Source organism: Lagopus muta, chromosome 2 (assembly GCF_023343835.1).
Source record: "Lagopus muta isolate bLagMut1 chromosome 2, bLagMut1 primary, whole genome shotgun sequence".
NCBI classification, from domain to species: domain Eukaryota; kingdom Metazoa; phylum Chordata; class Aves; order Galliformes; family Phasianidae; genus Lagopus; species Lagopus muta.
Window position 1 is genome coordinate 8,947,017 of NC_064434.1, and position 257,593 is coordinate 9,204,609.

General features: G+C 42.0%; 3 protein-coding genes and 1 non-coding gene across 7 annotated transcripts; 3 read left to right on the forward strand and 1 right to left on the reverse strand.

Moving 5' to 3' along the window:
• Positions 1–26,571: 26,571 nt before the first annotated feature.
• On the forward strand, positions 26,572–130,446 carry LDAH (lipid droplet associated hydrolase). 2 transcript variants are annotated; one of them, XM_048935078.1, is made up of 8 exons: positions 26,572–26,741; positions 34,834–34,911; positions 36,171–36,329; positions 55,839–55,973; positions 73,544–73,713; positions 95,273–95,513; positions 117,699–117,781; positions 129,304–130,446. In XM_048935078.1, the coding sequence occupies exons 3-8, from the start codon at positions 36,176–36,178 to the stop codon at positions 129,493–129,495; spliced, it is 975 nt and encodes a 324-aa protein (XP_048791035.1). In that variant the 5' UTR covers positions 26,572–26,741; positions 34,834–34,911; positions 36,171–36,175; the 3' UTR covers positions 129,496–130,446. The 2 variants fall into 2 exon arrangements, with proteins under 2 accessions (XP_048791035.1, XP_048791034.1); XM_048935077.1 differs by lacking the exon at positions 34,834–34,911.
• A 5,308-nt stretch (positions 130,447–135,754) lies between these two features.
• Positions 135,755–143,155, reverse strand: GDF7 (growth differentiation factor 7). The gene is made up of 2 exons (XM_048935079.1): positions 142,976–143,155; positions 135,755–141,360 (listed from the first exon to the last, which is right to left on the reverse strand). The coding sequence occupies exons 1-2, from the start codon at positions 143,067–143,069 to the stop codon at positions 140,441–140,443; spliced, it is 1,014 nt and encodes a 337-aa protein (XP_048791036.1). The 5' UTR covers positions 143,070–143,155; the 3' UTR covers positions 135,755–140,440.
• Positions 143,156–153,771: 10,616 nt separating this feature from the next.
• TRNAS-AGA (transfer RNA serine (anticodon AGA)) lies at positions 153,772–153,853 on the forward strand. The gene has a single exon. It is a non-coding gene; the product is annotated as a tRNA-Ser (tRNA).
• A 63-nt stretch (positions 153,854–153,916) lies between these two features.
• Positions 153,917–203,628, forward strand: HS1BP3 (HCLS1 binding protein 3). Of its 3 annotated transcripts, none has more exons than XM_048935074.1 (7): positions 153,917–154,064; positions 155,411–155,576; positions 161,938–162,145; positions 164,416–164,629; positions 185,802–185,953; positions 186,474–186,609; positions 197,041–203,628. In XM_048935074.1, exons 1-7 carry the CDS (start codon positions 154,024–154,026, stop codon positions 197,108–197,110), a joined length of 987 nt encoding a protein of 328 aa, XP_048791031.1. In that variant the 5' UTR covers positions 153,917–154,023; the 3' UTR covers positions 197,111–203,628. The 3 variants fall into 3 exon arrangements, with proteins under 3 accessions (XP_048791031.1, XP_048791033.1, XP_048791030.1); XM_048935076.1 differs by lacking the exon at positions 197,041–203,628 and adding an exon at positions 194,999–195,099; XM_048935073.1 differs by lacking the exon at positions 197,041–203,628 and adding an exon at positions 195,125–197,034 and having other exon boundaries at positions 153,936–154,064.
• The last annotated feature ends 53,965 nt before the right edge of the window (positions 203,629–257,593 follow it).

Consider the following 257,593-nt stretch of genomic DNA (forward strand, 5'->3'; position numbering starts at 1 on the left):
GAACCTATGGAAAATAAGATCTTTCATCAACTGAAGGCCACATCTAATATCTCATGAATTCCATCCATATAGCCTAATGCCATCCCCATTTGGGATCAGATCTGAAGTCCATCAACTGGTAGAAGCACTTGGACTGTTCATAGGAGCTCTGCTGGAAGGTTTTCTTTGAATAATTGAACACCAAATCCATTTCACCTTCTTGCTAACGTTTTTCCCACAGCTCTCTGGAGGATTATTTCTCAATTCAGACATGATGCTGCTTCCCAGAATATTTGCCTCACTAGAAGATTATTTTACAGTTTTGTGTTCTAACAAACAACATGCTACCATAAATCTGTTAGAAATACAAAACTTCTGTGTAGTTTCATGTCTAAATCCTACAAACACTGAATCCAGGATTTGGAGGCTTCTAAATTTTTGTATAAAATGATTAAGCACAATCAGAAGTATTCCAAACCTAAAATGCTATAGTAGTATGTAGCCATGGGAAATGTTTGGGCTTTGCCCAGCAAGGACAATACAAGGAAGCATAAAGATAAATTTCATATATATCTCAATATATATCTGACAACTGAATTTAAATACTTTCTACTTGAAGGAGATTTATGTTAAAGGTACCTTTAATAATACTGCATACAGCATGAGACACCACAAAATACAAAAGTCTTCCTGCTGCTTTGGAAAAGCAATGAGAATTTAGACGAGATAAAAACCAGACATCTTTTAGTCCTCCTTCAGGCTTCATCCCTTCTTTCTTCTTGTTCACAGCATGACTCAGAGGGGCTGATTTTCACCTGATATAAAACAGTCTAGTTTTATCAAAGTCAAAGGAGCCACACTTACACCAAAGGAAAATCTGGCACAGTACATCTAAACAGATAGAACATTAACTGTGACTAATTGTGAATGTTGTAGATGTTTCCTTCCTACGCAGTTATGTCTTTACCTGAATATCTTTCTGCTTTTTATTATTAGTCTCAAATGGGACATCAAAGGTTATTTTTTTTAAATCTGCGTGGAAAAATGGCTCTCATTTCCATATGACTCTCTAAACTTCTCCTTCTAACTTTAATTTGCTTCTGAAGACTTCAAAACATCTCATTGTTTGAAACAGAAGAAACATCTGTTGAAGTCATACATAGTTTATTGGCTGGAATCAGTGATAAAAGACAGCATAGACACTCACCAAAACATTTCATTGTTATCAACTTAAAACAAAACAAAATATTACAGAAGGAAAGCTTTGGGGTTTTTTTGTGTCTTTTTTTTTTTTTTTTTTTTAAATAAATGAAACATGGGGAAAACTTTGTAAGCCAAACACACGAGAAAAACTGACTTTAATTCATCAAGCCACACTTGACTGGATTTTGTATTCCAGCCAGCTAAGGCCTAACTGCACTACAAAAAATGCTTTTTAATTAGCTCAGACAGAGAAACAATTAATGAACTTCTCTCCACAGGATTTCCTGTTTAGAGTAATTACTTTTCCTCCTATAACTGATTTTTGCTCTTTCTACCTACTGATCCTTTTTATCGTTTGCCCAATGCTACTTAAGATGAACTGCTAATCCATTTTATTTTATTTCATCTAGCAAAAAAAAAAAAATTGATGGTCCTTCATGCATGTTGTAGTTCAAGCACTTTTGATCAATTATTCTCTATTGTTTTGTATTCAGATATTCCATTTCATTCCATGGTATATACCTACCTCTTGCTGTATGTGTTGTTTTTTTCTTGCTTGCTTCTCAGAACATTAAAACCTGCCCATTTTCTCATTATTTATTTTCCTCTTTTCCTCTTGCAGATTGCTTCAACTTTCTACTAAATTCCTTACCCTTATGCACAATTCTACATCATTTTTATTTTCACGTTCCTGTTCCCTACTTTTCCTCCTTTCCTATAAGCACTATCCATTTCATTTTCTTTTTCTTTAAGGTCATTTTTGCCTCGTTTCTTTCATTTCCCTTTTCTGTGATTTCCCTTGAGGCTCTGCTTTTACCTTACTCTCAATTTTAACTCATACGTTAGCATTAGACAATAAGGCATAAGGCAATGAATGAAATTAAGTGTACCAGTCAAAACACCTGATTGTCTCTCATGTACTTCTTTTCCACATTTCTCTCCAACTGAATCATCATTTTATTCCTCATTGTTCTTCACACTTTCCTAATGTCACGAGTTGTTTTTAAGTAAGCACATTTTATTCATAAGGCATAACTATTAACTATGGATGAACAGATAGGTTCTGCCTTTTTGTGCCAGATTTCCTAATTCCAAGGTCCAGAGGTTTATGACTTGTTTCTTGTAGCTCCAGATTTGCGGTCACGATGCCCTAGCAATCAGTTGAAAGGATCTGTGGCTTCCTTAAACATTTTTGTATTTTGCCATTTCAGATAACTCTGTAACATCTATGTCAAAGATGGACATTTTAATAAACCCACAGTAGCCATGAAGATCTGCTTCAGAATCTTTTTTCTGAAGCACGTAAGAATTTTGCCTCCTTCAAGGAAACTGCAGAACATCAGAAGAATATGAAATATATTAGGCTAAGTCAGTTATTCAGAACCTGGTGATCATAAAATATAGTTTAACATGCTAAGAAGTAATGTATTACAGGTAATTGCAAAGTAAAACGAAGAATCTGTAGCAAACAGTTGTTACAACTTGCCCCTACTCTGAAAAAAAATGTCTTAAGACACTGCAGACTCAAGCATAACAAGGTTATGTTCCTCTGCTAAGATTCACACTTTAGTTTGTGGATCTTGCGTTTTACGATGCTTAAGGATACATATGAATTATTTGATGAAAAGAAGACAAAGAGATGATATCTATATTAGTGGAGCTAGAAAATGAAATTTGAAACACTGAATTATTGTTCCTTCTTTTTTAGAAAAACAGGAAATACTTTTCATAAGCAGTATGAAAGCCATATTTAACACTGTTCATCTCACTGAATTTATATGGATGAACTACATAGAGGTGACTAAACTGAATGGCACACAACCTTGCTTCTAGAAATTTTATCATAGAATCATAGAATGGCCTGGGTTGAAAAGGACCACAATGATCATCTGTTTCAACTCCCTGCTGTGTGCAGGGTCACCAACCAGCAGATCAGGATGCCCAGAGCCACATCCAACCTGGCCTTGAATGCCTCCAGGGATGGGGCATCCACAACCTCCTTGGGCAACCTGTTCCAGTGCCTCACCACCCTCTGTGTGAAAAACTTCCTCTTAATATCTAACCTGAACCTCCCCTGTCTCAGTTTAAGACTATTTCCCTTTGTCCTATCCACTGTCTTGTGTATTAAAGGTCCCATAGAATACAGACCTACTACGTTTTTGTCCTTTATTGTTATTATCATATATATAATGAGGAACAGGAAATAAACAGTATCAGCAAGTTCCATACATTTGCTGCTGAACAGAAATGCGCATTTTTGCTGTAGGAGACAAATGCTGAAGGTACCATATAAATGTAAAAGCAGAAGAAGTTGTTATAAAATATCAATATATAATTGTCACATTCTTAAAATGAAAGAAAACAGTCTATAACAAGTGCTATAATAACTGCTACAACAACATCTTTTGTGCTAAATAATGTTTTCATAGCAACTAACTTGTAACTTGTCTCCACTAGTTCTAACGCTCAATTCAGTACCTAATGCAAAGGAGTTCCATAATATGTGAAATGTCTCGTGATACCCTGTCTGATTTCCAGATGGATTATTGAACACTGCACACTGCTCCACGCAGGTATCTCAGGCATAGACATTATGCTCAGTTACCTACATCTAATTGCCAGGGAAGGTCATATGCATATGTGTAAATATCGACACATGTTTAGCTTAGGCTCTGAATCTGACATATGATTCTGAATTAAAAGCTGAACTCTAACCTCCACATTAAGGAGGATTAATTTATCTTTCATGTTATTCCCCAGTATTTATACTGCACAGAAAGGATGCTGTTTTGCAGTGCTAGAACTTCAGCTATTGCTACATCAGGTAATTGTTTGCAGGCTCTTAGGGTTCAAGTTTGTTCCCTAAACTTACATACCTGACATGGCCACATGGCACTGCAGGAGCTCTATGACCACCTGAGGTGTCAATTTAAGGGCATGTGGACATCTGAAATAGCTCTGCATGTTGAGCTGAACTGTGTCACAAGAGGTTGGCTCACTCCTGGAAGTGGCTCTTCAAGAGCAGAGATAATAATACGGTAATAAGGTGATGCCCCATGATGTTTATGATGCTTTCTGAATAAAAAGATAATTTCAACATTTCTATTCCTTCCTCACTGCACTGTACTATTTCAAGTTTATTCTGTCTGAGAAAATACAAGGGAAAAAAAGGCAAGCACAGTTACAAGTCCTCTCAAAACTGAATAAAAAGAAGGTTATAACAAGAAGTAGTATTTACATCCTTTGGGTATGAGATGTTTTTTAAATAGACAAAACATTGGCCAGAATTGTGTACAAGGTTGAGCCTTGATATTTTTTCCCTAAGTCACTGTCAGTAGATTTGGTCAAAAAGTTATTTTCCAAGTAAGTGAAGCTGACCTTCAGTGTCTGCAGCCCCTTTAGAGCTGGTAGCCTCCACTAATTCTGTCAACTATCATTAAAAGGCACATTCTTTTTTATTACAGAATTATGGAAGTGAACTCTCATGGAAGTTTCAGTGGGATATGCTGCCAACAACACTACAAAGAAAGTAAGATAAAGCTTCCAGAATTTTTGAACCATTCATCTAACAAGCTCCATACACACGCCAAACTACGAAAAGGTTGGCAGACTAAAATATGGCAAGGCAACGTTATGTTCAGTTGTATCACAAAATTCCAGTCCAAAGAATTAACAGTAAGAGCTATGCCTGATCCAAGTTGATTGTCAAAAGGAAGATTTGCTTGTGTTTCTCTGAAACTAAACTCTCACCATATTTAAATTATTTATATTTATAAATAATTGACTTCACTGAGGTCAGAACCGTCTCTTTGTTCATGAAATTTACTATCAACGTTTTCTTGATTACCAGTGGTTGCCTACAACAACTGAATAGCTAGATAATCTATTTCTGTATTTAAACAAGTTAATAATTTCAGTCCCTTCTATAATCCTGTAGGAAAAATCACTAATATTTGGCTTTTCTAATAATCAGTGAAATCACTGAAGTCACAGATTATAGACTTTTCCATTATTTTTCACTTCTCAGTGCAAATCTTCTTCAAGCCTACATAGATTACACTAAGTAATAGATGATTATCTGTCTGCATGTATTGATATTCATTATCTTGACAAGTAATCACTGCAAAATTCAGAGCTAAGTAAATGCATTGTAACACAGGTTACATACACTTCACTTCTACCATCTCTGCTTCGGTAAATCTGAATCAGCTTTAAAGATTACTTAGAGCAGATTGTTCATGCCATCAAGATTATTTGCTTTCTGATAATATCAAAGTATACCTCAGTACCTCGATATATCCCAAAACCTCATAATAGCAGAAACTCTGCCTCCTTTCCTTCAATAGCTGATTTTTCTAACAGTGTTACCAGACTTCAAAGGCAAGATCATCTCTCTCTTTTTGAAAAATAGGCCGAAATCTATCCAGATAGTGCAAAAATGTGTAAAATTGGATACAAACTGACAAGGTCTTCAGATATACCATAGGTAGTGAAAGAGCTCTGAAAACATGAAATATGCGACTGAGTCTGGTGCCTAAAATTGCTGTGATTTTGCCAACACAGCTTTCTCCCACAGAGTTGGAAACATGCAAGAGATTTAAACATTACAGAATAAAGGAATGATAAAATGAATCAAGAAATGTAAGATTTTATGCACTTTATACCGAATTATATTTTTAGGAACAATCCAACAGATAAATTTCCAAGATTATACAATAGAACGGTTCTTACCTAATTTGAGCACTTAATTAGCCAGTGCAGTGGGCTGAACAGCAGCCAAACACCCACCCTCTTGCTCCCTCTCCTCTCCTGTGCAATAGGGAGAGAGCAGAAGGAAAGTGAGATGACCTGTGGACTGTGATAATAATAGTTTAATAGGGAAAGCAAAAGCTGCACCCACAAGCAACTCAAAATATGAAATTCACTCATTGCTTCCCATTTGCAGGCAGATGTCCAGCCACTTCCCAGGAAGCTTCAGCATATGTAATGATTACAGTACATCTCTAGAGACAAACACTATAACTCCAAATCTCCATGCTTCCTATTTCTTTCTCCAAGCTTCTACTGCTGAGCACATCATGTGTCACTGAACGTCTGTTTGGTCAGTTGAGGTCAGATGTCCTAGCAGTATCTCCCCAGCTTTCTGGGACAGGTGTGTATGGGGAGAAAGCCTTAATCTGTACAAGTCCTCTTCAGCAACAGTCATAATATTAGAGTGTTATCAACAGTTTCAGCCACAACACACAGCACCATATGGGCTGCTATGGAGAAAGTTTGCTCCAGTCCAGACAGCCAAACCAACCAGAAGCTGGCTGGATACTTAAGTATCTATATTAGTCAATATTCTTGATTAATTCAAGGATAACTGGTGGATGATGAATAGTGAAAATAGGAAGGGTCTAGAAGTGTCACCAACTACCAATAAATAAGGACTTAACTGAGGATCCCATTGTACAAGCTGCAGGGACTTCAGTGACCTCAGAAAAGTGGAAGGGGAGCAGAAAGTAAAGAGTTCTTAAGGAAAAGGATATCAGCATCATGTAAGAACACACAACTGGCAATTTTCCCACTCTGCAGGAAGAAGGGAAGGAGGACATAAGGCAGAAACTGCTATCTCACAAGCATTTTCATGAAAACACTGCAATATGAATAATATACACAGAGTCCTTTTAGGAAGAGGTATTACCAAGATAGCAAGTCAGGCAACTTATTTCAGTGTTCTTCCTATTCTGAACTGTTTCCATACATCTAGAGGTATTTCTATGTATCTCACTGCTTTTTGCATTCTTATAGGTGAAGAAATGGTGATTTTCTTTATATTACTGTTTCCCAGAGACTCAACCACAAGTGAGTTCACTCATGCAAATGGAAGTGGGATTTCAAGACTGGGAGTGCTTTTTTTATACAAAAATAAAAAGTTGCAGCATCCTCCTTTTGTCTGAAATCCACTCAAGTGTCACAAAGGACCAACACGTTGCCATTAAAAAAGCACCACCACCACTAACAGCAACAAACAGGACAAAATCCATCTTTTCTTTGATGCTGTGTATCTCAAATCATTCTCTTCAAGAACTTGGCTTACCCTACTGTTAATGCAGATTAAGACTGGTCACTGTTTTGGATTTCTTGCTATCCACAAGAAGTTTTCTTGCTATTTTTTTGTATACTCTTCCAAGAATTAATCTGGCAGAGCACTGACCAGTCTGGCCTGATCCAGAAAAACACTTAAGCCTGTCTTTAAGCACCAGAAGAGTTCTAACCAGACTGAGCTCATAATACTATTGTTTTACAAGATGGTGAAATATCTGTTTACTCATTAAAGTCTGAATATTAAGATTTGAGATTGCTTGTTATATCCATTACAGATGTTTTCTCCTCATAAATGACAATCAAAGTTTCATTTGTTTGATGTTTATATCTTTGTTCAGTTCTCTACTCTATTGGACAACTCACAGTGAAAAATTCCAGGCTCTTCTTGAACAATTTATTGTTCTTTTCTCCTTCTTCATTATTATTAATGGGAAATTCTTTGCAGATAAGATTTATATAGTCTTTCAAATGGGTCAGAACAAGGGAATATCAGAAATGTTCAAAAAGCCTGTTTTGCAATTTATGGCTTTATTAAAAAACCCTAAAGCCTGAATTGCTTAAAAAAAAAATACAAAATTGCCAAAACCTCTGAGACTGATGTACCACAGAGGAATCTGTCCCGCAAACATTTATGTGACCAACTAATCCTAAGCACGTGAGTAGCACCACAGTGTATACTTTCATTAATGATCTAGATAAAAGAAGACAGAATACAGCTATTATTTTTTTAGATGACAACATGAGAGGATGAGAAATAAAAATGTCATGCTGTAAACAAAAGTTTGCTGCATAATAACAGATTTATTTTAGTTTTAAAATTTATTTTTCTACTTTTAAACTAAATGTAATTAAATTAGGGACCACAATGATCTTTCAACATACAAAACTTCAGGGTGAATACTTTTGAAGAGACCAGTACTGCATTTTAGCAGAAATTTATTCATCTGAAAAATCCAGTCTAGATTTAACCTTCAGTAATTATCAGTTCTTGCAGGAAAGCAGTTATCGTTACATCCTTCGTTCTTTCGGGATCAGTCTGTAGGATCTTGACAGATAGCAGACATTCAAGGGATGGTAACAATAAAGTTTCTCTGCCTCTTGCAAGACTTTTCTGACATTTTCTTTGAATTCAGGATTATTCATCATCATTCATAGCTTATCCTTTAATTATCAAATAGCCGTTTATTACCAAATTATACAAAAGAATTTCAAGTTCTATTAACAAACAATACTGCAGACCACTTCATGAACTTACATTACACTTTTTGAAACTTCAGGGCTAAAAGGACAACCTGTGCAATCCCATCCAGCTACTTGCTGATAAAAGATGTACATCATAAATTACTTTCATAAGCTTTCTAAAATTCACATTATAAAGATTTATTTGCCCCAACTACTTGCAAAGTTGGAGACTGCTCTGTATTCCTAACTCTTGCAAAGGCCGTGAGTCTCTTTCTAATGCCTAACCTAAGTTTAGTCATGACTTGCATACATCCAGTTGTCCTTCAGTTTAATTAGCTCTCAGTTTAATTAGATCCTTGCTGATCTCTCTCATGATACAGCTATAAAATCAAAGCACCTCTAACAAGAGACTGATAGGAAACTCAGTACAGCAAGAAAAGAGCACCCAGCTGCAAAGTTAGTCACTGACCCTAGGATTGCTGATGTTTTCCATTAGACAGGCATCGGATGACACAAGACCAGTTCCTGTATTCCTCTGCAGAAAATACTCAGCAAACCATGCAGTCAAGCTTCCTCGTGCCTCCCCTCCTCCCTGCTATCTCATTTGCGTGTGTACGGTCTTAGCTTCACTGGAAGAGGTATAGTGTGAACCATCTCATTTCTTCCTTTTCCCTTAAACTGCCAGAGAACTTGGTGGTAAGATACTTTCTTAGGCCAAGAGATGAATTTCCAGTCCTGTCAGTTCTATTTCTTCAGCACATAACTGTGAAATGAAAGTACCAGTTCTCCATTGGTTGATGTGTGGTGCCTTAATATATTGAAATCTAAGTGAGTGCTGACAAAGGAAGTCTGAATTCAACCATAACTAGGTGTTTAATATCATAGCTAAGCACTCTTGGGCTTTGTTCTGGGTGATAAATACTTATAAATCAGGTAAGTTTTTAAAGTTACTCTTTACTAAATTTATATACTGCAGCAAAGAAACATAAAGTTCAAGTATCAGTCATAAGTAAATGGTAAAGGAAATAATGTGTATATATAATTACAGATTGTGTCTTGTAAAGATAATCTTTGAACAGTGAAAACAAACATGGACTCAAAACCACAAAAAATGTGGAACAACAGGCAGAGAGGATGAGATAACAAGAAAGATTAAGGTAATCTGCACTACATGAGACTGTTATCTGATACCCAACCTGAGAGTGTGCTCTGGAACACTGAACTGTGACTCAACAGATGTGGTTGGATTAAATGGATCAAACAGTCACTTTGCGACAACCACAAAGTGCAGCCACAACTGGTCTGACACATTCACCTGACTGAGCAGATCATCTTCTGAGGACACGGCCAGAACAAAGCTTCTCGCTTCTGGTAGAAAATCCTAACACTGGATCCATTTAAGATAGCTTTAACAACAACAACAACAAATTTGATCACATTTGGATTATCTTTCACAACCCAGAAGTTAAAATAAAAAGAGTTATCAATTTCCCAGCATTTACTGTGTAGTTATCACTAAAGTTCTAGCATGACATGCAACAGAAAATATTTATCTTTTTTAGTCATTGACTTTCCTTACCGTAGAGTATTTGTCAAAATCTGTCAGGCTTGAGCCAGAAGACCCAGGGTATCATTTTTCAAAACTGCTGTGCTGTACAGGCTGCCAGCTTCTTTGGAAACAACTCAAGAATCTCTAACACAGCACTGTGCAGCACAGACAAAAACCTTAACCTAAAAGTGCTATGTCACCTTTGCAAACAGGACTCAACACACTTGGCTGGTACCACTAGAGCCTCTAGTGGATACTTCTTTGCATTGCAAAACTCCAGCGCAGATAGCAAATTCTGTTGTTGACAGATGTTATTCTACTGGAGAAACAGTGAAATTCCACAGCTGCCAAAGTAACTGCCTCAGTATAGCAGGTATCCATTGTGATTTGCTTTCTTGATGGCCACAGACATTTCTGTCTGTACTGAGGACTCATCACCACTCACTCAGAATTAAGCTTTCCCACTGCTCAGGTTTGGAGGAAAGATTCATCTTCACCATAAATAGAAAGGGCTAGATTCAGTTGTGTGTACGTGAGCTGCTCGTGTCATTTAAGGTGAAACAGGATTTACTGTCTAGCATGTAGATACTGCTTGAATAAAGCACGTGCTTTCCCTGCAGTCTACATCCCAAAGCAGATGACTCAGATAATCTACAGCATCTCAAATAGCAATATAGACAATTTGTAGGCAGATGAACAGAGCCCAAGCATTGGGATTCTGATTCAGATAAGTGTCACCACATAAAGTGACTGAGATGTCCAAGCTCCCAGTGTAGCCAGTGAGATCAAAGAGTCACTGCAGCAGTGACAGACCAGTGCAGACTCATCTACCTCAGTGGTTAGCTGCTCGTGTCCAGGCTCCATTTAAAATGTTCAAGGCGTTCTCCCCGGTTCCAGACACCTCCCTAGAAGCCTAGAAAGTTCCCACAGATCCTGTGTCACGTTTTCCAGTCTCATTTAAGATAACTACCTCGAATGCCTAAATGCATCTCAGATGACAGCAGACATCTGATTATGGACAAATGAGTCAAGCCTCTACATTTTCTTTACATACCTAGGTCCTATAGAATCATTAAGGTTGGAAAGACCACTAAGGCCATTAGTACAACTGCCAACCCATCCCCACCATGCCCACTGATAGCTTCATGTCCCTCAGCACCACATATTCATTCTTCTCGAGCATCACCTGTGATGGTGACTTCACCACCTACAGAGCAGCCTGTTCCAACACATCACCACTCCTTCTGAGAAGAAAATTTTCTCAACATCCAACTTGGGATGTGTAGATATACATAGATACCTATGCTTAGACAACTGAATTTAGATGCCTGCATCTGAATCCCATCAGGAACATTGACGCGGCACCACAAAAAGTTCATCTAATATTAGGTTCTCATTTCTGTAACCGGAAAGAAATTATTTTCCTATCCAGCAAATTAACCAGAACTCAATTACCAAAAGCTTAAAGGAAGTCATTGTTAAAACCACTAGATTTTTATGAGATACCTAGAACTTAACAATTTTAACTGTTGCAAAATCCAGTCCAGCTCATCCATGGTATATTAAGTGATGACAATAAAACTGCCTAGTAATTGAGAGTCTGCAAGTGTAGGATTCCAGAAAATCTTCTGCATTCTTCTGACTAAATTTAACAATAAAGTAAATACACTGTCCAGACTAAAAGATCTTGGTGAAATACTTTGGAATTCATAAGCAGGAATAGTGATATGATGACAGTAATGTTACTACATGGTGCAATTACATGTAAAAGATTTATGGGGCTCCTCAATCATTCTACTAAACGAACACATTTTCTCTTATACTCATTTCCCATATTTGTTAATATCTGTTACCACTTTATTACGGTACATCAAATTACCCCACAAACTTCACGGTCACGTCTGGAAGGATACAAATTTGTTTTGCAAAATTGCTTTCACATTTTACAAAAATATTTCCTTTTATTCAATGTGTTTTAGAATAATTAAATGCAGCAAGTAGAAAATTGGGATTCTTCACATGCCAGCAGCTGGCTGCATTTGTAATTCTTAAAGCAGAAAAGCTCTAACTGATATTAAGAAATGAGCATGCACTTACAAATTGCAAATAAAAGCTTGCAGGGGAACTGAGAAGGCGGCCTCCTAAGCTTTTTGGATTTTCTTAGTAGATCTCTTTGAGGATTTCTCACATTGGATTTTATCATTTAATCTTGGTGAGTTTTCTTTCCATCATACTTTAACAAAATAATCATGATTTTCAACAGTCCATTCATTGTGCTACACATCACAATTAGTACTCTAGAAAAATTAGCAGCTTCCCTAGAACACATTATCAAAGAAATGTGTAACTCCTATTTACCAGAGGGATTTTTTTCTCTCACAAAATCAACTGATGCATATCCAAGCAACCCCTGGATAGAGCCTGCTGAAGATCTTTTGCACTTCATGTATAAGACTACTCAATTCAAATAATGTGTGCAGTACTGAACCTGAAAGGCATTAATGCCAGAAACAACAACTGCACTGTATCAAGCCCAGGAAAAAGTAATGGTGCTGGAAGGGGAGATTTTCCAAAAATCAGAGTTTTTATTTCATCTGTAATATCGTTGATAAATTGAAATGCTACCATGCAAAATCTCAGCATGTTTTTGGCTGGAAAGGCACTCGTGCTAATATAATGAGTCTGGATTACAGAGGTTTGCCAAGCTTAGATCATGTATAGATTAATAATGATCTCTTTTAATGTCTTAATGATCTCTTAATGAAATACATTTATAATGCTATGATTTGGTGAGGGCTCACTAAACATTTCTCCTTTCAGAACATGATGTTCAAAGCCAGGTTCTTAATAATAATTAACACATGGGCTGCACTTTTTCTCTTCAAAGTGCTCTAGGAACATTAGCAATTAGTTATAAAACCATGCTGAGTGCATGCTATCTGTTTAGGCTCTCAGAGGCCCACAAGAATCAAACTGGAGCTAGCCAGCAAAGTCCAAGCAGCAAATTTTTTGTACTGTCCAACAGTAATTTTTTTGTGTGTTCTGAAGAATTTTAGATTAAGGCAGGAAAGACATGTCACAGGATAAATTAAATGCAGGTGGCGGCTGTTTCATTCATTAGACAAATAATATCAACACAGACTACACTTTAAAAAATGTATCCAGAATATTAAAGCTTAATTACAATTTTCTAAGCAGAAGCATAGAAGGAAAGGTAACCTCAGAGCAGAAGACTCCCTCAAACCATCTGAATCCCCTTATTTTGCTAATTTCTCTTCTGAGAATCTAAAATGAGGACTTCAGCATAGGCAATCACGCTCACAGTGTTGATTCAAAGCTTGCTCATGCACGGTACCTGCAAGCTGAAACAAAACCCTATACAAATTATATCCCTTCGCTCCTGCAGCTAACATCTGGCTGTGCAGAGGTTAACTGAACAAATAAGAGATTGCAGTTGGCTAATTTTCCATCATCTGATAGACAAGTACAGATAAGGAAAGAGATAAGAGTTCAGCTGTAGTCAAGCAAGACTCAGATTCTGTCCCCAGAGAGCATGGTATGTTGGGAAGAGGCTTTCATCCTCAAATTAGAATCAACATGTCCCCCAAACCAGGAAAAGCTTCATTCTGTGAAATTCCATTTGCTGCTAGATAGAAGAATTGGTTCACAGCACCGTTCTGCATTGGGTGGCAGTTAGCTAACTCATGAAAAAGTGAACCCAGAGACTGTTCTATTCCCAGAAATATCATAGAGTTTTGATTTTCATAAATAATTCAAATATATCTTTGAGAACTCAGGGAGGAACCAAGCTGTATATTAAAAGCTGGGCTCTTGTACGTCAGGCTAGTTTTGAAGGTTTTTCAATACTTAGCACAAGCTGTGTTCCACTTGTGAGAATATCAATTTCCACATTCACAGAGATACTGTGAAGATAAATACATTAAAGATTCATCAGTAATAGGGCTGTGTGCTTAAAATAGAACCATAGCTAGATTTATTCAGCTGAAATGGTGAAAGATTTGGTAGTTTACTCACTGTTTCAATCTAATGACAAAGAGTATTCAAAAATGTTTCTATCCAGTTGGGTTAATTTTTATCACTTCTGATTTTCTTTGACATTTTTCATCAATGTAAGCACACTTTTTCTTCCTTCTTTACTTGAGAAATGAAGAAGTTCTGGGGAGCGACGGCTGTGGCGATCAAAAGAATGGTGTGAGATATTCAAACAATAAAGATCTTTTTGTAGCAAAGGAAATACCTTTAGTACAGGGCAGAAGCTGAACGCCTGCTGATTATTTACACACTGCACTCACTTGGGCTTCTTCCAGCCATACACCAGCATTTCATTTTATCTTATGCTAATTTTTTGGCAAATGGCACAGCGTTGCCTGTGAGGTCTTGAGAAATACGTTGTCAGAAAAGCTGATAGCAAATTCTTGAATATGGTAATTCTAAGCAAATTATACAGACAGCATAATAAAAACCCAAGGGAAGGGGTTAAGGTTGAAGAATACAGGACAAGACCATCAGATCTCAAGCTACTGACTTCTGAGCCTGAAGAAAGAAGCGACTGACATCCCTGCTTTTTTATACGAAGCGCAGGAAGGAGCAGTTCTGTGAAGCAAGCCTTGCTTCACCGCAGCCACCTCCCTCCGTCTGATGAGAAGTGAGCACCTCAATGCAGCAAGCACTTCCAAAGGACCTCGGAAATCTCAGGCAGGAAATTCCTTTCAGCAAAGCTTTCAACAACGAAGCAAGCTGTCAAGACATCTTCCCAGAGGATCACAGAGCGCCTGCCCAGGAATTAGCAGAGAAATTTTGGCACTTGCATTAGTGCAATGCCCCCAGCTTCTCTGCAGGCTGAACCAGGGCAGAGGCTGCTTAACACTTTCAGACGCAGTGCAAGAATGTCACTCTTTTCATACAGGCTATGAAGAACTACTAAAAATACATTAGATGTAAAAAAATGCTTCTTGTCAGAAGCACAATCTAGTGTGCCCTTCCCAGCTTGTAAATGGAACTTCATGTTTTCCTCATTAAACATGCACTCTTTTTTATTTCTTTCCTATGCCTTACATAATTTTATTAAAGTCCTTTCTGCCATCTTATAAAAAAAAAAAAGAACAAACCCACACATATGCACTGCCATTCTCTGTGTGCCAGTGCCAGCAGGCAGGACGAGGCACATAGATGTGTGTTTTCTGCCCTCTTTCAGCTTTTCAGCTGCAGTAACTTGAACATATGGGCCAATGCAGAAACATTCTAGAGGCTTTTTTATTTCAGTTGATAATGCAGTGTTTCCTACTGGGATTCCCTTCCCAATGGCTCAGTGCCATGCTAGGATTCTGCTGCACAAACATATGTAAAAGGGTTGAGTGAGACGCCTTAGGGTGCATGGCTCCTGTCATGAGAGGCACTGCAGGTCCTGCTTTATGTGTGCCAGATCCCTGCAAAAGTCTTAGAAACTCAGGAATACCTCAAAGAGTGTGAGATGCCTACGTTTATGCAGCGAAATCCAGATTATAGTGACTTTGCAAATAGCATGATTGGCAGAAATGCAACAAGGGCAAAAAGCTGGCAGTCTGGTCCCAGCCTGGTCTCACCTCTGGGCTACTTCAGAATATCATAGTCTTGGAAACAGGAACTACATGCAGCCCAAAGAACAGATTCTCCAAGACTGTAATGGAAAGTTCCTTCAAACTAAAAAGAATTGACGGAAATTTTCTGTTTTTATTATTTCAGTAAACCTTGTAAATTAATAGGAGTTTGTTAGCAGTCAGATACCAACAAGCCATAGAACAATGCTTATATACTTGCTTTTTCTTTTTTTTTTTTTTTGCTTTTTAAATAGGCAAGTATCTCGCAGCAAGAAACAAAGACCATAGAATCACAGAATTGCTCAGGTTGGAAAAGATCCTACAGATCAATCACAACCTAACTATACTACCCTAACTCTAACAACCTGCTACTAAATCACTTCCCTGAGCACCACATCCAGATGGTTTTTAAACATCTCCAGGGATGTGACTCAACCACCTCCTGTGGAGCCTATTCCAGTGCTTAACAACCATGATCTCTGGCATACTCCTCTCTCTTTCCCCATTGTATTAAATACACCTGTCTTAGGTCTGAGTGATAAAACCAGTAGAAATCAGAGATGCGCCTGTCTGTAAGCCAGAAGGAAAGCCTCCATCTTCTACAATTTTGTCAAGGAGAAAGGAAGAGTAATGCACCAAAAAGCAAGATGGAGAATCTCTGAAAAATCTGTGCACAGGCACTATTTCTGAGGGATGCACCCATGAAAACCTCTACTATTTCTAAATGACAAAGCATAGAAATAATCCAGGATGAGCCTCTCTTCTTTTGCACAGGGGAAAGAGATGCCCTGTGAGATCAGAAACACTAGGAGAAAAAAAAAAGGAAAAAAAAAGAGAGAAATTTATCTTAGAATAATGGAGGAGTCATTCTAAAGACATCCATGCAAACTGTAAGGAGATTTGAGGCACTCTGTAATGGGAAACTGCCAGAAACTACAGCAAAATAATAGTCAGTAGCCAGAGCTAGCTAGTGGACAAGCTTCTTTCTGCAGCATAGGCTGGCAGGATAAGGAGAACAACTTTGTGACCTCTGCAGCCGAAAGGCTGAATGCAAGGAAATTTCCTTTAGCAAGTCTTTTGACGCTGTCTCCCAAAGCATCTTCGCAGACAAAATGATGAGGCATCGGCTAGATGAATAGGCAGCAGACTGAAAGCTGGTTGAGCTGCTGGATTTAAAAGGCTGTGACCAATGTCACAATGTTCAGCTGAAGGCAAGTTGCTAGAAGTGTACCCAGGGGTGGATACTGTGGCCAATACTGTTTAACCTCTGCATTCCTGACCTGCACAGCAGGGCAGAGTGCACCCCTGCAAGTCTGCAGACAGTACGCCTGCAGAAAATTTAGAGGGAGCTTATCAATGTGCACTGGGGGATGACCTGCTGGAGGGGAGCTCTGCGGAAAGGGACCTGGGTGTCCTGGTGGACGACAGGTTGGCCATGAGCCAGCAGTGTGCCCTTGTGGCCAAAAAGGCCAATGGCTTACTGGGGTGCATTAAAAAGAGCGTGGCCAGCAGGTCAAAGGAGGTGATCCTCCCCCTCTACTCTGCCCTGGTAAGACCTCATCTGGAGCACTGCGTCCAGTTCTGGGCTCCCCAGTACAAAAAAGACAGGAATCTCTTGGAAAGAGTCCAGCGGAGGGCCACGAAGATGGTGAAGGGCCTGGAGCATCTCCCCTACGAGGAAAGGCTGAGTGAACTGGGTCTGTTCAGCCTTGAGAAAAGGAGACTGAGAGGGGACCTGATCCAGGTCTATAAATATCTAAGGTGTGGGGGGCAGAATGGCGAGGCCGGACTCTTTTCAGTGGTGAGTGGAGACAGGACAAGGGGAAATGGCCAGAAACTGGAGCATAGGAAGTTCCGCACAAACATGCGCAAGAACTTCTTTACAGTGAGGGTGACGGAGCACTGGAACAGGCTGCCCAGGGAGGTGGTGGAGTCTCCTTCTCTGGAGATGTTCAAGACCTGCCTGGATGCCTACCTGTGCGACCTACTGTAGGGAACCTGCTTTGGCAGGGGGGTTGGACTCGATGATCTCTGGAGGTCCCTTCCAACCCCTACAATTCTGTGATTCTGTGATTCTGTGATAAACATCTAATGTGGGGCAGCAAAGAAGATGGAGACAGATTCTTCTCAGTGCTGCTTGGTAACAAGATGAGAAGCAATGGGCACAAAAGAAAATACAGGAAATACTATTTTTATTTTATTTTACTGTATTTACAGTGAGAGCGGCCAAACATTAGAACAGGTTGACCAGAAAACTTGTAGAGTCTCCATTCTCAGAGGTTATCAAAGCTCAGCTGGACACAGCACTGAGCAACCTGCTGTGGCTGGACTTACTTGGAGCAGGGATCTGGTCCAGACAATCTTCAGATCCTTGTCCATGCACTCTATTCACGATCTGTGCTCAGGAGCAGAGGTTGACCTCTCCTTGTTGTGATGTCTGACTTAGTGCTTGTCATTGAACTACATCTCTTTTCAAATAAGACATCACTAAATGTAAAGGCAGTTGTTGCAGTATTATATCATATTTCACCAATGGAATTCTAAAGAGAATATGAAGAATACTGCACTATTATCAATGATACAGACACAACACACACAGCTTTTTAGAAAATTTAACCTGTTTAAGTTTATGCAGAATCTATGGTAAAAGAAAATAATTTCACGTATTTTAAAAAGGCTGAAACAATGAGAATTTTAACAAGGGAAATTTAGTTTGCCCCATTGGTAACAATAAGGAGGAAGATGTTCCTAACATTTATCACTTTCTAGTACTTTGGATTTCATTGCTTCCCTCTCACTGCATATCAATCTACGATTGCTTCCCGGGAGTCTGCATACATGTAACCATAAATAACAGTTCTGATTGAAATTGATTGCTCTGCAAAGAGTAAATGTAAAATCAATGCTTAGGGCTAGAGGTGTTTGGGTTTTTTTTTATACAGAATTCTATGCCTGAGCTGAAATCTGCACCCTTATTAAGATCATAGAATCTCTGATGAAGATTCTTGGCCAAAATTTAATATGATTCATGACCTATTGTTTTCAAGGTTAGTTTTAGATAGCAACAAGGGAAGGCAAGAGAAAAAAGTTGTCTAGCTCTCAAATGTATTTATAACTGGAATCTACTCTCATGAAATTCAATGTTTTATTTCATATTACAGTTTGCAGCTATTAAATTTGAGGCAGTTGCTGTGTGAGTTGTTCCAGTACACACGGTTGCATTAATAGCTAACTAGAAATACTAGAAAATTTTACACTCAAGAGTACTTTCAAGAACCAAAGCTTTTCAGGAAGCTTTACTAGTATTTTGTTTCTTGGTGTGTTTGTCCAGTTCTAACTAATCCTGTATGATACTCTCCATGTATATGCACTTTTTTTTCTATCTGATCTTTGAATTCTAATTTCCACGCATCTGTGGGGCAAGTTTAACAAAGGTAACACGTTCTGTTTCCGGACAGGATTTGCTATCATATAACAGGCGACACGTAAAGGGTATTTCATATTTTGATTGGCCTTTAATAGTGCTTTCTTTGGATTAAGTATTTTAAATTGAACTAGAAAAACAGTCTTAAATACACAGGTCATAGAAATTATTGTGTTGTTTACATTCCTAAACAACTACCCAGCAGATGGCCTGCAGGACCTTGGCCAGAAGAACCTACCTTCAGCAGATTTATGTGGTGCTTTGAGATACTACCAACTTCTAAAACCTGCTTGAATGTCATCACGCCTGGTTTTTGTTGCCAGCAAAAATACTCCAGACTTGTTTGTTTCAACACTAACATTTATAGAGGCCTTCCTGGTATCTGGTTGCATAAAATGCTCATGCTTGGGGCTATGCCTCACAACTGAATGAAATAGCATTCATTAATGAGACAAAGAGTTAAGTGACAGTCCAATCAATTCTATGCTTCCTAGTACTTGGCCTCAGTCATGCTGGACCTTGGTGGCACCTCTAAGGCCATAAAGTATTATTGTCATATTGTATGGTGTGTTTTTTTTTTTCATTTATAAGTGCCTGAAAAAATATAAAGACTGTGTTGCAGCCCTGCACTGCGATTTCTCCATTTCATGAAACAGGTTTTATGAATCAGAAGAGCCTGTGATGGCCGAGGGTTCAAAGCCTGTTAGGTCAGCTTTGGAAAACTGTGTGAGGTGAAGAACGACAAGTTTGGCCAAGTCTTCTTCATATTGTGCATTGGGAATGACTTCAGGTGGATGGTGTACTCCGAACTGTGCCCTGGACTGTTTACAAAAGTCTTCACAAGCTGAAAGAATGCCAGGGCACAGGGTAAGTGTTCAATGGCCTTGACAAGCAGTGGCCCAGTGCTCAGGTGCATCACTGGTCCCGTTTCATTTCTCAGTAAGAACTCAACCAGGAAAGTCACCCAAAACACTTTGGAAGATCTGACCTTATAAAACACCACCCCAAGCTTTCATCATTTAAAATCACTGCTCTTCACATCCCCGAGTTAAACTGGCCCTTAAACACACTGATTTTATTCAAACCTGACCTAGCAAAATATTCATGCATGTGAGTCACTTTCAGCTCACTGTTTTCAAAGGGGCTGTTTGCATAAGCAGTTTGATGCACGCTGAGAAGCTTTGGGCCCATTGTTTCATTTAAGGCCAGTCGCATGCTCAGAGTTTTATACTTGCTGTATGCTGACTTTACACACTAAAAATAAGAATCACATGAGAGCAATACCGTATACCCTATATAAAAAATATACAATCTCCAGTTAACTTCTACTTCAAAATGCTTGCTGTTAGTTTTTTTTTTAGCCTTATAATATAGGAATATATACTAAAATATTGTTGCTGCCATTTATGATGTGAATACTTCAAGGCACACCACAGGGTCCTCATGTGCCCACACATAAGGACACAATGAGCCAATTATTTCTCTCTGTAGTAATGTGAAACAGTAACCTTTTCCTACCTTCTGTTCTCTTTTCTTACATTCATCACCTATAAAGCTTAATCTTCTGAAGAACTTTGTTTATTTTCAATCTTTTTTCTCAGTTATTTCAGAAACTCAAGAGGCAACTACTTTCTGAAGCATTTTGCTGTCTCCAGAACACTATTTCTAACACGTCATTTTAAAATACATCCATTATCAATTTCTCTGTAATAAAAAATATGTAGCTTGAAAACCATAGCAAACATTATATACCTTTGAGAAATTCCCTTTAGACAAAAAGAGCACATATACAACAGCTTAACTGTCATATGTGGAAACACAGAATCACAGAATGCCTCAGAATGGATGGAGGAGACCTCAAGGATCATGGATCTCCAACTCCCTGCCACACACAGGGCCACCAACCTCCCCATTTAATACCACACCAGGCTGCCCAGAGGCCCATCCAACCTGGCCTTGAACACCTCCAGGGACGGGGCATCCACAGCCTCTCTGGGCAGCCTGTTCCAGCACCTCACCTCTCTCATAGTAAGAACTTTCCCCTGACATCTAACCTAAATCTTCCCTCCTTCAACTTAAAACTATTTCTCCTTGTCCTACCATTATCTATCCCTGTAAAGAGTCGGCTCCCCTCTTGTTTATAGGCTCCCTTTAGGTACTGGAAGGCTTCAGTGAGGTCACTCTGCAGCCTTCTCTAGGCTGAAAAAGCCCAGCTCCCTCAGCCTGAATGGAATATATATCCATAAACAACATACATATTTATACGATTCATGCACACTTTATAATTCTAGTTTTAAAATCTGGTTTATACAGAGATTTAAGGTGTTTAATTCTTCAAGAGCCAATAATTCAATTGAAAATCTATTGGGGATCCAATGTTGCTGCCTACTGTTTGCTCTACTTATACGGTCAGATTTCTGCATTTTGCTAGTGTGGTGTTTTCACAGAATAGGAAATATAATAGAGAAGAGAAGAGAAGAGAAGAGAAGAGAAGAGAAGAGAAGAGAAGAGAAGAGAAGAGAAGAGAAGAGAAGAGAAGAGAAGAGAAGAGAAGAGAAGAGAAGAGAAGAGAAGAGAAGAGAAGAGAAGAGAAGAGAAGAGAAGAGAAGAGAAGATTGCACATAAATAAAAATTGGAAAAAAAGTTGAAGAAAGTGGGACCTGAAGTTGTGCAGAAGCCATTTTTCCCCATATTGATAGTTTAATTTAATAAATGAATTGATAAGCTAATTTAAATATTTGCAACACTGTGGACATATGGACTACTTCAAACAGAAGTATATCAGTGCCCTGTGACAGATTCTACTTAACAAAGTTGTTGGTAAGCTGTTCAGAAACACTGTGCTTTAACAGCAAGAAGGCTAAAGCTTTACCTGTAAATTCTTGTATCTTGAATGTAAGTCACTCTTACGAAATTACCTTTCTCTCTTATCACCTGAATTTACTATATTCCCTTCTGTGTGTGCATTAAGGAGGAGTAACAGAGACCAGAAATGCCTTTTTGTTGCACTCAAATCACCAGAGAAGAATTGAACACCCGGAGAGTAACTGCATTTATATTCTTTGACAAATACTAAAAAAGATATTTTTTTTTTCATATTTTCTGATAATTTACCAGATAAATCATGTATTCATGCATACTGTACCACTTTCCTCCTTTAGTTAGAAATTATACCTGTAGAAATAAAGAACGATTTGTGATCTGAAAATGCTTCTCCATATCAAATGATGTTTGAACACCGCAGACAGCAAACCTTCCATTCCTATAGCACAGACAGAAATTTGGCTTAAGAAGTAAGTTCATCAACTGGAGATGCCCTTAAGATGTTAAGAAATTTTTCTCCTTATGTGAAGAACATTTGAAAATCAATACAATCACGAAAGTAATTACTGTCTAATGCCACAGATGACTACATTGTGACTAGGTCAGTGATGAGTCAAGATGATGAGCTAACAAAACATGCTGCCCCCCAAACAGCCACTCCACCTGCTTTGTTTCTTTCTTCACCATTAGATTACTGATTCTTCAGCAGATACTGTTTCCATTAACCTCTACTTCTGTTGTTCACTACCTGTTAAAACACCCAAACCAACTACAAGTCTGTAATGCACAATGTTCATGTATTATATGTATTTGTTAATTCAAAAAGAACACATTACAAATATGTCAGAAAACACATCAAAGAACAGTTATCTTGTACTGAACTACTATAATCATTATTAACACTAAGGATAATCATGTATATTAGCAATGTCTTAAGCAATGCAAGCCTATCACAGAACCTTATTTGAACAAAATACAGGTGAGAATGCTTTAAGCCACTCCTCTGCAATTCAAGCAGAGTGAAAGAGTTGTTCACGCATTCAATTCCTCCTGGGAAACCATCATGAAAATTTATGCTAATAAGCAACCTTATGGTCTCACTTAATAAACTAAAAGTCACTGAGAACATGCACTGTAAAAAATGTATACCAATTTCACATAAAAACTTGGCTTATACTTTTCCTGTGCAAATAACGTCCACAATTTACCACTTGGCATGATCATGCTGCCAGCGATGACTTGATTGCCATCCTCCTGCTTTCTGCCATCTATCCTCATGGCCAGCAATAAGTCCATAACATATAGTCCATACAAAACAGACCAGGCCAAATGTCACCTTGCTTTTCTACCACGTGAAGCAAAGCACTCACCTGGAACTTGGCTGCAGGAAGTTATCAATTCCAGCTCAGATAAAATGTAACCATTGTAACACACACACCCATGAACTTACTTGCTGCTGACAATCAAGTTCAATAAGCACTTTAACAAAATGTACTCTGAACAACAGTATCTCAAGCATCTGGATGGCCTTTGGATCATTTAAACACGTATTACACAATCTGAGTCCTAAAATGAGAAATGACCTGCAGGGCTTGATGAGGATTTCAGAAAAAGTAATGCTGGTTGTAAACAGGAATATGAAAACTTTATTAGATCAAGTTAAAAGCCCTGATTGTCTTTGACAGCATCTACCAACTGATGCTAAGGGAAGAGCACTGGGACTCCCTAACCTCCAGAAGACTAAAGACTCTGGACTCTTCAGCTTTAAAAGCTCAACAGCCCCTGGTGCATTTCCCTTCAACAAATCTGCCTCACCTTTTTGCAAACCCCTATAAACTTTTGGAAACTGTGATGTTTCCAATGAAGCTAAGAATACATTAAAATATTTTTGTTTGGACACTGCTTCTTATGGCTTAGCTTAGCTTGCTACCCATAAATTCTGCAACAGAGAGGCAATAAGGAATCACTGTGCATTCAGTTTCACACATACTAGATTAGATACACATCATTTCTCCTACCTCCTGTACTCGTTGGCTTATCTTCAGACATCTGTTTCTTTTAGTGCTCCATATACAGTAAAATTTCACATGTCTGAAAAGCATTGTCACATCCATAGTTTCTGTAGTGTTTTATAACCTTTCTGAGGGATGGGACCGCTAGAACTGCAGACCACATGCAAGAGATGAGTGTATCGTAGCTGCTTAAGGAATTACAGGGCCCATTTCCTGATGGTTAATAAATCTCACTCAATTTTGACCACAATGGAGCACATGGCTCTGAGATTTCACCGAGTACCTGTCGTGACACCCAGGTCGCTCAGGAACAGCAACCATTCATTTAGAGCCTACTCTTGGACTTCAATCTCCTGTATCAGCATGTATCTATCATTTTACTGCTCCACCAGTTAGAATTCAGAGGTCTTTATGCAGTGTTACATAATTTTTACTAAGTACAGTAATTCAGTACGTACAACAAATTTTACTGCTCCGCTCTTCACCTCCTTTTCTGGAGTTTTCTTGATATGTTGAACAGGACTTATTTTAGCACAAATGTACAACCTTACTTGCTATGCCACCCCATTTGAAAAAATGGTTAATTAATCCTACCTTTCTGGCTGGAGTTTTTCTCTCTGAAGGTTGTAACTTCTATCCCATGACAGCTTGGCCTTCTAAGAGCCTTCAATGAAGGCTCCTCTCAAAACATCTTTTGGGTTTTCCATGTCCTTCCTTGTCCAGATGTGTTCATACTCCAAAGAACACCAGGGATTCATGAAATGAGATGTTCAAAGGCTGCTCTGAAAGTAATGCCAGTCAGAGGCAGCTGTTGGTTGTATGGCAGCAGAGGCTGAACCTTCCCAAAATATCCCATTACGTGTTGTTGCTGTATGACAGATAGCAGCAGGATAGGGGCAGTCTGACAGCACGGAGTCTGACATGGAAGCGCGTATGAAGTGAAGGTTTCACTCAATTTTTCCATGAGGAAAAAAAGGCACCTACTGACATTCATTGACATTTGCTGAACATTTCTAGAGAACCAAACAATGGCTGTGAGCACAGTGGGGTGGTGGGTGGAGCATTTCAGCAGTGGTAACAGCGACATTGTGTCACCTCTGCTTGTGTAGACTTTTTTTAGCGTGGTATGCAGCTCTTGTTCATCACTGGGGAAAATGCACAGCTAATGGTGGTGACTACATTGAAAAACAGTTTTTTTGTAGCAGAGAATTTGCTCCACAGTGTTATCAAATAGCGTTACTGTGCTGTTTTATCTGTTGCAGTTTCCTTGGAAATAAATAGGAGGCATTACTTTTGGAGCAAGTCATGTACGGCCATAAAAAATACTGCTGACTTTTCTCTGGTGCAACAGATTTGTCTCTGTTCCACTCATTCTTGCCTCTGGTTTTATCAGTTCATTCAACATAGGAATTAGCCTCACTGGTTTGCAATTGCCCAGATTCCTCTTGGAACCATTTAGATATTATCCAATGGATTTTTTTTTTACCTTCTCTCTACCACAGCTTCCATTTGAAACAGCTCTTCCAACATATATCTCAAGGAAAAAAAAAATAGAAAATAGCATGAAGATCTCCCTCTGGTCCTCTTAGATAAACATGTCTAGTAGACAGCCACAGAGATGACTATGGGCCTGGAGTAGCTCCATGCGAGGAAAGGCTGAGATCCTGGAACTGTTCAGTCTGAAGAAGATGGACAGGAGATCGTATCAATGCTTATAAATATCTAAAGCCCAGGAGTCAAATTGTTGGGGTCTGGCTCTTTTTGGTAGTGTGCAGTAATGGGACAAAGAGTAAAGAGCACAAACCAGAACGCAGAAGTTCCAAAGGAACATTCAGAAGAACTTCTTTATTGTCAAAGTGATGGAGCCCTGGCACAGACTGCCTGGGGAGGTTGTGAAGTCTGAAGACCCATTTGGGTACCTACATGTGCAACCTGCTGCAGGCAGCCTGCCTGAGCAGCGGGCTGGACTTGGGGATCTTCTCACTGGTGACAGGTAACAGGATGAGGGGAAATGGCCTTGACTTGCACCAGGATAAGTCTACGTTGGGTATCAGGAAAAACTTCTTTACAGAAAGGGTTGTTAAGCACTGGAATAGGCTGCCCAGGGAGGTGGTTGAGACACCATCCATGGATGTGTTTAAAAACCATTTGGATGCGGTGCTCAGGGATGTGATTTAGCAGAGGGTTGCTGGAGTTCAGGTAGTATGGTTGGGTTGTGGTTGAACTCGATGATCTTTAAGGTCTTTTCCAACCTGAGCGATTCTATGATTCTGTGATCTCCAGAGGCCCCTTCCAACCTTCTAAGGGATTCCATTCCTTCCTTCAGGGCCTCACCTGCCCTGAACCCCATTCACACCTCACGGGATGGAATGAGGCAGCACTCTTGTGCTTTGAGAACAGATTTATTGCTACTTTTTAAGCTTTTTTTGCAAGTTGATGCCCAGTATCTTGTATTTTCAACCTGCTTTAACGCATTTTAGCATTCTGGGCAGCCAGGCTCACGCCGTTATCCGCCCTCCTGGTGTAGGTGCAAGATGTACCGCACCGAAGGGCGCACTCAGGCTTTGTCTGCCCCTTCCCTCCCCCGCGCTTCAAGCACTCGGCTTCATCTCGCCCTTTCTAAACACGGCCGCACGTCGCGGCTGAGAGCCGGGCGCGGCGGGGCGGAGCGCTGTGAGGAGGCGGGCAGCCCCACGGCCGGGCGGAGCCGAGCCGCCCTCAGCCCACCCCGCGCGGCCCAAGGCGGAAGGAGCGGCTCCGCCGCCCTCCGCTCGCTGCTCCCGCGGCCGCCCGGCTGCCCTTTTCCGCCCGGCTGAAGCACACGTCGGTCCGTCAGCTCGCCACCGCTATGCTGGGTGTCGCGGAGCCGGCGAAAGGGGAAGGTACGTGCCTCTCTCCCCTCCCTTCCCTGCCCGCTCTCGTTTAGGGCGGGGGCGGCCGCCGAGCTGCCCGCCCGTGCCCTGGGGCTGTGCGGCGGCCTCGGTAACGGAGGGGCGGGAGCCCTCTTCCCTCCTGCTGCCTGCCGGGGCCGGGAGGACCACCCGCCTTACGTAACGCTGGGGCCAAGCCCTGTCCTGCAAACGCGTTCCACCCAATAGCGCTGGTTAGCGATAACGCATCCCTGTGCTCCCTTTATTTTGTGTTTTCCCTTTAGCTCACGATGGAACTTCGAGAAGCAAATCCTAAGCTTGGTTTCTTTTTCTTTCCAGAAAATAGTTGCAGTAACGCTGCTTGCAGGGCTTAGTGTCTCAGTGTGTGTTTCTGTGGATTTGCAGCTGTGAGTGATGCTCGTTATCTAAGCAGCAGGTTATTAAGGGACAGAATGGCCAGTGAATGAGAACAATACAATTATACGTACCTAAAAGTGAAAAGCAAGATGAGATGCTGAAGGTGAAGTGTTGTTTTTTATTAGAATAGTTCAGGTGGTTGGGAGGAGCGGAGCCCCACGCCCTGCTCCAGGAATCCTCAGTCAGTCTGGGTGGCCCCAGAGCATCACCATGGGCTCCAGGTGACACCAGTGACAAAGGCTGATGCTGCAGTGGCAATGTGCCAGTGCCAGGCAGGTGGGGAGCATCAGGGCCAGGGAGCAATGGAGCTGATGGCGTGGAAATGGGTGCGGAGAGAAAATGGAGGTAATGAGGAAGCAGTATGGAGGCATGATAGTTGTTGAAAGCTTTCCTTCTCTTAACCTGTTTGCTGTGCTTGCAAAGGTGATGAAGCATTTCCTTTTTTTGCAACAAAAAGACAGTATTGATGTCGTATCTTCAGGATAGTTGTACCTCTCAGGTGCTGCAGCTCCTCATTCACTGAGATGTGGTATGCTGCAGGCCTTCTGGGACTTTGTGATACACAATTAAGGTCTGAAAGTCCATTTGCATGGTCTTCTTGCAGCATCTGGTTACGATTGTGAGTGTCCTAGAGGCCTTCAAACATTAGGATTGTGATAGTTCCCTGTCTTCTCATGGAGCTTGCTTAAGATGCTCGTGAAGGAGGCTGCCACACATTTGCAGGTCTGGATAAGTCCTGGCGTTAACAATTAATGTTTTCCATTATGGAATTTCTACAAAGGTTACGTAAAAGCATATGAAATCAGTGATCTCTCAAGAGCCTTTGGCAGTACCCCAGACAGATGGATGTGAAAGCTGAGCATATCCTTCTTTACCTGGCTCCGCCTTGTAAGTATTTACTCAGCCTGCAACAACCTACAGCTCAGGAACTTTAAAGCACAGGTACACTGAAGACCTAAATTTCCTCTGTGAATTTCATCTCCATGAACTCATTCTTACCTTGTACCCATGTGAAGCTCTGGTGTTCTCGGCATCGAGTTCTGTAGCTCAAATGCCAAACTAATTAAAGAGGCAATTCCATTCATTTTCAGTTTCCTTTCTGCTTATTTTATATTCTTAATTTGATATTTACTCCTCCTTAAATTCCAAAAGGTAATGATGAGTTATTACCTGTTCATTTCCTTCATATAATTTACAATTACAGTAAGTTGTGTATTGCTAATCATTTAATTTAAAAAAAAAATCAATTCCATCGTGACTGCCAAGCCAAAGAGTTTATCAGTAAAGTTGACAAGACTTACATTTTTTTTTTTTGGTAGACAACTTTGTGTTTTGTTTTTGTTTTTTTTTGTTTTTTTTTTTTTTTAAAGCAATGTTTTTTTTCTATTATTCTGATTTATTATAATGTTGGCACCTTAGCTGGAAACAGAGGAGGTCTTGAGTTTCAAATAATGTCAAGGTTATATTTGCCAAGTATTAGGAGTGAATTTTGATGTGTAAGTTTTAGCAGTGTTTTGCACATACTTGCACAGAAAACAGACAAGCAAGGTATAAAAGACAGTATTTGGTTATTAAATTTAGGCATGCTGTTAGTAGTGACTTAACTGTCTTTTCTGCTCTTAAACCACTGTGTAAGACTTTGGATTTTCATTAAAATGTTTGACTAAATTTGGTTCCAGTGCACATTTTGATGGTATTTAGATGTGCGGTAAGATTTAGAAACAGGTTACATGGGAGGAAGTCATTCTAAATAAAAGAATATTCATAATAGAGAGCAAATGTGTAACGTGAAAGGTCTGAATTAAACTGAATCTTAAGCTTATAGCAAACCTGGGATTCCACTGAAAAGCCACCCCAACTACACAGCAGATGAGTGCAATGAATGAGAAAACTATTTGTTTACCTAGGTGGATCTTCACAACTGCCTGATGAGGCTGTGCGTTGTGTAAGTGCCTTGTTTTGATTTATCAGGTAATACTGATGTGCCAGAGCAATGTCTAACCAGACATGCTGCAAATATAGGCATGGCAGGATTCCTTTCTTCCTTCCTAAATTCTGCTACTTTCTGCTACTGCTGTTAGCCATGCTGTTCTTTTCCTTTTCTGTCTCATCTCATGCTTCTGTTTACAGCTGATGTTCCCCTTTCCTTTAGATGTGTCATCTACTTGAATTTTCTTTATATCTTCTATTTTCTTCAAGTATACTGATAGGAATGTGTTATGGAAATCTACACAATCAAATTTTACCTTTCAAAATACATTGGAGCACTAATTGGAAATAAAATTGTTAGGTGTTCACTGGGTTATTACTTCCACCTTTGATGAACATGTGCTTCATATGCTTGTGTGTTTGCACTTGGTTGTGTTACCAAGGTTTGACAGGGATGTTTTGGTGAGCTGGGTTCTTGTGCAAAATAGAGGTAAGTGAGTGATTGTGCTTGTTTTATGGAACAAGCTAGCACTGCTTCCAGTATGGCAAAATCTCTTGTTTCTAGAATTGTCAGTCTGTCAGAGCACAGATGCATGGAGAAGCTTTTCAGCTGCCATAGCACTTCCCTCTAGCCTGACTGCTCAGCTGCTGTTCCATCCACCTCGTTAGGATGATGAACCTCACCACTGCTCTTTGCTAGGGAGAATGTGGATTCTAAGACTCAGGTTAGTGCAGATGATCACAGTGTGTTATTGCAGTGACTCAGGAAGAGAAATGACGCTGTTTGATATTTTTCTTTGTTTATATGTCATGTTCATTGATTCTTCTGCTGTATTTTTGTTGTCTTTTGCTCAGAGCTGCGTAAGGCCAGTTCATTGTCATGCCTCATGGTGCCTTTAGAGACTGTTTAGGTTAATAAATGAATTGGGAAGTGCTGCAGAAGATAGGCAGGAGGTGGTAAGCAGCAAACACAAGTAGAGAGGTAATTGTAGAATGGTGCTCAGAGAACAGTAAGTTGGCCTGCTGTAGGTAAGCAGTATTTTGACGACTTTGTTCTTGCTGGAAAGCAAGAAAAGCAGCAGTAGCTAGATGCTGGAAATGAAGGTGAGTGAAGCATTAATGCAAAGGCATGTAATTTGAAAGAATAAAATGAGAAATAGAAAAAAGCGTTTTGAATTCAAGCTTGTGTTAGAACAGATGAGGCAAAAATATGGAAGAAACATAAAGTAACATAGTAAAAAGGAGTATCTGTTCCTTTTTACTGTATATAAAAAGATGCATGCTTAACAATACAGGGGAAGTACAGTACAGGTAGGGGAAGCCAAGTGAAGGACAGCCTGGTGATAATTGAATGGTGTAGGGTTGTTCTGGTTTTTTGGTTTTTTTTCCTTTGTTGTCAACTTGTATTCATTATGCTCTTTGAGCTCTGCCTGCTTAACAAGAACAAAGAATGTAGACCTCCTTGAATCTAATAGGTGAAAAAGGAGTTGAAAAAGGAGTTATTTTGACATTAGATGAAGTGGCAGATACCTTTTTTTTTTTTTTTTTGCTTGTTGTTAATGCTGCTGAAAGATGGAAGTTTCTTCAAAATCATAATTTTTGGGTGCTCTGGTTTAAAGGAATGAATAGATTACCATTACTTTAAATTTGTGCTTATTTCTTCGTTGCTGTTGACTGTTGTCCAGGCTACGTATATGACTTAAGCAACAATCCAATAGAAATGTGGCTTGCGTGGGATGTTTGAATTAGGATAAGAAATGAGAACTTAGAACTCTACAACTCCCTGAAGGGAAGTAGTGGTATAGTGAGGGTTGGCCTCTTCTCCCACGTAACGAGTGATAGGACTAGAGGGAGCGGCCTGACTTTGCAGCAGGGAAGATTCATTTAGATGTTGTAATGAGGGACATGGCTTAGTGGGAGATATTGGTGATAGGTGGACAGTTGGACTGGATGATCTTAGAGGCTTTTTCCAACCTTGGTGATTCTAGGATTCTGTGATTCTGACATGTGCCTGTGGTCTCTCCTTCTCTCACGCTCCTCCTTTTTGGTTTCTTTTTATGCACATGCCCTTAATTTTCTCTTTATTTCTTTTGCAGCGTGTGCTGCATTCCTCTTTTGCTGACTCAGTTACCTGTGCAGGCCCATATCATCTCTTCTCCAACGTAATTAACATACTTGTTGCATTTTGAACATGCCTTGTTTTAGGTAGTGACGTGTGCTGAAATTTGAATTCCATAGTGTTTCTTTTCAGATATAAATGGAATGGATTCTTACAGCTTTGTTCATGAAATGTAACATTCCTACCTCTAACTTCAGCGAGTTACAATGCTAAATGGGGAGACTGTTTGGTCTATCTAGTAAGGGCATGGCTTTATCTATTTGAGCTCCAGGCAAATATAATGGGCTTTCAGTTGTGGACTGAGAGCAGCCCTGCAGGGAAGGACTGGAGGTGTTGATGGACAAAAAAATGAACGTTAGCTGGCAATGTGCACTTAGAGCCCAGAAAGCCAGTGGTATCCTGAGCTGTATCACAGCAGTGTGACCAGCTGGCTGAGGAAGGTGATTGTCTCTCTGTGCTCTGCCCTTGTGAGGCTCCATATGGAGTAGTACATCCAGGTCTGATGCCCCCAGAAAGAAAGATTTAGAGCTGTTGGAGCAGGTTTTCTGGAGTGTCAGAAGGATGGTCAGAGGGCTGGAGCATCTCTCCTTCGATGGCAGGCTGAGACCTGGGGGTCTCCAGCCTGGCAAAGGCTCTGGGAAGACCTTACAACAGTCTTTCAGTACCTAAAAGGGGTCTAGACAAAAGCTGGGGTGTGGGACTGAATTGGGGATTGTAACGATAGGTCAAGGAATAATAGTTTTAAACAAAAAGAGGGGAAATTTAGATTAGCCATTAGGAATAAGTTCTTTACTCAGAGAGTGGTGAGATGAGACAGTGGCACAGGCTGCCCAGAGAAGCTGGGGATGCCCCATCCCTGGGGAGTGTTCAAGGACAGGTTGGACAGGGACTCTGGGCAACCTGATCTAGTGGGAGGTGTCTCTGCCTATGGCAGGAGGGTGGGACTGGATGGTCTGTAAGGCCCCTTTGCACCCAAATTATGCTATGATTCAAGGGCTTTGTGAAGGAGATTCAGCACAAACAGAAACTGAGATCCTTGCCGAAGGGGAAGAGAGACCAAAAATAAAAACTAGTGTGTTATTGCCAGAACTACAGTGAAAAGTTGGTTTCCCTTGTCTATTCTGTTGAGTGCAGTAGACCAGTAGTTGATGCTTTCAGCTGTGACTGTTTTCTTAGAAGTTGTCATTGTGCCTTGCAGTCTTGGAAGTCTTTCATTTGCTGTTTTATGCTGTTGAAAATCAACACAAAGAGTGCAGTAGCAGTTTTATTACAGTTCATCATTTATGTTAACTAACAAAAACTCCATTTGATTTCTTTTATGTTGTGCTAAGTATGTGATGAACTCTGTTTAAACCAATACTCTCTGTGTGATCTAATGTGTGGTCAGTGTTAAGGTGAGCTTCCCTAATCCATTTCTCCAGGGTTTTTGACTGCTGTCTTCATAAAATAATTTTGTACCAGAACAATGTAGATATGTATCATTGTGGGTTCTAGCAGCGTTTTGTGATTTCTTAACTTCATACCTCCAAAACTCTCTGAAACTATTCATATTGGTGCAGTCTTTTTGGAACAAGTTTGATGGTGAATGAAGGCAAGAGGTTTTTCAGTTGAGGTTGCTCTGTTCATTGTGTTAATCATTGGTAGACATTTATAGCCGTAGGTCCCCATTTCTGTTTGCAGCACTCAACAGAGGCATGTATTCCTGTTTTGAATCCCTAAAATCTGGACCTTTTAAAATGAATTCTTTCTTCAGCCTGAAAGAGGCTAGCATGGCAATTCTGTCATACAGCTAACAATTATACAGTAAAATAAAATGCAAAAATATTTCAGTTTCATCTGCCACTGACTTCTGCTGATTTCCTTACATAAAACAAGTCAAGGTTTGTGACCGATATCACATCAGCTTACAAAGTCTTTGACCACTTTTAATTTTTCCATAAAAAAATCTGACACTGTTTGGCTGTAGTTTGTCCAAAGCGATTCTTGATGAGATCTGGGCATCCTCATTCCAGCCCCCATTCATCATTGCAGGTTTCCTATCACGCAGTATGTCTGTTCCTTTTGCTGCCAGCTCTTAGCTGTGAGCGTATTCCTGTCTGCAAATCAAAGAGCTTGTGGCAGGTCTGGGTTATTCTGTTCTGGGGATAATGCTGCAGAAATTGTCAGAGCCTTTGTTTCTAGCAGTCAGCAAGAGCAATCTCACTACCTTTCTAGTTAGTCTTTTGCACTTTCATACTGAATTCAGTCACAAAACTCACCAATTAGGATGGCGTTTATTAAAAATAATAATAATAAAATTTGTAGAGTCAATCAATGGAATGCATCTGTTTCCATTCCCTTTGTTTTTTAGGGGGCTGACCTAGTTCAGAGACCTTTTCTCTGATCTATATAATTTATTACTGTCACTTATTCATGAAGCCCTCTTCTACCTTTGCTAGAATAATACAAAAATATTCTTTTATCCAGCTGTGTCTGAGAAACTTCCAGCAATAGAGATTCCACTCTCTCTCAGACTTGTCATCTACTGCTTTCTTAGCGATTAAGTTTTTCATAATGTGCATCTCTGGAGGCACAACTTGTGACTGCTGTTTCTTGGCTTACCATCTGTCATTGCAAAGAGAAGTGTGGCAGGGCTGTCTTTGTAGGTACCTCTCAAGTAGGGCTAGGCTGATACTGGATTACAGATTAACCTCTTTTTGGCTTCATAGGAAAGTACAACTTTTAACAGTTAATCCTTGTCCTTTGGACATCCGCCGTGTGCCTCAGCACCCCTATCATCTTGTCATCTGATTGACTTTCTCCAGTCTGTGAATGTCTTGTTTGTAGTGAGGAATCCAAAACTGGACACAGTACTCCAGATGCATTCTCTCCAGCGCTTGAAGAAAAATAATCATGTCCATCAACCAGGTGGCTACTCTTGCTATTGCAGCATTTATACACTTGGCCTTCGTTTTCCCAAGTTCGCACTGCTGACTCATGCTCAGCTTGTTGTCCTCTTGCTTTTCCTGCAAAGCTACTCTTGTGTGCACCCAGCCTGTACTGCCATATTGCAGTATTGAACTGTAGGTGTAGGACTTTGTTTCCCATTGGGTTTCATGTGGTTTCTGTCAGGCCAACGTCCATTTGGAGAGCAACACTGTCTAGAGGCAAAGTAGTCTCTTGTTTTGTTCAGCACACAGCGTCATGAGGGGAGCACAGGGCATGCACTGATCTCTGTGATGACAGTGATAGGACTCAAGGGAATGGCAGGTGGGTATTAGGTAATGGTTCTTCACCAGAGGGTGGTTGTACCTTGGCCCAGGCTGCACAGGGCAGTGGTAACAGCCCCAAACTGCTGGCGTTCAAGGAGCAGTTGGACAACGCTCTCAGGCATAGGGTTTGAATTTTGGGTGGTTCTGTGTGGAGCTTGGCATTGGACTTGATCCTTGTGGGTCCGTTCCAAGTGATTCTTGCTCTGCCTTCCAGACTTATATCATGCACAAACCTGCTGACAAGTGCTTCATAGCACATTATCCAGGTGCTTAATGAAGACGTTGAACAGTATTGGCTCAATATTGATTCCTGAGGGACGTTGCTGCTAAGATTTTTTTTTTCTTGTGTTCTTTTTGTTTAGCTTTGTGTTATTTTTCCCCCCAACAGTACCTTATAGTCTGCTTGCCTAATCTCCATCTTGCTACACTGATCAGAAGAATATTGTGGGAGGCAGTCTTGCTCAAGGTACGCTAAGCAACATCAAGATTTCTTCCATCAGCCATTGAGTAATTTGTCTCTTTGTAGAAGGTAATGAAGTTATTTGGACAGATTATGCCAAATCCTTTTTGTATGCTCTCAGTCATGTTTATGTGCTTACAACTTTGGGAGGATTTTCCTTGGTGACTCAGTGAGATCTGAGGTGAAGCTGACTGACCTGTAGCTCCCTGCATCCTCTGTCTTGAGCAAGTGCATGATGGTTGCCTTCCTGTAAGTTTTGAGCACTTCTTCAGTCAGTAGCAAAAAGGATAGAGAGTGGACTTGTGCTAATCATGCCAGCTTCCTGGACACCCTGGGGTGTATTTTACGTACTTTTGTGAAGTTGCATATATCAAGTCTGCTTTGCTGTACCCTTCTCCTTTACTTTGGTTCCAGCACTGCTCTCTGGGGCTTATTGTTGTCCTTGGGATTACCACTGTCCCTCTCCCTTGCGTACCATTCTTCAGAAGAGGCAGCAGCCTGTTTGTCCTGTCTTGTGACTGGGCAATTTATAGGTGAAATTTTAAACAGCTTACTCTGGTTATGTTATGCAGTGCTAGGACAAGTTCCTTTCATCAAGTGGTATCTAAATGCAGATTGTAAATGTTGTTACCAAGCAATCTTTCAAATCCAAGTAATTACAAGCCTAAGTAACACTGTAGGATAGATTAGTATGTTATGAGAACAACTGCATAAGTAATGAAGAATTGTGCATGCAAAGGAAGGTTATTTTTTTGCTTTTAGTGTTTTACTTTGGAGTCAACTGAAATAAGGATGAACGTTGAAGAGTCCTAGCTGTGTGGCAGCAGCCATCTACTACTGCTCTGAGTGTTCTCACCCAATGCAATGGCAGTAGATGGAGTCCTGATCCGTAGTAAAACACCTGAGTGTACAGATCTGTTTGTAAGTGCCTTTAAGTATGTGAGATGTGTTCAAGGTCTCACAATAGGCTTTGTTCAGTAGAAGATCGCTTGCTTCATCCTAAGGTAGAACAGTATGTGTCTCATAGCTGTTTGGGAATCAGTCCATGTGCTGCAACGTAGGTCACTGTATTCTGTAATAGGAGTTGGCTTTCAGATAGATACCCACATCAGTGCTGTGTTAATCTAGGTTTCTTGTTCTTAATCTATAGTTTCTTGGTTTTTTTCCCAGTTATTCTACGGGAATATGGAAAGTTATGATAGCAAAGAGCCAGATATGTAAGTATTTGCCACTTTGTTATAACAGTGTCTTGTTCTGTCTAACAGCAAACATGAGATCAGTGTCAGAAGAGCCAGTACCATTGCACGAAGAATTTATCTACTGTTGTGGAGCTGCTACCCATGTTTTAAAGTGTGGGCCCTGGAAAGACCTCTCAAAGGATGAAAGTAAAAATCTACCCAGGCTCTTGTTCATGATTATTCCTGGTAAGTGTCTTTTTGTTCATTTTAAGTTTGGAAATGCGATGAATTGGAATAGGCACGCTCAATTTCAGTATCAGAAATGTTCCTGGATAAATCTGGCACACAAGTGGCTAAAAATCAGTGGTATTGGAATGGTGAAATTTCTTTGTTGGAATTGAATTAGTACTGTAGAACTGTAATCTCAACAATAAGTTATTTGTGTTTCTGTTTAAGATAAAACTGAGAAATTAGAATGTCTCAGTTATTTATACTGTGGTGGTTGTTTGCTGACAGCATCATATATTTTAGTTGCACTCTATTTATTTATTGCATGTGAAAGTGGTGTTGCGATGTCAGCCTTGTGCAAGCTGTTGTTTGAATGCACTCTGCTGTTTGTGGGCCAATGTGTGGGCTGCTCTTTGCTTCATGGTGAGATGGTGACCGGATCCCATTTTTCAGTCTTTACAAGATTTTGGAAGCACCACAGAATATTTTGTTACTTTCTTCGGGCACAATGATTTTATGTCTTTGCCTCCTGGAGTTTACTAGGAGCATAACTTTTCACATAATCACGATGAAGTTTAAACTCTTGCTGCAACTGAAAAGAAGAAATAAGGCTCCAATGAGTTCATCACTACTGCTTTATGGGAACAGCTTTTTAAGCCAGATGCTGTGCAGAGTACCTTTTATTACAACGATCTATCTGTTTGGATCCAAATGTGTGAAACAGTTTTCCAGAGGTTTAAGTTATGAAGACAGGCTGAGGGAGCTGGGCTTGTTCAGCCTCGAGAAAAGAAGGCTGCGGGGTGACTCATTGCTGCCTTTCAGTACCTAAAGGCAGCCTACAAATAGGATGGGAGCCGACTCTTTGAAAGGGTAGATAATAGCAGGACGAGGGGAAATGGTTTTAAGTTGAAGGAGGGAAGGTTTAGATAAAATGTCAGGAGGAAGGTTTTTACTATGAGTGGTGAGGTGCTGGAACAGGCTGCCCAGAGAGGTTGTGGATGTCCCGTCCCTGGAGGTGTTCAAGGTCAGGTTGGATGGGGGCCTGGGCAGCCTGGTCTGGTATTAAATGGCCCTGCATGTGGCAGGGGGTTGGAGATTCATGATCCTTGGGGTCCCTTCCAACCCTGGCCATTCTGTGATTCTATGAAGTGTGAGTTAATGCTTTTTGATTGTTGGTTTCTTACAGTTAAGGCATTTCTGGAAGGCCTTAAATGAACAGGTAAGTTTCTTTATCCCTCAGGTTCTGGAGCCTTGGTTTGTCTTTAAGTTATTTTGCTTGAAGTGCACCAGGACGTGCAGAACTTACAGACTCTGTGTTTATCATAGAAAACTTGTCTGCAAGAAAATGGAGTAGCAAGGCTACATGAGTCTTGCTTCCCACAGTATACTTCTATGGGGATGTAGCATTTCATATTAACTAGATAGATGATCAGAGATAAACATCAGAAGAATATTCAAAGCATTTCTGTAGCAATCTGCAAACTTGTAAGCAGCTCGTGTATGTTTTTACTCTAATTTCAGAACTGTGTTGGAGACAGAACTGGGAGTTTTTTCACTGAGTGAACAATTAAAAATAATGCAGCAACAAGAGCTACGAAGCTGCAAAGTATCTAGATTAGAAATAATTGATGATGAGGTTGTTTTCTTGTAGCCTAGCCAGCCATTAGAGTACCTAGCTCCTCAGCTTTTCCTCCTACTCCCTTGGCCTCAGTCACTGTGTAGTGCCATGTGTTATGTCCTGTTAAGAGAAGGGGACTCTTTTTGCTAACACAGAAAGCAGGAAGGCAAAGAACTCTTCACAAGGAGAACCTTAAAGATGGGTGGCAGTGTTGTGGATACTGTTTCATTTATTGTGCTCCTCTTTTCTAACAATTGTAAAATAAGCAAAAAGCAACAAAGGTGGTTTGGTTTTTTTTCATTATAAAGCTTATTTTGCTAGATTTACAGTAAGTATTTATCTTCAGATGATAACAGTATTTTTTAATGTAAAGACTTCAATCTTTGCAGCTTAAGCTGACACTGAAGTAGTGTTTGAGTAGCAAATATTGATATTCAGGAACGCAAGGATCCGTGTACATAGAAGTGCTAAAAACAATTCCAAGAATAATCATTCAACAAATATTATGTTTTGAAAGCCAAGTATTTAAATGTTTTAGAATCACACAACGATTTTAATTCCCTCTTCAATCATGATTGTGTGTTTTTTTTTCAAGATGCTGCTCAGCCCTCGCTACCCATTCTTGGAAATCCTGTTTGTCACTTATGTCTGCTTTGCTCTTGATTTATATTTCCACACCAGTCTCTTCCCTTAAACTTTCCTTTAGATTTGCTATTGGCCTCCTTTTGCTACTGAACAGACTATATTTTGTTTCTGATTAAGTTATTGTGTCTGGGTGTTGCTGTGGATAATGCCTCACTGAAGAGCTAAAAGCTTCTCGTCTAAAGAAAAGAGATTTCTACATCCAGGAGCTGGTTTTAAGAAACCAAACCAAACAAACACTTCTAAATACTGTGAGATGCATTTAAAAACTGATTTTTGACAGCACTGCCACAACATCTGAAATGCCTAATGCTTTCCCTTATAACTGTGTACTTTCTTTACTGAATTCTTAAAGGGAAATTTATATTAATGGCTTGTGATTGTCTGTTCTTCACTCCCATATCCATACCTGCCTCCTGCAGTTCATTTTGGAATATGATGAGTCAGGAAAGAGTTTGTTTCTGTTCCCAGGGTGTATCTTGGTGTTGCCTGAACGTCAGTGAGGGTGGAAACTCAAAAAGCCATCAAAGCAGGCAGAATGTTTTCATTGATTTCTAACTTGTTTGTTAATACAAAAGAGATTCTATGTTGAGTGTTATGGCTAAGATACCAATATAGTTTTGAATGGTTCTTCTAACTAATGGTGAAGAGTCTGGAGAAGAGGAGGCTTAGTAGAGACCTCATTGCACTCTATGACTTCCTGAAGGGAGGTTGTGGTGAAGATGGATTTGGCCTCTTCTCCCAGGCAACGATCAGGACCCGAGGAAATGGCCGCAAGTTGCACCAGAGGAGGTTTAGGTTGGACATGAGGAGACATTTTTTTCTCTCAGAGAGTGGTCAGGCACTGGAATGGCTGCCCAGGGAGGTGGTGGAGTCGCCCTCCTTGGGGAAGTTTTAAGGAAAACCTTAAAATGTTGCACAGTATCAATGGGAACAATGTTGCCCTCTTCTTTACCTTTGTTTATTTTCTAGTAAAATGTAAATACTGAGTGCTTTTCAATTCTTCTGAATAGAAGGGTGTGTTGTTTTGGTTTTTTTTTTTTCCCTCTCTTGGTATCTTTGCTGTCCTGTAAAAGAAGTGCATTATTTACTGGCTCTCTTTAGGGAAGAAGCCATGTCGTATCTGTTGTACCTCATCTGTAAGTGTGCAGTTCATCTAGTAATATGCTATTGCTGATTGATATTTAATTCAGAAACTGGGTCAAGAGAAATGGCTATTTAAGGCATATTTGCCCTGAATGACTTGGTTTATACTCTGTTTTTTACACGTATTGCTGTGAGATGATTGCCAAGACGCTTATGGTTACAATGCCACAGCTTCTCATTGGAAGAACAAACAAAAATTTCCTTTTACTTTGGCATTGTAGTGAAGACAAAACTACAGTGATGTTATCTTCGTTTTGGATACCCAAATTTGGCAGTCAGTCCAGTCACCCAAGTTCCCTGCTGCAAGTGCCATGGGGCTGGCTAGGAGCTAGCATCACGTAGTGCCATTTTGCTTCTCATAGATCAGATGTTTGGTGGGTTTTTCTTTTTTTTTTTTTTTTTTTTTTTCTGTTCTGTTATATACTTTATTTTTGGCCTTCAAGGACATTTATCTGCCTACACGAAAAGCACAGCTCAAGCAAGGATCTGGACACTTGGGCCATCTGGCAGCATATTCATATACCTAACAGGAGTAGATAGCGTTCTCCTCATGATTCTTGAAGTATGAAATGCAGAACCCTCTAGAGTCCAGCAATTTTCACATTTGAAAGGCAGGTATCCCTAATTCAGATTCCTTATGGAATGAAATAATGAAGGACAGAAAGGGAAAACTGATACAGTTCAGTGAGAGAAACACCCAGCCAAGGGCAACTCTCACTCAAAAAGCAAATTGCATGCAGCCAGGTGTTCAGTGGCTGAGCATGCCTGGTCCTGCTGTATGTGGTGCATTGTTCTGTGTGTTCAGCTCATCTGGCACATGCCTTTCCAGTTTAAACGAAATCCATGCATATGATTTCTGTATCAAAACAAGACTTGGAGGGAGAGGAAGAGAAGAATGATGAAATCCTCAACTTCTGACAGAATCTTGTCACAAGATGCTTGAGAGTAACTCTTATGTGCTTATTCTTGTTAGTTGGATTTCTCCGTGATGTGAAGGATTCATTTTTGCCCTGACTTATTTCTTGAAAAAACTCAGGAGAGCCAACTCCACAACAGTTTCATACTCTGAAGTCAATGGAAAATTTCCCACTGAGTTTGGATTGAATTTAACTGTGCTTGAAGCAGTTAAAATGCACGATGTTCAGTAGAGTTCAGTCTCATGCCACAGCAGAGCAGAGCTTTTATATACAGTGGTCTGTGTATACTTGAATGATTGACGTGTTGAAATGTTTAATGTGCACTTTGTTGTTTTGTAACCTTTTTCCTCATGTAAGTAAAATGTGTTTATTGAAGTAATTACTGTGCAAAATGCCCAACTTGTTCTCTTGTCCTCAGTCCAGAATACATGTGTACTTGTTTACTGTTCTTAATATGATTTTTTTCTATTAAAATAATTAAGTTTGCCCACGAGAGTAAAATTAAATGTATACAGTTGAAGGATCAAGTCCCTGGTTTTCTGGAAATGTAGGCGTTATGGGGAAAGACAGGAATTACTTTTTTTCCTCTTGTGTCATAAAGGTCTGTTTTTTCCTTTTGCAGTGTTTGTTTAGTGTAAAATTAGCAATGAGGTATAAAATCTACTGCAGAAATATTTAACGTTGCTTGGGTTCATTGGAAACCAGGATCCACAATGGATAATGGATCCAATGGAATATTTTTCTTACTGTTTTAAGTGTCTATTTGGGTCTGTGTATTTATGAAACATTGAATTTTGCAAATAAATACAGTACACATTTTAAAACCACTCTGCTGTTAGACCTGTCTTCACAAAGTTCTTCTTGCATTTCATTGCTGGAGTGCATTGTAATACCTTCTTTCCAGACAGTAATGGTCATAAAGATGATGATGTAATCTAGGCAACTTTGTTATTTGCAGACCTGTACTCGAATAGCTTACTTTATGGTTGATAATGCATAATGTAAATAACATTTGTTTTCTTCTGATAAAGAATACTACGTAAATTTCATTCATTAATATACAAAAACCTCAGAATTTATTTGGCACACATGCAGGCCATTCCCTCTGTTTGCCAAGTTTCTTGATCTACTTGCTTGCAATCTCATTGCTGCTGGGTTATTGGATCATCATTGTTTTACCATCACAAGCAGTGACTTCGTGGTGTTTAAGTCCTTACAGGCTTTAAACAGAGGCTTTAAACAGATGCTTACTTTACAGTATAAGGATTTGATCTTCTGAGCTAATCCTCCAAGTCAAGCGTTGTTTTTGTTTTTCTGCATAACAGATGGTTGGATTTTGATCTTCTCTTTGGAGTAACTGCATGACTGACTTCCCCGTCACCATTGTCACTTGAAGACTACTTAACTATTTTTCAATAGTGAAAATAGTATGAACAATCTTTGTGGATAATGACAAGTCTCTAATGGTTTCTGCCTTGAAGTGAAGCTTCCTCTTAGTCTTTGAAGTTCTATTTTTGACTGTGCTGCAAGGACTCTGAAAAGCTTTCAGTACTTTATCTGACTTTGTCTTCGCCTCTCCTCATTTAGTGTTTAAAAATCATCTTTCAGCATTTGCTAAGAAAAGTTTATTAAATAGCAGTGTGCAATAATAATTTATATTAGAACTTACTGTATTGCTTCCTTAGTATTTTGTGGAGGGTTTTTACTTACTTTGGTTGATTGGTGTGGGCTCTTTTGCTACGACTAAAACAGCTTTTGTAAGGTTAATCTTTCACTCTGCTGAGCAATCACTGCAATGAATGGTTTTTCAGAGGTCTGCAGAAGGAGCTACTGCTACCACCGTGACTGCGGCTTTGCTCATCAATGAAAATTATTTCATGACTCTACAAACCATGTAAAATGTGTTTACTCCGGTTCAATTGGATTTTAGGGTGTGCTTTAATTTAAACAAGATCCATGGGTTTAAATGGATTTGTTGGTGTTGTAACCATTTCTCAGCAAGAACTGCCTGAAATATAGTAAGGACTCCCAATATCAGCTGATTTAGATGCAGGGTATGCAGCTTCTGACAGCCTTGGGCAGAACGTAATTCAGAATCCAGCATGTGAACCTTGGGTATTTAATGTGTGATGAAACCAGTGAAAAGAAAGAACAGAACTGTTGGTGAAGTGAAATCAGGTTTTGGAGTAGAGATCACTCAGTCAGTCTAGGAAAGTTCTTCCATGCTCTCAGGCAGCAAGTACTTCTTAAGTCAGCAGTCAGTATACCCCAGGGCACAGCAGTGTTGAAAATATGACTAGAGGGAAGGGGATTGCTGCTGGCAATGAGGAAAAAAAAAAGCAGATCAAGAGGGAAGATGACTCTTTACCTCTTGGCTGATGGCACTTTTAGGTTCTGGCACCTGTTCTGGTGCTGCATACGCAGTCACTGAAGAAGCTCCAGCAATACTTCTGTGAACAAAATCAAGTACTTGTTCTATCAGCATTAAGCAGTGAGATTTATTTATGTATTTATTTAGGGCTGAATACTACCAAGGCATCAACAGGAGACATGTCTGCCTAGCCTCACCTTTTTCCTCTGTGGTTTTGGCACTAACAAGCTGGCTATGAGAGTGAGATTGGATTTTTATTTTTTATTTTTTTAAGATTGTTTGAGTCTGTCTGACCTTGTTCTTAAAGGGGACTAGCCTAATACTACACATCTAATCAAGATGATGGAATGTGCATGTCCATGGTAAGAAACATTATTTCCTAGGAATTTTTTTGTGTGACTGGGAGCTGGGAATGGACAATGTCAGGGCTGTTTCTACTACTGATGGATGGGGTGGAGATGCTGTGGAGATGGTCAAAACCAAATTGGGCAAAATGCTAGGCAAGTGATTTAGCTAACAGTGTGTGAATGGGAGGATGAACCAGGTGGTCTCAAGAGATCCCTGCCAACCTCAGTGGTTCTGTGAATGCAGATCAAGGGCTGGTCATCCAAGCTTCTTGTCCCGGTCTGGGTTTGGATCTCAGTTGATTTATCTGTTATATTTTTAGGAGTGTGAATGGTAGCAGACATAAACATATGGATAATCATAGATAACTACTTAATTAGAATTAGTCACTCGTGCAAGAACTGTAATTTAAGCTGCCCACTTCTTGCCTTCACAGCCATACTGCATAATAAGTGCCTTAACTCTCAAATGAGGTTTGTTGGAAGAGGTATGCCAGAAGAGGGAGCTGTTTTAAAGATTAGCAAAAATAATAGCATTTTTGAAAGCTTTTTGCTGTAATAGTCAGCAGTGTCATATGCTGTCAGGCTTCACACTATCATCTGAATAAGTATGTAGGCACTGTTTCTCCTCTGCTTGTACATCACACACAAGAAAAAATAGTTTTATGAGGCCATTCATGTGGCAGTGATTAATTGGTTCTGTTCGTTGTTGAGGGTCATAAAAATGCCTTTAACTTGTGTTATGGAGAGTGAAATAAAGGAGACCCAGTTAGAGCAACGAATATAAGGACTGGAATGCTGGAGCTTTTGTTCCCAGCCTTGCCACTGGGTTGCTTTTCAATAGATGCTTCAACTGTCCTCACAAATTTGTACCAAACAAAACTTTGTTCCCATTTGGAAAATTTATCTAATCTATCACCAGAGTCCCTAAGTTAGTGTTCAGTAACAATCAGCTAACAATAAATTAACAATAAAAGCACAACTGGATAGAGTGAGACATCAAATGCTTCCTCTCTTAGAATGTTTAACTCTGGGCAGCTCTACTCCTTCTGTTTCATGAAGTCCTTGGGCTAGGACATACATCATGTTCTGTTTGTTCAGCACTAAATACCCAAAGGACGTTAAAGAAAACAACACAATTAAATGCTTCAACTCTTTATTATGTTGAAAAAAAGGAATCATTTTGTTTTGGATGTTAATTGTTTGAATTAAGTAATACTTCTAGATCCAATGGGAAATTTTAGATGGAAGTCATAGTGTAGCTTCACTCCTGTTGATGTTGAAAATAGCTGCATGTGATTTCTGCTTGTAGGGTAGCTGAGTTTTGATTATCTTAGGCTGAGACTAATAGCTTGTTTTCTTTGTATACGTATCTTTACCTGCTGTTTTCTGTGTGGATGTATATTTTCCATTCTGCTAACACTATGCTTTGTCTATAATCTTCACTTACCTCTGCTAGTTTCAAATACAAGAAATTGCATGCATACTTACCTGAGCCCATCTTCCCTTCACTTTTCCAGGCAGAACAGTGCAGCTGTTGAAAGATCTCAGCTGAAGGAAGGAAATGGAAAGGAAAGGGGAATTTGAGGGCACAAAAATGAAGGTGGTCAACTTCCCAAACACCTTAATTTTGCATCTAGAATTCTGTCCTGAGGGTAGATGTTTATATCCAAAAGGCTGAGCAGGATCTCTTTGTTGTATGTACAGATACTGCCTTTATTTATACACCTTCATAAGAAAATAAGGCTTTTTTACATAGTAGCTGAGCAACAGCATTGATCCATTCTCTGGTATTGACAGTATGTGAAATTAAACTTTGTCCTGAAGATTACTGTACCTAAGCAGAGCATTACCTGTAGAACTGCATGCTTGGCATTTCCAACAGTGAGTTAACCAGGAGGGAACTGCTGCGAGTTCACTGCCCTTTCTGTGGAGAGAAGATGAACTCTGTGCTGTTATAATGACTATAGCAGAGGGCTTGAGGCAGCCACATGGTGCTCTGAGTGCATTACTTGACTGCTGTGCTGCTCCTCAGACTGGCTCTGGAAAGCCAGCTGGTATTCCTAAACCTCTTTTCCTGTATTCCATCTGTTCTGTGTAATGACTTTACATGATCAATGTCAGGTAAGCAAAGCCCTCCTGGTAAGTTTCTATGCTTCCTTTCTGTGTTAGAAGTTGGGATGCAAATGAACTTCCATTTGGATTTGTGCACTTTGTTGGGGCACTGGAGGGCAAGCCTGAGTATCCACTGAGCTCTTGCCTTAGGACCATAAAGCAAATGTTCCTGAGCCTGAAGCAGTATAGAAGTTAAAAACCATGGGGTGTATATTGAAACCCACCAAGAAATCCAACAGCTTTTACTGCTTGGAGCACTTAAAATACTTTGTAAGGCCATAATTGCACAATCCAAATGTTTGTCAACAATAGTGGCATAAGGTATTCCTGTTCCCACCACACTGTGCCACTCCACCCATGGGTTATGCCAAAACAATAGTTTGAGAGGTCGTGCTGTGAATTAAATAAATTCATACAGTTACTCCTAGGGTCTTTTTTGGAGCTGGAGTAGTTCCCTGTTTGGATTCACAGCATGGGCCCACAGGGCTCTGCTAGTGTAAGTCAGACTGGTGAGCTGTGGTAGGGGGGTGGGAATGGTAGGAAGAAGGTGGGAGGGAGTTCCTTCTTTTGAACGTGTTGCAGAACTGTGTGATGTTAAATTATGGTGTCAGTCCTCAGCACACACAGCGCTTGTGGTTTCGCACACTCCATCCTGAGGCTTTTCTGGAAGGAGCTGGTACCCCACTGGTCACACCAGGTGGTAGTGATTCGCTGGGAATGCAGTGCCCCTTCCTTGCAACTTCTGCTTTTGTTTATTCTGCAGCTCCAGATGAAGCTGCCAGCTCTTTATATTTGACCCTGAGTTTTCAGTTTTTTTACATGGAGAAATGTATGTTACTTCAGTTTGAATTTCTTTCTTTTGCTTGAAGAAAAAATTGTCAGAGGCGATGGAGTTTCTCACTCTCCAGTAGCTGGTATACACAGTACAAAAGCAATCAATGAAACAGCTTGCACTCTAGAGTTCAAAGTCTGTGTAGTGTAGCAGTCTAGATAGAAGAGTTTACATGGGGCAAGTTAACGTGCTTTTCCCCTTGACTGCAGGTCTTCTAATCATAAGGTGCAAACTGGAACATAAAAAGTTCCATACAGATATGAGGAAAAGCATCTTTACTGTGAGGGTGACAGCACTGGAGAAGGCTGCCCAGAAAGTTTGTGGAGTCTCATTTTCTAGAAATACTCAAAACTTGTCTGGATGCTTTCCTATGGACCTGCTGAAGTCACCCTGCTTTGAAAGGGGGAGTTGGACTCAGTGATCTCCAGAGGTCCCTTCTAGCACCCATGATTCAGTGTTTCTGGGATAAGGAAGTAAGAGCACAGCTTTCTATTGCAGTGGGACATCAATACAGCAGAACACTTATTTGCATACTTCCATAGGATGTGCACTGTATACTGTTGTTTTCTATGTTTACTGTTGAGAAGAAGCAAAATCAGCGACCAGAAAGAAAACACCTTCTGATTACAAAATTCTCTTCTTTCGACTTTTCTATATATGTCCCCATCAGCATCAGGAATGTTCATGGCTCAGTTGTGGGTTCGATCTTATTTTCAATTGACCATGTACTTGCTCAGCACCCTACATGGCCATGCATGAAAGGTGCTGTTAACTTGTAATATTAAGTGGAAGATTTCTTAGTGGTTAGTAGCATTTTAACTTTCATGCATGCATTTTGTCTGTATTCTGGTTTTGGCTGGGATAGTCAGTTTTCTTCCTAGTATATGGTATGGTGGTGTGTTTTGGATTTAGGATGAAAATAATGTTGATAATGCATTGATGTTTTAGTTGTTGCTGAGCAATGGTTCTACAAATCCAAGGACATCTCTCTGGCAGGGCAGCATGAGAGGCTGAAGAGATGAGTGTGCACAAGGAGCTGGGAGGGACAGGACCAGGACAGCTTACTGAAACTGTCCAAAATAATGTTCTGTGCCGTATGGTGTCATGCTGGCCCAGTAATCAACTTGAGGAGTTGACTGGAGGGAACCAACTGCTTAGAGGCTGTTTGGGCATTGGTCAGCAATTGCACTGTGCATCCCTTACTTTGTATATTCTTTTTACGATGATGACTGTCATTTTGCCTTCCTTTTTCTGTCCTATTAGACTGCCTTTATCTCAACCCACAAGTTTTATCTTTTTTTTTCCCTTTCTCTCCCTTACCTCACTGGTGAATGAGCCAATGGCTGCTGAGCTGCCTGCTGGGTTAAACCACAACAGTCTGTTATTTCTGTTCTCTGACTGGGATTAAGGAAATCTTTCTGGGTGAAGTTCTTGCAGATTTGTCAATGAGATGTGCTGTCTGGATTGAAATCAAATTTCTTTGAAGCTCTCTGTATCTCACTGTGCTAAGTAGTTAGACTTCTTGTTAAAATTACTCCTTGGGGGTAAAAGTAATTCATATGTAAAACTTTGAATGTATCAGCTGACTTTCCCCAAATCTTTGTGAGTGATAGGGACCTCAAAGATACAAAAAGGATAATAATTTGGATGGAAGATGTACAGACCAGTAGAGAGGGAAGAAGTCTTCTGTCCTGTATTAGATATTAGAAGATTCAATTCTTAGGATGCTACGCTCCATTACTTAGCTGCTTATGGACTACTTGTTTGTGAGTAATATTTTAAAATATGCTGACAGTTTTGCTTTGTTTACTGGGTCAGCCCACCAGCTTCCATTGTCTTTAGAGAAGAAAAAAATATCATTAAAAATAAGAACTTCCTCCTGCAAAGAGGAGCCTGTATGTCAGATCTAGGCTCGAAATACGCCACTTTTGTTGAATTTCCCAGTGCTCCACAAGTACCTCTGACAGGGGTTTGGCACACTTAGGCTTGTTAAGTTTGAGGAGGCAGAGTAATGACAGGATGGTTGAAGATCCAACTGTGCTTGACAGTAATTCCCTCTACTAAATCTGGGTGGCAGATGTGACTTACTGAAGTGACTGACTGAAATTTCTCAATCTCTAGTCTTCTCTCCATGTCCTCTCCCTGTTAATGAGGCGTTTTCAGCATGGTTCTTCCTGCCTCCCTGGCCACAAAGCATAATCAAGAGAGGAAATAATCCCTCCCCTGCAACGTGCAGAAGCTCGACTTGGCCTGAGTTATGGAAATATTGTGTTCTATGGTATTTTGCTTGATTTGACCATTTAAAGAAGAATCTGTTTCTCTTCATGTAATGTCTGAGGCAGAAAGGAAGAAAAATCTACCTGCTGAAAGATCTACCTATGATGTAAATCCAGTTTTTCTATGTGAATCGTGCTAGTAATGCATATAAAATGTGTGTAATGTACATGTCCTTCCTAGTAGCTACTGCTAGAAGTCCCTGAGCTGATAGGATTTCCACTGATGCTGAATATTTTGATGTAGTGATCTCTTTGGAAATCAGGCAAAATAGGTTTCTCCTTTCAAACTGTAGATAATGCATGGACTTACTTCTGTTCTGATAGTAGCTTCTATCAATTGCTTCAGCATTACTCAAAATAATGTCCCCTATTACATTCAGTAACTAGATGGGGACAGTAGAATCAAAAATTCAGTAAATCATTGCTGCTGCTCTATTGTTTTCCTGTTATGCGTGTGATGGAGGATTTTGATTATTGTCCTGAGATCCATCTTTGAAAGTAGCTCTTGGTTATTCTTGATGCATCTGAACACTTCAATAAGAATAAATATATGTAATACTATGTACTTCCCACCTTCAAGTCTTAGATCCTTTATATCTGTTAATAAAGTCTTATGAAACAGAAGCTCTTCAAAGTAGGTTGGAAATGGCTAAAATCTGCTTGTACATGGTGAGTGGTGCTGATGGAGAAGGAAGGTGTTGGAAATGTTTCAGTTAAAGTCTTCATGGATCATCTACTCAGAACCAGTACAAATGTCCTTGATTGCATGGTTTCACACTTAGGTTTTCTTCTTGATTTATTGCATGCAGAATAGTTGTTGCTTCGCCTTTCTCTGCTTCAGGAGACTAATAACAAAAATGACCTTACTGATCTCTTAAATGTTGCATTCTGTTGATATCCCAAAGCTGCAAAAAGAAATCCTACAGAAACACAGTTCCAGAGTTTTATCCCGTGTTAACTCTCTTCATGATGCCATGACCAATTTTTGCTTGTTTATAGAATGTTTTATCTATCTTAAGAAAAAATAAAGTCTGAGCAACAGTACAGAATAGACAAATTTCTGATATAGATTTCGCAGAATCATAGAATGGCCTGGGTTGAAAGGATCATGAATCTCCAACCCCCTGCCACATGCAGGGCCACCAACCTCCACATTTAATACCAGACCAGGCTGCCCAGGGCCCCGTCCAGTCTGGCCCTGAACACCTCCAGGGATAGGGCAGCCACAACTTCTCTGGGCAGCTGTTCCAGCACCTCACCACTCTCCCTGTAAGGAACTTCCACTGACACCCAACCTAAATCTTCCCTCCCTCAACTTAAAACCTTGTCCTGCCATTATCTACCCTTTCAAAGAGTTGATTCCCCTCCTTTTTGTAGGCTCCCTTTAGGTACTGAAAGGCTGCAATGAGGTCACCGCGCAGCCTTCTTTTCTTCAGGCTGAACAAGCCCAGCTCCCTCAGCCTGTCTTCATAGGGGAGGTGCTCCAGTCCTCTGATCATCTTCCTGGCTCTCCTCTGGACCCTCTCCAACAGCTCCCTGTCTTTTTTGTATTGGGGGCTCCAGATCTGGACGCAGTACTCCAGATGGGGCCTCACAAGAGCAGAGCAGAGAGGGACAATCACCTCCCTGTCCCTGCTGGCCACCCCTTGGAAAATGTAATTTCTGCTGCCTTCTGAATTTGTTTACTTCCTTCTTGTACGTTATTCAAAACTGATAGAATCTGCGGAACTATTTATCCAAACAAAACAATTTGTGGTGATCTTGTTTTTGAATTGTTTATTTTTGTCTTTGTCTTTTTCCGGCTGAATTTGTCTCATCGGCGTTGCGTTGTTATTCAGATGTTTCATTGACATTATTGTGAACCCATGTGACACCAAGTCTCATGTTCCTCTTCTGCTACATCCTTTGTTCTCCTCTGTTTCCTTTGGAAGAAGATAGTTTTCTGTTGGTCCAAGTCTGCCTTCAGTTACTGAACTCAACTGAACAAGTCCCCCTGGGAATTTGAGACACGAGGTAAAGCCTGCAGGAGGGGTTGCAGTATAGATGAGGGCAACCCACCTCTACATATCTAAACTAGTAAAATGTCTTCATCTGCTTAAGTGAGTGCACAAGAGGCTATGTATTTGCTGGTGTGTACAGGAGAACTGATTAAAAAGGTTAATGTCTAATCTGTGTGCAAAAATTAATTGTGCTCTCCAGGAAGTCCTGGTTATTGCTTTTAAAACTAGTGAAAAGTTCACTATTCCATTGTGGGCTCCATTTTTTTCTGTTTTATATATCAGTCGCTTCCAAGAACCATTTCTTTACAGGTGTGTGAAAGGAATCATTCATACATATATTTATTTTTCTGCATGTGTCCCACCTGATTGAGATAATAAAGGTAAATATCTAAATAAGTCTGTGGACTTCGTAACTGCGTTACATCCTTGCAGTATCACCTTATCACAGATCAAGTGATACCAGGTTTTCATTTCAGACTTGACGTCTTATCTGTGTGGATAAGTGCTTTCAGTCATTCATTTGGAGGAACAGGCACGTGTTTTCTCATCACAGTTTCTTGCTGGGGATTCTTACTTACAGGCTGAAGGCACTATTCTCACTTGGGTGAAAGCAACGTTGTTTGTTTAGTTCAGGTTTTATCAGAATGTCCACAGGATCTCTTCAGAAGTATATGAAACCCGTGCTTGCCCTGAAGGTGGAACAGTGTTTGAGAATAGCAGGCAAATGTATTTGCTCTGTGAAATGCATATAGAGAATGTATGTTATAAAAATTCATATGTAAGTTTTACAGCTGTATCAGGCTAAAATCTTATATATTTACACCGGTATTTGTAGAGAAAAAATGTAAAATATTCCTGAAAAACCTCAGTAATAAGCAGTTATGGCACCTGGCTGAATCCTTTGGAGATTCCCTGTTTTCACACCTTTCGCCATTATATTAGGGTGCTTCCCAGCCAAATTCACGATTCCACAGTTAGAGGGGATCAAACAGAGCTTTCACATGTGTTTCTGCAGAAACACATCCTTGTAATTGTTTGCTCCTTGGCTGATGATGCTCCCCTAGTGCATAGTCTCTAAGCAGAACACGGGGCTAAGAATCGCAGTCCTCCAGATCTACAAGGTGGAAGTTTAATTGATGGGAGGTTGTGATGATCCTTCAGTAGTTATTGACAGGTTTACTTGCAGCTCCTTGACCGTGCATGGCATAGAAGCGTGTGTTTCCTTTTAAGGCCTGACTGTCAACTGCAGTATCAGTTTTTGCAGTTTTTTCCCAAGTGTGAGAGCATCATTGTATTTTATTTTATTTTTTCACATGTTCCATTTAAATCCTCCCGACATCTGCATGGGCTGCTTTCCATTCACTAACGTAGGGGAGTTGCATCTTCTTCCATGGTTGCCTGGTCAGATGCCAAAAACGGATTAAGTTTCCTTGAGTGAAGAACTTGTCGTGTCAGTCCTGGCTGGAGCTGGGAGCTTTGGCAGCTCTGCGAGGAGGCATTTGGAACCACTGCCACAAAAATGACTTTTGTGTGGTCCTGCTGTGCGCCCCTGGATTTCAAATGTGATTTATGGCTGCTCATTTAAAAACAAACAAACAAACAAAAAAAGCCTGCAGTTGCTTTTGTTGCGAGAGATTATACTGTGGTATACATACTTAATTCTGAAACTGGATTATTTCTAAAATTAAACTCATGGTAATTACTGGCATGTTTTCCAGTTCCTCAAAGTTCTCTGTAAGCCCACTGCTGTGTGTTTCCCTTGTTCTATTCATGTAGCTGCTTCTATTCTTTATGGTCCTGCTGAGGTCCCAAAGGAAGCAGAAGACAACTGCTTGAGAAGTGCATGGAGCTCTGCAGCCCAGTGCCAACTACTGCTGTTGCAGATGGTAGAGTTTTGGAGGCAGCTGAACGCTCCAAGGGACGTCCTGCAGGACAGGGCAGTGCCCAAAAGTTCAGTTCAGAATAAGGTGCAGGAAACCCCTTAGTGATTTGGAGTGATGTAGCTGCACAGAAATTTTCTTTGCTCGCCACCTTCTTTAGCATTTTCTGTAGGCTGATTAAATAAGTACTTTTCAGTTTAGATATACCTTCCAGAGCTGCTAAGAATTACTTTCATTTTTTCTTTCAGTCTCTACTTCATTTAAGTGAACTCTGTACATGCCTGAGCTGCCCCTTGTGGGATAAAAGGCTTTTCTTGCATGATCTGGTGTGTATCTTTATAACCTGAAGTATTTCACAGTTGTGAAATTCATTACATGTTCCTCAGCAAGTTTGGGGATTGCTTTTGCACATGGTTGTCCAATACTAGTAATGGTAATTAATTAGCTTATAATTAAAAATTATATTTTATATGAATATTTTAATATTGTGGAAGAATTCAAAATTCTCAACAGTTTGTAAAACACAAAAGCTGTCATTGCTTGTGAGGACTGGTTATAATCTTTGACTTTTAAGATAAACTTTGTAAAAATGTTGTCTAGCATTCAGAATTACGTAGGTAGATAGAATTACATTGGTGGTATATGTACCTAGGTTTGAACTTCCTGAATCTGGGTAACTTCCTTCTTGCAAGTGCAGCATCTCCAGTAATAGTATTTATTTTTTTTTAGGAACAGGCCAAGTTTGTCCTTAGGTCACTTTATAGAGGAGATAACGTGAAATCAGGATGAAAGTGATTATTAGTGATACGCTGAGTTAGAAACTTAGTTATAGAAGTTACTGTCTCTTCACTGCTATCTGTCTTTATAAGAAGGAAGCCACTGGTGTTTAAAATGTTAATTTATTGGAAAATGCACTAACAAGAACATGGAACACATCAAAAAAGCGAGTGAGTTTCATCTTCAAGTTAAAAATCGAAAGACTTGGAGTTGTAGTAGTATAGATGGATGAACTGAGTTGTGTTACAGGGAAGAGCAGCGAAGGAAAGGAGTTCCTTGTTAGTGAACTTTGTGGGTGCACCAAATAAAGTGGCCTCACCGTGTTCTGACTGGCTGAGTAAACTGTCCTCATGACGTATTCTTCTCAAAAAATTCCTAAAAGTTTTTTGCAAACTAAGCTAATCTGCAGTGTCTTACATTTTGTGTGTTTAACCTGGTCACCGCTTACATATATTGTTTAATTTTTTTTGTATGAGGCAACATAAATGCAGTTTAAAATTAAGCACAGTTGAGAGTAACTGCTTAAGATGTGCTTCTTGGTTCAGATGACTGCAACTTGAGGCTTGCTGGCATGCGTGGATGAAAAGACCTCTAAGATCACCTTGTCCAACCGTCAGCCCGTCCCCACCATGCCCACCCTTCAGTGCCACATCTCCGTGGCTCTTGAGCACCTCCATCGATGGTGACTCCCCCACTTTCCTGGGCTGCCCGTACCACTGCATCACCATTCTTTCAGAGAATGGTTTCCTAATGTCCAACCTGAACCTCCCTGGAGCACTTAATGCTTTCTACTTCAGCTGTTGACTCGGTGATGAGAATCCTTACATTTTGTGTTCACCTGCCTGAGTATGGGAAGGAGCACTGAAATTTGAATTTTGAGTATGTTTTCCTATCTTTCCGTGTTCTGCATTATAAAAGGACAGAATAGTTTAAACTGATGCTCAGAAAAATGTAAGGAGGAAGGACTGGTTTTGAAATTGATGTGATTATATTCCAGAACTGAGATATTCTTGTAGTCCTGCGCTTTATTTTGCATTGCTTCTACCTTCATCATCAGCCTTGCTGAATAACAGGCTTCCTCTATTCTTCAAGGAGCTTCACAAATGATGTGTAGATTTGATTTTATTGTCTTTGAAGCCCCATAATTGATATAAATTTGAGATATAATAATGAGAAAAGAAAATGAGGTTAATGTTGTATAGGTTAATAAAATTAGGGGTGTACGAAGGATTGAAAAGTATGGCCTCGTCTGTGTATCCCATGGGAATTTTAGGTTGTTGCTGTTTTGGGAACCTTGCAAAAATTTGGTTGTGTGTTCTTAGGTTTGTATATACCACTTTTTCTTTTTAATTCTCCTTACATTTCAAGCTTGCAAAAAGATAGAAGCACAAATTAACTGGTACTTTTTTTTTCCCATTCTAAATCCATATACTTCAGTAAAAATCATACTTTTAAGATTGGATGTTTTAAGATTGGATGTTTTTCTAAGGTTAAAAAACAAAAAACAAAAACTTTTGAGCATCTAAGATCAGCCTATTACATGTAAGTGAGGGATGAAGCTGTGCAACGTGTGACACAAAGTGAAAGACTTTGATATTCTGCCCATGTCTCAGTGCTGGAGTGAGCTTCTGAGCATGTCTGTTCTGGTGGGCTCTGGGTTCCTGCTGAACTGCTTCTCTGTAGTCAGCAAATGCTACTTTGGAAACCCAGCATTGAGGGAATGCCTCTTTGGAGGTCAGTGAACTTACTTTGTGCTATCTGAAGAGCAAAAGACAAAGCCACATGCCCACTATTTGACGGGAAGAAGTGGAATAAACCCAGTGTTACTTCTGTACACCATTTCTACATGTACTAGCTTGACTACAGCTCTGACTCCTTCTCTTTCCCAGTCACTGCTTATGCTGGGCCAGTCGCTGTTATTGCCATGGGACTTTTGCAAAGGATTTTACACAATTTTACTGTCTTTATGTTCCTTCGTACTCTTGCAGTAATACATCTGTGTTGTGTTGCAATGCCTTTGTCCTAAAAATTGAATGCCTTTTTACGCAGTACTGCTCGTGCTTCCTCTTGCTGTCGATGATATCCAAACTAAGAGTTGTTGATATACAAGTGAAAGATGTGCAACTGAGCAGTCCTGTCTGTGATGGTGGGCTTCCTTGGTATCTAAATAATAACAAGAAACCAGTGGGACTACCCTGGGAGAGTAATAAATTAATAGGGAGAAAATATACATTTTTATATCTGTGTGGATGGAAGTTTCTTTATATTTGCCCAATTTTCATATGTCTGTAACTTGACAAGATAGGTGAGCAAGCTGCTTAAGCTTTAATAGAAAAGGAGATTTTCTCTTTTGTAGAGCTTCAATTTTAGCTTCTATATTACATTTTGACCTTCAGCATTTTCTGTAATATGCTTCTCATTTGTGCCACGGTAGTGGAATTCAAACAGTTCAATAGCATAGTCCCTACTACTGGGAGAACAGAAATTGGAAATGTATTGGAGAAATTAAATTAACAAGTTCATATGTAATGTCATTTAGTTTGCTTTGAAGTACACTGCTTGCTGTTGAAAGGTTAATATTGACTGTGCTGGTGTGTTTCTTTTGGCAGGTAACCCTGGGCTGGCAGGTTATTACAGGACCTTTATAAAGGCGTTATATTGTGGACTAAATCAGCAATATCCCGTCTGGGTTGTGAGCCATGCTGGACACTGTAAGCCTCCTAGTGGTATGGAGATGATAGAAGGTACTATACTGTAAATTGTATACACTGATGTTTGTTACACTCCTCTTTTTTTTTTTTTTTTCTGCATAACTTTTGCTAAAGATGTTGAGTTTTTTTTTTATTTCCTCAAAACTGTCTTATGAAAAGAGAAGTAATTCAGGAAAAGAATATTTTTAGGTAAATTCAATTTGTCAGTCAAATAAAGGCTGTGCAGAGCATAGCAGAGTTTGCTGTTTGCAGACTTAAGAGAGAAGTTCTTGACAAGGTCTAAAACATATTTACACTGAGAAGAGTAGATTAGGAAATTAATCTTTAATATCATCTTCTATCTTTATCAATGACATTGATGACGGAATCAAGTGCACCCTCAGCAAGTTTGCTGATGACACAAAGCTGAGTGGTGCAGTGACACGGTGGAAGGAAGGGACGCCATTCAGAGGGACCTCGAGAGGCTAGATAAGGTGGACCAGGGTGAACCTGATGAGGTTCAACATGGCAAAGTGTAGGGTTTTGCACTTGGGCCAGAGGAATCCCAGGCATCCATACAGACTGGAAGGAGCGGTCCTTGAGAGCAGCCCTGCAGAGAAGGACCTGGGGGGTCTTGATGGATGAAAAAGTTAACACGAGCCAACAGTGTGCTCTTGTGGCTTGGAAGGCAAATGGTATCCTGGGCTCCATCAAAAGAGGGGTGGCCAGCAGGGACAGGGAGGTGATTGTCCCTCTCTGCTCTGCTCTTGTGAGGCCCCATCTGGAGTACTGTGTCCAGGTGTGGAGCCCCCAGTACAAGAAAGACAGGGAGCTGTTGGAGAGGGTCCAGAGGAGAGCCACAAAGATGATCAGGGGACTGGAGCACCTCCCCTATGAAGACAGGCTGAGGGAGCTGGGCTTGTTCAGCCTGAAGAAAAGAAGGCTGCGCGGTGACCTCATTGCAGCCTTTCAGTACCTAAAGGGAGCCTACAAAAAGGAGGGGAATCAACTCTTTGAAAGGGTAGATAACAGCAGGACAAGGGGAAATGGTTTTAAGTTGAGGGAGGGAAGATTCAGGTTGGATGTCAGGGGGAAGTTCTTTACAGAGAGTGGTGAGGTGCTGGAACAGCTGCCCAGAGAGGCTGTGGATGCCCCATCCATCCCTGGAGGTGTTCAAGGCCAGACTGGATGGGGCCCTGGGCAGCCTGATCTGGTATTAAATGTGGAGGTTGGTGGCCCTGCATGTGGCAGGGGGTTGGGGCTTCATGATCCTTGAGGTCCCTTCCAACCCTGGCCATTCTGTGATTCTGTGATTCTGTGAAGACAGACTTAATTATCTCTGAATTTATAAGTACTTTTACTGAAGTAGTGAATTTCCAGGAAGCAAGTACAGGTTTCTGAGACTGGGGAGGAGTCGCTTGTTTGCTTGTTAAAGGTCTCCTGATATGCCAATGACCAGAAAGACGTGATAGCCAATTGTAAGTGCATACTGTTCATGTACAGCATTGTAAGATGGAGGGAGCCAATAGCAAAACCTGGAAGCTGTTTCATGTCAGGAGGCCTCCAGACTTGATTAAGCTGCAATGATGCTGGAGTAAATCAATATGATTGCTTAGGAGCAAGAGGTTCAGCAATATGAGATAACCTGAAGTTGCCTCACTAAGAATTCCTGAACTTTTTGACTTTTTTACTGGTTTATTTAATCTCAGATTTGAAACTGAAATGTGAAACCTATGTTTCTTTGGTGAAATTCATGTCAGTCGTGGTCAAGTATCGAACTTCCCAGTGCTAGCTTTATCTGGATAGGCGAGAAATTTCTACGTTTATGGTGCATTCTTAATCGTGAGATGCAGATAAAAGTCTGACAACTGAATGGAGCTCAGGCTATAGCAGATGATGTTTGCAGATCTGATAACCTGCCCTCAGATCATGTCTGCATTCAGCTCAAACAGCTCTTCATGCTGAGAGATGTGGCTTGAGGTGGCAGAGCTAGCTGAAGTGGTTTATAGCTGGGGCGAGCATAGAGTTACAGATGTCCCATATTTACTGTGACTGACTATGCTGCTGAGAGGAGTGCAAGTCTGGGGAAAGGAAAGCATACAATGGGAAAGCAGGAGCTGATTTCTATGTTGAAATCAAACCATTTTCTTTGGAAGTCAGGTTAATAGCTGAGCTTTGCAGTAGCTTTGAATGTAACAAAAGGAATGTGGTTCACGTTATTAGAAAATCAACTGAAAGCACAAAGTGGCTTGAAGTCCTTCTACTTTGTGATTCACTTACAAAATAGGTGGATTTGGGGTAGTTTTCCCTCATCCTTATGGCACAGAAGAAATGATACGCAACTTTTAATTATTAGAATCTGATTCCCTTTCTTTTATTCATGTATTGCTGAAAACAGTTTTCATGAATTGGCTGCAAAGGTTTAGTAAAAATGACCAAACCAAGAATTCAGTATATTTGCAAATTGCAAGTTGGCTGACTAAAAAGAATGGAAAATCATGGACACTTTACTCATCTTCTGGTTCTCCAAGAAGCTCTTGATTTACATTTTTTGGCGTTGAAACAAAACAAAAACCACAGAACCCCAAGGACCAGCAGAAGCACATACTTTGGGACAAATAATTGAGTTCTCTGTAGGTCTTCACTGCCTTTCTAGGTTCTGGATTTCTGAGAAAGAGTTCCTGCACTGTTAAGGCCAGGTCAGTTATATGCTTCACGAAACAAAATTAAGGGATATATTGTCAAAAAAACTGGGATTATGGGATGTATTGTCATTAAACAGTCACTGTAAAAAAAAAAACAACATTCAAACAAAACCCCTTCATGCTTCTGACAGGCATTTCATAAGGCTTCATTTGATACACTTTTATATAAATCCTCTGAGGAAGTTCAGTATTTAAGTATTTCTTAATAAGAAGGATGAAGGCATAAATTAAGACAGCATTTGAATTTTAGATGCCATTGAGGTTTTTCTAGTTGCAGTCTAGCAAATTAGAAATTAAAAAGGCAGGGAAGCTACTAAAAAAGAAGAATATACATTGATTCATTTATAACAGTAATCTATGAACTTTTTTGATTATGCACCTCCGTCAGTAAAAAATGTTTTTGAGCAGACAGCGGATAATTCCTAGTTGGAAACTTTTTAACAGCCTTTCAACTCCTTTTGATAGGAAACAAAATGTTAGTTAAAACTAACACCTATCAGTGAACAAATCCTTTTATTCATTGCTAATTTGAGACTTTCTGCTGATTCAGTGTTGTGTTATGGTCATCACAGGGACTAAAATATACAGTCTTTCCTCAAGTTCCTGTAAAAGCACAGAAAAAATGAGAGGTTGGATAGCAGCTCCTTGAAACTAAGTCCTTCCAATGCATTCCACATCTTTTTTTTTTATTCCCCTAAGCACTCATCAGCTTCCCAGTTAAGGCAGGTGTGCATGCCATGACACAGCCATACCTTAGGATGGCTTAATTCTCTGGAGATTTGTTCTGACTTGGTAAGATGTAGAAAATACAATTGTCTCAGACCAAAATAAGAATAAGAGATCATGGGATAGATTTTGTTTCTCCTCAAGACCACCAAGGTACTTTTCTTTGCAGCAAAATGAGGTCGAGAAAAGAAGAAAAGTGAAAACAGAATTAATTATTTACTGATTTTTGCTGGTATTCTATCTATGTGAAGTGCTATGGAAATTTAGATCTTAGAAATACAATTGGTGAACTTAAATATAGCTAATAAAATGGCTAGCAAATGGCCATGTCTTAATGATGCAGGACTGGCTCACATGATATTTTCTCATTTGTGGTGCATCTCAAGAATTTTCTAAACTATACAGTTAAGTTTTGGGCTGTAAAAATCATAATAGGAATAAAGACTTTTATGGTTTTAACAAAGCATGATTATCCTTTGAAAAAGATTGTCTCCTGTGTTTATTGTTCTTTCTGAATCAGTATTAAGTAGCATTTGAATGACAGGGAAACTGAAGTGAAGTTATTAATTAAAAAGTTGCAAGATAATTTTCTAGTCTAATCTTTTATGCCCGCGGACTGCAGACAATAATTGTGTGCCTTCATGTATATAAAATGTGTTAAAATGTCCTGAGTTCATTTTGCATGGCAAAAGAGGTTGGTGGGGTGCCAGTTCTATCTAGGAATAACAGCCCATCAAAAGATTGTTTCTGTTGATTTCTCTTTAGCACAGAAACTAGGATCTTTGCAAACCATTTTGAAATTGAGTTACATCATTAAGAAGCCATATAGGAAAATATAGGTTGGTAAGTCTGAGAAGACATTCATTGTGTGATCCCAAATGTTAATGTGCCATCAATGTGGGGTGAAATGGAAAACCTGAAAGTCACGTGCGCGTAAGTTATATGGTATATTGATTGCTTCTTAGCTGTGTTCTTTACTGTTGCTACTCACTTGAGTGGAGATTGTTTGTCCAGCCCCCTGACTGCAAACAGAACTGCAGAATTGACTGAGATTCTGCCTCTAGCTGAGGTGACATTAAACTGCAGAAAACATTAATAAAATCATTTGTGGAAACCTGAATTTATGCTTGAGTAAGTTAATCATCTCCTTGGTTGTTAGACATGTGACAGTGCGGTCATATTTACCAGATGTGAACCGTAAATTGCTACTATCGTGTGAAATGCTGTGGTGGTAGGGAAAAAAGAACTAAAATAGCAGCCTGAGCAAGACAAGGAGAATGGTGTGCTATATAATAAGAGGGTTCTGTGTTATTTACAACAGTGATTCCCAAACTGTGGTCTGTGGCCACTAGTTGTTCCCAGGACACTTGCCTGTGGTCCAAAAAGAGCTGGATGATTAGATGGAGTTAGTTCTCTGACTAGTTTCCACCTGCTCAGCTGAATTAATGGTAGCTAAGAATACTTTTCCAATAATACTTCTTGTGTGTGTTTGCAGCCAGCGGTCTTTGAGATGTTACACTGCTCTGGAGGTGGGGGAATGGGTCTATGATGTGTACTGCTGCAAACAGGAGAGGAGGAGACACTGAAGGATGGTCTGAGAACTGAGCTCTGAAGAATAGTTACTCACCTTTAGCTAATAGCTTTTGTCCTTAATATTTTGTATAATCCCAGAAAAAGGAATCCACACAGAGGCACAGGGAGTTAGTATGCATTTCATAATTTTAGCTATTTTGTGGCTCTCATTTATTTTAAGCAGTATGAAAGTTTTTAATTACTGTTTATCTCTCTAAATTGGAGAGGTAGGGATATGAAGGATGGAATGTTCAGTGGATTAGGAATTGGTTGATTGGACGCAGCCAAAGAGTTATGATCCATGGGTCTCTGGCAGGGTGGAGGCCGGTCACAAGCAGCGTCCCTCAGGGGTCAGTCTTGGGACCAGTGCTGTTCAACATCTTCGTCAGTGACACAGACGATGGCATGGAGTGCACCCTCAGCAAGTCTGCGGACGGCACCAAGCTGAATGGTGCGGTCAATACATTGGAAGGAAGGGATCCAGAGGGATCTGGACAGGCTGGAGAGGTGGGCCCATGAAAACCAAATAAGGTTTAATAAATAAGGCCAAGTGCAGCGTGCTGCAGGGTCAGGGCAATCTTAGGTATTTATACAGACTGGGGGAAGAACCCCTTGGGAGCAGCCCTGTGGAGAAGGACTTCAGGGTCCTGGTAGACAAGAGCTGGAAAAAAGGGGTGGCCAGCAGGGAGAGGGAGGTGATCGTCCACCTCTACACAGCTCTTGTGAGCTGCCCCATCTGCAGCACTGCGTCCAGGCCTGGGGCCCCCAGTACAGGAAGGATGTGGAGCTCTTGGAGCGGGTCCAGAGGAGGCACTGAGATGATCAGAGGGCTGGAGCACCTCTCCTTTGAGGAAAGGTTAAGGAAACTGGGCTTCCCTCATTGTGGCCTTCCAGTACTTGAAGGGAGTGTATAAACAGGAGGGGGAACGGCTGTTTATGAGGGTGGACAGTGATAGGACAAGGGGGAATGGTCTTAAACTGAGACAGGGAAGGTTTAGGTTGGATATTAGGAGGAAGTTTTTCCCCCAGAGGGTGGTGACACACTGGAACAGGTTGCCCAGGGAGGCTGTGGATGCCCCATCCCTGGAGGCATTCAAGGCCAGGCTGGATGTGGCTCTGGGCAGCCTGGTCTGCTGGTTGTTGACCAGCACAAAGCAGGGGGTTGGAACCAGATGATCACTGTGGTCCTTTTCAACCCAGCCCATTCTGTGGTTCTGTTCTTCTGTGATCTTCTTTAAGGTGCATGAGAGCTTTCTATTCTGTCAGTATTAAAACACCTGTAAATTAGCATCTGTAGTGCTTTAGAAGCTCTTTGTTCTTCAAATCTTCATGGTAGAAACCCACTGGAATGTTTTAAATCGAAATATGTGAAAAGCAGGCTGCAGTACTTCATTTACTGTAATACTTCTTTCCCACGTGCCATGTGCAGTTAATTATTCATACAGGAGCCATTATCAATGCCTGTAATTATGCAAATGCTCATTTGAGTGAAACGTTGGCATTTGGCATTGTTTTAATCAGTTCTGTTTAATTTTAAGCAGAACTTGTGTTGAAAAATCTTGTTCAAGTCAGAATCAAAACTAAAAAACTAAAACTTTCCCATATGTGCAGTATTTCTAAATTCTTTTAGTATTTTCTTTTCTGGCCAACCAAAATGTTATCAATTTTAACTGCTCATAACATCATGCTTTTTCTGCCATTTATTTATTCATAATGATAATTTAAACACTGTTAAGATGATTCGTGTACCACCTAAAACACAGCTCCATATTCCTTTGCATTTGATGGAGAAGTCACCAGTTTTTGCTGGTGTTACTAAGCAGAGAGCTTTGTCTCTACTTTTGTTTTAGCAATATGAAAAGCGGGTTCTCTGTTTTGTTCAAGGTTTTTCACTGCATCTGTCCTCATTGTGTCCCTATGTATATTATTTTTAAAATCCATGAAAATCTTTATAATCCATTCTAGCACTTTATTCAACCAATTCCCCTGTGAAAGCTTAATTCATCCGTATCTATACATAAGGTTAATATAATTCTAATTCAAGGATGTTTTTTAAAGTAACAGTTTTTGAAATCCGATACATTTTTCTGGATCCTTATCCAGAAAACAGGACATTAAAAAAAAAACAAAACAAAACAGCATCTCTTGGAGAGTGTAATGTCTTCAGTGCATTCCAAGAGACTTTGGATGTAAGTTTTGAGATTGTTTATGGATCATTTTCTGCCTTTCACCCCATGACTTAGGTATGTTCTCCAGCTGATACCATCGCTTCTAATTAGACACAGATGGCTGTTTAGTGAAGGAGAAAAAAAGTGTTTAAGAATTTGAACCTATGAAGAGCTAACATTCATATCTTTTGGTGTCCTGACTTTAGAAGGTGTGTCATAGTTCACTGAAATGAGAGTGATGTGATGTTTTGCCATTCTGTTGTAGGGAAAGTTGAAAAGTGAAATAATTCAATAAACAAAATATTGAAATGGTTCTGATTATTTTCCCAAGAGAGAATGCTTAAGAATCCTTTAATACAAGTCAGACTGGGAAATGCATTTACATTTGCTAACAGACTGAAAATGGACAATCCCCATAGCAGAAAATAATCCTTGCTCTCTGAAGGTTTATCAGGCCTGGGTTTGTTTCAATAATTGAACCAAAATTTTATTCACTATGTAGGTTACTTTTGGGGAAAAAAATTGATCAATATATTTTTAAATTTCTTAATTACAGTTTCTACTTTGGGGTATAGACCTTAAATTTAATTTTGATACCACAAAGCTTGCCAAAAATGGTGCAGATCCTAATGCAGCCAATCTAGAGTTTAGTGGTAATTTGCTTTTTATTTCACTGTCATCTGCAGTCTTAAGGCTGAGAAACTCAGCAATGCACAGCAGAATTCAGAAAATATTCAGGTTTGAAACTTCAGCCTCTGTTTGCTGTGGTTTTAGGAGTTTCCTTTTCTTTAAGGAGAAATATAGGTGTTTCAGGGAAACGTAGAAGAGAGTAAGGCAGGAAATGCAGGTGGCCTCACTCTTAGGTAGTCAGCTTCATTAATGAATTACTCATAGCTGTAGTGCACTGTTACATCTCTTACAAAGATGTGGGTAAGGGCTTTTTGCTTTGAGAAGTGAGCAAGGACTGAGTGGTAGCAGTGTTGTGGAGCCAGGATGCATGAGGGACTCGCATTTCTTGTTGGATAAAGGAGTTTTTCTTTTTACCTCCCTTTGATGCAGCATGGGAGTATTCTTTTCCTTTAGGCTGGATGTACTCTTATTTTTCTAAAGTTTAAGTGCTATGTTTTGGGAATAATACAGCAATTAAAATCTTATTTACTACAGCTCCCAAATTAGTAGCAAGGTCAGGTGGCTGCCTAGTTGCTAAATGAACCACTGTTGGGCTAAACCATACAATAGACTCCACTGAAGTTCTCTAAGATTGCTGCTGTAGTGCTTCTGTTTTTGTTTGGTTTATTTAATGTTTGTTTCTTATTTTTGAGAATATAACTTTTCAGACATATTACCTCTGAGACTCCGTTAACTACTGTTTGAATACTTGAGAGAAATTTAATCCTTTAATCATGAAGAGACTACGTTTCATATTCCTGAATGCACATCAATATATATTAAACATGATCGTATTTAAATCTGCTTATGTGTAGGGCATGGTTCAAATTCAGTTCAATAGAAATGATGTTATAAAGCCATGGGTAGGTTCATTTGTGATGACAGATCAGCTTTGTTACAGTAATGCTTTAGTATCTATTTCAGTTATAATGCAAAACTCCAAAGAAAATCAATTAAAAATCAAAGTCATCACAGAATCTTCAGCGTGTTGCCATACCTGCTCTGCTCTGTAGTTCAGCCAGGTGACTGTGAATGAAACCTGCAGCATTTTCAGCAGGAGGGCTAGAAAGGAAACTGCTGTCTTGATTGTAGGGAATAAATCTGTCAGTTTTAAAACAATTTAGCAGTGGGAAAGGTATAAATAATAATTTAAAGTGGATAATTTGACAGAAATGTGTTTCTTCCCCAAAGATAGACAATTTGCACTCTGACTTACTTTCATGTTGTTACTTAAAACGTCAGCGAGTGATAAAGAAATCTGCTGTATTTCAAGAAAGTACAAAGTGAAATTAGACTTTCTTTCTTAGCTTTGCTTTTAGTACAACCAGGTTTTTACATGTTTTCTTCCCCCAGCTCTTATTGCCCATCATGACACCCTATGGTACAGGACATCATTTTGGCCACTTTGGGTCAGCTGTCCTGGTTCTGTCCCCTCCCTGCTCCTTGTGCCCCTCATCTCCTCACTGGCAGGATGCTGTGAGAAGCTGGAACATCCTTGGCTTTGTGCAGCACTGCTCAGCAACAGCTGAACCACCAGTGTGCTATCGTCGCTGTTTTCATTAAAAATGCATCATACAAGCCTCTTCAAAGAAAATTTAACTTTATCCCAGCCAAAACCACAGAATCTAAGATATAATTTTGAAAACTTCTTACGATCTGTCATTTTTGAAGAATACGAGTTAAAGATGGAACAGTGTTACGTGTGCCTAAGTGGGTCATTTAGTCCTTAAAATAAGAAGGATGCTGGTCAGTGTTATTACATCATCTGGACCTGCTTACTTCAGGTGGTCAGTCTAGCTACTAAATTTAAATTTAATATCGTTTCTGTGAATAAATGAAGGTACAAACCTCCACTTTCCTGTATGCCTCTGTCAGTGTAGTATCAGCTGAGACAAATATATCCAGGAGTAAAGAAAAAGCCCTAAGTTCTCCTAAATGTCATCCAAATGCCATGGTGGTAGCTAGTGCCACTACGGTAGGAAATGCAGTCTTGTTATTTTAGTATTACTTCCAAGACTTAGCCTTATTTGAACATTTCAGTCTTTGTCTGTATCAGTTCTAAATATAATTTGGGGATGGATTTTCTAGAGAAATTAAGGCTGATGTAACAAACCAGAAATTTTATTGTGGTTTCAGCAAAGTGTTGAGTGCTTCAGCAAATGTCACCCATTGATCTGCTCAGTTACACCTTGCTGTATGTGGCTGTAAGGTACAAATCCCATATTGTTATTTGTGTTACTGTATAGCTGTCTATCCAGTTACCTTCTTAGCTGCTCACTTGTTCTGCTTCCCTGCTCTTAATTCCATGCTGTATTCCTTGCCATTTTCTCCTACTTCTAAATTAATTCTTTTTACTCCCTGTCTGTGGAATAACACGGGTTGTCTTCCTTGGCCAGCTGTCTGTCTTTGCTTCAAGCTTCGGCTCTCCTTTATTTGCTCTCAGCCTCTGTTTCTCTACTTCTATCTGTTTAAACTTCCCAAACTTCTGAAGTGCTGTTTTCAATAGGTGTGACTGTTAGACTTACCTACTATGGTGCAATGTTTTATTTATCGTACACCTACTGAATCCATTCCTATTAAATGACATCCAATATTTTTTGTTCATTTCAACGCTCATACAATGCGACTATCCTTTCTTTGTTTCTCATTGTCATGCTATATGTAGACAGTCTTGAAGATGTGCAGCATGTCATTATTTTAGTTTTCTTCCACTGTCAACCTGTGCCAACACAAGTTGTTGAAGTGTTGCTTTTTATTGCTTCATTCAGTAAGAAAGTCCCGTGCTTTAGTTTTTCAAGACTGACTTTTCACCATGTGAAATTGGAAGATGTTAGATCTGGCCGAACTCAGAAAGGTCTTGATACTAATGTGCTTTGCAGTACAGAACTACCTTAGGGAGCAACGCCCTGTGCGTGTGTTTTTCCTGGATGGACTCATACATCACATGCATCAAGGCTGATGGTGCAAGATAATTCAAATACCAGTAAAAAACATTTACCCTTGTAAAACTGGGTGATATTTCAGACCATATGTGGAATGAGTATTCCGAAGGGAAACACTCAAGGTAGACATCTGAAGGAGTATCACCTGACAGGCAAAGTGAGGAAAACAGACTTCTGGGGGCATGAAAGTGGGATTTGTTGGATCTGGACTGATTTTTTGCAACCTAGCTCAGCCAGATAATGGAAATTATAAGCTTTTCATTGTGTTGTTTGGACACATGCTACTGGTACGATAAACCCATCCTAATGCTCATGCTCACTGTGGAGTCCTTTCATGTTTCAGTGCACGCCTCATGGCATACTTCTTCCTGAAGGTTGAAAGTATCCAGAAAACAAGAAGTTTAACATGAACAACCAGCTTCCCATCTTTTCAGACCTTTTTGCTTTTGCTCCTTGAAGTAACTTTATGATGGAAATGTGGATTTGCTCCTATACATTGGTGGTTCTCTAGTCCTTTCTCTCTCAAGTTCTATTTGTTTTATTTTGCTTTTTGTGGTGTTTTTTTTGTTATAAAAACGTTGAAAATTCTTATGAAATGCACTTTCTGCAGTTATTCAGCTTGACAGTCATTCAGGTGCAGAAGTGCTGTCATTCAGATACAGAAAAATCCATTTATCATGGGTATTAAATTTGGTTTATGTATGTAAAAATGATAATGGAAGTAAACATTGGCATAGAGCTTCACAATAAAACACTGCTTAGAGTTGCTTGCTTTGCCTAAGTTAAAAGCAACCAGCACAACTTTGTCTCTGCACTTGTGCTGGCTGTTGTCTCATTATACTCAGTAATTGCTGCTCTCACCAGAGGAAAGCAAGACTGGGAATGCGAAATAAAAAGAAGTATCTCAGCAATTCTTCATTTAGGAAGTTCAACATACTCCTGTATGTTTTGAATCAAAGTTGTTTTTAGTGTATGTTATGTTAGTCCATTCTGTCAGACTACACCAGTACTATTTTAATTATACTACAGCTTCCTTTCGACAACAAATTAGATGTTAAATAAAGTATCCCAGCAATAGATATATAGATAGCAAAGGAAATCGGTAGTTTTAATTTACAAACTAAGGTCTTGTTGTTTTTCCTAATAAAGAAAATAATGCCAATGACCACTACAGTGTCTTGAGTAAATGGTAATTTATTTGTAGAGGATACCTTTACAAAAAGTAATTACTCCAATAAACACTAATGAGCGGTATGTTTATCTTAAAAGTTGCATGAACAGTTCCTGAGGGTACCAGGGCCAGATGAAGGTCTAGGGGTTAATCTGAAACACAATGCTTTAAAACCTGGTTCCTGGTGTCAGTAGGAGTTCTTCAGTATTTATTGAACATTCTTTCACGGTTTCCATCCCATTTCATTGGCATTTTATCACTCGCTGATACAAATTATCCAGGGTTCAGTAATCAAATGAAAGATTGGGTGAAGCATTCAGGCTTCAAGTAATATATCTTTAGGAGATGTATTTTCTAAAAGATTTTCTCATTTTAGACCCACAAACCGGAAAGCTCCATTTTTAAGCATACAGTTCTCTTTAAACATTTTGAGATGGCATCATCCACTGGTAACAAATTACTGTGTTTTGCTTTAAGAACAAAAAAATCACATGGATTCTTTGATTTACAGAATTTGACTTGTGACTATGCAGCCCTGTTTAGCAAGTAATCCTCCTAGATAATTTAGTCACGGGGCAGCTTTCTGTCCATCACCATGTGAAGGCAAAGATTAAACCTTCCATTGACTGCTCCATCTAAACCGCAGTTACACAGTCCCAGTTGCTGCTTCTCCCCTGCAGTGTTTGTATAGGTTGTGTTGGAAAAGTCTAAAACGCTTGGTCCAGTGTGTTATGTTCACTTATGGTCTGTGAGGATGGAATGCACCTAAGGTGACCCTAAGCTAGCCCTCCTGAGCTATTGGCTTGGTCACAGTGATGCCGTGTACCTTCCCTTTCCTAAGCTTTGGTATTATCTTTGAGCTGTCAGTATCTTCTCCTGGTTTCCTTTATTTCCTCTTGATACTACCTACCTATAGCTACCAAATGTAGAAGGATATGTGAGCTGCATTGTCAGTACTTATGAGAATCCTCCTAGATTAATCTTCCTTTTAGGCAACAAGCAGCTCCTTGGTTTTATTCAAGACAGGTATAATCACAGTCTTACAACTCCTTGTGGGTCTCACTGACAGTAGCATTGTGGTTCCACCTATGGGTTCCACAGTCAGTGGCATCGTGTCATTATCACTGCAGTATGTCCCCAGAAGTCAAGAAAAAGTAAAACCCTTGTTCTGTCTTGGAGGGATCATTGGTCTCCTGCTCATAGAAACATTTGTGTCTGGGATTTCTCACTCATCCCTTCCATGTAGGGCAGACGGAGGTGTTTTCATTTCTACTACCAGACTTGCAGTAGGATATTATAGAAAAAAGCGTTGTGCCGTTTTCAGAACTTGATGTAAAAGGTGCTGCTCTGTCTTCTGTTTTCCCATGGAGTCATCATCCTTTCTATGATTAATTTATTAAATACAAGCAAAGTGAAGAAAGTAGAAAAGTTTTTTTTTTTTTTCCTTTCATTTTGTGATTTAGGCAAGACAACAACATGAGTCTTAAGTGGAACACTCTGAATCAAGGAGGTTTTCAGGTGCTTAATAACCAAGCAAAAAGAATGGTCATTTCATTTGTTATTTTAATTATGATTTCTGATTGGCTTGTTCTGTTTCTTCATAAAGCAGGATTTTTTTATTTTTTTTTAATAAGCTATGTGGAACATCCCATGCTTATACCAGGTCAGTGATGTGGTTAGTCTTTTGTCTTGGCACAAAAGATGCTACATGTATTTGTGTTAGGGACAAAAAACTTAGGGAGTTTGTGCAGGTGGTTTTTTTTTCTTTTCTTTTTCTGCTTCATAAATTTTAGGATGCTTTATCTTCTTCCCTTTCTCAGAAAAAACAGAATAAAAGTATATTTTGCCTCATTGTTCCTGTGCAATTCCCAGACCTCACATATATTCATGATCGTGAGAGAGACTGAGTTGCTATCTGACAGTCAGATGAGTGTCTGCATACCTAGCTGCAATGCTGTTATCCTCTGTAAGCAGGGTAGCGGGGCATTCGGATGTACAAGCATTCCATTGTGAAATTAGGGAGGTGCACACGCATGCACGAAGTGTGTGAGCTTTAACAGTAGCACTGGTAAATCTTGCCTCCAGTATCTTTTTGAATCATTGAAGGAAAAGAAAATCTATGATTTCTGAATAATTATTAATTTCAGGAATCTACAGTATAAAGGCTGCTCATGAAACTGATGTGCTTTTTTTTTTTCCCTAAGAATTTCCCATGCATACACAGCAGAAAAACAAACAAAATTCTCTGTTATTTTGCTAAAAAGTGAAGTCCTCTTCCCCAGCAAGATTAACTTGTCGACTAATCTCACAGCAAACACTTTATTTTAATCTATCATTGTTTTCTGACACTGGGTTTAGCAGAGGTCAGAAGAAGAGATTCATTAAAGTGATCGTGCATTTGTTTTTCCAAAAGCACATCAGAAGATTGATGTTTTGCCAAAGAAAATAAAGAAATACAGTATTTCTTTTAATACACTTCAGCTAAGTAAAGTCTTGCAATCACATGCTTTGGCCCAGCTGGGGTGTTTGCGGCATAAGGTACAAGTCATATAATTTCTACTATCTGAAAAGAGCTTAAATGAGCTTTATTTCAGCCACGCCATTTGTTCCACACCTGAGGTGAAGTAATTCGCTCTCTGGTCCCTCCTCTGATGTACAGCCATCACAAAGCTGACTGCCAGTGTGTTTGTGCAAGTCTGTTTGCTTATATAAAGAACCAATTTAAGCTCCTCCACCCAAGAAATTCATGTTGATTTTGGATAATCCCTGGACGATATTATTCCATAAAATAAATAAATAAATCTTTCAGATGTATGACACGGCCCAGCTCCACATATTTTGGACTGTTATAAGCACATCATTTGTACTGAGGAAACACAAATTGCCGTGAGACATGGGCAGTTTTATGTTTGGCCAGATGTAAAATAAAATATGTATTTCACTGTAGAGTTATGTGACACTGGAGTTCACCTGACAACAGTGCTGGGTCTATTGGGATGACAGTTACATCTCCAGACCCTGTGCTGCATGCTCATCCAAGGTGGATTTTCTGTAAGCAAAACCAATGCAATTTGGTTTGGCAACAAACCAATGTTACAGAAGAGAAGGAAAAGTTGTATTAAACTTCTAGAACAATTCTATTGAGTCAGCACTGGCTGTTAGGACTGACTTTCAGTATGTTCGAGTCCTAAACTCAAGCCTGAGCAAATGACAGGAGGAAAAAGCCCTTATTCTCTGTTTTTAATCCTACCTGTCCAGCCCTTACCCTTCCTTCACATTCTTACTTTGGCAACAAAACTGGTTCTCAGTAGGCACGTCACTAATGAAATCAGTAATAATTTTGAGTATGTTAACCTGAACTCTACACTGCTATTTTAGTGGTTAAGTAAATATTGAATTAAATATCTAATGTCTTAAGAAACTAATTAATTAATTAACTGTTAGACAAATAACCTTGATTTGGAAAGTTTTGAGGCTGTGCAAGGCAGTATTTGCTGTATTGTTCATTGACAACATTGCAGTAACTTTCAGCATTTTGCTTGTAGCAGATATTGAGTTTTTGCTGAGAAAAGCAGCCATTAATCTGGACATCCGTAATTTTCTGTCATGTGTATTGATAATGGTATTATAAAATTGCTTCAAAATCATAAGGTTGCATGAAGAATACAAATAGAATTTGTGTTGTTTCCTGCTTGGTCTCTGTAGTCTTATGAACCTGGAGAGGTTGTCTAGAAGATTTCTCCTCCTACTTTACTCCTTTTCCCTTTCTCTAACCTAGAAGAAGCAGAAATTCTTGTTAACCCCCATTTTTTTTTTAAGAACAAAGGCTATGAATGGAATGTCCAAAATTAAAAGACTTGCTGATAAATCATTGAAGATGGCAGTGCCTGAGAAATGAAGTATGGGAACGGTAGATAATGTTTACAGAGTAAAATTGGCCTCTTCAACCCAACACATGACAATACAGTTATACTCAATGTAACATACTCTGTCACTTGTTCCTGTATCCAGTGGGTCACTATATTTCTAGTTTTCTGTTACTGTGTGTTTTACATATACACTTAATTAGACTTGCAGTGCAGACAGCCCACTCCTGCATGTGGTTAAGCTACTGTATAAATAAATAAAAAGTAGCTCTAACTAAAAATAGGAACTAAGATTAAAAACAATGTGTTGGCCTTAGGGTTTCAGGAAACAGAACAAGCTTCTTGTTTCACATTACTTGTAGAAAGCCTAATAGGTAATATATTACTTCTAATCCAGTGTTACATTCCTTAAGTGTGTTTTGGTCTTTTTCATTCAGAGTAAACTACTATAAATTATGTTGGGTTGTGATCATAAGTAGTTTTAGTAGAAATACTAAAGAAAAATGTGCTTGTTGTTGCCTCTGTGGTAATATTTTAAGCTCAGGAAAAAGGCATCAGGGCACGTTCTAAAACAACTATTTTGCTTCAAAACATTATGTATTATACAGATCATCGAAGAGGCAATTTAGCGCCAACTCATGCTACCAATTACTACTGTTGCGGCCAGAGTTCCCATAACTCATTTGTATTGGTAATTTTTAGCATTTGAGGTTACAGATTTACTGCACGGAGATTGAAGGACCTGTAAATCATTGTAATTTGATAATGGGTGGTTAGAAAGGTGTCTGTTACCACTTCCTCTTTGCAGATACAAAACCAGCTACATCTGAAGTGGGCCTACTCTGTGAGCTAGCTTTCTCTTTACAAGTTTCTTCATGCTTTCTGCCTCTCGTTTTTCATTCTTGTTTTTTCTTGCATTCTTTTCCATACAGCAGCCCAGCTTAAACTGGAATGGTGTATCCTTAGCACACCTTTTAGTTTAGCAGGTGGAGTATTTTTCTGGCAGATTAAAGTTCTGTGAGTCCCCTTAGACTTAGAACTTCAGAGCCATGTCACCCACGTCATGAGCCAGTGCTAACGAAGCCCTGATTGATGCAAATTGTTACAGTCTGGATTATCCCAGTCTTGTTGGCTGGCCAGGGAGCAAGTGGTGAAGCTCTCATTGTTAGTGATTGCCTAAGCTCCTTTGGGAGGTCCCTGACAGAACGGGAATGAAATCATACAGTGACCTGGAAACCTGAAGCTCTCACCTGATGCTCTTTGTAGCTGGATCAGTGATGATAATAACCTGCCTAGATCTGTGTAATTTGTGTAATTGTCGTTGCTCCATGTTGATGTATATGCATTCCATATTTTTCCTCACCCTGTGGGATTATTTTTTTCTGTGCATTTATTAAGACAAGAGACCTTAGGTATCTGACTGTCCTCAGCACATGGTAACATGGCTGATCATTTGTCTTGATTGAAGGATCTCTTGTTCCTGAGGAGTGTTGCTATATTAGATCCTGAACTTACAATATAAAGTTGGGTTAATTTAAGCTGAACCCTTGTTGTGAGTTTGGCCTTGTACCAAATATCATAGCAGACGATGAACCATCAAGCTCCAGGAGTTGCTGTGTCCTTTTCTAGCTGGCTAGTTGTATATGCCTGCACATTTAATGATGGTCTGCCATTTACCAGCTCTGCTAATTTTTTTTTTTATTATTAAAAGTTGTATTTCAGAATTTTCCAAAAAAGTAGAGAAAACTGAGGTAGTTGGAACTTTTATTAAAACAAAGGACTTTTTTTCTTCTCTTATGTTTCAGACACAGACATTAAGGAGCTGGAGGATGTGTTTGGACTTAATGGACAAGTAGAACATAAGCTGAACTTCCTTAAAAAGAACGTATCTAAAGATATAAAGCTGGTACTGATTGCTCATTCTATTGGTTGCTACATCACACTGGAGATGATGAAGCGAGCATCAGAACTTCAGGTACATCAACCTTGAAGCATGGGGTTGCATTGTTAGCAAAACAATGCACATGGTCAGCTTGTGAATATTACCAGGACTTTCCTGTGGAAGCTGTATTCTTGTATAGGCAAGCTTTCAATCCTAGTTCTCATTAAAATGAAATAAAAACATTAATGAGCTAATGAACTAAGCCAAATAAAATATAATTAAGCAGTTTACTGTAGGATGAAGGTCTTGTTCTAAATCTGGACCTCAAAATGCCCACGTAATACAAATGATTATTAATGCCAATAGATATGTTTCAGGCTTTCTTGTTGTCTTATCGTAATTGCATATTCATAGAATCATAGAATGGCCTGGATTGAAAAGGACCGCAATGATCATCCAGTTTCGGCCCCCTGCTCTGTGCAGGGTCACCAACCAGCAGACCAGGCTGCCCAGAGCCACATCCAGCCTGGCCTTGAATGCCTCCAGGGATGGGGCATCCACAGCCTCCTTGGGCAACCTGTTCCAGTGCCTCACCACTCTCTGTGTGAAATAATATGTAAACAGATGCTAGATATAAGGTTTTTTAATTAATTTCAATTATTTTTATATATTAAATTATGTTGCAACGTCAAAAAATAAAACTGGTTATGATTTTAATTAGAGCTTCTCAAGGATCAAAGATCTCAAGAAAAGCAGATTGCTAGCTCTAGGTGGAAAATTATATGGAAAATAATAAAATAAACTGTGATGAGAACAGCTCTAAAAGGCATTGTTTTTAAATTTTGATAGATACCAGTGCTTCTGCAGCACAGTCCTGGTTTGTGTAAGAAGAATTGGAGGTGTAGCTGCATATTCTTACCTTTGTTCATCTGAACAATTTTCTTCCTCGCTGTGAAGCAGCAGGAAACATGAGGAAGGACACTGTCAGCTTGGGAGACAGAGCTGTTAGTGTCGCTGATAACTCACTCTGCTCGTGGATGGTCAATGAAGAATGCTGAATTTGTTATTAAATATTCACTCTTGCTAAATCATTGCCTCTTCTTTTACGTTATAAGTACTTCAGTGGAAGGGAGTGCAGTGTTAGCATAAAGTCTGTGTTTAACATATGCATGAGTTGGTTCTTCCACATCTTTATAACCGTTTCCACTGCACATCCAACTTTTTTTTTCCCTTTGAAGAAAATGGCAACAAAAAAGTGAAACATGAAGTTAACCTTATATGTTAACCTTCCATATTTCCCCAAGCGTATTTGTGATTATAAACAAGGAGGTTTTTTTTTGAGATAAATTTTATTATTGTTTTATCTTCTCAAGAGGGAGTGTTTTAGAAAATATCATATGTAGTAATTTGTCCAGAAATACCAACTTTTCTTTGGTCAACATCTCTACAGTGCTTATTACAAAATGGTTTTACCTGGTTTCAATTGAACTATGAATTGTTGAGTAATTTTTTTACACTTGGCTCATTGGATGTTGGCAGCGTGTTACTTATCAATGTTTTGCATTGTAGGTATCTCTGGGATACATTTAGACTTCATGGTGCACTGTGTGCATGAAATTATACGATAAACCACATTTAAGATGCATTTAGCAATAGAAAATATTTGTACAAGCCAGAGTGTTGTGCAACCTTTGTCCCTTTGCCAAAAATAAGTTAACTGTTAGGTTTTATAACGTATGAAGTGTGATAATAAGAAACTTGTGTTTCCATCTCTCCCTTTGTTTTTACTGGAATATTTGATTCCCACAAGATTTTGAGCACATATGTGTATTTTAGTAGCTAGATCATTTGATTTTATTTTTGTGTAGTTCTTATGTGATATTCTTTTATTCTATGAGCTTTGGTTTTGGTCTTAAATTCTCTGCTTTTAAAAGGCCTTTATTGCTTACAGTTTATTATTTTGAGCTAGAGGTTAATGCATTGAACTTAGTGCTCAAATGATTCAGTAATGGTCATTCAGCAGGCTTCATTTCTGTTGCCCCATTTAAATCCCTTTCATGATCTATCCAAGAGTAGACTAGATTTTCTGTGCAATGATGAGGGAACTTGATGAGCATGGAAGACATGACAAGGATGAAGTACTGCCTCCACTTCTGTCCTTCTTGGTGGCTCTTAACTTTATGAGCTCTGTGCTCTGCAGATTGGTGGAGCTCTGTGACATTTTTTTTTTTTTTCTGTGCTTCTGTGGAGCACTGCTGTCTTTTCCTGAAAGAGGAAAGAATCAAGAATTGCCAGTGTGAGACCCATCCAGCATGGGCCTGAGCTTGGCAGAGGATGGGATCCATTCCCAACGGTTTGGATACAAACGTTCTGTTTTGAGTGGGAAGAATTCAGCCATGGCTGTGACAGACCATCCCATGTCCTGAAAGTCTTTTCCATTCTGAGCAATTCTATGATCCTATGATTCTATGCCATCCTTAATCTCAGGAATAGGGAGCAGCTCTTGGTTGCTCTGTTTGCTGGTACACATCTAACCAAGGACACTTTTGAGTTACCATGGTGGGCGTCAAATCTTTTAAGAGTCTTCTTTTTGTGGGAAAGTAGAGCACTCAGAGCTTGTCAGACTGCTCTACATTTTTCTCATGGCATTCAAAATATTAATCATCCTTACACTTTGTGGATGGAAAACTGCAGGAATGTACTCTGCAGCTTAACTGATGCTTGGTCTTAACCTCATAATCTTCTTCATTCTACATTCAAATAGCAGCACTGAAGAAAGAAGTTAACAGATTGTTTTCACAGTTGTTGGAGCTTGAGCCTGACTTACAAATACACTACATCCTCCAGGCATTCTCTTCTAAAATACAAATCCTTACTTGGACTAATTCTTTGTGCTTTGCTGATGGTATTACTATTTCCTAAAGCACTCAATTTCTTTGTTAATTTAATCAAAAGATTGACACATTTCCTAGCTAATAAAATTCATTCTGTTCCAGAATTTATCTTATGTATGTGATGTTGCTATTGAAATGGTAGCACCCTTGTGGTAGTGAATTAACAGTAATGAATTAAATTATTATGCAATGTAAATATTTCCCTTCTTATAAAGCTCATTGAAAAGAGGGTTTAAAATCTCTGGGTTTGTGTAAGCTTAAGCAAATAAATTTTATGTGATGTGTAATTCAAAACATTGTAAATTCAAATACATTGTTACTGTGTCTCAATGATGCAAAAGGATATTATTAGGACTCGGTTGATTTTACTAATTGTAGCTAATAAAACATCACAGAATCACAGCATGGCTGAGGTTGGCAGGGACTTCCAGATCCATCTGGCCCAAACCCTGCTCCAGCAGGGACTCCCAGGGTACCTCACACCTCATGCAGGTGGCTTTTGGAGAACTCCAAGGAGGAGACCCCACAGCTCCTGGGCAGTCTGTCCATTCCAGATAAAGGAGCTCTACACATAAAAAATAATCAAACAGCACTGGGTGATGTACACTCACCTTTATTCACCTTGAAGAGTTGAGGGAATAAAAAAAAAATAAAGGAATCGAATGCTGTTTTGCACAGATTTAATCATGAGTCTGAGTTCAGCTGCCTTCAGTGAGATGTGTCAGTTTAACTTTATGGATGTTTTAAGTTGGTCTTAGAATTGGGCTGTTTCTCTAATATATATTTATATATTTTATAATTCTAATTTTATAATTCTAATATTTTATATATTTATATATGTATACATGTATCTATATCTATTTTTGCATCTATTTGGCCTGATGAAATAAAATAAATAAGATGCTGTATCTTTGAAGCAATAAGGGAGCTTGTAGGGGAAAAAAAAAGTGGTGATGCAGGCTGCCTAGAGAAGCTGTGGATGCCCCATCCCTGAGAGCAGTCAGGGCCAGGTTGGATGGGGCAACCAGCCCATGGCAGAGGTTGGAACTAGACAATCTTTAAAGTCCCTTCCAATCCAAACCATTCTGTGATTCTATGAAAAAAACAAAAATAAATAAATAAAAATTGCTATTTGATTTGTGACAAACTGTAGATCTAAGACTTTGAAAAACAAAAATAACATTTCCTTTTTAGTTACTCCCATACTTGCTTGCTCTTTCTGGGCTTGTCCTCTCTTAAGTGATTGTTTTCAGAGAGAACTACTTACTAACTCCGTGTGCCTGCTTTCTGAGGGAAGGAATGTTCAAGCTTTTATCTTCTAATGTAGTAGACACCCTGTAGTTAGGGATGTGGCTTAGTGGTGGGCATGGTAGTGTTAGGTTGATGGTTGTACTTGGTGATCTTCAGGGTCTCTTCAAGCATAAATGATTCTATGATTCTGTGTTCAGCTCTTTAATCTATTCTCACATACCCTATTCACTATTACATGGATTTTCACTTTTCTCTTAATTCTTCAAAAGAGGGAACTGCTAAATTGGCAGTCCTTTAAGCACAGCAAGAGATTTCTTCCCTCTCAGCCCTCAGTAATTCTGCTCAGCCTTGCTGCTTCATGCACTGAGAAACAGAGCAGTTAAGTTGTTCATAATTGCTTGCTGCATGGTAGTAACACCTCGATGTTAAGTTAAAGGGATTTCCAAAGGTCTCTACTTTGTACATCTGCCTGATCTCCAGTCTAGTCTTGTTCTTGCTTGTAGCTGTAGAGGTAGCAAGCAAGAAACCATGAAAGTTGAGAAGTCAAGTGACCAACATAAATGGTAAAATTCTGAATTTTTTTGCCACATAAAACATAAGGATTTGGAGCATGAGGAATTTTCAGAGTTTCATGTTACGTAGGATTTAACTGATTACCTATATTATGCCTCTTCTTAAGATCTGTGTTGTAGCTGTTGAGACCTTAACTTCCAAACCAAAGTTTAGAGCATGAGAAGGAAGCATGAATGGAAGTTGAGGCTTATGGTACTTGTCTGTTTACTTGGCCAAAGCTCATTCCTGGTTATCTGGTCCAAAGAAAGCTTTTTAACATTAACCTTACATTGATTTGATTGTTTTATTTTCCTCACTAATGTCTTGTGCCATATTTCTGTTATACGGTGTGAGCAAACCGTGGCTCAGTTCACATTAACCACAAATGGGAGTCATAGTTCATCATGCTGTCAGCACCTGAAAGTGGGCAGTTGGGTCCTAGATTTGCCTGACTGAGTTCAGTATCTGATCAGAAGGTTTAAATATAGAAACTCAGTTTAGAGAACAAAAAGATTAAAGCATGCAATGTGGCTGTCTAATAGAAAAAAAAGTGGATATACACTTAGCAAAACTGGTTGATAAAAAACTCATATCTACGGAATATAGACCAAAGACTACACACTGGCAGCTTTCCTTATTTGATTACTAAATGTCTCCTCTAAAACAGAAATTAGGGCTACTTCAAGGTTCAGTGGCAATTAAAGCTCTTTTTTTGCTTCTAGGAAATTCTTTTGAAATGTACATTTTCATTTATTCTTAATAGTGTCTCGTATGTATTATGCAAGTAAATGCATCTCTGAACAGTGCTGTCTTACAGTGTGTGCTTTCTGAGTGGGTAAAGCAGATGGATAGCTCTCACTCAGTCCTGAAACTTTAAGGGAAATATAGATTACATACAGTTCAATATTCTTCTTAATGAGGAAAATTTACAGTCCAGAAATCTTGAAGATCAAGTGAGATCTGTAAATAGTAGAGTGATAATAGAAAGCGCAAACATTAATTTAATTAAAATTGATTTTTAGTGCAATAAAAATAGAGGCTTGACAAAATCATCAGCAGTGCATGTGTCGTGATGTAATTACCCAGTGTACGTGGGCAGGCTTCATATTAACAATGATCACATTTTAAGAGGAGGATCCAGAGTAAATAACATTGTGTTAAGATTAGCTTGTTTAGATTCTAAGCATATGATAAGAAGGCTGCTGGAAAGAGGGAAAAAATGAGGTCTCAGGACTTTCTAAGGAGAATCATATTGTATTCATAGTGTTCACAAAAACATACAGCTTTTACCACTGACCTTAATGTATGTGATAACTGAGATTGTTGTCTGTGATGATTCAGAGTGGGGAAGCACAGGTGTTGATTTGAAGAGACTTGATTTTTTTTAATAACGTGTTTGTGTGGTTATTAATGAAACATCGGATTTCTTTTCAGATGTATGTAGTTAGAATTCAAATACACCTATAAAAAATATTTTTTCTAGGAAGTTAAAAGATATTAAAGTAGCCAAATGTACAAACAGAAAAAGAATAAAAATAAACTGCAAACCGGAATCTTTGGTCATTCATCAAGAATCCAAAGTAAAACATGAGAATGAAGAGGAAATGAAGGACTAAAAATAAAAAGATGGCTAGAATAGTGAATAGCACAACAGGATTTATGAAGTACTGTGGATTTTTACACATTTGTTCATAAAATCTCGTTACTTTGAATCTCCAAAAATTTGGATTTGTACAGTAATAACTAAGTTAAAGCATTCTATAAAAATGAGGGAATCATAAACACGTAGCAAGAAGTGAATTTCAAAAACAATTAGGATTTATAGCACATGTTTTCAAAAGAGCTCAACACCCTTTTGAAAGCCAGGTTTCCCAAAGAACTTCTTCAGCTGGGCGGTGAGATCTTTTGAAATTCTGGCTGCAGATGTTTGTGAGTAGGACTTGAAAATCAGAGCTCAGCACCTTTGGAGAGCTGGGCCTAACAATCAAAATTCACTATCAAGATGCACTGCACAGAGCTTGAATTTGTTTTTGTTTTGTACTGTTTAGCGTGCCTTTACAGATGTAAGTCAAGCTAGGAATCAGGACTTTAATTTACTTTACTAAATTTAAAATTGACTAGAGAAAGGGAGACACAAGTCAATAAAGGCATTAAGGAACTGTTCATGAAATGAGCGCGTGGAAGAATTTCGTGGAGTTTTTGAACATATACTTCACTTATATGAAATTAAACTTTGAGTGTAGCCAGTAACTCCCATCACCAGTATCTCTTCCCAGCAGATTTGTATTGAACTGGGCAGCCTGGTCTGGTGATTGGCGACCCTGTCCACGGCAGGGGAGTTGAAACTAGATGATCTTTGAGGTCCTTTTCAACCCCGGCCATTCTATGATTCTGTGACGAAATTGTAATTTCTTCTGTAACCCTGAGCTCCTAAAGAAGTTAAACTGCTTCATTGGCTTTTGTGCTTCATTGTATGTGACACAGTTATTCCACAGGCAAAGGACTTGGTTTGGGTCTTCTGCTTAGACAAAGATTCTTAGAATGGACATTATTATAATTAAAGTATTTCCTACTGTGCCATATTCCTAATTTGTTCATTCCTCCTGGTCTGTGGTGAAGTTTGGTGGTGATGTTTGCTTTAAAGGCAAGAGTGGAAAAATACGTTCATGTGCATTAAGTTCTGTGTTGGGAATGGTGGAGTATCAAGAGTTTAGACAGGACTGAAAGGCACTGGAAACAGACACAACCTGGATATAAGACAACTAAGAGTGCGCACTCGCTGCATTTACGACATATCTAATATACTGTTGAATTAAGTTCAGATAAAGACTTAATTCTTTTTCCTGGCTTTTTACTATTACTTTTATTGCTTTTAATTGTAGGAGAGCTTATGCAAATATCACGATGAATCATTTCATGCCCCGAGGATGTGCTGAGTGACTGTACAACTATGTTTAGTGAGCTAAATCAGTCCTAGATTTCTTCTCAAGAATCACCTTTTGTGCTCCTTTAAGTGAGGTCGTCTTCAAAATTGAGTGTAACAGAAGTCCATTTCCTTTTCCGTTTATTGAACTCTGTAAATATTTGGAAATCTTGATTTCTGCTGTTTGGTTACAGTGCTACTTAACTATGACATTAAAAAAAAAATGGATTTGTCCTTTTCTTTGGAATTTTGTGTTAAATATACGTTCAAGTGAAAATCCAGAAACCACAAATGTATTTAATAAACTTGTTACCTTTGGAGTCCCATAAGAAAGTTCAATTAGTACTAATGAAAATATGCCTCTAATAACTTTCTTATAACATTTCTAGTCACTGGAAAATTGTAAGAACACCCTGCTCCATTTCAAATTCCAAAATGAAGTATAATTCTGCGTAAGTAGAATTCACTAAGTCCTAATTGTTCTTGAAAACATTAGAGTGAGTTTCTGCTTCTCTGTTTTCAAAAAGCAGTACGACTACTGTAAGTAAATTTTACTAAAACCAAAAGTACAAAAAAACAGATCTGAATAAATACAGTTTGAATTGTAACCTTTAATAGCAACCGGCAGAGTTTGGACTTTTTATCTGGCACTGGCGATGGAAAGATGTTCACCAAATTCTCCTCCTTAGTTGCACTAATACCCTTCTAACCTGATGACCGGTTTTATTTGCATGATAAATTAGAGTTGGTGTGTATGCTCTTTTAGCAGACTCTTGCCCATATTCTACCCTTTGTAATACAATAAAGACTACTGCAGTCTGTAGCATTGCACAGGAAGGAAATTTTCTTTGTCATTCAAAATGCTTCCAGTTCTGGGAAAGTCAGTGGTAGGATGGGAAAAAAAGCTGATTCCTCTTCTCTTTTTCTGCTTCTGATACCCTGGCAAGACACTGGGTTGTAAGTACTATCTTGAACTTCAGATATATACCTTGTTTCTTTTCTTCCATTCACAAAAATACAGAGCAAAAAGTTTGATGTTCTCTTCTGTTTCTTTTCAGTGTGTAGTTCCTGTCTCACTTCTGTTTCTCACAGATTAAGTCAATCAGAGCTTGTTCTGCTCTTTTTACATCAGAGTATGTTCTTAAGGAAGACATTTTGGAACGGTTAAAATGGTAATGGACTGAACTCCTTCCAATATTAAATCGCATCTTGATTTTCCTTATCTGTCTGCTAGCTCTTCTAGCCAAGAACTAGGATTGACAGGATGCCTTTTTGAAGCCTGATTTCAGTGGAGGTTGGTGAGACCCCATCAGTGTCTCAGGCACAGTTCTTAAAAATAGAAGTCTAAGGATCTCAAGGCACAGTTGGAAAATCATGACTTTCCTCTTTCACCAGCAAAATGAGATTATAATTGTAAGGCTGGTTTCTCATTCACCTTGTTCAGCCACTTTTCCTTAAATGCATTGTCATTGAGATTTATTACGCTGATGACTGTAAAAGCAGTTGGTTCAAGACAGCAGAGAGTCTGATTCTTAATACTTTCTTTGTGTTGAGCCATCTATCTCTTCATCACACACGTTAAGGTTCATCCGCAGTGGTAAGTCTCCCAGATCATGTCTAGAAGACCACAGTTGTGGGTACCGTAAGGGTACCTGCAGATGGAATGAAGTGGTCTCATGTGAGTGCTACGCTGAAAAAAAAAATCCCACCCTGTACTTCCAACATGAAAATGGAAAGAATTTCTTCTGGAAAGTGGCAGCTGCGTTCTGACATTCATGTAATGGGAGCAACTGAAAGCTTTATGGTGTGTAACTGTGACACTGCATTCCAACATAAGCTTCTCCCTGCCCTTCTTCCAACCAATAAACTATTCTTCCTCTCTTTTCACTCTCACCCCTCCTAATCTTCTTCTGTTTATATGCTTTAATCATAATAGCAACAAATCCATCCCTGCCGGTATTATCGCACCGTTGCAAATTTTGGCTGTCTCCTTTGGCACTTTCCTTGTAGATGGAATGATATTGCCCACTTTGATGGGGCTTAATTCTCAATGTAAAATACTGCTCTGTCAATGAACATTTTCTCTATTAAACTATTTTCAGTCCAACAATAAGATACAGCTTTTTGGGAGAACAGTTTTCTCATTATTACCTTAACCCATAAAAAGGCTTTTTTTTTTTTTCTTTTAAACATTTTGGGCAAGTCTTCAGTTACCCAAATATTTGTAGTACAGAGTAATTTGCATTTCAGCCCTGTGAGACTAGTAAATGCAATGAACAGTCTGTGTATTTAATATTTTTAATATTTTTAATAATTTGCAACTAGTTCAGTACGTAGAGCTGACCTATTGAGAAGCAGTTTCTGGTGTCTGTAGGGAGCACTTCTGCGTTGTAGTCTTTTGTATGTTTAGCAGAATTCTGGACTTTGACTGGGAAAATTCTAGAAGTGCTTCTTTTTGGAAAATATTTCAAGTAATGTGAAACAACAGATTATTTTTTCTTGTGCCATGACTCATTTTAAGGTGAGATGTGGATGGTCCCTTTCCTGTTGCCATTAGACAGGTTTCAGCGTTGGAAGTCAGGTGTTAAGAGAGATACTGACATCCTTTTGAAAGGGGGACCTGCAGCCCAGGGCACAAGGTATGACTTATTCTTGGCTTATGGTTTTAAAATTGAATGGTCAGAGTTCTCAGTTTAGTTCTCAATCCAAGAAGATACTCTGTGACTACTACAATAGGTGTCTTAGGGGAGTCTTGGCCCTCGTCTGTCTGTATAAGGACAATGAGAGAATCTTGGTATTCAAGGCTGAGAATATCATAGCTTTTGTGAGACTTACATTGGCTGTAAACAGTCATATTTAATAACTGATAAATAAATTATTTAATCTGAATTTATTAACTAGGCAGAATTAAGTAAATTGATAGAAATTTTGCCACTAGTTTTGGCAGAACCAAGCTCACTCTCATTGCCTTACAGTACATGAAATCATGTGGGACCAGTAGCGTTCAGTAGGACATTGGGCTTGCCACAGTTTCTTTAGGGCTCTGTCCATTCAGTTATTCTGCTTATCACCAGCAGTGTCAGTAAAGATAGTTTCTTACTGTTAGTAGCTGAAGTTAGACAACACCAAAATTTCCATTCCTCTCACTGTGCTATTGAAAGATACAGTTATTTTCATTCCATCGTGGTTCTTCCATTATTGAACTCTGCAGAACAGGTTTGAGTGTACTCCCAATAATATTATGCGAAGTTAGTAAGCCTGATTGTGATTCCCATTTTAAATCTCTTTTAAATCTTTTGCACCAGCTCTTCATACAGCTGGTTCAGTCATAGGAATCCACCATATAAGGCACAGAATCAAATCTATATTAAGTCAGTGGAATGTGGCTTTGAAGTAGACAAAAATTTAGTCATGCCTCACCTTGCTGCAAATAGCACTCAGGCCTGCTTAACTTCAGATGAGATTGCACTGTGCCTGTGCACTGTGCACATCATTGCACTTAAGACTATGGCACTTTGAAATACAAATACATTTAAAAAATGCTGGTCCTTGAATTTTGTTTCCATTCAGAAAACACTGGAGGCTCGAGGCATAAAAGCCGTACTTCAAACAATATTGAATAGTGTTTGTTAAGTAAAGAGGGTGCCAGGACATAGTGAACCTTTGATCACTGTAGGGCATTTCAGATAGATGAGAATATTGCCTAAAGGTACAATCTGAAAGGAAATAATAAAAAAATAAACCCAAGTCTTTCATTCATTTGAAAAGTATATGTGCTATTTATGTTTGTAGATAGTGAGTCAAATTTGGATGTTGAAGAAGGCACAGAAATTTATTTGGGATTCCGTTTATGTTGAATATAAAGGAATGTAAGTTAGTAGACCAACAAACTAGGAGCAAATAGAATTTTTTAAGTGGTATGGAGCAGGTAGATTAAGTTTAATTTCAGGGCATCCTACTAATTGCTTTTCCTGCTAAATCCTTCTCTTTTTGCCGCATAGCATAGAAGTCAAACCATACCAGATACGCTGCTGAGTTAAGGAGAATCTCAACTGCTGCCAACAAATTGGCTGTAGTTTTGTTGTTTTACATGGGGGAGTTCTGCCATTTTCCATCAGCTGGAAAGTTGAGTTTGTCTGTTTTCCTGACATTAAACATCATTAGCTGAGAGTTAACATCTATTTATACCTTAAAGTGTTGCCATCTTCTATTTCCAGGATAGTCTGTGAAAGTATAACAGAGGTGAGGTGCCTGTGAGGTGCGTTGGTATATTCATTTTGCTCCTGCATTTCATTAGGAGGGAATAGCATGGCTATTCTTGGCTAGTGTTCGTGCTGCAGCTAAAAGAATGCCTTAGACTCCCAGAAACAGTGACATACTTCAGGCAAAGAACATACCAGGAACAGAATATGAAAGCCGAGCAAGCTCCTTAAGTTTTTTCTAATAATATTTTTCTGATTAAGTCATGAAAAATAAGGCAAAGATTTGGCATTGGGAATTAGTCTGTAGGGTGGGGAAATGGAAAAGTGAGGTTGCTGTAATCTATTGTGTTACATTGCACTACTTCAGAAGGAAGATACAAGAAATTATGAACCAACATACTTAAAAAGGAGATTTCCCCTTAAATTTCATTTCTGTTTCTGGGATTACCTATACTTGTGTGCAAGCTACAAAAAATGGATTTGTTTGCTATCACTGAGGATAGCATCGTCTTTACTGCAGTTTAGTGTTTCCATAAAAATCATAGAGTTAATGTATCATGTTTTACCCCAGTTAATAATACAGTGAAATACTGTGAAATTGTGAGGATTATATACAACTGCACCAAAATAGTGTTGGTGTTGCCTGTATCTTTAATTACCCTCTATCTTTAAGGATGCTAATTCTTTTGAAACATTTGGAAATCATGCGTATGTGTGCATATATGTGTATGCATGCTGTTTCCTGAAAAGCCCATATAGCAGCTGCTTTATGACTATGTCCAAATAGAAATGGTCTTAGGTAAAAGTTTTGCTGTATGATTGTTTGAATTTATTTTATCCTATTTTATTCTGAATCCAACCTGTTGTAGTGTTCTCAGAACAAAGTCTCCCACAGTTCTGTAATCTCTTTGTTGCAATCGAGAGTGTTGGAGATGTGTCTGACCTAAGTCGACTGGCTCCCTTAGGGTCAGTTCAGTAATGATGTCTTGTAGAGATGAGAAGGGGTCTACCAGAGTTGTACCTGTGGTCCCAGAGAAACAAGGATGAACTTTCTCATACGCACCGATAATTCTCATTTTGTCTGTTGTCAGAATAGGGTTTGGATTCAGATTCTACCCCAAACTATTAGACTGTAAGTAATTCTATCTATAAAAACACAAAGTATGAACAAAGAAGAGTGCCTCAGATGCCAAGAAGCAGAGGCATCCTTGACATCAAGCTAAGATAAACGGAAAACAGTGCTCAAACAGGAAACAGCCCTTGTCATGCTGCCAACTTCAGGATCAACTTAGGATGTGATGCAACGCAATATGAAGGCAATTTTATTTTGTTAAAACATGTTATGAATTTCTAGTTGCTTGGCTTTGCAGATCTCTCAAGGAGGGAGACACTGATTGGAGCTTGGCTACCACTTCTCCACAGCCTCAGCTTTTGCTCCCTGGGCTCTGGGTTGACCTCTGAGTGACAATTCAGCCAAGGAACAAGACTGAAAAGGCTGTGGAGACAATCATGTCAGCACAGCGTTTTATGGTGGCAACCTCATCTATTGGACACATACTGTAAGAATTAAAAGTTTGGATGAGCAGGAAAAATGAGGAGCCTAAACTGTGGGAGGAAAGGAATTCTTCATCTGCATTGATCTCTGGTTTTTTTTTGGCAGCATTTTGCAGTGGCTAAAAAAAAAAAAAAAAAAAAGGAATTTTCTGAATAATTTGATGAGTTTTTTATCAGAAGAGAGTGCCCATGTCTGTGGTAGAGCCGTGAGCCTGTCATTTCCTCATCCTGCATCCTGTGCATTTACTTTTCAATAGCATTATCAGGCCTTATTTGAACTTTTTGCAACTTCCTAATAAAATGTTCTGATTTTGGAAATAGAGAGCGTCTGTTACATCCATGTAAGGTGTCATTTCTCCCTTTTGCAAAATTCCTGCTGATAGAGATTCTACTTTCTGATAGATTGATACAGCATAAAAGTTGATATCAGCACAGACATCTGATACCTACTTTAGCATTTGAATTTTTTCTTATCTTTTGAGTTTTGCTTGTTACTGGCCATGTTACTTCACTTGACCCACCCCAAATTTAGTTTCTCACCTTTCACATTTATAACCCACAAAATAGTAGTTATTTCTTACGGCACCATTATCTCTTTGCTCCCATTTTGACAAGCTATTCGTGTTACTCTGCATTAACATAACTTCCTTCAGAAATGTTATCATCCAAGCTCTTCATTATGTTTTACTGGTGGCTGTTTTTGGATTGAAACCTTTCCTCTTAGGATATGGAACATAGAATACAATCTTAGCCTTCTCGCAGGGAAGCAGACCTTCCTCTGATATCTGTGATGTGTTTCTTCTCCTTGTGTAAGATTAACTTGTTTTTGACTTTGTTCTACGACCTGAGAATTAAAATACCAAAATTAACCAAATAAAATACTAAAATTAACTCTACCAAATTTTATTTTCTGTGTAGTATCTTGGTGCACTCACAGTCATCACATACTGATGTTAATTGTGACAGTTTGCCTTGTTTTTGTCTTGGCATACGCTTTATAGACACTATACATGGAGTATGAAGTGATGCTTAATAATTTGGAAACATCCAAGACCAAACAAGACCATCTAACCTGTTCCCAGACAACATCAGGGAAGGTGCTGGCTGGCTTTGGCCAAAATCATGCCAGAGAACATAATAAAAAGTTGCAGTTCTGGAACCTTGGACCTGGCCCTGTTTAATGTACCAGCACTGAGGCTGCAATGTGAACTGGGAGCTGCAAGTTTAGGCAGTTAAAATGCTTCTTCTGGTTTCATCTTGCTGTTTATAGAATGCATACATGGGAAATATATATGAAATAATCAATAATTATTGCCTCTGATATGATAAACCTAGGGTTATTTCTGTACTGAAAACTGCTGTACTCTTATTTGGGCCATAGCTCAGCTCTGTGCTGCTTCACTGTGTCTGATTATGAATTTGCTCTTTTTGTGAAAGTTGTCATTAATATTCATGTAACCAGCGTGCTGGATGGGGATCCTTAGGTTTCAGCTAAGAATTAGAAGGATGTATGTGAGCAGTGTGTGCATGAGGTGTGTGCATGTGTTGGATCTGGCATGTGCCCAACACAGGGACCGGGCCTTACAGCTAACAGCGCAGAACTTAGGGAGAAAAATTCATCCTGAAGTCCATTTGGTAAATGAATCTTAAGGACTGCTTCCATGTGTTTATGCTTGGTTCTTAAAAGGACGTTTGATGTTTATATTCTAGTGTTTTAAGTCTTAGGCAATATTGTTTGGATTCATCCAGTTGATTTTAATCTTTCTCTTTAACAGTATACATTTTGATGTAGAGCCATCTATCTGAGTTAGAGTGCATAGTAGGAAAAATTTCTTCTCAGTAGGAGTGGTGAGGCATTGGCACAGGCTGCCTAGGGAGGTGGGGGAGTCACCATCCCTGGAGGTGTTCAAGAAAAGGGTGGATGTGTCACTGGGAGATGTGGTGTACAGCAGTGACAGGCATGCATCGATGGTCAGACTAGAGGATCTTAGTGGTCTTTCCAACCTTAATGATTCCATGATTGTAAGATACAAAGTGAGTGTGCTAAGACATGTCTGGGGGATAAATTGTTATAAATACTCTGGAATTTTCAGTTGTAGTATACTTTGTTAACTGTGTTGGAGATATTTGTTCTGTTACTTGTTTAATATTGCCACACATTCATTTGGGATCACAGGAGCTCAAGAAGGTAAAATAGAAGAAAGTTCACATCATATGGAATTACTTCACACTAGGACTGAAACTATTTTTTGCAACTTCTGTTCACTGTTCAGTTCATTTGCTATAATGAAACTATTTGGTTTTCTTTATATCAAGCTGTGACAGTGTGCTGATATAGCAAACAAAATGGCACTTCAAATGAGCAGCTGAAGAAGTATGTAAAGGGGAGCTGTAAGAAAGAAGGGGATGGATTCTTCAGCAGGGTCTGTTGTGATAGGACAAGGGAAATGATTTCAAATGTAAGGAGGGGATGCTTAGATTGGATATAAGGAAGATGTTTTTTGCAGTAAGGATAGTGAGGCAATGGAACAAGTTGCCCAGATCTGTGGTGGACACCCCATCCCTGGAGACACTCAAGGTCAGGCTGAGCACCTGATGGAGCTGTAGGTGTCCCTGTTTATTGCAGGGGAGTTGGACCAGGTGACCTTTAAGGGTCCCTTCCAACTCAAATAATTCTATGATTCTAAGAAATTATTGAAGATTTTAAAATAGAATTCATTGTTGACATAGACAAAAAAAAAAGAAGAGTGTGTTTAGAAAAGCGACAGCAAAGTGAAGTGGAAAGCCTAGGAAGCCCTGTTTTGGGCAGGGAAGGTGTAGGCAAGCGCCTGCTGTTTTGCCCTGCTTGTTTTCCTGGAAATCCTCACAGCACAGCTGTGCTAATAAAGCAGGATGCACTCCCCTGACCTAAACTGTTTTGCCTACACTTCTCTGCAGACCAAGTAAAAGAAATTGTGATTAATGTGGCACTCTGTGTCAAGGGTAGGCTGTAGATTACCAGTAAGTGCATCATTATGTTATCTTTGAAAAATTTACTAGGTTTCACCTGACAGATAATAGCTTTTCCCTTGCCAGCACAACAGAGGAATAATAAACTAATACATGGGCTGAACGAGATACATTAAAAGAAGTGTTAGTTTGACAGTGAAATGGCTGTTGCTTCTCATAGGCTTTTTTGAAGGTTTTTAAAGTAAAAGTTGCTCCTGTTTTCTTCCCAGCCCTATGATTTGAAGTCCTGCCTCCTTCCCACATCCTGATGCTCTTGGTACGGGTCAGGGCTGTGTGCCTGCAGAGCTATGCTGGGGTGCTGCGTTCTTTGCCATGGGTCAGCGCAATGGCTCTCATATAAAAAGTAATGGATTACTTCCTGCTGCTGCCAGCTGATTGTGTCTCTAGGGCTGCTGTGGGCTGCGTGTTGCGTAAATGGTGTGGAATCCTAATCTGATGTTCTTTTGTTGGTGGTTGTTGCATTAACTGTTCCTGCACCCAAGTATGAGCAAATTATGCAGCAGGAGCAAACACTTCAAAATCTCAAAAGTCAAAGCAAGCATCCAGTGGCAACTGGAGCAGAGTAAACCATCAGGTCTGTTCTGGGGAAGTTTTCATTTCTGATAGTGTAGGAGGAATATTTTTGTCAGTAGAACAGAGTTTTCTTATTTTACAGCTTCAGTAGAGAGATCTGAGCATGGGTAGGGACAGCCTGTACATTGGGAGCCAAGGTGTGCCACCAACAAAGTCGAGCTGTAGCCAGTACCTGCTTGGGATTTCTTCTGGGAAGGAAAAGAAAAATCTTTAAAAATCTCCTGTTGTTCTGATACTCGTATCTGTCTTTTCACTTTAAATGTCTGCATAATCACAGGTGCCTGAATTTTCAGTCTGCATTTCTTATGTGTAGTCAAAGCTGTTGAATTTCAGAGGTGTTGAGCTCCTCTCATTGACATCGCGGGAGTTAACAGCTCTGAAAATCACAGCACTTTTTTGAATAGTGATTGTTAAGTGACATCCCATTTTTTAATAAGAATGTTATATCCTTCATATAATCACTTACCAGTCCCTAAAACAAGAAGCATTACCCACACAAATGTGAAATCGTAGCTGACAGATGTATTTCAACTCTTTCAACAAAAGACACTGGTGAAAAATAGGAGTGTTTTTTGTTGGCTGGATCTGATCTTCATGCTTTTGGTGTCTTTATATAGAAACTATTTAAATATTTTACAAGAATCCCATGTTGCTGTGTTCAAGCCTAATAAATTGTGCAGTGATAAAAACCATTTTGTTTTAAATGCAATAGTTGGATGTTTTGTTCTCTGTTCTCATTTTAATCAAAAGAAAAACCTTCCAACTGTTTTTGCAAATCCGTAACTGTAGAAGTAACCATTGTTCACTGAAAACTCAGTGTAGGAAAAAGTGAGCTCTGAGAGTCATAGCAGTTGTCTGGATGTGGATTGTCCTGTGCCATGCCTATGTGCTCACCTCTGCAAAGTGAATGAACCAGCAAGTAGGATTTTTTGTGTTTTACAAATGAAAATGCTGGGTGTTAGAATACAAAGGAGCTGCCTGAGTTCCCATCATAGTTAGCAAAGGGCATATCCTCCTACTGTGATAGCTCTTAGTTTTCATACCACTGTGCTATTGGTATATACCATTTCATACCATTGTGCTAAATAGATGAAAAGCCAGATAGGTTGTCCAAATGCACAGGAATGTATGAGTTCTTTATGTAGGTAGCTTGGAGGAAACCTTTGTTTTATTATTTAATATTTGCATGAAGCAGTGATGACGTGAGGTGAATCATACTGATTTAGTGGTTCTGCCTAACCAGAGCTCCTTGGCCACCATTGTGTTCTTGAGGGCTCACTTTTCTCTAAGTAGTTCCTCATCTCTGTGTCTTGTAAAAGTTGTGCAGATTATACACACCTGGAGCTGATAGATTGATAGTTCTAAACACTAAAGTATATGAAGAGGGACAAAATTAAAGCTCCAGAAGTCCGTACACCTTCCTACTGTGACATGCATTGTAAGGTAAAATGTGTTGGGGATTTAAGGCAGTTTGTTCTATGAATGCACACTCCGGCTGTATCCTCTGCATCCTTCCAGTGATGGATATACTGTGTGACAAGTGACTAGGAGCTGCCTTGACACCCACATTAAATTATGAGATGTGCTTGCAGATAATGTTAGGTTTCTGTTGTTAATAAAGGGTAAAACACTAAAATTTGTGAGATGCTGCATCATATTTCAGTCCTTTGAACCTTTCTTGTCTTCAGCCCTATGTAATTTGAAGAGTTAAAAATAGATAATGAAAGCAGAAGCTGCCTGGTGACAAAGCCAAACAGAAACACCTTGAACTTTAACTGTGAATGCATGTGTCATCGTGAGGGCTGAAATCTTGCACTTAAATAGCTTTTTAAATAAATAACTGTCAAGCAAGTAAAAAAAAAAAAGAAAAAGCTTCACGAATACTGTGTATTATCACAACAATCAGCAGTGACAATTGTACTGACAATTTCAGTGTCATGCAGGAAGGTAGGCACGGTTTTTGGAAGGTTGACCAAAGCACAGACAGGGCTTTGATGTGACCTATAGCATCACGAGCACAGGGCATGTTTGCCTTCAGAAGGTTCACCAGCCAGCTTGCAGAAGTCATTGCATCCATTCAAGACTCTGTGAGTAGTGTCTCTAGTTTCACCAGTGCTTAACCAATAAGCCTCACTAGACTTTGAATGAGGGGTAGCTTGAACCAGGAGATTTGGGTTTCTCAGTCTAGATATTTGTAACGTTTTTGGTGTTTTGAACTGATTGTTATCACAAGAAACTTGTGTTATTACATATGAGAAGAATTTCCGTATACAGAGGGATCATTATGCCTTACACATTAGTTAATGATATATACAGTTGCATTTATAGCTCTGATAATACCTGGTGCTTTAATACGTAATGGCCTCTGCTACCAGAACTACCAGTTTGTAACAATTCTGGGAGTTGTAACAGGAAATATAATTGAGTGCCAACTACATGGTTGCAGCTGGTGTCAATTGCAACTGGATGAGATCTTGGCATTTGACAAGACAAAAATGATTAACTGATGTCAGGTGTTTGAATCTACCGCTTCCCTTCATTTTACTTGTCCATTTCTAATTCGCTTATTTCAAGGCACAAAGATAACATACTGCTTTTATGAACGTGTGTAATTGTAACAAAAGATGTTAAGTCTGTTGTATCCACAGCCGTCTTGCAAAGAAGCTGAACTCCATCTTTAAGCAGTTCTGCAGGCAAATGCGTGTTTTGGAATCCTGGCTCTGAATCTAGCACTAAGCTGAGAAATACTTGATACGTGTTTGAATAATGCAGATTTTGAATTTCTATGTTATTGTCTGACAGAGAGTAAAGAAAGAAATTAAATAAAATTACCCTCCATATTACCACCGTCTTTTAACTTTATATGCCACTAAAAAATGCAGGAATGCACAGGGCATTCTGACAGCTTACTTGGTTTGTCTTTCTTTTACCTCCAAGGTTTAGTGACTTCCCCCAGTGGTTAGTATAGCACTCCAAGCAACTAATCCTGTATCTATAAACTGTAATGTCAAAGGATTAATGTGTGCCTGGGAACACAGGTCAAATCTGCTTTAGATCACAAGAGCTGGAGTTCAGCTCCTAGCTGAAATATCACGAAACTGCCATATAATTTAGTACAAGTCTTGCGTTCCTGTACTTCAGCTGCTGGTTGCCTTTAATAAAAAGAGGCCCAGGGCTGATTTCCCTGAGAATGTATTTTTCTTTGTCTAAAACCAAAGTAGTATCAGCTGGAAAGTGGAAGGATTTCTTAAAATAGTTCTGTATTGGCTATAAATAATGCTTTGAAAGTCTGCATTTAAAATACTGTGGAAAGTCCAGTAAGGCAAGTTGCTGATATTTCCTGAATTACTTTGCTGTGGTACAATGCCCAGATTTTGTAAATATCTTGTTGTGAAAGCATGATGCTGCTCACAGGTGCATGAGCTGAGGCTGACTGGAGAGCAAAGACATTCATTTTGAAATAGTTCTAGAATATTTTTAACATATTAATCTAACTTGTGCAATCTGTAGAGTGAAATATGCAGCAAACAGACATCTATATAACTGCATATATAACTGCATCTTTTTATATCTGTGGTAGCTGCCAACAAAGCACTGTGGTTTATACTTAATTATCTGCAAATGCAATATCCAAAATCTCTCTTATTTTGCCTTCTTGATACTTCTGTTAGGTACAGTAGTTGTGTATCTTTGAGGCTTTTTCGTATATGAATTATTGTACTCATGTTTCACATCCAGGAAAGAGCAGCAAGTATTCTTTGAGAATGTTGGTTTGATAACATGGAGGTATAATAGAGAGTGCATACATTAATTTGCTTGTAGTTACTGTGGGTGGCATTTTTAATTACTTTTATGCTAGTTTAAGGCTGCTGTGTATTCTGTTATCACAATATGAAATACCCACTTTAAAACACATATCTTTCACTCTAGCATGCTAAAAGCAGTGATGTGCATCACTGTGTACATCTCCGTGGTGGAGTTGTGCTCTCATGCTCCTGTCCTTACCAGGAATATTGATATGGAGCTGCCCATTGACAATCCTGTGTGCTGTCAGACAGTCCGGATACTGGATGTGGGGCTGCCTGCTGCCCTCTGGTGGGGCAGTGCCTGCTGGACACTGGTGCCTTCTGTCCCACATGGGCTCCCCACTGTGTGCTCCCATCCTTAGACCACATTTCCCAACCTAACTTTGTCTTTGGAAAACATTAAGATGATAGCCATCTTTGGATGGGAGCAGGCTTTCAGCCTCTATCATAAGGAAGAAGAGAACAGACTCTTCAGTAGAGTCCATTGTAATGAGACAAGAGGAAATGGTTTCAAACATAAGGAGGGCAAATAGAGGCTGGATATAAGGAAGAAGTTTTTTACAATAAGGGTGGTGAGGCACTGGAACAGGTTGTTCAGAGAGGTGGTGGATGTCCCAGCTCTGGAGACACCCAAGGTCGGGCTGGACAGGGCTCTGAGCACCTATGGGGCTGTAGGTGTCCCTGTTTGTTGCAGGGGAGTTGGACCAGGTGACCTCTAAGGGTCTCTCCCAACTCAAGTAATGCTACGATTCTGCGCTCAGAGCACTCAGAAAGCCTATCTATATGCCTGCATGCGACAAAGCCAAGTGGCAGCCGGGTGACAGCGCCTGCAAGGCTTGGTTGGGTGCCGCAGGTGTTGCTGACTCTCATTTTCTCCTGGTCGCACAGGTCCTCCGCTCCGTGCTGCTGTTTCCCACGATAGAGCGCATGGCCCAGTCCCCCCAGGGCAAGCTGATGACCCCGCTGCTGTGCAAGCTGCGCTATGCCCTCTACATGCCCGTCTACCTGCTGTCCTTCCTGCCCGAGGGCGTCAAGGCCTCCCTCGTGCGCTTTGCTCTGCGGGGCATGAAGACCTGCGATGAATCTTCCATAACGACCTCCGTAAATCTCTTCAGCGTGGATTGCATCGGTGAGCACGTGGGGTTTGTTGGTTGCCTCAGCTTTTGTGTCGCTCTCGTTTAGCGAAGGTAGATTGGGCTTTTTGCAGACAAAAGCTTAGTACTAAAGCACGAATAAATTGTGAATTGGAAAATTCTCTAAAATTGAAGACTACAGGAAAATCTCGGTTTGTCAATTCAAAAAAAAAAAGTCTTCAAGGAAAAATAACAAATGAAATACTTTCCCAAAGCATCTATATTTGTTAAGAAAACCCTGACCTGTATACTTTTAGCAGTATCTCATGTGATTAAACCGTAGTTTTGCAGTGGATCTTTATTCATCCCTCCTTACTTTTTGCATTTCCTTCATACTGGGTAGTGAAATAAATCAGTAATCAGTTTCACAAAGGTTTCTCCACATAAGTTTCATTAAGCCTTGATTTAACTCTTTCTCTCTGTCATTTTTGTAATCTGAATTGGAGCATTAGTGAATTTAGGAAAAGGCCTTCAGCCTGAAGAGACACATAGAAGTTACTTTGTGCACAGAATTTCAATGCTTTTTTTGGGCAAAGACAGAAGATTAATGTCCTTCCAATGATATGGCACACCATATGCATAGTTTGCATGTTCTAGCAAAAGGAACAGCTTTAAGAAAGGGAATAATTTCAGATAAATTATGTTACATTTAGAATGAAAACCAGAACGTGAATTGTGCTATACTCCAGGTATTTTAGTAAGCTAGCAGTTGAAAACAATTTGGAATAGAATTGACATGCTAACACAGTAATAACAGCAAGAAGGAAGTTTAGATTGCATTAATAGTAGTAAAAACACATTCCTAGATTTCCAGTTGTGTTCTGTCTTCTATCAGTTAATTCTACCTCCTAATCGTCCGAACAGATGTGCCAGAGTGACTTTGTGCTTGCAAGTCCCTTTAACCTCATCTGTGAATGTGCTGCTCTGTACCAAAGACTTGCCTCTAGGGTTGTACAAGCAGCCTGTAGGCTGCAAGCAGGATGGGCAGTCAGGGTTTTTGCTGACAAACCCAGACAGTGCTGTTTATGTTGTACAAAACTGCCCTAAGAATAGTGGCTTCGTTTCATCACCCTGTACCTGACAAAGTCAGGCTGCTGGTTGATAATGTAAACTCCTGATGGAAGTCGTATGGTCTGCTGTTTGAGTTCCTGTTAATTTATGGAAATTTTATGATGATGAAAGAGAAAACATCGCTGCAGTCATATGTACCGTAGGAATTCAGGCTTCTTCCTTTGCTAGTTTAGTCTCGGAGAAAGGTATGTGAAGGTCTGTGGGGTCATATCTCCACAAGCCAGGAATACTCTGGTCTACACAGATAAAATTCTAGCTCTCAAAGCAGGTAGCTGCATCGAGGATTGTGGTGGAAGTGGTCCTTGGCCTGCATTAACCTCCAGAAAATTGTGGCCAGTCATTGTTTGTAAGTGCTGTTTGGCACAGACCACTGCAGTGCCAGGAATATTTTAAGAGGGCGGATTTGATGTGCTGCTGTTGGAGCCCAGCTCTTCAGTTTTTCAGTCCCCAAGTGTGTCTGTCCTGACGTGACAGCCAGAGGTAATTTTTCTGGGTGCACCGATGTGTCCAAACTGCAAGGAAAATTGAAGCAAGAAGCCAGGCTGAAGGGGCTTGTTCTCATAGGATGTGATCTCTATGTTCAATTTATTGACTGAATTCATTATACCAGAATGAAAGTCCCTGTGAGCCAATGTCTTATAAAACTTGAATAAATAGGCCTTCTGATACAACTAGTTCCTCTGGGCTTGTGATATCATCTCTTAGGCAGAATTCCTCTTCGATTCCATCTTTGGACAGTGATGATATTTTACAGTCCAGTGACTCAGGACCACATGCATGGATTAATAACCTTAAAGCTTTCTGGATATTGCCTGTTGGCCTTCTCTTGTATTCTTTGTGGACAGCAGTGTAATGCTTCAGCAAAACTTTGCTAAGCTTAGCACAAAAACTGAGACTATCCTACAGAACTGCCCATCTGTGACTTAGTGAAACCTCTGAATTTGTGATAAATACTTTTCTGATTTGTACCTTGTCCCTTAACAAACTGCTAGATATGGTTGAGAAATGTTGAGCAAATTAAGATGTTCCTCCTCTCCAGGAAGGTTGCATGTCAACTCATTAAAAATACACATATTGCCTTTGGCATGTATGTCTGTCGCATTACTGTAATCGTAATAAAAGCTGTGATTAAGGGCAGAAAAGATGGTAAAAGTTTCCTTAAGACTAGTACGTCCGCTAAAACAAACCAACCTGCCAGGGATTTGTTACCACATCCAAAGCTTAGTCACAACAATGTTTTCTCTCCTCTGAAAGGAAATGAGGCTTGAAAACTTAATTGCAGTGGAACTATAAGACCTAGTGCTGTTCCCATTGAGATCAAGAGTCCTGAGTGGTGATCCTGGTCACAAGTAGTGTTCCCCAGGGGTCAGGCCTGTTCTGTTTGGTATCTTTATTGATGACCTGAATGATGGCATTGAGTGCACCCTCGGTAAGTTTGCAGATGACAAAAAAACGTTTGGAGAAAGTGTTGATCTGCCTGGAAGTAGTAAGGCCACACAGAGGGATCTGGACAGGCTGGATAGCGGGGCTGAGGCCAATGGGATGAAGTGCTCCCACATAACTTGCAACAGGACTACAGGGAATGGCCTCAGGTTGTGCCAGGGGATATTCAGGATGGACACTAGGAAAAACTTCTTCTTGGAAGGAGTGGTCAAATGCTGAAACGGGCTGCCCAGGAAGGTGGTTGAATCACTGCAATGGAGGTGTTCAGGAAACCTTTAGATATTGTTCTGAGAGTTATGGTTTAGTGGAAAATACTGATGATAAGTGAATGGTTGGACTGAATGATCTTGTAGGTCTTTTCCGACCTTGGGGATTCTATGATTCTATGAAAAGATCCCTTCAGTGGCAACAAAATCAGGCCCTCAGTGAAACAGTCACAGAGGTTAGGGTGTTGTGAAGGAAGAATTGTATTACTTGTCTATCCCACTGTTTCAGATTATGTTTGCTCCCACTTCTTATCCAAACTAAGCTTTCCATTGACCCAACTTTACAACTGACAGAATGGAGAAATCCCAGTCAAACAGCAGAAGCATTGTGATTACACTGTCCAGAAAGGTAATGGGATATAAAGTCTAGTCCCAAAGGGGAAATAATGCAGAAAGAGGAGAGAGAGCAGGGATTGCAAAGAAAAGTGATTGTAGGGTAGAATATAGAGACAAAATAAAATATAGAGGTAAATATAGAGAATATATATATTATATCTACATAGAGAATATAGATGTAAAAATATAAACGAACCTATTGGAAGTAAGCAAAGGAATCTGAAGACAGTTTGGGGTTTTAAGCTTTTGGCAAAGAAATTTTAGAGCAGAAAAAGTATGACAACTAACTGGAATTGGGATGCCTACATTCCTGAATGTCTGGGATGAATAGACAGAAAAATTGAACATTAGTGACCTTAAGTTATCTGAACTGTCATTCTGTGTATTCACGCTGAATACAAGGATACCCCTGTACTGTACAGCAGTGGTTATTCCACAAATATTGTATAGTTGTTCAATACTGGAACGCTTTGGCACTCCAGCCTCTTGAAATTTGTAAACATTTCTTTGGTGACAGATGCCAGTAGCAGACTTACAGTGACAGTAAACCATTCTATCTACATAGGACAGGATTTATTGTCCACCAGTTTGACTGGCAAACTTCCTCCATTTGTTTCTGCAGAATTTCCACAAAAGCACAGACATTACATAATAGGTAAACACTGCAAGGCTTTTTTGAGAGGCGGACTCACAGGTCAGAGGTTAATGTCTGGATGACAGGGAAGATACAGATAAGCACAATAGCAAGAAAAACCTCCAACTGGCCCAAACGTGGTTGTCCTTTGTGATCTTGAACCTATGACTTCCCTTGAGGAATCTCCCTGTTTGTTTAACCTATTCATACAGGGGAATACAGAAATCTGGAGAGCGATGGAGAGGGGGAAAGGTCTGCTTTGTGGAATTCATGCAGGTTGGGGAGGGGGGAACTCAGAAATCTGAAATGAAAGTTTCACAGAGGCTTCGACTGTCACACAAATGAAAGCTGGAGACAGTAGATTTTCATTTTAATTTATGAGTCCAAGAGATGTAGTAAAAAAACAAGGAGTGAAGATAAAGTGCCACAGATTAGATTCAAACCCGATCTTGCACCAAATGTGAAGGCATTCAGATTTCATGTAGAGGGTTTGTATTTCATTCGTTTTACAGAGAAAAAAAGTGGTAAGGCAATGTTAGGCAAACTACTTTGAAGCCTAAGTTAGGAAACTGCATACAGTCCACAATCCTGTCTGAGAGATCAGATGCCCAGCTGAGAGAATCTAGGCTACTTCTGTTCTTTATCTGTACAAGATGGCAAGATTACATGCCTGAAATGCCACAGAGGAGGGAGTTCTATCATGGGATAGAGTTTTCTGAACTAGCAAGTAGCATCTGGGAGACTGTATCTGTATCAAAAGCCAGTGAAATGAAGGCTTCTAGTTACTGCAGACTTCTATGATGATGGAATATAAGATTTTGTGTTAACTCAGTTTTTGCCTCCAGCTGGCAAATTTAATGCTATGTTTGAATTATCCCCATCTTGGGAGTTATCATATCCTGAGATCTATTCCAGTTCTCTCTTCTTAAACAAAGAGATGTTAAATATGATACTATGAGTGGTCTTCATCTGCTCCTCATACAGTTTGCCCTCCAAATCCATCACCATCTTCATAGCCCTCCTTCAAATGCTCTCTAATATTTTTATGTCCTTCTTATATTGTGGTGCCCCAAACTGTCTGTACTGCCACTCTGTAGCTATTGGCTCTTCATCTTGCTGCTGGCAATCAGAAAGCAGTGTCCTCTGAGTTGTATCCTTACTGCTGGAAGGACAGGCAGATATCCTAAGCTTTCACTGCATTAAAATTTACAATTGCTGGTTTCTGCTGACATAGTCCTATTGTGTACTTCCTACCTTATTTGAAAACTCATTTCACATCTTCGCTTCCACTTCCTGACAAGAAAAACAGGAAATTTTTGGAGAAGACTACTTTGAGGCTAAATTGCTGCAGAAATACCTATCTAACTAAAATACACAGGTAAGGGCAGTGTGTGGCATTACTTTTCTGACAATCCTGAGCCATTCCAATTATTCAATTGATATTTTTCAGAGCTATGTATTATTTTAAAGTATTGGGCAAGCATTTTATAAACAAAGTCATGTGAAATGGTGAAATAAGCACTTTGCTCACTCTAATGGGCTCTTTAGAAAGTTATGTACAATGGTGTTTTCTCACACTGAAATTAAAATTGAACTCTTAAAAGGAATGGAAGATGCAATGAGCCCTTCTAACTCTAGCACAGAAGGTAGAGCTCTTTTGATTGGAGTTGTATGGAGCTAAACTCTCCATTGAGGCATGTCAGGCCAAGGGGACGTTGCATATTATATTCTACTTTCATCTGTGGGATCTGTGTTTTTTTTAATTACTAGCAGTTTATGTAGTATTAGTCAAAGTTATCTTCTTAGTGTACATTGAAATAGCAATGTCATTTTATATCAAAAACATTTTAAAAATAACTTGATATTCAAGACAACCAGTGAGCATCAAGGAGCATTGCTCAAGACAAGCACTGAGCCATTGCCCTGAATCCCGTAGCTGATCATAGGCAGAACTGTTTATTGAGGTACATCTCAAGGCAACAGTTTTAGATCTGAAACCTTCTTGACCACTAGTTTAACCTTATAAATATATATTTAGACATGTTCATCATGAGCAACTTGCAGAAACCTCATCAGCTACACAGGTAAACTTCTGCCTACAATGAAGAAATCATTCTAAGGATATTTTTTTTACTTTTATAGCTAAATTTGTATGGATTTTCAGAGATGATGTATAGGTGGACAGAACTTCATGAAGAGCAGAAATTGCCAGCACAATGCACAGGATGCCAGCACAGGATGAGAAGGCTGTTGTAGACAGCCCACAGTCTGACCCAGCGTGCTAAAGCTGCTCACAGAATCACAGAATGGCCTGGGTTGGAAGGGCCTCAAGGATCATGAAGCTCCAACCTGTGGCCACCAAACTCCCCATTTAGTACCAGACCAGGCTGCCCAGGGCCCCATCCAGCCTGGCCTTGAACACCTCCAGGGATGGACGGGGCACCCATAACCTCTCTGGGCAGCTGTTCCAGCACCTCACCACTCATTGGTATAGAACTTCCCCCTGACATCCAACCTAAATCTTCCCTCCTTCAACTTAAAACCATTTCCCCTTGTCCTGCTCCTGCCGTGTTTCCCTGCAGGCTCCTGTGTGCTGTCACAGTTGAGTCCTATCCACTTCTGACATTTTAAGTGATGATCGTAATATGTATTTCTGCAGAGTGTTTAAGAGTGTTTCCTTACCTGTGGAAACATAGTAATATTTTATCACCTGCTTCACAGGAAAAGGGGCCAAAGAATAACAGCCTTTAATATTTTCATGTTTCCTCTGCTACTGTTTATTTTCCTGTGTGATGCCTGACTAAAATGTTTGTTTAATGTTGTCGGACAACTCACCTTACCAAGGCTGCACTTCAGCCGATGGAAAAAGCTCACATCTGCTTTATTCTTTCTGGGAGTGAACTAAAGTTTTCCCCATTTAAAAGTAGGATGCTTATATTAAATTACTGGAGGAAAGCAATGACTTTTATATATTTATAGTCCTATTTATTTTTAAAGTCAATCTGCTTCATAATTTACCTCATTTCCAAAAGAAAGAAAGACATTTAACAAGGACTTTTATTACTTGCAAAACCTTTTACTTTCCTGTGAAAATCTTGTGAAAATAATAGTAATAATGTGGAAATTTCTCATTGGTTTTATTTCTGTTAATTATTCCTCTTCTTGGGGGAAAAACTCAATGTAAAAGACTCCCATCGTAAATATTACTCATAAGGCGTGAATGTTTTGATAGTGGAACTGCTGATAATTTCCATGAAATGTGAGGCCCATTTGGGATTTGGCTTGGGAAGGGGAGATTGTTTATTCACCCCTGGTGCGGTTTCATCCCTAGGGATCTGATTTACTCCCACAGACTTGCAAGGAGTCTAGCAATACCTTGCAAATGGCATTGAAAGGAAAGGGTAATCAGCAAAGTGGAAAGGATGTTGAAAATAAGTATATGCCAGTTAAATGCTAGCAGCTACAGTTGCTTTTTGTTACCCACTGTCATCTGCCTGTTGTCACCTTGTTTTCCTAAGGCTCAATACAAAACACCCTGAGTTCAGGTAAAAGATCCCACAGTAGACTATGCCTTTTCCTTGAGAGATGTCTGCCTAATTACTCCAAGTAATATTGAAAGTAGAGCTCATGGTTCTGTCATAGTTATGTTCAATGGTTGGGAATTTAACTTGTTTAATTTAAGTCTGTTCTCAAGATAGCGTATATATTCTGCAGTCCCAACTAAGTACTTAAGCACATGCTTATGCCGTATTCATGGGGAAATTACAGATTGTATCTTAAAGTTTTTTGGAGATCAATGTCTGCAAAACTGAGGACTACAACTACCTGAGGGGAGATTGAGGTGAGATGGAAGTCAGCCTCTTCTCCCTTACAACTAGTGATAGACTAGAGGGAATGGCTAAAGTTGCGCCAGGGGAGGTTCAGGATGGATGTTGGGAAATACTCCTAAAAGGGTGGTCAGGTCCTGGGCTGCCCAGGGAGATGGTGGACTCACCGACCCTGGAGGCATTCAGGAAACACTTAGACGTTGTGTTGAGGGACATGGTTTAGTGAGACCTATTGGTGATAGGTGGACGATTGGACTGGATGATCTTAGAGGTCTTTTCAAACCTTGGTGATTCTATGATTCTAATGTCTTCCATGTAACTAAGGGCAACACAATCTGTGTATAATTCCTATACTCAGCTAACACAATATTTCACACATAATCAAAGAATCAGGGGTTGGAAGGGACCTCTAGAGGTCATTGAGTCCAATCCCCCTCCTAAAACAGGTTCCCTACAGCCGCTTGCGTAGGTAGTCATCCATACAAGTCTTTAATATCTCCAAAGGAGGCTACACAACCTCGGCAACCTGTTCCAGTGCTCTGTCACCCTCACTGTAATGTTATTTAGCATATTTGTGTGGAATTTCCTATGTTCCAGTTTCTGGCTATTGGTCTTTGTCCTATAGCTACACACCACTAAAATGAGTCTGGCCTCATCCAAATGCCTCCAGCACTTTTGATATTTATAAACATTGAACATATCTCCTCTCAGTCTTCTCTAGGCTGAACACACTCAGGTCTCTCAGCCTTCCCTCGTATGGGAGGTGCTCCAGGACCTAAATCATCTTTGTCACCCTCTGCTGGACTTTTTCTAGTGTACTCCACAGTACTCCAGATGTGGCCTTATCAAAGCAGAATGAGGAGAAGGATCACCTCCCTTGACCTGCTGGCCATGCTATTTTTAATGCGCCCCAGGATACCATTGGCCTTTTTGGCCACAGGGGCTCACTGCTGGCTCATGGCCAACTTGTTGTCTACCAGGACACCAAGATCCTTCTCTGCAAAGCTTACCTCCAGCAGGTCATCTCTCTAACCTGTACTGATGCGTGCAGTTATTTCTCCCCAGCTGCAGGAGTCCACACTTGCTCTTGCTGAACCTCATCAGGTTCTTCTACACCCAGCTCTCCCGTTTGTCCAGGTCTTGCTCAATGGCAGCATAGCATTCAGGTGCATCAGCCATTCCTCCCAGCTGTGTATCATTATCAAACTTTATGAGGGTCAAAAGTCCAGCAGCCCACCTCTCCTCATTGGCTCCTCTACCGCCTGCATTATAAAGTTATCTTCAATACATTGCAGGAACCTCCTGGGCTGTGCATGCCTGGCCATGCTGCTAATACAATAAATATCAGGATGGTGGAAGTCTCCCGTAGAACCTGTGCCCAGAATCATAAGGCTATTTCCAGTTGTTTGAGGAAACCTAATCAACTTCCTCCTTCTGATCAGGTGGCTTATAATACACAGCCACAATAGTGTCATCCATATTAGCCTGGCCCTTAATTCTCACCCACAAGCTCTCCACTCCATCATCATTCACCCCCAGGTGGAGCTCGATTCATTCTAGTTACTCTCTCACATAAAGAGCAACCTGACCACCTGGCCTTGCTGGCCTGTCTTTCCTAAAAAAAGATTATCCATTCATGACATGCTTTGCTTTTGCTTCTTGTCAGGACAACATCCACAAGTGCTCATTGTCTGCTCTCCTAACTTTCACATGATGAACATCTCTGTATAGCATTGTTATGGGTCTTTGAAGGAAATGCTGGTTTGTCTTGAGCAATTCCAGTTCACAAGATTGCTTACTGTTTAGAGCAATGATTAAGTGTATTTACAATGAGCTTTCCTACCTATTAATCCACTCCACCTCAGAGGAGTTCACCCCATTCACAGGAGGCAGTACTCAAGTTGTTGAGCTCCATCCGGCATCCGGCATCCACAAGGGGAGTTCAGCATCACCTTCTAATCCAGAAAGCCACTTAAAACAGATCTCCATAAAGTGAATCAGTGGTTTCAACACTTGTCTAGGAAAGCAGTATTCCCAGTAGAGCCCATGCAGAAAGCACAGTGTGGGAATGGTACTTGCTGCACACTTTCCATCCTGTCTTCTCTCTGAAGGACGAAACACCACCAACACCAGTCCCATCCCTTCCCTCTTACAGAAGAAGTGAGCAGATACTTGCTACAACCAAAAATCTGGAACAGAGCAGATATCTCACCATCCCAGCCAACTGTTCTCTGTGTGAAAACTTAAACTGAAGATTAATTTCCCCAGCTGAGGGCTAGTTCTGTCATTTGAAGATAATGAGAGTTGCTTCCAAGTAATTCAGGGCAGGATTAAGTCCACAGACATTTCAGTTTCGGGCACACAGCTCACTTCTAGTGCACATGCTTCATCACACAAAGTAAATTAGTGCTTTTCACACTCCTTAACAAAGCATCTATTGTTTGCAAAGCACCTGAATATTATTGTTGAATAACTTGTTGTTTATTTTTTGCCATCAGTACACTTCCTCAAGCACAGCTGACCAGTTTTCTTGTGTAGTTCTGATCTTTCTGCAGCTTTAGTACCAAGCAGATTAAATAAATCTGTCGTAACAAATGCAGCTAGTTCTGCCAATTTGTGTTAATCATTCTGTATTAATTAGTATATTGTCATTCTAAATTCAAGTGTAAACTGAACAGCACCAAAAGTCAATGTTTACATCTTCTAGGCCTCTAAACATCAACATTTTAACTAATGTGTGTGTGCATGTGTGGATGCCCATGTTCCTGCTTTAGTCATCCTTGACACTAAGCAGTTCCTTCTGTTTGATGTTTTAAACAATGTTATACGATATTTCCAAGATTGCTGTTGGCAATAATTACCAGCAGAAAATATGTTTTCCCCATAGGAAATTACACTGCTGTTTGGTATTATTAGTTTGTACCACTGTGTTCTCAGTCTGTCTGATGAATGACAGAGATTGCTTCCTTAAGAGCAAAGGATCAGCTGGAAAGGAAACCAGTGTCGCACTCCCGTGAAGACCCTTACAATAAGATAGGCAACTGACCAGGAAAAAAGCTCCGACCAAACACTAATACAGTCCCTGAGGAAAAAATATTTTCAAAAGCTCAGTCTGCTTTATGCAAGGCATTTCAGTTGAGCATGAGAATCCCACTTAGAACTGATGAATCATTTTGCAATTTAAGCAATTTGACTTTAGAGTTGAGAGAACATTTGCAAGAGTCGTATTACAACATGTCAAGGTGCAGATTTTCTGTTGCACATGAAAATAGTAATCCTTGGCAAGAATCTTCCCATTGAAATTAAACTATTTTCTTCTTCTACCTCATTTCCCTCACTCAGAAGAACAATCAAATCTCTGCATGCATATCTACAATTCAGTGCTGCACAGCCACTGATTTAGAAATAGACTGTTAAACCTGTGGAACAGAAAGGATGTTTTTCCTGATAGTTTGAATAGCCTCTGACACACTGAAAACCAAACTCCTGACTGGGACCTTTAGCAGTCCCGCACAGTGCACCTAATTCCTAATTAAGAAATAATAATCAGGCAGTCAGTTTTCAGTAGGATCTCTTTCCTTTTTGCTGCATTTACCAACAAATTGTCAATTTACTTATATGCAGTACAATTTACCTTTAATGAAGCCAGGAATGGGGATTAAAACTTGCCAATGTTTTGTGTGTTGTAAAATATTTCTCAGGCATTTCATAATACCAGATTATTGTGAAATTATCCTGCTGCCAGGCAAATTTACTCAGGAAGGCCTCAATGAAGCATTCTGGGAGAGGGAAACCAAGAATTTTTGGAGGCTCTTTGGAATTCCCTCGTGTGACATAAGAAAGCATCATTTCAGGCTTTTCTATGTGTAGCACTGCCAGTACCTGACAAAATGTGTCCCCAGTCTTTACTGCAGCCCTTGGCCAACACAAATAATAGTCTAAAGTAACAGCAATAAGCAATTAAATAGCAAATGGTGAAATAGCAGATGCATTCTGTGAAAAAAAAAAATTGACAGTAAATGATGGTTTTCCAAGGCAGAGCATCAGAAATGTCCTGGGAAACTGGAAAGTCAGCGTGAGAAAGAAAGATGTATGGAAACAAACTGTAGATAGTGATAGATTGTTACAACTAACCACAATGGAATGAGATTTCTTGTTTTTGACAAGGCTCAAGACATGGTTATTAAAACCACTGTGCTTCCTAAAAGGAATATTTGCAAGAATGCATGGGTTTGCAGAGGCTGGATCGCTGTCAATCAAACCAACATCATGGGGGCTTTGGCTTCTTAAGGTATGAAGATACTACTCACATTGACATACTTAGTAAATAATACATGATTAAGAATTTATTGGGAAAAATCAAAAAATCTTGCATATAGCTATGAGCAGAAGTGCCCTCCTGAAAGTTGTGAAATTAAGGTCAAAGGACAGAGATCTTCTGAGAGTTCAAAGTAGCACTGTGAAGAATGGTAGCTGAGCTAGCTGGTATGCAGGTAATGTAAATTACAAAAGTATGAAAAATGAAGTAGTGTTGCAAGTCTTTATAAAATAAAAAGCTATTTGTTAGTTGGTCTAACAGACGTACGTAGGTAACTAACGGAATCAGATTATCAATATGAAGAGATGAAACTTGCTCAGGAAAGAGAGACTTGGAGAAGGGAAGAGGACAGATGTGAAGGGAGAAAAATTAAACTTCAGATATCTGCATTGTGTATGTGAATCCTATGACAGATATTGAAAATATGATAAGTTAGAATTGTTTGGACTAAACAAGAGAAAAGTCAACAACATAAGAGTTTTCAAATAAAGGAATAATAATTTGGTATCTGTGGTAGCAGAGATAAGGTGCAACAGAGTAGATTCAGATAAGACTTCAGTTAATTATTAGAATGGAATTCTTCACGGGATTTCCTGGGGAAATAATGCAGTTTTGTCATCCACAATGACAAGTGTTGTGCAAACGGTAGTTAGAAATTGAACAAATGTAAATATTAACACACTAATTTAAAAGTTCTATTGAATTACATAGGAACTAGTAGCTGAAAGTACTAGTAGCCAAAGCCCATCCCGTCCACTGTCTTGCTGTGAACAACAGTCAGAATGAAATGCTTCCAAAGGGGAAAAACTCCACAGTGGAGAAGTCTGCACTGCTGGTTAATAGAGGCACTGTAGAACCTTAAAGGCCTGAGGCCTTTTTGAAAATATGGAGCTTTAAAGTTTGGTTAATGTTAAATTTTAGTTCATTAAGAGACTTCTAAATATTTGTTGATTTCGAATGTCTTTGTTGTTTATTCTTTGCCTTAACAAGCTCTTATGAGTTCTGCAGCTGTATCATAGAATCATAGAATCACTAAGGTTGGAAAAGACCTAAAAGATCACCCAGTCCAACCGTTCACCTATTCCCAATAGCTCCTACTAAACCATGTCCCTCAACGCAACATCCAGCCTTTCCTTGAACACCTCCAGGCTTGGTGACTTCACCACCTCCCTGGGCAGTCCATTCCAGTGCCTGACCACCCTTTCTGAAAAGTAATACTTCCTCATGTCCAGCCTGAATCTCCCCTGCCGTAGCTTGAAACCATTCCCCCTGGTCCTATCACTAATGACACGAGAGAAGAGGCTGACCCCCAGCTCACTACAACCTCCCTTCAGGAAGTTATAGAGAGCAATAAGGTCTCCCCTGAGCCTCCTCTTCTCCAGGCTGAACATTCCCAGCTCCTTCAGCCTCTCCTCATATGGCCTGTGTTCCAGACCCCTCACATGTATGATACATGTTGTAAAATGGATGTCCTTTTACTGGCTCTGATATTTCAACCTTCTAATATTCCTTTGTATTACAAATGAGTTGCCAAAGATTTGTGAAGAACCAGAGGGATCTGCTGTGGGATCTGATTGCATTTCAGATTTGTGGGTTTTAATCATACATATTAAATGCCTAAAACATGAGGGAGGACAGAAGCCAGTTGGAAAGTGGTATTTGGAAAATACAATAACTAAATGACATTCGACTTGGAAAACTGAGGGGAAAAAATGCATCTGAAACAGGTTGTCTCTAGGTAAAAAACAGAATCAGGGGAAGCCAGAAGTAGGGGGCATATGAAGTCTTTCTCCACTCCATTCCTGTGAGTGAATTTGTCCACCTTGGAATATCATATAGGGCTGTTCTTCCAAATTTAAAGCTGTTTAAATTGCACTGTCAAAGCCTTGAAGTAAAAATCTGGCTTCATGTTTCTCCTTGTACCCATTCCAGAGCATAGCTCCTACTAAGTTACAAAATAGAGCAATATTTTGATGTGTGGGGCATAATAAATTTACACCTACAGCCACAATCTTGTTGATAGAGTCAACATAATCTGAAGCCAACAGCAGTGGGGAAATGAAATGAGCTCGGGTAACTCTTTGTAGGGTAAAATTTATATTATCTGTTGAACAAGTTGTTGAAGATTGTGGTGTGTATCCATTAAAGTGTCTAGATTGGGGCTATCTTCATAACCACTCATTTTTGTTGGAAAAGGAACTGTTCTGATTATTTCCTTAAGTGCTTAGCCAATTAAGTTGATCTTTTTGTCCTTTGTATTGTTTCTGCTGTTTCATTCGTATGGCATCTCTTTCTGTCTATTATTTCTGTCACAGAAAATTAATCTCCTTAGCATAACAAAGAATATGATATTGTTTTTGTGTAATGAAGATGCTGACTGCAGATCAAAACCACACAGAACAACACAGATTCAATTTTTAAATGTTGAGGGGCATGTATGTCCCTCAAAATTTATCAGGGCTAGGTCTGAAGTAGTCAACTCCAGTTGAAACACAGTTGTCTTTATGGAATATCTTTAATTTCCATGGGCAGCATTGTGTGACCGCTCAGTTTCCAGTGTGAGTTTACAATTAATCTAGCCTTAATCTAATCTTTTTCTTGCAAATAAGCAAGCAAATGATCTTTGGACATTCAGTCAACAAGAAGTTCAAAGACTTGAGGAAAAAACAATTACTTCAGTGCAAGAACAGGAAATCTCTGTCTTGCTTCAAGATTTGAGTATGAAAAGAAATTTTCTCTCTCCCAGGTTAGAATCATGTTTCTTCACTTTAGCACAGTTTTCCAACTTCCAGCATATCCATTGAGACTACTGACAACGTATCAGTTAGGATTTAGTTCTAAAATCTTCAGCAAGTAATAACAACGCTGCTAGACATGTGTTTCTTCTGAATCAGGAAATCTTTTATTTCATATTTCATTTGCTTGACTGCATTGTGGATACATCAGTCTGTTTGAGCTCAGTAGATGCAGGTATTCACCTAACAACTGGCTAATTGAATTGGCGGTTAAATAACCCTAAGCACTGAAAAGCTTGATTGATTTCAGTCATTACTGTTTGTGAAAACTAATAATTTAGTTGAAGGATATTAAGTCCTTGCTGTGACACTCTGGGTTAAAGAGCTACCAATGATATAAAGCACTCTTTTCTTTTCTGGATCCTTGATTTGAGCCCAATCAGAGTTCCTCTATCACAAAACCACCACAAATAAATCAAACACGTTTTGGCACAGTTTGTCGTCTCTGCTTAGCAAATGTATGAGACTAAACTGACACTGATCCTTAATCACCTTTAATCCGTGGAGAGGGAATGATCCTACTGGGGCAGGAGAAAGGTCATTGGCAGGATCATGGGGAGAAAGTAAGTTGGCAGTTAATTTCTTAAATCTGACCTGTGAATAAATGAAAGGCTTCCATTTCAGGTTAATCTGTGAAGCAGCATATATAAAAGATCTGCATAGAAGGAAGTTATGCTATTTTGAGAAGTTATTATGAGTTAAAAGAATGGTATCCGTGGTATTTGCCTTTTGAAATGTTGATTTCACTTCTAATTTGTTAGACCTTATTATTTATAATAATGTATAATTTACAATAGCTTTTTTTTCATTATTAAATTCTAATTACTTGGCTATGATTTACAAGAGGCAACAGCAGCTTGAATTGGAATTGACTATAAAAAATGATGTGGAGATCTACAGCTTCTCCACGCACAGTGATATGTTTCTTTCGTATGTTTCTTTTTCACTCCTTTCATTTGTGCATGAGAAGTGCTTTTCCTTTCCTAACTGCTATGTAAAATACCCACGTGAGTGGATATTTGCAGAGGCCCAGGCCCTGTGGACACTGATGTTATGTTCTCTGCTTTCTGTGTTTTGGATTATCCCAGTGACCCAGGCCGTGTTGTAATATATCAGACCTGCAAAACGATTTAAAGGAATGGGATTAGACCAAGAAAATTCAGAAGAAAAAAAAATTGCTAACGTTTGCCTTAAGCTGTGAAACTTGATGAACAAAAATACTTCAGCAGGAGAAGTGGAGAGCTTCTATGCCTTCAGAAGTTTTAGACTGATTCAAGGCTAACAGATCTTTATGAGCTCACTTCCTAAATAGAGAACATAGAGGTAAGGGGCTTTTGCCATTCATGCAAAGGATGTGAGAAGAATGCTCCTTCCGGATTCCCTTCAGAAGAGCACTGGAGTTCATGCATTCTCAGTAGATGGAGATGATTTATCACTGTGAGCCAGGATTTAGGGTTCAACCCTGGCCTCATTCTTTCAACCTGTCTTTGCTGGGTAACATGCTTTCCATTCCTTGTGTCTGTTTTTCAGCAGAGCTCTGAGGTGATCACATTCATTTCCATGAGAGTTCAGTTCTCATTTTGAGATCTATATATCCAGGTTACCAAAGGAACCAATGAGTTTGGTGATCATCTCCTTCACACGTCTCACTGTCACTGTGCCGCAGTGAGTCTTTTAAGTGACAATCACAAGTTAATTTTGTCCTTCAGAAAGGAAACTGAACTGCCTTGCTTCAGTAGAACACTGTATCCATTGAGCAACTTCTAATAAAGCTCACGTCAGCACTGATGTATACAAATTCATTTCATGACAAGATGAATTTATTACAGTTGAACCGAATTATAGCTTGATTGAAGACTTACTTTGGTTAAAATACAGGAAGGTTCTGATCCTTCAAACATCTAACTTCATTACTTTGAGCATCCCTGTTAAAAGCAGTGAGGCAGCAGATCATATGCACAAGTATATGTGTGTGTGTAGAATTGTGTCCTCCAAGCCTTCTTTGGCTTTCCTTAAAGAACTAATTTAAATTCAGCAAATATAAATTGTGATGCTAATAATTAAATAATGAAATAGAAATTAAATTATATAAGGCACATCCTGACTTTAGGTACTTAGGTATTAGCACTGGTTTTGATGTATTCTTTATCAGATTACTTTGCAGATTTTATTGTTTGATGATTGTAAAATCAACTCTAAAGGTAGTAATGAGCAACTACAAAGGGACATGACCAGTTTAGCTCTATAAATTTCATTACTGTTAAATAAATATATTTTTAAGGACTAATTAATAGTTCTTATATTTCTACAATGCTCTTCACATCAAGAGTTGTTAAGCCTGCAAAACCCATGTTGTCATGGCATCCCACATTCAGTCTTATCTTTCACATGCGATGATTTCTCAGAATACTAATTTCAATCTTAGATTCCCTTTAAGGCCCATACATTTCTCATTTCAGCAAGTGGTGAGACACAGTAGTAAATGCCAAACACCAAAGCTGCGTTGCTTCTAATTTCATCATGGACACCAAGGTGACAACTGTGATACAACTTCCATATCGTCAGTTATGGGGATTTCCCATGTTAGCATTTTGAGCCAGGTTCCTGGATGTTCCTGGATGGGCTTTATTCTGTGCAGTGACTCATTCTGCAAATTTTGGTGAGACTGCTTCATCATTCAGTAATTTCAGCACATGGGCTCTGGGTTGCATTTTATATTGTCCTTAAAAAAAAACAATGAACATTTTTCAGGGCTGTAGGACTCCTGATAATGATTCTGGGAACCTAAAGAGATTTGCAGCCAAGGCAAGCATTAGCATTTGATGGGAACTTTTCAAGATCTGGTAGAGCAGGTGACAGGCACTGACCAGGAGAATCTCACAAGGCAACCTTCCTTCGCACAGGCCAAGGAAAGATTTCTGAGACCATTCTTTTTATGTATCTTACCTTCCTTGACTGTGGCCACTTCACAGCCTGATTTTCAGAGCTGCTCAAAATAACAGTCCCTGGGAGCCCTTTGAGATGGCTTTCTAATTAGGCACAAAAAAGAAGTGAATTCTTCTGAGTTCTTTGAAAAAGCAGCTCAGTATTCATGTAATAATGAAACAGAAAAGCTTTTTTTTTTTAATTTAATTTTATTTTATTTTTTCTAATAGGAAAGAGATAAATATACAAAAAATGCCAAGGTTAGCAGAGTATAGTTGAGGAAATAGCAGAGGGATTTCTCCCTGAACTTGTGACTTTGCTTGTGAGAAAAATAGCTTCTCTGAAGAAGTTGCACCAGCAAGAGAGAAGAAAGTTAAAAGTTACTGTTTGTGTTCTAGAGTGGTATCTCTTTCAGTATAGCTTTGCAAGGTAATGTGGTTTAAAGGAAAGCAGTAAATTTGGGATGTTTTGACTTTAATAAGGATTTTTACATCGTCTCCCATAGTGCCCTTATAACAACGTTCGAGAAGTATGAGATACCTGAAACAACTATTAGACAGCTGTGTGAGTGGAAAGTGGGGATCAGGAAAGATTGTTAGAAACAAAAATTAACCACCTTTTCGTGTATATTTGCCCTAAGATTACTTGCATTAATTTTATCTGCTGGATAAAGGAGGAGCTTAGGGCAGCATGCTTGGATGAGAATGCCTCCGTGGCAAAGATCCATGCTTAGCACTTTCCTGTGGCAGTAAGGTTCATACATAATGGCATACAACTTTAAAGTACTTCCTTTTATTCTTCTGCACTTTAATGTGTGGCCCTGTAAGACAGGGAAATACAGTTGTGTAATAAATATTGTGACTGTTGGTAACAACACTTCTTTAACTTCACTTCTCTGGCTGCACCACTGTTCTTAGTTGTGCAGTATCCCACAGTGACACTCAGTGTGCACACTGCTTCAGATGCATGCTCTTCATTCATGTTGTAGGGCATACACAGTGGTACTGCAGAATTCTTCATCATCAAATTCTTATTATTTATGAAACATAGTGCATAACTTCATTGCATTTTTGAGTAAATATGCATAGTGAGTAACATTTATCTGATGGGTCTCCGAATTTCTGATTTCCTTCCTTGCATTAATTTAGAAGCTTCTGAGGGAAAAGAATAGTTTGTGCTCTTATGCATGTAGGCTACTTAACATTTCTTCAATTTGAATTCTGTTTACTGAGTTGATGTTTTCTCTCTGCTGTTTAGGTCCCTTTCACATTTCTCACTGCCTGCCTCACAAACTGACTTGCATAAATTACCTGAGCAAATGCTGTTAGTAAACTACTAATCTCTTGATCAGACCATTAAGAAATAAGTAATGCATGACTTCATACATGGAGCTGGACTAAATCTCAGACCAGGGCTCATCTCACCTCAGTTCAGATGTTTAACTCACGTTGAGATGGTTAAGGTCTAAAGGTGAAAAATCATCTGAGGTGGTGAATTAACCCACCCCATAAATGATCGGTTCACCAGTTGTGTTCAGTGATTTTTACAGGTATTAGTAGTAATCACTACTTCACTGTATTTGGGATGAATTTAGTCTTTATTCCTTTCTGTGATGAAAATGATCTAATCTTTTTGCTTTGCTTCCAAAATATTCCTTAATCCATTACAGCCTTTCACTTCACAGTTGTTTACCTTCGTATGCAGTTTATGGTGTGAAATTGTAACAGAGAGCATTCAGAAGATCAATAATTATTGTCGTCTGATTGTGTTCACTGAAATGTTCAAGAAATTATGGATAAGGAAAAAGCTATTTTCCTTTGAGAAATCAGTAGTGATTGGACATTATTTTCTTACATAGTAGGAATGCCATGAACTCAGCAATTCTGTATTTAAGGCTCTTTACAGCTCTGATAGGTACAGTCTTGCCCTAATGATTCTAATGTATTCTGTGTTCTCCACTGTTGCTACTTTGTGGCACCTCACTATGCAGATAGAAGTCATTGTTATGGCTAGAAAAAGCACATGGAGTAGAAACCTCCTAAATGTTTTGAACAAGAAAGGTGGATGCATGAAAAGGAAAATCATTTAAGTTCCAAACAGTGTAATTATCTTCCTTAGCAGCTCCCTTAGCCTGTGATTATCTGTTAGACTCCCCAGTTCTGCTGTAGGCTTCCTGTTTCTGATATGATTAAAGAATATTTTATTGTTTATTTTTAATTCTTGTGATGTTTGTTCTTGGAAACCTACTTTTGCTCTTTGCAATTTCCTCTTACTTAATGCCTGCTGAAGTTTAAGTTCCTGTTTATTGGCTTCCCTGGGATCAGGTTTCCAAAATTTTAAAGATTTCTGTTTGGTGGAAAGGGACTCTTGAACCTTGCCATTCATCCTGTTCAGCTTAATCCTGCCTTCCCAGTTCCCCTTCTTACACATTATACAAGTCTTCAGAGGCAGTTCCAATTAAAGTAGTGTCATTATCACCTTTGCAGTTACCATTCAGCAGTTTTAATTTTAGGATCTTTCTGACTGATTGCTTACTAAGTGTGTGAATTCCACTTCATTTCTTATTTTCTTACTGCAGAAATATGAACAAGATGGTTAGGATGGAGAAACTTGTCAGATGAGAGATGGGGAGCACAGGAGCACTTATGTATTGCTCAATTATGTATTTGTGCTGTATGCATGAACTGGGAGTAGAGAGATGCATGCAGAATCCCAGTAACAGTGAGCAGACTGATGTGTGCCAGGTTCTCCCAGCTGGATGTTCGTCCCTGCCTTCCATTCACTGCTGATTCTGCGAGGTAATGGCACAAGTTCTGACTGCAGGTTGGCTGTTCACTGTGTCCTACTAACGATAAACCTTTTTCTGAACATCTTGCCCAGTGCAGTGGTGGATGCCCAATCCCTGGAGACAAGCAAGGTTGGTCTGGATTGGGCTCTGAGCACCTGGTCGAGCTGTAGGTGTCTCTACTCACTGCAGGGGAGCTGGACTAGATGTATTGCTTTTCTTTCTGACACAGAGCAGTGCTTTTAACAGGCAGATAGCTTCATTTATAGGTGAGAATTTTGAGCATTAAATCCATATTTGCCACATTAGAAACGGGAATCAATCTGAAGTTAATGAAATACATTGGGAATTCTTAATGTTCTTTTGTACCTCTTATTTAAGGTTCACTGAGGCGATTTTTGAAGGCGCACTCTAAGATGTTCTTCTAAAAACAAAGGTGCAAAGGTTTATGATTGAGCATTGTCTGGAGCTGAATAGGAAAAGGAAGACAAGTATCAGGACTTCAACTTAGATGTAGAAGGGCAGACTTTTGCCAACTGTGCCACTTGTACCACAGGGTTAGACGACAAGTTTACAAGACCAGACTGAGGCCCCTCTGCCTGGCAGAATAGAGTGGGATAAGTATATTTTTGCATGATTTGCTGAATTGTTTATATGCTGTCACACGTGCAACCCTTTTGTCTTGCACTAGCTGCATTCAGCGTTTGATTGAAAAAATCAGAGCTCTGCAGGCATAGAACAGAATTGCATCTTCTTTGGCTGACTCAAAAGTGGGTAGTTCTTTCTAGGATCTTGTTTTTCACTCGAGAGCACTGTTTTTGTCTTCTGACATTTGCTCTTTGGAGCCATCACTCATCTCTCCAGTGGCATTCTGTTCCTTCAGCATTGCTGAAAGTTAGTCAGCTCATGTTTTGATCACCACCAAAGGCCTGTGTAATTGCCATTTCCCCTGTTATCACACATTTTGAGATTGTCTCATAACAATTTCAGGCCCAGTACTGTCATTAAGTATTTGCACACAAAACTACATTGGTTCGTATTTAAAAAAGTCATGAGCATTGCTGTTTTCTCATTTTTTTCAGAAAATAAATCAATAGTTTAGAATATTTTCAGTTTATCCAGGACCTGAAAATTGAAATACTTCAGTTATTTATCCTTTAGTAGTCCTCCATTGGTTTTGTAAACTGTGTCTAGTCCTGTTTGGGTAAGTACCATCGATATTATTCAGAATTGCAAGTTTTGATGATATTTTATTTACCATTATTTTTATCATCTATCTTTTTTTTTGTATTGAATATTTGAATGGCTTTCATTTTGAAATGTCAGTGATCTAATAATGTAGTGATTAATGGTGTCTTTTAACATGTGCTTTGTATTTAAAAGCCCACACTTAACAGATGATTTATCATACTTACGTTTACCCACCTAAAGTGTGTAGTGACAGGTAGTCATCAAAGTTCCTTCTCTAGTCTGGAAAGAGCCATCACCACAGGCTGATTCAGAAGTCTGTGAGATAGGTGGATGGAGTCATGTTCCAAAGCTGTCTTTCCGTTTCTAGTAATCAAATAAGCAGTTGGGGTAACGTATTTTCTGTATGCTTTCTTGATGATTCAATTAAGTGAGATATATTCTGCCATTTCTGTTAGTGGGATTCTTTCCAGTGGGATTGTCAAGTTGAGGACTGCTCTAGTTGCCTTACTTTTTTGTAGGATTGGGCCCACATAGCTTTTTGTGAAAGACTTGCCATGTAATTGCTTTGTTGCATGTTTCTTTTTCTGCAGCCAACATCTTGTATATGGCCAGCCAAGAAATGATGAAGGTTGTGGAGAGAGACAGTACAACCATAAAGCAAAACTTAAAGAAGGTAACTTCCTAATTCTCAGAGTTTTCATGGGGAGCCCACATGCATGGAAAAAAGGTTATATCCTATTACATAATTGCAAAACCAGAATTTCGTTAGGATTGATTCTGATTTTATGTTAAAACCTTTCCATTGGTTTGGAGAAACCATCAAAGGATTGCAGATCATTAAAGTGTCATTAACCTAGGCATTTGTAGATGTAGTATTCACCACTACCAAGTCTAGTATGTCACAGCACTCCTTCCTCCTTCTGTCCTTGCTTGTATGGTATTCCTGGTGGAGGTATGCCTATGTTCTGGCTAAGCCTGAGACATGCAGCGAGGCCAGTAGTTAATGTGGGTTCTGATCTGACAGGCAGTCAGCCAGAACATAAGTTCAGACTGATTGAGCAGATCCTCTGCTTTGCTGCTGGACAGATGAAATACAACATGCACCTCCTGCATTGCATGGTATGCAGGTCTGCTCAAGTCGTCTAGATCACTGTGACCAAGAGTAGAATCTGATCCATGACATTTTCAACTTGAGATCACTTAATATCAAGGGATTCTGCAGGTTTGATTTTCCCATGATATCAAAACTTACAAGAGAGGAGTCAGCAAAATGTACACAGTTCAGCCATTCAACTGTATGAGGTGAGGATGGATACTGCACTGCTTGGAGACTGAAGCTACTGCTGTAAACTAAATAGTTACAAGGACCTTTCCCCCGTGGTGAACTTTCTCAACTGTACAGATTAATCGTTGAAACAGGTTCTGGTACAGTTTTGGTCTACATCGATTAGAGTTCTCTCAGTCGATTCTCAGACATGTTTCTGGGGTTGACACAGGCCAGGAACTGTTCCTAATTTGAAGTTTTGATGTGGTCGCCCTGTTTTGTAGGCTGAGAGAATTTAATAGCCAGACCATTCCAGAAGGCTGATGAGCCAGAAAACTGCCACATTTAATAAAACACTATTGGTGTAGCTGCTGTGTGATTAGATAATCAATATAACATGTATTACTCTATAGTGTTCCCTTCTTTCCCTTTTTTATACTGAGACTGACTTTATACTGAAAGAATGATTCCAGCTCTTTGTGCTGGCAGAGATCTTCCTTAGAGAATGTAATTCTCTAGAACAAAGGTCCAAGATTTCTATGAGATTACTTTGTGTCTTGTAAATTGATAAGGTACAAAGTTCACTTAATAAATTAATCTTTCTTTTTTTTGGCTGAGAACTGATGTACAGTTGACATCCCACTGCCTTCTCTGCAATTTGAAAAGTATGTTCAGATGGTTCCATTCTAATTTGTTTAAAAAGAAGTCAAAATAGCACACGTGACTAAGGAGCATGACACTGCACTAGGCATTCATATTGCTTCGCATTGTTGTTGCAGAGCATTTGAAATTCTCTTGCACCTGGGGAGAAAACTCAGTGAAGAAACTGAAGGGCTCATCTTACAGAACACAAGTACTCTCACTGTCTTAAATAAAGTTTTCCATGGGTTGATCCAAAGCCTAATGATCTCAAAGGGAAACTGCTAATTTTACTGACCGATTTGCATCTCTTGAGTGTTAGGGAGCAGCAAGGTCCGCCTGCTTGTTGAGAGGCTTTGTGAGTGGAAAGTGACCCTGAACCAAACAGGGTGGTCTCCCACAGAAGGAGAAGCAGAGTACAGTGATGGCAACAGAATCCATCAACTCTCCCAGGCAAAGCAATACAATAAGGAAGAGAATCCAATCAGGAGCAAGAAGTGACAGCCACAGAGACGGGGATATGACATGGGTCTGAAGCCTATCCAGGAGAGCTGACCAAAGACACTGGAACAGGAAGCCCAGTCCCTGGAGACATTCTAGATCAGGCTGGATGTGGGTCTGAGCAACCTGATCGAGCTGTAGGTGTCGCTGATCAACGGCCTCTAAGAGACCCTTCCAGCTCAAATAATTCTATGATTCTTTTCTATGACGGGAGGCAAGCTATGAGGTGGGAGTCATCCAGCAACAAGCTGTGTACATTATAGGTCCAGTGTCAGTAGGAGAAAGAGGCAGAGGCTAGCTCTTAGCAGAACTAGTAGCATGGGCAAAGGCTAAAGGCCCAGGGCAAAGGCTGAGAGCTCAGGTAAAGGCTGAAGGCCCAGGGATGGTGATGGAGGTGCATAATGATGGAGAGCCTGGACCCACAGCAGGGATTGTGGGTGAAGGTCCCAGAGGAGGCTGCTGAGGACCTAGTAGCACCCTCAGGGCCCTGAAAGGGTAAGACTCTGCATAGGAATAGTCAGGGTATGAAAGTGAAGAGTTTCCAGGGTCAGATTTTGAATGCTTGTGGAAATTATAATTACAAGCACATGCTTAGAGTTAAGCATAAAAGCTTGGCTGAATGAGGATGATAGAGCTAACAATTCACTGTAGCTCCAGTGAATCCAGAAGTTCTGCTCAGATGCTGCAGATTACCAAAATGCTTATTTCTTGTGCTGAATGAAGGCTGGTAGCCAGCAGTAAGAGTTTGCAGGTGTCTCTGCTTCATCTGTGCTGTTGTTGACTCTGTCAGTCTAAGCACAGCCTTGGCACACAGCAGCATTTTCAAACCTGTGTTAACTTTCCTTTATTGATTCTTCTGTGTCCTCATACTTTCAAAGTGGCAAACATATTCATGTAAACAGAACGCTGAAGCGAGCTTGCAAACAGCAGGCAAACCAAAGAGAAAGCAGGTCTAAAAGGGAAGCTAAATACTTCTCTTTTTTCATTCTTCTAGCAATTTGGGGGAATGTAAAAATTAAGGAAAATTTTTTGAGTTGGCATTATGTTAAATTTGAAGTGTATTGACAATAAAAATGGCCTTAACTTATGAAGGTTGGAAGTTTATGAAAACAGGAACTGTAGTCCAAGTTGCTATAGAACTGGCAAGCTGTCACTTCAAAAAAATTACACTGTTTAGTGGTCGCTGTGATCATGCTCTAAAAGCCAATCTTAACACCTGACTTTGCCAGCTGCTGTGGAATTGAAAAGTTATTTCTGGATCATATTTGCATTCTGTGATCTGAAGAAGAAAGAAGAAGAGACACTAAATTATTTCAGTCTTTCCATGTGTCTATGTTTGACTGTAATTATTGCTAGGTAGGAGCCGGGAGAAATATTACCTTCAGATCCCGGATTCTAACAGTGCTAATTGCTCAGATCTGTGTTGGAAGAATAGGAGCTGGCATATTTTTGGGAAAGTTAATTAAGGTATTTCACTTACAATCTAAAAACAGATGGTATGCACATTAAATAGCAATGGAATTGTATGAAGAGGGTTGAGACCTATCTTCTGACAAAATAATATACAGTAGAGCATTTAAAATACAGGCTCTAAAGTTACATCTGGATCAAGCAGTACATGAGGGTAGGCTTCTTCCTGCACCAGCACAGAGAGTTGCGAGCAATCACAAAATCCAAACAAATAGAGCAGGGGATGCTAACGTACGATTTGCTAAGCTATGAGAACTAATTAGGTGATTATGTCTAAGCCAGCAGAGCTTCTTTCTTTCACTGTAATAACACCAGCTCTCTTTCCTAACAGAAACTGGAGGGAAAGATACTACTGTAGTAGAAGAAGGTTATTGTATTTCTTGCACAAAAGGAAGTTGGTGTAATTCAGCATTTCTAAAGAAATGAATCAGCATTGAGCGTCACTGAGGTCTTACATATAGAATAACAATTTTAAAAGAAAAAATGGTTATATTGGACGTTCACTGGCGTGCTTGGGGCAATTATATATTTATAGAAGAACTCTCTACTTTTTAACTTTGCATTATGCCACATTGATTGTTTTATTTTAAGCCTCAGTTTTATTGTCTTTCATTGTGGCAGGTAAGCTGGTAATCCTGTTGTAATCAAAAAGGAATTGCATTAAGGGGTAGAACTAGGCTGCTTACAAAGGATGTTTTGTAAAAGAAAATCACTTTTTATTGTGTTTTTTTTTAAAACACCTTTTATTTAAACAACTTTTATTGTGATTATTAATTGTGATTTTTTTTTTTTAACTCGTTACACTGTGTAGAATACACATCAGTCCTACTTTGAAGTGTAGGATCCATTCCAAAGCTCACCTAAATCAATGCAGAAGCTCCAATAGGCTTCAAGTCATGGATCTGTTAGGCAGTGATCTTCCTGTAGTGGATCATAATTTCTTAAGACCATAAGTCATCTCCTCCAGCAACTGGAAATGATTATTATTTTGATTAGCATATTAAATGAAAAAAATGTCTGCCTGCTTCTTGAGTTTAGTCTTGACAATGATTTGGTGGAGCAGATACATTGATTGTATAAGGAAAAGGACAAGAAACATCTGAAGCTGCGTTACAAAGATGAAAAAATACATTGTCTGAGAAGAATGATTTTTAATCATGGGAAAAAAAATATACTGGACATGTAGGGACACATTAATATTTTCTCTCACATTGAGGAAGTTTGTGTTGTGGGTGGCTTATAACTTAGCTTGTAGATGTTTAGGTGGGGAAGAAATTATCATTTGAAAAAATAAAGGAATGAAGTGCATATTTACCATTTCCTGCATATTTCTGTGGTGAATTTAGAATTCAAAGTAATGCAAGTTTATATCTCATCAACCATACCATAGAGAAAGTGTTGTCCAAGAGTATGAACTAAGCTGATACTGATACACAGATATTTGAAGTAAAAATAGCAAAAAATGAGATATTTTCTTTCCACAGAAATGTGAAGTGTTGCATTTTTCTTTTGGAAAACTGTATTAAGTAAAATTTAAAAACCTGAGCAACCAAGAACTATTTTGACGCCTGGAGCATTTGGTTTGATGTTGCCCAGTGTTTTTGTTCAGGTTTCAGTAGGCATCCATGGGAGTTTAGTAATTACTCCCAGTGAGAGAAGCACGATCTGAAGATAAGCGGTTAAAAGAATACTACAAATATTTTGCCTGCCCACAGCTTCAGTGAGTTGCTTGCCTACATTTGTGAAAAACCTTCCAGACGCTTTTTTTGAATAGGTGCAAAGTGCTCTCCTGAGCCAAGAACACCTCTTTTTTTGGCCGGACTCACATCCTCTTTGGCCTGCACTCCCTGGAGGTGCAGAGTTGAAGCTGAGGAAGTTACACAAGTGCTCGGGGATTTTGGTGCCTGTGTCATTTAGCCACAAAAACAGCCTTCCCTTTGAAGCACCCAGAATGCCTGATCAGGGATCAACACTTTCTCTCCTCAATGGAAAAGGATCTCAAGAAGCTTAGTGGGCCACAGCGTAGTTTTCTGTGATATTTTTTGTGTAGCTGAACTCCTCTTAGCATCATTCTTGCTGTGTGGTATTCCAATTAAGAGGCAGTGACATGGACTTCCAGGATTTTGTAGTGTGATGGGATGGGTGTAAAGTGTGTGCTCCACAAAACTATCAAAGACAGCAATATTTCCACAGCCTTCTGAAGAGTACCTAAAAAGAAGTTACCATCTGACTGGTACGATCATTGAATCATAGAATTGCCTGAGTTGGAAGGGACTTTTAAAGGCCATCTGGTCCAACTCCTCTGCAATGAACAGGGACACCTACAGCTACATCAAGGTGCTCAGAGCCCCATCCAACCTGACCTTGAGTGTCTCCAGGGACAGATTATCCACCGCCTCTCTGGGCAGCCTTAAACACCAAGGAGATACTTACCATCCCTCGCTGTGTCACAAAGCTCATTTCACAGAAGTGAACAAATTTGTCATTTGTGGCCCATTGCTGATCCTGTTGTTGCAAGACAGATCTGAGTCTCTTGAGATAAAGTTCCCAGAATGTTGGTAGCATCAGGCTTTATTACAGTACATACGGTTGGAAGAATCTGGCCCAGCAGTAGTATTGCTCAAATAGTGGTTTCAGGTATGTTTGTTTTTATTTTCATAGCTATACAGCCTTGACTTCCGAGATATTCATGTTGCATCTAAATATATACCCTTGGAAGGTTTCTAAGTCTTTAAAAGTAACATGGTATAAAAAAGTTAATCAGCCTGGTTTGTCGGTAAGGCTCATGCATCCTTCTTAAAAGTACATTTTTATGTTGCATTGAGTTTGGCCTTTGTTGTCTGTAAAAAAGTGGAAATAGAATTGGCTTGCTTGATCTCTTGGGCCTACATGCAGAGCTGGCAGTAACATTGCTAACAGAAGTTATGGAGGTAGCAAACAGAGGAACCCTGTCCATTTCCTCAGTTTACTGAATTTCCAGTTGGCACTGACAAAAGCATGAGAGGAAAGAGGCTATGCTCTGTCCATTTGATATGACACCATCCATGACACGAGGAGATGATTAACATGTAGTCGTGCAAAGTAGCTGCTCCTCCTGGCTGTGTCTAACGCCTTGCATCTTAATTTCAATGAAAGCAAAATGTTTATCCACTACTTTCGCAGTGAGGAAGATGGTTTTGTTTATTACTTATGTTAGTCTAGCAAAACTGGACATATTCCTATGTTAAATAAAATCACCACCAATGCTGGAACTCCATTACACCTTTGCTACAGACCCTACAGGTTAGTATGTAAAAATTGCATTATGTACCCCAGATTGTCAGCTTCCTCTTCTCAAAGTGCTCCACCAGAAGTTTGGCTTCACACGGTGCTTGGAAAGTTGATAAATCCCAGTTCTGGTTAAACAAGCCAAGAAGCAAGTTCCAAGACCTTGATGTCAAACCAACTGATCTCAACCATGGCAGGATCATGAGGGGAGAGAGATGGTGTCTTGGGGAACAAGATCCCAAGACATTTAGGTCTTCCTAGGGCAATTGAATTCCTCCCAGAAACTGATCAATAAAGCCAAAGCATAACTGAAGCAAGTCCAGAAACAAAAGAAAACCAAAAACCCCAACATGTCCAAATCAGTATGTCCCAGTGTCACTTAACACTACTCTTTTGGCAGGATAAAGTGGAGGCACTGTCATGAGTCTGGAGAAGCTATGTCATTTTTTAAAAATCTTGATTGAATCTACAATTAATTCAGAACTAATGCCTTTTAAACTACTTTTAATCCAAGAGTAAATGAAACTATTACTTCAGAGAGATGTCACCAGGGAGAAGTTACTGCCTCATCGAGAATGCATGTGAGAGTGACACTGATAAGAGTTACTGCCTCTGACACAAGGATTTCAGCAAGGACACTGGTCCAGTCTTGTTTGCCGTTGCACGTGTGCCGTCAGTTCATATCCACAGAGATCAGTCCTTTGCTCTTTGCCATCAGCTGAAGTGGTGCCCGCTGAAGTAATAAGATCCTAATGCTGTTATAATGTCAGTGTACAACAATGTTACCGAATTCCAGAGAGATAGAGAAAACTCAATTAATATTTTTTAGCTTTTTGGATTTCTTTTTCAGCATTGACCTATGATGGCCACAGAAGAGGCATAAAAAAATCTCTCTGTACTTCTGTGAACTGTCATGCGTACTAAAACAAGTGCCAATGGAGTCAACTGCAGGAAATCTTTATTATTTTCTTAGAAACTCTTTAAAATGTAAACATCCTGTTGATACCAATCTCAGATTCTTCTGATGTTTACTTAGCAGCTGCCGTCATTGTGCAGTGTCTGAATACACATACCATATTACATGGTACACAACCGGCAGAGCCGTATTCTGGCTCGTGTTTTATTTTACAGAAGCAAAGTCTGAAAATAGTTCTGAACAATTGAATTGTAAAACGACTTACAAGAGGTCTGCTGTTACTTCAAACTGTTTGAAATTGCCAACCTATCCAAAACACACTGTTGAAATTGCAAAGGTAACGCACATCCCCTTTACTCTGCCCCCATAGTCAGATCTGATGGCAGAAGAGTTAAAAAACACAAATATTGAAAACTTCAAGCACAGCTGAAAAATAGAACCTTCCATTTATTGTTTTGTAAATCTGATTATTTTTAAGCTAGTTGCATTATTTTGGGGACCTGACTCACCATTTCTGAATGCTTAGGTTGGCAACAGTATTTCATTGCTGGTTCAGTGGTTGTGCTGACTCAGGATGTCTTTACAGCCACGCACAGTCCACAGGAAAATATGTACTTTACAGATCCATGCAAATCATATACTGCACGCCAGTGTTTCCTATTGTTAATGAAGATTCCATGTGCCTCTGGTTACACATGGCTCATTAATTATGTCTGCCTATGTGCTGCGGTAGCAAAGCTACCGATGTTAAAATGAAGATGAGAACGTTTGAGTTCTGAATACTTTGGTATAAATACGTCTAGAACGAACATCCCGTAATATATTAGGAAAGCAGGTAACATCCTAACGTCAGTCCTGTGTCTGTGTGTGGTATTGGCAAAGGCAAAGAACAGAGATTTTGTCATTCAGGGGGAAACCCAGCAGTGCCACAAATGATGATGAAGTACTGTCAGTTTTCATAGGCTCTTTACTCCATTTTCTATCACTGAAAATTTCCACTTTAAATACAATCCTACTGTTAGACCTTACAGAATAATCTATTCATAGGAAAGCATTTTGAAGACAATTCTGAATGCTGTTGGCAGCTTCTAATTAAGAAACAGTTATGCTTAAGTTGTGGATTTGCAGACATACACATTGGCACACAAAACACGCGTGCCAACATCGGCGCAAAAAATAAGGGAGCAGAGGTTCTAGACCGATTTTAAAAAGTGGAGAATTCCATGGGAAAGAAGTGTTGGAATTGCGACTCAGGTGGGATGAAGAGATAAGACTATAGTTTGAACTTGCAGGGTGAGAAATTGAGACTAGAATGAGAAGCAGAAGTAGTAAAAATTGGAAACAATATGGTAAGGAGGCTAAAACAATGAGATAGCAATGAGTAGACTGAAACCAGAAAGGTTGGATGGGAAAGACAGAAGTCACACATGGGAAGACTGGAAGACTGGACAAGGCCCGTAGCTGGTAAACATACTGGCCATTTTTGCTAAGTGGAACCTTAGTTTCTGAAGTCTTAAAGCTCCTGTTCACAGCAGGTACCTTGGGCGATGCTTGCCTTAAAATCAGGAGCAGCACAATAAAGGAGAATTTGAGAACAGAATAGTAGGTTGTGAGATCCTGATGTAGGCATTTCAGAGGATTATTATTTTAACCAACAGTTGCCTGTTCCCATGGATTGAATGCTCATTAGTGAATGGAGCTCAAACTGGATCCTGATGAACATCCTTTGACTTAGTTTCTCCTGAAAGAATAATGTTATGCACACTGGAAAATGAGCTCCTAAACGTTAAACACTGTACATTCAAATTAATGTATGTAATCTGACATTAATCTCTGTGGTCTTCATCAGCAGAATGGAGATAAAAATGGCCAGTAAGGCGTTGCAGAAATAAATTAACAAATGTGAGCATGCAAAAACCATCATGCTGCATGCTGAAGGAATGAACATAAGAAAATAAATTCTGCCTGTAAACCATGAAATATGCGGTAAATAAATACTGAGACCACACACAGAATTTATAAAGAAAAATACTATCAAATAGCAGCACATCAGCTGAATGTCATCCTGTCAGTGGATTGAATGAGTCAAGGATCCTTTGGATCATACAGTAAAAGATTAAACCATAATGCACATATACTAGAGGCAAGCTAAGAATGCACATAAATCTTTTGTTTAAGCATTTCCAAATCTGTGAGTTCTCAAGGTTACAACCCTATCTGGAGAACAGCCCATTTCTCTGTTCACATAGACTAAGCCAAGTACTTTATCCACCTATGTAAGTGTAAATGACTTTTCATCTTTTTTTCTAAATAATCATGTGATGAGATTCTAGGAGTCCTCCATCAAAATGCCTGATGATTTTGAGGAGAACTCCAATAAACTGGAATTGCTCCATTGATTTTCTTGTCAGTTTCATATTCTTTAATTTTGTGTCTGCTGGTAACGGAGTCCAGAGTTGAACATGACTTGGTCAGATGTTTGGCTTACAGAAAATTTGAATGCAGCTGGCCATTTCACATTGGCTTTTCTGAAGAATTTTTGCCAATGTGACATCCTGTGATTTATGAATAGTCACCACTGAAAGCAAGATCAAAGGAGAATTTCTGCTAAAACAAGTGACATACCTTGTTTTCAGCAATTACTTAGTGACAAAACCAGTGATGTTTGCTGACAAGGGATGGTTTATGTTTTATGCACGTATACTTGGAAGTATAACTTGGGTTAGTGTCTATGTAACCGAGATATTCTATTTTGGATACAGTCAGTAGTAATGTCTGAGATTTGGGCAGGCTTCAATAAGAGAAAAGCAAGACAAAAACTTGTAACATTTTGTGAAATGCAGTCTGGGCTCTTAGCCCACCTCTACCCCAGTGGGCCAGTAGGATGCATTTGCTTCTATTTCACGTGGCTACAAAAATAATGGAACTGAAGATTTCTGTGATTAAAGGAAAATGTCTTGTCCTTCAATTTATGTTAGTGTTGCTCAATTATTCACTGAAGTACTGAAATGAAATGTGAAACAAATGAGTGTAGTGGAACTGGACCAAGCTGTGTGTATGACGGGTTGAGCAATCAACATCCTTCTGGTACCTGCAGTCAAGCATTTTAGTATAAAGAATCCTCATCATTAATCTTGTTCTTGTATAGGTTTGAATGAGTAGGATTTTACTCACTCCTGGACAACCACTCTCCCTTGATTTACTTTATCGAAATCAAAAATACAGCGATAGCATACAAAGTTGAGGGGGAAAATGATGACTTGTTGTTAACCAAATTTATTGGAGTAAGTTCAAAACAAAATGGTATTTGATAGGATTATAGCTCCACATTCTTTCATGAAAGAAAATGGCTCATCAATCTAAAGGAACCTGTCTGTGCTTAACACAGTACAGTATTTTAGAAAGATAAAATACTCCAAGCAAAAAAGTCTTGCTTCTGAGAGTGACCCAGATGATCTCTAGAGGTCCTTTCCTATCCAGACCCTTCTATGGCTGTGATGGTTGCCATTACTCTGACGTGACTGAGTGGTTCACCTCTAGTTTTTGTCTAGCATTGACACTAAGAAAACTTGTTCCACCACCTAATTCCCTAATCAGGCAGATGTTTTGAGACCACATCTGACATGCCAATAAGAACGAGCTACACAGATGTGAAGGAACCTCTTGCTTTCCCTTTGTTCATACTCAGAAAGAAAGAAATAAACATGGTGGTTAGTCCACTCAGCTATGAGTGATATAATGAGTGATATAATGAGGGATATGGCCTCAATTTTCTTATATAACTAAGTTAGAAGGCTATTATAGAAAACAAATAGCAAATAGCTAGTGAAAATACAGTAGCATATCTGTGGAGAGGTGAAGGTGATGAACAAGAAGATACTTAGTCCATGGTAACAAGTTTCTCAGAACAGCCAGACCTTTGTCAGCAGATTTCTCTGTTTTTGGAAGCCTGTTTAATTGACTCGACTGTAATTGTAGACTTGAAAATAAGCAAGAGTTACCAATCTGCTATTTCTCACAGTATGTGTTGGGTTGTGAAGTGTCACTTCTTTCCAAATAATTCACTGCTCTTTGCTTGGTATTTGTTGCTTCATCAGCAACTTTGTTAATTAATGGTTTGATATGCTTTGATTTCTAGCTGATTTTTTACTATGGAACTGGAGACAGCTGGTGTCCACAGAACTACTACGATGAGATCAAAATGGATTTTCCAGATGGGGACATTCGACTTTGCGAGAAAGGGCTCCGCCATGCGTTCGTGCTGGATGCCAGCAAGGAGATGGCTGCCATGATTACGGACTGGTTACGGGATGATCTGACCAAATTATAAACAACGATTCAGTGATTAACAAGAAAACGATGTAATTATTTTGTGAACGTGTAATTTTTTGTGAGAGAGTCTGTCCTATCTTTTTTTTTTCTGTTTACTACAGATTATGGCTTGTTTTCTACTGAGAAGTTTTAGAGAAAGTTAAAGAGAGACTGGCTGGTCCAAAATATAGTTTTATCGATTTAATGGTGATGTACTTTGATGCTGTGTCTTCAGCACTCTGAAAGACTTGGAAAAGTATGGGATATTTATTGTCTCCTAGCACTCTAGACAACACTGATACTAGATTGACTGACTAGAAGTGCAGCTGAGTTACTGCCACCTCAGCTGCTTGCTGAAGAGACATCAGGGCTGGATTTAGGGCAGCCCAGTTGGTCTGGTTTAGAAAGAAATATCATGCTACTCCATATGGATAAAAATTCCCCTGTGGGAACTGATCCTGGTGTGCTCTGAAACCTCTGACCCTCTCCACCCATTTCATCTCTGTGTATCCCTGGCACAGTAGTGAGTGCAAGAGTAATAGACAGCCAGAACAGCCCAGGGCCCAGCATTATCTCCTTCGGGTGGGATAGTGCTGTTGGCTTCAGAGATCAGGCTGAGGTCAGGCTTTTTATGAGGGAGATGTGAAGATGAGGTGAAGACAAGATCCTCCAAATCTCAGATGGGGCTCAGAGTGCTGCCAGAACTCCACGGTGTGTTAAATATAACGTAAGGTAAGTGTGGCCTCTCAGCTGGGGAATATATTTGGAGCCTTTGGTTCAAATTTTCTGATTGTAAAGAAAGTAAAGGAGCCTTGTCACAGGTGCCAGTGTTACGAGTTTGAAGTGCATTCAGAATCCATGTGTAACTACTTGTAAGTGTCCTAGCTCTCTGAGCTGTCCTTCTCATAATGAAGCCTGTGGGAATGGTGTTTGCTCAGCAACTTTGAAGAATTAAATCACTTTTGATGCATGTCTGAATTTCAGTTCTTTGCTCCAAGGACTGAAGCATGAATTTTTCTGCCAAGCCACGGATTAGATAAGTGAGAAAATGGCCGTTCTGCCATCATTGCACCCATGAAAGTGCATGAAATATTAGTATGTAGGACCAGGTCCCATCTGTATTACACTGATGACAAGTATTCTGTTCCTCACATTTCTTCATCCCTCTCCTTTACAGATAGGGGAAAAAAAATGCAGAAACATTCTATGAGCTGTGATAATACAGGTTGTGATAATACAAGAGGTTAAAGCCTAATGCTAGAAATGAAAGCAACATAAGTAAGGAGAACAGAGCTAAGTGCAATCAGGAAAGGATTTCTACCTGTGAACCTGTGAAACAGTCCCTGTAGAGTAGAGACATTTATAAAGAGATAAATAAATAGAAACACTATAGAACATAGTGACAGGAAGTCTTGTCCTAGCAACCAAATGAATTTACATGATGCATTAAGTATCTACCTTGCACAAGCAATTAGCAGTATTAATGTGGTACTACTGAGAACGGTGCTAGAGAGCATTCTCTGCTGCTGTAGGACTGAGTGATTAACTCCTTGGTTATCTTACACAATTGTATGCACGTCATCCACTTCTCTCTAGATCCCACTTAACTCTTTTACTGTTATTTAGAGCAATGTGTAGAATTCAGTTTCTGGATATTGTGGACCAATTCTCAAACCTGCTGACAGCCAGTGGATTTAAGTGCCCTTTTTTGCAGTTTGCCTTTGGAGACTAGCCAGTGGCTTTTCAGACTACACTGCCACATAACAAAACAGACAGTGATGTTTGGGGCAGAAATGCTGAAACCCCTATCAGATGTGTCCAAAGTGAAGAATCTGTGCCTGTGCAACTGATTCGGGTTAGCAGGGAGCCCTGAGATGTTCCTTCTTTCCTCAGGGCTCTAATCAGTGATGATTGAAACAATTCCTGTGCTCGCTTTGGAAATCCACAGTTCTGTGTGTCTGTGTGTCCGTCTGTCTGGTCTAGCAGCCCCCAGGTGTTGGCATGCAGTTCTGTTGGGCATCCTTCTTACTGACAGATGCAAAGTGCATTGGCTGGCCTGGGCGTTCCCTGTAGCAGAGTGAGGATGTGTGTTTGCATCTATGTGTGTACGTAAACATCTATGTATACATGTTTATACACACACGTAATGCGCGTGTGTGGGTTAGCAGCATAAAGAATGCAATCAGTTTGGTCAGTTTGGTTTACACGTTGATACTGTTGGAGAAAACATTTGTTCTTTGCAATGCGTGGAATCGGGAATTGAGCACGGAATCAGTCTGTAAAAATTCAGCTGTTGTAGTGGAGGACAGAAAAAATCTTGCATTAACCAAAGATGACAAGCAGCTATTACAGCCCGGGAACTGAAGTACCTATCAGAGGCAGTTGTTTACAGTGCATTATTCGTATACTTTGTATGAGCAATTAATTTAGCAATACTTGTACTTGCGTGTTCCTTTTATACAAACGTTAATCTGTTATAAATCCTACTGACTGCATTAAGACCTAAACTGAGATGAGACCTGGTCAGCGGTGACCAGATCAACTGCAGGATGATGCCTTACAATTTTCTTAAATGAATTTTCTCTAAGATGATTGAAACCATAGTGATCCAATTGCGTCCTTTGGATCTGATTGTCACAGCTGTGTTTCCTAAGAGCAGTAGATCTCACACGATGGGAATCCAGTGGTGTTTGCCATGGCCCGAGGCAAAGAGTGTCAGAAGTGCTTGTGGTCCAAATGCTCCAACTTGCCATGAAAACCCGGTGTAATCTGCCTGTCTTAGACTATTTTAGAATTACTGGGAATCCTATCACAAATGCATTGACCGTATGCAGTAGCATCTGATCTGTGTCGTTCACACTTTTGTGCTTTGTCACCACGTGAGTAAACCTGCTAGCTGCAGTGACTTGGACTCATGCTCGTGTTTTGCTAGATCGATACCTTTTATGATAAGTACACAAATCCAGTAACTAAAATAAAGACATTTGTTGTAAAATGGAATTCAAGTCTTTAATAACTTTATCACCCTCACCTTTAGTGACTTTACCACCCATTTATCACCCTCATTACATTTACAAAAATACAATTTAGAAAAATGCTTGCCTAAGCCCAAATTTCACCTGCCATTTAGATATCTAAACTCACAAGAAGTCTGTGGTAGAAACTTGACACACTGAAGCATTTTTATCCAGAGCCACTCCAAAACAATCAGCGTTTCCTCTTGCTCCCTCCATTCAATGTTTGCTGCTCTGAGCTATAGTGCCTGCAGGCCAGGAAGGGCTGTCCCTCTGGGAGGGTGAGTGCTTTCCCACTGTTTATGGTGTAGAATTTGGAGCTGGACTCCAAGCTCAACATCAGTTTCTTGCTACACAGGAGACGCTGCATACATGAGCCGCAGCGATCATCTCTTTTCTGCAGTTAAGTCATGCATGTGTTGGTTTTACAGACCATGTGTTTGTATGTGCACCCGCTCCCCTACCCCCCAACCCTGTACTTGGTCTAGCTAATGGGCAGACACACGTTGCTCCATGTCACAGCTCACACTCCCAACCTCAGTACGTTGCTGAGGTTCATTGCTTACAGGTAAACGTTCTCTTTTCTGGCACCTCTACAAAATAAAAATCTTGAGAGCATTTAGAAGTGACCAGGAGCCATATACAAACAGATTTCTGAAACAGCTGAGAGGGTTTATTGCAAGCAAAAGATTGTATCAGAAATACAACCCAGCTGCCAGGAGCAATCATTGCTCGGTAGCATCACACAGAAGTTATGAAACAATACACATGCTCAGATGGCATAAGCAGGGGGACATCTAATTGGAGACTGTTTTCAAGTGCTTATGCTGATAGTAAATGGGCTCGGTTTTTCCATTCCACGTATTGCAGGAACATGCAGTTGTGTTGTGGTTTCTTAGCAGTTTGCAGTAGCTGATGAAACGCAGAGTGTTGTCTAAGGCATCTGACTCATCCTGCAGTGCAGTGTTTGCCAGTCCGATACTGGAGATTTTTGGCCATCCCATTTGAAGCAACTGACATTGGAAGAGGCAGCAGGGGAGTGCCCCTCATTTCCCTTGCTGATGAGTACTTGATCAAACTCACTTTAACACAATCTGTCCCCAGCTCTAAAATACCGTGTTTCATTTATTAGGTGAAACGACAGAATGGTGGAGTTTGGAGGAGACCTTAAAGCCCACCCAGTTCCACCCCCCTACCATGGGCTGCTTGCTGCCCACCAGCTCAGGCTGCCCAGGGCCTTATCCAACCTGGCCTTGGGCACCTCCAGGGATGGGGCACCCATAGCTCTCTGGACAGCTGTTCCAGTGCCTCACCACCCTTTGAGTAAATCCTTCTGTATGAAGACCAGGTGGCTTGGAATTGGGAAAAACATTGACAGAATATGTTTTGAAGTGTTAAGATCATCTGCTCTCATCACAGAGGTGTACTGGAAATAATTATACGAGGGTGCAATAAGCAGAATCCTTCTGGGGAGACCTCATTGTGGCCTTCCAGCACTTGAAGGGAGCATATAAACAGAAAATGGAATGGCTGTTTAAGAGGATGGATAATGATAGAACAAGAGGGAATGGTCTTAAACTGAGACACGGGTGGTTTAGGTTGGATATTAGGAGGAAGTTTTTCACACAGGGGGTGGTGACACAGTGGAACAGGTTGCCCAAGGAGGCTGTGGATGCCCCATCCCTGGAGGCATTCAAGGCCAGGCTGGATGTGGCTCTGGGCAGCCTGGTCTGCTGGTTGGCGACCCTGCACACAGCAGAGAGGTTGAAACTGGATGAGCATTGTGGTCCTTTTCAACCCAGGTCATTCTATGATTCCATGATTCCATGACTCGTGCCTGGTGTGTCACCCCGTGCACCCCTGGAGCACCTCTCTGTCCAGCTGAGCCATCTGTCTCTGAAGGGAACGCCTGGGAAATACCACCACTGTAGTAATTAACTCCAGAGTCCTTCAGACAAACCTCCATCATCAGTTCTCCACATATTTCCTCCCGGTTTTGGAAAGAGGTTTTGGCTGAAACCTATACTTGGTGCCATGAAGACTTCTTCCACACTTCCAAGTGTGTCTTACTCCAAATCTACATCTACTGTGTGATTTGTACTGGGATTAGTCTTAACCCTATCACATTCATTCACTGTTGATGGCAATGTCCATTGCAGGAGCCATGCTAACAAAGCTCAGCCTGAAACTTCTGCCATTGCACCTATAAGGTCCTTGTGAATGAAAGTGGATGAGAAAAAAGGCACACAGTTATTCATAGCCCCTCCCTCAATGTGCTTCACACAGAGACAACCCGATCTTACAGATGCCTTGTGTCCTGGATGTCCCATAACTTTTGAAGTTCACTTAAGTATGCAGAAGGTTTTCATATCCCATTGAGCTTTATTAAGCTTTTAAATATAAATTTTATATATATATATATATATTTGAAAGATTGACTGAAAGAAACAGGAGAGTGAGAGAAAAACAAAACATATATTAATTAGAATCTGTATAATAAAAATACTATTTTAGTAATATCTAATCTCTAGAGCAGTAGGACATGTATCATGCATACCAGGGATATCTAAGTGGAATTAAAATATTCTTCTACTGCATTTTCCCCCGAAATTTTTCATTCCCCAAGTTTTTAAATGCAACATTTCATCCTCGTTTCCTAGAGGGATGTTTTCACCAGGTGTGAGTAGACTGGGTACATCCCTTCCCTTAGGAAGGCCATCGCCTTGGACTCCCTCTGCACCTGTTGGGGCAGAGACCTGGGCTCAAGTCAAACCCATCCAAAGGGTTTTGTATGGTCACAAGCACAGCGTGAGCAGGGGAGATTCTTCCAGTTGTCATATTTGCCCCTTCAACTTAGTGTTCCTTAGCTCCTACATTTTTGTGTTCAGGTTAATGGAGAGCACTCTGCTTGGTTGGCTGGAGCTGGGTTGCTCCTGGTCAAGGCAGGAGAAGTATTTTCAAACAGACAGGGAAGAAAAGGGATGCATCTCTTCTGATGAGAAACGCATTGCAAACACTCAGTGTGCTCCCATTTTTTTTCCCTTTCTAAAATACCTGAGCTTGCCAAGGAAAGTGCTATTAAATGAATGGCTTTTTCACTGTTTGCCTTAGTAACTTCAATAGCCCAGGAAGCCAATGTGACTTAGGAAATGTACTCTGAAATGAGCCGTCTGGTTTTGGCACACAGGCACAAGTCTTAGAAAGAAAACTATTGCCGAGGTCTATTTATCAATAAAATATTTAATAAACTTATCTGTACAAAATATTAAAAAGGTTATTGAAGAGTATACAAGAATACTTATTTAACAAATATATACTGCTATATAATATATTCAAGAAAATATAGATTGCTGTTTACAGTTCATTTACAATCCAATATGTACAATCCATTTAAACTTTAGAATACATACAAACAATGCATTTACACCATCACTTACAGAGCTATCTTCTCAGAGATATTTCACACTCAGACCTGACAAAGCTGAACAAATACATGGAAAGGTTAGAGGCACACACAGGGATACAAGTATTGCTTCAAAAAAATTAACTACTACAGATACGGCTATTGGAAACTTGAGTCCTTTTTCATTTACTGATATTTTCCTTTCTAACCAAAGAAAATAAGACATAAATAAAACCATGACTGACCAGCAGAGAGGCTCATTTTGTCATAAAAAGAGCTCCAGATAGTCTTCACTTCAGAAAAAGAACGGGCAAGGGTAGGATACGTGCTAGTTTAGCAGACTGGATAAACAAGGACTGACATTGTCCCAGGCTGCATCTAAGCTGGGGAGCACCACAAATAGAGCAGCTCTTCCATGCACAGAAAGGCCTTTGGAGTCAGGCCCCCAAACCACAGGGCCAAGAGCTTGATTTACAAAGGTACGGCACTTCAGATGCTCAGATCTTTCTTTTATGCACTATTTAATCCTACAGGTTAACCTACTCACAGCACACGGGGTGAATTAAACCTGCATGATCACCTTTTCCTGCCCAAAGAAGATGCCCCACTCTCAGTTGATCACAGCCAACTGGACCACGTCTCTTCAGCACCTCCTCAATGACCAGAGCCTGGTGCCATCCCTTCTCCTGCCCCATGGAAGTTCTCTAACACCTCACAGCTCTCAGCCCAGCCAGTGTGAGTTCTCAGCCCTCAGCTGGGGCTCTTGGTCTTTTCCTCCTGCTCCCCTCCTCTCTCTTCTCAGGGATGTGGTTATTGGGCAATATTGATGGTAGGTGAACAGTTGGACTAATTGATCTTAAAGATCTTTTCCAACCATAATGATTCTTCAAGGTAGGGCTGTGGGAGTAGAAAAGTTTCTGTGTGGAACAGCACTATGGAGAACACAGCTATCTCTCCCCATAGCCAAGATCAAAGCCAATTCCACAGCACCCAGAGTGGCCAGGCCCTAACCAGCTCCATATTTCCATTATTGCTCTGCTAATGAAGACATCAGTGGAGGTTCATAACACAGCATAGCAGTGAGAAGACCCAAATGCTTCCATCTGCTATTGGGAAAACACTTGAATGTGTGAGCAAGAACTCTACTCTCTCCACCATGAGTCCAGCCAGACCCACAGCCTGGTGGCTCCATGCTGGTAGGCCTCAGCCTTCAGAAACAGGCTGCCCAGAGAAGCTGTAAGTGCTCTCTGGAGGTGTTCAAGATCAGGTTGGATGGGGCCCTGGGCGGCCTGATCTGGTGGGGCACAATCAGCCCACATCAGTGCAACTGGATGGGCTTTAAGCTGTCCCTCAACCTAAGCCATTCTACAATACGATATGATTCCTCTCCTCACTTGTTCTCCATTTCCCAGCCACCACAAATCTCAGTGCTCCTTATTTGAGTCAGAATGAACCCTCAAGGCCATCTAGTCCAACTCCCCCGCAATGAACAGAGACACCTACAGCTTGATCAGGTGCTCAGAGCCCTGTCCAGCCTGACCTTGAGTGTCTCCAGGGATGGGGCATCCACCACCTCTCTGGGCAACCTCAGCCAGAAGCTGAACACGAGTACATCACCCTGCCCATGCCTTCCCCCAGGCTCCTTACAGCACAGCACATTCAGGACTGTTCTAATAGTGGTGCCAGCAGAAGGGAGAGCAGCAGCACAATCTAAATATCCTGAGGCTGTAAAACATCCTCAGAGATGAAGGATGGGCTCTTTTTGGTCCTCCTCCACCAGCAGGAGTTCCAGATTTTGATAATTTATTGAACATCCAGGACAACTGCTGATACAGTATGAATACCAGGGAGTGCTGTGCATTCTCATGTATGCAGCAAGGCACTAAAGGAACAAGGAGCTTCAGAGGCTGACTGCAGCTGGTTTTGTCATGGAAAAGATAAACTAGCTTATGGCTGGTACAACATAGTGGATGCACCAACGTGGTTCAGCAGAGACCCACTGAGGACAGGAGGGCCAGAGAGCTCCTCGTGCCTGCGGTTCTGGGGGAGCTGGCAGGGTGACCACCACTAAACACACACTTCAGGGTTTGTGGGAGAGAGCCCTGAGGCTGCCAGCAGCAGAAGTGGCTGCTTGCTTTGCAAAGGGAGTGTGACCAATAAATCACTGCTGGCCCTTCCCTGCTCTCCCCAGCAGCGAGAGCCACACGAGCAAGATGTGAGCTAAAATCCATATGGTGCGAACGCACGCAGAAGCGGCTGCCGCTCAGCTCTGAGCAGAAGGCAGCTTGGGGTTGCCAGACTTTTCCTCACGGGTGTGCCAAGCATCAGCAAACAGCCCAGGAGGACATTGCCGCTCCATCTGCCCCTGCTTCAGGACCCCAGTGGGTTGTGGTCTCCAGGACGCAGTGAAGCGGTGCTGGAAGCACAGGCTCTGGTGTTACACACAGGTTCCATGCACCAGCCTTGGCCTGACCACGCACCTTGAGTCCCAGCTCAGTGCTTTCAAAGCCTTTTTGGATCTCAGCAGCTTTTCCCTGTCCCTAAGTCATTGCTGCCCCACACAGGGAGCACCAAGCACAGGTACACGGCCCTTTCCAGATGCTTGCTATTTCTAGCTTTGCTGTAATTACATCCTACAGATAAAAATGGTGCTGAAGGTCAGACAAATCCTCCAGGAGAACATAGTCTGCATGGAAACTGTTTCAGTTTTCTTTTTTTTTCTTTTTTTTTTCTTTTTTTTTCCCCTCTCTTTTTTTCCTGGAAAGGCTGTATAAATACAGCAGATTGGGAACCTGCAATTATCCATTCAAATCGTTCCGAGTCCACTGAATCTACCTTTGTCTGCTTTCAGCCTCTCGTCTCCTATTTATACTGCTCAGAAATCAGCTCAAGCAAGAGGAGATGGATCAGGAATACCTCTTCACGGGGTGGTTTCAATGCCTTTATAGGGTCCTGGCAGTGATACCCCAGAGAGCATCCCCTGGCAGGAGCCAACCTCACCTATCATAGAGTCATAGAAAGGCATAGGTTGGAGGGGGACTTCAGATCATTTATTTCCAACTTCCTGCCATGGGCAGGATTGCCACCCACATCAGGCTGCCCAAAGAAGAGCTCTCTGCCAAGAAACAGAGGTGCCCAATGGGGAGAGTGGCAATTAATTCCTAAATGGGCAAATCCACCGACAGCACTGCCGCCAGCAGCAGCCTCTGGTGCTCTCCCCAGACCTCCCCATTTTCCCTTACTGCAGTTGATCCAGGCTGCAAACCTGCAGTGACCGAGCCAGAATTTTGCTCTCTGGGGCACGAATGTGGACATGGTTCTGTGTCCTGCAAGAAGGGGCCTGGGGCCACTTGTGGGGCTGTCAGGAACTGTATGTGTATATAAATACTGAACTGCCCACAAACCTCTACAGCAAATATTTGGAGGAAAGGAGAAAAAAAAAAAAAAAAGGAAAACATGTTTCAGCAGTGAGGAAAGCTACCTGGAGACCATCACTGATTGAAGAGCCAGGTATGTGGAAGCTTGATGGGCTTGGGAACACTGCAGGGCCAGCATCCCCCCACTCTGATTGATGCTTGTGCTAAGGGTGTGGGACAAGAGCTGTTAGGGATGTTGGATGAGGTTTGCTGGAGTCCGGGGGATGAGGACGGAGAGACACTGGGATTGTCCCACAGGGTACCTCTCTGCAGTGATACACAGGATGGGAGCCCTGCTGATGTCTTACTGTCTCAGCGGGGGCTGCTTGGGTGAGAGCTGGGTGCTCTCTTCTGCCCAAGGAAGTGGTCTGGGGCAGGGAGGCTGCCTGCCTTTGTTAAGACATCTCTGAGGATGAGGAGCTTTACAGAAAAAAAATAAACATTTTCCAGCAGGAATTGATCTCCCCAAAAGCAAACTTCCATAGCTGAGTACTGATATTTATAAGGCAACAACTTGGACACCAACAAAAACCAAATCATCAAACCCAAAGCTATCCCATCCCTGACCTAAGCAGAGCCACAAAGCTGCAGCTCAGTAAAGAAAGCCACCTGGCAGCATCCCACAATTGATACCAGGCTTCTTGGGGTTCAAGGCACAATTTAAGCCCATTTCCTATCAATTTGCAGCCCTCTCAGCTCTGCTCTTTGCAAGTTAAATGTCTCTGCCCAGAGGATGCGGGCTCCCTTAGGGCAGGCAGGGAGGAACGGAGCTGCTGCCAAAGGGAGGTGGATTGGAGCCCGGCCTTTTTATAGCAATTACTTGGAAAAATAAGAACCCAAGCAAAGCAGCTCATCCCTGGGGAGCTCAGGACTCTGCTTCTCCCCAGATGCTCTGAAGAGGTGTCCTTACATGCAGAAAGAAAAGCTCCCACCGCCCCAACCCGAGGGCAATGCAGAAAGCCCCAAAACTTTGAGAAAGGAACAGAGAGGGTTTCCCCATCCCTGGGGCAGCCCATGGGGACAGGGGGCTCCTGGAAAGGCACACACCAAAATGTGTATGTATATATATATTATATATATATTCATATATAAAATGGGGCATGGTGGGGTGGGGAAGAGCCGCAGAAATTGCTACCTGCAGCCGCACGTCTCCACCACCATGTCCTCGTACTGTTTGTACACCACGTTGTTCCCAGAGTCTATGTAGAGGATGCTGATGGGGCTGAGCTTGGAGGGCACGCAGCAGCTGGGGGGGGTGGATTCCGGATCCATGGAGTTCATCAGGGTCTGGATGATGGCGTGGTTGGTGGGCTCCAGGTGGGAGCGCAGGGGGAAGTCGCAGACCCCCTCGCAGTGATACGCCTCGTAATCCAACGGGGCGATGATCCAGTCGTCCCAGCCCAGCTCCTTGAAGTTGACGTGTAGGGGCTTCCTGCTGCAGCGCGTCTTCGCCTTCTTCCCATGGCCTTTGCCCCCAGAGCGGGCAGCGATGGTGGTCCTCCTCTTCCTCCGCTTGGGGTACTCCTCCCGGCCGGGATCAGGAGGCTCCAGCAAGGGAGGGCTGCCCAGCACCTTCATCCTCTCCCGGATCTCCTTGAAGAGGTTCTCCTTCCTCTGGGTGCGGGAGAAAGCCACGAGCAGCGCTCGCTCGAGGGGCTGCGGATGGGGTTTGCCGAATCCCAGCTGCCGAGGGGGCAGGAGGCGGCCCGAGCGATCCGACACCACCCTCAGCACGAAGCACAGCAGTTTGCCCTTTGGGGGCCTCTCCCTGCGGTCTCGAAGCGCTTCCCAGACGTCAAACACCTCCCATCTGGAGCCTGCATCCAGAACATCGGCTGCTCTGGAGTCCAGCAGCCTGGGCTCTTCGCCGGCCCGACCGGAGCAGGTGGAGAGGAGCAGGTGGTGGAAGGTGCCTTCGGGGGACAGGGCCAGGCTGCGGTTTGCAGGGAGGGAGCGTAGGACCCGCAGCTCTGCGCCCGTCACCTCCTCTGCCTCGGGCAGGCTGGAGATGTCAAAGAGGTAGTGCTGCTCGGGGGCGGACGGGGAGGCATCTGGGAGGGAGAAAAGAAAAGAAATGCAAAAAGAACAAGAAAAAAAAATACAAGAAGAACACAGGAAAAAAAAAAAAAGAAAAAAGGAGGAGGAAAAAGGAGGGAAAAAGAGGAAAAAAGAAGAAGAAGAAAAAAAATTAGAAGAAATAGAAAAAAGGAGAAAAAAAAAACGGCACAATATCAAACCCAGCCAGAATAAGCCGAGCGCTCGTAACGGAGGTGCGCGGGACAAGCAGTGAATGGTAGCAATGGGAGAAGGGCTGAGCAGCCCGGCGGGAGGGAAACAGCCCTCTGTCCCGGCGGTGTCACCGCGTTCAGGGGTGGAAAAAGAACGGGGAGGAAGGAGGGGTCGGAGGGATGGCTCCGAGCGAGTGCCCTCCCGCTCCCGCGTCCCCCCAGCAAAGAACAGGGGAAATCCCATTGTCCCCTGCAGGCACTGGGTGCTGCCTCGGGGTGTCTGACACGGGCGCATTCCAGAAGCTGAATTTGTCCCTGTTTTTTTTTTCATAGAAACAGCAAATACCCGGAGTTGGAAGGGACTCATAAAGATCATTGAGTCCAACGGCGTGCACGCACAGCCCAAATGCAGACTTGTGCCGTTTCTGGCACCGTTGATATACCAGATGTTAATTTAAAAAGAAATAGATAAATAAAAAGAAGAGCTGGAGGGGGTGAGAGAAGGGGAGATGAATGAGGTCTGAGGTTTCTTCTTTTCTCCTCTCTAATAAGAAACCGGACCGCTGCACACTGCCATGCCTGAGCCCCGCACTCTCCCCGACTCGCAGCTGCGCTGCGGCTGGGAAACAGCTTTCTCCCCGTCCTTTCTTATAATTATTATTATTATTATTTTCTTTTAAAGCAAATCTTCAGTTCCAGAGGGGCCGGATAACGGGATCCCTTCGCAGAGCTCACCCCGCAGCATCTCCCCCCGCCCCGTCCCGGCTGCTCCCCCGCTGAACCTCAGTGCCGCTGCCGGGCAGAGTACAGAGGCTGCGGGAATCCGGGCACAGAGGGAGCCGGGAGCTGCCGTTCCCTTCGGCTTCCCATTGTATTCCATCTGGGGAGGGCAAGAGGGTCTGATTTAATTATTTTTTTCACCCCGCGAAAACTTTTGTCGGGACGACACAGTGCGTGTAAGCGCACATGGGAGAAAAAAAAAAAAAAAAAGATCGATGTGTGTCCGCTCAACTCAAAATCATCGGATCCGCGGGTATGAATGGGGCAAAGAAACACAGACCCAACGCGGGCCACCGCAGCCGCAGTGCCGTCCCCGATCCCGGCGGTGGGCGCATCCCTATGGGCAACGCCACGGGTGGGAGAGGATCGGAGCTCTGCCTCGCGCTTGCTTCCACCCAGCCCTTCTCATACCCGCACCCTACAGCCACGCACTGCCCCGCGGGGCTCACGCGTAGCCCCATCCCCACGCAGCTCCATCCCCACGCACTGTCCCGTCCCGCTCACGGCTCCATTCAAGCGCGCCGCCCCGTCCCAACCGACGCTCATCTCCATCATCTCCATCTCCATCTCCATCTCCATCTCCATCTCCATCTCCATCCCCGTCCCGCGCACATCCCCGACGTGCGCTCCCCCTCTCGCCGCCCGGCCCCGCACTCACCGCCCCGCAGCCGCTCCACGAAGCCGGTGACGGTGCCGACGGGGCGGGCGGCAGCGCCTCGTCGGGCGGCCAGGCGCTGGTAGAGGGTCACCATGTAGCGGTGCGGCACCACCGTGCCGTTGCGGAGCGCCCCGTCCCTCCGCGGCGGGGAGGAGAAGGGGGAGGCGGCGGCGGCGGCGGAGGAGGAGGAGGAGGAGGAGGCGGAGGAGGAGGAAGGCGCGGCTGCCGGGGGTCGCTGGGGAGCGGCGGCGGCCTGCGGCCCGCGGCGGAGGCGGCAGGCGCCCAGCAGGCAGAGGCAGAGGGCGGCGGCGGCGGCGCGGAGGCGCATGGCGGCGGCGCGGCGCTCGACGCTGTGCTGCTGCCGCCGCCGCTCCCCGCCCGCTTTTGAACATCGTCTTCGCCCGCCGCCGCCGCCGCCGCCGTCGTCGCCGCCGCCGCCGGCCGCCTCCCGCCGCCGCCCGCGGCGCCCCCTGCCGGCCGCCCGCCCCCCGCCCCGCCCTCGGCCGCAGGTGAGAGCCGGGGGGGCCCCCGCGCCCCGGTCCGCCCCCCGCGCGCGTCCCGTGGCCGCGCTCAGTGCTCCCGACGCGGCGTCCCGCGGGTCGGAGCGCGGCCCTCCGACGGCTCCCCGAGCTGCGGGGTCGCTCTCGTCGGGCCTTATTTTGGGCGGGGAGCGCCTCCGGCCTTTGCTTATTTCCTTTGGAGCGCTGCCCTCGCTCCCCGGCTCTGTTTCACGCCCCGCACCTCTGTCTCGCGGCACACGTTCCGGGTAGGGATCCCCGGCCCGCGGTACGCAAGGTGCCCCCCCCCCCTCCGTTTGGGGCGATGGGGCGGCCCCGAGGAGCGGACTCCGAGCGGTAATTCCGCCCCGCGGTGGAACAAAGCCCCGGGCGGGCGCGGGGTGATGTTTCCCCCCCGCACCAAGGAGGGTTTCCTTGGTAAAATTCAGATGTTTCCTCGGGCCTCGATTAAAATAACAACTTGGGTATTTACCGGGATGTTATTTCAAGTCTCTTAAGTCCCTGCTTATGTCTGTTGCGATTTCTCCACAAATACAAAAACAAGTGCCGCGATGATTTATTGGAAGGAATGTAAACGTTTGGCCAAAACAAACACGGCTTTTTTTTTTTTTTTTTTTTTTCCTCTTCCCTTCCTCCCCCCCCCCCAAAAAAAAGCCGAACTCTTCTCACAAGCATTTATCACTGCAGCCTCTCGCGTTTCTTCCTGCTGTCATCCTACAGGTGCTCTGTCAGCCCGTCAGTTCCTAATGCCAACCAACATCACCATCCCACAGAGGCTGAACGCTCAGAGCAGCCATTCCCCAACAGGGAAAGGCAGAAGAGACCCATGCTGTCCCAGTCCCACCTCCACCAGTGGCACCATAGAATCACAGAGTAGCTTGGGTTGGAAGGGAACTTAAAGATCACCCAGCCCTCTGCTGTGGGCTGATAGCCCCCCTCCAGACTGGGCTGCCCAGAGCCCCATCCCACCCAGCACTGAATGCCATCAGGGATGGGGCACCCACAGCCACTGTGGGCAGCTGTGTCAGTGCCTCCCCTCTCTTTGAGTAAAGAATTGCCCGATGGGCTGTGCCACACGTGGAGCTCCCAGCTTCTCATGCGCTCTCTTCCCAATAGGAAAGGAATGAAAGGGCCAGGGGAAGGATGTAATGAGCTTCAGAAGTCCATCTTTGAACTTTTGGGCTCAGTGCAATGGTGTTGGAGCCTCCTTCCTGGATTCCTCCAGAGCAGACAATTTCACAGAGAATGGTGAAAGGTGAAAAATGGTGTCAATGGAGGCACACATTCATTCAAGGTCAGGCTGGATGGGGCTCTGAGCAACCTGATGGAGCAGGTGTCCCTGTCCACCGCAGGAGTTGGACTACATGGCCTTTAGAGGTCCCTTCCCACTCTAAGAGGTCCCTTCCAATGATTCCACACACAAGGAACTCCAGGCTGCTCCAAATTCAGGGCGCTCAGATCTGCCATCGCATTTTTTCAGTCTATCTGCTAAAAATTAAAACAATACGGACACAACAGAGCACCCGAGTTTTCTTTTTCTCCAGTTTTCCAGCCCCAGAGCAGCACCACACAGTGCCACATTCACTGGGGCACACATTCACACAACAGGCACACATACCCACATCAGCACATGGCCCCACGGGCACGTGTGCACACAGCAAATCCTGCCTGGCTGTGCAATCCCACAGCCCACCCCTCTCCACTGCCCAGCATCCATGGAGGTGCCGGAGTTTCCCATCTGTTCTCCATTGCAGCTTTATCCAAACCCTTTTGGGTTTTCTTCAATTTCCATCGGCCCAGCCCAGCTGCAGAAGCTGCCTGAACCACCCCAACTCCTGCCCTGCTCAGAGCACACACTCCCAGCTCTCCCAGTGCAAACCCTTCTGTGCATAACTTCACTCTGGCAAAGGGCCACCTTCTACCAGCCCCCTTCCAAAACCAAATTAGCACGCGGCTGCAGCAGCAGAAATTGGAGAGGAAAGGCTGTAGTTTTATTTTACAACTCAATTAGCAAGTTTATACAGAAAAAACACCCATATAACCACGGGAGATTTTATGTCCATTTGACTTCACCAGCGAAGAGGCTTGTTCCTCTCAAGGGCACTCCCCATTGCCCACGGTGGCCCACCACCAGCATGGTGAGACCCATTCCCTGCTCTCTCTCTTCCTGCTCCTACAAATCCTCCTGGTAACTCCAGCATGAACTGACAAACTGTCCAGGGGGGTGGTGGAGGCATTGTCTCTGCAGGTGGAGATGTGGAGATGTGGCACTGAGGGACATGATCACTGGCTATAGTGGGGATGGGTGGATAGTTGGACTCCATGATCTTAGTGGTGTTTTCCAACCTTAAGGATTCTATGATTCTATACTGAATGAACCAGAAGTCTAGAACCTAAGGTGAAGCTAAAGGGCCACATCTGTTTCTATGTTTCCCCAAGAACCTGTCTCTAGTACAAGAGAGAACCTAAAGAACCTGTCTCCAGTAAGGCATAGCTAATGCTTGTGTACCAGGGATCATCACAGCCTCTCCACAGCACAGTTCTAGATGGGTTTTTGGAAGGAAGGGTACCTTTACATGTGGAGCAAAACCCCAGATGTTTCTATGGAGGGCTGAGTCCCAGGTAGGGTGGGCTCTCCCCTGCCATCCTCTTTTTCACCTGTGGGCAAGGTGCCAGCCTGGGACTCATCCAGCACAAAGGGCCCCCCTAGAGGTGCTCCTGACCACAGGGAAGAAGGAGTTATGTGACATAATCAGAACAGAGCACCCCACCAGGTCCCAAAGGAGGAAAATGAGGCAGAAAAGAGATCCTCAAAGAATGACCATGAACCCAGTGCCATAGCCATGTTCCCTGAGTCCTCTGTCTCCATAGCTGTTCACCTTCCCCTTCATCAGCACTGCTTGATGGAACAAAATTGAACTGTAGTGACAACTTCCCCCAGGCCTCAAAGCTGGGGTGTTTGTGGCTGTTTCCATCAGCCAACTCAGCGGGGCTCCACCAAATTTTCAAGTCTTGAGCAAGTTTGCAGTGGTCACGATGTGTAATGCTTGTGGTTATTTGGAAGAATATGTTCTCATGTGGTGACCACACAAGAAGTCTCTTGGGGCTTCACTTAGCAAACTTCTTCTATTGAGATGGCTACAAGTGACAGCAGGGCCAGCTCAGCAAGTAACCAAGAACAGCATCATTTTCTTTCCAAATCTTATCATAGAATCACTCAGGTTGGAAGAGATGTCTAGGATCATCTTGTCCAACCATCAACCCATCACCACCATGCCCACTAACCATGTTCCCAGCAAGTCTTTCCAAAAGTTACTAAAACTGAAGCCACGCTGATTTTTTTCTGATTGTCTGTACAGGGATAGCCAGGGAAGGTAAGACAAATTAAGGTACAAAGTCAATGCATGCAACATCAAATGGATCCAAAGTCCTGTAGGATGTTTTGCTTCAGGCCCAGAGAGCACACACTGCTCTGAGTTGAATGTCCACCACTTTTTATTTGACCACTATGCTCTAGCTAAGGGCCAGGAGATTTAGAGAAATACTTTGCCAAGAGTTCAGCCATCTCTGGAAAAATAAAGCCCTTTGGAAGGGTTGCCCAAGGATGTTGTGGATGCCCCATCCCTGGAGGTGTTCAAGGCCAGGCTGGATGTGGCTCTGGGCAGTGGTTGGTGATTCTGCACATAGCGGGGGGGGTTCAAACTAGATGATCAATGTGGTCCTTTTCAACCCAGGCCATTCTATGATTCTTATCTTTTGGAAGGGGAGCGAGACCTCCAAAGGTGGTTCCTACAGCACTAACCAAGGAATCCAGCTGAGAGATATTTTCCCTTTCGGTTACCTTCCCATACCTTGGTATTGTTTATTCCTTGTCAAACATGGGTTTTGCTCTCATATTCAATTCAACGCTCCTATTTTCAGCTATAGATCAGCCCAGTGGAGCTACATCAGCTGAAGTCCATAAGGTCAAACCAATAATTCTCTATATGACAGGGATCTGGCAAAGCAAGTCTGTCCCCTGTAAGTAGGGCATATTCTCTCCTTGTTGGGAATATCCCTTCGGGCAGGAATCAACAGGTGGATCCATCCCTTCTAAGCACAGCTAACAGCATGAGGTGTGAGGTATGAACAGGTGGGAGCTCTGGTCCCATACCAGTCATGCTGGGGACACTGATGAGATGTGGGGGCAGCGGGGGCAAACAGGGGGCATACATACATGCCATCCCCTGCTTCATCTGCTACAGGGTTGCTGCAAGGGACCGAGCACCATCACCAAGCCGGGAGCAGAGGGAATGGTCCGGCTTGCAGCAGAGCTGACTGCCGGGACAGGAGCACCATCTCCTGGTGAAGGGATTCATAACAGAAAACCTCTGTGTTGGGTGGTTTGTGGGGCGCAGGTGGAGCGTGGAAGGCAGCAGCAGGTTGCAGCTGTACCAGGTGAAGCTCCATCTTGTTTTGCGTTGCCTCAACTCTGTCTCAAAAAGCCCTCAAGTTAACAAATACACGACAATAATTATAATATCACATCTCTCTCAAGGCTCTGAAGGTAACTTGACACAGTTTTACCAAATCTAAATCAGAACAAGATTTTGCCTGAGAGTCTCTGTCCGGGTAAATGTGCAGTCCCTGCCCATGTGGTGCTCCCACTAAAGCAGAAGGCAGACCCCTGAGCAGGGACAGCTGTGTGTGCAAAGCCAAAGATGCACATTGCAGGGTGGGATGTAAAATGCCCTGTTAGCAAAGACCTCTCTCTCCTAATACAGTACAGTGGCACATGGTCATGTGTACATATCTACAGCTTGCAGCCTGCAGAATGATCCTAGCTGCCTATTTAAGCACCTGAACAGAACACGTTCCCATAGAAGACAACCATCAGAATAAAATACACAAGATGCGTATTCCTGATATAGCCAGAAGAAATCCTTGAGCACCACACCACTGCTATGAGTCACATCAGCAATGTATTGGGAGTTCTGTCATTCTTGCATTAATCCCATACATTAATCAGTAAATGAAAAATATGGCATTTGTGGCTCCCTGCGCTGCAACCAGAGTGGAAGTACAGCAGGAAATGATTTGATGTGACTGTATGAGATGAAATGATGGCCTGGAAGGCAGATAGCAGATTACTAACCAGCACTTTGCTTTTGAGATAAGGAGGTGATAAATTCTGCCTATGTCCATTCTGTGGTGCCTCACCCTATGGCACAAACTAAGCCTGGGCTGGCAGTTTTAATGAGAGCCAAAGGCACAAAGAGACTTAAGGGTCTTCCTGGGCTTTGAAGATTTAGTGATGTGGAAATTGCAAGTGAATCATACTCTACATCTTCTCAACAGTTCATCTCCTGTACAGTGAACTGTAATGTTTGCATAAGACAGGCTGTAAATGTAAAGGCTGTTAAACCATCCAGTGAGCTCTCCAGGTGGACATGATTGTGGAAGCAGAACGAGCCATCTGGGCTACATCTATACAAGCAAATTAAATGTAGGACCATTCTTTGGTAGCAAGGTGGTTGATATGGACAAGCCTATGTGCAGATGCCTGAGCTCCCTTAGCCTCCAGAGCTGCTGACCAGAGTGCTGGATAGGAACGGTCCCTGGCTTGTCTTAAAAACTGAATTGTCCAGGAACTGCTCAGCACAGTTCTAGGCTGAAAATCACATAACCATAGAATCACCAAAGTTGGAAAAGACCTCCAAGATCATTCAGTCCAACCATCCACATATCATCAGTATTTCCCACTAAACCATGTCCCTTAGTACAACATCTAAATGTTCCTTGAACGCCTCCAGGGACGGTGACTCCACCACCTCCCTGGGCAGCCTGTGCCAGCTCCTGACCATCCTCACAGGGAAGTATTTCCTAATGTTCAACCTGAATCTCCACTGGCACAACTTGAGGCCATGAAAACACATCAGGAATCCTTTTAATAAAGTCACAGCACTGACAGAGTGCCAGTCCTTGCTCCCAGGCATTGTTTGATTTACTAATGCTAATGGTGCTCTGGAGATGCTAGAGACCAAGGCAGGTTAGCTGATGGGTTTCTGTGTTGAAAACCTAGATCATTCCTGCCTGTGCAGTCTTGCAGTCATTCTTTCAAAGCCTTATTCTAGCAAGGCTGGTGTGATTTTTAGGTATCTGATCACTAAAGGTATTTCTTTTGATGAAAGAGGTCCAGACAGGGTCTTCGTAAAGGGAATCGTTTCCACACAGGTGCTGAACAACAAGAGTAAGCACCAAAACCAAGCAGACCTTGGGCTCCTGTTTATATCCAATCAAATAAATGAACATGGACTTATGTCCATGATATATGATTATTGTCCATGATATATGATATATGATTCTGTGATTCTATGATAAATACCTCCAGAGCTTACCTGGTGGGAGTGATGAAAACCAAGGTAAACAACAGCTTAGGTTAAGCATGGTGAAGAAGTACATGAAAAAAATGGCAAGATATTTGGGAGTCTAGCTGTAAATGTGCTGTTGCTGACTGATCTTCACCTTCACCTTTGGGGAAATACTCTTTTCATTGCACATTGAAAAAGGGAGGAAGGGAGAAAGGAAGGAAAGGAAGGAGGGGAGGGAGGGAGGGAGGGAGGGAGGAAGGGAGGAAGTCTGTAGTTTCTACTGCCATTTTTGAATAATATAGAATTATATACATATATATTTTGTATTGCATGGTTTCTTTTATTTTACTTTATTTTTAAATTGAGGCAAACCAGAAAACCTCATCTTTTCTTTCCAGCTGTCTACCATGAATTTTATCCATGATTTACATTGGTCTCCCAAATTTCAGAGACAGGGAATTTTAATTCTAGGACCACAACAGGGCAAGAGCCAGGTTATCTTTCATCAGGGATTACCTATGGTTTTTATTGGATTATTCCTGACATGGGATCGTCATATTACAGGTTAACTGTTTAGAGGAGGGAAAAACATGAGGTATAATGAAGAACAGCAATATATCTCTCCTCCCTTCTTCCCAGAATAAATTGATCCTCAGTTTAGGAGGTGTGTAGATTAGAAGGCTGCTTTGACAGGCTATCAACAGCCTTACCACATCATATAACAACAGTGAACTTTAAATCTAGCATTTCTGTTACCTTTGAAACTCACACAGCATTCTGGACTTAATATAAAATCTCCTAGTGGTTTGCATCTGGGTTCTGTAATTGTCATCTGAAAACAAATAGTGGTAGAAATGATAAAGTGACCGATCATCTCACTGGAATCCTATTACTCCAGTGCAGTAATTAAATGATATTGTATTTCTCTCAATATGATCTAGGCTGAAAAAGTTTCATTTCAGCTTTTAAAATGTGTTTTCATAGCCAATTTCTTTTGTATGGAAGCACATTCCCTTGTCCTTGCTTCCCCCCGGCCCCTCCATTTTACTTGCTATACCCTATGCAGGGCTTTGATTTCTCCACATCCATGGATTACAAGCAGAGCATTTTGCCAGGGATCCAAAAGTTGGCGGATAATTCCCCTGAGACCTATAAACTCACTGCTGCAGGTCTGTTAGCTTGGGGGAGATGAAAAGAAAACCTGAGAGCTGCCAAGAATCACACCCAGCCAGGGCTGTGCTCCCAGCCAGAAGATAGACGGGACTCTGAGACAGCTTCCAGAGCTGGGTCCCAAAGGGTGAGACGCAGTACGGGGCTGCAGTCAGCACCAGCAACCTGTCATGGTTTATTGGTTAGATTTGAGTGCTCTCTAGTGGACAGAAGAATTAATCCAGAAACAAACAGCTCACCTTCCCTGAGCATTCATCGGGCTGTCTGTGGCATGGAGTCTGCAATACCCACAGGCTTATGCTGAATGTCTGGGCAGGGTCTTCTTGACTTTACTTCTTCCATGGGACATTCTTCCCATTGTGAAGGAAGCACATGCAGGAGTTTCTCCAGCTTGTGCAGCAAGAAAGAAGGGCAGATAGGTATGAAGACAGGAGAGTAGGAACAATTTTTGGTTCTTACGAGGGATTTAGTGGAAAGTTTGGGAAAATGATTATACCAACTCATTTACCAGCCACCACTGTATTACTGAACCATATGTTAAAAAGGTATCCCAAAATCATGAGATCTGTAAGGGTACTGTAATGTAATTGTCATTGCCTATACTAGGTATCACAGTTCTGAGGTCTGAAAATAACTCACCACATTTTCATGTTATTTTTGTTACATAATAAAGTGTTTTTAATGCTGATGGTGAGACTGGAATAGCCACTTCACCAATGAAGCTGCTACATGATCTACTGAGGTTATAAGCATCTCTCCTTAAATTCTGTGTTTAAAATCTGCCTTTTCCATTACATTTGTATTGTGGAAAGCTCTTAATGTAGATTTTCAGGATGAGACCATATTTCAGCATGAGCTCCTCTTATATGGACACTTCTGAATGCTCATACATCTTCAACACAAATGAAGTTCCTTTATCCATCTACTGAGCTTAATTACTTCTCTCCTGTTCATTTTTCTCCACTTTCTAGAGGTCGTTGACTGAAATCATACTGGCCTCCTTTTCTTTGAATACTTTCTTCAGTTTGGAGCTGTCACTGAAACATAGAATCATTAAGGTTGGAAAAGACCTCTAAATTCATCTAGTCCAACTGTTCACCTACCACCAACACTGCCCACTGAACCATGTCCCTAAGCACTCCACCTACCCTTTCCTTAAACATCTCCTGGGTTGGCAACTTCCCTGCTTTCCTGGACTCCCTGTTCCAGCCTCTTCACTCTTTCTGAGAAGAAATTTTTCCTAATATCCAACCTGTCATATGAATGGATAAAAATAAATCAACCAACCAACCAACCAAACCAGTCAATATTGAAGAGTTAAAAGGCAGAAAGAAAGACTAGTAGTCCAGAAGAAGGTAGTGCTTAAGGCTGAGAGAGTTTCTTCCTCTCTCCTTTGCTCACTCATAGATGAAGATAAGACACCCACGAGGTTGAGAGGAGCAGTTGAGGTTTCCCCAAATATTGGTAGGAAAACGTACTGTTAGTGATGCTACACTGTTACTGCTATTAATTCTTAGATTTGCTGTATATCCTTCTGCTGGCCTTTCCCAGCATGTCTCCAGCTGATGATCAAGAGCGTGAAGGAATCCCACTGCTACTGTGACTGATGGGTTGAGTGCTTGGTCTGAGCAACACTCACCCATGGCAACTTTTCTGCCAGGGGGAAAAAAAAAAAAAAAAAGATAAAAAATGTCAGTTCAATGGCAGAAATTTTCTATGTAGCACCCAAAGTAGCATGGAAATGTTGCTTTTTTGCAAGAGGCCATAGGCACAAAGTGGAACACAGATGGGTTATGGGCTCTCTTGCCCTGGGTGCCCCTACTTGAGAAGGAGTTGTGCCAGATGGACCCAGGGGTCCCTGCCAACCTCCACCATTCTGTGATTCTGTGAAATTGTACTCCAAACTTTCGGAGATAAGTTCTTTGCTTCTGATAAAGGCAAGATAATTGTTCAGCTCCAGCAAACAGCTCTATGTACATCATACAGCTTGCTTCTGTCAGATTTGAGGTTGTTTGTTTGTTTGTTTGTTTATGATTCTACAATTCTGTGATGCTTTTGATGGCATAGGATGTGCAGCCCATCACATCCCTGACTCCTTCAGCTGCCCATGTCTGGAACAAAAACACTAATCTTCCCCTGGGTGCTGCTTCTCCCTCTGGGCACCCAAAAGAGGTTTGATTTCCATTTCTCTTTCAGTAAGACACAAAGCTGAGAGGAGTGGCTGACACACCTGAAGGCTGTGCTGCCAGTCAGCGAGACCTGGACAGGCTGCAGACTTGAGCTGAGAGGAACCTGATGAGGGTCAGTAAGAGCAAGTGTAGGGCAATGCATGTCAGGAGGAATAACCACATGCATCAGTACAGGTTGGGGGCTGAGCTGCTGGAAATGAGCTCTGTGATAAAGGACCCGGGTGTCATGGTTGGCTGTGAGCCAGCAGTGTGCAACTGTGGCCAAGAAAGAAAATGGTATCCTGGGGTGCATTAAGGGGAGCGTGGCCAGCAAATGGAGGGAGGAGATCCTCCCCCTCCTCTGCCCTGCTGAGGTAACATCTGGAGTGCTGCGTTCAGTTTTGGGCTCCTCAGTTCAAGAAGGATGGGGATCTCCTAGAGAGAGTCCATCAGACGGCCACAAAGATGATTTAGGGCCTGGAGCATCTCCTGTCCGAGGAAGGGCTGAAACCCCCGCGGTGACACAGCTTAGGACTGCAAACCGGAGAGAAATTACTCCAGTTTCACTGCCAGCTACTCTGCGCGCCGGTGTAGTCGTGGCCGAGTGGTTAAGGCGATGGACTAGAAATCCATTGGGGTCTCCCCGCGCAGGTTCGAATCCTGCCGACTACGTGGCAACGCGTTCTTTTCTCCCGACGCTTCCCAGCGCCCCTTTTGCACCGCAGCCGACACACATCCGGCCGGACCGCAGCCAGAGGGAGGCGGAACCCCGTGACGGCCGCTCAGCTGCCTTCAGCGGCCTCTGCTCCCGGGGCGGGCCGGAAGGAGCCCGATTCCCCGCCATGCAGCACAGCGCGGCGCCCGCCGTGCTGGTCACCACCAGGTACCGGCCGGGATGGGGCGGCTGGCGCTGGGAGGCGGCTGAGGGTGCGGTGGCTGAGGGCGCGGTTCCCCGGCCCTGGGGGGCTTGAGGCCGGCGCTGTCCTGCTGTCCTGCCAGGTTTTGTGGCGTTCCGCGGCCGGAAGAGCTCCGTGCTGTCATTACAGTCGTTGTAGCTGGGACTTCTAACAGCTTTGAAATAAAAAGCCTGGCTGTGGGCATGTCCTTACCAGCTCCGTGTCTCCGATGCTGTGACTTTTACCGTGATGTTTTCATCGCAGTGCGTTGTGTGTGGTTGATGTTGGAAGCTAAATAAGGCCGTTCAGAAGGGTTTTTCTTTTATTTATATCACGAGTGAGAAGCAGATTAATTTATCATTCATCCTGTGTCTGTGGCCATGTTAAAAGAAGTCAGTCCGTCTCAACTACCAGCAGACAGATCTATTACTGCTCTCACAACCTTGAGTAACCGCACATCTGTGGAGCGTTTCCTGTACCAGCAGATAGAGTAAAAATAAAACAAAGCAACTCCAGAAAAGCAAAAGCCAGACAGGGCTTGCAAAAGGGATTAGGTAAAAAAAATGGGACTCTGCCCTTCTTTGTTGCTGTTGGATTTGCAGAGAACTCTGGAGAGGATCTCTTTCAAAAGGTTCTTCAGTTGAAGGTTCAGATTTTGCCTCCCTGGGAAAACTGGAGTTTCAAAAGCACTTGTCAAGGTTTGACATGACACGTCAAGACTAGAAGGCAGCTCAGACAGACCATAGATGGCTTTAACTTGCTCAAGGGGCCCAGATTAACCAGATTTAAGGACATTCCTGATAGGTGTTTGTTTGATTTTCTTCAAGAAGCTCCATGGGTGGAAACAGCATGGCTGGCCCAGAAGTTTGCTCCAACATGTCTTTAATCTTTACTCTTGTTCCCTGGATGGCTCTTACAGACATAAAGTTGTCCCTGCATCCAGGCAAGTTCCTTATTCCTTTTCTGGCTTCTTTCAGCTCTTGTTTCTGCCTTCCTGGAGATGCCCAAAGACAAAGGGGAGGTGGATAGGGCTTGAATGGTGACCAGAGCTTTGTTTCAGAGCAAGACGCAATGGGAGATCACAGCATCTTCTTTTCTGCCTTGCAGGGTAAAGCAGCGTTTGTTGGGACTATAATATTCAGAAGCAATATGTGTTATCTCATGTTGTGATAGATGATGTCTGTGCAGTGTTGTATTGCTGCGCTGTAGGGTCTGTCCTGTGCCCTGTTGAAACAGGAATACTGACTTTCTGGAGCTTTGAATTGGATCCTCAGAGAGGGTCATTTAAAAGTGTGTGCCGGTGCCTGAGCTGCGTGTGTATTTTCCTTCCTAGGCAAATTCAGAATGCACACACTGGGCTGGATTTATCAGTGCCGGAATACCAGGAGGTCCGTGGGAAGATGATGTCTGGCCACGTGGAGTACCACATTGTCGTCGTTACCCGACTGGCTGCCTTCAAGTCAGCAAAGCACAAACCTGAGGATGTTGTTCAATTTATGGTAAATGTTCAATCGGTGCCATGTTAGCAATCTTTTTTTTTTTTTTCCTCTCTCTTTCAATCCACTTTGATTATTTTGGTTCTGGCATCAGCATCTGCACTTTTTAGATGTTTTGATGATAACTGTAATGTTAGAATGACAAATGTGGTTACCTGGTAGGCCATTAGCCTTAGTATATATAACTCATGCTCAATGAGACATAGCTGGTAAATGGAAATGCACGCAGTCTGAACTGCAGATAAAGAAACATCTGTCAATGGTCTGAAAACATCCATGCTGAGGAGCAAGTCTCTGACATTTGTTGCACTCCTTAAGTGATAGACTATGGTAAAGTGCTGGCAAGAGAGACCGTTCTCTTCTCTTGTTCTGGAGGGAACGAGTGGTTCTCTCTCCTGCAGTGCTTCCTTCTTTCTGGCAATGGCAGTTGTCATGTGGCCATTCTGTAGTGACAGCTGGTCCTGGCTAAAAATGGTATTTGGGGGTTTCTTGCTTCGTACTAATTTACACCTGTTTCTTGAGTCTCTTGAGTTGCACAGCACTCATCAGTCATTGGTGAAGGACAGGGAAAGGGCGAGACAGGGGCAGATGAGAGAAGGGGATGTGGAATTGCTATTTCTGCGTGGTATTGTCTGCTTATATTATGCACTATTTCCATGAAGCTCTGTGAACCTGACTAAACTCAAGGTTTTAAACTGGTTTTTGTTATCTGATGCTGTGCTTCACTTAGAAAAAGGAGTTGAAATCAGTTCTTCTACCCAGAGGAGCAGCAGACTTCCTACTGTGCTCCCCCTGCTTGCTGAGGTTATCCACTCCCATGGCTGTTCTCTCTGAGTAAGAATTGTCCGCACTCAGCTTTCTTCTCAAGTGAAGCGAACCTTTCTGATTTCTTCTCAGGTCAGAGCTCCTGACATTTTGTTCTTTATGAGGAAGAAAACTGTGGTGTAGCCTGATGGGAGTAACATTTGTCTCATCTGATACTTTTTTTTCAGCTGACTAAATCTGATATATAGTTTGGTATATGAAAGTAATTTAAAACTCCGAGCTGAGTGGTGAGAGAATGGATGCTTTGCGTCAGTTCATTCCAGTGAGTCTTCTGTATGTATTACTGGAAGGAGCAGAGGGATTCACCTGTCCTAGTTTCTCTCTCTGCAAGTTAGATATTTTAATCTGAGTCTATCACTGCTTTTGTGGTCACTGGGGAGAAGGGGAATGGGGTGACTCATCCTCTGGAAATGCCTCTACTATTTGACTGTAAAGGGAAGGCATTCTGCATGTTAGACAGCTGGGGTGGGGGGCTATGACTTCAGGCTAAAATGCTTGAGGCTCAACTGAGTTGCATGTCACTCACTCACTGTCTAGACTATCTGAGGTGCCCTGGGGTTTTTCAAAAAGCCCTCACAATGCTGTGAGTCGCCCATAGGTTTTGTGTGATATTTGGCTGCCCCACACACGCTTGGGTACCCCATAGCATCTCAGATGGCATAGATGCCTGTGTTTAGGCAGAGCAGTTTGTTTTCTGTGGTTAGATGTCTACATTTGACCAGTATTTTCCCACTGCAGCAATTGCGGTACTGTTGAGAAGAATACAGCAGAGCATCTATGATGTGGGTGAACTGGGTTTGCCTACTGTGCATGGCTGGTAGCGCCTGAGATGCCTGTGTTGGGTGATGCACTTTGACATAGTATGTAAGGGCTTTCTTTTTTCCTCCTCCTTCCTCTGTTCCTTTCCCTTGTAAATTGGTGTTCCTTGTCTGACTGCTTTTCTGCCTGCTTCCAGTTGAAGTCAATGTCTTCTACCTTCTCATGCCCTAGGTGGCAGCAGTGAAACTCTCTGTGCTTTGGGCTACAAGCAGCTGCAGGCAGCCATGTGCTTGTACAGTATTTTTTGCACAAAAAACATCTTCATGTCCTCTGGGAAAAGATGGTGAGCAGGACAGAAGCATCCCCTAAGCTAGCTCTGAACTCAGTGCTGTAGTTTAGACCACAGTGGATCAAGATGTGTGAGGATTCTTTTACCAAAGCTAAACAAACAGCAGAAAGAGATTTCATATCTGACCTGGGGAGCTACTGTCCTTTGCTGTGGGTTTGAGCAATCCAGAGTTCTGTGTTCCTTGGCCATAATGGGACTGTGCAAAATCAGCATTTCACATAAAATATTTGTGAAGCATTAACAGAAGAAGAAATCCACATCCTGGCAACCTTCAGATCTACGTTCTGAGAAACAGAAGGGATTTTTTAATAATAAAAAAAAAAAGCCACGTGTAAAATACAGCAGATGGGTTGTAAAATTGCTTAACCTTGAGGTTATTTTTGGTAATTAAAGGAGAACTCAGCTGCATTTCTTTCAAAGGTCAGAATCCTGTTTTCCTACTGAAACAACAGAATTGGTTTTATCTTTGGTGCTGCATCAAGTAGCAAGTAGTCACTGCTGCAAAGGTAACCTTTAGTTACTGTCTACAGATGTTCCATTTCTGTGAGAAGAAAAGGCTTTGTTTATCTTAAACGCATTTCTTGTAGCCACACCTCACCTTCTTTAGTAATAAGCTTCTCTCTTCCCAGCCTAATTAAAAATCCACCCAACAGATAGTGCCTTCTCTTTCTATTTGTGCCTGGTTTAATTACTTCTTTTTTACAAGTACCATTTGTTAGTCAAGTTCTTTCTTTTTCCAGGCTGAGCAAATAAGTATTGGTGTTGGATGGGCACAACACATTTCGAGGAGAAATTTACTACAGAACTATCTCCCTCTCATAAAGCAAAGGAGTAAAAGCGTGTGGGTGTGTTTTTATTCTTGCCTGTTGTCATATATTGGCCTACTTTCTGTGAACCTTACTATCCCTGAGCTGGGGCTGCTATTTCCTGACCACACAGGTATGTTGGAAAGATAAATTCCTTCACGCTGTGACTTCTGTGATGGTATAGCAGTAGGTTTAGCAGCTGTTAAGAGTTCGTGTTGATTAAAGAAGAAATACTATAGTGCTCCTTTTCTGCTGGGTGAAACAGGTGAGAAGAATGAGCAGGTGGTCATGTAATTAAAATCTACTGTAATGCATAACCATGAGATCACCAAGCAGCATTAATTCCAGTATTGCTTACTTGGAAGTAAGCAAGTGAAAGCTCAGTTTGTGCTGTCCATGGCTTTTGATTCCTGTATCCAAACCTGCAGGATGTTTTAAGGGATAATACTGCTGTACTTCCATTTTCTGACAGTGTGAAGAAGTGGGCTTTTAAAAAGTACTCACAGATACATATTTCATGAAATACTGTGAAATTAAGTCGAGTCGTTAGTGTGCACTGGCTGGCCAAGGGGGCTGAGTTAGCTCTGTCAGAGGCCTCTGTTTTGCTGAAATCCTCACTGTAAATAGAGAGCATATGAAGACAAGTTTGAGGCATTAAAAGGAGCTCAGGGAAAGGAGACATTAAATCCCACTAATACTGAGTGGAATCAAATTCTCCTACGCACATCTGAGAGTCCCAGGCTCGTGTCCTACAGGCATCAGTGCGTACTTTGATGCGCGAGGTTTTTGTGGGGAGTTGGGTAAGGCACATGCATGAGATTTGAGGGATTAGCAGCAAACTACAATCTTTCACTTTGAACTTCCCGGTGGTTTTCTTAACTTTCTAGCTATATGTGATCATATTTGACTTACTTATCTGTTTCCTGGTGCAAAAAAACAAAAAGCCACTCCACTCATCCCTGTCTCTGCTTCAGCTCTAACTTGAATGTTAATTGTTACAGGCAGACAAGGTCCTGACCTGGCAAATACACACATGCTTTGCTGTATCTGTGTGATTAACCCTTTGGAAGTTAAGTAAGTTGAGCCTTTGATACTGCAATTTGACAGATCTCCCTTAAAGTCAGTGCACTTGAGCTGGCTTCAGCAGGTGGGGGCTTAGGGCAAAGGCAGGGAGGGGGAGGGGAAGAGGATAATTGCAGGATCCTGGAGGAATTACAGGTAATGTATGACAAATATTTTAACATCTATCAAATGGGATCTCGTTAACTGAATAGCATCGATAAAACGGGCTTTAGAGCAACCTCTTGTTTTTTAACCTTGCATTTTGTACTATAGAATCCGTAGCCTCTTTTCAAAGGATTGGGAAGGGTAACCAGCAAAAGGAAGATTTAACTTGCTGCATGCCTTTCCCTTGGCAAATTGTCAGAAAACATAGACTTGTAAACCAGGGTTTGAAGCAGAGCCACTGGAGGCAGGGACTTGCTGGGCACAGCCTTGGGCTTAAGCGGGGAACGGTTTGGGCTGCAGGTTTCATATCCTGTGTGTGTGGTAGGTCATCCCAGCAGAGGGCATCCCCACACTGCAGATGTTAGTCTGCATGATGTGTTGCAGGCTTTTGGGCATCGTGTTAGGAGGGATGATAATTAAGAGGGGAGAGAAATATGTTTGTATGTCTCATGGTAGTCAGAGGCTGCTGAATTGAGTGTCAGATCCTGCATGCAGAGTACAGTGTTGCCTACACTTACACATGAAGCAAGTCTAAAATCCTAGTTTTTCATTCCCCAATCAACTCAGTTCTGTTTTTGTGGTTCTGATCTTTCTTGCAGAGCTGCTTGCCTTTTACTGGTGGACGCTGAACCAGGAATGATCATCGTACATCTGAAATGCAAACATTTTGCAAATTATCTGGGTTGGTTGATCATTACTCTGAAAGGCAGGGAAGCATGAAAGCTAGAGTGGCTATTATTCTTTATGGCTGTGTGTAGCTCAGTGGACTAGCCTAGGTGTGTCTGTGAATGTCAGGGCCTGTTCTCTGGTCAGGAGGCCAGCTAGAAGTCTGGCTGGATCTATAGTGTGAAACCTTTGTTTTTACCATTCACAATGACTGCAAGTACCAAAACTGGCTACTGAGTGCTCTGCACCAGCCTAAATCTTGGACTGAAAATTTAGCTGAGGGAATGCTAGCTGCCTAGGCAAAACTGGGCCAGATGCTATCCGGTTCCAGTAGACACTATAAGGTTCCTACCAGACACTATCAAGTTTCACTGCTGCGGAATATACTCTGATACTGTTAAGTTTGCTTGCATAGATACAGTTTATGGGTTCTGAGTTAGTGTCTAGCTTATTTCCCAGATACCTTCTGTGCTTCTTGTGGGTTGACTTTCTATTATTGCTGTATTGGTGGAAGTACTCTGCTTTCTTCTATCCCAAGATGGAAGATGTGGTGGTTGTGTCAGTCCATCTCTTATATCTCACTGTTAATTGGGATTCACTCCATTACAGTTCACCAGGGTATGTTACAGGAGGATAAATGTTCCACCCTAGGAGAGGATCTGATCCATGCTGACTCTGCTTGTGCTAGATTTTGGGTTGTTTTTTCTTAATCCAACTCTGTATTCATTGAAATATTTTAGTAGATTATGGAGCATCAAGATGAATGTATTGTCTGTATAATAGCACACTCCCATAGCATGATAGTCAATTCTGTTATGACCAAAATATCAATTCCAGACAGTATGTTTTCTTTTTGTGGGGGATTTTTTGTGTGTGTTGGTTTCCAGTCTTGAATTCTGAACTGACTGTGGCATAGAAGCCAACCTATTTCTAACCAGCATTCCCATGGTTATCACTTTCCTGCGGTATCTTGGGCCTTATTTCTCCTCAGACTTCCTCTCTTTGTATGCAGAGGGAATGACTCCACTGTTGGCATCTTCTCCCTATGCAAAAACCTGTAGACCATGTAGTTTCTTTTTATTTTCTCACAGATAAGGAGTCAGAGATCAGCTGAGGTCTTCACCCTTGAATTTTTTCATGGATAAATTAAAGAGTCAGGGATCACCTGAGGTCTTTGCCCTCGAATTTCTGTGTTGGGTGCTGTGCAAACATGCCTCTTTTTTAAGCCTTCACAGTCAGAAGCACACTGAAACCCAGCAAGGCTGAGAAATCTGTTTTCTGACATGGTGGTAGAAAGATTCATCCTGCTTTCTCCATGAGGAACATACCTGGCTATGACTCCTGTCTTTTGAAGCTGGCCACCACATAGCTTGCTTTTAGCAAACAGGAATTTTAGCTGTCAGAGGAAAGTATCTGGAGCAGTGATCTTCCCAGTATTTAATTAGCTGCTGAGTCAGACAAATGGACGCTGGGTATCTGACAATGAACTTCTATTTCATTAGGGAACAGGTTTTAATAACAGAATTAGAAGACCAGACCAGCAACAGAGCTTTGGGATTGACTGTGTAGATAATAGGCTTTTACTAGGCTATATGTAAAGCTCTTTGGTAATACGTGTTTTTCCACTTCAGATTCCAGGGTTAATGCTTCACAGTGCTTAAACTGCTGCTTGCTGCCCATGTCTCCCTCTTGCCTTTAAAGAAACTTACCCAGACAACACGTTCTATTTCAGGTGTCCAAGAAGTACAGCGAGATAGAGGAGCTCTACCACAGGCTGTCAGCACGGTATCCACATGCTTCTCTTCCACTCTTGCCTAGAAAAGTTCTCTTTGTGGGAGAATCTGACATCTATGAACGAAGAGCAATGTTCAATGATATCATGAAATTCATCTCAAAAGATGAGGATCTAGCAACGAGTCCTGAGTTACTGGAATTTTTAGGTAACTAAAAAATGAGTGTCCCCTCTCCCACAAACATGCTTACTACAAGCCTTATTAGGTACTTGATTTAGGTAGTCAAGAGCTAGAGAATGCCACAGTAAAGGTTATCACTAAAAATATTCTCTTGTGCACCTACAGTGCTCCACAGCCATAGAACCAAACAACCATTAAGGTTGGAAAGGACCTCTTAGATCCCCTAGTCCAACCACCTCCCATCCCCACCATGCCCACTAAACCACGTCCCTCAGTGCCACATCTCCACATTTCTTGAACATCTCCAGGGACAGTGACTCCACCGCCTCCCTGGGCAGCCTGTGTCAATGCCTCACTACTCTTTCTGATCATGTTTGCTGTTATTTTCCCCTCTTTTCAGTGGATACGTCTCCTTTGGAAGTACTGATGCCAAAATGGTCTCCATGCAAGTGTCAGTTGCACAGTCTCTGATTTCCCTTAGGCATATATTAAAGCTGTGATTCAGAACATGCAAGTTTCAAAGGCTAAATAATCATATATTGTTAGCAGAGGGATGGTCCCTGAAAGGGCAGTGCAGGGCTCCCTTAGTGAACAACTGTTCCATGCTTTGTCTGTTTTTCATTCCTAATAAAACTGCTAGGTCTTGCTGAAGGAGACCCTAAAGCAAATTACTGACAATGACTTTTTGAGTAAAAGTTTGATGCTTTCTTAGCTAAAACCATTCTCTAGCTTTTTTTTTTTTTTTTTTTTTTTCTCCTTAATTTTCGTTAGCTTCATGTCCAGTTCTTGTTGCCTCTTCCAATGATTTGTACAGATCCTTTCTTGCATTCCTTGGACATAGCAGCGAGTCAGTGAATGAATGGAACAGATGGGCTCTCTGCTCTTAGTTCATCTGAGTGTTGCTGAACAGGGAATACACCAGCAAGGTGCTGTGCATGATTCTTAGTGTAGTGTTAGTTTTAAGGAATCAAACCAAAGGTGCAAGGCACTTGCAAGTCAACATGTGCAAACTGTTTTGCAAAAGTGTGAAGTGTGGACTTTACATAGGTGGGGAGCTCTATGAGACTAGCAAGTGTGCATCCCTGTAACCAAAGCCCTGTCAGTCACGAAACCCATGACCTGTTTATCAAAATCTGCCTTAGAATACTGTGTCTCACTCTACCAAACCAGATGAACTTCAGTACTTATGCTACGGGTCCTTAAATTATTGGAGACATAGTCAATATATGAAGAGGTGTTTGGGGAGAATTAACATGATAAAGCATATATGTTTATCTACATGGATAGCATGTATATGCTGCAACATGCAGCACCCTGACCTCCACTTTCTGCCCTCACCAACAGTCTCCTTGCCTACAAGGGGAGCGTAAGACCATTTCTTCAGTGTAGACATGCAGGTTTAGTTACTGTGTTCTGCCCTAGCTGATTAGACACATACAGTCATGAAACCAAGATAAGATGAGTCCCACTTGCTGTGTTAAACAGTCAAAAGGATGAAGGTAGGAATTTTATTTACCAATAGTGTTTTCAAGCTAGCCTATTTTTAGCTAGTCTCATTATTTTGAATTGGTTTCCTGAACATCCAGAGACTCCACAAAACAGAATAGTTATGAGCTCTTCTCTCGCTCTTAGATTTTCCATATAACAAGTTTGGTCAGAAAACTTTCTCAGTGTTTCAGTTTGCTGAGTTTGTTCAGTTTGATGGACCTTGCATAGTGAAGAGAGTTAGAACTTCAGATTTCATTTCTGAGTGTAAATTGGAGAACTGCTTTGGAAACTGTTTTTCATGCTGTCCAGTGCTGTATTTTAGTCCAAGTTCATTAAATCAGTAACTAAAACTGCACTTTATCTCTTCTAGTTATATGAAGGTTAGTTATCTACAGCAAAGTGGAGCATTTAGGCCCCCTCTGTAGCCAAGGGGGAGAAACAGGCACTTCAGAAGGAAGCTTATTGTCAACCAACTGTATTTAGATGTGATGAGTCACCAACTGGAAATTCCATTGTTTCCACCGACTACAGAAGGAACATAAAGGAGATTAGGCTGCTGTGTTTTAGATAAAGTTGGTTTCCTCTGTCTTTCTCTGCTTGACAGCTTTAAATCAGTAAACAGATCAGAAATATAGTGACACGGGATTGAACAGAACTAGGGACAGTTGGGAATATTGGAAGAATTTCACGAAAGCTGATTGTGTATTTCATTCCTCAAACGAAATCACAAGGAACAGGTGCAAGCCATGAAATAAAACATGGCTGTTGTCCTGTGTTTTCAGTTTTGCATCTGTAATTGTATTTTGCAGGAACAAAATCTACTGGTGTCATTGACTACAAGGGTAAAAATGTTCCTGACGACAAAGAGAAAGAAGATGAAGAAAATGATGCATTGGATTTTTTTAAAGAAGAAAAGACACCTGACTTGATTTCAAAGCTTGCAACACTGGAGAATGCCAAGAAAGATGAGAAAAAGGAAGAGGAAGAGGAGGAAGAAGATTTAGACCCGCTTGGTATAATGAGGTATGGATGTCGTGGCCTTCGTTGTTATTTAATTTTTTGCCCAATTTTCTAAAAATAAAAATAGAAATAAGGCTATTCCACATCTCTGTCCCCTCATCTCAACATTTTGTAACAGAGAACGCTTTCAGTTGGGCTTGACAGAGGAGGAGAGGCCTCTGCTGTATTCCAATAGACAGATTCCTATAGATTCATAAATAAGTACCTTTATGGAGAAAAGAAATTTGTAGGACCATTTCAGTGCATTCCTCACGGAATCCAAGAGAGAGAGAGACATAATGAATGGCTTGGCTACAGCCTCAACTGCAGTAGGTGCTCTACTAAGACACTGCAGGGTGCTTCTACAAATTGTAAAGCCACCAGACACTATAGGACATGCCACTTTGGAGAGCATGAGGGTTTACCATGTCTGGAACTACTTCTGTTCTGACTGGTATCTAGAATGATGTGAAGTTACAGCAGCACAAAGACCAAAAGAACCAACATTTCAATCATGAGATTCACGTATGTGGGGAAGCACGTTACCAGGAGTGCAGCTTAGAAGTGCATGATCTGAAAGCACGGATGAGGTTACTGTCCCTTTGTTTGTGAACAAAAGCCCTCTGTTGAGAGTGAAAACCACTTTGTCTTTTTCTGCATATTGTAGTCACCCGAATTAGATGCACTCCAGGTGAACATCTCTGCCATTTTTTTCTTCTGGTTTTTGTCTGTCAAGAGCTGATTCCATAACTCCACAGACAACAGATAAAAAAGATTTATAGAACTGTGGAAGTCTTTTTCTCCATGTACAGGTCCTCTCCTTACAATAGTTCAACTTGAGCTGCGTTTCTAAGAAACAGCAAGAAATTGGAAGGATTTCCTGAATGAGGGTTAAAACAGAGATATGGCAGCATTTTAATTGGGCTGGGTTTTTTGCTTATCTGTTTTTTTTCCTACTCCCAGATGTGCCTTTTCCTTTCCAGTGTAGCCATATCTGGAGGTTCTGACCAGACTGAGACTTGTGAGGGTCAAAATCTTGAGGAACAGCTGAGAGATGCTTAGCAAGCTGATGTGACTTAGAGTTAAGGGTCTTCTGAGTCTACTAAGAAGTCCCACCCTGTCTTTGTCTGTCTTCTCAGTGACACAGGTATCGCATTAAAGTTCACTGATTGAAGGATGGGAACCTGCAGGGAACCTGCTTTGGCAGGGGGTTGGACTCGATGATCTCTGGAGGTCCCTTCCAACCCCTACAATTCTGTGATTCTGTGTGATTCTGTATAGGCTATCTTTCCTTTTGCCCTTCTCAAGATATCACATCCTAAATGAATCTAAGACATAAGCAATAATAGCTTGAGAAACTGAGGAATTGAATCAGAACTTGCTAAAGGTAATATCTGGGTTTGTGTATCTGTCCAATAATTTCTAGATGGATATTTCCACTTCAAGATGGAAATTCTCACTGAATTTCCAAAAGCATTTCTAACTACTGAAGACTGAATGTAAATTTAGTTTTTCCATGTCTGGGATCTTAAGTGGTGACTGTTTTTTTAGAGTGTCTCAAACTTTAGATGACCAAGTAGAGAAGCCCAAAGTAGGTAAGTTCTTGACCTTCAGTAAGTTGCTGATGGATTCAGCTGAGTTGGTTGAGCCATCCACAATCACTAGCCTCTACTGAATGTTCTTTTTTTTCTGGAACCAGTGTGGGCTTTGGAAATGCTTCTTTCTAGAAGAAGGCAGTAAGTAATAGGAACGAGCCAGAACACTCTTTTATTGATTCCCAGTTACCGTGAATCATTTGCAGAGTGGTCATTCGCACTAAGTACTATGCATGGGTCTCCCAAACTAAAATTCAGGTTGACTGTAATGATTTTGCTTCTTCTATTACAACCACATTTAATTGCTGATGTCCAGATAGCATCCTTTTTACCTGAGATGTTTCATCCTTTAAACTTCACTGGGGAACTTTAAACATTATTCTTTTGACAAAACATGTGCTTAATTACTCAGAATTTCTCCTTTGTTGAAGAGGTGTTTTAAAAAGTTAAGCAACTATTTACAATGAGAAGTCAGATAACGCAGTACTTCCCGCAGAATGGTCTTTAGTTGGTGGTGTTTATAAAAGAAACTGTCCTTTTTTGGATAGGAAAATGATCTATTGGGTTAGCAAACACCATGTTGTATTTTCAGAGTTACAACAAGTGTAAGCTGTAAAGAATTTGCTGTGCCAAAACAAGCAAGAAGTTTGATTTTCTGCTCTGCAGAGTTTGACGTAGCATTTGAAAGTCTGATTATTTTGGTCCTTTAATGCCTTGAAGGATGAAAAGATCTGGTATTTAATCCTCATTTAGTTTATTGCTTCCATTCCTTTCGAGAGCAGAATTCTTAGTGAATCAGAATAATTTTGTTTATTTAAGAAGAAACATGGCCTTCACTGGTAGAGTTGCAGCATGACACATCATGCAGTCTGATGGTTTTCTCTCTAAGTCAGTGGTTGGTTTCCTGTATAAAAACTTCTTGGTATGTGTTTATTTTTTTAATCTCATATGTACAATGTCACAGTAGAAACAAACATGGAAATAAGAATCCTGAATCTCATTTTATATTGTTTCTAATTCCCTCTAACTCATCTAGCTTCCATGGAAGATATTTTTAATTCACATCAGTGGAGATCAGGTTGGACATAAGCATTGCATCCCAGTTTTAAGCCCTCTGGGAATTACAGATGTCTGTGTAAGAGGACAAAGAAAGAAGCAGTTTTCAGTGAATGGGTATTTCTGGAGTGAACATTTTAGGGTTTCTTTCATGCCCTTACAGTTGTAGGTGCATGCATGCTTTGAACAAGGAACTCGAAAGACTTAAAGCACGTCTGAGAAACCGAAGCTACAAGTTAGTTTGGGATGGGAATGGATAAAAAAGGAGGTGGTACAGACTGGATAAACATGTTTAGTACTACACAGTTCCCTGCTGCATGGGTAATTCAGATTTTAAAAAATCCACAGTTCCTTTCCTTGTATTAAAAAAAAAACAAAACCTTTGAAAAGATGTAAAGTCAAAAATAAAACAATGTAGTATATTGCAAGCTGTATCAGTGGCCAGAGTGCTCTGAGTAGCAGAGCTCTGACCTATATTGAATCATGTGTTTGGCAAAATCTTTACTTTTTTTTTATTTCTGGATAAGGATGAAACTGCTCCAGTAGCAGGGGCCTCCATATGTTGTCAACACGCTTCATTTGGTAACAACTTTTCCTCCTGGGCCAGAAGGCTGTGTCTTGGACTTGGCCCAGCACTGCTGCTGTGCTGCTGAACTACCAGATATCCAGTTCAATGCACTGGCTTAGGGGTAAAATGCTAAACTAGGGTCTTGTTTTTTCTGCTGCTATATTAATGACGATCATCCAGGTGGAAGCTGGTAATGGCCTGGTTCCTTTGCCTGGAGGAGACATCCCAGTTGTACTGATTTTCTTCCCTGCACTCAGCCCTGAGGCTGTGGAGAGTTGATCTTGTCTGGTGGCAACTCACTTTGCCAGTTCTATGCTTTTCAGCTTTTCTTATGCACAAAAGCTTACTTTCTGTATTTGTACAGTGATCATCATCCATGTCTGGGCTGCTTAGCAACAGAAAGATTTCTTTTATCTGAATTAGGACTATCTCAGATATTTACTTCTGATGAAGTTTACACCCTGGAGTTGCACCTTTTAATGCACTATCCTAGAAAGAGAAGTGCTCAAAATTACATTATATTTTTGGGATGCACTGCTAAAATTCACCTGGAATGTGATCACAGGATGTGCAGTGTCACCTTGTCTTCCACTCTCCTTGAGAGTTAGGTGTATTGTTACTCTGTGTTATCACTCTGTAAGTTTTCCTGGACATTTGCAGAGACCTTTTCTGCTTTGTGCAGAACAGCACTCAGAATACTGAGCAACAGGAGATCACCTGTGCAGTGGGGAAAGAATCTATTGTACTTGCTTTTGTAGCAGTGGCACTTTTCTAGTTCTATTTCATTTAATTTGGCATTGTAAGCATACAGTTATTTATAGCCATCAGCCTCTCTTAGCCATAGCATTTATATTAAAGCCTTTTTTTTTCCTAGTAAGCCATAATGCTTATAGTATCCCTTTACTAAAATCCTTTTGATTGCAAAATTAGATATGTGTTTTATTTCACATCATAGGAAAAATATTAGATATATTAACTTCTCTCTGTTCTCCTTAAAGTGAATTCAGTACTGCTATTTATCAGTCTTTAATCCATCTATTTCAACATTTGCAGATGCATATTATTAAGTAACCAGTGCAGAATCTTTTAACATTGCTGGCTCATGGAATACTTTCTGTTATATTCCCCTGTCCTTCAGAAGAGGTTTGCTATACCCAGCATGCCCACTGGAAATAGCCATTGGCCTGTGCCATCTCCTGGGCTGTGATTAGAATGAGTTAGGAGAAAGCAATCTGTCCCATGCCAGGGGGTCACCAGGAACTAGTCTAACAGCTGAATTGCTGAACTGAGTTCCTGTGCTCAGGCCCAAGATATGAAGTGATTACCAATTAATAAACAAAGTATAGCCCCGAGCCGCTCTTCCCCCAGGAGTTAGCTTTCTGCCTGCTGTTGTGTCTGCTCTCTATTTGCCTTAAGGGTTTCCTAGGGTTTTGCTTTCTGTAGGGAATTCAGACAGCCAGTTATGTCTTTTTTTCCTTCTGTTTGGTCCAAGAAAGACCACATTAGACATTTCTAGCTCTGAATCTTAAAACAGCTGTAGGAACACATCACGGTAACTGAGCTGAATTTCATCTCTTTCCTCCGTGGATGAACTGTGCAGTTTAATTGTTTGTAGGCTGAAGACAGCTTTAAAACGCAGTTTAATACTGACGTTAGTACTTGTATTCAGTTTACTCCCATGAACTTGAGACACTAGTTGATTAAAATGACTCAGAACCAGCTCTTCTGAACAAAGCAGTGATGACTTTTGTCAAAAGAACAGGAGTGCATCATGAGTTAAAGCATGCGACAGCCGTGTGCATGCATTTCTTCAGTTAGTTAAGTTCTGAGCTACTGTTTGTTCACCGGCTTGGGGGAACCCACCTTCTCCTGCGCTTTCCTGCCTCCATATGCTCTCTGCACCCCTCACCAGAGCCACGCACAGTTCCCTCCCTTCCGTCCTTTCTCCTTTGCCTCCCTAAATCTTTCAGTGACATCACATCCTCCCTCAGCCTGAGGTTTTTCCTGGCAGACTGCACAGAACCATGAGGTGGGTATTCCCCAGGCAAGAGCTCTTCTGTCTCCTCTCTCTACTTTTGTTATTATTTCAGCAGATTTCCCCTCATGGCTTCTCTTCATCTCCTTTTGTACCTTCCCAGAGGAATAAAGGCACATGGGTAGATGGAAGCTTCACATCTGTTGTGGATAAACACAGACGTAGCTAACTCCTGACAACAGTTTGGAAGGGATGAGGCCACTGAGGGCTGATGTTCTGTGGGCTTTCTGCCAAAAGCTTTTAAAAGCTGTTCATTGTTGCTGTGGTCAAGCTCAATCAGCCCTGGTGCCAGTGGTTTGCCATCACTTGGTTTGGTTGGTGAAGAGAGTTTTAAAGGACTCGGGGCCTCTTTTTGCTGCAGACAAAGCGGGTGATTGCTCTGAGCAGCAGATTGGTGGGGAGGAAGCAGTTGGGCCACTAGCCCTGACTTTGCCAGAGCCCTGCAGAGCCAGGCTGGCTGCTAGAGGAGGTAGGTTGATGTACGAGCCAGTAGTTATTTCTGGCTTGTGTCCTAATGGTCACGACACTAGTTTGTCCCTTGACATCTCACTGATGCCTTGCTTTCCCTTTTCTTCCCTGTTGTGGCCTAGGCTGTCCCCAGCCTTTTTTGTCTTTGGGGGGGAAATAAGTGGCAAAATTTGATCTCACTTCCTATACCAGAAACTTTGGGCAGCTGAGAACAGTTCACAGAGAGACAGAAATCAGTTCCATAGGAGTTCTGCATTTTGTGCCATGCCAAGTGGTTTCATTGATGGCCTGCCCAGAGCTGTGGTAGGTAGCTGTAGGCACTGTGCCTGGTGATAGATTTTTGCCTCGAAGGAAGGCAAGAATCTGCAGGCTGGAGGAGTGTCAGGGCACAGCTGCTATCCATTGGGCAGGTGGCCTGGAGCAAACCTGTCAATATTTATGTGTTCAGCTGTTGTGCCTTCTGGTCCTTGGTCAGTGGGGTTGTGCTCTGAGGTGGTGCTTCCACTCCTCAGGCATTCTGCTACTCCTCAGCCACTCGTAAATTCACAACTGTATTTTGGTCTGGCCATGTGAGTTCATGGCTTCCCCTCTGAATCCAGCAGGATTTGGGCACAAAAGTAGAAACACTTGCCTGGCTGTCCTAACAAGCTGAGAGAATGAGTGTACGTGTTGAAGAAGAGCGAAGCTACCGGTTGTGTTTTCTGTATTGAAATTCAGATAGATAAAACAATGAAACAAGAAACAGAAAGAGCCTTGTTTTGCTAGCAGTGTGTGCATCCGTGCTCACAGCTGTGAAGCCTTTGGATATTTAAACAGGCAGATCTTTATATTCTGTGAATTGAGTCACAAGTTTAGGTTGCAAGCCATGCTCAACTGTCACTTTGCCAAGTGACACAAGTATTTGTTTCAATTCCAATCCAGCTGCTATCCAATTGGCAACTTATCGAATCTCAGTAAACAACCCTTCTGGTCTTCCACTGAAACATCTCTGGCTGTTGAATTTTTTTTCTTGTAAACTGAGGTCATAGTCTGATACAGTAATCTTCCTCATCAAAGAGAGGAAAAAGAAGAAAAGACAGCAGAAAGTGTGGATCACCCATGCAAATAAAGGATGACTCTTATTTGCTTTTCATGAAATTATGTATTCTTGACCTTTTTAAGGGCAAACTTACAGCCTGTCTGTGGAGCTGGTGTAACTAACAGGATAGGGAATAAAGCAGGATGGCAGGATGCTGTCCTTGCAGAAATTCAGTCCTTCCAGTTTGCCTGTCCTGAACATTGTTTTTGTCTATAGACGCCTGGTGAGCATTCATTTCCCATATGCAGATGATGCAGTGGGCTTTCATTTGCCTTTTGTCTCCAGCCCCATGTTCTCGGCACAGCTTCCCACATTTCTTCTCTGCCAAACTTGCTGTCCTTGCACAGATGAAGAGTTGAAGGTGATTGAAAGAAAGCAGTAGAAAACAAAAACACGTTCAGCTATTGAATCTTGCAGAAGCATCCATATTAGTTCAGTGTTGCCTACTGTGAGTGTTTGCTCTGGGGTCCAGGAAGATGTTTTCCTTGGAAGAAGTCTACCAATGGTTCGTGTGGTGGAGCTGGGAAACTTCTAGCTGTATTTTCCAACTGGGGGCATTGGGGTGTGTGTGTGAAAGACTTAGCCCTCTTCTCATTGCTGCTCTCTGGCAGGTTGCTAACTGCATGAAAGTACACTCAGGAAAGCTGAGATTTTCTCAGTTAGTGTTTTTGTACTTGTTTCAGGTTACATCCATAAGCGCTGTTTCAGCAGAGCATATTTGACGGATGAATGTGAAAAAAAGCTCCTGTACATTTACTTCTGGTGATCACAAGGAACCGTACATTGGGATCAGAGCTAGGGCATTCTGACAGAGAGGTTTGCAGAGGCGTAACTCACACATCTGAAGATGGCTGCTCAGTGTTTTCTTTTATTCTGGAAATAGTCACTTTTCCGGCCCAGGGGAAACTTGGAGGAGTCCTCCTCCATGTCAGCATTGTCCTTATCTGCAGTCATATATCCTGTTCTAGTGTTAGATTTTTGGCCCTACACGATTATGCAGTCATTGTTTCCCTAGGTTTCCTTTTGCATGTGGAAGCAATTGCCTCAGTTAAACTTCATCGATGAGTTTCTGTCATGGCTGGCTTGCGTGATTCCAGTACACACACAGCTGGAACATGAGCATCCTTTGGGAGGGAGTTCAAGTAATTATTTTAATGTGCTTCATTTTTTTTCTGATTAGAGCACTGAATATATGTAAATAGGTTTTATAAATAGTAATTTTGTGTTCATACCATCATCCTAAACCCAGAGGACTGCAAATAACTCTATATATAGTCTGTGTAACGTTACAGCTGTGCGTGCCAGCCAGCAGCTTTCTGGTGCAGAGCACAAGTGTAACTACACCTGGGGTAAAAAGCAGCAAGGGCTTAATGGCTTCGTTCAACATCAAGCAGTAAGTGGGGAATACATCATTCAGCTCGAATTCGGCAGGAGGAATTGTGCTGATGTGGATGTAAATATCCAGCTTGGAATTTGACTGCCTCGGAAAATTAGATAGATCTGCTTTTAAGAAAGACGTTCTGGGATTTGTAATGGACCTGGTTTGTGGTTTTCAATGCATTAAAGGGCAGTGCACATAAACTTGACACACACTGTTCTGTAAATACAAGAATTTTGGAGCCAAGTAATGTCAGGGAACTGGTATGAAATAACATTGCCACTAGCTGGCACCAACTTTCACGTAATTCCCATAGTCCTTTCAGTGAACTCTCAGCTTTCGATTTTCCCATCCTCTCTAACAGCAGTGTGCTGTCATTTGTAGCAGTGCCGAGTTTAGCAGCAGTGAAGGCGTGTAGAAGCTGCCACAAGCTATTCTGCAGGCATACTAAGCAAGCCCTTAGTTAACTTAGACAGATTTCGTAGGAGGCAGGAGATCCTTTAGAAGGGGCAGAGGATGAATTTGCGACTAGAATCAAAAATGGTGGTTGTTGTTTTGTTTTTTTTTTTAATTTCTTCTTTGGAAGAGGACTGAACATGATGTAATTGGACAGATTTAAACATGTTTTGTTGCATGGACTTTACAATAATAGGATGACTCAAGCCCTTAGAATAAAAAAGCATTACCTCATCGATTAGCCTGTGCCTTTCACCAAAGCACAGGAAATCTTTAATCAGCAGCCCCGGAGAACTGCTTGTAGATGGGACAGACTGCTAATGAGGAATGGATTCAGAGGTGCGCTGTTGTTTTTCTGTTCACTGAGTGTAAGAGAATTGCTTGCTTTGGAAGAAGCTGTCTGGGGCGGGGGTGACAGAGTGCCCAGTGAGATGGGAGATTTGCTTCTCTTTTCATCTGATGCTGTCAAGTTCGTAAATCAGCAGACTTTATAAAACCACTGTTCCCTTCTCCTCATGGATTTGCTGCAGATGTTTCTGTCTTGGTTTCAAAGGATCAAAGAAAGGGCTTTTGGGAAACCATTTTTGGAAGTAGTCTGTAAAACCTTCCAAAAATTCGTGAATTAGCCATTGTAACTATAGGCTGGTACTAATTAACACACTTGGGGAATCACATCCTATTCTTCCTGCCTTTTGCAGTAGCTGGCCAGCTCTGGAGTCATATGAAGTGCCAGCAAATAGAGGAATGTGCTTACAGACAGACACATGTCTGGGACTCAGCAGCTCTTCATTCTGCCCTTGAATTTCTCAGGTCACATCTTGGGCACAGTGATTGCAAGTTTCATCTCTCCATTATCTCTTTGATAAAAGAAATAAAACTGATTCCATCAGTCTGCCTGGGGAAGAGTTCATCTTTGCAAAGAAATGTAACGTTCAGGTGATTGTTAGTGGCATTGTCACTGAAGTGGAAGAAGAGCTTTCTATTCCTTGCCGTAAATTCTGCATAAGACTCAAAACCTTTCTTTTCCTATTGCTTGAGATGCGCAGTTGTGTCCATGTCCAGGGGCTGGATTTGTCAGCACAGTGATGTACACAGCTGTGGAGGCAATCTGACTGTGAGCAGGCAAGTAAATAAAACTGGACAGGGCATGTAGTCTTGTACTCACTAAATGATGACTAAATTATAGCTAAAATCTTCTGCTCCCCAGACTAAGCTGGCCACCTCTTGTACAGCCAGAGCAAGCCAGCTACATCCAAAATGGAAAGGACGCTGAGCATGTACTGAACCTTAAACTGTGTCCAGATACACAGTTTAATCTGGGAGAGCATTAACTAACCTGGGACAAATTCATGCCAGGAAGCATACAACTCACTGGATGACCATGGTGTGCCAAGGGTGTTTTGCAGTGACTCTGCAGCCTGGCTATGGTGCTTCATATCGGGCAGTGGTCTTTGGGTGATGGAGGGCACAGCTCAGCAGCTGGCTCAGGGCTGCATGGGTGCAGCCTGTGTTGGAGAAGAGTTTAGTCATGGTACAAGCCATGGTGTGTCAGTGGGCTGGGAAATGGTCTTGACTTGGGTTTCTGGTAGGATAGGCTATTTTCTGAGGTCTGCTCTCTGAACCATGATTCTTCTGTAATAACTGCTACTGATTTAGCACAGTTCACAAACTGATCAGAGTGACCTGAATGGAAGATTTCCAAACCTCTTCTGTGCCTTGCTTTATTGCTTTTTGTCTATAATAGCATCTGAGGCATTTCTGAAGGCATCATTAAGCACAAAACACAATGTCTTGCCCTCAAAACCACCTTACAACATTATCTAGACCCGTTTGCTAAAGATGTCTCATTTTTCATCTGTGTGATGGGTTATCTGCCAGCATTATTGTTCCTGTGTATAACAGTCTTGTCCTGCAAACTTCTTCCCGTGCCATCCGTCTTTCTTGTCTTGGTTGTGAGTGACAGAGGCTTGGCCTCACTGTTCCTGTAATATATATTTAAAAAAAAAAAAGATATGTTCTTATGAGGCTTCTGAGGGCTAACACTCCCTTCCTCTCTCGGGGGCTGTTAAAGCAAACCCTTATCTAATCTGAGTTGTTTTTATTTGTTCAATGGTGCTGCCAAGAGACAAGGGCAGTGCCACACAATGCAAGATGCTCAGACAGGAAGGGGAAGCATGTGGTCCAGAGCTGCTGGCCAAGTTCTCAGAGGAATTAGTTTCAATTCTCCTTCAAAGGCATCCTGTTTATGCTGTAACCAGCTCACTTCTGTTTTCTGGAACCTTGTTTTGTTCCCAGTATGTAAAAGAAGAGTGTTGGCATTCCCTGCTGCAGAAGGATGCAGTGAGAGTCAGCTCTGAATGGTTGTGTGGTGATTGGGTGCTATCCAAATGTTGCTGTCTGCTGGCAATAAGCATCCTCTCCATTGCCTCTGGGAGGTGGTGGGAAACATAACCCGACCTGTCATACCCCTTACTGTGCTACCCTCATGGAGGATCATGCTCAGTTTGCCAGGCTCCTGCCAGCTGTTGGCATAGCACCATTGCTCAAGGGAGGGGAAGCTTCGTGCTGCTCTGTGCCCTAGAATTGGATGTTACTGATGGATGATATGAAGATTGTCAGGATATCCTTAAAGCCTTGTGGATAAATGGAGGATATGGTGGAGGACAGTCTCCCTGCTGCTCTCTGCTTATCTGTTCTCTGGGCTGCTACCTAGGACCTCACACCAAGGATGTTTCCAAAAGGCAACATGGAGAACACTGCATCAGGTTTGTCTCTGTACACAGTCCTCTGACAGAATCTCATCAAGCTTTGCACCTTCAAACACCAGCACACACCTTCTTCCTATGCCTCGGGCACATCATAAGCACCCTGTGTTTCAAGCTATCACTCCGCAGGGCTCTAGCACAACCCTCATGTTATTTCAAGCACTTTGAGGACTCGGTGCCAAGTGCATGCAAAGCCAATCTTGTTTTGCTGAGCAGGGTAGGTGTACGTGCTGCATCCTGCATGAGGGATTCTGCCAGCTGCAGAAGGTGGGCAGCCTCAAACCTCTTCCTTTCACTGCAGAGATCTCAGGCAGGTAGCAGTGTCCTCCCTTGAGGGTGTGAAGGAAGATGAACAGAGCCAGAAGCAGCAGACAGGAGAGTGCAGAGTGATTTGCTGAGAGGCACAAGGCAGCCCCAGGAATCAGCGCCCAGCAGTGTGTCAGCACTTGCTGGACTGCACGTTTACAGCTCAATATGTTGGTTCTCTCTCCTAGCCGTGCGGCATGTGAAGGAGCTGCTGTATCATTCCTCCTTATGAACCCAGGTCCTGAAGTATCCTGGGGATATGTTTTCAGTCTGAAAATCATCGTTCTTTCCTCCAACATTGCCACAGGCATTGTAACAGCAGGGAGTAGAAGCTTCAAATGTTGCACAGTTATTTGTAATTGCTACTCCCCTGCTGTCAGCAGCATCGTTTATCACTCTTCCACTTGCCCCTCTTCCTGACACAGTTCAGTGATAGAATTCCTGCTCCCTTTCTTTTTCAACAGCAGATCCCCCTTACCAAACTTCAGTTGGTTTCTCTCTGACTAACTGTATGGATTAATTGTACTAGATTCTCCACAGATTAAAAATGGCATAACTGATATATTTTGAGTCCTGTCAGGATTTGTGAGTCAGCGTGCTGGACCAGAAGATCAGGTTGCATGCCCAGGTTCACACCTGAGTTAACAACAGCTAATTCTGAAAAGAGCTCTCTGGGGGCTAATCTGGGGACCCTCCCTGCTTTCCACTTCTTGTCCCTACTCAGGGCTGAAGCTATGTAGAATCACAGAATATCCTGAGTTCTAAGGAACCCACAAGGATCCCTGAGTCCAACTCCGGGCTCTACACAAGACCATCCAAAACCAAACCCTATGTCTGAGTACGTTGTCCCAAGGAACTGTGGCAAATGAGCCCCTAAGTTGCACTCCTTGTTCTATTTTGTTTGCTGCAATGCATGGATCCCCAGCATTTCTAAGTTGGGCAGCCCCAGTAGCTGGCAGTAGCACATAGGCAGCTAAGTGGGAGCAAGGAGCAGGGCCTGTAACGAACAGCTTGGGTGGAGCCATGGGTTCTGGTTGCACGGAGGCAGTTCTCTGGGGATATAAAACGATGGAGGCCTTGCTGAGATCATCCATGTGCAATCTCTGAAAAGCGCTGTGGGAGTAACAAGCAGTGCTGCAGGTGAGCGGAGTTCTGAGAGATTTTTGTCAATAGGATTTTAGAATACTGCTATGGCAGTATTCTACACCAGCATACACCAGCGCTGAGCTGGATCTCATGCATGAGCCAGAATGCTTGTAAAGGCTCTTGATGTCTTTTGCATTCAGTGAGGTGTTTGTGGATTGCTCACCTTTACCAGTTTTCTGTCATTCAGTGCTGACCTCTACAATGTGCTCACAGTGCTTCCCAAGCAATGCCCCCCCCATGGCACATGGCAGGCAGCTGCTGAGTACACTGAGCACAGAGCTGAAATCACTTGTGTTGCAAAAGCTTGGGTGCTGAGAAGTCAGGGCAGTTAGCATCAACCAAGATCATTAGCTATAGAAATGTACGTAGGAATACAATTTTTAAATTGTATTTACATACAATTTAATATATTTTTAATACTGACATGTCAGTATGTCAGCTATTTTTCTGTTGCAGCTGAAAGAAGCCCCTTGGCAGCTGCCTCTGCAGAATCCCAGTGTCTCGCTTAGGAGGGGAGGTCTGTGTCTCTGCTCCCCAGTGCCTGCAGTCTGACCTCCAGCAATGTCTGCAACATCAGAAGGAGCAATTGCTTTGTGCAGTAGGCATATCTATGGCCTAGGAATATTTCACCCAGAGCAATTTTATTTTACCTCTGTTGAAAATAAAAAAAAAAAAATACTGAACCATCTCTAGACGGGAAAGCCACATTTTATTTTTATGTTAAAGGCTTTGATCTCACAATCAGCAGGAGGGGCAGCAGAGGAGCACGGGGGCTGTATTTGCAATAACAGTATCACTTAGCTCTGACAGTGGCTCCCTGTGTCCTTCCCCGTGTTGCTCCCCACGGAGCCAGCTCCATGTCGTGCTGGTAGGTTTGTGTTACCCACAGCACCGCAGGCAGAGCAGCACAGGGAAATAGTGACCTCTGTAACAGCAGGATGGGGAGTGCTTGGGGAGGGAAAATAATGGAAAACCAGGCTGAAACCTGTCTCCATTCCTCAGGCTTCTGCAGTGGTCTGCCTTTGAGAACTAATCCTGCTTGGCTACTGGTGGGGTCTGCTGAATGCTTTGGTAACCAGCACTTTGGATGTTGCAAGGGGGGATTCACCTGAGGCAGTAGCAGAGTGGGAAGTATCTGCTGCTGAGGAGCACAAAATGAGGCCACGAGGCTGCCAAACACAGGTAGATGGCAGGAGGGGCCAGTAGATATGGTAGGGGAGATAAGGTAACACAAAACAAAACCTTTGCGGAGTTGATGTAGATGTAGAATAGCTACAGGCTGCTCATCCTTGGGAGGGGCACCAAGGTCTTGCAGGTCCTGGTTGTGAGTGCCCAACACTTCTGGAGATGCAGCATCACCTCCTCACCTGTTCTGTGCTTTTCAGAAATTATTCAAGTACATCTAACAAGATACTATGGTGATATATTCCCATGTGATGTTTTGTTTTGGTTTTCTTTCATCATTTCAGCGTTGAAGAAACCAGTTACTTCTCCCAAACAATTGCTGTTTGCATTTGTCACTTTTAATTGCTGATTTTTAAGAATTCTTATGACAACATTCAAGGTAACTTGCTCTAAATTCAGACACCCCTGGGTGTCCCAGCAATCTGCTTCCAAAATTTAAAAGTATCTGAAGTATAGAAATTCAAAAATTGCCAGCGTAACCACTGGTTATCACCCACATTTTGGATATTTCATTTCCATAAATTCCCCATTTTTCAGGCCCTTTTTCTTGTTTGCTCCTGAATTTGTTGAGCATGTGACAGATACATGTTCACCAGCCAATTTTTTTCACATCCTCTTCATCAACGTGGTTCATTTTGATTGCAAATGTCTCATAAAAGGACAGTGTTGACAGGTTGATCTCATTACAGTTGTCATATTTATATTCTTGTCATGTGGCACATTGCATTGCTGATCTATACTGAACATAGGCACCACTTTACAGGCATGCAGCAGAGTACCTGCTCACAGATTTCCTGTTTCAGGAGCTACAGACCAATAGCAATTATTAGTCAGTGCAAGAGAGTGTTTTTTTTTTAGTTAAGAGTGTAATTCCTATAGGGTCAAAACATAGATCTGGGGCACCTTAAAAGAGAGAGATCAAATACTAACATCTAGTAGAGAGCATTAAGCCAAACTGTTCTTCCTAAGGTTTTCCTTATAAAGCTTTCTTTCTCGTTTTTGTGTTTATTTAAAATTAAACATGAAAATGAACTTGTCAACATCCTTGTTTATTTTTGGTGCTGAGCAATTACATCTGGTTATCATCTTTGATCAGCTTCAAACTCTTCCTTTTCTCTTCCTTTGATGATTTGCCTATTGTTATTTATGCTTAATTTCATCCTTTTCTTTCCTTCCCCTCCCTCCTGTTTTTCCCCACTTTCCCACTGCAGCATCCTGTTTCCCTTTACTTGCAGCCTATGGGCTTTTTCACAAGCCTGATTTGTCCAACAGTGGAAATCCTTAGAGTTGAAGCAGAAAAAGAAGAGACTGTAGTGGTCTGGAGGAAAAAAGTACATGATGCAGATGAGGGGAGTAGAGCACTAAAGATGACCAAGAGGCCCAAATCTCCATCTGGAGGATAATGCAGTACTGCAGTTCCTGGAGATGCAGCAAGAAAATGCCTGATACTGGCCAGAAACTTGGAGACATGGATTGAGGAGGGATGACAAGGGGAAAGAGACAATACTGGACAGAAATTCTGAGGACTTGGCATTGGGAAAAGACAAGGTGCTCCAGGAGAGGGAAGCAGAGAAATCAGTATTTCTTTTCTTCTGTTGATTTGAAATTGCATCCTACCAAGTGTACAAATAGAGAATTAAAGGCATAAAAAAGTGTTATGTGCCAAGCCCTGATGCTGGTTCTTACCTTGCTGCTGTTTTAGTAATCCATAGGCTGCTAAGCATGACACAAGTTTCTCTCCTCCTCATCCCACCACAGCAGCATAACAAAAAGAAAGCCTTCTGGTTTCATCCTTCCTTGCTCGATGCACCTGAGAGCCTGAGTAAGGCTCTCTCTGCAGAGAAGCAAGTCTCAGCAATGCTGCCATGAGCTCCATGTCAGTAGATGGTAGGTAGCAGCGCTCCCGTTGTCCTGGTCTTGTTTTGGAGGAGAAAAGTGGAAAGTCTCTGTCCTTGGATAAGGTACCATTATTAACCAATCCTAATGTCATAAAAAACAAAGCAGCAACATGATTCTGGCAATAATCTAGCAGCAGAATGCTCTTTTAATTACTGACTGTATCTCATATATCTTTGGCTCTACCCAGCATCATGGCAGTGTTCATCAGCCCGCTGTTCCTTGCCATGTGCTGTCCTAACACTAGCTGTAATTTGAGCCCTCTGTAACCTCCCTGAAGTCTAAAATGTGTTGGGTAGATATATCAAGGGTGCAGAAAGATGCTTGGCCTTTTTATTTTTTCCCAAAACATGCTTGTGCATGTTGCCTGGTATCGTGTATTTGAAAACATGCAGCATTAACATGGATGTTAGAATAAGAACTGTTTCACTGCTGTCAGGCACCATGAGGGAACCATTCTTCTGCTTTATAGATATAATCCCAAACTCTTGTATTTCTGGATTTTTCACAGCATTATTGGTGCTGTTGGCACCCACTTTATTATGGCTGTCTTGTTCTGAACCAGTGACCTTGCTGTAGTTTAATTTGGTCATATTGAAACTTGTTTTTTGTTGTCTGTAAATTGTTGAAAACAGCAAAAGTTGTCGATCTGTGATCTTGTTGCCCATTTTTGGATTACACTGAAAAAGGGTATCACCAGAAAGTGTAAGGACAGGCTGTAGAAACTGTGTGTGGCTTCTTTTATTTGAAGAATAGGTTCTCCTGGGTGCAGGGCCCAAAATTCTCTTCCCAAGAGCAGGTCTGTGGATGGGAGCTGAAGATGTAGTCCTTCATGCTTTCTTTCTGTCTGTTGCTCTGTTGGAACAATAGCCCAAAGCTCACCTAATGGAGCAGGAGAAGCTTCCCCTGCAATTTCATGTTCCTCTTCCACATGATTGCTAATGGGAGATTTACTCCATCTATTAAACCCTATCTTATTTTGGGACATGCCAGGGCCATTTAAAGCACTGTAAGTCACTACAATGCCTACAAGAGGAAGATTACTGTGTGAGGTGAAATATCCCTGTGGCCAGCACTTGTCACGGTTGCTTAATGCTTCATGCCAGGCTGTGCTGAGCTAGCTGCCTTCGAGTTTCTGTGCTGCATCCCTTGCCCAAAGCAGATGAGAATGACCCCTTTTGTCCTGTGTGTTGTTATCGGGCAGCTAAGGAAAATGAGCACTGCTGAATGAAAAGAAACCAGCAGATGACATTTTGTTTTCTGGGTGTGCTAGTGTAGAGGATCTTTGTTTTCCCAGAAATGGTTTTCAAGAAGATGTGCTAATATTGCTGCTGCTTTAGCAGGAGATCTTTTGTTCAAGCTTGAACGAGGATGTGTAGGAGCTGGGGTGCATTTGTATCACTGAGCTTCCTTGTAAAATCGCATGGATTCCTAAAATCTATGTGTATTTTGAGTAAGTCTTTTTTTTTTTTTTTTTTTTTTTGATGTGTACCATTCCTTTCCTGGAGCATAATCTTATTCCTGTAAAAAGAAAGAGTCATATTTTCAGGACAGTAAGTTCAGAGCGTTTTTGTCTGTCTGTGTTCTGAGATTGCATTTACTCTGACTGCACAGAAGGATGAGTACACACAGTAGGATCAGTACTGCATATATTTTAACTCAGTAGTGAGAATGGGCTGGGGACTTCTGTGCCAACCACAGCAGCCATGCAGAGTTGCAGAGCACAGCTCTGTGATTTAAGCTATCTGTCACCAAGAGTTAGGTGTGGAGATCCAGCATTTCAAAACACAGCAATTGCACATGGAGTGTCTTAGTCATCCTCATTGCTGTTCTCTGCAGCTGACCAGAAAGCTTTTCTGCATTATTGATGTGCCAGTGAGACAGAGAGGCTGCCAAAGAAGTGACCTGCATTGTGTCTGTAAACAATAACAGGAGAACTGCTCTGAATAAATGGGCTACTTTTGAAAGTATCTCCTGCATCCAGAGCTCTGCTGACATTTTCACTGGCGACAATCACATGGAGGCTGGGAATCTCAGCTGCATTTTCAAGTGTACCAATAACCTGACTAGAAGCATTCAGATTTCCTAATTTTTGGTCATCCAGTTTTTGTCCACATCAATTCAGAGGCTAATCTTTACTTACATTTATTTGTGAGACAGTTTTGGCTCAAGGCAGCAGACTGCAGTGTTACTAGAGGCACTCTTGTGGTGCTTCATGTACAGAAAATAGCATGTCCAGTTGGGGAAATAAGCATAGTTCCAGAAATCTCTTCCATTCGATGGAGGTTTATGACTGGTTTGGTTTTCATTAAGATTCTTGAAGTTAACTACAGTGATCTTTCCATCGTTCACTTGTTCCAGCAAACACAGAAATAGCAGTGATATGGATCACTTTATGCAGCTGGATGCAGGTATTTTCAGCATGTCTAAGATTGGGAGCATCACAAACTTCGAGGTGGCCATCCTTGCAGCATGCCCACCAGCATGTAGGCTCATCACCAGTGCATGGGCAGGCAGAGCCACAACTTGCAGCACACGCTCAGGCCAGCTAAGCTGATTGTGAATGCAGAGCCCCAGACAGATTTCCAGGCTTCTCACACCCCCTTTCTCGTCTGTTACCCTCTGCTCCCAGCGTACAGCCTGGATGGGCACTGCTAAATACAGAACCGTGGGAATCTTGTTTCCTGGTTTGAGACTGACCTCCACGGAGGCCCTGTATGGATATGCTGGAATGACTTGGCAGCCCAGCTGTGGCTTCCTTAGAAGGGCACTGAGGGGAAATGACTTGGAGGCAGAAAAACAACTTCTTCATGTTCCTGCTGGTAGCAGTTGGGCCCTGTGGGTTTGGTCTCATGCCCCGTAACTGTCAGTGGTGTCTCTTGGCAAAATAAAAAGCAAGACTGTCTGTAGGCTGGTCTGATGGCTAGATTCAACAGAGGGTTATTACTAAGGCCTGTGAGTCCTATTCATTTTGTTCTACATCTTATTCCTTTATGGTGTTGTTTGATGGTTCTCCACCCTTCCCTTGATGTTTCCCACCATGCTGATACTCTCTGCTGCTATGTCAGCTAATTGTCAGTTAATTGTTGATATACTCCTTGCTAACTTCAGTGGGGTGGAGAGCTGTTGCTTGGACATGCGTTAGCTCATGTGTAAGTTCCTTAGGCATCAGGAGAGCTGCAGTCACACTTGCACAAGCAAGGTATCTTGCCAGAGGCTTTTTGGTACTCCATGGGTTGGCAAATCTTCATCTATGCTATCAGTCACTTCAAAGAATACAATGTAAAGCACAAAACCTGCAAAAATTGTTCTGTCCCCAGTAGATTGGATTGTTTTGTGTCTACTAATTCTACTTTGAATCAATTGGCCAGCTCTCTACAATTCATTTTTAATGTTCTTCTTGTGTTCTATATAACTAATCTCATTTTTTACCTTTTCCTGTAATGTTTAAGCTCATCAGAGTGATAGATTTCTTGCCATAGTTAATAAAGCAATAACTTTGAGTGGAAATATGTACTGAAAGCTGTCTGGCTTGTAGGTAATACTACTTTACTTTGTGTACATTTTTGGAAGAAGGCTCTTTCACAAATGCTTTGGTTTGAGACAAGTGCTTGGATTCTACTTCTCAAAAGCTCAAATTCAGAAGTCACTCAAAGCATATCCATAAAGAATATACATAGAAAAAAGCAAAGCCATGGAAGTGTTTAAAAAAGGAGGGAGGTTGTACTTTAAATAGATCAGCACACTATCACCGTCAACTGCAGATACCTTTGGTGTATTGTTGCTGTATTTCCAAATAAGTCTGTATTTCAGTTCTGCATGAGGCTTGCTGTTAGGCCTCTGAAGTGTGGCCTTTCCTGTTGCCAGGAGACAAAGTGATGGTAGCAAAGTAACATCATCCGTTAAGTTCTGTTTTGTTGATAATAAACTTGTGGAAATAACTGAAAGTAACTGGACTCCACTCTGCATGTAGCTGTATTCAGACAAGAATTTTACAAGGTTCTTTTATGTAGCTGGAATGTATGTGTAATCTTTCAACCTTAGTTTGCAGTTTTGATGACTCTGGCATGTTAAGTGCTGATAATTGGGTTTGCTCGAGGCTGAAACATGACCCACTCTCAGCAAAGAAGATCAGATCTTCCGTTTAAGAGGCTCTCTAAGGGGCTACCTTAGAGGTGCTGAGACCATTTATGCTAGGAATCAAGATCTCTAAAATACGGCCAGTTCTTGGGAAGGATGTGCTGTCCTGAAGAATTCTATCCCAGCTTAGTTTGGATTGGACTTTTCATCCAAAGGTTTCTGTTCTCAAAATTTTCTCTAGCTGCCCTACTTGAAAGCTGCCTTGCAGTGGCTAGTGGAATGTAATTCCTATATACGAGAGCATTAGATGCATGTTTTTTGTTCCTGTCCTTGTTTAAGCAGTGTTCGAATGATACCTCTAATCCAAAGCAGTTTTCAGCCTCCTTCTCTATCCAATGGGAAGGGAGGAGCAGATCTTCAGTATCCAAATATCAGTGTTGAGGTGAGGGGATTAGTTGTGCTGTGGGAATGTTCTGTCTCTTTCCATTGAGTAAAGAAGCCTAAAAATCTACTTTGTCTCACTGTCCAAGTGTAGAAGGCTGAATTTAGAGTCAGTTAATCCTACCCTTGGTTTGGGGAAGTACTGAGTGACATTTGTAAATTCTGCAGGTTGCAGTCTATCCAAAAAACTGTCTTCCAATCCCTACTTTCTTCAACCTAAGGGTGATGTAGACTCTTTTTTGAGGAGCAGGGTGTTCTCATAAAATGGCTGACACTGTGATGAAAAGTATTACGTAGATGTCAAACACAGAGTCAGTGACTGGAAGCAGGGCAAAAGGGATCAGTGCAGTTTTTCAAGCCATCCCTTCTCTGTCTATCTATGACAGTACTGCTGAAGTTGCTGCTCTTCCTTATTTTAAGCTTCCTCTGTGAGAGAAGTAAAACTGTTAAAAACAAATGTGATCAAGTGATAGTTTTTGCAGTATGGCATTTTTAGCCCTAATCTTCCACTTCTCATTGAGTTCCTTGGTAGTACCTAAGTGTGAGTACAGTTAGAGTGTGTCATGCTGACTACCCAGCTCCACATCTTGTTTCTGCCTGTGACTAACAGATGTGTATATGTACCTTCCTCTAATACTTTCCCAGACTCCCATCTATTTTCAGCATATGGGACTTTCTTAGCCATAAATCTTTCTTGTTAAATGAAGAATTGCAGTTGATCTTCTTGTCTCTTATGTTTTTAGAACTAAAAAAGCAAAGAAGGCATCTGCTCCTCCAGCCAAGGAAGAGAAGCACAAATTAATCACTTTCGAAGAGGAAGCAGACCCAAATGAGGGATTGTTTGGCCCAGAGAAAGATTTCCCATCACTTGGTCCCAAGAAGAAGATAAAAGAGAGTAAACCTTTGCTATATTTGTGTATAGAGAGTTTGTTTTGTCTAAAGCTTGTGTATGATTGTATTTTTAAAATATAGTGATGCAGAGTATACAGGTTAGATTATGTCTTGGAAATGTTAAGGCAAATTTTATGTTAAAGCGTTAAGTCAAAGCCAGGGCAGAATCATCTAGAATCACTTAAACAAGATAAATACAGTTTGGACTATACTGTTGTAGTTCCCCTAGCTGTTCACTGTTTACATTTTGGGTTTGGGTAATATAGATTTTTGGTAGCTGGCTGTCATGACAGTGGCAAGAGTAGTGTGACCTATGTGCAAGAAGAAAAGCAGATTTACCAGTTCCTGAGAACATAACATATTACTGATGTGTTTCCTAGTACTTTGTGGATTGGAAATCATTGTATCAAAGGAACTGTCTGCATGTTTTTCATCCCTTTATTCAGATTCCTGGTTAGTATTACTGTGATTATTGTTCTGTGTAGTACAGTTTAACTACACCTTTTACTGGTTTCCCTTTCCAGATGTGAAATTATTTGAAGATCCAGACCTTGGTGGAGTGGTGAGATTGGGCGACTCACTGCTCCTGCCAGCTGCCTGTGAGAAAAGGGAGCACATTCCAAGCACAGGTCCTGAGGAAGACACTGAGGAACTGCTAAGGTATCTGTTTTCTAACATGGCACTTCTGCTTTCTCTGAGCAGTACATGGGGGTTAAAAATAGCTTCCAGTACAAAAAGCAAAAAACTGAGTTGAGATTAACACCCAGGAAAGAAAAGAGGAATTCTGCTTTAGAGAGGCTCTTACACTTGCCTGCTCCCTTGTAAATGTAGCACAGGAACATAGCATCAACACCACATGTTTTATTCCTGACTTGACTCTCACAAGGCTAGTTTGCCTGCACTGATAATCGAGATAACAAGCAGGATGCCAGTTCTCCAAAAGACTGGCATCACCAGGGAATCTGTGCTGCAGTAAAGAGTCAAATTCACACTGTCTGGATCTCAGGCCAACATCTGAAGGATGAGGCCAACCTATTTCAAGCAGCAGTTCTTCCCAGCAAACTTCTGTTAGGATGTATGATTTCAACAGTAGGTACTAAACCCAAGGGAGAAAAGCAGTGTGTGGTTTCCTCTCCTGAAGCAGATAATTTTGCAAGTATTGCTTTTTACCCATACAAAAGTGCTAACTATCTCAGCACTAATAACTGGCTTAATTTAAACAGAGGTTAAATTGGGTTAGGTGCCATCTCACATTATATCCTGGCAGCCCACCTGACGTTTATGAAAGCTGATAGGGAAGGACATGACCTAATTCAGTACTGTGGTATACTGGAAGCAAGCATTCTGTGCTTGCAGTGTTTTCATGTGTGCTTTCTCTTCTGCTAGCCATCTCACCATGCATTCAGATAGCTTATATGGCTAGAAGTGCCTGTTTTCATGCAGTCATTGTATTCATTAGTTGCTAGTGGAAAGAGTTTCTCCAATTGAGTGTTAATGTCCTTTGCACTGTATGTTTTCCCTTTCTCTGTGGTGAAGAAAGGTCTCTGAAGTCTACTCCAAGACCAATAGACTATGCTTTTAAATTGGTTCGGGGTCATCAGTGTTAGCAGCACACCCAGATGATAACAGAAAACCATGAGAAAAGATTCTGTTTCTTACAAATTCTAGTTGTTTTCATTTATTCATGATTTGTCCCAATGCTTTCGGTAGCTGGCAAGTCATCAAGATCCAACTGGAAGCGAATACATGTAATGAAGCAGAAAATCATGCCTGCTGTTCAATGGGAAAGTTGCTACAGGAGTTCAGAGGCAACTCCTCACTGTCCCAGAGGAACAAGCAAACTTGACCTATTTAGATGCCTAATACTCTCTGAAATTGCCCTGATAAACCTAGCTCACAGTGTTATCTGTACGTGTTCGTTGTGCACAGATGAGTTAGCTAAATAAAGCAGATGTGGTAGCTCTTGACTGACTTAGTGCACATCTGCATGTACCACACAGTCTACTCGTATACATGTGATAGGTCTGACAAGTGTTTGCCTTACTGGAAAATGTACTTTCCAGTGAATGATGGGCAGAAATAGGGGAGCACTGTACAAGGCAGAAAAGGGCAGAACCTTCTCCTTGCAAAGCAGAGATGGGAAAAAGCTGATGGTCAGAGGGGAACGCAGGAGCAATCTAGTCCTTTGTGATCCTTGTAATACTTGAGCAGTTGTAGGAGCAGTTGCACCACAGCATTGCCTGTACAAGAGTAATCTCCCCCAGCAGTGACTTGAAACTTACGAGGAAGTGACTGTTACAGAGACAAATGAGCCTGCAAAATGTGTGTGGGCTCTGCATGTCACAACATATGTCACAACATAAGGGAGAAGAGAATATGATAAGTGCTCTCATTGCAGATGAAAGACTGTGCTATCTCTGGATGCATGCTCAAATAAAAGAATTACTATTTTAAGTAGAATTATGCACTTTAAGGAGTGTTGAAGTTTGAGAAAGGCCAAATTCTCTGCAAGTGCAATGAAAGGTTTGTGGTTTTTTTATGGCAAAACATCCACATCTTTTCAAACAAATATCTTCCCTCTTCCGGTCCACTGACCAGCATCAACTGGTTCCTAATTTCTCTGCCAACCAACAAATGTTATGTGATGGTGATGGAGAAACAAGGTGAGCTACCTCACTCATCATAGACAAAGGCACTCCTTCCTACTCTTGGGTCTGCCGTAATACTTCAGTGAGGTACTTGTATTTACACATCTCTCCAGAACTTGTGGAAAAGAGATACATTGCTGTGGCAGGAGCCAGCAAGGTCAAATACCAATGTACTGCCTTCACAGAAGAAAGGCACATCCTTCACTTTGCAGAAGAGAGCGATAGGTAACCAAATCTTTTTGGCTGATCTCTTCTCCACAGGAATACAGAGGAACCCAAACACCTCTAACAAGTCCAGGGTTCCATTGTTTTCAACTCTTCCAAGGTACAATGTGGTCAACTGCAGTAAGTTGAAAGGTTAACTGACCAACCCTTTCTCAAGTGTTAGAAAAATTACCCTTGGAAAGGGATTTAGGATTATGCTTTTCTCATTTGCTGGCTTGCATCACACCATATTCCTTCTGGAATCACATCCAGATTCCTTCTGGATGCATTCAGCCTTTTATTATCAAAGTTCCTGCTACAGAAACCAGTATCCTGCAAACTCATACATGATGCCATCTTGTTTCCTCATCTCTGTCTAGCTAGCTAGACAGATGTGCAAAGTAAGTTTCCATGCAAAAGGACTGCAGCTGACCTCTTCTGCCTTGTTAATCTAAATCATGCCTGCCTGGTGTGATGGATCAAGCTTTTGTGAAAAATCAGTGCTAGAATTGATTGTCTGAATGTTGAAGAAGCTCAGTGGCCCACGGAATTACGTAAATTACCACACATCTTAACCTGAAATAATTATCAGAGTTGTCTGAGCAGCCATTTAGGAGAGATTCAATTTGCTTCACCTTTGATAATGAATAGGGTGTTGAAATGGAAGGAAGCAGCTGTCAGCATAAGATTTGTCTTTTTCTAGTGCTGAGAATAGTGTCATCTTGGGACCATCCAGCTCTTACTTTTGTGCTGAAGCTGCCTTATTCAGTCCATGCTCTTAAAAGATACACGTTGTCTGTATCTACAGGCTAATCTCTATGTACAGCTGCAAGTGATGCAAGTGCTCTTTCTGGAGCATGATATTGTTAGAGGTTTAAGGTGTTTGTGAAACTGCATCCTAACAATGACCATTTCTAGCACCGTTCAGTCTATATAGCTTCCCAAGCAGGTTTGTTAGGTTAAGGTTTGGCAAGAAACATCCTTAAAGCAGAGTTTGTATGTTCTTCATTCAGCAGGCCACTGGCAGGCACTGAATTCAAAGGCCAACACTGAGACCTTAAGACTAACCAGAAGTGATGTGGAGCACTACCTCCAGCTGCATATCATGTGAAATACTTTCTCATTGTACTAAGGGAAGGAGAGCAGAACCACAGGTAGAAGAGCTTTGAAAAACTAGAGGGTTTAAATCTAGATCCTTGGGCAGAGGATTGTTTGGGTTGTGGACCGGTGGTAGAGGAGGCTGCAACAAGTGACTAAGAAATTTCCTGACCACTCCAGGGCAGTTTCTGTGGCTTGCTGGGATCTGGCAAAGGGGAAATAATCTTGTTCTGCTGCAGTAGCTTTCAGCAAAAAAATCAATAACTACACTCGTTTTTTTCCTCCATTTTGATGTGTTCTCTTTGCTGCCCAAGAACACTTTCTGTAATGGTTTTCCAACATTTATTTTGTTCCTAACATTTTTCCCATGGTGCATAATAATGCTACCTACCAACAGTGGAAGAGCTACCAAGTGAGCTTGGCCAACAGAATAGAAAGGCTATTGCCAGATAGGAAACATTAATTCTTGCCTTGCTCTTAGTTACATGTATGTGTTTTGTGAAACAAAGCAGAGTAGTGACCTAAATTCCTAGTCCGTCTAACTATAACAAGAGACCTTTTTGCTAGGTTCAAGTCAGCAGATTTCAAACATTTTGCCCCAGCATACTTGCATTTTTGACAGCCATAGACACCCAGAAACTGTTCTCCCAACTGTGCCATAGGCTGGTGACAAGGGAACTGTTTAGAGAAGGCAGAGAAAAAAGCTTGAGCTTCTTCAGGGTAGGGAAAAATGTAACCAGCTCTCTGGTTCAGATTGTAAAAACAACTGTCTCCTTTCTTGGGTGGGTGACCTAATCAGTAGGCTGTTACCCTCAGGGAGCTTCTTGTGAGTATACAAGCGTAGGACTTAGGTGTACTAATGAGCCTGTTCTCCAGCCCTAGGGCAGGCAGCACTGTCAGGCTGCATCCATGCTTTGGACTCATCAGTTCTAGAACAAATAGACTACTTGCAGCTGCAATGGTCCCTGTCTTTTGCCAGTCTACAAGCTACGCCTGGAAGCTTTTTGGAAGAGGGCTCATCTAACCCAGACCAAAACTGTGCTGGGGGTTTTTCTAACAGTTTAACAGTGCTCTTGTGTTCCAGATACATCTTCTGGCACTGTTTAAAGTATCAATAGGAACTTACCTGGAATGGACTGCAAGGGAAAGCGGGAGCAGTGGACAGTACCTCCTACACAGCCCCTGTGCTGTCCCCTCCTGTTAACTCCAGCCTATGTGATTGCCAAGGCCATACTGTCTCTATTGCCCATTCTAGATGTAATGATACTTCAAAGCCTTTTCTCTATCAAATATGTGATTTTACATCTCTCCCCCAACACTTCAGTAAAGAGTATGTTGTGCACAGAATTAACACCAGACAAAATAATTGTAGTAAGATACAGAAAGATAAAAAGTCTGTTCTGCAAGAGCTGTTGTGAGTTGCATAATGCAGCTTCCATTTTGATCCTTTTGGATACTTTAGCAAATTATAGCAGTCTTTGTCTCTTGCTTTCATTACTAATTCTCCTCATTAGAGCATTCCTGGCAGGTTGAAGAGGTCACTGCTCTCATCATGCTAGATGCTGCATGCACGGATTGTTGTTCTTGTCCCAGAAGTTTTGTGCAGACAGAATGGAAGACGAGAAGTGACATCTAAAATGCTGATGTTCTGATGGCAGCTATATCTTTGTCTGCAGCTCAGAAGTCTTTCACTCTTGAAGTCCACATGCCAGCAATTATACTGTAGGGCTTTGTGGCAGTTTTCCTTTAATAGGGGTTTTGATTGCTTTCTGTCCAGAAACAATGAGATTTTCCACCGAAAAAAAAAAAGTCTGTGAATCAGCACAACAGTATGGCAGGAATTTTAAACAACTTGGTGCTGCATTTCCATTGAAAAAAAAAAAAAAGAGAGAGAGAGAATAATTAGAGAATGATTAATTACATGGATTCTGTACCTGATTGTCTGTAACAAAATGGAGGATGGAAGCAGGAAGGTTCTTCCTTTCATCTGCTTGTTACTTTTAGAATATTTGCTTGATGTTCTTCTTCTACCTCCTCCTCGCCTGGAGTTAAATATGGTGGTAGTTACGCACTGTAACAATTCATTTGCTTCTCAAGAAATAGGAGTCCTTGTTTCTATTTCTGCCTGAGGCATTTTGCATTTTACCTCTTTAGTTTTCCAAAGACAATTGTGTCTCACATGATCAATCAGCAGTGGATGAAACAGTTTGCCTAATGCTGCAGCATGAAAAGCAGGTTTTGAAACAAAGATCACATTATTTGCTGTGTCCCCTGTAGAAGGCTTTTCTCTCTTGCAGAGCTCTTTCAAAAATCCAGGCCAGAAATGCAGCTTTACACTCTCAGTTTCCAGACTGACAAATCAGATCTACAGAATTGATGACCAGCAAGCATATTGCCAACGACACAGCAAGAAAAAAAGTATCTGAGCTGCATCTTTTGGAGGTGTTTTGTGACTGAGGTTTTGTTGCTGTGGTTAGCACAGACATTAATTAAGCACAGACACGAAGGAGTAGGTAATTCAGCAAGCTGTGACTTCTGATCAGGTTAATCAGCTGTGTCTACTGCTGCCCCTGCTTGGCAGATCAGCTGCCCGCCTCAAACACTTCAGCTGGCTCAAAATCATGCCGGCTTCATGCAATCTGTATGTGTATGTCTGCACTGTCCATCTGCTTATTATGGTTTCTGTTGTTTCTGACCAAAACTTTATGACGTGGACACTGATTCATTCAGTATTTGTTTATGCCAACCTGGGAGGCATCAGATTAGCTAAAGAAAAGTAGGCTTCAAAAATACGAGCTGTAACATGTCCTGTTTGTTATGCAGCATAGAGAACAAGAACATGTCTTGACAATGTGATCACAGGTGTGATATCTCTTGGATATCACAGTTTGCAGCAAATATCTGGGCTTAAATGAATTAATTTCTTCTCTGTAAATGAGAGATTCAGAAGGAAGCAAGATACTCACAATGTGTTTTGTAAGTTAGGTGGGATATAACACCTACAGGGAGTCATGGGACCCAAAAGACATCATAAATCTTATTATGAAATTAAAACAGAATATAGTCTCCAGAATTACTTGAGGGTTGAAATCTGAGCTAGACAACAACAGAAGCACATGGAATACAGAGTGTACCACGTAGAGCTCATAGTGCAGAGTTCTGAGACAGTGTGTGTGCTCTGTCCATGTGTTTATTTGGTTAGGTATTTCCCAGATGTATCTATTAGTGACCAGGCAGTTGATTTTACAAGGTGGCTTCAGCTGACCATATTTGGTTTTATTTGACAGTTACAGAAAGCTCTGACTTCAAGAAAGCTGTTACAAACAGCAAACATCCAGCTCATCCTTCCTGCTGGGAACACTGTGCCACCTCCTGATGTAGTGCTGTAGGCAAGAGTGTGGGCTGCACAGGTACAGCAGTCTCCTTTCTCATTTAAGGTTCACTTGACAAGACTTTCTTATCCTCACAAGTCCTGTAAGAATGAACAAAGTAAAACTACTCAAGGGGAACTTTAGCTCAGAAGAAAATTCCAGTCCTGTTGGAATAACTTCTGTACCTTAATTTTCATCATGTAGTTCATATCCTGTTGGGCTGCCCTATCTTAGGCTGTGGCAGAAAGAGTTTTACTACAGGCGCTGTTACAGCTTTTTAATGAGCTGTTTCTGTTGATGTTGAAGTTTGGTAAAAACAGTTCTTGTATCAGTGCTTGTAAACAAGCAGCTAGATTGTTTTACTGCTTCAGACACTGCAGTCATCGAGTAAGCATATCCCAGAGCTGGAGTCTGGCATGGAGATGCTGTCACATTACAAACCTGGTCCCTCATGTTCCTCCTGGTCCCTCATGCATGTTTTTGCTCACACTTCTTACAGTTAAGCTTTCTTTAGTTTTTATATGGTGCAATAAGGATTTTGCAAATCCCGTATTTTGTAAGCATATATGAGGTATGCATTTTATCAGGGGTTTCACTTCTGTAGCCAGTCACTACAGAGCTGATTATCTGCATGAATTACCATTTGGGTTTTGACTGCTTAACAGTGATTGATCAGTGAAGCCTTTGGGAAATCAACAACTGTGTTTACTCCAGATGGCATTTGGTTTGACCACTGTGCTCAGCGTACCAAGACGAGACGCTGTTTGAATTCAGAGCAAAAGTTGCCATGGCCTGTTAAGACTTCTCCAGCTATGTTAATTTTACTTGGAATCACAGAATCATAGAATGGCCTGGGTTGTAAAGGACCACAATGATGATCTGGTTACAACCCCCTGCTATGTGCAGGGTCACCAACCAGCAGACCAGGCTGCCCAGAGCCACATCCAGCCTGGCCTTGAATGCCTGCAGGGATGGGGCATCCACAGCCTCCTTGGGCAACCTGTTCCAGTGCCTCACCACCCTCTGTGTGAAAAACTTCCTCCTAATATCTAACCTAAGCTTTCCCTGTTTTAGTTTAAAACCATTCCTCCTTGTCATCTTTTCACCACATCTTTACATTCACATCTTTTCATTCATATCTTTTTGAAGTACATCTCTGTACTTCCTCTTTCAGAGATATGGTGTATCACACCTTACTTTATCTTTCCTTCACATATCTACTTCCTAAAGGTAAGGTAGCCATCTCTTGGAGTCACACCACTGTCTGTTGTAAGGGTGCTTTCAAATTCTTTAACAGCTGCAATGAGAGCAGAGTTGGGTGCACGCAGCATGCTGTGCCTTTGATAAGGTCAAACAGTCAAGGTAGAAATCAATCTTAACTGTTCCAGATGTTCTGGTTCTGTCACTATGAAATTGTGAAAAATGGTCACCAAAAAATAATTGTTGTACACAGTCACAGATTGCAAAACTCCCTCAATTTCTTGGAATCAGATATAAATGCAGTGCTTCTAAAGCCATTATGTTTTCCAGTTTCTCGTGACTGAGCGTGTCTGTCTTGGGGAAGGGAAAGAGGAAAGCAGAGCAGCAGATGAAAATGTTTGCTATCCCACAGAAACTCAGCTCTTGGAAAAGCAAGCTATCCTGTAACAAATCAAAAGCTTTTTTTTTTTTTTTCCCCAAAACTAATGTCACATTCTTCTTATTTTCATAATTTCAATTTGTTTTTAGGTTGAAATCATGCTGTAAAATAAATTAGTTTACGTGATGAGTTGAAAAACCCTGCAAAGAAGAAGCAGTTCCAGAATTCCAAAGCTGAGTCACTGAGGAGTTTCTGGTGTTTTCTTTTCATTCCAGAGTTGAAGATGATTTAGAAAAACTCTTGAAATTAACCTCCAAACCCAAACCTAAGGTACCACCAAAACCACCATTGCCTCAGAAGACAGCAGTTTTGCCCTGGAACACAAATTCATCTCCGCTGGCAAAGCCAAAGGAAGACAAAATTCAGACAATGAATGAAGTGGACATTCTCCAGTATATCCAGGAAAATGAATCCATCAATGACCAAGATACAAGTCTTTTCTAAATAGATCTATTTTTAATATGCAATCAATACCTTCTTGGCCCAAATTCCTTGTGAGCTCAAATGACACTATCTGGAATTGGCTGGATCTCCTTATTGCCACTGTGCTCTTTTGTGTGCCACGATTCAGAGAGCACCAAATTTGGCTATCAAAGGCTCAACGTCATGTTTTCAAAACAGTGCAGTTGTAGTGCATTGTTGCCTTAGACTTTCAGGGCTTTAGAAAGTATGGACAAGGGCACAGCACTACAGATTGTGCCACTGCTATTTTAGTATCAGCATAATAAATTTTGTCCAGTTTAATCCAGACTACGTAATTGTATTGCACAAATGGCAAGTTGGCAAGTATGAACAATATCCAACAAATGGTCAGGGAGGACAGGATGCTTTTCCTGTCATTTTAGGCATTTCAGCTCACTGGAAAGGTAATGTTGATTTTTTCCTGTGCATTTTTATAGCAGCCTTCTTGTCTGGCGTTACAGTAATTTATAGCCAGTAACTGTTAAGTATGATTAGCAGTTCCTCTCTAGTTCAGAGAAATACTGAAATCCCAGCTAAACCTGACTGTTCTGCTGCCTTTGTTGCATAAATGCCAGCTTAGAGGAGAACTTGTGGAATGGCACAGTAGACACTATGCATCTCTGGCCCCTGGGGGAGATAACAAATGGCTGAAGATGGCTAAGGGTGCAGCTCCAGACATACACATAAGTTGCAGCATGTAGGAGATGTGAATGCTGTGAGACTCTTCTGAACCTACACAAGATACACAAGGGCTATTTTTTTTTTCTAGACATGTCTTCCTGGATTTCTGCTGTACTTAGCAAAAGGAAAGAGATTTCTGCAGGAGTTGATTCACTGCAGGTGTCCTAATAGATGAACTCTGACTTGGTGTCTGCAGTAACTCTCTCTCTTTTCCTTCCCTTCTCCCATGAGTTCAAGCAGGATCCATGGTGATTAATTCCACTACATTAGAATTATTAAATATTTCATACATCATTAAATATTTCATCAGCAGCGATATGTTCCTTACTGTGGCAATCTTTAAAGGGAGGACAAACTTGGGATTATCCAAAATAAAAACATAGGAAGAAAATGTACCGGAGAAAATTTAATGTGCAGGAAAAGTAAGAAAAGCGTGTTAGAATAGGAGTTCCATACTACTCTTCCCCACCTCAAGCACTCTGGTTGAATGGCTGAATTTACACCCATTGTGGGTTGATATGTTGTCAGGTGGAGATTCCTGAACTCATTCCACATGCTTCATATCCGAATGTGAAGGCCCAGAGGGAAAATGTTAATATATTTAAGCCACATCACTATCCCCAAATTTGCCTTTATAATATAGAACAAAAGGAATAGAAAGCATTATATATATATATATAAAATAAATGAAATTATCTTTTTTATTATTTCTCTTTTTTTTAAGTCAATGGAAAATATTATAATAGTATTTTAGTGATGGAACAAGTACAGTGTAACCATTGCCTATGTAAAATATGTTTCAGTACAATAAAAAAAATCTGCTAACCTGCAGAAATTACCGTTCTCTAGGTTTGTTCTCTAGGTTGTGCAAAAGCAGCAGATTGGATTTAAAGGATGGATTCCATGGAATTAAAGTGCAAGCTGAGCTAAAACCCTGTGCAAATAACTATGAAACCAGGAATGTAACTATGCTCCTATTTCCTTTCAGAGCAGCTAATGGTAAGACTGTACATGGACAAAGGAAGTACCTGATCCTGTCTGTTCTCACGGAGTCCTGATGCAATTAGGAAGCTTGTTTAATCCCATTCTGCAGATGGAGAGCAAAGGCACAAAGGAAAGAACAAATGACTTGCCACAGACATTGGAGAGAGTAGCAGAGGACTGAAGTCAGGACAGCCTTCCTGTTGCACAGCCTGGTATCATGAACCAACCACTGCATATTTAACTGAGTGCTGAGGAATCTTCATCTCCACTTGATGGAGCACTGTGCAGGAAACTGATTGTATTTCTGTATTTTTGGCCTGCAGCCTGGCACTTGACCTGAACACTGCTAAAGCTGCCATATGGAGGGTCATGAATTTAACAATCTTCAGACTGAGTGCAGATCTTCAGCCCTAATGAAGGTTCAACACAGGAAAATTGTTAAGATTTCTTCTAGCAAGTTAGCAAAATAAGAGAATGCAGACCTGGCAGGGGTCTGTGAAGACCAGTTTGTCCTGCCTAAAGCCAGAATGTCTGGCCTGTGTCCCACTGGTAGCAACTCTTACTGTTGTGGACAGGGTGTTACTGGTAAGAGGTTGCTGCTGTAACGTTTGGCAGGGGCCAGAGCTGAAAAAGGTGACTGAACGTAGGCAGACTGAAGAGATCTTTGAGCATGGCCAGTGAATTTTTCTTGCAGCGGCTGTAATTATACCTGTATGTTCTCTCTCATAGTCATTTTTCTAACCTGCCTGTAAAAGTGTGGCTGGACAGAGTGCTGGAGATGTCATAGCCTCCATGGGGGTTCTGTTATAGTTCTTGGCCATCCTATTAGAAATCTTTTCTTGCTGTCCGATATAACTGTTCCTTACTGGAACTTAAATTTGTGATTTCTAATTCTCATTGGCACAGAAGAGAACAAATACGCCTCGGTCTGTTTTCTACACTGAACACCCACCCAGTGAGGGAGGCAGCAAGCCAGGTCAGGACATCACTACAATACCAGCTTCCCATGCCTCGCTGTATCCTGGCTGAGTATTGTCATCTCGCATTGGATTTAGAATTGCTACATACTCACATACCAATTTGCCAGCATCCCACACCCCTTCCTTAACACTTATGTGGTGCCACAGTCTGCAGCCTTTGTTCCAGACGGGATTATATTTTGCTTTCACCTTTCCTCATGGCAGTGGCATCTGTCAGCCTGCCACCACCACTAAGAAATGGCTCACGCTTTTGCAAAGCAGTGGGAGGGCAGATATTATGCATGGCTGTTATAACCATGGGAACGTTCCCAGTAATACTGATGAAACAGCAGTATAGCATTATCCATTTAACCTGAGCAAGGAATATTTGGTCCTCAACTCTTCCCTAAATTGTCAAATTACCCAGCCAACACAGGGAAGGAAGAGCTGTTAATTGTTTCCTGTGGCAGATTTTTAAGATGATTTCAAGGTCTGTTTTACTTCAGAAAAATCTCTTTTCAATCAAGGAACTGATGTAAAAGGATCCTTCATAAATCCCCGTGTTATGCATTTGTTTTACAATGCAGATGTCTAGCTCCAGTAATATTTATAGGCACTTAGAGGTGAGTGATAGTCTTTGAATAAATTATATATAATGAATCATTATTATACGGGAGAAGAATACCAGGCAAATGCAGCTCAGAAAAATTGAACATATTATTTGAAATGACATTGGGAAACCACACAACATACTTTGCATCTTGCCAGACCAGAGCTTTTTTTTCGCATGCATCACTCCCAGTAGCAGCTATTTTATTAGACTCCTCTTGACAACTCTAGAAATTCAATTACGGACTCCGGTGTAGTTCTTGGCTGACAGGCATCACCTTTTGACATTAATAACAGCTAGCTCATCCGGAGATCTGGAGAGCAGTAGAGTTAAATTTAAGCCCTGTGAAGATATTTTCTTTGGTAATTAGGGCTTACAGTGGATATCTCTGTAGCTCTAGAAGCTTCTGCTTGTTTTGCATAACCTTCTGCTTGTTGTATGGTACAGCACTAATAACATGGAACTCTATATACATCACTATTTGGGTCTCAGTTAAAATGCTGATTTCACTAATTTGGGTGTTTCACAAATGAATGGTGAATCATCTGTTCATATTAGTTGTGTGCTACATTTTTAGTAAAGCTAATTCACACACAGTATTTAAGGCCTAGCTCAGGCAGCAGCGATTTTGGCTGGATCTGAAGAAATATATTAATTGAAACTGATACTTCTGCATTGTAGCTGAGCTTGCTCCAGTGGAGTACACAAGGCAGCCTGTAATTTAAGGTCAGGAAAACACAGCACGCTCAGGGGGCACTTAGGCATTACCTAATGAAAAGAGACTGTAAATGACCGATCCCTGTGGTTGTTAGATTTAATACAGAGTACAGAAAAAGCATTTTTCTCTTAGATATGTGTCAGTAATCTCATCAGGGATTCCTGACTGTTTGGGCGTGTGCATGTGTGTACACACGCGTGTGTCAACCACATTTCCCATCAATCACTATGTGCTCTTAATTGTGACAGTTTGAACCCCTCAGTCATGAAGAGGGAGGGATTTTACTGTGACTTGTTATCTATATTCTTATTTTACATCCCAACAGCAACATCTGGACTGCGTGTAGTCAGTTACTTTCCATATTGCACCGGTTCTTTGGTTCATTCTTAAACCCCCGATCCAATTTTTCAGCCCTTACTATATTTCTGATCTTCCTTGTAACCCTTTTACATTCTGTTGTTATGAAACTATTTGAATCCAATGAGAATTTAAAGTGAAGGAAAATCACGTGCCCAGGTTTCTGGACAGCCATTTGTAGAACACACCTCTGAGAGTAAAAATAACAGCAGTGAAAGTTAATGATGACAAATTAATAGTAAGTATTGCAGTGGGAGTTCAAACATAAATGGATCTGCTTAAAGGATTGGTTAGTCATAGATATTTGGAGACTAAATTTGATTCATGTAAGGATGTCGTGGATGCTAAAAATTTATTTACATGGAGTCAAGGAGATACAGCTAGACTCATGAAAGAGGAATCTATCAGGGTTTGTTAAAGACGCCTCTTACAGTCTGGGAAGTCCTTGAGCTACAAGTTGCTGGAAGGAGAATATTCAACAAATATTTTCATACTTCCACGCAGTCATCTGCTTTTGGCTGTAGTGAAGAATACCATACTGATCTAATCCAAACCTTGTACTGAGTCACTCAGTGAGGATATGGTGACGTAAAGAACAGAACATCTTCAGTGCGTGCTGCTTCCCTGCACCCTGAATAAGATCTGCCTGCTGGCTGTATAACAAGGTCATTCTTATTTACTGTTACTCAAGAGAGATTCCCGAAGTCAGTAGAAATTCTGATTTGCAGCATAGGTTTTTTTAAAGAGCTACTCTTGACATGTGTTATATCTGCAGTGAACAGCAGAAGTCTCATTGTATCAGAGGAAGACTTCAACCATTCCTTGGTGCTCCTTCAAATGCCTCCTTAAAAGGTAAGATGAGTAGATACCCTAATTTGCCTAGGAAGTCAAAACTAAAAGATGTCTCAAGGATGAGTAGGTAATAAACATCATCAAAACACTCAGCAAAGTTCAGTGGAATAAGCCTTAAATAAGCCACTGATATTAGCACAGAATCATAGAGGTTGGAAGGGGCTTCTGGAGCTCATCTAGTTCAGCCCCCTCCTAAAGGAGCTCCCCTACAGTAGGTTATTCTATGCTCCTTTTCACTGAGATGCTCAGGAACCTCAGTTTGAAACCATCACCATCAACAAAAACTTGACACCTGCTGCACTAAGAGCCACCATTGTTTGTTCAAATGTACTCTCTTTCCAGTACCTAGGAATCATACCACATTCAGGTGTTTGGAACTGTTATATCCATGGCTTGGCTCTGTGGTCATAGTGCCACATTAATGTGGGAATTTCAGTCACCCAGCCAAATCAGGATGATTTATGACACCACAGCTCAAGCCTGGTTGGTATGGAGAGAACCACTGAGGATGTGAGAAATAGGATGGTCTGGAAGAAGGCATCTGCCTGGTCTCTATGCAGTGCTCGGAGCCTTTCCCTTCCCCTGAAGGACCAGAGCTGTAATGATCTGTTTAATGGTCCTTTGGTGAGATGACCCCCATGGTTTTTCAAGTGTACATAAAAGCAAAATAAAATTACTAAATTCCTGGGGTAATTACTGAAAGCTTGTTTCTCTGCTAATTTCTCTGTGCTTTTTAAGTTTGTCCAGGGGATTTATGCTAATGATCTCAAGCATCTCCGACTATTGGCTTGTGATAATAATTTAAGGCCACTGATTTCACCTTGGAGAAGCAGATAGACATGGTTCAATTTAACAGGGTCTGGGTATATTAACAAGCTCTTCCTGTGAACAAAAATAATCATTTCTTTACCTTGAATGCTGAGAGTCCCAGCTACCCAGTGCTTTCCGCCGTTATGCAATCAAATCTGCAGGCTACAGTGATTTACTTTCCTGCCTATGCCTTCCTGTGCCTTGACCTTTAATAGCTCCCATATTTAATCTTGTGTGTGGTCCCCCGGAGGAATTTCTTGTGTCCAGATCTGCTTGCTAATTATAGTTGTAATGCCTTACCTGAAAAGAAAACATATTTCTATATTGAATGATGTGGTAAATTCATCTTTATCATGGGGAATGAAAAAGAAATACAGGCCTGTCTTTCTTCATCGGTGGCTCAGCGTAGCATGGGGGGCACTTCCACTGCTAATCTTCTGATCTCCATTTCCCACATGTAAGTCCCACCAGAGATGCAATAGAGCCATCTGGACTCTTTGGTCCCGAGGACCCAACTAGAAGTAGGAATAACTTTCCCAAATGTGTACATGAGGGCAGTGGATGGTCACCAATTGCTATTTTGCTTTGCAAACCTCCTATTGCATGCTGACAGTGTGTGTTTGGTGGTCAGTTGAGCCCCAGATCCATCTGGCTTCACCTTCTGCCTTTGCTGGAAGAGGCTGTGCTGCTGTAAGCAGAGAGGGAGAGGCAAAATCACAGGGAGCTTCGGGTGTCCTCTGCTGTGCTGGTGTAGATTTCACAAAATCCCTTCAGATGCCTTTAATATAACAGCTTGGTGGTAGTGTCTCTGCTCTCCATCTTACAACATACAAATTTCCTTAAGCAATGAGACAGGACACTGTCCCAAGCCTGGCTCGATGCTGCTTCCTCCTATTTCCGGGCTGGCAACGTGCAGACTGGGTTGGATTGGGCAGCAGGCTGTTTGTGTGGCTGTGCCCAGAGCAACAGTTTTGGCTGAGACAGGTGAGCAACAAGGCTCTTCTGAACAGTATTGCACTTGCCAGATTAACCAGCTCAATTTCCCCATGTTTGCAAGGTACACATTTGCACGCTCAGTTCTGCAGAGCAGTTAGGAGTGGGCCCATTTCCTTTCAGGGCAGTCATTACCAGATTGACTGCCATCACCTTTAAGGTACTGACTTGTAATGCCTTGTGCAGTAATCAGTGAGAATGAAACCTGTATCGTCTGCATTTAGCATGATTTTTTAAATCCTTTTATGTTGCTCTTTCTTTTTTATTTTTCCTTTTAACTGTTTCCTTTTCTCTTTAGCCCACCTGAGCTGCCCTTAGCTGGCTGAGTGTTCAGCGTGTGCCACTGGCAAAGACCTGTTGCCTCCCTGGGCTCTTCCAGAGCAATTTTGTTAACCTCCATTTCAAGGAAACAATACTCATTTGTTTTAGACACCTCATCAGGCACCGAGATCAAAGTGATTGGAGTCATTTATAAGCTCTGTGTTTCTGTCTGATAATAGATATGTATGCAATACATACGACAAGATGGAAAAACTATGGAGGATTATTTATCTTCCCACAGTTAACCTGGTACTCTGCAGTAGAGCCAGCCAAAAAATTTGTCTGGTTTCCTATCTTGGCCATGAACCTTGAGGCTAAACTAAAAATGCTAAACAAACAAAGTCTCGTGGATTAAGGGATTTTCATATTTGTTTTTACTTTTTTTTTCTTTTTCTTTTTTTTGTGGCATGCATAAGGATAACTTGAAATACTAACACACACACACATAAAAAAGCCTATCTTTCCCCTGTACTGTTAGAAATTTAGGAAGATGTTCTGACTGTGGAGTAGCCGGAGAGCTGGTAATATCAAGTTGCACCAGGGGAGTTTCAAGTTGGACATTAGGAAAAACTTCTCTGGAAGAGTGGACAGGCACTCTCACAGGCTGCCCAGGGAGGTGGTGGAGTCGCCATCCCTGGAGGTGTTAAAGAAACATGGAGATGTGGCACTGAGGGACGTGGTTTAGTGGGCAATATTGGTGGTAGGTGGATGGTTGGCCTGGATGATTTAGAGGTCTTTTCCAACCTATGATTTTATGATTAAGCATAGAAAACAATCAGTAGAACAGGATATTGTAGAATTGCTGTTTCGTTTTAAAATGTCTAACAATGTTTGTGACAAAAACGTTTTCTGGGATTGCTAATGAATTTTCCCAACGCTAAGGGTGTGAGAATCTGAATTTCCTCCCATTTTTTCCAATGAAATATAAAAAGGAAATGAACAACCTTTACAAATAAATGAGGAAAAGCTTAACTGTTTTCTTTATTATGTCAGCAAAACAAACCCAAACTCCAAATTCCTTTAAAAGTCACCTTCCTCTTCCATGTCCAGTCTCGAATTTCTGGCACAGCCACAGTCAGTGGGAGTAAAGCATTTGCTGGATTTGGATCAGGTAAGACAGAGCTTTTAAAAAAGAAACTTTCTTTCAAGAGTGCTGTTGACTTGTCCCAGCAGAAACCTGAGGTGCCTTCAAAGGCACAACAGTTAGAAAGGATTAAACACTAGTACTAGCTACTGCAATTTGATAAAAATGAAAACAGGTAGTAGGTGCCTAAGCCCCATTTTGGAGGCTTTTCGTGGCCTCCCAAAAGCAGGGCTGCTATCTTAACAGGAAGGCATTTCTGCTCCTTCAGTGTGGGCATGGATGTAACCGGGCCTAAAATGGAAACTGTCAGCAACAGCACTTGAAGTTGAATATTCCGAATGTCCTGACAGCATTCCCAGTTCTTAGGAACATGGTTGAAATGCTGGCAGTGAGCAATTATATGCTCTTCCTGGCAAGTGGAAGCAACGTCAGTGACTCAGTGCAGAAGCTTTTGGGTCACTGAGGCATGGCAGGTTGAGAACAGTGGGGCTTTCTGCCCCTGGTACCACGTTAGCGGTGTGGCAGGGGATTTGTAGAAATGAGACAGAGGGGTATGAATAAAAAACTTTCTTTTCTGGGATCTGCTTTGTTTCTAGCAGTTGGAAAATTCCTGTTACTGTTTCCTTATCAATTATATGTCGTAAGTGAGAAGGTCATCCCATTTGGCACGTCGTTAAACCAGTAGGAATACGACTGCCATGAGTGTGAGATGAGTTTTAGTTCCTTAACCTTTGTTAGATTTTAATTGGGATAACATTGGACATGCTCAGTTATTTGGTTCAGTATGGAGTCCATCAGTCTTCAGATGAGGAAGAAAAACATTTTTCTTTCGGGCTAAATAGAGCCCTGTGGAGGAGAAGGCCTTACAATCCCACGCCTTCAAAGAGGGGTTAGGAAATCGGTGTAGAAAACACTTGGATGTTAGAGCTGTGCCTTTTGCTTTATTGGTTAGAAGCAGACAAGTAAAACCCAAGTCTTCACAAGGTTATCTGCGTGACAGAAGGCATTAAGTGGATATTAGGGAATATTTCAGAAGTGGCGATGCATTGGCACAGGCTGCCCAGGGAGATGAGGGAGTCACCATCCCTGGAGGTGCTCAAGAAAAGGGTAAATGTCACACTGAGTTTGTGACATATCGAGAGCAGTCACAGGCAGGGCTGCTGGCTAGACTAGGTGATCTTAGTGGGCTTTCCAACCTTCATGATTCTGTGATCCTATATAGTGTGTGTGCTGCCAAAACTGTAACACTATGGCAGCTCTGTGAATTTTCCTATGAGTGTGCCCTAGTGATTGTGCCCACAAACAGCCATCCCATGCTCCCCCCACATTTCTCCTTAAGCCCTGTGCAGGAATGGGCTGAGCAAAGCTTCCCCTGTGAGCTGCTCGATTCCAGCTCCAAAGGGGCTGTGGTGCCAGCAGCAGATCTGCTTGCAGCAGGGCATGCAAGAAGGAGGTTGGGCCAAGCAGACACGGTGCCCATGTTTAAGCACCTGAACTGGAGAGGTGAGGCTGTATATCAGAGCAAGAAGCTGTAACACCTTTTTACTCAACAGAAACAACTGGTGCTTCTGGGCTGCTTCTTCTGACCGTCATCTAATGTGGGGCAAGACAAAATACCCTCTGGAAGTGCTTGTTGGCCTCCAGGAGGGAACCATGGCCAGTGAGCTCAGCTGCAGGCTGTGGGCATCTATACTTAGGTGAAATGGATCCTGCCTAGGGAGGCCTTCTCCCCACAGCCATGCTGGGCCCCTCCTGTAAGAAGGGCAGGCCGTGGCCTGCAGCTGCTGGGAGGGATTCCAGGATGGGCTGATGGGCTGGAGCCACGCCATGAGCATTATTTTGGGCCTGCAAATGTGTTTCAGGTCATTTGTTAGCAGGCAAGCCAGCCAACATTGTGCTGGCAGCGGGTACATGGAGAGGTTTGTGGCCAAGGCAGGGAAAATGGAGTGCAGGGTATTTGCCCTAGGTGGGACTTGTATCACCAGAACTCTGTCCTATCTGCTGTGTGCTCATCTCACATCAAAAGTGCGCGTTCACAAGAATTCTTAGAAAAGCAGTTTGTACATGCAGGTGCTGGGAAAGCTGTAGTTGGACATGCTGAGGTGTTCAGCTTGTCCTTAGGGAAATCTGAAGGCTGCAGAGAATACCTTGTTTCAAAGTGATGCAAAAGTGGCAAAATCTCAAGCAGACAAACCAAAACTAAAAACCAAAGCCATAAAGTAAAACATCGGCCATTTATTTTGAAAAGCAGAAGTTCACTCAGGAAAAATGATTCAGTTTCCATTAAGTTTAATTTTGGGTTGTTAAAATTGTACAGTGAAGCAATTTCCTGGTCTACTCCAGACCTCAGCTGCCTGAGGCAGGGTTGTGCTCAGAGGGATGTTATTGCCAGCCCCATTTCAGCACAGGATAGGGAGCCAGGTGCCCTCTCACAGAATCACAGAATCGTAGGGGTTGGAAGGGACCTCCAGACATCATCGAGTCCAACCCCCCTGCCAAAGCAGGTTCCCTACACCAGTCCTCAGGACTTACACAAAGAGATGTAGCCCTAAGTAGAGAACAGAAGGCTCCTAGGCCTTTGTCTTGTTGTGAATTTGCACTGCTGCATTTACACCTAAGAAATAAACACCACTCTGACATCCCTCTGCAAACAGGTTGTTGGAAAGAGGTGCCTCTATTTCATTTCTCCAAAGTGTTGTTCTTCATTTTGCAAATTATTTGGTGTCACCCTGTGCAGCAAAAGATAGGAGCTATTTATCTCCTGCAATGATTCAACATTTAATTAACAAGTTATCCTAAGGGCCCTACACCCACAGAATATCTTGGATGTGTAAAATTAAGATCTTGCATTTTTGTACCATGTGCCATGGTACAGAATCTCCAGGCTCTCTGCAAGCAGTGCTTAAGCTCAGTTTGTCCAAAAGAGCACAAAGAGCCCTTCGTGCCTCCTGCCACACCAAAGTGGATCTAGCCTGATGCAGACACATGGTTCCTCAGAAAACAAAACACCTCAGTCCTCCTAGAGAAGTGCAGAACAGCAGAGATTTCAGCAGGATGCTCTGATCTCCTTTGGATGTGTCTTCTCTTGCCTCCAAGGGAGCTGGAGGCAATTCCATATCAGCACTGCAGGACTGCGGCACCAAACACTGTGACAGGCATATGGCCTCAGCCAGGCTGTTCCAGCTAGGACAGGAGTTATGCTCAGCAGAGGATGCAGAGGGAGCCCTTGGCCTTTCTTCCATTTTCACATGCCTGCAAAGAAACCCAGCCCCATGTCCTGAAACACTGCCTTAAGCGACCAAGTCAAATCAACGCAACACATTCTTGGCATCAGCATCGTGATCTTGCCTTCCAAACGAGAATGGAGATTTGGAAATCATTGAGCTGAGTTTGTTGTTGAAGAGCATGTGTCACCTGCCAGATCCCTCTAGGGCCTGTGTGGGTTACATATGAGCCGACCTCCCAGCCCTACAGCAGCTATATCCTGCTGCCCCAAGGAGTGAAAGATTTGCTTGGTAGTGCTCCTGCAAATCTGCACTCTGTGACAAGGAAGGAAAAATCTGGGAGGTAGGTGCTGAAAGCAAAGGAAGCTGTGATGTGTTTGAAGTGGTATTGGTGAGAAGTGTGTATGGGGGATACCTTGGACTGCTTTGAGTGAAGGCCCTTCAGGAGTGTGCTCCAGGGCAGTTCATTCATCCAGAGACTTCATTAACTGCACTGGGACCATTCCTGGATATGAGCTGAAGTAGTAAATGGGGAGAATAGAGAGATTCACTTCAAAAGCTCACATTTGATCCCAGGCAAACGACTTTGGTAAATGCACCCAGGTTTCAACCTCTGCTGACTCCAGTCAGGAGGCTCATAGGAACATGGGCTTGTACATTTCAGCTTTGTAAGCCGTATGAGCAAGGTAATATTTTGATGCTTGAGAGCACCTGTCAACACCAACATAGTGCCACCAGGGAAGTGACACAGCTAGAAAAAAGCAAAACCCAAGCACTTCTTCTATCACTGGGTGCCCCTGCTCCTCCCCACAGCTTTTAAGGCTGATGAGCCGTGGGTGCTGCCTTGGAGTCTTTTTCATCTGCTGCAGCAACCACAAGTTCCTCATTCTTCTCTTCATTCTTCCCTTTCCTCTCCTCCCCTTCCCACCTGCACAACAGGGCTGGAAGGAGCACAGTCATTTACTGTTTGGCAGTAATTTCTCCCCTCTGCCTCATTTTAACCTAATTCACTATGCTGAAGTGTTCTGGAGTTTGATATTCCCTGTAAACAAAAACATCTCCTAATGATTTCCTGTCTTTGTATGTGCAGAAAAGTAAATATTCAATGGGCTATGCAGTGTGTGCAAATAAATACGTCTCCGTGATCCAGACATGACTGTATGTATCTGATTTCAGTCCCCTCTCAGAGGGAGGAGAGGTTGTGTATTTTACACTAGCTGCCCCCTGAAGCAGGATTCACTTCAAGTCTCCTCACTCCCGGGCAGTACTCGTCATTCATGCCCTCTTTCCTTCCCTCTATCCCACAAAACAGGAAATACAGCAGCATTCACAGGAGAAACTTCTGTATCCCCGTCCAAGGTCTCAGGGCTGTGAAGCATGGATGGAAAATCACTGATCTAAATGTCAGCATCTGAGCAGCCTGCAGACATCAGGTGTACCAGGATGAGGCAGCTGATGGGGTTTCAAAGGTTGAACTCTGAAGTTGCATCATTCAAATGGCATTTGAAAAGTCTAAGAATCACTCAAGTCTTCTGGGGTGTCATAGTCAACTAAGATTCTGAATTTTATACCCATCTATCTGCCTGCCTATTTCACTGTCTGTCTGTCTGTCTATCTATCTATCTATCTATCTATCTATCTATCTATCTATCTATCTATCTATCTATCTCTTTCATTCTTTGGAGCAGGGGCTCCAAAGCCAACTTGATGAATTCCTGATCTGTAGTTGAGTGCCTGTGTGTGACCCTGCTCCCCATCGGTTTCCATCATTCAATGAGGAAAGCCTGACAGTGCCCTGGGGTCTGGGAGCAGGTGATGTTGGGTAGAAGGGATGGAGCCTTACGCATTGCCAACGCTTTCTCATCTCATTCTTTTCTATATCTTTATTAAAGTGGTTCTGTAATTCACCATGCAGATTGTGTGTGAAGCAGAGCAGGCTGATAAACAGGAAGAAAGCTTAACGTTCCCAAATGCCCTAAAAAGCTGCACAGGCTCCATTCCCCAAGAAAGAAAATTTTTTTGTGTAGGGCTGAGCCTTCGGGATTGTGCAGCAGATTTTCCTGCTGAAGGACAGCAAAGGCCTTATATCGGTTTGTTTTGCATCTGATCAGTGGGCTTTTTCGCTCTTTTCAGTATGTAAATTGCTCCATCCTTTTAAAGGCTGTTCTGCCTACGGTCTAAGCAGCTCAGGCTGTCTCCTGCAAAACCCTGTGAGTACAAAGCAGGGCCACTTCTCCCTTTAACATCACTTCTGATAACGTCTGGAATAATCAGTCACCTAATTCCTCTCAGAAAAAGAAGAGCACATACATATTGACAACCCAAAGGAAGCGATGACGGGAGCCAAAAGGAAGCCATGCTCTGCTTTAGACACACCAGAATTTCCAGCAGTAAGTCACAATCCCCAGTGGCTGGGGATCAACGATAAGCAAGGTCAATGGGCAATATGGCACTGAAGGTGAGGCCTTGCTGCAAGTGGCCAGGTCTTCTTGTGGGTGCTGCCTTCTTGCCTTCTCTTGTTTAACACACGTGCACAAGAACTGGTGCACCAAGACCTGGCTGCTCCCCTTCTGACACCAACTTGACCTCCTGGAAAAATAAATAAAGCAAATGGGACAGAAGCTTTGTGGGAACCTGAAACTTGTCATAGCTTTTAAATAAAATATTCGTGGATATTTTGATCTTAAAGGGATTATGGTGGAATTTTTGTATCTCAAACAATTATTTGGCATTGCTTTCACTAAATCATAGAGGAGAGATTGGCATTTAATTTAATTCAAGCATTTGGTGGTGAATTTAAGAACAAAGAGACAGATCTGTATCTCTGTTCCCAGATTTTCTCCAGTGTTGAAATGTTTTTCCTTTACAGACGCTGGGAAAAGCCAGAGTTCAGCCCCTGCAATCCATGTGGACAGATCCAACACTGGTGTGATTTGTGGCATTATGCAATTAAATGGCAAGGAACGATTTACTGGATATTACTATTGTTCATTTGCTCCTGTAGCCAACCTCCTCTTTCCCATAGAAGCAGCTAGCGATGGAGAATCTAATCATTTCTGAAGTGTTTCCCTGTCCATCAGGATAAAACTGCTGGGTTGAAAGGTTAGATTAAAAGAGTTAGGAAATTGCCTCAATAAGCTGAAACTTCTGTTGATATTGAAACCTTTCAGAAACGTTTCCTGCATTCTGCCAATTTTCTCCCTAATCTGAGTAACACTTCTACTGGGTTTTAAAAGAGAAGTGTCATGCTGACAGTGATGGGGTCTCTCCAGAAGCTAAGAGAGCCTGCTGCTTGCTGCTTGCTGACTCTAATCCATGGCTTTGTGCAGGGCTGTGCTCCAGGCCAGGCCAGGCCCTAGAGATTATTTACCTCTGCCCTCTCCATCTGGTAGGAAATTGCTTGTCCTAAAGCCACAGGCTAAAGAACAGGCTGCTCAGGGAGGTGATGGAGTCACTGTCCATGGAGGTTTTCAAGAAACATGGAGATGTGTCGCTTAGGGATGTGGTACAGTGAACATACTGATGGTGGATCAACAGTTGAACCAGATGATCTTCATGGTCTTTTCCAACCTCAATAATTCTATGATTCACTTCCTGCTGGTGCATGGCTACCTTTGGGTAGAGGTAGAATCCTCCTCACAGAAACAGGGACAGCACACTTGGTCTGCTAGCACACCAGGAGGGTAAAGACATCATTGCTTTGATATAACATGGGGCTGTGAGTTTACTGGAAATAATGCTGTGAGCGGGAGCCACCCTGTCCACTCCCCCATCCTTCACATCTCAGATTCAGAGCACAGGGCTGCTGCTGGTAGCACTGGTACTTGCAAAGAGTCTGCACTTCAGTTGTCTTTGCCTATGAAATTGTGTGTTGTTCCTAGTGTCTACAGCAAAATTGCTTTTTTCCCTGTGTAGACTTTTATACCTTTCAACTGCAGGTTTCACCTGGGCTCATGGTACTCCTTGTTTATGGCAAAGAACTCCCTTTTCGTGGCCACAGCCAGTCTGACCCTTTGTCAAAAGTATTTCTCAGATCTGATCTTGAATTTACTCGTGCATAACCTCAACAACACCAACAGTAGAATGGCAGGACTGATAAAAGCAGGAGATGCCACTGACACTCCCGTGTGAAAAGACCTCTGCATGGTCAGAGCCTTGCATCATCAGCCTTACATGTTTGAGCACACATGTCCCTACCTGAGCAAATGAAGCCAGAAGACATCCAGAGCTCTTTCAGCAAATTTATTGAATTGGCTACAGGGCAAGGTGGCTTCTGGAGTGCTATGGCTTTGGTAGGAATGCCTCTAGGGTCAAATGCAAAAGCTTTGGGATGGGATACCTGGTGGTGGATCAGCCGAGGCCCAGGTAGCTGTGCTTAGCTATGCAGCAGCCAGCAGAGCAGAGGTGAGGCAGAGGATTGCACTGCTGGCTTCTTGAATTCCTACTTGCTTGGCTTTAAGCCCCTCTGCAACAGGGTGGGTGTCACTTCTCCTGGCAGACACTCTGTTCTCTCACAGTGGAAAAGGAGGGCAATGTCAAGCCCATTTTTCCTTTTAGAAATACAGTGTGAAAGAGTCCCCCTGCAGAAGACAGATTAAAAATAACCCTGTGAACTGCAGTGACTAATGTGCTCATCCATACAGAGCTGCCTCCCCTTCCATTGCTGTCTTGTGCATATCTGTGGTCCGTGACCTCAGGGGGACTGCAAAGTGAGTGACAGATTTATGTTCATTGGGGAACATCCGTTGTCAGAGATATGCCGGGGTTTTAACTCTTCATCTCACTAACTTAAAAACTGCTGCAATCTGGTGGGAAAGTTGTCTGGATCTAGCAAACCTCCTGCTCACAGGCCATAGTGACCATAGTGACCATATGATGTTGTTCAGTCTCACAAAAGAGAGAGGCACTGGTTAATAAATGTAAATGAAGATTGACTTGTGTGGGCAATGTTAAAGAAAGCTCCATGTCCTTTGTTTTAGACACACTTTCTCCTGTTGGCATACTTCAGCAGGTCTGGTTGCCCTCTCTTGGGGACTGTCATTTCAGCAATGAAATATCTTCTATGCTTCCCTCCCAGGTTGGTGAAATCTCAGCCTCTGTTGAGGAAAGCCTGACAATACTGCACAGCTCAAGAGCAGGGTGAGAAGGTGCCTCCTGGCATGACAGCAGTGCAAATCACTCCAGGCTCCTTTCAGCCTTCATCAATGCTGTCTAACTCTTCCTGCTATGGGCAGTGCTACTTCCAAAATTCTTCTGGCCTGAGACAAGTCCAAATCTGGTGTTCATGGACAGGTTTTGGCATGCAAACCAGCACTGACAGATGTGTTGAAAGGCAGAACATTGAGAAGGTAGGTTTTTGGATCCACAATATTCTTGGGGATGAAAGAAAAGGTAGGTTAGCAAATGATCTGATCCTAGTCCTTTAATATTGACAGGAACATCCCATACCTGATAATGAACAGTTTCCGAGTCTGCTATGGACCCTATTTTGTGAGATAGGTAGGGAATGCTCAGAAGTTCTTTGAAAAGCATCTTACAATTCTAATCATAGAGAAATGACTGCAGACATCCAGAACCAACACCAGCTGGCACAGGAGCGCCATGCTATTGTAGGAGCAGTCTGTGCTATGGGCCAGCTCCCAGACCTGGGGATGCAGTGGGGGAACTCCCTGGGCTGGGCCTGACACATGCCAGGACCAGCAAACACCTATGCAGCAGAGGAGGCAAAGTCATTGAATCACAGAACCATAGAATGGCTTGGGTTGGAAACGACCTCAAAAATCTAGTTCCAGTCTCCTGCCATGGTCAATGTTGCCGACAACTAGATCGAGTTTTAGATCAGGTTGCCCAGGGCCCCATCCAGCCTGGCCTTGAACACCTCCAAGTCCTTCTGATGCCCAGCCACCAAGTGCTGGGACAGCAGCTTTGCTGGGGCATTTGCTGGAAGTCATGTGTGGTGAGCACACAGCAGTTCTCATAAATGCTTTTTTTCCTGATATGCTACGTGAGCCTTCTATGTTGACTCAGTCGCAAGGAAGATTCTTTCTAAATAAAAAAATTCCTCAGCTAAACATGACTTTCCAAAGCATGTTAATAAAAGATAAATGTGCTGACCATGACAAAAGATGACTGGCAAGGACACGTGGAACATAGTAAAACCATCTAGTGGCACGTGAGCTCTGAAGGAAAGATCTGTTTCCCATTACACAGCCCGTTTCCCATAAATCTCAGCTTGAAGCATTTATTTCAATGAATGCCAACCAGGCTTGTATTTTTTCCGGTCTGGTTTTGAACGACAGATGACTAACAGGCCTAGCCTGGCTGATAAGTGTGCAAAGAGCTCAGTGCCGATGTGTTGCACCGGTGAAATTGACTTTTATGGAGTTGCCCCAGATTTACCCATGTTAAGAGGCTCCAACACGTGATTGTAGACTGGCAAGTCATCACACAGCACCTCGGTAGCAGCAAGTGCCCAAGTGTGATCCAAACCTTGGCTCAGAGGTTAGCTTTGACATCATTTAGCTTGCAGCGAGAGAGGATACAGCTACAACAAATTGCCTCATATCTCCTGAAGGCTGAAATGGTGATGCAGTCATCACACCTCACACTGCACATGGGAAAAAACATGCCAGACCTTCTCTCTGGTGGAATATGCCTCCCATTTTGGGGAGCTCTTCATACCCATTCCGTTGCTCATGACTACTGATATCCAACACCAAAAGCTGCATCCAACCCCAGTTGTGAATAAGGACTGGGATGTCCTCCACTGAAAGCCTTGGGCTCTTGCAGAAGCAAATGGCAGTTCTAGGAGATGAGACCAAAGCCACAGATGGTTCTTGTGGGCAGATGGAAGAAAGCGCTTTCACCTGCTTGTTTGACATCAGTGAGAAATCAGTGGCTGCTGAAGGTCTGTGCTGCCCGTGGGCTTATACCCACAGCAAGGGCTCTATAAAACCTGCTTCTTGCTAATTGACCCAGCCCTGATGGTTTTCATACAGTGCCTCATCATCTGTGATAGATGAACTGCACTGGCTGTGCGATGACCTGCCAGAGACCCTTCACACTGTGCAAACACCCCATGCTGTTTCAAGAAACAGTCCTTTTTTTTAAGCTGTAACCAATAGCAGAGGTACATTTAGGGTATCTTTTCACCTACATTAGGCAGTTGGTGCTGCAAGTTTAGATGCAAAGAGGAAACAGGAGAAGCAGCAACGATAGCATGGAGGGAGAAATTCAGCTCCATGTAAGAAAGGGAACAATTGATAGAGAAACAATGAACTTTTGAATGTTACTGGCAATCAATTGTTCAGAGGTTCCAGCAAAATAAAACATTTAAAAATATTATATGTTTCATTAAGGTTTTATGCCTGGCCTTTTTTTGCAGCAGTCCCAAGTGTTTCATAAATTGTATTCATCTCTCTTCTAGTCTGCCCTTTTGTCTAAGTGAGGTCAGAGAGAGTGGAAGAGCATTTTTGGCAAAGGGAAGATTTCAGTATGTCACATTTAATAGAAGGAATAAGTACACAAAATCCCAGGGTCTGTGAATGTCTTTGTGCAGGGGGACTAATTTGCATTATTATTGGATAGGTTTCCCTAATGATCTTCTTTTCTTTGTTGTTCTTACTTCATTTACTGTGTAGATGTGTACTGAGGCATTTCCTCTGCCGAGTTGAGGCCTCAGTGCTCAGACCAGCCACTGAGACTGCTGCAGGCCCAGTGTCATGAGAATCATTAGGAGGTGGCAGTCATTGGGACTGTAACATCTTATTCTGTCTCTGCACTCACAAAGCCAACGTTGCCTGAGCAGAGGCGTGCCAAATGTTATTTGTGAATGCATGGATGGAGTTAAAACATGGAAGTTTGGAGTCGAAATAATCCTCTCCCTGGTTCCTGAGGCACCCTTTAACTCTTAAATATTTCCAGATATTGAAGCAATATCTATGCCAGCAAGGTCAGGCCAGAAAAACCCTCTCTCATGTGACATCTCTTCAACCATGATGCTGTTTTACCGAACCTTTGCTAAGGCTGGCTTATTTTCCCATAAAATAGGAGGAGTAAGTGCCTTGTAAGAAATCAAATGTCACTCCTGACTTCAAAGAAGGCAAGCAGGAGGACCTGGGGACCTGCAATCTGTTGGCCTCACCTTGATCCCTGGGAATGTGATGGAGCAGCTAATCCTTGAAATCACTTCCATGCAAATGAAGGGCAAGAAAATCACCAGGTGAAATGAACATGGATTCACCAAGGGGAAGTCATACTTAACCATCTTGATGAAACTCTACGTGTTTCCTGTAATGACCATCCTGATGGATGAGGGGAGAGCAGTGGATATTGTTTATCTGGACTTCAGTAATGCCTTTGGCACTATCTTCCTTCAGATCTTTACAGACAAGCTGCTGATGTGTGGGTTGGATGGGCTGTCAGTGGGGCAGTGCATCTGTTACAACACCCGACTCCCTACAAAGAGTTTCTGTGCAGTGACAGGGGCCTGAGGACACAACGGGAGCTGCAGTTTCCACTTTGTTTTTGGCTGTTGCAGCTCCCCACCTTTTGTGTTACCTGCACCCTCATTTGAGATGGAGAAGCTGCCTGTTACCACAGGCCTCTTTGTGTCTGCTACCAGGTTCTGCCTGCCAACATGCACTCAAACCCTATGCAGTTTATAAGTGTAGCTATTTTCTCTGCAGGAAGGTGAGCAATTTGATTAATGCAGAATTCTGGCTTGCAGGAAAGCAGGCTCATTCACTAACAGATGAAGATTAATGCAGATCCTTTACCTTTCTCAAGACGTTATACTTGGCTGGCTTGACTCCTTGCAGAGATGCAGCCTGCATGCTTGAACAGGGAACAACTATTTTTTCAGGCCATTTGGCTCCTGCGCTGATGAGATCTCCTTTGTTGTCTGTACCACAGTGGTGAATGTTTCTTGTACCCATGCCAGTGCTGAAAGCTCAACAGAGGAGGGTGCAGGGCAGGCTGAACCTGAAGAAGTCCAGCAACACCAATGCAGTGTTCTACAGAACCTCCTCTCTAGCTAAATTCAAAAGAGAAATAGCCACACAAATTGATATTTTCCAAAATATTGAGACAAATGGTTTAAATCTAGCATTTCTCAGCAGCAGAGTCTACACTGTAGTTTAAATGCAACCCCAAGCGCTCTCTGACTCCTAACACTATCCCCTCTTTACATAGAGAGACAACCTAGAGTTAGCCATGAGTTAGAGGTGACATTGGGTGCTGTCTACATGGGGAAAACCTGAACCCAGGCCACCTGGGAGTACTGCTCCATCCATGTGATGTCAGCACAACACCATTAGAGCCTCTGGGATCAAGATGGAAATAAGCAACTTGCACTCATACGTTTGGAGAGAAGTAGTCTTAACAGACTGGGTGCTAAAAATAAGTATACAACCCTAGCTGGTCACCTGAGCAGTACTGTAAGTTCTGTAAGTATCAACTCTTTGAAAGGGTAGATAACTGCAGGACAAGGGGAAATGGTTTGAAGTTGAGGGAGGGAAGATTTAGGTTGGATGTCAGGGGGAAGTTCTTTACTATGAGAGTGGTGAGGTGCTGGAACAGCTGCCCAGAGAGGCTGTGGATGCCCCGTCCCTGGAGGTGTTCAAGGCCAGGTTGGATGGGGCCCTGGGCAGCCTGGTCTGGTATTAAAAGTGGAGGTTGGTGGCCCTGTGTGTGGCAGGGGGTTGGAAATTCATGATCCTTGAGGTCCCTTCCAAACCTGGCCATTCTGTGATCATTCTGTGATTCTGTGATACTGGGCTCTCTAAACAATCCACAATGATAAACAGGAATCTCCAGAGAGCAATTCAGCTTCCTTAAGAGAAATGTTGTTTTCTGTTTGTCTCTATTGACTCAATCTCATCTTCTCTGCCTTCCTAAGCATTTCTGCAGTTTAATTTTAGTTCAAGGTGGCTTTTAAGGTAAAATATCCATGCAAATTAGATTAGTTCCAGATCATTAGATCCCTTCCCAATTTCTGAACAAACACTGCCAACCATTTTTAGAAGTGCCAACACGTGATGAACAAACTGCTATTAGCCTTGCAGTTGCAGGCTTGTCTTCTGCTGAGATGCAAACAAGCAGCCAGAGGTACTCTGCAGCAGTCAATTAACATCATTTTGCAGATAATTTACACTAAAGAGAAGCATATCAACAGGTGTGTTAATACCTGGGAATATAATTCCCAGTTTGAGAAAGGGGGTACTCAGAATTGGCATAAGCAAAACGCCGTCAATGAAACTCAAACGCAGTTTACACTAAGTTTTGGATCTAAATTCATAGGATGAGCAAATTTGGGCATGAGAGTTCTTTTCCAGGTGCCACATTATATCTACACTGCTTTCACTTTACCTCGCCCTGTTACAGTGAATTGAAAGAGATTCTCCTTAGCGTTCCTCTTACTGTTAATATATTTGTAGAGAAGTTTTTTGTTCTCGTTTGCTACAATGGTCAGGTTGAGTTCAAGCTGGGCTTTTGCCTTTCTAATTTTCTCCCTTCACACCCTAACAACTTCTCTGTACTCTCTCCAAGTTCCTCATCCCTTCTTCCATAGGAAGTAGATTCTCTTTTTCTCTTGGAGGCTTAAGAAAAGCTCCCTGTTCATCCACTCTGGTCTTCTTCTCCACTAGCCCATCTTACGGCACAGGGGACAGCCTGCTCATCTGCTCCTTCTTGAGAAGCGACCAGCCCCTCCTTTACCCTCCAAGATTGAATCCCAACAGACCCTCCCTACCAGTCTCCTGAGCAATTCAAAGTCTGCCCTCCAGAAGGCAGCAGATTTGTTCTCTCGTCTCCTGGCTCCACCAAGAATCAAGAATTCTACCATTTCACGGTCACTCTGTCCAAGGCAGCTCCTGACCTCCACATCTCCTACCCGTCCTTCTCTGTTTGTGAACAGCAGGTCTAGCAGGGCACCTCCCCTGGTAGGCTCTCTAGCCAGCTGCACCAGGATCTTCCGCACAGTGTAGAAACCTTCTAGACTGCTGCTTCTGCGCCATGTTGTATTTCTGGCACGTATCAGGGAAGTTGAATTCCCTCATGAGGACAAGTGCTGGCAATCACACAGCTTCTGTCAGCTGTTCATAGATCCCCTCACCTGCCTCATCATCCATGTTTAGTGGTCTATAACAGACCCCCACAGGATGTCCACCTTGTTGGCTTTCCACTGATCCTTACCTGTAGAGACTCAACCTTGTCATTCCCAGCCCTGAGCTCAACAGCTTCGAAACATTCTCTAAGATAGAGAGTCATACCACCGCCCTTCCTTCTTTGTCTGTCCTTTCTGGAGCGCTCATACCCATCCATTGCAGCAGTCCGTTAGTTTCCGTTGTGGCAACTAAGTCACAGTTTGCCTGCCACACAATGGCCTTCAGCTCCTGCTGTTTGTTGCTCATGCTGTGTGCACTGGTGTAGATGCACTTCAGCTGAGCCCCTTGCCTCACCCCCAATCCTGTTATTGTTCCCCTAGGCTCATCTCTAGTGAGATGATGTGCTCACCTCTTCTTTCCTTCTTGGTGGAGGCAATCTTGAGGCCTGTGGTTGACCACCTCACCCAGACAAGCTCTTGGTTGGACCTTCTACCACATTCTCACTTACCTCTCCCTCAAGACCAAGAGCCTAGATACTGTATCCATTCTACAGATGGATTTTCCTCTGTAATATATATATATATTTTTTTTTTTTTTTAAAAGATGCTTCAGGGAGCTCCTTCCCACCGCTCCACAGGGTGTATAGGGCCAGTAGACAAGGTTCAGTGCTCAGAGTTGTGAATGATCGAGGTCTTCACAATTCCCCACGTTCAGGAACAAACAGTAAGCCAACATCTGGCTTGGCAGAGATGTCCCCTTGGTGCACTTGGATGTAGTTCATGAGGAGTTGGGAGCAGGGAAATCTCTCGACAAGGCAGCTTGCAGAACATCTTCACTTATTTTCAGTGGTAATTAATTGTGTCCTGGGAACACACAGCCTTATCTGCCTAATTAGTTGCTATGCTGGGCTGTGCTTTGGATAGTTTCATAGACACAGCAACTAAAACAAGGACCAAAGTCCCACTGCTAGAGTCCACTGAGAGCCAGCTGCCATGCTGGCTCACGCTGTCATGGTGCAGCATTGTCATTCGCAGTCCCTGGGGCAAGGAATGTTGGCAATGGAGAACTCAGGACATGGGGTCAAATAAATCTGAGTGTCACAAAGGAAGCTTGCCAGCTGAGTTTGACTGCTGTAACTAACCTGCAGTTCTTGACATTTACTATTCTTGGACAAAGCAGCCTGAAATGCTGCATTTAAACCTTGGCTTTGAAAATCTCTAAATCTAGTCTCTGCTGAAACTGGCATATGTAGCACAAAGGCACAAGGGTGCTTGCCAGTTTCCAACATGGCCCTATAGCTACTGCAAGAGCACGTGAAACTCAGCATCTTGTTTGCCAGAAACCTGGAAATTCAGTCTGGAAGGACTGAATTTTCTGGGGGCAGTTTGTGGAAAATGCCTCTAAACTCCAAGCACCATTTCAAAACCCCGCGTGCAGAAATCCATGCTCCTCCCCAGAGTGGGGGACTGCTGTGCAGACAGGAGCAGGTCCCATAGCCCTGCCTGCAGGGCTGCAGAACAATGCTCCTTTCTGTGAGTGATCAGGCTGGGGCCTTCACAAGCTCCGGTTATTTCTGATTTGCATTTGGCATGGATAACAGTGTGTTGCCCTTTGCTTCTAAGCTTGTTTAGGAGTAAGGATTTTCATCTTACTAAGCTCTTTCTATTGAAATACTGTTATTTTTGAGCCAGAGTCCTGGCTCGCATGAAAGCAGTTTGATTTCAGCTATTAATGTGGCAAATGAGGGAGAAGTGGGTGAAGGCACTTCCATATCACCGACTTGACCATGGTCTCTCTCCACCTTCCATCTTCAGCTGCTGCAGCAGTTTCCCATGAAATCTAAGCACAAGAGTCTAATAATTATGAGACTGTTAGCCTCAAACACAAGGAAGAGGTGACCAAAGGCGAAGGAAACTCTTATCCCAGAAGGATGCAGCTTGACTGTGAGGAGGAGGGAAGGATCTCCACTCAACTTTACAGCCTAAAAAAGTAGTGAGTCTGAGGAAGGCCAGAAAATCTTTTGGTCCTCACGGCCCAGCCTATAGCAAGGGATAGAAAAGCAAAAGGGCAGTAGGCATTGGACAAACCCTGCTTTCCACGAGATGAACAATCTCAGGCAGTAGGCTGGGTCAGCAAATCCCAACACCAACTGGTTCATGCCTCATCCTGGCAACAAACCCCACCAATGCCAACCAGCAAATATCCCATAGCCACCCCATGGAAAATTACTAACTGTACAACGTTGGTGAAATCCAGCCTGTACTATACTTTGCTGGGAATACAATTAAACCAGAATGCCAATTAACCTATAAATGTTTTTTTTCTGGATCTTGAAAAACACAGAATATTGTGTAGGAACACAAGCAGTTGTTATTAAAAACAATCTGGTCCACATTTCTCCCACACAGCTAACATTTTTTCCCAAAAGTACTCAGTATGCTATTACTACAAAATGAGGAAGTTTCCTTAGAGCAAGCTTCCTTAGCTCACTTACAGCCATGCTGCTCTGGTCCCCGTATGAAAGACAACATGATTTAAACTAGTGAGAAGCCATAAACACAAGTTGCATTTTCTGTGAAAGGCTGTGTGCATTCCAAACAACTTTTAAGATCTGTTCTAACAGTAACTTTTAGGAGGAACTTTGTCACACTGAGATTAAAGGATTAGAATATAAAAAGAGTTTCCAGACAAGCCCAAAAACTTACAAAAAAGGAAGAAACTTCTAAGAAGAAGAAGAAAAGATCCATTGTGAACACAGGACTATCTGTTTCTAAAAATTCTACAGGAGAGTTATGTTCTCTACAACCTGATAAGACGCTCCTTCCCTTATCCGTGGTGATTTGAGAAATGAAGCCATCACAATGAATTGCATCTGGCCAGATTAAATGGGCTTCTCAGGAAGTTCTGTTTCCCATTTCTTACTGGCAAGGATTACACAGCCTCCACCTTCCCAACAGAGCCTATAGCACAAGATTTGATTGCCTTCCAGTGGGGAGGCTATACGCCCCACCTGTGCCCAAGGGGCACGGTATGCTTAGAACAGTACATAATACTGGGCAATTACAGTGCTGTGAAGCACCATTCTCAATAGCTGAATCTGTACCTCATTGCATCTACAGGAGGGAGAGCTAATGGAGCTCCAGGTAAATACCACAAGTGCCTTGAGAAGCCTTAAGGCAAATGTGACTCTCCCAGTCCTTCTCCTTTCCCTCTGGGGCATTCAGCAAAGTACAGAAGTACATAAATACACAGAATCATAGAATCGTTTGAGTTGGAAGAGACCCATAAAAGCCATCTAGTCCAACTCCCCTGCAATGAACAGGGACACCTACAGCTTGATGAGGTGCTCAGAGCCCTGTCCAGCCTGACCTTGAGTGTCTCCAGGGATGGGGCATCCACCACCTCTCTGGGCAAGATGCCTTCCAGTCAGGGAGTTCGCACAAAGAGGACATCACCGGTACAAGTGTGCAGGTTTAACACATTTCCTGGCACCTATTCTGCTTCCCAGATCTCTTCTGTTGACATCTGAGTGATGGAGAAGAGAGTATCCTTTGAGTAAAAGGAAAACTTTCAGACAGGAGAGGGCAATGTCTTCCAGCTACATCTTCCCCCAGCCTTTCCATGCGTGCAACATGCAACAAGGTGATGATAACAAGTGCTTTACTCCTCTCAGCCCATTTCTGGGCAGAACAGGCATATCCAGAGACCCTGATGAAGGCTTGGGTTGGCTGTTTTACTGCCAGCTTTGTATTTGCTCATTTGCTCCTCTCTTCCCAAATTTGGTATGTTACTGAGTTTAATTAATTGTGTTTATCTTCTAACTTACAGATTACTCTGAGTACTGCTGCTGCCCTCAAGAAGGCTTGAAAGCTTTCCTCCAAGGACTTAATCACTCCACAAATGGAAGTCTGTCCTCGACTCCTTTGTTTGAAGTGGTAGTGGGAAAAAAATATTAACTAAAATCTCCATAACCATTCTGAAAAAAAATATTGACAGCTTGCCTTTGGTGCAAATTTTCAAGCACCTCAGCACCCACCTAATCAAAATCTAATCTTCTGCTCTTTCTTGGATGTTGAATAAATACATATCCCTTTCTACAACTCCTGGAAAGGAGGTTGTAGCACGGTGGAGGTCAGCCTCTTCTCTCAGATGACAGCAATGGAATAAGAAGCAATGGCCTCACATTGCACCAGGGGAGGTTTAGGTTGGATATTAGGAAAAATTTCTTCTCAGAAAGAGTGGTGAGGCATTGGCACAGGCTGCCCAAGACAGTGGTGGAGTCACCATCCCCAGAGGTGTTCCAGAACTGTGGAGATGTACATTGAGGAACACGGTTAGTGGGCAGTTTTGGTGATGATTATAGGTCTTTTCCAACCTTAATGATTCTATGATAACCTGGTAGTGGCAGAAAGGTCTATGAAGTCAAGATGCAGCACATCAGGTTCTCCTCCACTGCTCATCGGACTGTTTACCCTGCCAAAGAAAGGAACCACACTGAAGTCACATGATTAGTTTTGGAAAACTGTACTTGTGATATATTTGTGGTTTTTTTTCTGCTGGACTTTATTGAGTTATGAATAATTCATGACTGAACCTTTTTGGGTACCACAGCAAGCCTGGCTGGTCTGTAATTCTCTCTGTTCACATCTGTTCTCCTTTCCTTTTGTTATTTTCTCTTTTCCAGCCTGCTGAAATCTCCTCTTCCACCACCACTGTGCACTCCAAGATGATTGCTGTTGTTTCAAGGAGGCTTCAGCCGGTCCCTCACAAACCCTAGGGTGAATGTCATCTGTCCCTCTTGCTTTATCTAATTTTTCTAATTCATGCCTTACACTTAAAACATTTCGCTTATCTAAATACTCCAGTGCTGAGGAAATAACAAGAGAATACAAAATAGCTGTTATTATGTATTGATTTATCAGTCTGCTGACTCAGGAGGAGGAATGGAGCTTTTATGTCCCATTACTTTCAAAGACACTTTCAAGTGGAGAGATGTTAGATTTATTAGGTCTAATGTTAATAGTATGCCCACAACCCTCCTTTGAAAATAACATTTTTGCTAAAAGAAATGATGAAAGATTGAGTTTGAATTTCCTTTTTATATAGCTATCGTTCATAAGACCAAAATCTTCCATATTTTTGCTTTAAAATTAAACTAGTTTTCTAACCCAGCGGTAACGGAAGTTCATATTTTTGTTTCTTTCTGAAATGACTCAAGCTGTTGCCATGGAAATAATTCTATATGGAGATAGGTCAAGGGAAAATAATCTCTCAGAGAAAATTGCTACTTGAAAAGAACATAAATTATAATAATTTAATCAAAAGCATAAAGTAGTCAATCTAAAAACCTATGCGAATATAATAATTCAATTCAACTGCCTGATCTTTCTCTCCTGTGCATGTCTTCTACGCTATTGTTAAAAATCCATCACTAATTAATCTGCTAATATGTTTTTCCAGGACACAGCCCAGTTGGTCACTGAAACTATTCTGTAAAGGAGATGAGAAGGCATTGCTGCTAGACGAAGCATAGAGCATGCTTATCACTTCCAGATAAATGTGATTTCTCCTGGATATAGGATCCTTTATCTTTCCCCTTTCTGCCCCATTGTATTGCTGTGGGAATGCTTGCTGCACTTACTCCCTGTCTCACATGTGCCTTCACATCCATCATGAACATTTTATCTCCAGGGTCCCAATCTCAGTGAAGAAAATAAAAACAAACTGGACTCTTTGGAAAGAAAACATTGCTTTCATGAGCCTAGAAGTGGTTCTAGATACTTGTTGAATGGCAAACAATTTTACTACAATAAGTTTTTGTGTTAAAGACCAAATAATGGCCTGATTATTTTAGGGAAGAACAAGCCCCTCCAGAAGTTCCATTTTACCATTTGCTCTTCTCAAGCCCCCTGTGAGCCCACGTGGTGTCTGTGTGCCTGTGAGCTGTGTCAGTGTGCATTTTCTCTGGGCCTTCTTCTGAGACATCCCATTATCCTTCCCGTCACCCAGCTCACCATCTATTTTCTGCACAATGCTTTTTTCCTAGGCCCAGCTATATTCTTCTCCAGTGCCTTTCGCCCAAGGCTGCTGAAGGTGTTATGCATGAAATGAGCAGCAATAACAGACTGGCAAACATTCTCCCCATTTCAAAGACAGCTAAAGCAAGATGGATTTGTTGTGTAATTTGTTTCTGCCTATTGAGGCCTCTGTGCCAGAGGTGGAAAACAAAGCACCAAATTCCAACATTATCCTTCAATTCAGTCTCTAATGCCATTTCTTTTCAGTTTCTGGGGTGATTCATGAGTGTGCAAAGCCTATTTTTGCCTGAAAGCTTTGGAGAAAAGCGAAAGGAGAATAAAAAAGGACAATAAAAGTTGCAAAATATGGAAGGATAAAAATGACAAAAATAAGACCAATTGTCCTAGGACAGCAGGATTAATAAATAGGATCCGAAGGCTTAACAATAGATGTCATTAACAGGGCAGTGATTTTTACTTGCAGGAACAATATGGGGAGAAGTACAAACTAAAAATAATGAAATAGCAGAGTTATTAGACCATTGTTTATCTGGCTTTAAAGCAGAGAAAGACAGGCTTTTACCTAAACTGGTGATAAAAGTCTTAGAGAGAAGCAGGAAAACGAGGAAGTCTGTCAGATAAATCCAAAAATAGCTCGTGAAGGCTCCGAGCCTCTTGGCATTGACAAGGCGCTCAGAGCAGACATCTGTCCCAGGGGGCAGAGGGAAGTGGGGGCAGGATGAGAGAGGTCTGGCAGGACTTTCTCCAAGGTCACACATCCTCGGAGACTCCCTTGAGTGGACGGGTGAATAAAGTTCAAGTCAACAGCTGCTAAGGCTGCTCCACAGCGGCAGCAGCAGAGGAAATCTCAGAGTTTACAGGAATCCGCTGGGAAGGGCAGGAGAAGGGAGGTTGTTCAGCACAGGAAGGCCAGTCTAGCCGTTCTGAATCCCTCTTCATCAGCCCCTCGCCTCAATTAATGGTGTGCTTCTCCCTCCTCATGGAGAACGTCAGGAGATAATCCTCCCCCTCTACTCTGTCCTGGTGAGGCCTCATCTGGAGTACTGCATCCAGTTCTGGGCTCCCCAGTACAAAAAAGACAGGGATCTCTTGGAAAGAGTCCAGCGGAGGGCCATGAAGATGATGAAGGGCCTGGAGCATCTCCCCTATGAGGAAAGGCTGAGTGAACTGGGTCTGTTCAGCCTTGAGAAAAGAAGACTGAGAGGAGACCTGATCCAGGTCTATAAATATCTAAGGTGTGGGGGGCAGAATGGTGAGGCCGGACTCTTTTCAGTGGTGAGTGGAGACAGGACAAGGGGAAACGGCTGGAAACTGCAGCATAGGAAGTTCCGCACAAACATGCGCAAGAACTTCTTTACAGTGAGGTGACGGAGCACTGGAACAGGCTGCCCAGGGAGGTGGTGGAGTCTCCTTCTCTGGAGATGTTCAAGACCTGCCTGGATGCCAACCTGTGCGACCTACTGTAGGGAACCTGCTTTGGCAGGGGGGTTGGACTCGATGATCTCTGGAGCTCCCTTCCAACCCCTACAATTCTGTGATTCTGTGATTCTGTGAGATGCTCCACCTTTCAGTGGAAGTGCCTAAATTTGGTAGCTCAGTGGGTATGCTTTTCCTCTTTGCTTTTCCTTCCTGCACCAAGCATTGGAAAACCAGCATAAGTGATGGCTCACAAACACAAATTCTATCTCAGGAAAGTATCAAATTTAGGAAAAACCCATCCATGTCTTTCAATCCCACTGAAATTAATGAAAGTAGACACATGCTGTAAGAGTTTTACATGCATTCCCAGACTGCAATCAGATTAATTTAGCAGCTGACTTTTTAATCAAACAAAGCATTCCCGAACTAATGAAAAAACATGATTTATTACTAATAAAAATTTACAGGAGAGTTTTGCATATTTTTTGAAATGATTACTTAGTCTCACATGACGAGTCTGAATATTAATATTCGGGTTTAATAACAGGTTACCTAAAAGATACCCTGCTGTTCCTATTCACCGTTTGGCTTTGGCTTTCAAACAGAATAGCAAAAAATAACAGCATAAGAACTGCTATAAGAAATTCAGGGCAATAATTCTTTTGCACTAAAATTATTAAAATGCCTCAGACCTCCAAATAAATCACTGTTACAGAGAATCAAGATAATAACCCTTAAGAACATATATCAGAGCTCTTTGAAACGGGTGATGTGGTGGTGATACATCCTCCAAATTATTCATACATTCACTTATCTTCCTGAACTTTGTCATATAAAATTCAGTGCTTCAGGTAAGAAGGCAGCTTTGTCCCTGGAGGCTTTGGGTTTTTCTTCCTTATTGACCTACCGCTGTAAAAATATATCATTGGAAAAGAGTGCTATTGATTTTCAGAGGCTCTTTGAAAAAACTGCATCTTGGCTTCATTAAAAATTGAAGAAGTAGTATAGCAATGCATCTGGAAGGGAGATGAGATGGCCTGCATTTAGCCTCCAACAGAGAAAAGAATCAAGGCAAAACCCCAGTAAAAGGTGCAGGAATCCAAGCAGGACCTGGGGTTTCATTCTTACTCAAGTTTAGATCCGCAGGCCCGAAAATATCTCTGCAGCTGCTGTCTCTCTGGAGGTACCCAAAGTGCATAGGTCACTCAGGATTTTACCCCTGATTTTCTGAAGAATCAGGACTCCTCCACTGGCTGTCCATGGAGATGAACTTAGCTAGGTCCACCGTATACACAAACCTGCCTTGTCTGGGAAGGCAGATGTGCCCCTGCCCTCCCTCTGCTGTAGCAGGCACTTATCTCCAAGGTCCTGCTGCACTTCTTTGATACCTAAAAGATAATTCCTGCCTCATTTGGGCATCTCTTGGTTGTTCAGGCTACCTTAAACCCCTCTGTAAGAACTCAGCTCTTATACCTACGTATGGGTTCCCTAGACGTCCCCCAGAATCCAAAGTCAAATGTTGCAGCACACAGAAGTGGTGAGCAGTCCATCACCAAGATGTGCCATTGGACGATGGCCCCTGGGCATTTCTACTGGTTATTGGCACCACCTTCTCTCACCCATTGGGAGATGGGAAGATCCCGAAAGAGAAGTTTTTTTGCTAACTTTCTAAAACTCTCTGTTGTTCAAACTGTTCGGGTGCAGCACCTAGGGTTTATGAGATATCAGCTGTGCTCTGGGTGGGCGACTTGGTCCCTGTGTGACCTGAGGGTTCTTGATATTTATTATTCTGTCGGATGGACCAGGCTGTACCAATGCTACATAAACCTCAGAGGTAAAGAACAAAGTAAAAATCTCAGACAGGATTTCTGAATGCTTTAAAAATTTTTCCATTGGGCTGTTCCCAGCAGGCAGAAAAATCCTGGCCGAAGAGCAAAGGCTCCTGAAATGAATAGCATTAAAAGATGTCTTTTATTATCTCGCTTCAAAGTACAGATCATGACCATTAAGTTATTCAGGTCTACAAGTTCCAGACCTCCTTTTCCCCCCTTTCATCTAACCAGCACAGGAAAAGGCCCTAAGAACCTTAGCATTTATTACAGTCGTTTCTTGTTGCTGCTTTCTGCAGCAGCAAACAGATAACATGAGCTATTTGCTCACATTCTATTCAGGCTTTTTTTTTCCAGTTCCTCACGTTCGTGCATGGTCCCCCAGACCAAACTACACATCATCATCACGCAGGGCTGAGTTAAACATGCAGTCTGTGTGAGCAGGGAAGGCAGGTGGAGGCAGTGAGGCCGTCTGCCAGCTGGCTGGCCCTCTGGGGTGCTCATCCTCAGGAGGTGAGGGGGCCGACCACACCAGACAGATGGCCTTAACACTGGGCTGCTGGCTCTGCAGCCTCCATGTGGTTAGGGATGCTGTGCCACTCTTCATAGCTCAGGGTGAAGCAGGATTTTGCTGGGAGGAGAAGTGGCAACAGCATGGAGGAGAAAGAAAGGAATGCTTGCTGGATTAGAACTCATATCCATCGCCATTTAGCCAGGAAGGCAGGCATCTCCTTCACCCACTGCTTTTGGTCTTCTTGACTGGTGTGTTCAGGGATTGCTCCAGCCAGAGCTATGGAAGAGCAGAGAGACACAGCAAGCTCTATGCCCAGAAGACCATATTAAATCATTCCCAAGAATGGTGTCAGAAATTCAAAAGAGGAGAAGAGAGAAATGTCACTGGAGATGAACACAGGAGCAGACTGTCATGGTCTAGGTGAAAACAGACAGCAACTTGGCAGTGGTTCCCAGCCTACCTCCCTAGCATGGGGCCATGGGCACTGTCCTTAGGACACTGTCAGCTCTCAGATTCCATAAAATCATCACAGAGCCATAGAATCATAGAATGGCTTGAGTTGGAAGGTACCTTAGAGCTCATCCAGTTCCAAACCCCTGCCACAGGCTGGTTCTCCTCACTAGATCAGGCTGCCCAGGGCCCCATCCATCCTGGCCTTGAATGCCTCCAGGGATGGGGCACCCACAGCTACTCTGGGCAACATGATTTCTCCTGTCAGCTTTCCAAACATTCCCCAGATAAGCTCCATGGGCCCCGTGGCACATACGCAGGCTTCCTGACTGAGCTTTATAGTGGCTGAACCTTTGTTTTTATGGTGCAAAGCAGGGATGCCCAGCTCCTGCATGGAAAAAAATAAAAATAAAAATAAAAAAAGGTGATGCTTCCACTGAGAAGCAAGACAATGTGTGTGTGGCCATCAGGCAGTTCACTGAGACAAAAAGGAAAGCTGGATCAGCACAGCTTTCCCAAACAGATGAGACATAACTCAGAGAGCCCAACACTTCCCCGACGAGGTACCCTACAGCTGCTGCAGCCTCCACTCATTCATTTTCTTCCGTCCATCTCCGCTGGCTCTTTATTACTCATTACAAGACATGTCTGTGAACATCCCCCAGAATAGCCCATTGGTTGGGGTAGCAACATCGCTTTGCTTCCAAGCTACCGGGTGCTTCCAGCCAAGGGCTCGTCCTAAGTCATAACCATCTCTTTGTCCAAATGGAGCATAGTCTGAGCACCAACAGGCAGTGTCTGTCTGCAGATGGGGCTGGCCTGGAATTGAGATGTCTTTGTGTGATGTTGCCATAGCTACCCTCCAGCTAAATGGGGGAAAGGGTCCTTTTTCTCACAGGGAAGCCAACAGAGTTTGGAGCCCAGCCTGGATCCGACGGTGAGGACCGAACTGCTCTGTGTTGCACATGGAGATGGGACTGCTTGAAAGAAAAAAGTTGTGTATAAATATGTCTGTACGTACATCTATGTACATATTCTGTATACATATATAAAGAAGGCTGTGGAATGGTGATTGAGGCATTGGTTTGCCAGCAAAGGGAGTGAAACCTGAAGCACAGAAGACGTGACGTAAATAATGCAAGAGCTGTTCCAGCCCTTGGCATAGCCCTAGAGCCCCTGAGAATTCCTGTGCAGAAGCAAGGAGATATTTGTCCAAATGTAAAATACAAAGTAGATTATCCCACAGCTGATCTGTTTTGGTTCTGCCTGAATCAGACCTTTAGCTCAATAGATGGGATGCTGAATGCACAGGAGAACGCTGAGCTGACACAGGTAGGGTAAAAGCATGTGAGTCCTTGATGTCTGTACACATGTACTTTAATGCCACGTTCAGGCATCATTTTCTTCATGAGTGCACTGAGCAAAGGGACTGTTATGCAGAAAACTGCTCCCATTAAATTTGGAGGTTTTCAGAGGGGTAATGAGCCCTGGGTTTAACATACCTGGTAGATGTTGCAGTGAGTGACATGATCTAGAGAGGTCACAGGCATGGGTTGATGGTTGGATTAGATGACCTTAGTGGTCTTTCCAACTATAATTTTCTATGATCTGGTCCCAGCTCTGGATTTTGCTTCTGGATTCCAGAGACATCCTAAAGCCACCTTATTTCTCAGGGGTGCTCAAAAAACAGGGAGAATATCAGACCTCCTGAAGCTGGGCTATACAGTAAAAGAGGCTGTCTGGGGATTGAATACACAGGAATTCAGAAAGGACTGAAGACACAGATGTAAAGGAAAAAATGTGATAAAAATGTAACAAGGCTTCACTAAGGTCACTTGGGTCAGACTAGCTTGGTAGTTTTTTGCGATGAGGAAAGAAAAAAAATAAAAGTGCAAACAAAATACTCCACGGGCTTTTTTAGACATAGGAAATGCTTTAGATCTAATCTGTCTGGGCTTCAGCAACACTTTTGATAGAAGAGCCACGTGGGAAATTACTGTTTGTGTTGGAAGAAGCAGAGAATGGTATTCGAATGGAAGGTCCTTTGGGAAATAGCCATGAGCAAACACAGCAGGTTCTTCTGGAAGCAAAACGGTAGGGGGTGGGGAATATACCTGATGAAATTCCTCAGAGCCAGTTTTGTTCATTTCCTTATGGAACAGGAGATGTTGGAAAGAGCAGCAACCGTGTGCCATGAGAAGGAGTTCAATGAATCTGGCCGTTTTAGTCTGGTAAAGCAATGGATGAGAGGTAATTCACTCGCACGGTTAATGCATCAGGGAGATAGATAAACACCAAAGAGAAAACTTATGTAAGCTTAAGGCAAGCATTGGCACCAGAGCAAATGTGCATCAAGTGGCCCCAAATAGCTGTAGGCAGGAAATTAAAAGGAGTTTTCTATTCGCTGGAAGAGAAGGCTTCAGCTGCAGCCTCCCAGATGGAGCACAGAGCAGAGGTGGGAATGCTCTCAGAGCTGAGGGCTGCACACATGGGAAGACGAGCTGAGGAGCCATGGCTCTTGCACAAGAGGAGGAATGATGCAGCAAAGCAGCTGCTCTGTCTCAGTGCTTCCTTTGACATTTGCCTTTCAGCCGAGTCACTCAGCCCCAGTATGCAATAGCCATAACACTGCATAGTTTAGTTTTTATCTGTCACTTAGTCACTTAGCCTAATGACCCAAAGGGCAAAACCGGCAGCACTGTTCAAATCCTCCAGCAGAAATATCAGTTGCTCCAAGCTATCTCCTGAGGCAATTCACAAATCCCTCTTGCTTTTTAGGCATCATCTGCTAAGTTTGCCTACAGATCCAGGGTTATTTGGGTTGAACAGCTTGGATCCATTCCTAATGTTTGCAAGTTGAAGTTGGGTGAATGTGCCAATTTCTCCTTCTTTAAAGCTGTTAATTAGTTATACATGATACCAGGAAAGAAAGAGAAAGTGAACTGATATGACAGGCCTGGCGCTCAGCTGAAGAAGACTGAAGTCTCTGCTGTGTCTCAGGCAAGGACGAATCATTTAAAGTCTTTTTTTTTCTCACATCCTGGGCTGCCATGCAGAAAAGTGTGCTTCAAATTATGGGAGGTTCAGGCTGCAGTGATCACAGAATCACAGAATGGGCAGGTTTAGAAGGGACCTCAAGGATCATGAATCTCCAACCCCCTGCCACATGCAGGGCCACCAACCTCCCCATTTAATACCAGACCAGGCTGCCCAGGGCCCCATCCAACCTGGCCTTGAACACCTTCAGGGGTGGGGCATCCACAACCTTTCTGGGCAGCCTGTTCCAGCACCTCACCAGTCTCATAGTAAAGAACTTTTGGGATGGGAGCCTATCTCCAATGATCTCTCCAGTATGAATGATTTTGAAAGTACTCAGGCTCCTAAAGGCTTTGGTAGCTCTGTTTGTGGGAGTTTGCATGTTTATGTTGGTTACATTTCTTTAGCAGTGAGCCTTGCAGGTAAGGAGTTTCAGCAATCTCTGCTCACCAGAGCAACCAGGAGAGGTGGGGGAGGCGTGGTTATCCACACCTGACAGAGAATCAAGTATCAATCAAAATACTATAATGCACAAAGAAGTACTGCTGACAGCAAAAGCTCCTAATTTGGGTCAAGTGATGACTGAAGAGTAAAAAGAAGCTCTTCAGGAAGATTACTCTTCAGCAGTTGAGTACTGGGAGCCAGACGCACCGCTGAGCCTCATTTGCTTTATATCACATCGTGCCATCATGTGAGCATCACTGGGACCATGCAGAGCAGCTGGAATAGATGGGTACAGCTGGGCCAACAAGCCTTCATCATTTCTCCAGAGATTTATGAATCCAGGAGGGGTTTTGTTTGCTTATTTTGATAGAATGGCCAACATGACACCTCAGAGGAGGAAGGTTTCTGCTTCCAGGACAGTGAAGTGGAAAACTACTATGGGCTGTCCATCGGTAGGTCTGGGAGACAGGCAGCATAGCAGAGAAGACCTGTGTTTGCCATTTGTGCCCATGACTGTAAAAACTGACATCACCTCTTCTTCCTTGGCCGAGTGTTATAAGTCTCAGGGATCAGAAGACCTCTGAGGACACAATATCTCTTGCCAGCCTCTTCCAATGCTCAGACCCCGCAGGGCTTGTACTGCAAACAGTAAAGGAAAATGCTTGCTATGTGAACAGCAGCACCTGCCTCTAACAAGAAATGTTGCTGGCGCAGTCTTCAGGAAGCCTGTAGACATAACCTTCTGAGAAGAGACATTTAGTCAATACATTTGGTGTGGAAAGTAGAACACAGGTAGAAGCAGGGAATAAAAGCTCTCTTAATTATTGCCATTGATTTTCTGAAATGGCTCCGTGTCTGTAGGAAGGATAAGATGACATTCTATGTTTATGCAGGGTCTGCTTTGGGTGGGAGGGGATAGCCGTGACAATTAAAAAGTTTAATTAAAGCAGCAACCTTTCTGTTCCAGAGGTGGGAGCCTGTCATCTGCCAGTTTATTTTCATGAGTATGCCATTACAGCAGGAACTGCTGTGGACTTGCTCAAACAGCTTATGTTTGCAGTACATCTTCTCTGGATGCTGGAAATCATTTTATATCCAATATTGAGGCCATTAGGTAAAACACAAGAATATGAGTCTAAGTAGCTCTGAATTACATCTGTGACACTGCACTGCATTACTGAAATCTGCCAGCAGTAAGGACATGCTGCTGCAGTCTACTGCAAGATTAATATACTTGGATTTCATATACATGTCACACTTGGTACATCATCAGGAGCACCCAGTTCCTATTATGTCTTGCTGCTTCTTGCAGTGGTGTTTCCCTCTGTTGGCTGCATCAGAGACAAGAGGTGTTTATCATCTCCAAGCCACAGCTGGTTGACCATCTGTCTGCATGTGACAGTCAGTTCCTCAGTGAACAGATGTTACCAAATTTGGAAGGTGCTATGAAGGAGGAATCAGAAGTGACAGCTTATAATCTTGCATATGACTATCTGAATGATTAATTTTGTATTCAGATGAGCAAGTTCAATTCTGAGAAAAGGCTGTTTGAACAACCACCTCTCAAGGTTAATTCAATTGATTCACTGCCCTGAAGCTAGTAACTCCTGTCTTAGCTGGTAGAGGAGTGCTGGTCTCCAACTTGGAGCATTACCAGTTTTCTGCAGGGAGGCAAAATCAAGAATATCTATTTGTTAGAGATGTATTAGTACTCTGTGACTGTTCTGCTGCCTTCTAACCTAACTATGTTATTTGAACTGAAAGACAAAGCTCATCTATCTTGACCAGATGAAACCCAAGTCAACACTCGGATGTTGCTCACTGCCTCTATCCCTCCAACCAGCCTGTTTCTTTCACTATTAGGATAGCCATGGTTTTTTCAAAAAAATTGACAGATGAGTGCTTGGAAGCCTTGCAGACAAGCATTAAAAGAGATTAATGATACAAGAAACAAAACTGATCTGGTCTCAGGAGCAATAGCTAGCTTGGCTCTGTGGGAATGCGTCATAAGAAAAATAGGCAGGAAGGTCATCATAGTTCTGGTGCGACTGGCTTAAACATCCTGGGGTTTCATACTAGATAGTTCAGCATCTGCTATTTCCTGGAGAAGAAAAAAACGGATGTTTTTGGAAATAAAGAGATCCCTCTCACCAATGTCTGTCCAAAGAAGTTTAATGTGGTTATAGAGACAAATAAGACAAACTATGTGCTTGTGCTGCACATGTGTAGATTTGTGCAGGTACACTGATGTGTTTGTGCATACAATTACCCATCCACAAAACACAGCACGTTAAGAGTCACCTTAAGCGAAGCTGGCCTGGTCGTTGCATTGACAGTGAGGTTAGGCAAATATTTAAACTTTGGAGGGGATTCAGAAAAAATTGACTCAATCACATCGGAGGCTGGGAGGGATGTGTCCTCTGTGGAATGACAGGAAGAAACAAAGCTGAGTTTCTCATAGCCAGTTTGGAGTGGTAGCTATGTGACACCCACAAAAATAAATGAGAGTTATATGGCTGAATATTGGGTCCATCACTGCTTTCCTACTTGACAGCTGTGGCTGAATCCCTGAGCCTGCCTTAAAGAATTGATCCAAGTGTTTGGGCTAGTCAGAAAATGACAGAAAGGCTCTCTATTGGAAATTGTGTAACATCAGGGCTGGGGAGTCAACATGCAAGCTGATTCAAGCAGGTATAGCTGGAAGCGAGGAGGTGAAACTGAAAAGAAGAAGCTGCAGATTAAATGTCAGAACTGCTTTTTCCAAAGCCAAGGTCTATTAGCTTGGACGACATCCTCCAAAGACAGTTATGGAATCCCCATTAGCTTACCTATACCAATAATGTTCAATAATACATTTTCTGGAAGAAACTCAGATTGGCAGAGAAACAAGAGGTGAATTAATAGTTTCTTTCTGTCTCTGACTTTTATAACTTTTCACATTGAATCCTAATACAAGAGGTTATCTTTACAGCAGGCAATGAAAGATTTTCCCTGTAGATTACCACTTGAAAAGTACATGCTGCACATCTTTAAAGTACAGGACATTTTATATTTGCATTTGATCAGTAGTGAGTGGAGCACTCTACAGCCAGCTTCAAGTTAATATTTTAGCAGAATCAATGCTGTAATTAAATTTTATGGATATCCCTCATCAACAGTTCCATGTGACCAAGTTTATGACATGGCGTAACTTGGATAAATCATTTTGTATTATGGATGGCTCATAAAAAGGTGGGATGAGGAGTCAGCTGTAAGGGATGATGGAGTAATTACATGGAGTGTTACGTTTTTAAACATAAAAGCCATTTGCTAATAGTTCTATGAACCAAAATGTATTTGACTTAAAGGGACAGTGCTATGTCGTTAAGAAACAGGCAAGACCTTCATGATAGGATTTTTCAGTTGGCCAGTCTTACATTTCACCTCCAGAATGGTGTTCCCATCTTAGTTATGTCAACGTTTGAAAACAGATTCAATCGCTAGAACTGTTCGAAGGCAATTTATTTGTCCCACTTGAAGCCAAGACAGGATGCAGACATCAAATTAAGGTGCTTAAGTCGGGTTTTGTAACAGATGGCTCTTTTCCCCTTTGCAAGGGGAACACATGGAGCTCAGTTTTTGCACTGCATAGCCTAATGGGAGCTCCTGGCAGAGGAGAAAACTCATGCTAAAACCACCCATATCAAACCAAAAAAAGAGTCAGAGAGCCAGCCTTCCTTACAACCTGGAAAAGGAGAGTTTGAGGAACCACATGGTTGCATTGCTAGTGTTGGGATTTGGGTCCAAGCTGAACAGGTGCCCAAAGAGAGGCAGTGCCTCAGGAGGGTGCAGGCTGAACTTTCACCAGACCTCCATCTCAGAATTTTGAGTCCTGACAGAAATTCAGACTCAGTACACTGGTGTTGCACTTTCTCTTCCAGTCCAGCTTCCCAGGTAGTTCTGCCAAGGCCTAATATGCAGTGCAGGCAGAGGCAGACTTTGGTTCCTATGAGGAACAGTCATCCTGCCACATTACTGTAGAGCAACAGCTCATTCCTGATTAATGGCAGTATAAACTAATACTGGTAAACAGATAAGGAGAAATTAAAAATGAACAAGTTGAATAACACTGTCACAACTCATTGCCTTCTACTGTGGCAAAAAAAACCAGTGCAATGATGCAGCATCCCTCAAGACACAGAACCCCAACATTACAAGTGCCAAATATTCCAGCATTCTTCCTTAATGTCTTTCTGTTTTTGGGAAAGAAATTTCCAATGTTCTTGCTCTGAAGCTGTGTCCTGGCCCATGTACTTTGTACCAGTGCCCTGGATCTTTGTTATAGTGCATGTCAGCCTTTGCAAAGACAGAGATAAGCTCATTACAAAATGTACCTGCATTTATTTAAGCACAAAATGTGAGCTTTCTCTGACCTTCACCTGGTGCATAGCTGCTAGCCTGGATGAGTGCTGCTGTATTTAAATCTGAAGTGCAAATACAGATAACAAGGCTGTGCTTCCGTTTTAAAACACTGTTTGAGTCTTGGAACCCAGCCACAGAGTGAAAGAGATTTGTTCAAACAATTCATTGTGTTTCTGTCCTGACTAACCACTACTAATCTGTTCCAAGGAAAGGTGCCTCTTTTTCCTTTTTGCTGGAGGTTGCTCTACCAAGGCTCAAAGCTGTCTGTAGGGAAAATAATCATTTGTGAGCTAAAATCCAAAAGGCATTTTGCCAAAGAAAATTCATCTCTACTGCCATACCAGGGACCCTCTCACTTTGTATATCTTTAAGCATCCAGGAAAGATTTAATTACAGAGCAGCTCATATTCTGTTGGGGATGTTGCAGATGTTCTCCACTGGTATTTTTTGTTTCATCAGAAAAGATTTTCCTCACCTCCTCATGAAACTTAAAGCACAAGGTCAGTGGCTGTGCTTTCTGTCACACGGATTCTTCAATGCCATCTCCAAATATTTCTTGTTCATTTGAAAACATGTTGAGATCACAGCTTGTTTCCAAGGACAACCAGGTCCCCAGTGGCAGTTTTACAGGCTCCTGCAAACAGCAGTGTTCAATGTCACACAACATTGAGCATGAGAAAAGAAATAGAATCCCATAAGGAACATAAAATCCCCAAACTTGAATTGCTGTGGTTGGTTTCAGACAAGCCAGGGGCTGAGTAGATGCATACCTGGAACTTCCTTACCCAAACCTGTGGGCTCTGGCCATATGCAGGAATGTTTTGCTGGACAATGGCACACAGACATCTGTCCAAGAGCTGCTCCTTCCTGACTCCTCAGCCCTTGCTCAAGATCCTCCAGAACATGGACAGCATTTGCCACTGTGTTTCCAGTGTGGTAACATTGCCAAGATTTCAAAAAGAAATCTCAAACCACTGCCTGAAATGTGGCATTTCCAGAGCAGTCTTTGCTCTGAATAAAAGAAAACAGAGACCTAAAACCATTCTTTCATTTGAACAGGATTGGCGGACCACTGCAGAGCTGCAAATCTTTATTTGGCCCAAACTGATGTATTTCCATTAAAACCTTCCATTTTGAAAGGCTGACACGTAACAGTTAAAAGAAAAAATTGTTGAAAATTCTGAACAGCTCCATTTTAGATCATCCCTCTTCCAACTACCAGGCTGCTGTGTTGGAACTGGAAACCTCTTGGTATCATTTGTAATGCCTTAGACAACTCTGGTTCAGAACAAAAAGCATTCCTTGGGATTAAATAGAACTTTGTCAACCTTTTGGATTTTCCACTCCGTGAATTCAGGGATTATTTCAATGATCCAGCCAGCTCAGCTCACTGCCAATAAGAACATCATAAATACAATGCTAAGAACTTTTTTCTTCAACTTTTGACCTCGAGGTAACAGTTGTAGCAAAGCATGAATATAGCTGGACAAGGCTTACCGTGGGGGTCTGAGTTATTTTCCTGCTTAATGCCGGCTGATATGTGTGCATTCATAATATCTCTTGTGGGGATGCATTAAGCAGAGTTAACCTGTGTCAACTGATGACAATGTTCAGCACTTCCTCCTCGGAGAGCCGGAGAAATGTGTTGGGTAAACACCCTACAGACTGTAGACAAGACGGCATGTTTGTTAAGGGGCTCCCAAACTGGTGATGTGCAAGCAGCCTGGATAAACTGGTCTCTGAAACGACAGGCCTTTGCTCAAGCCAAATGTGAAACTGCTTATTCTGGACAAATTAAAGGCACCAGGAAACAATGGGGTGCTATTGAGTTAGTGCTTAGGAACAAATGCAAACGCTGCTGAATTCCAGCTGCCTCCTGTTAGCCCAGGGAAGGCTGCAAACAGCAGGTAAACGATACGAAGGGTTGATGAGTCAGGGAAACATGTTTCTTAGGATTTTGACGAGGTCAAATATGCAGTTTTCCCAAGAGGGGCATTCCATTGTTCTTTTCTGTTTGCCAAGCATTTCCATCAGTTCAGTTTATTTTTACCTTTTCTTTTTTTTAACTCTATTCAAAACTGTTGGATGTTTGGGTGTTTGGTTCAGCATGTCTGGAAAACGAAGGTCATGTTAACCCTATACTGTCAGAACTCAGGAGCAAGTCACAGTTGCTTCTCGTGGATGTGCAAGATAGATGTTTTGATACATCCTTATGTCATAATGACTCCTGGCTTGTGCAATTATTATTCTTAGAGAGGGTCTCAGCTAAGATCAAGGTCCCTGAAGTTCTCTACGCTCATATATCACCACTGAAGCTAAGGAAATGGAATAGTTCTTTTACTGTGGTTACAATATTCAGATGGACATCACTACAGCAGAAATATTGTGATGGTGTATAAATGATGGGTGTCCAAAAGGTAACACCTCCCTTTGTCCTTGTGGCAGCATTTGTTAAATGAAGATAGATTGGTTGCTCCTTTGGACACGGGGGATGAAGACAGAATTTTCTCTCATTATAATTGATCATGTAGCACACAGTGGAGAAGACACTTCTGCAACAGATCTGTACTGCTCCTCTGCAGCAATGCCGTATGTTAGTACATATAAGAGTACACAAGAAGAAGCTCTAATCCTGAGCTACACAGCAGCCTGTGTATCCTATCAGAGCACTGCCCACACCTCTGGAATGCAAAGGTCAACTTCACCATTGTATGGCTGTGGATATTTTTGTGCAGCCTTGTGTTTATCTTCAGTCCCCAGGTCATTAATAAACATCCTCTGTCGAATACTTTGGACATCTGGAGTATGGCTTGCTTGTCATCTCAGACAATGATATCCTCTGAGGCTGATAGGATAAAGAGCTGTGGTAAAGGCTCCTTCTTTGGAAAAACGAAGTAATGTATTCACTTTTCAGTTGGGATTCCAGTCTGCAGGAGCATTTACACAGGAGTCTAATTTTCATACACATACAAGGCCTGTGGGTATCGTCTCTCACTACCATCACTGCACAGTGTGGAACTGACAGGCTGGTAAGGATGATAGAGCACTGGAACAGGCTGCCCATAGAGGTTGTGGAGTCATCTTCTATAGAGGTATTCAAGACTTTGCTGGATGCCCACCTGTGTGACTACTGTAGGGTACCTGCTTTAGCAGGGGGTTGCACTCAATGATCTCTCAAGGTCCCTTCCAGCCCCTGCAGTTCTGTGATTCTTTGAGTGCAAACAGAGTAATCTAGGGGGAAAAGAAAAGAAAAAATAAAAAAGAAAGAAAGATTTGCTCCTATAATAAAAGACTAATTACTGATATATTTGCAGAAGGACAATGAGTCTGGTATTTTTCAGTTTTTCTCTTCATTTTCTTTAATACTTTCTTTAAAAAAGAAAGACTATTAAAAACAAAAATTCATTTTTTTAATTAAAAAAAAGAAAAAAATTTCTTCATTCAATAGGAATACAGAGGGGCACTTTGGGCCTGTTCTGTTTTAGTGATCAGTTGCAGGGCCCTTACAGGGGAATGGTTCCCATTCATCTTACACTTTTACTTGAAAAGCAACAAAATACTGGAATTGTCTTTTTCTGTGTAAGTTCCAGAGGGAATTTAGGGTTCCCGGTTCAGACAGAGCAGGTACCAAGATTAAGGAGGAAAGAAGCCCACCCCTCACGGCTGCAGCACTATGTGATCTGAAGCAAATGAGCAAAGAGAGCAGCTCCCCCCTACAAAGATCAGGCTGCACTAGGGTCTGCACGAGTGAATGCAACCCAACCCCATCCTCTCCCACTTTTCTCTAAGGAGCAGCTTCTCCTGGGTCTACTTTGGGCTTCAGCCTTTCTGCAGATGTGATTTCAGCCCATCACAGCACACACTGCCATGCAGTGAATGCTCAGAGACAGGAAAGGAACTGCCAGCAGGGACTCTGGTTTTCTGTGCATGTATATCCTGATGCATGTTTGAATAGAAAAGTCAGACCCGCTGCTTCTCTGTGGCCAGAAAACTTTGCATTGTTTCTGCAATGTTTCATCTGCAATGAGCTTGGCTTGACTGGGATTTATCTCAGCTCCTAATGTGTTTAGAATGAGATAACTCTTGGCATGCTCTTTTCCAATTACCTAGGAAGGATCTATCACTTCAGAGATGGCAAATGAAACGCAGGATACCAATAAAGAGTGTACATTTCCATGGCATTCATAAAAGAAAAGCCATTTGGCAGATGATGCATTTGTTTTTAATGTTCCAAACTATTGCAGACATCATGGATCAAGGTTTGCTGAGCAAAATCACATTTGCTAGTGAGTGCTTGGTTATGTTTGAGACCAAAAAGATTGCCCTGGCTTGCAGGGGAGCAGGTCTTTATAGAGATAGATCAGCAAGCTACATGACGTATGGTCCTTAGTGATGGTATTCTGCAAAGGCTTTGAGCCTTGGGGAAATGCATGACTCTGGTGCAACCTGCTTGTCTGTGCACATCTATAGCCCCCTATCAGATCAGTCACTTAAACAAAGTTTTTCCCCATTTGTTGTTCTTTAGGGTCATGAGGAGCAGCTCCACACAGCATCCCAGTACTATAGTGCTGTCTTTCCCTTGTTGAGACTAAGGACTTTCAGTGCCATATTCCCATGGGATAATAGCATCACAGGAAACTGGCCTGAAAGGGAGTGCAGGAGATCATGGCACAGATCCCTCACCTCAGGGAAGGACCAGGAAGCATCGAGGCACCTGACAGGTTCTTCTTCAATCTATCATTAGAAAAGACAACAGTGTGAAGACTGCACAAATTCCTTTGGGGAGAGGGACCACGGCATGGCCCACACACCAGCCCGCATCCCTCTGTTGATGTCAGAGACATCTTGGCCTGTGGCTCCAGCACGTGTCAGCCAAAGCCACAGGACACTGTGGGCACACCTGTAAAGGTAAGGTGCATTTCACAGCAGACAACACCTTCAAACAAACAATGTTTTCTCAGTGACTCAGGAAATTCAGTGCCATTCAGTGGAGTCTCCAAAAATAACCGTGACCTCTCTGTGCCTCTGCTCACTGATGGTGCTGATTCTTGTGCTTGCAGGGTGTGGTACAAGGCTCTTCCCAGCACGTGGTTTGCTCCAGGACAAAGTACCCATGCTCTGGTTGGCATCTCTTTCCCAATCCTATAAAAGCAAGTGAGGTTCTGGTCACGGCGTTTGTGCTGCCACTTCACTGCTCTTTCTTTCATGACTCAGCCCTAGATCATGGAATTAGTCTTCCAAAGGAGGGGTGCAATGTGCAGAGTTTGAAAGGGAAAGGCTGCCTGTTACTGCCAGAGGGGCCAAGCCAAAGGTTGCCTTAGCTACAGCAGCAACACAGCGTCAAAGGGCAGTAGAGTAAATGGAATTCTGCTCTTTCCCTTGCTTTGGGCTAGTTTGTTCCTTTCCTTAAGTTGCTTCATATGCATTGCTTAGCAACTTGGGAATCATATGATCAGGGGTTGCATGACTACGTGTTTATTGGCATGTGACTATCATCTACGTGCTAGAAACCTATATTCAAGCAAAGAGATTCTTGGGGAGGGGCAAGCAGTCCGCTCGCATGTCAGTGACCACGTGTTCCTCAAACATCGTAAGCTGGTCTGTGGTGTTTCTGAGAGAGAAATGGACATTTCTCATTTCTTTGGGTGCATGTTCTTTTTCACAGAGAGCCCTGGAGTAACATCCCTTTCATATTCTAGCTTATGTGTTTAGTTTCACCTAAAGGAAAACACAGAATTTCTGGCCTTTGGGAGTTTATAATGTTATCCAGGATTCAGACTGAGAAATGAAAATCTTGTGATTTAGTGTCCAAGAAAATATCTAAAAGCATTCCTATGATTGTGGATCATTTAATTCAGATGTTGAGTGATGGATTGATCTCACTTGGCATTAAATACTTACAATGTAGATATCAACATCTTAGTCAATTTCCCTGCTCTCTTTGTACAATGCAAAGAGATAAATAGGTGTATTTAAGTTGCAATTCATCAGGTGTATTCAAGACCCATATTTTTGGACAACCCATTGACTGCAAGAAGAGCTGAGACAGCTGGGAATATCTTCAGCCATATACCCCTTGTAATCTAGCAACCTCATCAATTCACTGGTGTATTGCCCCTAGCTTCTACTTGCTACCCCTGTAGGGACTCTGTGTTGGTGTCTCAGACTGGCCACAGCTCCTCAGATGGAACCAGGCAGCTATTAGTATGCAATCAAAGCCCTGCTTTGGGCTGTGGTTGATCAGAATGTGTTGGCTGTTTGATCTCTCTTTTGTGCCTGACCAAAACACTCAGACAATCCCCATGCTGCAATGTTTGTTGCAGTTAGTGGCATTACTGTCATCTTCAAATAATGATCAGTTTTGAGTCAGACTCAGCATTAAACTTCATTTTACCTTGGTGACACACTGCTTTATGGGAGTCATAGTTTATGAGGTTGTACTTAAATTTGTCTGGCTTCAGTTTCCAGCCACTGCTTCTTATCATGTCCTTCTTCATTGCATTTAAAAAGCTCTTTAACGTTTTAACCTTTTTATTGACTGTATCTAACCTGACACTCAATCTTCTTTTCCTATATAAATCAGACTTATCACTTTAACTCTCTAACCATATTTTTCCAGGTCTCTAACATCTTTATTTGCGTCTTCTGAATATTGGTTCCACTTTGTCAACTCTCAAGAAATGCACATGCTCAGATGAAGGTCTCCTTTTATTAGGTATCATCTCAAAGGCAGAAATCTGACTGCATCCTCCAATCTGACCTTTCAGTCAGTGGGGAGAAACAAGCTTCACTGGAGGTCAACATGAATGGCTGCAACCTTTATTTTTGCATGAAATGAGAAGGGTGGCTCTAGGATGACAATTTTGCTTTCTGCCTATTTTAATTACAGTCTCTCTGCTTGATATCATGGAGGAAAATACCAATTACTCCATGTAGGGAGGATAGACATTGCATCACTCTACCAGTGGTCACAGGATAACACAAAATCATTTCCCAGAGGTCTCCAAACGGCTGTCAGAGAGTAATGACTTTCAGTTGCTTCTAACCCACAAAAACTCCAAAGTGGTGCCCTGGAGATGAAAAGACTGAGCCTTATCACAAATCCTTTCAGCTTTCAGACATGCCTTCATTTGTTCTCTAACACCTAAAGCTTTAATTAATAAGGATTATTATTTTTCACAGCGCCTCTCATTTGCGCAAAAATTGGTTTGGAGACCAATTTCCAGGAACTCCTTCTGTTCAGGAATGTTTCCCATGATATGCACTAACACTCTCCCTGCTAGTATTTTTCCCTGTTTTAAAGCTTCAGGAATAAAATCTAACCATTCATTAGGAAAGTAACCTTCCTTAATTGAAAACTGATATTTCTATGTGGAAAATGAGACATACAGATGAAAATATTCGGTAATGCATCTTCAAAGAGCTAGACTTCAAAGCTAAAAAGAAGCAGCTGTAATGCAGTGGCAGGATTTGTAGATTCCCCTCAGATTCTCGTATCCTATTTTGGTTACTTTTTGTGTTGCAGTTGAGCTGGAACATCCATTCCTTGTTTCTGAGTTTCATCTCCATTTCTGTGCGTGCTCAGTCTCTGCAATCAGGGTTGCATCTCATTTATTCTGTTCCATGGAAAAGTCTCACTGAAACTACTGAGATTATGCAGAAAGAAATAAAAAAAGGGGCAAGCATCAGATGCACCATCTGTGTGAAGCTATCTGATATATTACTACAGTAGCACGCAGATTCTGGTCACAGTCATGCTATTTTTGCACCAGTAAATCTGCAATCAGAATGTGCCTGTGATAGGTTTAGCATACACCATACTTACAGCAATAACTCTTGACAGCACTTACATCTTGCAGGCACAAGAGAGGGCCAATAAATGATGAAAAATCAGACATTTTGCCTCAAAATATCCAAGTAGTTTACATGCAAGGAGATTTTACTTCATGAAAAGTGAATGGAGTAAAATGGAGTGCCTCCACTGTGCCAAACATAGATGAGAAAAAGGACTGGATTTTTCCATTATATTGACAGCTAACCAGACTGAGAGTTTATGAAAGTATGTTCTGCTTTGGTGGGAGCAGCTGGCAAATAGCTTTGATATGGATGGGAAGAGCCATGTGTGAGCATCAAAGGAATAGCAAAAGTTCACTCAGGAAGCGCTCTGGGTAAAAGCATTGCTTGATCTTGCAATCCTACCCCCAGTGATTTTAATAATCACCAAGAAACAAGTGAAAAGTTTAATCCTTCCATAGCACAAGTCCACTAAAGGGAAACTAATTTAGAGGAAACTCTGCAAAGGCAAAGGAGCCAGCTTCTTACTGCATGGCCTGTGAAGAGTGCTGGAGGCACTGCCAAAAAATACCATCAAGAAGACTATGAAGAAGGACACAAGACAATTGTCAGCAACCACTGTCCGTGCAGAAGAAATCCCAACAGCAATTGACCACCAACCATTTGCAGGCAGTGACGGTAGCAGAAGATTTGATCACCTCCAAGACATTCAGTAGAATTCATTACTCTTAACTTTGTGTGAGAACAGTATAAATTCTCTTCCTGGGCCCAACACCCTTGTTTCCTCGTGTATTCTGGCTGTCTGCAATGTCTGACCATGCCAACTGCCAGATTGGTCCCCAACATTGTTTTGGCCGTGGGCTACCAATTCCTCTCCTAAAGACCTGATGGATTCAGTAAGGGTGGTAGCAATCTGGGATATCCTCACTACTTTAGAGGGAAAGAGCATTTCCTGCCATTCCTTGCCCTTCATCTTCAGTGCCAGATAACAATCTCCTCCCTAGCACTTTAGTATTCAAATGCAGACATAGCCTGGACATCTAAATCAGTGCTAGTCACTCACGTTCCATTCTTAGCCAATGGAAATAATTTTCACTTTCAAGGTGCAGTCAGAGCCATTATAGAACTTAGGATAAGGAAAAATGAATCCTGAGGTGGCTGTATTTCTTTGTTGACTATAAAAACAGTCTAGACACTTAGCTCATAGGCAGAAATTTACAATGTGAACATCTGGAGTTGGTCGGACAAATCCCACCTCTCCCATCAAACTGTTATGAATTTCTTTTGTAAAGACACCATTAGCGAGGACTGAGTCTGTAGCACATCACAGACAAAGAGATTTCCCTTTATTTGTTTACCAAATGTTGCAAGTAGAAATTTACCTCTCTAATCTAGTGAACAGCAGCAACAAAAAAAGAGGCCTACAGCAGGAGTTGTGAAGAAAATGCTTATTTAAATACACAGCTTAATTTAGAGAATATGCAAAATTTAGTCAAATAAATGGAAATGTTTTAACATAATCTGTTATGGGAAATGGTTGCAAAAGTTGTTCCCTCAGAAGCAGACCAAGTTCTCAAAACCAGCATTTGGTAGGGTAATTGCTAGCTGACAGCCTAGCTGACCCAATGCATCTTTTCCATCTGACATGAAGCTGGAGTGACACAAATAAGAACTGTCTGATCCGATATTACACCTGCCCATAAAGAAATGAACTTATAAAAACCATGAGAACATGACTGAGTCAGCACACTGAATTTTTATCAGATCAGCATTCTGCATGTCTGGCTGCAGTGCTTCTGGTAAGACAGGGACCTGCTGCTGTGCAGTGCTCTCTGGGCTGCTCCCACTGTGCTGGAAATCTCAGTGATTCAGTAAGGGGAAAAGCAGACAGAAAACATATTTGAAAATTCCATCCTCAATCCCATTTTAAATGTACAAAATGGCATGAAGCTTAGCCTCTAGCACAGATAAAGACCTTGAGTGTTGTCGATATCTGGATTTAAGCAGGTGTAGCTAAGTTAATGCTGATCTATTCGGATTATTCACTGCAGACAGCACTGAGCATTCCTGTGGCTGAAATCTCCCTTGTATGCTGAGTATGGACATGGCTCACAAACAACCTATAACTTGAAGCTTCTTCCCCATTATGAATAATTTGCAGGAGAATTTCTTTTATGGAGTGAGGAGATGACAGTAAAATACTTCTGCAGCTCATGGACCATTGCAGGGATGGATTTGATTGCAGTGATCTGCATTCATGAGCACTGGAGCTGGGAGTGAAGACTCCCTTTGCTTCCGCAGCTGGGGGAGGGCATGGTGCCGCTGGCTGTGAGCTCCATGCTCCTCCAATACACCCAGGTGTTAGCTGAAATTTATGACCAGCCATCCACACTTGCTCTGTGGATTTATTCCCACTTAATGTAAATATTCATGGATGAGCCTGTGGCCCTTAAGGCTGCACAGTTGGGAGCACCATTTATTTTTCCGAGTGTAAGGAATTAATGACAGATGAGCACTACCTCTGCGTTCCTGGATGACCTCACTGAGGTCCCCATTAGATGGTGTTTGGTTCCCTGCTAGGATAAACAGCTCCTGAGTGTCTTGTTTTCTTTCCAAATGCAGGAAATCTCCCACCTCAGGATTCTCCCAGCAGGATGGATGATTCACCCCAAGACCCACCGCCCCTTCCTCCAGCTCCAGCTGGGAACTCGAAATAGAAAGCTGCCTCAGATGGACTGCACAGCAAGGAAACCCTTTTCTGACCCAGCACACACTCCTCACACAGCATCTGTTTCATTCTCAGAGCACAGATTTCCAGAAATCCATCCCCTCTTTGTGGCCTCCAGACGCCTGACGTCAGCAGTACTTCCTCGCATGTTTGGCATGCTTGAAATTGCTGGGACCTAGCTGGGAAACAGAGGGGATTTGGGGAAACAAGAGTAAGATACAGTTTTCTTTCCTAGAGAAGGAATTTGCTTCCAGACACCACTTTGTTATGCACCATCCATGTTTATTCTTTTGTTTTGCCACAGCTTGCTTGACTGCTCAGGCTGCACAGTCCTTCCAGCAGATGTTTCCTGCCTGGATCCTGCCTGAAAGAGACCACTTCAGGCTGTCCAACATGTCAGGGGTTAAGGATAATGCTTTAGAAATGAGAGAATTGGATTCATCTTGCTACCCAGCTGTCTCCCATGTCCCAGGAGCAGCAGGTAGGCAGGACACAGCCAGGCAGGAGGCCTGAGATGCTTCTGTATTATGAATATCTTCAATGAATGCAAATTTCTGGCACATAGCATGCAGATGAAGAACAGTCTCAGCATGAAGGTGAGGGAAACAGCTTAGTTTAGCTCTGACTCTGCAGCCTCTGCAGCCTTTATTGTTGTTATAACAGCAATGACGAAAGCCCAGTTATGGCTCTGGCAGCAACTCGATGGGGAAGACCAAAGGACAAACACGTCTGCAAGAAGCAGGCACTGATCCAGGACAGTAAATGCTCTGCAGTTCTATTTCCACAAGGCAGGTTTTCTCCGACGCTGAGTGCTAACTGGGCAGAGTGGTGGCTGAGGAGGAATAGATGTAGGTCTAGCAAAGGCTCTTGCCCTGGGGAGAAATTTCTTAAAGTGTGCTGGACCTGGAGAACCATATTTCAAGATAATTGTGCATGGGAAGAGCTACTTGAAGGATGACCACCTCCTTTCCTCCTTTCCAGGCAGGTTTGTAAAGAGAAGTCTAATTTCCTATGTGAATTGAGCAGAATCCTTCACTCATCACAGATGTGGCAGTGCTGTTGCTACCACACAGGTGGTAAACAGGTGGCCCATTTTTCTGGCTATTTGCTCCAAACCATGACCTGCTTTTCCTCCTGCTGCCTCTTTCCTTCCTGTATCTCCCTTTTTCACTTTCCTCCCCCACCTCTGATGAAAGAATTGTTGGGCAGGCTGATCTTATATGTCACAGAATCACAGAATCACAGAATTGTAGGGGTTGGAAGGGACCTCCAGGGATCATCGAGTCCAACCCCCCTGCAAAAGCAGGTTCCCTACACCAGGTTGCACAGGTCGGCGTCCAGGCAGGTCTTCAACACCTCCAGTGCTGCCTGAGTGTTATCCTCATTTTTTGAGTCCCTCACAGACGTAGAATCATAGAATTTGTTGAGCTGGAAGGTACCCTTAGCAGCCATCTAGTGCAATTCCCCAGCAATGAACAGGGACACCTTCAACTAGAACAACGGGGCTCAGAGCACCATCCAGCCTGACCTTGAGTGTCTTCAGGGACAAGGCATCCACCACCTCTTTGGGCAACTTGTGCCACTGCCTCACCACCCCTATTATAAAAAATTTCTTCCTTATTTCCAGTCTCAGTTCTAACTCAGCAGCACGGACCCATCTACACAGTCACTGACAGCACAGTGGGCTGTACACTCAGGTAGTGCCAAGGAAGCATGAGTATTAGCTTGGATCATCAGAATTAGGAAACAAACCATTGGGCAAGAGAGTACTGAGACAATATTTTCCACACAGGTTATGTTTCCACCATCAGTTTCAGTGTTAAGAGGCAGGAATTGCTTTCAAACAGATTGAAGGGCACAGGTCAACAAAAATGATCTGTTTGTAGTTTCTGCTGTCAAAACAGTACACGTACAAAGATCTCAGACAGCCTTGTAATCTGGGCTTGTCTCCTTTCATTAACCATTAGATAGCATTCTGTCCCCAGTGAGATGAGGTGATGTGGGGAAGATCTGGGGAAGCCGAGTGCTATTTTGGGAGGTAGAGGAAAGGAGTCCTTTTATGACTAACTAAGCTGACATCATGATGTTAAAATAAAACTGAATTACTGCCTGCTAAACAAATCACATGCAAGGTAGCCATGGAGGGACAGCAGCAAGATGAATTTCAAAGGTGATCTGGCTGTATGAACCCTGACCTGGCTGGCACCAGACATGTACACAGCACTACACTTCAACATGAATGTTTATTTTCTGCTCCCTACGTGTCAAAGACCCATTCCTGCACAACCACTGACGTCATCCAGTACAGCAGCATGACATGGGGTGATGGTAATGCACTGGGATCCATTAGGGACACAAAAAGGGACAACATGCTGTTCACGTGTCATAGATACCGTCTGAAGAAGTAAGGATGCCAACTTGTCCATCATATTGTGCACTGAGATGTCTGCAGGCCCAGGGAAGACACCCCAGCACACAGTTTTGTTGGTGGCAATGTTCACCAGCAGCACCCCTTCAAGCATCATCAGTGGTACTGCTACCAATATGGTTAGAGGTAGGCATCAGTAGTTGACTAGTACTGTACAAAATAGAGGGAGTCATAAAATCATTAGGGTTGGAAAGAGCACTAAGATCATCTAGTCCAACCATCAGCCCATGCCTACAACTGCTAAGTCATCAGAACAAATGTGTTCATACACTTATGCTGTTAAAATTACATGTGGAAAGCACGAACTGTGCTCTTCTTCCATCACAGCATCATGCACATAGCAACACGGCTCTGGGACGGCAGCAAGTTGTGGCAATGCTACAACCTTCTCAGCAGCTCTGCTCCATAGCAAATAACTAAGTATGTGCTCTTAGCTGGAATCTACTTGTGGTAGATTTATTGGGTCCCTTTTACTAAATTTCAAATTAAAAAATGTATCTATTTGCAAAATACGCTTCTGTTTTAGCACACATCAAGTATCATTACTTCTGATGAGATTGGAGCATTCTCAGAGAAGTGACTGTACAGTGAGGGTGCTATGGGCAATCTGCCACAGGAATGTCCCTTAATGTCCTGTTGGGTGATTTCCCAGCTCAGAAATTGCTAAAGCAATAACATCATCGTCTCCTATGTTCTACTCACCTTGTCTATGCAGATTGTAGGCTGTGTAATGCTGTGTATCTCCTCATGGCAAACACAAGAGGAGTGATGCTTTAGCTCTCCTAACAAAGCCTGTCATGTAAGAAAATATGAATAACCTTGTGATGTGAGAAACTTGAGATAAGTAGCTCAGGCAGGGGGGAACAGCAAATCAGCCTACAGCCTCTGCCTCCTCCCTGGGATGATCCTAATATCCTCCACTCCTTCAGGTGTCAGTGCTGATTGCTTGATCTGTGCCATTAATTTCCCGTTCATTAGGACTTTTCTATCCTGATTGTAACTTCAAATTGGAAACAAGGCTGCCCAGAGAGGTGGTGGAGTCACCCTGGAGGTGTTCAAGGAACGTTTGGATTTTGTGTTGAGAGACATGGTCTAGTGAGTACTATTGGTGATAGGTGGATGGTTGGACTGGATGATCTTGAAGGCCTTTTCCAACCTTGGTGATTCTGTGATTCTGTGAAGCAGAATATACCTCCATATACCAACCACATTGCTGACTCCTAAAGTCAATATTTATACATTTCTGCACCAGGAATGTTAACAGCAGGATTCAGTGTGGTGAAAAACAAATATTAATGTGTTTGCTTAAAAGTCAGATTAGGCTGTGTCCAGGTAAATATTCCTCCTTGTAAGTATAGGAGAGGTTGATTGCCCTTCCCCCTTCTCAAAAGCAGCCAAACCAAATTAAAAATTTAAAAACAAAAAAATCAATTATACATTTAGTTTTTAATTAAGGAGGTACCAAACCCAGTGGGAACAGAAGCCTTGGGGAGCTGTCAGTCATTCTCTCAGTCAAAAAGGACAGTTTCACAGCAGGGAGAGTCGCTCATAAGGATACCACCCAGTAGTGCTCTCTCTGAGCAAGGAGAAAATGCTTCCAGGGGACAAAAAAAGAGATCAGACCTCTTCCCGAGAAGAGGAAAAAGTGCTTAACAAAGTGCAGCTAAGCACCAGCATTTCATCCTTTATTCTCTGGTTTGCCCTTCTGCTCTGCAAGGGCAATCACTTCAAGGCAATCACCGCCAGCACTGGCCCATCTTCCTTCCCAGAGGTTCCTGCATGGAAATGAATGAGTGCCATGATGGGAGGGATGGCAAAGGATAACAGAACACTACATAGTGTCCCTTGGTCCTCCCCATCTCCATTCCCTATCACAGCTGCTGATGTAGGATGGGCCAGAAGGACACACAGCACATACCCACATTTTGAATCCACCCCATCAGGTTTCAAGCCAACTGAGAGGGATGAAGGGCTGAATTAGCACCTGAATAGGCACTTCCATGCAGTGGTATTAGGTAGGCTGCTAGGTATCTCAGCAGCCCTCAGCCAGCCACACCAGGTAGCAAGTACATCTTACCTGCAAAATTAAACAATTCTCTTTCTTATATTCTGCTTATTTTCATTTCCATTTTAGAAGAGAACTGCCAAAACTGCAAGTGGATTTGCAGGCTGGGTTTAATTACACTGAGGGACTAAAGGCAGCTCTGCTCCTCTCCCTGTGCCTGCTGCTCCCAGGGGAAGGCTGCATGGCCCTGATGGTCCCATTGGCTTCTTTCTGTATTCCCAAGATGAAAAACAAGGAAAAATGCAAGAGTTGCTTTTGTAATTCTCAAGGACAGCAAGTTAAGAATGTTTCATCTTCTCCACCTCTCTGAGCAATGCTTGTGGTGTCTTGTTTTGGTTTATAAGTGCTCTAAGGTGGATTGAGTTTGGCTTCACAGAGCACCAAACACACTGGGACTTTGTCCAAGGCAGAAGCAATTAGGGCACAACCCAAATAAGCAGCATCTTTAATCACATACTTCCCCTGCCTGCTCCATCTTTGCCTGTAGGGAGCTGCACTTAAGCCAGGACTGGGCTGAAATGAGCAAAGGGTTATTTCTTTCACTGTCACATAAACAAAGACCCTAACATCTCCTGTGGAAGCTATTTCAGTACATGCTCACTCGTTCCCCATCTCCCAGATCACATATTATTTTACAAGTTCACATTAAAAAGGTTAATGGAGGAAGCAGGCACTGGCAGTCATTTTCACTTTCCCAGACTGAGTCACTGCACTGGCATAATTCAGCTCGTGCAAAGCACCACATAACAATAATACCTACACCCACAATCTTTCCTTTTTTTTTCTTTCATCAAATCTTTTTTTTTTTTTTTCTTGACCCCTCCCTGGATGAACTTTGTCTTGGATAAACAGCAACATCTGGAATTCAGCAACACACACCATAAAGGGAATAACACGTCCACAGCAGTTTTGGCGAAAAGGGCAAACCCATTTATTGCTCAAACGAAAAGTTACGATTGCTAAATGTCAGATGGAATTAGGAAAAGAAAAAAAATCGAGTCCTCTGTGTGCGTCCTTTGCATCCTTCCGTGTGTGCACAGAGCTGTCCCTCTCTTATCACTTACCAATCTCTTACGGCCAGACTCACAGAGGGGCAAGAACCCCTCAGTCCTACCAGCATAGCACAACAGAATCATTAAGGTTGGAAAAGACCTCTAAGATCATCTAGCCCAAATATCCACCTATCACCAATATTGCCCACAAAACCATGTCCCTCAGTGCCCACGTTTCTGGAATACCCCCAGGTATTCCTCCCAGTGTAGCTTTTGTCACTGCATCACTGCTCTTTCAGAGAAGTTCTTCCCAATATCCAACCTGAACCTCTGCTGGCACAACTTGAGGCTATTCCCAAGCCATTGCATTGCAAATCACCCTCAACAATGTTAATGTTAAATACTTAACCTGAATATTTTAAAATATTCATTTAAATTTTGCAATTTAAACTGTGAAGTTTGAAAGGATTTATAAAATATATGAGAGAGAGAGAGAGACAAAGGAACGTGCACCTAGCTGCAAGTTCAGAGGCACTGAGAGCATTTCTGCTGTATAGAATACTCTGAGCTGGAAGTGACCCAAAAGAATGAACATTGAGTCCATATGTATCTAAGAACAGATTTGCAGAGGATAAGCTGCCAGGTCAGTGCTCCTGTCTGTTATCTGCTTTTCTTCATCTTTAACAGTGCTAGTTGCAGATGACACCCCTATGGAAAGCAGCACAAGTGCCTCTGGGTCCAACAGAAGGCAGGATGCACCCAGGGTTGTTTTCTAAAACAGAAATACAATTGCTATTTGAGCCTCCATTCCAGCAGTTAAGGGGTGACAGAAAAGCCTCTCTGTTCTCTCTGACAGATGAAAGACCAACACACAAGCACTGGAGTGCTGTATGCATCTCTATTCCCCCAGCAGCACAACCCACCTTCTGCAGAATGCCTGGGGGGAACTGGCAAGAAAACTGCTTCAAATGGCCCCTCAGACCATGGGATAACTGAGCTGGGTGCTGAAGTGACAAGCTTACATAGTCCTGGGTTGTGTCAGAAGAAAGCATTGCCTTAGACCACAGGCAACAAAAGCGATGCTGAATAGGATGTAGCCCTCACTGGGAGCAGGAGCTGCTTAACGGCCTGTGTAACACATCGGTTAACCACAACAATCCCATCTCCATGGAGCACGTAATATTGTGTTTGTTACCACAGCTACCCCAGGGTGTGTCCACAGCAGATAACATTTCCTGCTACCAACAGCTCTGAGGGCTCAGCAGAGGGAGCAAGGGATGGTCATGGTGCCGGCAACATCCCCACCTGCCACCTGCCCCTGGGAACAAGTGCCTGGGAAAATCGTCAGCTCGTTTTCCTTTATTGGCAGCATGCTTTTGATAAGGAATTTCCATGGGTGTCCTTCTCCTGTGGCCAGGTTCTGTCATGACAGGTTTGGTCCCATGCCACCGCATCCCTGCACCGGGCTGCAGGGAGGCTCTGAATGCTGATGTTTTCACAGCTTTTCAGCAGGGCTATTCCTGCTGCAGACTGGGAATGCTCTGTGTTTCTTGGCAGCTTTTCAGGCATGGAGGGATGTGCATATGGTACCAAGGAAATGCACGCTTTTGTAAAAGCCCCACATAAGGAGACAAGGTTTTACAACAACAGAAATGGAAATAAGGTGGCCAGCTGTTGCCTGCTCCCCTTCTCTAGTTTCAGAATTCCTTGCTAAGAAAAAAAAAAAAAAAAGATATATTTTAGATTTAACTTTAAACCAAAATAGAGTCACGATATAAATCAGAGAGTGGGTTACAGCTCATGTCCTTCAGAACAACATCTATTGAATTCTAGGAGTGATGAGGCAAACCTTCAGTTCCCAATGATGAACCTATGGGCCATATAAACACATGGTGCTATCAGGACAGAGGTGCTGGAAGTTATAAATCCTTGGTGGATGACCTCAGGTATGGTGTGTGCCTGTCCTCACACAACACATCCGTCTAAGGGCCACCATAAATTGTATGAGTCTAACCATTTCTTGATCCTTTTTTCTTACCCACTGGAATGCAGCATTTACCCGTGTGCACGCAGCATTGCTATTTATAACTACGAACCCATTGGGATGAGATTTTTTTCCCCAGAATCTTGGAATAGTTTAACCAAATGATAAACAAATCATCCCTCCTTTCTTTTATGTTGTGCATTTAACTACCGAGGCTGAGAATGTGGAAACAATCCTAATAATGCTGTCTCGGATGACCCAGAGTTCCCATTAATGATTTATCTGTGGCTAGAAGGACAGCAAAGCAGTGCCCACTGCATAACCTCTGGGAAGGCAGAAAGGGCCCTACCTGGCAGAAATGAATGCCTGCACTTGGCTGCTCTGCCTAAACAACACAGCAGACCTGGCAGTGCCTAAAACTGAGCAGAAAGGCACAGCCAGAAGGTCACTGATGTGCCCACGGTGAAGTCAGGCAAAGGCGTGCAGCTATAATTATCCCTCCCCTCCACCCTCCCACGTTTTCAGTTTGTTCACCTGTTACATTTGTCACTAAACAAGAGAGGAGGCTCTTTATACAAGGGACATCTGCTTTATTGCTGGAACGCAGCCCATCTCAGGCAGAGCATGTTTTGGTAGCACTGTGGGATAAACAGTATCTTTATATTGAGTTCCTGCTTCCCTTCCTCTTGCTCATGCAGACGTGTACATGCACACAAATACACAGCCTCTCCAGGGCTGTTAACAACACCCTGAGTTCTGAGCTAACTTCAGTAAATGTTATAATGAGTCATAAATATTGTTGCCTCAGTAAAATTGATGCTGGTTTATGTGCATACCAGAAACAGGTGCTGGAGAGACACCACCAGATCTGGGCATGCACAGAGCCCCTGCCCTCAACCACCACGGATTTCCCTTCAGGGGGGAGGGCATTTGGCACATCAGGTTTACTTTTGCAGCTGGGGGGGGGGGGTGTGTTCTATGATTTGCTTGGGCATAGATGAGGTACAGATCAGGTCCAAATCCTGGAGGTGGAAGGATGCAGATAGCTGGAAAGTGCTGAAGGCTTGTGGGAAAGACATTGTGGTAAGAGGAGGCACTAGAAATTCAAACTGGGATAGCCGAATTACAGTAGACAGAAGAGTCATAGCCATGGAGCATTGGATGGTGAGATGGCAAAGGCCGCTCATAACCTGAGGGAAATCACGTGTTCCTCACCACTGGTAAATGAATGGGCTCAAGCCATACAAGGATGTGTAACCAAAATGCCAGTGGTGTTTTCACATGCCATGAGGTCCCATGGAGAGTTTCACCCACTGGTGGATCACAATCTTCCCAGCTGCACAGCATGGGTCCTGCTGTACCTGTATCAACCAGAGCATGAGATGTAGACCCCCTGGGTCCTCTCAGCACCCCTCTAGCTCCTCTCTCAAAGAATCAGTCAGGTGAGAATGTCCCAGCTTGATGCAAAGGAATCAGGCAGCTACAGCCCCCTAGTCTTGGACTCATCAGCTGGCATGACCAATGCCAATGAGGGGCAGTTTCACATCACATCAAAGAGAAACTTCACCATTCTTGATCATAGAAGCATAGACTGGCTTAGGTTGGAGGGGGCCTTGAAGATCATGTAGTTTCTAATCCCCTGCCATGGGCCTGCCATGCCGCCACCCCCCAGCTGATGCTGCCCAGGCCCACCCAACACGGCCTTGAATGCCTCCAGAGATGGGACATTCACAGCTTCCCTGGGCAGCCCATTTCCAGCATCTTACCACCCTCAGAGTAAAGAATTTCTTCTTAACATCTAATCTAAATTTCCTCTCATTTAGCTTAAAGCTATTCCCCCTTGTCCTATCAAAGGAGATGAGGTAGGACCTGGTAGAATCTACTCCAGTTGAAACAGATATGAAGGGACTGCAGCAGTTAGTAGTTAGTAGTTCAAGGTAGCTATATGGGGACGCTGTCATCTGACTGGGAAGGGAAGGTTGACCAGAAACGAGGTCACTTCCTCACTGTATCAGAGCATAAACTAGGATTTTTCTTCTTCCTTCTTCCTGTGTGTAACATTTTCTATACCATAGGAAGCTGTAAGAATATCCGTAAGAATAGAATTCTCATAGAGCCCCCTTTGCCTTGTGTGTTTTCCAGTCTAGGGAGAACAAATTAATTTTAGAAGTCCAAGAAGATCCTCCTTTATCAGTTAAAACATCCCCAGTGTTGTGAGATAAGGATTTATTTCAGCAGTTTCAAATATTTCTTACTGCTACTCCCCAGTGTGGGAGTAGCTGAACTCAAAGATTTGGTCATAAATTGTGCAAATGCTCCCAGCATTTTTAATTAATGTGAAATTTGCATTTTAATGAAGGGGTTGATGGAGCCCTCCAGCAACAGAAGCAATTACATATTGACCTGACGAAATAGCAGTAGTAGGATTGTTACAGCAAATGTGTTCTGCATGGTTTGCAATGGATTCAGCGTTCTCTTGGGCGTTTCAGCTCTGCCCACAGTTAATGAGCAGAGTTGCAATGCCCTGGAGCAAATACTGGGAGAAACGGAAGCTCCTGGGAGTCCTGCTGATCTGGGCACCTGGTGTCAGAATCTTTACCCACTTTTTGGTTAGATTTGCTCATGGGTCAGAGAGCAGAAGCAGGAAGCAGCTGAGACTTCTTTTCTTCCTAGTCACTAGCACTAGGTCCTGGTTGCATTCCGGGGTCATCCTCTGGTGTACCTTCCCTAGCACCTGAAGTAAGAGAGAAGACATTGTGCACAATTCCATGCTTGTCCAAATTTGCTGCCCCAGACAGGGACAAATGGTAACTTAGCTCAGTTTTTTAAATCAACAAGGAGCACAGAAAATTGTTTTCACCATTTATGCAATTCCTCCCTCCAGTAAAGAGATCACTACACTTTTTTAGGTGAAAATAATCTGCATAGCTGCATTTTTGCTTTTTTTTTTTTTTTTTAACGTCTTGGTAGGCAACATGGACAGCGGGATGGAGTACACTCTCAGCAAGTCTGCAGACAGCACCAAGCTGTGTGGTGTAGTTGACATGCTAGATGAAAAGGATGCCATCCTGAGGGACCTGAACAAGCTTGAGAGGTGGGTCCATGCCAACCCTGTGAGTTAAACACAGCCAAATGCAAGATCCTGCACCTGGGTCAGGGCAATCTGAAGAATAGATTCAAGTTGGGCAGAGAATGGCTTGAGAGCAGCCCTGAGAAGGATTTAGGGGTATTGATCGATGAGAGATTCAACAGGAGCTGGCAATGTGTACTTGCAGCCCAAAAGGCCAACTGTATGCTGGGTTGCATCAAGTGAAGTGTGACCAGCAGGTCAAGGGAGGAGATTCTGCCCCTCTTCTCTACTCTTGTGAGAGCCCCCTGAATTGCTGCATCCAGTTCTGGAGC

Bases quoted from the DNA above. Each gene is read 5' to 3' on its own strand.
- GDF7 (XM_048935079.1), bottom strand. From the start codon at position 143,069: ATGGTGACCCTCTACCAGCGCCTGGCCGCCCGACGAGGCGCTGCCGCC. The intron at 141,361-142,975 runs GTGAGTGCGGGG...TCTCCCTCCCAG, and splicing joins CGTGGAGCGGCTGCGGGGCG to ATGCCTCCCCGTCCGCCCCC.
- HS1BP3 (XM_048935073.1), top strand. From the start codon at position 154,024: ATGCAGCACAGCGCGGCGCCCGCCGTGCTGGTCACCACCAG. The intron at 154,065-155,410 runs GTACCGGCCGGG...TTTCCTTCCTAG, and splicing joins GCCGTGCTGGTCACCACCAG to GCAAATTCAGAATGCACACA. The intron at 162,146-164,415 runs GTAACTAAAAAA...TGTATTTTGCAG, and splicing joins TGAGTTACTGGAATTTTTAG to GAACAAAATCTACTGGTGTC.
- LDAH (XM_048935077.1), top strand. From the start codon at position 26,708: ATGCTGGGTGTCGCGGAGCCGGCGAAAGGGGAAG. The intron at 95,514-117,698 runs GTGAGCACGTGG...CTTTTTCTGCAG, and splicing joins CTTCAGCGTGGATTGCATCG to CCAACATCTTGTATATGGCC. The intron at 117,782-129,303 runs GTAACTTCCTAA...TTTGATTTCTAG, and splicing joins TAAAGCAAAACTTAAAGAAG to CTGATTTTTTACTATGGAAC.